Source organism: Paramisgurnus dabryanus, chromosome 11 (assembly GCF_030506205.2).
Source record: "Paramisgurnus dabryanus chromosome 11, PD_genome_1.1, whole genome shotgun sequence".
Lineage (NCBI taxonomy): Eukaryota > Metazoa > Chordata > Actinopteri > Cypriniformes > Cobitidae > Paramisgurnus > Paramisgurnus dabryanus.
Genome location: NC_133347.1, coordinates 7,234,523 through 7,479,349, shown reverse-complemented (window position 1 = coordinate 7,479,349; position 244,827 = coordinate 7,234,523). Strand labels below are relative to the sequence as shown.

Genomic DNA, 244,827 nt, shown 5'->3' with positions numbered 1-244,827 from the left:
AATGTAATGTCGTGGTTTCGACACATTAAGAAAACAACTAAAAACTATTAGTCATGTGATTTGAATGTGGTTTTGAAAGATGGTTTACCATTTAGCATTCAGACAACTTCATACACTTTTATAAATTATTCCATTGTACTGCCAGTTTAGTCATTCATTCATTTATTCATCGATCTTTTGTTACCATTATAGATGACAGAAAATGATTAATTTTATGTATGTAAAACCTGTATTCCGAAACTAACTAATCTGCTCCGTATACAATCCTTAAGTCAGGGAGTGCCATAACCAAGGTGTTTTTAAACATTTTTTGTCAGCAGAACCCATTAAAGAACCTCCTGAGATATCAAGTAAACATTTCAATAATTTGATAGCACATTTGCATGTTTAATTTCATAAACATTTATTTTTATACGTTTTTAAGTTTTTCTCAGTTTTCTGATATATTGTGGTGTTGTGTAATTGTCACATTTTATTATTTTAAAATTAATTATTTACATTTTATAATTTAGGTTCATTTTTTCATCAACTCCCCGCAATTCCCCTGTGAACCACCAGGGTTTCGTGCACTTCATGAAAACCCTGCCTTAACTCTTTCCCCTCCAGCGTTTCCAGCCAGCACCAGCATTTTTTATGATTTTCACAAAAGTTTAATGCCTTCCAAAAAATGTTCTTCTTTAAATGTATAAACATACAGTATTTCAAATAAAAGAACATAATGCTCTTTTTCATCCTACCTTCATTTCTTCTCTTTTTATCACCTCTCAAATGGGTAGGTTTCTTCAAAATAAATTGTGTTTTTGTGAAGGACTTTTGATAGTGATGAGATTCAGAGCAATGATCAAAACATACACAGAATTTGAACTGTTTGCACTAAGGGAATACTTCCAGTAATTATTGGTTGGGTAATATACAGATTGCTAAAAAAAACTCATCATTGGCAATGAATCGTTTTCTCTTAACGAGTTAAGTCGTCAATGGCATGAATAGAGTTAAATATGGTATGTGAAATTTTTAGCGGCATTTAGTGAAAAAATTTAATGGTGGCCAAGGAAACAGCTGAAGCACAAATTTTGTGTAAATAAAGTTATATTTTTACTTTTTGCAGCTTTTATTTGCATTTCAAACAAGAAATTAGTAATGTAGTTTTCAAATATGGGATAAGTTATCACAAAGGTGCTCTTTTATTTATATTATTATTTTATTTAGAATTCCGTTATGCTGCCTATGAAGTTACCGAATGAGTTTTTCTGAGCTGCATAAATAATTGCCTCATGAGGCAGTGAGGCAACAAGTCCGCTGCCTAACCTTTTGGATGCAGCCAACGTAGGGACCAAACGCGCTCTGTAAAACAGTTCGTCAGTTTATGAGCTACTGAAACATGACAGCGACTTTCATGTAAGGGGGCCCGTGATGTATGGAGATAAAACGGCTCATTATAAAAACAATACAGTTCATTATGTAAGGGGTTTATCCACCACTAATAGTATATTTTATTGCATTTCTGTCAAGAGATGAAGTTACACAATACACCTTTAACCAAACATAAACATCATAACCAGTCCAGGATCTTAATGATTACATTAGTTCATGATTAATTTTGTGTGTAAGAGCAAATATAACGTCAAGGTCCCGTTCTTCCTGTGTTTGAAGCTTTACAGTGTTTACAGTGCGCAATATAACATGTGTATATGTTTCATGTGTAAAAAACAGTATTTTTCACACAATTTACTTATCTGTATAACGCTGCTTTCACTGTCCTAAAAACGGGCTGATGTCTTCCTACTTCTATGAAGTCCCTCCTTCAGAATACATAACGAGTTCCGATTGTGTTGTTAGTTTAGTTGTGATTCGACAGAAGCCATTGAGCTTAGCTGGCGACTGACCTGTGGGCGAAGTTTAGTCAAGAACCGACAGCCGGATGACGTCAAAGTACCGCGAGAATGATTCAAGAAATCATATTTTTTCGTCTCGCTCTCGCGATACTTTGACGTCATGCGGCTGACGAATTCTTGCAGCGCGGCAAGAAGTTATGCTGCGTTCCAGGCAACCTGTAACCCGTAACTCACGACTTCAAAACCACGACTCACGACTTTGAACTGGGAGTACATCGATCTAGTACGAGTTCACGGGTGGGAAGTCACGGGTTTGACAGCCGTTCCAGTGCACTTTCACCGGTAGAAGGTTGTAAAAACACGAGTTACAGGATGCCTGGAACGCATAGGGTCGTGAGTCGTGGTTTTGAAGTCGTAACTCACGGGTTTAAAAACCTGCCTGGAACGCACCATTAAACAAGCCTAACGACGTCATTCAACCGGGAAGTAGAGGGCTGTAGTCCAAAACCGGCTGTTCACTGTAGGCATTGAAAGAGGAATTCTGTTAAAGAAAATATATCGCTTGGTATTATTTATGCAATTATAGCAACATTATACACTAACTAAAGTTTGAAAAATGGGATCAGGAAGAACTTGACTTTAAAAAAAAATATATATAAATAAAAAGTGGTTTATGAGTGTTCATATAACTTATGTACTTTCGTCAAAGGAGTTCACATTCATGTAAGCGGATTTGGTGAAAAACAAACAACATAAATTCTTTGTTTGATGAAAGTATTGACCTGTGTCTTTCTGTTTGAGAGCATACAGGCAAACAACGCAATATACTCCTCTAATGTTACACTTGTATTGTATATTGCTGTTTTTGTTAAGCATTAAACAGGTTCATGTAAACGCCTTTAACGGTATTATTGCTGAAAGAAACATTCACAAACGATATAAACAAAAACAGATTGACACACCTATATTTGTGAATACTTGGCCTAAAGTTACCTCAATTACATGCGAAACACTTCACAGGCTTTTATTCAACACGCACGTGTGTTACGTGCATGTCTGTTTACGTCCGGATTCAGGAGAAATCTAAATTTATGGAGGGTTTGTGCCATTGTGTATTAGAAATATAATGTATTCATTGTTGTTATATAAAAATTAACCATAACAAGAAGAAAGTCATTTTTTTTATAAGTCAGACTTTTCCGTATGAAATGTTTAGTATGAAATGCGTTTGTGCTGTCTTTATATAAAATAAAAAACCCTGTAAATGTAGGCGTTGTTTGTTTATTAAATAATTACCATACCAGATTATTATATAATTACAAAACTGACTATAGATCATTTAGCAGAATTATTCTCTGTTACATGTCATAATTAGTTTAATTTTTAACAGTATTCCTAAAAAAGAAAATGTTGCTTTATTTACGTTCAACAAAAGGCAAAATGATAGTTCAATTGTAAAAGGTATAGTACGCCTATACCTGAAATTAGACCATTGACTCACCTTCATGCCATTCATGGTGCCATTACACTCCTTTGCCAACCTGAATCAATACGTCATTCAAATCCTATTAAGTGACAGGGTGAAATCAAATAAAATGGGCTACTAAGAATGGCATACAAAGTGGCCACAACATCATGCAATGTTTTATTATGCCAGGTCTTTGTATCACCATATCAGTTTATTTGTGAAAAAGTTCCCCAACTGAAAAAACTATACTATTATCAGCTAAAATGGTCTAAATAAACTCAAATGAACATGCCAATGACTCAATGAAATGAAAAAAGTGTGCGTGCGTTAACCTCCTAAGACCTGGATATCCACATACATCACATTTTTGTTGTTGTTCACACCATCATACTTAATTCTGTGTAACTGGAACATGTTGTACACAAACGTAGACACTTCATGCTCAAAGAAAAATAGTTGGTTATTATATTTATTGGTTCTTCCTCACCCCAAAATAGCTGGAAGAAAAAAAAAGACAAACCAAAGCTCGGGTCTTAGGAAATTAAACTCATAACATAATGTCGGAAGTTACTCTACTAAAACATTTGAGCAATACTTTATTTATGTTGTTAAACATTAGATAAGTAGTTAAGTTAAAAGTTATTTAAATAAAACACTAAATTACATTAAAAGTCTTTCTTATTTCACCCTTCCTTTTTTTGGGGGGGGCTACCTGTTTACTTCATGTACACATTTTCTAAGAACCATATTTCATTGAAGGGCAAGACATATTTAAGGTGTACTGTAGTCTGCCATTTCAGACTATGCTATATTTGATAACTTATTGTGTAATTAGACATAAGCGTAAGCTTGTCAGACAAGGTGGGGTTTCTTTGTAACATTTTAAGGCAGGGCAGAGCGAGTTTTTATTTCATGAATGATTACAAAGACAAATATTTTTTATATTTAAAATACTGTGAAGTCCTAATGAACTGTGCACAATAAGTCCAGATACATCATATACGCCCATATAGGCATTGAAAAATGCACGTGTTTACGGAAATGCACACCCACTTTTTTATCACATCCTGTCAATGTGTGGTAGAACTATATAATCATTTCTTCAGTCGGCTGCGGCTAAGTGGCTTTTTGAAAATAATTTTTAATTAATCTCTCCATACTTTGTGCTTTTTATGATTGTGAACAAGGTCCAAACAAGACATGCTCTGTTACCCTGTGACACCTAATTTCTTTGAATTTCCTGAATACATCCTTGTGAAAATTAATTATTAAAAAATCTACAGTTAATGGTCACTACAAATTAATTACCATGATTTTGCTATAGATCATATGGGACCATATGGTTTACAAATGGTAATCGATATGCCAAAATTATGGGCTCTATCTTACACCCGGCGCAATGCGGACGCAAGTGTCTTTTGCTAGTTTCCACCCTGCGCAATTTATCATTTTCACATTTAGCGCCACGTTGTTTAATTAGCAAATGCATTTGCGCCCCCTTTTGCGCCCATGGGCGTTCTGGTCTGAAAACGAGGTGTGTTCAGGCGCATTGTTGGCGCGTTGCTATTTTGAGGCAACTAAAATAGACTACGCCATTGACCAACAAAAACCTGGTCTAAAGTTTAAAGTCAATGGCGCAATATGTTTTTTTTTTGTTATTTAAAGAGCGCATTAGTAATATGCGCCTAAACGGGACGACAATGCGGGTTTGCTTATCACATACATGAATGCGCAGCAGCACAAAAACGCTTTTAAATTTGAAAGATTAAAGGATTGAATGTAAAAGATTATTATTGAGTCTCTTGGACATTAATGAGGACTAATTATGAGACATTAGAAGTCAAAAAGAGCTGCTTCACCTGTAGCCTGGTAAATAAATAAATACTTTGCTTTAAACAAATGCATCTGTTTTAAAATGTGTTTTTTTTAAATGCTACCTCACGGATTTATTTTATATGATGACCTGTGGATATGGTAAGATGAGAAACATTTTTGCTTTAAAAAACTGTCGCTGTCCAAGTGCTGAAAGGTGCGGAGAGCCATTTGTAAATTCTTTTATCTCCTGTTAAGTATTTTTATGGTACAAACCTTTTCTTACATACTTGTAAATAATTTTTTAGATGATAACCATACATTTAAAGCATTAAAGCCTGCTATTTTTACTTCCATGACTGAAAGAAAATGGGTTTTAAAGGTTTTAATAAAAAAATTACAATTTCAATACAATTGAAAAACAACACAATTATTTAACATTAATCTTAAATAGGGATCTTCTTCCTCCGCTTAGTTTTTCAGTTTACAAAGTACGTCATCTAAATAGGGATTAGACATAGCGCCAGCGCAGCTGGCTTTTAAAGGGGATGAGAGCTTAGACTCTCACTGGTTTATCCACATTACGCCCAAAATACTCCCAATACTCATTAAAAAAAAGGACCAACCCTTTTCGACCATGCGTTTGGCGCACAAACCATTTTTCCTGTCGTTAAACTAGCAAAAGTGGATTCGGACACGCCCATTTAGACGTTGCGCTGTGCGCTTTAGACAATGCGCTTAGATCGTTAAAATAGGGCCCTAAAACTTTATGAAATAGTGAAGCCTTTGAAAAGGTCCTATGTACCATTTAAGTAGAAATATCTTTGAGGTACCAAAATGTGTTGAAATACTAATATGCACCCTTTAGGGAGAAAGGTGTACTTTTTTAAAAAGGGTACTGCCCAAGTCATAGCCTTTGTACCTTTATTTCTGAAAGTAATTCTGCTTTTCTATACTGTTCATTTCGCCATCTAGTGGCCAAACTGGCACATAAACAAACCATATGTCCAAAATTTGTAAACATTTGTTTCTATATGGTTTATTTTGAAGCAATGACATTTATTTGAAGTTTGTTTAAAATATAAGAGTATTTGTTTGTGACAGTATGTGAAATTATTATACATGTCGGCCTAACCATACAGGGACAGCACTGCCTTTAAGGTTATCTGGTCTTATAAGTACATGTGATGCCAGTTAAAGACACAAGCCGGTGTATATTTTGTAAACACGGCTAAGAAAATGAATTCACATGAAGGGCAACCATCCACCTTAAATGAAAGGTATCAGACCAGCTTGTTTATGCTGTAATACAAAATAAATCCCATAATGCTCACTATACTGCACAGGTTAATCATGTGAACACACATATGATTGAGTAATGTTTTGAGTTGGATGTTAATATAATCAATACGTTCAGAAAATGTTACAGTAAGTGCATTGGTCCAGGTTTTCATGTATTAATAAAAGTATGCAAACAGTAGGCTATTTAGGTTCTTCTGACCTACAAATAAACAAATTCTGTTTTCAAGCATGTCAATATTTCCTGCTATACTGGAAAATACAGGAAGCAGTACAGGGAGGGACAATTAAACTGTTTAGCCCCAAGCAATAATAGGTCTGTGGGCACAGCACTGCATATTTTGTATGTTTCACTTAATGCATACATTAAGCACTATAGTGTATAATGTCTTTTTTATACATTAAGTTAATAAATTGTATACTTCCAGGTTTAGCATCAGCATAAGTGTACTAAGTACTAACATGTAATGAATAAGTTCTAGTAGTATCTAATGACAAAAAAAAAATTGTATCTATTGCATAAGTACTAGCCGGTAATCAATAAGCACTAGCTAATACATTTGCACTACATCTAATATCTAACTTTAGTAACTTATATGTAATGAAGAAGTGCTAGTATCTTATTAAAAAGTTATTAGTAATTAAAAATAAGGACTAGTAAGATAAAATAGATACTAGTTAAATTAGATGTAAAAATGCTTGCCATACCATACCAGACGTGTTACTGTAGTTCATTTATATTTAGATTATATTTGGTTCTGGTAAACTTTATAATTAGAAACTGGAGCAACCAGCACATATTTTATAAAGCTATAAACAAAGTCTCAGAAGAAGCAAAAAAAGTCCTGTCAATCATCATTACGAGCATATATAAGCATAGTCTCTGCAATTTTCCTGCAATAATTCTTAGCACCCCTCCTCCTCCATGTCATTTTGAGCTCAAAGTTGAGCATTGGGTTTGAAACCCCTTTAAAGACAGCAAGCCAAGTTTGTCTACAACTAACTATTAGACTGAATGGGCAGGTGTAAAACAACACATTAAAGATTACCGTTGAGATTTCTTTTTAATGCATTTAATTGTTAAGTGTAGTACAAAACAATGATGAATGTAACTATGAATATATCTTTTATCTGACATTTATTTAAGAAATATGAAGTTGGTAGAGAAGGCTCTCATGTTGACTTGATAGCTAATATACAAGCAGCAGCGGTCCTATGGTAAACGTTCAAGATACATTTATATGAATATAAATTCTGAAATGTCAGGTCCATAACAATAATTAAAGCAACACTATGTAGTTTCCATGTAAAAATGACTTACAGCTCCCCCATGTGGTTGAAAAGCGCAACAGTGCCTGGTATCAGACACTCTTCTGCAGGCAGGGGGAGGGGCAGGGCTGTGTGCTCTACCCTCCACCGCCACTTTCAGAATGTGCTTGTAGCAGCTAGGAAGCTGCTCAGGTTGCAGCAACAGTACAATTTGTCCAGTTAAAAGTTGTTCTATCACTTCATTATTTTAGAGAGATTATTTAAATGTAAAAAAACTACATAGTGTTGCTTTAAAATAATACTCAGTTGTATATAAATAATATGAAGTGCTGAAAATATTTTTCAGGGTATCTCAAAGTCTACCCTTTAGACCCCTCTCTCTCATCTAACATGCTATTTTCAATCAGGTCCTGTAAAGAGGAGAAGCTCGGTCTATCCTCACTGTTGAACTCCCAACAGCGCATCATTATGTTCTGCACCTGGAAAAATAAACAATAAAATGTAAATATATTTCACATTTACTTCAATTTTTATATCTATTTACAGCTGGGAAAATAAGTATTTGACACATCAGCATTTTTATCAGTAAGGGGATTTCTAAGTGGCTACTGACACAAAATTTCCACCAGATGTAGCCATCAAGCCAAATATTGAATTCATACATACTGAAGAAATCAGAACATTTAAGTATACAAGTTGAGTCATAATAAATAAAGTGAAATGACACAGTGAATAAGTATTGAACACACTTTATTTAATACTTTGTAGAAAAGCCTTTGTTGGTGATTACAGCTTCTAGACGCCTCTTGTATGGAGAGACCAGTCGTCTGCATTGCTCAGGAGTGATTCTGGCCCATTCGTCCACACAAATGGTCTTTAAATCTTAAAGGTTCCTTGGGCCTCTTTTATGAACTTCGATTTTTGTTCTCTCCATAGATTTTTTTATGGGATTTAGGTCAGGTGATTGACCAACCACTTCATTGTTTTTTTGGCCTTGTGTATGGGATCATTGTCCTGCTGAAATGTCCACAGTCTTTTCATTTTCAACTTTCTGGTAGATGGCAGATTTTTATCCAGAATGTCCCGGTACATTTCTCCATCCGGTTTATGGTGAAGTGATGCTCTTTCCATTTCCGAATAATGGCCCCCAAAGAGCTTACTGGAACATTCAGCATTCTGGAAATGCACCTATAACCATTCCCATCCAAATGCTTTTCAACGATAAGATTACGAAGATCTTAAGAGAGTTCTTTGCTTTTACCCAACATGAAGTCTTTCCTGTGTGCCTTCTGGGTAATGAGAAGCCTTTATAGGCCATCAATTAGGACTAAAGCAGCTGATATCAATTAGTACTGATAGGGGACGGGGTTTCTCTCTCAAAAGTGACAGATTTCAGGTGATCTCCTGGCTTTCTATGCCATTCTGCACCTTGTTCTCTTCATATGCTCAATACTTATTCCCTGTGTCATTTCACTTTATTTATTATGACTCAACTTGTATACTTAAATGTTCTGATTTCTTTGTATCAATTCAATATTTGGCTTGATGGCTACATCTCATGGACATTTTGTGTCAGTAGCCCACTTAGAAATCCCCTTAGTGATAAAAATGCTGATGTTTCAAATACTTATTTTCCCCGTTGTATATATATGTATACAAAGCTATAAATATAAACAGAATATGTATATATATATATATTTTTGGTTTATACCTTTGGGGGACACTGAGAGGGTACCGGTAACCTCCAGTTATCTTTATAAAGATTAAGAAGATGAATAGCCATGGATGGACTTTGGACATAACTTCCTATCTTCTGGATACACAACTGTATGAGTATAAGAAAGGTGGATTACAATCATCATCATCACTATTACCATCAATAGTCATAGCGCAGGTTAAATATAAAGGCTTACGTAGTCCAACACAATAATTTTAAGACACTGCCTTAAAGGTGGGGTGCATGATCTCAGAGACCCAATGTTGACATTTGAAACCACCTAAACAAACACGCCCTTACCCCAATAGAATCTGGACCTTCTTTTGATAGACCCGCCCCACACATACGCAACACAAGCAACGATGTCAGTTAGTAGACATTGGTAACTTATTTTTTCAAAGTAGCTCGAAGTGCCTCACAACATGTATGTAGCCCGTCATGTGTGTGGTTCGTAATTTCAAAATATGTGTTCTGCACATCGAGTGATCTTATGTGCATCACGTGTTTTGTCAAAATAAGTGCCTGCTGCGGCCGCGTCTAAAGGGTTTATGATAAAAGAGACGCTCACGTTTGCCAGATACTCGCATAATCTCATGCGTAATCAGAGTTTACTGTTAAGGGAGTGTCTTGCGTGTATTTTGTGAACGTGAGCATCTCTTTTATCATAACGGTTTTGACGCTTATTTTGACAAAACATGTGATGCACAAAGGATCACTCGACACACAGAACACATATTTTGAAAACACAAGCAACACACATGACACTCCGAACTCTTATTTTGCATTTGCGCCCCTTGGATGAGCAGTCACGAGCCGCCACTGGTAGACATGCCCCTTACTGCTGATTGGCTACAAGTGTGTTTTGGTACTCGGCCCGACTCTGTTTTCCAAAGTGTTTTTCGAAAATCATACACCCTGCCTTTAAAGTCACTTACTTTATTGTCCATGTAAAAACTAATATGACACACGATTTGCAGATGATAACAAAATCTTTCTTTAATTTTTGTTAGCGTTTGAGTGAACAGAAATGTGAATTTAAATTTGGACTCATCCATACACCATGATTTGATATACTCACCCTTTTGGGGTTTCGACTGATCTCACAGTAAGAGAACAGCTCATGCATTACAATGCCAAAACTCCACACATCTGACTTGTGAGAAAACTTTAGTTCTGATATGGATTCAGGTGCATACCTGAAACATAAAATAACAAATGAAACTAATTAGTATGAGCAGGAACTGGACTATTAATAGCCCCGCAATTAAAAAATGTTAACACGTTACAGAGATGTCACATCAAGGATGTAAATCAATCAGCTAACAGGAAGTCCCATTTTTATATCCGTTTTGTAATAAATTATGCTATGTGTAAAATGCTTGTGAGTTTTCTGTAACCGTCACCAGAAAATGGGGCTTTCTCCCGGCTGTGTGACACGATAATATTCTTTATCCACTGGAATTATCTTCGTAAGACCAAAGTCAGCGATTTTCACCAGAGTGTCGCTTGCTACGAGAATATTCCGGGCAGCTAGATCCCGGTGAACATACCGCATGCTCTGCAAGTATTCCATCCCCTATTAAAAGAATTTAGTCAGTTAGTCTAGTATATTTAATTGAAAGTGACAAGCTTGTCAAGAATGCAGTTGCACTGCAAGTCGTGAACCAATACACACACCCAGAGCAGTGGGCAGATAGCTGGGGATCATTACTTTCCAGACGTGACTAAGAAAAGTTTACTTAAGGAGTGGATTTCTCCACCCTTCTCTCCTTTAGCTGCCCCAAATCTCTTCTTTTATTGTTTAAATGACAAACGTTTCAATTAGGGTAAAATTTCTTGTTCAAAGGCACCACAGTCACAACCCACCACTAGACTACAACTGACCCTTTCAACACACATTTCAACACACCAGTGCACTCCACTAATACTGGCACCCATAGTACAATGTGACCCTGGACCACAAAACCAGTCATAAGTCGCACGGGTATACTTGAAGAGTTTGGTTCCAAAAAGTAATAAATCCATTTTGAATAATTTGGGTAAAAATGTGTTTTCTATACCAAGAAAGTGACAAGATGAAAACCACTATTTTCTGTTACAAACTTTCACATAGCATTTTTAGGTTCAAATCCATAATTTGATTTTCAAAGATTTATTATAAAAACAGATTATGTTTTCCGCAAAATGCAACAAATAAAAACGATTTTTTTTTTCAAAATGCTGTAAATCTATTGAATCAAATATATAAATGTGCATTCATCTTTGCCATGTTATATTCATTTAGTTGACTAGTGATATACACTGAAAAAACATTAATGGCATTAATCAAAACACTTACTTTGTCATATTAAGAACACTGTCATTGCTGCTTTCATCCTTGGGACATCGTAGCTGAACTTTTTTGACAGTGATCCCAAGGATTCTGCGTGTATTTAATGCGCCGCCATTGTTGTTTACAATGCGTGGAATGGTGCGCTGTGATTTGTTAAGTGGATTTATTGCATTCTGCAGAGAAGGAGGAATGGCGTTTATCGCGTTTTTGGAAAAAGGGAGAAAAGATGACAGAATAACATGGCGGATATTGGATTTTGCGTAAAATTAAGAATTTACTTTTAATACTGACCAGATAAAATGCTGATTTTTGGTGGTAACAATTTTTTGTAAAACTGGAACCAGCTCTTCATTTATAGCAATATCCAACGTATTGTATGGGTCAAACTTTTTTTCGCTTTTTTATGCCAGAAATCATAAGGATATGAAGTAACGATCATGTTCCATAAAGATATTTTTTAAATGTCGTACTGTAAATATATGTAAAAAATTAATCATTAGTAATTTTTGTTGCTAAAGACTTCATTTGGACAACTTTAAATGCGATTTTCTAAATATTTCAATTTTTTTTACACCCGCAGATTTCAGTTGTTTCTTAGCCAAATATTGTTCTATCCTAACAAATATAGATTCACTTAGAGCTGTTATTTAGGCAAAGCGAGGTCACATGAATTATTGTTAGAGCTGGGCATAGATTAATCTTGATTAATCTCATACAAAATAAAAGTAATTTTTTGCATAACATATGAGTTTGTGTTGTGTGTAATTATTATGTATATATAAATACACACACATTCATGTATGTATTTAAGAAACATTTACATGTGTATATATATTTTTATTTATATTTTTACATATTCCATATTATACATAAATAAAAAAAATGATATATAAATAAAAAAATTCTTAAATGTATATATATATGTATGTGTGTGTGTTTAAATATACATAATATTATTTACACACATCAAAAACTCATATATTATGCAAAATATTACTTTTATTTTGTATGAGATTAATCTAGATTAATCTATGCCCAGCCCTAATTATTGTCAAAAGTATTGACTGAAATTGTGCCAATAATTGTGCTACACTTACATTTATTAAATCCTAGAAGGATCTCTTGACAGAAACGCAATATAATATACATAACTATATTATCAGTGGTGTATAAAGACCTTAAATAATGAACTATGTCATGTCTTTATTACCTTAGAATAAGACGTTTTTATCTACATACACTGCGGCTACTCTTACATGGTCCCCATTTTGTGTAGCCATGTTTCAGCCCTAAATGGCAGTTTTGTCACTACTGTAGTTGTCTTAGACGACAACATGTTTTCCTGTGGCGGCTATCGTAGCTTCTCTATGCGTTTTGGTAAACGGTGGACTGAGCAGTTGGTTCCAATTAAGGATGCTTAACGATTAATTGCGATTAATCGATAGCAGAATAAAAGTTTTTGTTTACATCATATATGTGTGTGAACTGTGTATAATAATTATGTATATATAAATATGCACACATGCATATATAATTTTAAGAAAAAAAAAATATTTATATATTAGGTATTTATATTTATACATTATAAATAAATATACAAATGTATATACACATGTAAACATTTCTTAAATATATACATGCATGTGTGTGCATTTATTTATACAAAGTTATTATATACAGTTCACACAAATATATGATGTAAACAAAAACTTTTATTCTGCTATCGATTAATTGCGATTAATCGTTAAGCATCCCTAGTTCCAATTCACATTCACAATCTCACTGCTAGATGCCGGCTGCTAAAATCTACACACTGCACCTTTAATTTTTTTTTAGAAAACGTTGTTGTTGTGCAATTGTTTGGTATTCAACATATCTTTGAACAGATTAAAAAAATTATAAAACAAAGATCCAAATATTATACAATAAAGACAATCATAGCCTTATTTGCTCATATTTACCAACAGTGCCAATATTAATGGAGTGCATTGTAAATGACTGAAAAACCAACAGGAAAGTACCCAAACAAATGTAACCCTGTCTGTGAAATCCAGGCTAACGTCTCATAATCTAATGATCAGATTAGGAGCATCAAAATTGGATTTCAATCCCTGATTTTACATCGATTTCAATCTTTGACATGACCTTACTCAGTCAATATTAAATAAATAAACGTGATTTTATGCAGAAAAATCACAAAAAAAGACTTTCACTTGGAGGCTCATAAATACAAGCACAGATGGTGAGTTTGCATGAAACCAGCTGTATGTTTTGGAGTTTACATGCGTGCGTGTGTAAGCCCGTTTGCACCTTACAAATCTGTGAGGCAAAAAGCAACAGTCGTCGTGTGCACACGTTCTGTCTGTATTTCTCCATATAGCCGATCAGACTTCCATAGGGAAGATATTCCATCACCAATCTTGTGCTGAGCCTACCTGTTAAACATTAAACAATAAGAAGCATCTAGAAAATGTGTACTGATTGTAAACTGAATGGACAAAGTAAAGACTGGATGATAGCTTCTGACCTGCACTGTAGCAGATGCCTTTGTATTTGACAATGAAGTCGCAGCTTAGAGAGCTAATAGTCTGGATCTCTCGCTGAAAGTCTGATGTGTTGGCCTGCTTGTTGGACTGCAGTTCTTTAACAGCTACCAGATCTCCAGTGTTGTCACCCCATGGATCATATCGACAAAGCTCCACGCTGCCAAAGTTACCCTAGACATATAAAACACATATAAACTGTGTCATACTTTGGTGTCCTCAGGGTACATATGTGAAGTTTTAGCTCAAAATACCATATAGATCATTTATTATAACATGTTAAAATTGCCACTTTGTAGGTGTAAGCAAAAATGTGCCATTTTTGGGTATGTCCTTTTAAATGCAAATGAGTTGATCTCTGCACTAAATGGCGTGATTAGTGCAGATTAAGGGGCGGTTTTATCCCCTTCTGACATCACAAGGGAAGCCAAATTTCAATAAGCTATTTTTTCACATGCTTGAAAAGAAGGTTTGCTAAAACTAAATAACTGGGTTGACCTTTTTTACATTTTCTAGGTTGATAGAAGCACTGTGGACCCAATTAAACATGGAAAAAGTCAAATTTTCATGATATGGTCCCTTTAAAATTCATGTTTTGTAGAATAGTGCCCTCTATGGGTAAAAAGGATTACTGCGTTCTTAAGCTGTACCTTTCCCAGAACTGAGATGAAGCGCAGGTGTCTCTCTTCAAAAACATCCTGCTGTTGATTTCTCAACATGTTGGGTTTTCTCCAAAACCCATCGCTCTTGGTGGGTGTGCCAGTCGCATGGAGGATCTCATAATCTATCAAATAAAAAACTGTGTTTAATGACCATATTACTGTATGTCCCTTTATAATTTAGGGACTTTTTTGTACAGATTTATTTTGACCAGGGAGACATGTAATTCACTCCTAAAGAGGCAGTCCTAAAATAAAGGTTTGTAATATGTTCTTTGTGCATTACATTATTCTGCTTTTTATATGGCTGCTTGCCACTTGAGTGAATAATTAAACATAAATAATTGAATTACAATATTTTAGTAATTTATTTGTAAAAAAAATTCCATTTAAAATTTTTAAAAAAGTAGTACCAGTCAAGATGTAAGCATTTTTTTTAAAGTGCACCTATTTCATTGCTAAAAACAACGTTATTTTGTGTATTTTGTATAATACAATGTGTTCGCGTGGTTTATGGTTAAAAAAAACACATTATTTTCCACATACTATACATTTTTGTATCTCCGGATATCCTGTCTTTCTGAAAAGCTAGAATTTTGTACAAATCTCATTGATTTGAAAAGCGCTGTTTCCCTGATTGGCCAGCTAATCTGCACGTTTTGATTGGCCTGAATACCTATGACGTCAGTCGGAAATGTGACGCTCCTTACCATGTTTAAAAGATTCAGTCACAATGCAATCCTAACAGGAGTTAACTTACAGGCTGTGAGTCCGAAGCGGGAGGAATTATGATAATGTCGGGCTTGTCTACGTCAATAGGCCCAGGAAGTAAACTGTTGCCTACAATCCGTGTGTTTGTTGTAGTCCAAAAAAAGAGATTTACATTGGAGACGATAACTTGCGTCATCGATTACTTTGGGGTTTGTATCTTTTGCATATCACTAACATGAACTAATACACACACTTACACATCAAAGGAAATGTAAAATCGTGAATCGGACAATAGGTGCTCTTTAAAACATATATAAAGTTTATAGAAGCATAAGCAGTCATATATACCCTAAATTTTTATTGTTTGATATGTTATCGAGATGAACAAAAAGGTGTCTGTGTGACCTGAAGTGATGAGGCTGTTAAGTTGACGGATGATGCTCCGGCAAGACGGTCTGAGCTCAGGCTGGTACTCCATACACTGGCCGATCAGCTCGGCCAACTCGGTCCACTCCAGCGCGGGCAGGTGCGAGAACCGTGTGTAAAACTGCTGCTTCTGGAGACATTCAGTGTTTAGTGTTTAGTATTTAGTTTTTGAATTAGATTAGATTTCTGTTGTTTACCGTTTCTGTCAACTTTCTATTTACATCTACAAACTAAAAAGTACAGTGGCTTTGACTTTTTTTTCTTAATATCTTTAAACACATATAAGTATTTATATATATGATAAGAGTAGAATGATACAGGACAAAGGTATACATCAAAAGTACCATGGTAATATCATTTAATACCATACATGGCTACATTGAGTTAACAGACATTTCTCCTATTTCTATGATGTGTGACGTCTTAAGGATCACTTTCTTTTAAATGTTAGTCATATGTATTCGTGTTGTGTCTGTACCTGATTGAGGTCCAGGCCCTGAAGAGGCGCTTCTCCACCATTGAAAATCTCCCACAGCGTTGTCCCAAAACTCCATTTGTCACACTCCATGTCTATCTCAAGGGTTTCCAGAACCTCTGGCGCCACCCATGGGATTCTGTCTAATGCCACTGTTTTCACAGAAATTAGCATATTATTTCATTATGTTTTTTATAGCTAAAAAACATTTTTTTTTAATTATTTTATCTATTAGCAGTCTATACATAAGAGGAAGATATATAGTGAATACACAGTTACCATCTTTTCCCAGCATAGCCATGCTGATGCCTGGGTCACTTAATTTAATAAAGGGAGAGTTATCAGATGATGGGTCTCCCTCTCTGGCCAATAGGAGATTTTTGGCACAGATGTTCCCATGTGCAATGCTCTTCTCTTCCTGCGTATAATACACAAAATACTTAAAAAACATAAACTAATGGTAATGAGTTGTGTAAATAAAATATGGACTAAATACTGTATTAAGTAACTGTACCTATATTTACTGTATTTATATTTGTATTAGTATGTAAGCTATAAGGTAAGAAAAGATGTGCGGTATTGTGGAATTGTTATAGATGAAGGGTGTTTTTAGGCACAATGCGCATCGTGCAAGCCCTTCATTCGTGACTTATCATTATACATCAAAGCCTCAAGTACCTTATTGCTTTTATGAAACAGTTACCACACAGCACAAATATATCATAAACCACAAAAATATGTATTAATGCAGGTTTTATGAAGTAAAAGCCTTCTTTCTGCTAAGGGTGGTTGCTAAGGGTGCTGCACTGTGATACACAGAATTGTTGGGTACAGCGGTCATAGCTGTGGGGTTTCGTAAATAAAACACAGCTATGGACCAATCAGATTCAAGGACTGGAACTAACCATTTTATAAGACCTATATGATCTGTATCTATCTACAGTACTGTGCAAAAGTCTTAGTGTGGGCTTACACCAGACATGAGTTTAACGAGTTGCGCGAGTAAATTACATACAAAGTGCAAAGATGCGATCAGATGCGTCCTTGCGCGGGACGATAGGAATGACGCGAATTAGGCGGGACAATTGCCACGAAAACACGCGCTATTCGCCTCAAACGCGCCTTCATGCAAGTTGCAAATATTCAACTCAAGCGAAAAATTCGCATGACACGAATTTTAATTCCTTGAGTAATCTAGAGCGAGTAATGCGATGCCCAGCGTTTAGTGTGTACGTAGCATTATGGGGCATACACACCAAATGCGAGTTCAACGATTTGCGTGAGTAGATTACATACAAAGTCAATGCAAAAATGCGATCAGACGCGTCCTCGTGCGGGGCGATGTGAATTACACGGATTGGGCGGCGCGATTGCCGCAAAACACGCGTTATTCGCCTCAAACACGCCTTCACGCAAGTTGAAAATATTCAACTCAAGCGAAAAATTTGCATGACATGAATTTTAATCCCGTGAGTAATCTAGAGCCAGTAATGCGATGCCCAGCGTTTAGTGTGTACGTAGCATTATGGGGCATACACACCAAATGCGAGTTCAACGATTTGCGCGAGTAGATTACATACAAAGTCAATGCAAAGATGCGATCAGACGCGTCCTCGTGCGGGGCGATGTGAATTACACGAACTGGGCGGCGCGATTGCCGCAAAACACGCGTTATTCGCCTCAAACACGCCTTCATGCAAGTTGAAAATATTCAACTCAAGCGAAAAATGCGCATGACACAAAGTTAAATCCCGCGAGTAATCGAGCGCAAACAACGCGATGCTACGTGTTTGCTGTGTACATAGCATTATGCAGGGTTAACACAAGACGCGGTAGAGATGGCAAGCGCGAGTGATTTACATGTTAAGTCAATGCAAAGACACGAATAGGCATACCTTCAAATTGAGCGTTGCCACTGGAAATGCGAGAGTTGAAAAATCTGAATTTTGGCGGATTTCCGCGCCGCGTTAACCAATCAGGACCTTGCTGTAGTAGTGAAGTGATTACAGGAAGCGAGCGTAGTCTCTACCATGATGCAAATTTCAGAGTGAATGTCTCGAATGACTAGAATTTCACACACGGCTTTCACGAGCGAATGAAGTGAGTAAACTCTAATTCTACGTACACACCAAACGTGGGGCATCACGTTACTCGCTCTAGATTACTCGCGGGATTTAGCTTCGTGTCATGCAAATTTTTCCCTTCAAGTTAAATATTTTCAAATTGGGCGTGAAAGCATTTGAGGCGAATACTGCGTGTTTTTTCGTGGCCAACGCGTCACCCATATCGCGTCATCCGCATCGCCCCACACGAGGACGCGTTTGATTGCGTCTTTGCATTGATTTTGAATGTAATCTACTCTCACAAATTGTTGAACTCACATCTGGTGTGAACCCAAAGTAAATGTTCAAGCATCTAACTATGCGTGAATAGAGCGTTTTTGCCACCTCTACCGCGGCTGGTGTGAATGCACCATTAGGCCACCACCACCAGCCTTGTTGCTTTAGAAGTTTTAATGTCCATCCATATTTATTTTCAATTTATTTTATTAAGATATAAACAGTAAATACAGGAAATATGTAAAAAAAAAATATCTTGGGAGTAAACGTCTTCTTTAGGCATCGTCAGTGTTTAGTGTAACCTCTCTTGGCACTAAACACATCTTGAGCGTTTTTGAGCAGAATGAAGTAAAAAGACTACTTCTTTAAAATGAGAAATTAGGATTTAATTTTATTTAGGTTTAAGAGATCCTGCAGTTTCTTGTTATTTCTCAAGTGAAAGGGGATTTTACCCTGAAAACTTTCACATCAGTTTACATTTTTATACATTTTTTAATACTACATACACATTTCCTGTATTTTCTGGATGTATTCTATTAAAGAGACTGAGAAACAATTATATATGATCACTATAACATTGCAAAAACAACAAACCCTAATTCTGGCATGTCTTTTGCACAGAACTGTATATCATTTATATCTATATAATCTATATAATATTTAAGTATTATGCTGTGCGTGTATACTATCAGACATAAATATCTCTCACCAGGAAGTTGAGAGCACATGCCAATTGTTTGGCCACGTCTAGTTTCCAGCTGACAGAAAGGGACGTATTTCTTCTCAGGTACAGGTCCAGGGCACCATGCTTCACAAACTCCTGCACCATGATGTCTGTCGGGATGACACACTTTACTGGTTAGTACTTAATGATGTCTGTTATATGGAACCAGCGTGACCACTGGCACTCCAAAACCTCTTAGAGGTCATGAGCCAAGAACTCTCTGCTAAGGTCTGCTAACATTATGAGGTCTGTATGTTGTCTCTTGACCTTCGGTCCACCTAAGAGTGCCTTTAAGTCAAGAGAAACGTGAGCATTTAAAGATGCGTAAAACACTTACTTTTGGATTTGTGTACACTGATGCCGTAAACCAGAAGAAGGTGCTTATGGGAAATCTGACTCATCAAACTGGCTGCTTCAAAAAAAGACTTTAAAAAAAGAAACAAAAGGAAATTATTTGATGTGTATGCATGAATAAAGGTTTCATTAAAACATGTTTTAGGATTGACAAGCTCACCTCCCAGCAGTTTTTATGATTGGCGTCCAGGACCTTCAGAAGGACTTCTGTAGAATGTGTCACCCCATCCCTCTGATCTGTCTTACTGCCTCTGGAGATGTGCGTGAAGGAACCTTGACCCAAACTTTCCCTCTGTTAAAAGACAAATACAATCCTGTTAATTGGAATTTTGATTCCATTGCAGAAATAATTGAGGAGCTCAGATGCAAATCCGATAAATGAATGTATTATACGCATCATCAAATACTTTCGCTTTAATTGTTTCTTACGCTCTAGCACTAGTAATGCGCCTTATAAATTGAAAAAATATATTTCAACTTTATGAGTGTTGTGTTTGTGATCAGTGCAGCACAAAGGTCAAGGGTTCAGACTAAATGTATACTTTGTAATGCAGTCGATAAAAGTGTCTGGCAAATGCATAAATGTAAATCGTACCCAGGTGAGGTCTTCATGTTTGATCATGTGAAACTGCATGTGACTGGGTTTGTGTCTCTGTAACATGGGGGTATTCGTCATCTCTGCCATGCTGCTGTTACGAAGGATGATCATGTTGGTAAGTTCTGCCATGAGGAACAAAAAATAAAAAACAGCACAGATTTGATTAACTCTTTCCCTGTCATTGAGGAATTATCTTATCAATTAAGAGAAAACATTTGCATAAAAAAGTGTTGCAACTGCGATTATCCACTAGATGGCGCATTTTACCAATTTATGAAAACTGAAGCCAAAAACGTTACTTACTAATTTTAAACTCTGTGTATGCTTTGATAATAGTTCTGAATCTCTAACAAAATCCTTCACAAAAATGCAATTATTTCAGTTTTTTGTTAAATTTTTTTATTTTAAATAAAATACCCATATTTAAGACTTTATAAGCAGAGAAAAAATATAGATATGTTTTTTCCCGTTTTGTTTGTTTGTTTATTGTTTGTTTGCTTATTAATATATAATAAATATATAATAATAAGAAACATACAACTATATCAAATGAACAGACCCTTTGCTTTCATTTGATATAGTTGTATGTTTCTTATTGTTATGTATTTATTATATATTTTTAGAAGAAAAATTTTCTGTAACGCATTTTGTGAAACTTTTATTAAAAAAAAAATGAGTTAGATCATGACAAAGATTGAAATCATAATAAAGTCAAACTTTAAGGCTCCTAAACTTATCATCACATTATGAGATGTTAGCCTGGATTTCACATTCAGGTTCATATTTAATTTGTGTAGATTTAAATTTTTTGTATTATTTTAGCCCATCATGTGTGGCTCATCATGTCAAAATGTGTTCGGCATGTCATGTGAACCTATGTGCATCATGCGTCATGTCAAAATCCATGCCTGCTCAGACGCTTCGAAAGGGGTTTATGACAAAAGAGATGCTCAAGTTTGCCAGATATTCTCATGTGAAATCAGAGTTTAGTGTTAAGGGAGTGTTTTGTGAGTATTTTGTGAACGTGAGCGTCTCTTTTATCATAAACCCTCTCGACACGTGCAGTAGGTACGAATTTTGACATGACGCATGATGCAGATAAGTTCACATGACGCACATGTATATTGACATGATGGGACATACATGACACACAGAACACATATTTTAATTCCCTGGTCCTAGAAACAGAAGTCACCGGGTGCCAATGTTCACAATGTATATGAAATCTGTAATTTGGGCATAATTGCATAATTTTCGTTTAAATTTGATTATTCTGGAATGATTCATATTTTTTAAATGAACACAAATATTTTTACCTTTTGGTCTGGGTGGGCAGCACTTTCCCAGGGTCACAGGGATGTCTGACATGAGAAGTGTGTTGTGCTGATAAAACTCAGTGAGTTGTCTTAGACTGCAAAATGAGTTGCGAATCCCAGCCAGACTAAACTTCTCATTTTTCTCTATCAGACAGTCTTTGTAATCCATACCTAGAGAGGTCTGATGGAAAAAACAGAAGATAATACAAGACTAGGGTTAAAGCATTCCCATTAGAAAGAAAAATCTGTTGATTTCTCCTAAACATCACTGAGATTAAATGGAGAGCAAATTGAAATTTTTGCCAAAGTCTCTCTCCAGATATCTCAACTATGTCAAAAAATGACCTTAGATTTGCCGCAATTAAAAGTCAATATTATTTAAGATTTCAATATACTGTATATTACACATTTCTCATCAAATTGACCCAAATCCAGATTATTTTAGCCACATATGTACATTAATTGTACAGCTTCATACACTAAATGAAAGATGAATCTCTGACTGAAGTAGCCAATCTGTAAAACAAATTAAAGGAAAACACCACATTTTTTTATATTTTACTATGTTCTTACCTCAACTTAGATGAATTAATACAAACCTATCTTTATTCAATGCGTGCACTTTTAATCTTTGTACAGCGCGTCATGAATGTGTTAGCATTTAGCCGAACCCCATTCATTCCTATGGCTCCAAACAAAAGTTTTATTTTGTGCCACCATACTTACACGTGTAACAGTCTTTAAATAACGAAAACATGGAAGTGTTTGGTGGCTTCTAAATTCATCTCTGTTTGGAGCCATAGGAATGAATGGGGCTAGGCTAAATGCTAAGACATTCACAACTCACTGTACAAAGATTAAAAGTGCACGCATTGAAAAAAGATAGGTATGTATTAATTTGTCTAAGTTAAGGTAAGAACATAGTAAAATATTGAAAAACGGTGGTGTTTTCTTTTAAAATACAAATGAACCTTTATATATTTTAGTCCAAGTTCAAGCTTTAAGCCCATGTATATCTAATGCAATCCTAAAAGTTACCAAAAAATCAACCTTTAGAGCAGATATGCATTTAAAAGTATCTCTTTTATATTAAAAAAGAATGACAAATGCCCCCCACACACCAATTTTTGCCAATCTGTATGGACTTGGTAGGACTTTACCTGTATGCAAACAGTGAGGAAGTACTTGTCGTGTTCTTTGGGACTGTGACGTAACAGGAACATCCCATTTTTGGCTCCGGCCTTCTTAAGTTTGTGAACGGCAAACTCTGACCTTCAAAAATCAAGCAATAATAAAAGTTATCAATTATTCGCTTTCAAATTTTACTGCATTGTAAAGAAAATGTTGGTGTTGTACGTTATAGGGCCATGGCAGTAATTCTGGATGTCTTCAAGTAGGCTGGGCGGTGCCACCTCTGTGCAGAAATAGTGAGTAGAGTCTGTGGTCAGTCTAAAATACCCATCAACCAAAGATACAAAGGACAGAGCTTCAGTGAGCGTGTGAAACTCAGCCTCCTGTTGGTGGAAAGCGAAATGAGGCAGATAATTCAGAACAAACTGTCATGTCACGGTTATAAAAGTTTAATAAAAGTATGCTCACCCAGTAACTATCACAAGCTCGAATTACAATCAAATTTTTTTTATTCATTAGTGGGATGTTAAAACTTCAAATTGATCACACAATAAGCTTTTTAAATAAGATATATGTCTGATATGATTAATTAATAAAAAACAATAAACATAATCTTCTTTCAACACAGCAATAGGCTTTATGCCCAGCTGCACTACTTCCTGAACTTCAGCCAGCTCCTTGTTTCCTGTCTGCCATTATTGGACAAACTGATTAATTAACTGAAAGTGTGCCTGACCTCAGTAGTCACAAACAAACTGATTAATCCAGGTGTGCCTGACCTCAATAGTCACAACAACAATAATCAGACACACCTGGATTAATCAGTTTGTCCAATAGTGGAAGACAGGAAACAAGGAGCTGGCTGAAGTTCAGGAAGTAGTGCAGCTGGACATCACATTGATAGCGGATCCCCAACAGCCTGTTTTGTGTGACTGTTGTGGTGTAAAGGAGATTACACAAAGAAGAATTGATGGATTGGTATAATAACAAAATGTTTATGCACACACACTGGCGACTCATTTTCTGCTAGCAGAAATATTTGTTAATAAAATTACACATTTAAAAGTGCATTTTTTTAGTTTATGGGGGCTTTAAACGTGCATCATGGACATGAAAGGTCTGCCTTCTGAAAAAATAAATGCCTAGAAGGGCAGAAAGTCTTCTGTATGTGTGGCGTACGAGCGTTTGCTGACTACTGTAGTGTTGCCAGATCTTGCACGAAAAATACACCGAACAAGAAAAATCCAATAAAAATACTTTACCTCAAAGATCAAAATATTGGGACTTCTCACTTGAACTCACTTGAAGAAAATGTTTCCCTGCCAATGACGCTTCCTTGACAAGTTTTTACGGTAATCTATAATTCTACTATTATCCACTAGGTTGCGCTTTTACCCAATTTTAAAAAATCTGAAACGTCAACTAATTCAACAACATAGGAAACTCTGTGTATGTCTTGATCATCATTCTGAATCTGATCTCTAACAAAAGTCCTTTACAAAATTCAATTATCTCAGGTTTTTGGTCAAAATATGCACTCTTAACCCAGATATTGTAATTAAACAACGAAGTAAACATCACTTAATATTTTGAGTTTTGGACCAAATACTTTTAAAAAGTATAGTTCATTTAACTTTTAAGCATACAAAATCCATAAAAACTAAAACATTCAAGTAAATTGAACTTAAAATATTGGGTAATGTTGTGAGGAATACCCATAATCCTTTGCGCTTGAATGTCTTGATTATTTTTGTCTTTTTCACAGAATAAACACTGATAAAAACTTTCACTACTTAAATATTTGTTAATAAAATGTCATAAAGGTTTAAGCTTTTATATTAATAATGTTGTTTTGTTGTAAATGATAATTTTGTGAAGTCACCATTCAGGTGATTAGTGTTTTTGTATATGAACCCTGTTCAGAACATTTGTATTTCTCTCCACAGTATTGACAATGCATGTCAAAAACACAGTTTTGTCTGTGTTTCTGTGGAGAATCACATTTATTCAATGATTGACTTAAAGTCAGTCATGAATGTTGTGTTATAATACCATGTATAACACCAAAAGTAATATACAGGATTAAAAAAATGGCAACTTGATTTGTCTGCTACACCAATTAAATGTTCTATGTTAATACAACTTAACCTGTTTAGTTTTACCCTGTGTAAAAACTTACATTATTTAGAGCAACAGGTTTGTCAACTAACCCAGGATAAGAGTTTTAAGTCAATTTAACTTAAAATTGTTGTTAGAACAGCTTATATGTTTAAGTAAACTTTACTCAAGTTGTTAAGTAATCATTATTTAAATTTTTTAGGGCAACAAGTTGGCTTCATTTTTTAAGTGAACTCAACTTATCCGGGCTTACAGTGTGGTATTATGAAAAAACCTACCCATATTTGAGAGGTAATAAAAAGAGAACAAAATATTTTTTGAAAGCAGTCGGTCCGTTCTTTTTATTTGATATACTGTATGTTTATATATTTATAGAAGAAAAAAATTCCTGGAAGGCATTTTGTAAAACCTTTGCGAAAATCACAAAAATGCTGGTAGGCAACTTAAAAAAAAAAAGGCTGGTGGGGAATGAGTTAATAACACCAAAAACTTGATTGCTTCATGAGCCAAAAGCCATAAACGGTTAAGCGGTATATTTGTACAAAAAAGATCTGGCAACACTGCATGAAAGAGCTGAGAGAAGCAGCCTCACAAATGCATACAACACACAAGTGGTTTATTGCAAAACATAACGCTGCAATATTATTTTGGTCAAAGCTGTTAATGATAACGCGAGATGGCAAAACAGTGCTATGGTTACCTCTGTGTCAATCATCACAGTTTCAGGAGTGAGTCTTGTTCCGTACACACTTACAGGATTCACTCCTGCATTTAAATGCGATTGTCTCGCCCGAAAGTTTGCAATGTGTACAGGGCCAGTGTTACATGCTCTTTCTCACTTCTCACGTAAGTTGTTTTGGATTAAAGCATCTACTAAATAAGTGAATGTAAATGTTTTATCAAAATGTATAATCAGACACCATATGACTTGGCAGTAAGTTTTCTGATTAGTATCAAGAGTCTTAAAAACTCCCCATGTTTGATAACAAATTGAATAATACCAAAGTCACCAAAGTAAAACACACTCTTAAAATAAATGTGCTTCACAGCGAAGAACCATTTTTGGTTGAATGGTTCCATAAAGAACCTTTAACATCTGAAGAACCTTTCTGTTCTTTGTGGGGGAAAAGGTTCTTTAGATAATATATATATATATTTATAGATGTAAGAAAGAAATTCTTCTTCTAAGAGCCTTTGACTGAACTGTACTTTGAGGAACCAAAAATCTTCTTCTATGGCATCAGTGTGGAGAACCTTTAAAGCACCTTAATTTTTCTAATACTAAAAGTTATCAAACTTTGGTTAATCTAAAAATAGTACAAATGAATTTTTCAATTTACACTTTTTCACTTCCTGAATAACTAAGTTTAAGTGTTTATACTTCAAAATGGGGTGGTGATGGCGCAGTGGATAAGACACGGGTTTGAATCCACTGTGACACACCATTGTTTCCCTGAGCAAGACACTTAACACCTAGTTGCTCCAGAGGCGTGCGACCTCTGACATATATAGCAATTGTAAGTCGCTTTGGATAAAAGCGTCAGCTAAATGAATAAGTAAGTAATAAGTAAAATCTTTTCAATGCTGTTTAATGCCCTACCAGGCAGTGGTCGTCTTGGCGTGTGAGGGTGACCACCCTTCCCTCCAGAGGCATCTGCTCTTGACATAGTCGTTTAATACTGATATCTGTAATCTGGGGAAAGTCACAGAATGTCTGCCAGTCCTGTAAATGAAAGGAGAGGAAGATCAGTAAATGACATGCAGTTAATGATACTTGAAGATTTAACAAAAGCTTTCCTTTTTAATGCTTACATAAAGGTTATACAGTATATACATCAATTGGTGTTTATACACTGTCAGAAAAAATTGCAAAATAATGGTCCCAAGCTGTCACTGGGGCAGTACCCTTTACAGCAGGGGTCCTGGAGGGCCACTGTCCTGCAGAGTTTAGTTCCAACCCTAATTAAACACACCTGAAAAATCTAATTAACGTGTTTAGGATTTCTTGGAAATTAAATTCAGGTGTGTTTAATTAGGGTTGGAACTAAACTCTGCAGGACAGTGGCCCTCCAGGACCCAGGGTTCGCCACTCCTGCTTTACAGGTACAGGTATGTATTAATTGGTACCAGTATGTACCTTTGAAGTGTACTAATATGCACTTTTCGGTACCAACATGACCTCTGAGGTACTTACATGACCTCTTTAGGTACAAAAAAGTGCTTTGTAAAAGGATACCACCCCAGTGACAGCACACAACATGTACCTCTGAGGTAATAATATGACCTCTTTAGTTGCAAAAGTTAACTTATTGAATAGGGTCAGTGGCGGCCGGTGACTTCTTTTTTTGAGGGCGGTCGATGCGAAGTTCGTCATAACATGTGTGTAGCCCGTCATGTGTGTGGTTTGTAATTTCAAAGTATGTGTTCTGCGCGTCGAGTGATCCTATGTGCATCATATGTCTTGTCAAAATAAGTGCCTGCTGCAGACACGTCTTATGCTGCGATCACACCAGTCGCGGTAGAGGCGTCAAGTGCGAGTGATTTCAATGTTAAGTCAATGTGAAGATGCGTTGATGCACGTCTGGAGGTCCCGCTGTGCGAATGAAGCATTTAGCGTGGCGCGGTAGACGCGATTCCGCCTCATTTGCACGTCTAGTTTGCACGAATGGCACGAATTGAATGTTGCCGCGGGAAACACGAGAGTTAAAAAATTTGAACTTTGGCAGAAAAACGTGCCATGTTAACCAATCAGGAGCTTACTCTAGTAGTGATGTGATTACAGGAAGTGGGCGGAGTTGCAGAAGCCCCTCCCACGACACGAATTTCCAGGTGAATGTCTCGATGACTAGAATTTCACGCGCGGCTTTCAAGCGTGAATGAAGCGCGTAAACTAAAAATTTTCAAGCAGCAAACTAGATGCGGTACATGCGAATTTGACACCTCAAGCGCAGCTGGTGTGAACCCACAGTAAAGGGTTAATGATAAAAGAGACGCTCGCGTTTGCAAGATACTTGCAAAATCTCATGCGTAATCAGAGTTTACTGTTAAGGGAGTGTCTCGCGTGTATTTTGTGAACGTGAGCGTCTCTTTCATCATAAACAGTTTTGACGTGTGTGCAGCAGGCACTTATTTTGACAAAACACGTGATGCACATAGGATCCCTCAACGCGCAGAACACATATTTTGAAAACACAAGCAACACACATGACACTCCGAACACATTTTGAATTTGTGCCCCTCGGATGAACAGTCACTAGAGGCCACTGAATAGGGTCCCACCGCAGTGACAGCTAGGGACTAAATGTCTTCACGGGTCCACTTAGATCTGAAAACCTGAGGTCCGACCTGAGCAGGTTCGGGTTTAAGTTTCAAGTGTGCCGAAGGATTTGACACAGACCTGTCAATCAATGTTGAATGCACATTTTAGAGGTTACCTTGGTGTCATTGTTAGATAACAGAGGAAAACAAATTGGTGCGAGGCCACCAGGGTTTCTTTCTCTCTGACTGGCGCATGTGGCGCTGCAGACTGCACGCACGTTGTTGCGTTAACATTGGAGTCCTGGGTCGGACTCGGGTCTAATTTATCATATTTGTCTTGGGTCGGGTCTTTTTTTAAAATAAAGATTTATGCACATCAGGTTCAAGTAAAAAGTGATTCGGGTGTTTTCAGTTCAAGTTTGGACCAGATTTCCCACCTGGCGTTCTGTTGTCTGAATCTGAATCCCTGCCTCTCCAGAGATTCGGATTGATGTAACCCTCTCCTGTTCGTTCTGCTCTAACCATCCAGAGTTGTGCAGATTGAAGCTTTCAGAACCGTAAGTCGGCTCCAGGACGTTCAACTCCATCAAGTACTTGAGCTTGAGACTGCGCTCCCCGGCCGAGCAGCCACCCAGCTTCTTCAGAAACCGCTTCATTGTCTTGCGGATCTGATAGCGTGCCAGGCGGTTCAAACGCTGTATGTCCTGTCTGTGGGTCTCTGGAAGGCATGATTTGTAGCTGAAATAGAAAGAGAGTTTTGGAGTGGTTGGTGCAGCAATTATTCAGTCATGCATACATCCATAAGGGGCTATATGTCTTCCCTTGTAACCTACCTAGTGGTCTTGCAGATCTCTCCAAGACTCTGGTTTCTTTCTTTTGCCATACGCCACAGATCCAGTACAGCCATACCCAAACATTCTTGCTGTAAGCTCAAAGGTGGAGAAATCCCTCCTTGGCCAGACACAAAATCGCTGCGGGACTGAAACAGAATGACAACATAGTAAGTGAAGGGACATGAAGTAAACTATTGACAGCATACATCACATGACAGCATAATGTGAGACCTAGGACAGACACTAAATGCAATTCAGTATACAGGAGATGTTTCTTTATAGCTCAGTGGAAGAGCATTGCGTTGAACCCAAAGAACGACACATGGTGATAAAAAATGCCTTTTTTGAAAAATGTAAATTTTGACACAGTCTGTATGGACTTTATACAGTACAGTATGCATACATAAACAGTATGTAGGCCTATACCTGAGCAAAAAGATAATCAATGACGGAGTAGTCCAGCGCGGCAAAGATTCGTCCTCTGTTCAGGCTGAAGCGATACGATGCTCTGGACCCCTGACCAAACCAACTCGAGAAGAAAAACCTTTGAAGAAAAAACAGCTTATCACATAAATAAATGCTTCCTTAATGATGGACACTTTTGGCCCTGTGGACTAATAGAATATATTCAATATATAATATATTATTCATTTCCCATCCAATTCCGATACCAGAAATTCGAAAATCAGCCGATACCAATACCTGCCCGATACTACTGTAATAAAATGTGGATAATATAGTATAATTTTTAATGTAAAAATCAATCAATGATTAACAAGTTACAGGAAACTGCAACAAAAACAAAGTGGTCAAACCTACCACCACGAAACATAACAAAGTGTTCCAGCCAATAAACGACAAGAAGGATTTGGGGGTGCGGGTTGGGTGCATTCATTACTCTTTCAGAAAGCACGGAAGGGGGGGGGAGTTAGCTACGCTCTGTTTTGTTTGACAACATTTCGAAGTGATGTCACACAGATTCGCTTAGAGTGCCTTTAATAGCTTGTGACTAACAACCATGGCTAACGCACAGTATCGGAATTGGATCGGTCATGTTGTCGGTCTTCGATCCGAAATGCGATTCAGCCAAAAAGCCCGGATTGGCCAGATAATAATACAGAATACCGGATCAGGGCTCGATACTGATCCAGAAAATCGGATCGGAACATCCCTAATGGTTTTCAGAAACTTTGGACAACAAATTGACCTACAATATAATCCCCCATATATGTAATGTTGTAATAAAATATTTAGTTATTCTGTGGTTTTACCTCACTCTGTAATGAACAGTGACTGTCTCTTCACTAATGTTAAACACATGTGTTGGTGGATACCAGTATGAAAGATCCTCTGATGCCAGAGAAAACAGATTGTGGAACACAGGACAAATACCTACAAATAAAAATATTTGATTTAAGTTCATATCATGAACTGTTCTTACATATCATAATATTAGAAACACAAAACATGTGTGAGCCTCACGGCATAGCATCAATATTTGATTTCAGTCTTTAATATTTTTATATTGATTTCAATCTTTGAAATGACCTTACTCAGTCAAAAGATATCAAGATTATATTTTCAAAAAAAATAAAAAGTTTCATGTATCATTTTAAAAAGCTTTAGTCATGATGTGTCATTTGAATTTGAATAGATCTTAGGCAACTTTCAAAAAACATTTCAGTACTATAATACTTAGTAATGACGATGAAATGAAATAAAGAATGGACTTCCCTTACTGTAAAAATATTATAGGGGAAACAGAAAACACATCAGAAGTTTCAAGGCAAATACTGCATATACATATAAGTAAAGTTTATGATGTCTCACCACTGGCTTTGGCAGCAAAAACACACACACACTCAGCAGTGATGTGTCCCGTGGGAATGCTGAGGGTGGACTCAGATTTTACTGAAGGGTTGTAGTACAGGTGCACCTGTAGGGTGGAGTCACAGCTGGACTTTTGACTCCCCGCCCTTTCATTCTTCATCAGTGGTACTTCTTCTTCCTCAGTTATGGTCATCTCACTGAAGCAATCTCCTGATTGGACAAAGAGAACTAGAAAATATTAGCTTAATACAAAGTCAGGGTGAATTCCAATCGGAAAATATATCATTCCTATGTCCTATTCGTTTCGAAGATCAGAACGATTGGGGCCAGATTTACTAACAGCTTGCGCCACACAATCCATCATTTTGGCGGTAAATAACGATGTAAAAAATTGCTAAAGACGCGCAGTGGTCATTAGCACTGAAAATGTGTGGTCTAGTATTTTTGCAACTGATCTCATTGCATATGCATTTCTAGGAGTTTCCCTTTCAGGCGAAAAAATTTGGGGAGGAGATTATTTAAATGATTCACGCAACACAATTCACTAATGTTTGCGCGTGTGTGTTATGAATTTTATTTAAAGCCAAAAAAGCATGTCTTAAATTACTTGAAATGGTTGCAATTATTGCTAAATAAAGAGCCATTGCAGAGAGCAAAGATTGTTTTAACATATTACAGTTTATTTGGAATGCCAGAGGAACATATTATTCAAAAATATTGTTTGGCAAGCCATGTTATTTTTTGTTTACTGAACTCAAGATCATCTCTGCTTATTTGCGACCCTGAACTAATTTACGCAGCTCTTAGTAGTTTGCGTTGGTCATTGTGAAAATTGCGCCTGTGTTATTTCATTTGTGCTTTCTTAATAAATAACCCGCAGATATTACCACTCACATCTGCGCTTTTTTGGAATTGAGCGCTAAATTTGGCCATTGATGTTTAAACTCTAGCAGGAGTTACGCAATTTTGTCTCATAATGTGGCCGTTTAAAATACATAATGAAAAACAACGTTTATTTGGAGCAACTGTTTATGCGACATCCCCTTAATAAAGTGCACTTCAAATTTGCAGAAAAGGCTTTTGGAACTCACCCATGGTGTCAGTGATGGCTTTTCTTTGACTTCCAAAATAGTTTAAATAAAAAAATAAAATTTCATGTTCGTGGCCACCACTGTAGAAAATGTTTTTTTATCATTGTAGCCAAAGTTAAATGAACTCATTTAGGAATTTAGCAGACACTATCATCCAAAACAGCTTAAAGAGTACCTATTGTCCGATTCACGATTTTTCATTTCCTTTAGTGTGTGTATATTAGTACATGTTAATGATATGCAAAAGGTACAAACCCCAAAGTAACGATGGCGCGAGTTATCGTCTCCAACGTAAATCTCTTTTCTTGGACTACAACAAACACACGGATTCTAGGCAACAGTTTACTTCCTGGGATTGGTGATGTAGACAAGACCGACATTATCATAATTCCTCCCGCTTTGGAATCACAGCCTGTAAGTTAACTCCTGTTAGCATTGCATTGTGAGTCAATCTTTCAAACATGGTAAGAAGCATCACATTTTCAGCTGACGTCAGAGGTATTCAAACCAATCACAACATACAGATTAGCTGGCCAATCAGGCGCTTTTACAAATCGAAAAGTTTCGTACAAAATCTGTGAGTTTCAGGAAGCGAGTGAAATCTGGAGCTACAAAAATGTACGGTATGTAGAAAATAATGTGTTTTTTGAAGCATAAACCACGCAAACACATTGTATCATACCAAATACACAAAATAATGTTGTTTTTAGCAATGAAATAGGTGCCCTTTAAAGGGACAGTTCACACCAAAATAAAAATTTGTCATTATTTACTCACCCTTAACCTGTATGAGTTTCTTTAACTTGCTGAAGAAGATATTTTGATCATAGGTAGTAAGCACATAGTTGACGGTACAGACTTCCTATTTGTTTTACCTTCTTTATTACACGGCTCTCTGGAATGCTTGATTCTGATTGGTCAGTTGAGACATTTGCAGGTTCGTTCTTTTCAAATAATAACCGCTCCAAAATAATAACGCATAGCCGGACTACTTGCACGAGTAAAATCGCTCCGCGCCAATAAAGATCAATAAAGATTACTGTCTGTTTGGCGCCATCTTGTGACAAAAACTCGACAACCACGACAAGACACAGAGAGCTTACTGAGACTGAACTTGACAAAATAGAGCATGACAGCTACGAAGCCAACACACAAAAAAATACAGAATGGGCATTAAAACTTCTCAAAGACTGGCTAAAAGAGAAAAATAGATACAAGTATGAAGCAGAGGATCTTAATAAGGTATTACGATAATTTTATCCATCTGTGCAAAGTTTCGCGGAAGGATACAAATGTTAATTTAAAACAAATATGCCAATAAAATGTTTCAAATTCATATTCATGTCCAGTTTTTTTTCTTATGTGGCAAGTAGCCGTGTAATAAGCGGGATAATGTAGAGGCAGCCGGTAGTTATTGGGAAATAAGCCCCTTCAGTGTGATACAAGACCCTCCGCTTCGCGTCGGGTCCTGATCACACTGTCGGGGCTTATTTCCCAATAACTACCGGCTGCCTCTACATTATCCCTTACATGGAAGTCAATGAGTACCGTCAACTGTGTTGTTACCATTATTTATCACAATATCTTCTTTTGTGTTCAACAGAAGACAGAAACTCATAGAGGTTTAAAACAACATGAGGGTGAGTAAATAATGACATCATTTTCATTTTTGGGTGAACTATCCTTCCAACAGTGAGGAAAACAATAAATCGATTTATCCTAAAAATAATTCAATTCGAAGTTGCCTAGTAAAATGAGCTTTTCACTGAATGCATTAATATGTTTAGATTAAAGGCTGTTTAAAGTTATATTATATAAAGATCTGACCAACATTCTGTAGTTTGAGCTGTTTTTCACATACAGCGGATGACTGTTAACTGTACAAATTCTTGGAACGATGGTGGTCAAACCCTTGATCAAAATGAGAGCTCATTTATCGTCCTCATGTTGATCTGTACTTTCCGTAACAAACAAAATCATGGGTCTTTCCCAGAGTACTACTACAGACGCGACCATCGAAAGTTAAAATATAATAGTAACATGAGGCTAAATAATTGAACAGTTGTAAATACTTGAGAGACACAGCTTTTAATATAATATATATATATAAATGAGTATTCCAAGCAAAAATACTGCCCAAAACAACCAACAAAACATGAATCATATACAACATCACACTTGCAAAATCGGTATTTCACTGGCGGTTGTCTTGTGACGTTGAGCGTAAAATAGTTGTATGATTTTTATAAATAGAATTAAAAAGCATTACCTGATATTATTTCAGAAGAAACATTGATGATTTGTTCATGTTGATGAGGTTGTAAATATCAATCCGGTTATGATGTTGTTAGCTACAGGGGGAGGGTTTAAATGAGGCTGGTTTCCGGCAAGAGAAAAACCACAAAAGACACCTCACATCCAAAACGCTTTAGCAAAAATGACATCATTTCATGTTTCTGTACCTGTTGGCACCCCTGTACATTTTAGTTTCCTGATTTATGACCAGGCAAAAAGTCCACCCCTGCATAATAAAAGAATTAAACATAGTTCAAGAGTGCATTCATTTGAGATAGAGGTAGACAGAGAGAAAGAGAGAGAGAGAGAGCTGGGGTTCTTGTCTTCTTTACGTGGGAAGATTAGAAACTGTGGTTTCCTCTTTCTCTGCTAGCGCGCGGCGGCTTTGTTATTTCCGCTGCACAGAAAAACGAAATAGGTTTTCTTCTGTTAGGCCTGACAGAAGCAAGGCAAACGAAACTCTCATTTCAACACTTGAGATCAGAAAAGAATGATGTGCGACTGATAGTGCCATTGATATTTTAGCTTATTGTGAATGGTACAGGCACTCCATGACTCCACAGCTGGTGATTTCAGTGTCTACTGTAAATACTACTGTTAAAAAAGAAAGAGTAAACAATTGATATTGATCTTAAAAAAATTTCACATGCACGTTTGGGCAACGCCTACAATCTTGGTTGGCAAATGAACATGTTTGGTGCACACAGAACTGGGTATATTGGAAGAATGGTCTAGGTTCAACGAAAGGAAAAATTTAGCTTCCCCTAAATTTAAAAAAACTAAGGATTCCTAAAAGGTTCTTTGTTAGGTTGCATTTTAGCATCTGTGGCTATATTCAAGTTCATTTAAACTCAATTTAAGCCTTACAAGTTCATCTATACAAATGTTGGGAACCCAACGCTGGAAGAACAGGAAGAACATTCAAATTCCACACAGAAAGACCACCTGACCCGACCCAGCTGGGGCTTGAACTGGGGACCCAGAAAGATCCATTAACACAAAAAGTCTATAAAAAAAGTCACAAAGACTATAAAAAGGTGAGCAAGAATTGGTTCAAGGATCAAGGGTTTCTTTGTGGGACCAAAAATGGTTCTTCTATGGCATTAGAACCTTTCTTTTTAGGCAGCGGCTACTTACACTGAGTGCAAATAGCAGTAGATTCTATTGACACTTAGTGCAAATAGCGATAGATGCTATTTACTGTCAGGATCCTGTTAGGATCTTGCTTTGTCTTTTGCTGGGTACACACCAAAAGATAATCAGGCTGATTTGGGGCCAATTTCCCCCTTTCTGACAATCCTAGCTTTGTCCCAATTATCTTGATGGTTCTGCAAATTTTCTTATCAGATTTTCCCTTCATGTGAGGTGTGTTAGAAGTGTCCGAACATGATCAGAAGAACGTCGGAGCCGCCCCGATCGCGAATTGTAAATATTAAACGATTCAGATTATCACGTGAAACAAAACAGCATCCAATTAGAAAGCGAGCCAATGGAAGACGAAACCATAACAACTACAGTCTTGGCACAGCAGGAACAGTCCAAAGTGACATGTTCAAAAGCATGTCATTTCTTTATACCCGTTGTTCGCTATGTTTGTTTACTGTAAAGTCACGTTTGGCCGCGAGAGACATCGCGAGATCTCAGTGAGATTTCCCGTGTTCACAGTCGAGACTCTGGTTGAAAATCTGTTTGTGTGTGGTGTGCCGTCTTTGACACATCATGGCACACCACACACTATAGCAGTGTTGCACATTATATTGCATTCGGTCTTATGGTATAGGCCAAATCTGTTCAAGTCATTGAAGTTAACTAAATAAGAAAAGAAGAATAGAAAATCACTTACTGCTGCAACTGGCTAACTGTAACTTTGTAACAAAGAGTAATCTGTATTCATCTTTTTAAACTATTGTCCAATAGCAAGAAAAATAGATTTTATCGATCAATACCAATTTTTGGGAGCTATACCGATGCATCTCTAAACACTTGTTAGGCACTTTATTTCCAATTTTCAAACATTTTCCTCATTTTAATGCTTTTCAATACGAAATGTGATAAGAGAAGAAAGAAGTGAGAAGAGTGATGCGGATTCAAAAGTCACTTCCACAAGCCATACGTTCTACTGCCTAGCCTACACCACCGATTTCAACAAATATTATTAAACTTTAGTGCTCCAACCAGGCATTGGTGGGCAGAACTAGTGTAAATAGTGCTTGCCAACAAGGGACACTATTTACACACAGTTTAAATACAGTATACACAGCCTTTGCTATGTCTTGTGGTGAGCCAAATTTATTTTGACTGATATATTATCTTAATTTTCCAACACAAATTGCGATCATACACATTTTTCAAAGCATTGTTGTAGAAGTTAAAAATCAATCAACATGATATGTTTTCATTAAAACAATTCAGTTTATTAAAGAATGCTTTGCATCTGAACTATTGTTCAGTGTCTGTACTATTTTGCTCTCGGCTGAGAATGACAGTAAGTTGACATACAGGTGTACTGCAGGTGTCCGATGAACAGAAACCTATTGTGCGTTATTTCATTATACAACTGAAAGAACTATTGATTTACAGATCAAAGAAACATGAAACGTGAAAAATTAGGTTCTTAGGGTCAGTTATTCAGCCCTGCCAGCCAAAATGAAAGATAAATAAGATTACATTTGACATACTTGAAAAGTGACGGATCAGAATGTGCTGCACGTGATGTGAAATAGTATCTCAACATTCATTTCACACATCAAACATTCATTGTACACAGGGACACTATAGTAATGCAGTTGTTCTTCTGCAAAAAGGACATTTCATCTACATTTTTTTTTTTTTTTAATCTGATCTTTCAAATGATAAAAGACAATCCAGCATCTGTCTACATTTCACCTTTGTTGAGTAAAACATCACCAGCACCCAAACGTTCTTTTGGACCGAGAAGGATGTCGGAGGGATTGTATGTTGTTGTCTCACTCTGTTGAGAAAAAAAATTGTGATTTTAGGTGGTATGAAAGGGGATTTAACTGAACAAAGTTTTGCAGACAGTGTAGCACTAACAAACTGACACTGTAACACTCGTCACTATTGGTCAACACAATGATGCATTATGGTGTTTACACTTTTGAAGAGAATCAACCTATAAATGGCTTACTTATGCAGTAGTTGTCTCCAAATAATAATCTGGTTAAGGATTAAGTGTTTAAAAATTGATAAAGTTACATACTTCACATTTAAAGGGCAGTCTGAGACAATAATATCGTTAGCCACATTAGCGCTAACAAACACATGTAGAAAAGCTTTTTGGTAAAATTAACCAGTCAGTCAGTGGCAGTGGGCGGGGCTTTGTTCGTGTGACATCACATTAACAAGTGAATCAAACACCATGGCTGCGTCCGAAACCGCATACTGTATAGTAGGTACTGAATTAGATGAAGTACCTACTTACTTGGCGTTAAAACAGTAGGTACTGTATAGTATGAATCCAGGTAGTATGAATGAGATTCGGACGTACTACATCCGCCTTGTTGCTACATCACGTGACATACGTCGTCATCACGTCATGTCATTTCAGCCATAGATATGTATATAAAGGCTAGATGGCTCAAGGCGGAGTCAGCTGTGTCGTCACTTGGCTGCCATCTTAGGTCAGTGCTGCCATAGTGCTGCTCCCTGCTGCTGTGGACGGAAGGTGAGTGACATACGCCAACTAAAATGCTCGTAACTTGCTGAATTCTTGACGGATTTACAAACGGTTTGGTTTTTTACAAACGTTATTAACGTGGCTATAATTCTGGATGCTTTAACATGTTTCATGAATTTTTTATTTATTTTTAGTATACGTATTCAGTGTCATAGGTACATCTTTGACGTTTATAACAAACCAATCCGTTTGAAAATCGGTAAAAAATTGTTATGGTCATTTAAAAGTACCTGCATCATTAAAACTCAATGCTACGAGTGAGCGAGCGCCCTGTCGTAAGATGGCCGCCAAAATGCGGATGTTCCACTCAATTGGCCATCAGCGCGGACGAGCCATCTAGCCTTTATATACATATCTATGATTTCAGCGCGAAAACAGCCGCGTGCCTCTTCTTCTTCGTTGGATAACTCCTCATCCGGGGCATCATGGGATAGTGAAGCGTCCATTGTATGCACAATGCAAAATCTAACCTGAAATAGTAGGTCATCCGGGTACTTTTCTCATACTGTTTTTCCAATACTATGTATTCGGACATACTACTCGCCTCGCCTACTGCTTTTTGCGTACTGTATAGTACGTAGTAGGCGGTTTCGGACGCAGCACATGTCTAATGAGACTGCTTTGGTTTAATAGGAACATTGAAAAGTCTTCATGTAAATACCTTAATCAATGGGATTGAAGACGATCGGATGCATATTTGGATCGTATTGAAGGGGTTGTTGTACTCCGGGGAGAAAAGTCTGCATGTAAACGTGTGAATCGTAGTATTTTCTAAATCGGATGCAAAAAAAAACTTGTGCACATGCGCAGAACATTTGTGCTCCAAGTTCACGTATTATTTACCTCTTATATCACATGATTCTCATCACAGAAACACGCAACAACGCATCACGCATTATTAAGGTAACGTTAATGGGGTCACGCGCTGTTCACGCGATGTACTAAATTATGTAGCGTTTATGTGTACTTTTAAAACATAAGGCTACTTAAAGTAATAAAATAGCGTTGTGCCTTTTGAAAAGTGTTTTCATTACCTATATCTGAAAACTTCTTAAGAACAACTTTCTTTAACTCAGTTTTGACTTTTATCCAGAGATAAAGCATGAACTCGACGAGAGATCTGCAGGGTAGCGTTGCCAAGTCGTCTGCTTTTTTCGAGTTAAGATTTGGAATACTGTTTAAACTGTTTCCACCAGTTGTTTTTCTGCAGGTTAAAGATTGAATGATTTGAATGCTTAGATATTGATATTTGGGCTATGAATAGTCATTGGGATGCTTTTGGACTAGTTTTGAACATCCATTCGGATGGTTTTGATACGCGAGTCTGGCAACCCTGGCTGTGCGCTTGCTCAGACTTTCGGTTTGGATTCTATATAATGTACATGTAAACGAACATTTAAATCAGATTGCAATGTTTGTGCATGTAAACTATTTCGTCGTAACCTTCAATCGTATTTAATTCAGTCGGATTGACAATATTTTGTGCATGTAAACAATACCATTGTAAGGTGGTTGTGTTCACACACTGCCAACACACATTTACGTCCAAACACTTGTAAAAGTGGATTTTGCATAATATGTGCGCTTTAAATGCAACCATCAAACTTACCAAGTTTCGACAGGATGAAACATGTTTCAAATTCCACCATAATAAACCAGGATCAATAGATTCCTTCTTTGTGGGTCCTGCAGAAATGCATACATATTAATGTAAATGTACAGCAGCATCTATTTACATTCGGGTAACATTGCAAGTATAGTTACTGTGTTAAAATAAGTTTCTCTCACCTGTAATGTAGCTAACCACCGCACCAACCAGGACGACTGCGCTTGTTGACAAGGCTCCAAAGTAGAGGTAGGATATTGAATAGATAGCTTTAAGGCCAGATTGACTGTACAAGAGTAACATATATCAGATTGTAAGAAATATTCATACAATTTACTGCGAGTTGAACATAATACAGCCTTTGTTTATAAGAGACCTACCCATAATCCTCAAGATCTGATGGTTCCAGTGTAGGTGACTGAATGAGTGTGGTGGTGCCATTGAGTGTTGCATTAAGTGACAGACACTGACTAGCACTGGTGGGTAAAACACCCATTATTTTTGGTGTTGGAGGATAGATTGTGCTTCCAACAGCAAGCCATAGAGACAGACAGAAACCAACAGCCACGCCCGAGAATACCCCCTAAAAAAATTCACAATAAGCTGATATATAACTTATAAAACCAAATTGAAATTGTTTATATGTTAAATTAAGTAGTAAATTAAGTTATATTGCTACTTTACAGAAGATAAGTACAGAAACCCGAGCAGATAAACCGTATTTTCTCCAAATCCTATAGTTATTTATCGGCAAGCTAAGTGTTTATAAAAAGATGGATATTCTAATCAATGTACTGATTGAATAAACAGTTTGTTTTTAATAGGATCTTACTGGTTTATTTGTGGCTGGTACAAACATGCCCAGCACAAATGCTCCTAGAAGTGGACCATTCACTACACCCATGACTGTAAATGAGCCCTGAAAAGACAGCGCTTATTAGAACACAAGCACACACACTTAAATACAGCCTGCTTTAAATCACAACCATACCTGAAGAACTCCCCAGTCCAGCAGGGATGAGAGAGCCGCCATCGTGATGCAGCCAATCCCGTAAAACAGAGCTGTTTTTCACATATCAAACAATAACATGAGTTCTTCTTTTTACATTTTCAGTTAATAACAATCACAGATTAACATCACTGATCTTGTCGTTTAAAAAGTTACATTCTATAAAGTATTTACTTTAGTCAAAAGTCTAATTGTAATGGATATCTAATCCAATATTTTCACTGAATACGTACAAAACACATAAAACAAATTTCTGTCCAAAGTGTTGCAAATTAAAAATAAATATCCTGCAAGTTCAAATGCAAGTTAGCCTCCATCTTTTAACTAATGAAACGAATGCCACATTTTGATGATAGATCCCCATAATTATGGGAACATTATCAGTGGTGTGCACAGACCAAAGACAAAGCTTCACAGGGGCGGAAAGGCAAATTTCTAATCGACTCTTTTTGTATTTCCTTTGTAATTCAATTGATACACATATAATGCATGAAACATCATCAAAATTTGAGATTTATTAATACAACTAAATATTAATATAACAAAATAAGTATATATATATTTACAAATTACTGAGAATAATTACTGAGGAAGGTAATTATATGTTAAAATTGTGTTCAATATTTTTAATTATAAAACATAGAATAAAAACATGTTTACTATGGATTACCACAAATTAGCACCTTTTCTACATTAGCCATAGCTTAACCATAATATTTATTAGTCAAACCCAATACAATGGTAGTCCATTTAAAAAAAAAACATATTAGGCTACTCTTTTACTATAACAAAACTATAAAGAATTTTCATAAATGAATATATACCACAAAACTTAAATGTGTCAGTAAACAACACAAACGATCACCGGACTGAAGCATCTTAAGACGTGCTTAACGTATTGTTAAATCGAGCGTTTATGTCAAAAAAATACGGTAGATACAATACAATCGCTTTTATTGTAATTAAACTTAACTCACACGCTGCCAAATTTGCTAATTTGTGATACACATTTACATTTTTCCTATTACCTGTCGTTCAGCTCCGCCGCCAAAACCTCGTGTGCTCAAGTTCATGCGCCGCTGCGCACACCAATCAGCGTATGACATCAGAGTACCGCGAGAGTAATCATAAATCGGCGTTTGAAAGACTCTCGCGATACTCGCTGATCGGGAGCGCCACATGAAGTCGAACATCTTTTATCTTTCAACACTTACTTACACTTTTTTTTTTAAAGTATTTTTAAGGTCGTCAAATGTGACTAAACATATTCTTAAAAGGTTCTGCAGGTGACTGCTTGCAAACGTCACACCTGAACTTTCTGACAGCAGAAGCTACAAATATTGCTACAGAGTATACAATATTTTAAAATATAGGAAATAGCAGCTAAACAAAACATGCATTGCGATCATAAAAATACCAAAGAGAACAAAACCTAACAAAAGGATCAGTAAAATGCAAAATAAGTATAATGTAAGAAAGCAAACTGCGAGTGCCAAGACCAGTGTAAATGGTGATGTAAATGCTGGGCTATTTTCAAAAAGGAACAAAACCAGCCGTTAGGTTAGGTTAACTCAGAAAATGTTTATAGTTGACCACAGGTTGAAACAACTCAGTATTTGGATTGAAATAGCCCATTTACAACCAAAACGTTGAATTTGTTGCTTTTTGACTCAAACATGGGTTAAAAATTACCCAGCATATTGTAATGTAAGAAGTTGTGTATGTAATGTTACTTGCACTTGAAATAATAAGTTGTTTTCAACCTTACATAATGACTTGGAGAGCAAGAGTTGTTTTCTCTGTGAAACGGTCATTAGCCATGGCTTTAACACATCCTCCATGGTAACAGCAGCCATGGCGTTGATGCTGGTGGACACTGTACTGTGGGAACAAAAGCAGGTATGGCAGATTCAGTGTGATTCAATTTATTATGTACTGTGGGCATCAACACCACACAATGTTCTGATGGTTTCAGGCACCTTAAAGTCCCACCGTATGCACAGGCTAAAAAAAGTCCTGGGAAGCCCGGGTGATCCCGGAAAATGTCCAAGACCAGGTACGGCATGTACTGTGATATCAAGATAAAATCAAGTTTTTTTTTTTCAGACCTGTCATGCAGTTTTTCACACATGTGTAATAAAAATGTAGTATTTGTATTTATTTGTTTACCTGGTCAGGTGAAGATATTTTCCCAGCTTTTAGTGGATCACAATTGGAGTACAAAGCAAACATCACAATGCCACAGGTGGCTGCACTGCTCACAATAAGACACAGACCCACCTGGTTAACCAGCAGCGCCCTGCAGCATAGCACAAGAGTGACACTCAGTGGATTTGTATCTAAATAAGCGACAGCAAAAAATAAAAATAAAATAGCATGGGTCTCAATTAACACTGCAAGTCACTTTGGATAAAAGTGCCTGCCAAATGCATAAATGTAAAAACCATAATAGCACCTCAGTGCTTGGACCATAATGATACTTGTTTGCTAGTCAACAGTAAAAAGAGTCTTATGGTAAAAATGCAGTGATTTCAATGACTTTGCATAGCAATAAAGAGAGATTTTCTCACAATTGAGCTTGTCTTTCTGTTCTGCATGATACGTAACGCTGCACTTGAGCCTGATTGGCTCCGTACATGGATAGCCAGACCATAGTCCCGCCCACTGTGAAACTCCAGAACGAATAGCGCTTCTGCAGGTCTATGCTAAAGCTTTGACACAGATGAAGATGGGGCGAGAGAGCTATACAACAATCCAACAAATGCAAATTCACTTTATTTGATCATTTAAATGCTTGCTATTGTTTATACTCATTAAAATTGATGCGTGATCCATTGTTGGCGATCTCTAGCACCCTTGCTGGTCCTCCAGCCAACAGAGTGCCATGAACGTAGACTGCAATAAACCCACACAGCATAACAACAATCTGAAACACATCAGTCCAAATAACCGCTTTCATGCCCCCCTGCAGGAAAACACAAACACAACATTACTATATGTTGATGCTTCTATCCACACTGTGGACTTACATTATAATGTAACGTCATCTATAAAATTGATTGACAATAAAGGTTAAGAATGCAACTCCAACAATCTAAGCTCTTTCACAGCGTCATCAAGCTATGCCGTTGTTGTTATTAGCGACTTCTAGTGGTGAAAAGTACATAGTGTGCCTTTAAGCAATCACATCTTACCAGTGTTGTGTAAAATGTGCAGATGATTCCAGTCGAGAAAAGAGATGCCCACATATTTAGACCCGTAGCTTGAAAAATAATAACATTTGTTAGAAAAAAACACTTAAAGGACCATTCCACTTTTTTTGAAAATATCCAGCTCATTTTCCAGCTTTCCTAAAGTTAAACATTTGATTCTTACCGTTTTGGAATTCATTCAGCCGATCTCTGGGTCTGGCGCTAGCACTTTTAGCATAGCTTAGCACAATCCATTGAATCTGATTAGACCATTAGCATCTTGCTAAAAATAACCAAAGAGTTTTGATATTTTTCCTATTTAAAACTTGACTCTTCTGTAGTTACATCTCAAGCTGGTGTAATAATCAAGGATTTTGCTGCTGTAACATGGCTGCAGCAGGCGTAGTGATAGTACAGGGAAAAATTTTCGGGCAGTGCGTAATATCACTACGCCTGCTGCAGCCATGTTACATCAGCAAAGTCCTTGATTAGTACACCAGCTTGAGAGTATAGTTCCTAGCCATAATATGATATAATGATATCATATGATATAATAAATAGATATTATCTGCCTAGAAAATCGCAACTTTTAATTTTCCGTCGGTCTATATATATATATATCGAAACTCTTTGGTTATTTTTTGTGCAATGCTAATGGTCTAATCTGATTCAATGGATTGTGCTAAGCTATTCTAAAAGTGGTACTGCCAGACCCGGAGATCAGCTGAATGTATTCCAGTAAGAATCAAACGTAAGAATCAAATGTTTAACTCTAGAGGAGCTGGAAAATGAGCATATTTTAAAAAAGTGAAATGTCCCTTTAAAGGAGCTGTATGTAGGATGGAACTCTAGTGGCTGATCTTGGTATCACAGTCTAAAAAAAAAATGGAGGTGGATTTTCCACCGCCCTCATCTTGGGTTGCCATAGCATATGTTTTTCTGCTAATTTTCATGTTTGCAATGCTTCTGTTGTTTGCAAATTACAATTACAAACCCAATTGTGTGAATTTTTATAACTCAATCTGAAGCTCATTTGGAAGGTTGTGTCCACTGGAGGTCACATTTATAGCCCATTGTGATCTCATTTCAGCAACTTTAATAACTGGCAACTAAGCTTTTAACATACACTATTAGGTAAATTGGCAGTGAGCAGGATCACACAGATCAAAACAAAAACCAGTAAGGCGCATTTTAAAAAGACTAGCATTGTTTTTCAAAGAAACAGATACTAGATATCTACAAATATTTTAGCATTTTTTATTTAGTACAGTCAAAATCCTACATACAGCTCCTTTAACTTCAATTTTCAAAATCAGTGTACGTTATTTAAAGGGACACTCCACTTTTTTTTGAAAATATGCTCATTTTCCAGTTTTGGTTGTTTATGAGCACGATGCTAATGGTCTAATCTGATTCAATGGATTGTGCTAAGCTATGCTAAAAGCGGTGCTGCCAGACGCGGAGATCGGCTGAATGAATTCCAAAACGGTAAAAAACAAATGTTTAACTCTAGGGGAGCTGGAAAATAAGCATATTTTTAAGAAATGTCACTTTAACAGCTCACTAACAGCTAGATCTGTTATGAATGACAGAAATCACACTGTGGATATCACTGTCATAACAAGCTTTGTCTATTATAGAGGAAAGTACATTTGTCTTACCTTGATTCAAGATGACTGCGGGAGCAAAGATCACAATACCAGTGTAGAGGAGCTTCAGGAAAAACAAATTCATCTCCAAATTATTTTATCCATTATTTAATAAAAATGTATTCTTGACAACATTTTTCAGAACACATCATTTGATGCAATTAAACAATAAAAGATAAATTATAAAGCTGAGAAAAAAACTTTTTGTATCAGTTCTGCAAATTAATGTTATTGCAATGTTATCATGGTATAAGCCGATTTTAATGTGCACACAGTATTGTGGTGAGTTTGTCTTACTGTGGCTACAATAAACTGAAGACTCCCCAGGAGTTGCATCCCTCTTCCAAACCTCATCCCTAAATACTAAAACACACACAAAAAAAGACTTGTCAGTAAATTTTAACACTTAAACCCCTGTTTATGCAAACGCATATATAATACTCTGGTGTATTTTTTATTTAAAGGATATAAACAAATAAATAAAAGTAGTTCGAAAATAAACTAAACTAAAATACAAATTCTAAGAAATCCTGAAATTTAAATCCTGAAAAATAAACTTAAATTTGATTTAAAATGTTATGCATGGAACAATGAAAGCAAAATGGATATTTGACCCCATGCTGCATACCTAGTACACATGGTATTTTATCTCACACTACTGTAGTGAGAAATTACTAAGATTCCTTGAGCAGGTGCATCTAGCTAATAGATCCACACATTTAAAGTCATCTGAATTTTGCCATTGTTTTAATTTTTGGTGATTTTAGAGGTAGACAGGGATTAGATTTGCATTACAAAACTACTTAAAAAAATCCAAACCTGACATGAGCTTGTAATTTTAAGACGATAGAAAACTGGCACAAACAGGACCGCCGTCATGAAAGAGTTAATCGCCTGTCCGAGGCACATATACAGGAACTTAAAACCATACAAATAGGCCTCTGATGGGACACCAAGCACTTGAACAGCTGACATAAAGCTGGCGCAGAGCGACAGTCCGACAGGCATGGCAGAGAAACCCCTGCCACCTGTGAAAAAGTTGTCCACGTTAGAGTGACCTGGGCTCTTTTTCAGAGACTGGAATAGCCCGATAGCCACCGATATTCCCAGCATAGCAGCAAATACTGCGTAGTCCACCAAACAGAAGCCTGGTCTGTCCATAATGCTGTCTGTTTAGACTGAATCGGCAACTAAATGAGTAGAGTCTCTCTTCAAGGGGGTTTCAGCTGTAAAAACAAACCGTGAAAACACAATGCATTCTTAATGGACCTCCTGTTATGCCCTTTTGATTTTTTAACATTACTACTTATGCAATCCACAAGGGTCATTTAAGGTAACAGCAAATAAACTGGTTGAGCATAAAATGAAAAAAAAAATTATATATTACATAATAAAATATATACTAAAACACTTACCTTAGGTTTGACAAAAATATGCAGAATAAGTTTATGAGTGTTTTAAAAGAAGATATTCCACAGGTCAACAGTAAACAGCATTGGCTTAAAAAGATACTGGCCTGTAAGTATGAAGAGTTAGTGAGCATTCTTTCAAACAGAGGTGGATTTATGTTTCTAGTCTGATAATTCTGATAATTGAAGGCAGTCTGAGGGGAGGAGCATTATGAATTATTCATATGTATTATAATTAGCATCATTATTATGTATAGGGAGGAGCATGGTGGGATTGACACTAAACTAGAGTTTTTTCAGACTGATAATGTATGTATGTATATATATGTATTCCAAAAGTGAAAATATAAGCACTATGCACTATTTGCACATCTGTTGCTTTGTGCACTTAGAGATCACATATCAGTGAGCCTATACGAGAGACTAAAGATCGCCCTGAATTTTCATATAAACATTATTAACATGGGTCTATGTCTCAGAGGGAAAACCCTAACACTATAAAATTTAAACTTAATGATATTTATAAATAATACAGTTTTATTATCTGTCAGCCCTAGTCCAGTGTCATTTAATAAAGTTATGACACCTCCAATATGTTCTGTTGGGTTTAAACGCACACACAGTTGCCTAAGGGTGCCAATTATAAGTTCCTGGGAGTTTTCCATAAACATCTACAAATGTTGTTGTGTAGACCTCTGGGTTCTCCTTTCTTTTCTTTTTTTTTTGTGATAACTTGTGAAATAATAAAGATACCTCCAATCTGCTCTGTTTGCATGGTGTAGCCAGCTATGAGTTCACCGATGTTGGGACCTCTGACCATTTTTTAATATTCAATAATAAAGTTTGAAGTTCTTATTAATTATGCCTAGTATATGATTTTAGCATTAAACCAGTTGTTTATTAAGTAATTCATTGTGCTATGTCCCAAGTAATTACTATAATTACTAATACCATGATTTTCATTTTAGGATGGTTGACATTTTTTGTAATATCTTAAAACTAAGCCTATGCTTTAAATTGGAAATGAAGCAGGTGGATAAGTTAAAAATTTTAGTAAATTGACTTCAAAAAATATATAACATATATAAATGAAACCACTTAATAGAAAAAATAAGGTTTTGTTAGTTTGGCGCAGCAATATTTTCGTTTTTTTTTTAAAAAATAGATGTCAAAGGTCGTCGAACACGCCAATTGTAGTTGTAGTATCCGCCGGTCCTCTAGGTGGCGGTAAATGAAGAGTGTCAACTGTCTCGTAACCGCTTGAGAAACGGGCGAACGACACCCCGGGAGGCTGGTGCAGGAAAAGGTTGGTGCTGTTAGATTAAAATATTTGAATTAGATGACAAGAACTGTGTTGAGAAATTAAAATGAGATATCTGAGTCTTTCTCCGTTAGTTTTGCTCTCCTTATTACAAAAACTGTTTTTGGTACAAGCGCGTAAATGAATACTGTTGCTCTTTGATACCAGAATGACTAGCAAATATGCTATCTACTGCTTACTAATATTCTACCTTGTGAACAGAAAATTTAAATGTTTGTGATGTTTTCAAGTGGACCCTTTTAACACTTATCTTTTAACATATATTTTAGTACATATGGGAAATTTCTATATTTATATTTTAGCACTGTAATGTGTCATTATATAATCAGGTTCCAAGAAAGGCAGGTGTAGTTCTTATATTTCTTGCATGTATTTATGTAAGTTGCCTCACAGAACAAAGTGTTTTGTAAAATAAATAATGTTTATGAAAGAACATTATAATAGGTTAACATATGTTTTTCCAAACTTCCACATTCAGACATATACCTTTTAAATCAAAATGTTTTTAAAACATAAAAAACATTTTACTTAGATGACCAAAACTTAGATGGTAGTGTGTTTACTGAAAAAAATCTATATCCTATAATAGGAATTTCATAACTCAGTCTGTTTATATTGTAATTTAACCTCTGATCTTTATCTTACCACCACAGGGAAGTCCCAGGGATGCCGAAGAAATTCCAGGGTGAGAACTCCAAATCGGCCACTGCGAGGGCCCGGAAAGCCGAGGCAAAAGCAGAAGCTGATGCACGCAAACAGAAGGAGCTTGAAGATGCTCTCTGGGAAGATAATGATAAACATGTTGTAAAGAAAGAGCAGAGGAGGGTAAGACGCACACCTTGGTTTAGGGACTCAAATCCACGAGTGAAGACAAAATGACCTGGCTGCTTTTGGTGTCAAATGAGCTGAAAAAGGCCTGACAGACATTTCTTAGTACTCAGTTTCGTCCTACAGTCCAAACTAAGACATGGAAGTTAGGTGAATTGGACATGGCAAATTATCCATCCCAAAATGTAGATGTGTAGGAAAGTATAGATCAACTTAGATTAGCCATTTTTTGCCCTGAATATTCAATAGCCGTAGATGCTGGAATAGCATAAAGAAATAAATAAACACTGGCAGTACTTTGTATTAAATAAATCCCATTTTGCGCAAAATATAGTAATGAACACAAGGTGGCAGTAAAGATCTTCCTCATGTACTGTTCTGCTTTTCTATATCATAGTGAAATCATTGTCCTAATAATCTTTCTGATGTCGAAATGTGTTTGATATGCTGACACTACAGGCTGACACATACAGAATAAATTAATAATCAGAAGTGCCACCACAGCAGTTTTTTTCCACATGTTGTGTTGTCAAACAATCCTCTGCAGTTGGTTGCTAATCTTGTATCTAGATGACACAGCTGTCTTCCCCGCTAAGGCTGCAGACATGCGAATCTGAGTACCACACAATAGTTTAATACATTGTGAGTAAGGTTTAAGGTTGCTCAGGAAATGAGGCTCCCGCAAACAAAAACGAAAACTGAAGCCAACTGGGTCAAAGTAACACGCTGGCACAAGTTCTAATATCCTTTATCAGTCTTGCCGTGTATTGATGAGTGTTAACTGTCGGTAATGAAATCTGTTCAGGAGTTGGTTTTGAAATTAGGTTTGGGGCATATTTCGTAATTGGTATGCAGTGATTGGTTGTTTTTAGAGCTGGGTATTGCGACCAATTATGTGATTAAATTCGATTAAAAAATATTTCGTCAAAATTTTTTTGTTTTGCAGAAATGGAATCCATATTTTACTTTGAGTTATAAACATTGTAACAAGAGAACATAAATATGTGCGTACAAGGTATACAAACTGAAAAATCCAAATTACTGTAAAAAAAATAAAAACTTAAATGTGCAGAAGTGAAATGAACAAATTGAAATATGAAATTCATAAGATATTCAAAACAGGCATATAAAGCCTTTGTTATTGCATATACAAAGAGTTTGTGACCCTCATCTTTTGAAATCTTTTAGAAGAGAGGCGAAATACAGATAATATTCACATAATATTGTAGTAAAGCACGCACAGACCCTGACCAAGTAAACTGAATATTAATTAAAATTGAATCTATATGTTTTAGTCAACACTTGTTTAGTTGTAACTAAATAATTATATATAATTATTATATAAATTATTAGTATTTTTACCGTTCTCTATAAATTGGTTCCAGATGAACCATCCTTTCAGCTAAAAACACATTGTTGATAGGTAGTTTCAAACTGTTTGTTGCAAGAAGGAAATTACAGGAAAAAAATCAATTTCTATGGTCAAAAATCTCTTTTCATACTTGCTTAATCGTAACATATTCCCACCATCTTTGAAACTACAATGCAATGCACTAACCAAACTATTTTACCTAATAGCCATATTTATAATCTGTATTAAAACTTAGCATATTTTCATATATGCATAGGCAGATATAGATTAAGCCTTTTAATTATTAGAAGATATTTTAGTAGTCTAAATATTTTAAAGGCTTTCTAGCCTTGTCCCTTTACCCCCCCTCCCATTCGCCTTCATTTCATTATTTATTGAGCTGGTGTTGGCATTTGCAGGCAATGTTGGCATGATGTGCCAGTCTACTACTTGTAAGTGCAGCTGGTGAGGAGCTCCTCACGCCCTGTTTCTTTCCTCCTTTTTCCTCCTAACGCTGCCATCTGATCCTCACTGGCCTTTAAAACCCACAACGCTGTTATTGTACTGCAGCCATTCTGCTAATTACACCCCATCAGGGTCACCGTGTGGGTCTGGGCGAGCTGACCTGTTCTGCAAATACCCTGATTTGTCTTCTCGCCCCTATACAGATCAGCCACTTTCTGAGACTCGATCAGGTTATATAATTTATCACATGTAGATACGTGCGTATCTCTAGGTTTGCGGTTTATCTGTGTCACGCGAATGACATTTCAGCCCTTGCTAAACATGTGAAGGCGTCATCTCATTACGAGTATCTCCTTACTGGTGCGTTACTATTTCTGCGGATATTATCAACTGGAAGGTGACTAGGTTGTGGCCAGTAAGGGCAATTACTAATCCTACATTAGTAGTTACCATTACTTACACGCTGTGCTGACGTAGAGCGAATGTAAACGGGCAGGAGACGTCTCTAATTTCTTTGCAGTTTACACTTACATTTCCTTAATGATCATCAGGTCAGCTTGATAGCATCAGTCCAGTTGTAATTTAAAGAGTGTGTGCATGTGTGTACAGGATGATAAAGAGAGAAAGCGTTTGGAGGCTCTGGAGAGGAAGAAAGAAAAACAAAGGCTTTTGGAGGAAGAAGATGCCCAGATAAAGGGTAAACAGACAAAAGAAACACCATCTAAAGTGACCCGAGCCCAGATTGTGGAGAACCTTCAGAGTGTGCCAAATGTTAAAGAAGTTAAAGAGAAAGGTAAGAGGCACTGCCAAACGTGACAGTAAGGTACAGTAAATACTGCTAAAAATCATAATGGTCAAACAACCTTACCCTGGAGGTCGGGACTCACCAAACCAATGCCAACAAAGTAGTTCCAATAAAAGCATACATTGTCTGGGTCCAAAGTTGCCCTGAGACACCAAGCCAACAGTCAGCACCTGACGGCCAAGTAGCACTTGGGTGATTCTCACAAAATCCAGATTTAAAAGGTATCCAGCATCAGAATTTTTAAAAAGCTGTTGAAGACAATTTTTTTGCACATATATAAGATTAAGGTCTGAACTTACTATAACTATTATTTTTAGAGGATTTTAAAAATATTTCCTATAGAATTATTTACATTTTTTAGATTATCATTATCAAAAATTATCATTACGGCAACATGATTTTACATTAAATGTATGCATTTACAAACTCATGTTTTGGTAATAAGAACTAAAAAGTTGTCTAGGTACATTTACAAACAAAATTTTTACTTTTATCTGGAGAGAAAAAATTAGAACGGCTTACCTGGAAGCCATCTTGAGTGTCACAGTCAATTTTGTCCCTTCCAACAATTTTTTTTTTTTACAAATGTTAGTTCCTTGAGGGCTTAAAGGAACAGTATGTAAGAAATTTATATCAATTAATCATTAAATGGCCCTGAAATGTCACTAGACATTAAGAAATCATTTTAATTTCAAATACTTATATCACTGACAACAGCAGTCCGGCCAGGATATTGTCATGTAAACAGTGGAGTTGCAGCCCTCAACTGATGTTTATGTTGTCGTTTGGTATATTGGCCACCAGCTGTGTGATTGCAGTACCAGTTTTAGCCACACATTTTGTGATTGCAATACCAGTTTTGGCCACAATCCTACATACTGTTCCTTTAAACAATGATTGAAAATTGTTGCGGAGGATGAGAAAATTGGTCTTGGACACATTTCAGGGTGTCCGCGGATCCTTAAAAAGTCTTAAAACGTCTTAAATTCTGTAGTATGAAAATAAGGCCTTAATTAGCATTAAAATGTCTTAAATCCGCTTATCAAAGGTCTTAAAATGTTGTCCAACCAACACTGCCAAGAACATTGTAACTGTTTTATACATCGTCATGTGTCAAGCAAAACTGAATAGGATCTACTAAACTTGCGGGGAGTTCGCTAAACTTCGTGGACCGGGTATAAGCAAATGGAGAAAAGTGTGAGTTTTAGCTATGGGGAAGTACACATTTAATGAAATTTGGTTACTTAATCCTGATTTTGCTCCGTTGTAAAGAACAGTTAGCGTACGGGGTCCGTTGTTTATTTTGCAAGAAAGTTTTAAAACTCGGAACAGTGGGCATCAAAGTTTTAGTGGCACACATGTAATGTAAGAAACATAAAGGCGCTGCAGAAACCTGTCGAAAACACCCGGTATCTCTCATTTCTGTTGTGCCTACAGCAGAGTATCCCTAAAGAGCACCACGACAAGCTAAACATCTGCATAAGCAGTTTTAAGCACCGCAGCTTCTGCTCCATCATACATCCGATAAACGTTTAGCTGCTCCACTGCCAACGAACGAAGCCTGTCTTGTTATTCTCTTTTAACGGCGGTTGACATCCAGCTTATAGGTGCATTAGCGCCCCCTTTGCTCCGGAGGGTGGATCTGATAATAGGTCTAACACACTCTATATCCTTTACTCATGGTTTCATTCTCGATTATACAAATAAATAAGTAAAACCACATTAACCCAAATACACACAAAGAATTGTATTAAAATAAAACGAAGCCTGTCTTGTTTGCACAAAGGTAATACTTTGCTGATTAATTTTAACAGTTCTGAATTAAAACATTCAAAGCTTTGTTTAATTCTAAGTTGTTTACTTTGTCTATGTAAATATCTAAGTATGATAGGATATATAAGAATTTAATGGTGTGGTCTTTTACTCTGTCATGCATGAAAGCCCACTGCTTGCATATCCTGTGCATTAGACTGCCAATGTCTCAGCAATTTAACTATTTCTATTTTTGCCATAAAATATTTCCCTGCCATTGTTTTGTTTCAAGATGCACACCAGTAAAGTATTTTGGAAGTTATATTTTTAAAAACTCCTTAAAAGTCCTAATATAAATAAGACCTAGTCCTGGATTCATCTAAACTCTATCTGGGTAACCAGACCTAATATTTTAACATTGTTGTTACATAAAACCATGTGTTTATTTTTGATACATTATTTGAATCAATTATTATTGTCATCATTAATGCTTTTTCCCATTTAGCTCTATTTTTATTACCAAAAAAAAATCATATTACTTGATCATCATCCTTTCCCAAAATAACTGTTAGTAAAACACCCAAGGATTGGTTAAAACATTTTAAAATAATGTGATTTTAGTTCATTAAAATGCTATTTTTCTTCATATATTTTGTCATTGGGGACTTCTTAAAACCTTGTATGACGTTTAAGGTGAAAAACTTCACCTTAATATCAGCAAAGTGTAAACATCTTGGCTGATATTATTCTCGAAAACCCAATCTTCTCGTGTCTTATCACACACCTAGAAAACACATCTTGTTTTTTGTCATGAAAGATATAAGGTTCTAAAAAAAACACATGGATAAATGTACACTGGACTATAAAATTGGACTTCATTGTCGTGATATAGGTCTTAAATTTCATTCATTATGGCCTTAAAAAGGTCTTAAAAAGTCTTAAATTAGACTTTGTGAAACCTGCAGAAACCCTGCATTTATATTCCTTGTTATTGTCTCTACATTTATCAAAGGTCACCAAATACCACATGTTTCCTTACTGTAAATGTTTATAGTATAACATGCACTGAAGCTTTTGATTTTTTCGATTTTTTAAATTATAAATATTTCCATGTCAAAGAACCCAAAACCAGTCATGGACACGTTGCGGTAATGAAAAATTTCCTCTTAAATGTGGAAAAAAACAACAAAATTTGTTTGTATGATGTCATTTGAAATCATGTGCAAAATAGTACTTGAAGAGATGTTTGTAACTGTATGCTTCTTATTTTGATAGCATTTACTTTTTTTATCAAATGTTTCATGACACCTCATAAGTCTAATTTCGCGAGAATCACCCACTTGCGTTCTGCACTTGAGTGATATGACATAACTTTCCACTTCGTCTTATGAGCCATATTTTTTTTAAATATTCACACAGATGTAAAAACTTTGACTTCAACATTTGCTTGCTTTGTCACTCCTGGTTTTCTTCTCATGCACTGGTTGGCGGAGCTGAACAGCCAATCAGAACGATTCAGCTTCACAGCCATTTCGAAATAGTGATAGTGACTTACTTTAGCCGACGGTGCAAAATACACAGAACAAAATCAGATGACGCTCAACACCTGCCCGATGGCTGACCGTCTATAGTGCATATATCTTATTGGTCAATCTGTTTTTAACACACACACCAAAACAACATTGCTTTGTAGCAGGATGCACACCCAGTGTGTGAAGTGGTTCATAGCAATGCATTGTTGTCTAAAATTTGTGTTCGAAGTGAATGTGTCTTTTCAGTTTTCTTATTTAGTCTGTTTTCTTTAACCACGAACAGAGAAAACCCACTTGGACATGCCACTTGAAGAAAACATCAACCGGATTGTTCCAGAAGAAGGCACGGTGGAGGCACGGACCATTGAAGATGCCATCGCAGTTCTCAGGTATCCTGTTATCTGAAAGATAGGATTCACAATACAATAAGAACTGAAGATAAAAATTATATTTTTTTATATTGACTAACTGGGCATTAAAGGAAAACACCACCGTTTTCAATATTTTCCTATGTTCTTACCTCAATTTAGATGAATTAATACATACCTATGGCTCCAAACAGGGATGAATTTAGAAGCCACCAAACACTTCCATGTTTTCCCTATTTAAAGACTGTTACATGAGTAGTTACACGAGAAAGTATGGTGGCACAAGTTTGCCTGCCAGCACCAACATTTTTTTTTTTGAGTGCAATGCTAATGGTCTAATTAGATTCAATGGATTGTGCTAAGCTACGCAAAAATGCTAGTGCCAGACTCGGAGATCAGCTGAATAGATTCCAAAAAAGTATAATCAAATGTTTACCTTTAGGGGAGCTGAAAAATTAGCATATTTTCAAAAAAAGTGGAATGTCCCTTTAATTGACAAGATAAACTGTGAATGGTGGGGAAAGAGTTAAGTTTGGATAGATGTGATTGTATTGTGGGATCCCAATTGAGTTGTTTTTCTTTTTCTGTTTAGCACCAAGGAAGATCTGGATAGGCACCCCGAGCGCCGCATGAAAGCTGCGTTTGCAGCTTTCGAGGAAGCGAACATGGCACGCTTGAAAATGGAGAACCCCAACATGCGACTTTCGCAGCTGAAACAGCTGCTGAAGAAAGAGTGGACGAAGTCCCCCGAAAACCCCCTTAACCAGCGCGTGGCCTCATACAACACGAAGTAATCCAGCATAACGGCACTAAAAGACACTCTGGCCCTCCACACAAAACCTAACAGACACAAAATGGCACTCAGATTAAATTTAAAGATATATAATTAGGACAGATGCATGCATAACGTTTGCTGATGCATTCTTTTATTTTTTTTCTGATTCGTGGGAATCAGATTTCAACGTGAGTTTGTGATCCACACACAACCCTTTGCCTATATGTGAACTCATCAACAAACTTTATTTAACTAATTCAATAAACGTATGAATTATTTTGGGCACAACATGATTTGCTCGTCTGTGGCAATTAAAAGCTGCAGAGAAAGTTTATTGTTTGGTTTTAGAGTGGATTGTGTTGAACTCATTTATAACAAGTTTTGGTTAACCTGAGGCAGTTTTTTTATTAAAATACCTGTGCAGTGATCATTAAAATCCAACTGCTGGTTTGATGTTTTTGAAAAAAAGAAAGGGTATCTAATAATTGCCCACATAAAGATCAGGTGATCAGACTTTTTTTTTTGATTGATCTTAAATGATGCTTTGTTTTGAAACAGCACTTTGGACCTTAAATGGACAATATCCACATTCAGAAACATGTGGACTAACAGCCTTTGGACTTCTATACATGTGTATAGTGTTGACTGGCTTCTGCAGTACAATACTGCTGCCAAACAGAACTAATGCACTTCTGGGTTTGCTTTGCATCTGTGGAGGAAGACAAAAGCTCTTAGTAGCTTTTGGAAAATTATAATAAAGCAGAAAGGAATAAATATTACCACATTATATTTTCCTTTCAAAGTGATTGGTCTCATCTTGAAACTTCTTTCTTTCCACTGTCTATTTTGAACCTGGTTTCCTATCTCACTTCATTACTTTCATCCTGTCTTAAATGTTCACCCAGAAATGTTTTTTTTTTTTGCCATCCACTTTTTTTTGCCATTTTTATTACAAAAGTATTTTTGTCTTGTTTTCAGTAAAAATATCTAAAAGTTGTTAAATTAAGATGCTTTTTCTTGATGAGCAACACGACCCAAGAAAATAAGTCTAGTTTTTAGACCAAAAATATCAAATTTAAGTGATTTTGTGCATAAAACAACCAAAAAAATCATTTTTCTTAAACACTAAATTCAAGGTAAATTCTAAAAAAAACTTGCTTTCCCCATTGGCAGATTTTTCTGCCAATTAAGAAAATTCATTAAAAAAAGCATCTTTATTTAAGAATTTTTTGATATTTTACTAAAAACAAGACAAAAATACTAAGAATTTTTTTTCTTGAAAATCAATTTTTGCAGTGTATAATAGATATATTATTTAAATCAATGTTGAAGACAAAAGATTTAAATAACCAGAGAGCTTAACTCATTCCCCGCCAGCCATTTTTTGAAAAGTTGCCCGCCAGCATTTTTTGTGATTTTCACAAAGTTTCACAAAATGCCTTCCAGGAAAATTTTCTTCAAAAAAGATATAAACATACATAAACAAATATATCAAATGAAGGAACAGACCCTCTGCTTTCAAACAAGCAATAAACAAACAAACAAACAAAACAGAAAAAAATTGGTTTCATCCCATCTATGTTTTTCCTATGCTTATAAACTCTTAAATATAGTTATTTAAAAAAAAAAAAAAAACATTAGCAAAAAACTGACGAAAAAATTGTCTGCGATTCTCCGATTCTCATGCTTGTCTCATCAGTAAAGCTGGTTCGGTGATTAGTAGTAAACCGCAATCACCTACTTTCAGATGGAGCGGTAATTACACAGAGCCATATTTTACCGAAATCTAGGCAAAATCGCGTTCATAATCGTGGAAGATCGTCTTCGATTATGAACGCTTTTTGGTGACGTACGGCTCTGTGTAGTAAATGCCGCTCCATCTGAAAGCAGGTGATTGCAAATTACTAATAATCACCAAACCTTCTTTACTTATGAGACACACATGAGAATCGCAGGCGATTTTTTTGCCCAGCTCTAGCAAAAAGCTGAAATAATAGCATTTTTGTGAAGGAATTTTGTTAGAGATCAGATTCAGAACGATTATCAAAACATACACAGAGTTTAAAATGAATAAATGACGTTTTAACATAACAACTCATCAGGAACACGTTTTTTATGCAAATGTTTTCTCTTAATTGACAAGATAACTCGTCAATGGCGGGGAAAGAGTTAAGAAAATCGCATTCGGATAATCATGTAATTTCAACATGGCGGTCTTTATAAAGCCTGATGTATAGTTCTAATTTCATCATTAGAATAGTACGCGTGCACTGTACGCCCACCACCAGATTTTCGTGTGCACTCATCCGATAATGAAAATTTGCCAGTGGCAGATTTTTTTGCTTGTTTTATGCACAAAATCACTTAAATTTGATATTTTTGGTCTAAAAACTAGACTTATTTTTTTGGGCTGTTTAGCTTCTCATGAAAAAGCATCTTAATTTAAGAATTTTCAGATATTTTTACTGAAAACAAGACAAAAATACAAAGAATTTTTTTTCTTGAAAATCATTTTTTGCATTGTGAACACTTTTTAGTAACACTTTACAATAAGGTTCATTAGTTAACATTTGTAACTACATTAGTTAACATGAACTAATAATGAACTGCACTTATACAGCATTTATTAATCTTTGTTAATGTTAATTTCAACAATTACTAATACTTATATAATACTAAATACTAAATAATACTAAATAAAATCTTATTTACGTGAATTAATGCACTGTTAACTAACATGAAAATACAATTAAAAGCTTTATTTCTATTAACAAAGATTAATAAATACTGTAACAAATGTATTGCTCATGGTTTGTTCATGTTAGTTAATACATTAACTAATGTTAACTAATGAACCTTATTGTTAAGTGTTATCCATTTTTCCTTTTACAAGCTCAAAGCACTTGCAGATGAGCTGATGCTTCAAACATAAAGCTACATTTGCTTTTAATAAAAACTCTGGGTAGTACACAAGCTACAAACATTAGGTGGTCATTGACCCCTATGGGATGTTCCAAAAGGAAATGAAATAAGGCTGGATAATTCCCAGCAGCCATCTTTATCCTCCGCAATAACACTCTTTAGCACTTAAGGTAATTTATGGCTATAATGTGTCATCAAACACAGACATACCCGGGAAACCCTGGGATTTATTTCAAGATAACCTTTCTAATTACTTGCATACTCTTTCACGTTTTAATCAAATTTTTTCATAGCTGGCGTAGTTGCCTGTAAAATATTAAGTATGAACCTTAAATACGATTCTCTGAACAAGAATAATTAATGCAAATTCATTACGACACTCTTAAGTCATTAGAATGCAGTTTTATTTTTAAACCAATTTGCACGTTATTAGTCGTGACCCATTGAGAGCGTTAATTAAAAAGAAATCTTTCTGTACTCGGGGGCAGTGACTATATTTGGCTAATCTTTATTACTGGCGCTGATTTATCAGGCTTGATTTATCAACATCACTTTGGTGAATTAAGTCCCAGGGTTTTCTTAAGTGCAAAATTCTTTGCTAAATGAGTAGTATGCTCGCAAGATCAAACCGAATAGATCTGCACAGCATGACCGAGACCGTGCTGTTTTAAAGAACATTAGCACTGATAGCACGGATTCCCTTATCGGAAGAGACTGGGAGCTTCACTCGGTTACAGTGATTGATGTCCACTGCGGTATATGACACAATGCATATATTGCTATTCTATCTATTTTAGTTGGAGGCCTTTGTAGTACATTCAATCGGAGGTTTTTAGGCAAAATTGTAATGATGTTTTTTAGTAAATCTGTAACATACATATACAGTGACATACAATCTTATAACGCTGGGTTATTTTGGGTCAAAAAGGGACAAACACAACCTGATGCAAAAAATAATTTTCAAGAAAAAAATTCTTAGTATTTTTGTCTTGTTTTGTTTTCAGTAAAAATATGTAAAAATACTTTAATTAAGATGCTTTTTCTTGATGAGCAAAATGACCCAAGAAAATAAGTCTAGTTTTTAGACCAAAATATCAAATTTAAGTGATTTTGTGCATAAAACAAGCACCCAAATCTGGCAATGGGGTAAGCAAAAAATCGTGAAAATTTTTCTTAAACACTAAATTCAAGAAAAACTCAAGACAAATTTGCTTACACCGTTGGCAGATTTTTTTTTTGCTTGTTTTATGTACAAAATCACTTACATTGGTATTTTTGAACTAGGCTTATTTTCTTGGGTCGTTTTGCTCATCAAGAAAAAGCATCTTAATTTAAGAATTTTTTGATATTTTTACTGAAAACAAGACAAAAATACTACGATTTTTTTCTTGTGTACTGTAAAAAATTCTTTGTTGCCCTAAATGTTAAAGGTGCCATATAATGTAAAACTCTATTTACCTAGGCATAGATGATGAATAATAAGAGTTCTGTACATGGTAATGCCTCAAACACGATTGTTTCCTCCTTTTATAAACCTTGTGCATGCAAAGGCCCGCTGAAAAACAGGCCAAACTCAACATAACACCAACTGTTACATTACAGTCAAGATGTACGCCCCTTAACATTAAATTAAGTACAATGTTGTTACAATGCTAAAAACACAGTTGAGACTGCTGAGTTAGCGTTATATGCTAGTAAATGCTATGCTAACGTTTCGGCTAAAGTTCCACTATTGATGTTTGTAACCTTTTGCAGGTCCATTAACAATCTCAAAAAAATTATTCGTCTGATACAGGCTCAAACATAAGGTCTGTTTGCACACAAACAGAGCTACTAAAGGAGCTGCTCTGAAAAACGGCCAATCAGAGCAGAGCACAAGATTATTATTCGTGACCCTTTTAAATAAGGTAATAATAGGCCATTTTATTCTAAATGCAAATCCTAGGGTTGTAAATGGACATGTAAAACCATTTCTGGATAATTTTGCACTTAATTAAAGCCACATACATTTAATGTTATCAGAGAACAATTTAACATATTATTTAAATGCATTCTTTTGGCACATTTAACTCATTCCCCGCCAGCCATATTTTGAAAAGTTGCCGCCAGCATTTTTTTTGTGATTTTCACAAAAGTTTCACAAAATATCTTCCAGGAATTTTTTCTTCTAAAAATATATAAACATACAAATATATCAAATGAAAGAACAGACCCTCTGCTTTCAAACAAACAATAATCAAACAAACAAAACGGGGAAAAAAAAGTTTCATCCTATGTATGTTTTTTACTCTGCATTTAAACTTTTAAATATGGGTATTTTTTCAGCAAAAAGCTGAAATAATTGCATTTTTTGTGAAGGTAATTTGTTAGAGATCAGATTCGGAACGATTATCAAAACGTACACAGAGTTTAAAATTAGTAAATGATTTTTGCTTTAGTTTTTTTTAATTGGGTAAGTGGTATTGGATAATCGTGTTATTACAAATTAACATAAAAACTCATCAGGAACATATTTTTTCATGCAAATGTTTTCTCTCAATTGACGAGATAACGCGTCAATGGTGGGGAAAGAGTTAAGTTCAAGGTCAAAAATCAATTTAAATTTACAATTCATTTTAACTTTCTTGACTAGTGATGAGTTAAAATATAAAATAATGTTGAAGTTCAACTTTATTTTATATAATTTATAGAAACTCCTCACTAGTCAAGAGAGTAACAATTGTCATTTTTATATTGATTAAACTGATAAAAAATTAAGTGCAACAAGGAATTTTTACAGTGCATTCTAAAAATGGCTGGGTTATTTTTGACCCATAATGGGTAAATATTGGACAGAACACATGTTGGGTTAAAAATGACCCCGTGCTGGGTTAAAAATTGACCCAATGCCGGGTTATTTTAACCCAACTGCTGGGTTATTATACCCCATGGTTGCATAACAACAACAACCCAACATTGGGTCATTTTTAACCCAGCATGTGTTCTGTCCAATATTTACCCATTACGGGTCAAAAATAACCCAGCCATTTTTAGAGTGTGTATGCTGGGTTGTCAGTTCAAAAATAAACATTTTATAAGTTCATTTAACTCAAACGGCTTAGTTTGTATATCTTTGACCCAACGCTGGGTTGAAAATAACCTAACATTTTGTTGTGTAATTTGATCCTACAACTGGGTTCATCCCTTTTTGACCCAATGCTGGGTTAAAATATCCCATCATTTTTCAGGTGTATATAAACACTAGAAACGTTTCATTTCTGGTCTCATTAGATTTTAGACCTTATACTCTAAAAATTGCTGGGTTATTTTCAACCCGGCGTTGTTGGGCTGTGTCTTTTTCACCCAATGCTGAGTTGTAAATAACCCATCTTTTTTATTTTTTGAGTGTCCTCTATTCCAGCATAGCATTTGCTGTGTCCTTCTAGCAACGATAAATTATTTAACATTGGAAAAACCATAACCAAATATAACTGTGTTTCACTGAAAAACTACTCACTTCACTGCACTGTGTGATACCGAAGCACGTGTACACACTGTTATACACACTAAACCCTGCTGGTTGTGTACACGTACACATCAAATATCCATGTTATACCGTTCAACTGTTGATGTGATGTGTGTTGGGCTTTTATCCGTGCTGCTTCTGTAGAAGGAAAGATAAGAGGGTTTGCGAAGGCCTTTGAACTGCTGAGCATCAATCGCAGATTTCTCGCCCATCTATTTCAACCGGTTCCTCATCTGCAGACCACAATGTATTCGACTATCTCGCCCATCCCGAGCAGGAGGGACAAAAATAACGCCCGAAGCAGAAAGTGTTGTACGTGTGCCACACATTGTGTCTCGCAAACCCGGTTTCTCTGCGCATCTTGTTTCTTTGTCTCCTTATCCATTTGCATGCCAACCCTTATCAAGCTGGGCTGTCCTTTCTTCAGCATGCATCCTAATTATACGTCTCAAAGAGAGACCGGCCGGCCCCCCACATCTGACAAGAGTCTGAGGGGAAAGCTGCTTGTCTGATGACTAAATCCTGTTTTCTCCAAAACAGCAGCCGTCACTCAAGCCTTACGAATGTTAGGGGACCCGAGTCTAACGTGCTGGCTGGGGGGAAGGAGGGCGCTATTTTTGGAACTGATATGACGGTAAGAACATCTCAGTCTGCAGTTATATAGGCTTTTAGAAATTGAAAGTGTATTGGATATGTTTGTAATTATTTATATCGTTTTGACCATGAAAGGCCTTTTAAAGCAAATCTTGTGTGCTAAGATTGGGCTTTTGAAAAGTTATTACAGTACATATCAACAGATATCATTCCTGGACAAAATGTAGACCAAGTCTGTGAAAACCCAGATTTTTTTGTGTGATTTACTATTTTCTATGTACAAGAACATATATAACCTTGATATCTTCAATATTGACTATTGTGGAAAGAATGATCCTAAACTCATAATTTGAGACTTATTGTTTCTTGTTTAACATGTATTTAAGAAATAGATATTAAGGTTAAATTATTCTTTTCAGATCTCTGTTTTTGGGAAGCTTTGTTAAATGACGTACAACAGAAATGTCTTTAATTCTGTTGGCAGACATTTTGTTCTTTAATTTTGGATCTGCTTTATGGTACACAGGGAGATATTAAATCGTAATTTGTGCAAAAAAATTGTTTCGGATGGTATTAAAAATAGCCAGAGTGTTATAAAAGATTTTAACAGTATGTTTGTGTTATATATATATTGTTAGTGGCTGAGGTGTCAAACCCGAAATTAGCGTGAAATTTCTCCCGTCGCCCAAACCCCCCCTCAAGGGTAAAGAAATGAACACTCATCTGCTTGTGACAGGGCCTCTCCATCTTTATCCAGCTCTCTCTCTCTCTCTTTCTGTTAGACCAATTTGTGCGTTTTTTCATACAAAAGACATTTTTTTTTGCCTAGCGCAGATGGAGATACACAAATGCCACCATGTTTAAATATTTTATCTTAATTGTTTTAGTTTTATAGGCTGACTTGAAATTAAGACATTTCAGTCAATTTTGAGATTTAAAATTCTATTATAGAAAAATTGACCAAATCGACTCTTTTTAAGATTATGTATGTAACCCTGCCTAACCATGGGTTCACACCAGCCACGTTTGAGGCATCAAATTGTCGTCTTCTGCGTCTAGTTTGCCACTTGAACATTTTGAGTTTACTCGTTTCATTCTAGTCTTCTGGTGCATTCACACCAACCGCGGTAGAGGTGGCAAAAACGCGCTATTTGTGCGTAGTTGGACTCTTGTACATTTTGAGTTTATACGCTTCATTCGTGCATGAAATTCTAGTCATTCGTGACATTCACACGAAAATTTGCATCATGGGAGGGGCTTCTGTAACTCCGTTGGAACTCACTTCCTGTAATCACGTCACAACTACAGCAAGGTCCTGATTGGTAAATGCTCAATTCGTGCGGAACGCGCCGCAGGATGCCTAATCGCGTCTTAGCTTTGACTTAAAGGAATAGTCTACTCATTTTCAATATTAAACTATGTTATTACTCTAACTAAGAAGAGTTGATACATCCCTCTATCATCTGTGTGCGTGCACGTAAGCGCTGGGGCACGCTGCGACACTTCGATAGCATTTAGCTTAGCCCCATTCATTCAATTGTATCAAACAGAGATAAAGTTAGAAGTGACCAAACACATCAACGTTTTTCCTATTTAAGACGAGTAGTTATACGAGCAAGTTTGGTGGTACAAAATAAAACGTAGCGCTTTTCTAAGCGGATTTAAAAGAGGAACTATATTTTATGGCGTAATAGCACTTTTGGGAGTACTTCGACTCGGCGCAGTAACACCCTCCCTCTCCCATTATGAGGGAGAAGGGGAGCGGACTTTTTCAGGCGTAGCTACGGCGTAGAACCTATACGCACGACTATAAATCGCCCTTAAATGATGACAGAATTTTCATTTTAAACTGAACTATCCCTTTAATAAAGCCACATTCTATCTATATATCAGAAAACGTGTAACATATTGTATCAATGCATTCTCTGGCATCTTTAGAGTTAACAATGTCATATTTTCACAGAATTTTTATTATATGGGATATAATGCCATCCCTTGCTCCCCATTAATACTTTAGATTAACTATGAGCAAATGAAACGACATTATCTGCCTCAGTGGGTTTAACATGTTTCCCCAAGCTGCTGATCTGAAGGCAGCGTTGCTTTTTCTCAAGTCTGAACATTTGCTAAGAAACTGATCTGGGATCTGAAAGGTAATTCAAGTGAGATCTATATTTAGAGTGACTATAACCTCCCCGTATCTGTGGGTGAGAAGTTCGAATGCAGCTTAATGAACAGGCGGAATGGCGCTGAAGAGATGTATAAATAATGCACGCTGAGACGCCTTTATATAAGAGATGTCAGCTTGATTGCTAAAAGAATTACTTACAGAGAACTATTCATGCTTTTGTACAGGTTAAAATAGAAAGCAGATGGCTCTTCTCTTGTAAAAGTGATACCAGGATATTAAATACCTGATAGGCAAAATTGCTCTGTTTGTGCGGTGTGCTGTTTCCAGTCCCTGAGTGGTGTTACAAATTACAATCTGGTCCCTTTGGACCAGATGTCAGGCTATAGATATGTTAAAATTATTTACATCAAATAAATGAAGATTGTTTATTGTGTACAGCTTCTGTGTGATAATATATTGAAAATATATATCACCTGCATGCACGATCAGAAAAAAATGGTCCCAGCTGTCATTACCCATACAGATAGCTGGTACATAATGAGACCAAAAATGATACCATCTTTACATACAGTATTAGGACCTTTTTAATGGGTACTGCCCCAGTGACAGCTTCGGAGCATTTTTATCCATATATCTGTGATCATTCAGTTTAAGCTAATACATACCAAAAAAAACAGTTTGTCTATCACAAATAGAAGACATTTTGGAGTTTAGGGATGTTTATTCAAATGTTTTTGCAGATGTCACACCAGGTCATCACTGCAGACTGCACCCACCCCCATTTACACCTGCCCGCAGGTCACATGAAGTGGGAAAGGAAAGTTAATAATTCATGTGGTGGTAAGCAACGTTGCCTCCAAAACCAGCAAGCAAATGATACTTCATTCTGGCCAGCAGCGCATACTGGTCTCCAGGGCTAATTACTTAATGAAAAAGCTCAAATTACCAGCTTCCTTCATTGCACCAGATCCACTGTGAAGTTCAACTTCAAACCGTGTGTTTTGGCATCGGCCTTGCTGACATTTGCGCTTAATCCTGTGAAAACCTACACCGATATCCTGAAATCTAAACAACTTTCCTCTTGTGTTTCAGGGCTTTTTAAATTGGTTTAGTGCTTCAGGTGCATGTGTTGAGCAGGGAATTAATATATTTTTATTCTTTCATCTGTTTGCAGACCTGGACATTCATGACTGTCAGACCATCAGATGGATTCAGTGCCGCATCTTCATAAGGATTACTATATTACATTTATCGTAATGGTCAAGATAAAGATAGAGTTCTCTTTACAGGACGCTATAATCGTGAGGACAATTCACCCCCTCCGAACTGAAAGCCTCATCTAATGGGATGCTCCATCAGGATTTTAGTATTTCAGTTCATTGGTCTTCACTACAGGGGATTGAACCAGCAGGATTTGTGTCAGCAACTTTTAGGCCATCATCTGTACAGTAGTAGATAGACACACACTATGCACTTTGACAGAAAGTACTGTGCGTTCTTGCTCTGCATCTTGGTGAGCTCATTCATATAATCACTTTGACTGTCACATGAGGGCGGCGCTCCCTGTAACGCCCCGGTGACGCGATGAGGCTGGTCTTGGTCAAACCCACCAATGAAACGGGCCTTTTGGACTCCACCGGTGCCACACGCAGCGAAAGGGCGCCGGATCATTGCAACGCAAAGCGGCAGTCGCAATCCGCCGCAGGTGAGGGGGGGATGCAGCATCGACACCCGGGAGCTGTCCATCAGCACCACCATCACGCGGGCGCCCAGAGCAGCGCTGCCACCACACCGACCACCCCTCCGCCGCCCCTAAACCATCAGAACCAAGCCGGTCCATTCAACCAGTCCGACCTGCAATGGGGCGGTCAGACAGCAGCACCACCACCACCAGTGAAAAAACAGTCAAGTCTCGAGGACTGTTGTTGTAAACACTCCCTAACTCGCCAGCAGAGCACCACGCACGCGGAGAGGTTCGACTCCCCCCGCAACCAGTGTCGGGAGACGGGAAATCCGCGGCACGGCGCGTGGTGCGCTCACCATCACTGCAGGAAACATTCCTCGCGCGTTTGCGGATCGCATCCACAGGTGTCGCAGAACCCGCAGGCGAACCTGCAGCCGAGCGAGAACCCGCAGCTGCAGGTTCAGCAGCAGCGGCTGGTGAGGAGCAGCCTGCCCAGCTGCTGCGCGCGGGGATCCGGGGAGCTTCAAAGTCAGCAGCCGTTCGCGCTGCTGCTGCACCAGCAGCAACAACAACAACAGCTGCAACAGGCGCGCGGAGCCCATGCGGAATGGCAACGGCGGTTCCTTGACAACGACAGTCAGAGATCAGGCGAGCGACAGTGCCGTCACGCCCGCGCGTTCACGCCTGATAGATGTCAGGAAGACTCGGTTTCACCGCGGAGTAAAAGCAGCCCTATCAGCCCGCTGTCATCCGACAGTCGCTTGGGGCTCGAGGAGAGTAAACGCAGACACGAAGGGCACAAGGTAAAATCGCACATGCTTACTAATAAGTGTGCATAGACGGACTGCGCATACGTCAGACGCAAATATGCACCGTTTATGCGCGCGCTCTGTGAAGTTGATGCTTAACAGGTGGCCAATTTTTATCAATGTGCCCTAATGCGCAGGCATCGGCTCGCGAGAAGACGCGAGCTGTACTGTGAAGTCATGCTTGCCAAATCACTTGCCGTTTTAGCGCGCAATTTCGATAAGATAGATGCATAAGGACGCTAGACATATTGTGTTTTTTTTTGTGTGTGTTAACATCGGAAGCATGCGAACAGTCGGGGAGTGCTTTCAACAGGCTGTACATGTTTCCCATAATGGCGTTTCGAGAGCTCTCATAGTACTGTAAGTCATCTCTGCATTCATTCATTCCTTCATTTATATCATGTGTCTCATGAAAATGTAATCTTAGTATGCAGGATTTGTGTACTTCATTATTCGAGTATCTATCTATCTATCTATCTATCTATCTATCTATCTATCTATCTATCTATCTATCTATCTATCTATCTATCTATCTATCTATCTATCTATCTATCTATCTATCTATCTATCTATCTATCTATCTATCTACGTATGCATCTATCTAAGTTGTATTAATTTCTTTATTCATCTGTTGTGTCTCATCATTAATATGTAGTAGTATGTCTTAGTATGCACTTTATTATCCGAGTCACACCTTACAAATGTTTTTTATGTAATAGATCTCTCTGTCTGTCTATCTATCACAAAGCATCTTTTGAAAATAAATCCCAGAGAGAACCACAGGGCCGAAAAGGCAAATCACTTTCACTCATTCCTTAAGGAAAGGCCGATCCTGTTTTTGCCTCACTGTTCCATTTTCAGCCCATGTAAGCTGCGGGAAAACCCCCTTGAGTGACACTAACATGTACTTCAGGCCTGTTTAATTCATGGCGGGTTAGACTAGCCAGAGGGGAAAGACACTATCAGTTTAGTTCACAGTACACAGCAGATGGGGGTTTGCTGCATCACCACTCTCATCTCTTAAAATCCCCCATAATGCTTTATGTGGTTGGCTGCATTGAAAAAGTTTACTGTGTGACATTTGCCTAATTTTAATTTATGGAATCGTTAACTAAATGTACAGTTCAGAGTCAGCTGATGAGTGATTGCGGTAAGGAAAATAACCCCTGGAAACGCATTTGTTTGTACAAGTCTCCCGAAAACCATATTTATGCAAAATTCTCACCACAGGGGGTGTAATTGTGTAAATATTTACACAGGGAGTTACACAGCGAAGCATCTGGATTGTGCATGATAGGTAAAGTGAGCACTGGGATGCGCCCTGGATGTTGCGGGGATGACTGGTTCAGTATGAGCGGACATGCGGATGCTGTTTTTTTGCAGCAGCTGTTCTGCTTCTTAATCAAGTGTAATTTGTAGAGAGTATAATTGGTTGAGATCTCTTGTCTCTGTGTATATTTGAACTGAAACCGCCTTCAGCAATGCCTGTGTCTGTTTATTGGTACCATGTCAGGCTGTGTCAAACCAGTACTTGGCGAGTACTTGTTTTTAGTTGTTAGAGCAGTGGTTCTCAAACTTTTCCTGCATGCGGCCCCCCTTGAGGACTGTGCATCCCTTCGCGGCCCCCCAAAGAAAATATTCTAAAACTTACAATTTTAATCAAACAAAACATATTAAATTATACAATGTAGTGCTGTTGGTTAGCATCCTTACTTTTCTGATCTTTAATAACACAGAATTCATGATAAATTAATGTCATAAAATGTAGTGCCCCCTGGCACTATTATAACCACTGCATTAGAGCATTGCATTAGCAGCGTAACAGGTTGCAAGTTCAAACCAAAGGAACGCAGATACTGATCAAATGCGTAGCTTTAAGTCACTTTGAATAAAAGCATCTGCCAAATGCATTCATGTAAATGTAAGATTATGTACTTATAGGCAGCATCTTGAATTATTAACATTAGCAGCTAAAAGAATAATTCATCCAGAAATATAAATTCTGTCATCATTTAATAACAGTTTTATTATAAAGCCATGAATCGCTTTCTTTCTTGGAACAATAAAGACGACGTTAGGCAGAATGTGCAAACTGATATCCTCAGTCCATTAACTGTAATTGCAAAGATTTTTTTTTACACAATAATCTCTTCTAAGTCTCTAGAGTTTCACACATTTTCAGATCTTTACATAAAACTCAACTGAGACCTCCATTAAGTGTCCTGACTTACAAAAAACAAGGTTTTACAAATAAGTGTTACTTTTGGGAAGTTGATGACTAAGTACATTTATATTAACGCATCTGGTGAACACTTACAGTACATTCAAGGTAAACATTTTATCAGTACAGTATGTGCATGTGTTCCATGGGATCGGACATGCAACCTTGAAACACTCATTTCAGCCTTTAATGTGCGTTTAATCTGTTTTAAATGTGGAACGTGAGAAAAACAAATAGATTTGTAATTTTGAGAGTGACAGCGACAGCTTGAGACCATTAAAGGGATAGTTCACCCAAAAATGAAAATAATGTCATTAATGACTCACCCTCATGTCATTCCAAACTCGTAAGACCTCCGTTCATCTTCGGAAAACAGTTTTAAATGTTTTAGATTTAGTCCGAGAGCTTGTTGACCCTTCATTGAAAATCTATGTACGGTATACTGTCCATGTCCAGAAAGGTAATAAAAACATCATCAAAGTAGTCCATGTGACATCAGTGGGTCAGTTAGAATGTGTTGAAGCATCGAAAATACATTTTGGTCCAAAAATAATAAAAATTACGACTTTATTCAGCATTGTCTTCTCTTCTGGTTCTGTTGTGAACTGTATGCACGAGACTGAAGTAACGTGACTGCAGTGACGTGGCTGACGTGTTATCTGGTGCGCCCCAGTTTTTTTTTGTGCGCCCGAGCTTCGTTTACAATCTGAGGGACACGCTGTAAGTTTGAAAAAAAACCACTTTGCAAACATGTCTGAGGATAACACGTCATCCGCGTCACTGCAGTCACTGACTTTAGTCTCGTGCACAACAGAACTGGAAGTGAAGACAATGCTGAATAAAGTCGTGTTTTTTGTTAATTTTGGACCAAAATTTATTTTTGATGCTTCAACACATTCTAACTGACCCACTGATGTCACATGGACTACTTTGATGATGTTTTTATTACCTTTCTGAACATGGACAGTATACCGTACATAGATTTTCAATGAAGGGTCAACAAGCTCTCGGACTAAATCTAAAACATCTTAAACTGTGTTCTGAAGATGAACGGAGATCTACAAGTTTGGAACGACATGGGGGTGAGTCATTAATGACATTATTTCTACTAACCCTTTAATTGACCATTTTTCTGACAGTGTACATTGATAGGGCAGTGTTATCCCAGACCTAAATATAAGCACAACCTCAAACCTCTATAATATTCAGGGCTCAATTGAAAAAAAAACATCATATGGTAAGAAAGCCTTTAATTGTAAGTGATAGGTCACCCAGGATTTCTTGTACTTGACTACAGGTCCCTACTAATGTGTGTGGCCCATTTTCATCTTGAATACTGTCCAGGCCTTGACATGAGTGTTGTCTAGGTGAGGACTTCTGGGTGTAAATATCGCATTTTGATAGTGGAAAGCTAGCAGTTAGAAAGGAAAACGTTGAATAGCAGAATCTATAATCAGCTTTCGAGTCGGCTGCAGACGTTTCATTACAGAGAGAAACCAGAAGAATGGAGTCTGATGGCACATCTGAATGAGTGCAATTCAATGTCAAAATAGATTTGCTAAATTGGATTTGTACGGGCCAAAGAGAAGGGAATGGGAAGGCAGGGAAGGGTGACGTCTAAGGGCCCTTAAGCTTTGACGCACACAGAGGAGAATATTGGTCAATACAAAAATTAGTGGAATGTGAAATTGTGAGGTTGGGAAAATAAAAGTGCTGTTGCAGGAATGGTACTTAGTCTGTTGCATGGAAATCGACACTATGTGGGATACACAGAGATGAGTAGATGTTCTTTTTTGAATAATATGCACTGGTGTCATTGTTTTATTTAGCTTTTTCAAATGGTTGTATTTTTAATTAGTTTAATGTCATGGTACTCATTATTTTGGATCACAAGATGTTACAGGCCATAACAATCTAATATTTTCTCTGAAAAGTTTCTTTTGTAGCCGAAAATCATGAACAATCCTGTTATCCTAATTAGTCACTGTCAGTTTTGTTACTGTCAGACTTTTAACCTGTATGCGAGGGTCCACGTACTGTACACGCGCCGGCGGATTTAAAAAAAACCCTGCGTACATTGTAGGTCATGTATGTGCGTACAGGAGAATGTATTATTTAATATGTAGCCCAGGAAATGCATTGCATTTTGTCACAATGCGCATGCGTCGAGCGTCTGTGTACACGTATGAGCCAAATAAACTATACTTTGCAAGGCTGTGCGTTCGACTGTGCACGTTTTTTTGCCTACATTAAATTAAAGGAATAGTCTACTCATTTTCAATATTAAAATATGTTATTACCTTAACTAAGAACTGTTGAATCATCCCTCTATCATCTGTGTGTGTGCACGTAAGCGCTGGAGCGCGCTGCGACGCTACGATAGCATTTAGCTTAGCCCCATTCATTCAATGCTGCCATTTAGAGATAAAGTTAGAAGTGACCAAACACATCAACGTTTTTCCTATTTAAGACGAGTAGTTATACGAGCAAGTTTGGTGGTACAAAATAAAACATAGCGCTTTTCTAAGCCGATTTAATAGAGGAACTATATTGTATGGCGTAATAGCACTTTTGGGAGTACTTCGACTCGCCTGAAAAGTCCGCTCCCCTTCTCACCCTCATAATGGGAGAGGGAGGGTGTTACTGCGCCGAGTCGAAGTACTCCCAAAAGTGCTATTACGCCATAAAATATAGTTACTCTTTTAAATCCGCTTAGAAAAGCGCTATGTTTTATTTTGTACCACCAAACTTGCTCGTATAACTACTCGTCTTAAATAGGAAAAACGTTGATGTGTTTGGTCACTTCTAACTTTATCTCTAAATGGTACCATTGAATGAATGGGGCTAAGCTAAATGCTATCGTAGCGTCGCAGCGCGCTCCAGCGCTTACGTGCACACACACAGATGATAGAGGGATGATTCAACAGTTCTTAGTTAGACTATTCCTTTAACAGCCTATACTTTGGGCTTAAAGGTGTTGTGTCTAAATTTTAGAAGCATCTAGTGGTGAGATTGCGAATTGCAACCAACAGCTCACCCACAATTTCAAAATGTTGCCTCAGGACAAACATGTCGTCGCCCGAGACGACGTATGGACGAAATGCGCTCTGTAGAACAGTTTGTCCGTTTAGGGCTACTGTAGAAACATGACTGTGACTTCCATATAAGGGGACCCATGATGTATGTAGATAAAATGTATGTAGAAAATTAAACTAAGGTAATAAAAACAATACAGTTTATTATGTAAGGTCTTTATACCCCAATGATAAGATAGTTATGTATTCTATATTATATTGAATTTCTGTCAAGAGATGCTTCTGAAACTTACACAATGCACCTTTAACAGTGTTGACAGTCATGTATGTATGTATGTGTGTTTGTGTGTGTGTGTGTGTGTGTGTGTGTGTGTGAGAGAGAGCGAGAGAGAGAGAGAGAGAGAGAGAGAGAGAGAGAGAGAGAGAGAGAGAGAGAGAGAGAGAGAGAGAGAGAGAGAGAGATGTGTATGTTGTGTATGACCGTCAGTTCTGTTACATACTGTCAACACTGTTATACCTTGGTAACAAAATTTGACAGTAACAGACAGTGCCGCTGATGCCCAAAAGGGTGCCCTAAGCGGACTTTTACTGCCGTACCCCCTTTAGTTAAAAAAAAACTACAAAATCACACACAACTACAGTGTGTGTGAGAATAAAAATTTATTAAAAGGCTATTGTTCAAATGAAAACATTTATATAATTTATAATTGTATTTTGACAGCAACACGAACTACATTTATACAAATATGCACACTGCATAAAATGACTTTCTTACTTAGTATTTTTGTCTTGTTTTCAGTAAAAATATCTAAAAATTCTTAAATTAAGATGTATTTTCTTGATGAGTAAAATGGCCTAAGAAAATAAGTTTAGGTTTTAGACCAAAAATATCAAATTGAAGTGATTTTGTGCATAAAACAAGCAAAAAAATCTGCCAATGGGGTAAGCAAAAAAAATCTTTTTTCATAAACACTAAATTCAAGAAAAATTAAAGAAAAATTAGCTTACCCCATTTTTTTCTTAGGTCATTTTGCTCATCAACACTGCAAAAAATAATATTCAAGAAAAAAATTATTAGGATTTTTTTCTTGTTTTCAGTAAAAATATCTAAAAGATTCTTAAATTACGATGATTTTTCTTGATGGGCCTAACGACCCAAGAAAATAAGTCTAGTTTTTAGACCAAAAATATCAAATTTAAGTGATTTTGTGCATAAAACAAGCAAATAAATCTGCCAATGGGGTAAGCAAATTTATCTTGAATTTTTCTTGAATTTAGTGTTTAAGAAAAATATTCAAGATTTTTTTGCTTACCCCATTGCATTGGCAGATTTTTTTGCTTGTTTTATGCACAAAATCACTTAAATTTGATATTTTTGGTCTAAAAACTATACGTATTTTTTATTGCGTTGTTTTGCTCATCAAGAAAACACATCTTAATTTAATTTTTTTACTGAAAACAAGACAAAAATACTAAGAACATTTTTTTCTTGAAATTTTTTTTTGCAGTGAAGAAAAAGCATCTTAATTTACATTTTTTTAGATATTTTTACTGAAAACAAGACAAAAATACTAAGAATTTTTTTTCTTGAAAATAATTTTTGCAGTGTAGCCTATATTTCTGCATCTGTACCTGTGTAGCTAATGAACTTCATCTTAATCTATTGTGACAACGCTAATCTTTCATGTCAATATTTTAGAGAATTGCTAAATGTCTTGTAAGTAAATTAATAGTCAGCTTTAAGTAAACAGCATATCTATTAGCAAAATAAGCAAAAGTTGGTATGTATGGTTAAATTTGTTAATTCAAATAATAAATAAGGGCATAGATCCTTTTTACAAAACAACAAATGTAATAAGCATACATATCTTTTCCATGCTTCAAAATGCAACAATGTCATTTAAACAATTGAAGTTACATGATGATATGAATTGGTACATACTATTTAAATTACGCAGATGAGTTGATAATCATAGCAACCAAAGCTATAAATTTTCACAGGCTTGTGAACTGACCTGAAAGTGATGCACAGGTTTTATTTTGAACTATTCTTTTCCATTTGAAGACAGAATTCTGTCTTCACGGACATAGCTGTCCATCAATTGTGACGTGTGTTAGTGTGCAAACGGATGAAGTACTCAAACTACTGCGAGAGCAGACTACTCCGAATGCTTTCTAATCGCTCTCGCAGTACTTTTCTGCGCAGCACCATCGAACACACATTTGATCATCTGTAGTCAGGTGGCGGCGTGGCAAAGATGCATGCGGTTATGACGCGTCACATAATCTACTTACTCACCGCTAAATGCTTTATATAACTTCATGTAGCTTGTATGTATGTTGTTGTGATTCATATTTATACAGAATGAAACGTTTTTATTTTTTTAAGCAACCGAGATGGGGCCCCCGGGGGAGTTGGTGCCCTACGCAAACTGCGTACTCTGCGTATAGGGAGCTGCGGTAACAGAATTGACATTACATCAACTGTATGTCAACAATCGTGTTATTTCTTACTCTTTGTGTTCTATTTATAAAATGTGTTTGATCCAAAGTTGATAGTTAAAGTAGTAAACATAAGGAGAATGTCAAGATTTCAAGGAACAGATTTTAGCATTGTACCTTAAAGTTCACAGAAAGAAACACTATGACACAAATGACTGCCGGTTCCCTCAGGCACTGATAGAAAAAGGATCTCATTTTGGCAAGTGGCACACTGTTGGCATTGGAGAAAGTAAAAATTTTGACAGCAGCTTTGCTATGTACTGCAATCGAGCTCACTGGAGCTCTTTCATCTGAGACACAGTCAATAATTCGGTGCGGTTTCATTATGTCTATTGCTCCATTTTGTATTTTAAAATAGCAGACACGGGTAATACAAGGACAGCAGAAATATTACTTCAAACTTAATTAGCCTGTACTGTACTTCAGAGCATTTTTGTTTTTTAGTATCCAGCAAGCAATTTTGTGTTTAAATGACAAACACAACCCAGACGTCTAGGCTAAAACAAGGCAACATTTGGGCTGTCAGTAAAAATTTAGGACGTCTAACCAAAGCCGTTATTTTGGCAATAATTACAACATTCAGGGCTATTTTCGCTACTCATATCCGGACTGTATTGGGTCTATAGTAGACAGAGAAATTACGTTATTGCTTGCTGGGTAACAAAAAAAAAACTTTTTAAAATGAGCACTTGTTGAACTTATTAAAAAAAAAAGAAAGACATTTAAATTTTTTACGGTGTGACTTACCTCAGATAAAATAACCGGTTACACAGATCTTTTTCTTACATCTTGCCACAAAATCCTGCATTTATAAATGTCTGCATTTATAATGTAATTATATAACAAAACATCCTTTAAATTCTTATTGTAGTGAACTGGCAGTCCTGTCAGCCTGTACATAAACTCTAGGACACAAAATGCAACGCTAAAATCTATATCTTCTTGTTTCTGGCAGGTGAATGCGAACGCCAACAGGGTGAGCCATGCTGGATCGCGGCCTTCGCTGTCCCAAAGTGGCTCACATTATCCTCAGATAGCCATGAACAGCTGCAAGTACAATGGAGGTTTAGTCAGACCACTCAGCAGTCTGGGGGCGTCCCGGAGGAACCTGGCCGAGCTGGACTCAGAAACGCAGCCTTTACAAACCCTACACACGTCTGGCCTGGAGGTGGTGGTGTCAAAAGGGAACAGAGACGACCCAAGTAAGCAGTCCACTGAGAATCTGGTGGGACCGCGACCTTGCACCGCCCCACATAAGAAGAACAGGGACATCGGATATAAGCTCGGGCACCGGAGGGTGCTGTTCGAGAAACGCAAGCGCCTTAGTGACTACGCCCTGATTTTTGGGATGTTTGGGATTGTCGTAATGGTGACAGAGACCGAACTCTCCTGGGGAGTTTACACAAAGGTAAAAGTTCAAGAGTTGGAGGAGACTGGAGGTCTCAAATTCACTTTGATTCAAGTTAGGACAGCAAGATATACACTGTAAAATATAAGCCGGATCGACATAAAAAAATAACTTGAATTGGTAACACACAATAGTTATATAGTTTTCAATTTTTTAATCTATTTTCTTATTATTCAAATAGATTTAAACTTTTAACATATTGAGCGTAATTTAGCAAGTTATCGCATATAACATTTCCCGTTAATACCGTGGATCCCTAATTCAAGTTTATTTCTATAAATTTGCTTTGTTGCAACGCACCTTTACATTAAGGGAATAATTCACCCAAAAATGAAAATTCTGTCATCATTTACTCACTCTCATGTTGTTACAAACCTGTATAAATTTCTTTGTTTTGATGAACACAAAGGAAGATATTTTGGTGAATGTTTGTAAACCATAAACGGTTTGGGGCTCAATATCTTCCTTTTGTGTTCATCAGGAAAAATACATTTATACAGGTTTGTAACAACATGAGAACAAGAAAATAATTACAGAATTTTAATTTTGGGGGTTAACTATCCCCTTAAAGTCACAATGAAACTGAAATGAAAACGATAATCTTTTTTTGAATATTGTGGTATATTTTACAAATGACTTATCTGTGAGCTTCATTATTTAAAAAAAATTATAAAATAATTTCTTTTTAAACAAAAAATGCAAATCTTTTCCCCTTCTCTTTACTTTCGGTAATATCCACCTGTTTCTTAATGTAAATGTTGGCGCCGCCATCTTTGAGCTTTCCATTTTATGACTTCCGGTGAGCCACTAAAGCTAATGGTAGTCTATTGCGAAGGACACAAGTGTGCCGTTTTGACTGGCTGTTTAATGTTTATTATGAACTCCAGGAAGACTGACATAATTTGTGCAGTTAGGGGTTGCCATAATAGTTAATACAAATGCAGTAAATCTCTACAAAACATTTTTTTCTAACCATAATCCATGCACAAGAACTGAATGTGTATGTGGCGCACATGCACTCATGATCTGTATTTACAAAACCATCCAGTAAAACCTTTAATAAAAAACTGCAAGTAAACAATAAATACAATAATTGGCAAAAACAACTAATATTATGCTTATTTATTTATTCTGCTTATGTTTATAATAGTTTGTAATGTGTTTGCGCATACTTTTGTTATGTTTTAAATAAAAAAGCAAATACTAAAGTAAGCAAATAATTTCATAAGCTCATGTCTCTACCTGGTGCGTAAAAAGTGATGTAATAATGTCTTCATAAAACGAAAACAATACTCAATACATGTAGTAGTTTAATATGTTTATTATGGTTTGTTGAAATAACTTACAATGTGTTGAATGAGAAAAATGCTGCTGACTGTGTCGGACCGCGTGAAGCTCGACGTGTCGCCATAAACAAGCCATAAACAAATATTGTTGTTTAAGATAACCTCACACCAGTTGTGACTGTTTTAAACCAGCCCCTGAAAGTTAAAAACACAAAGTCTTGGTAAAATCCATGTAAAAACTCTCGACTGACTTTCCCATTGTTAACTCTTTCACTGCCAGCGTTTTTAAAAAAAGTTGCAAGCCAGCGCCAGCTTTGTTCATGATTTTCACAAAAGTTGAATGTCTTCCAGAAAATGTTCTTCTTCAAATATATAAACATACAATATACCAAATGAAAGAACAGACCCTCTGCTTTCAAACAACAACAACAAAAAAAAACGTTTTATCCTACCTTCAGTGGTTCTTTTGTAATCAGCTTTTGAATATGGGTAGGTTTCTGCAAAAACACCACATTTTGAGCAAAAAGCAGAGATAATTCAATTTTTGTGACGGACTTTTCATAGAGTTCCCATTCAGAGCGATCTTTAAAACAGACACGGACATGCAGCAGCTTGCCATAGGGTAGCGATAAGCAAACGCAACGCGACCCAATTTCCAACAATCCAACCATTTCTCAATGGTCGAATTCAAGTTCAGTCTTTCCTTTTTTTGTCATTTCAGAAGCCGTTTCACTCAGATATACGTCACCACGGGGAAATAAGACAATAGCTACTTCCATTTCATGGCGACTTTAAATACACCTTATTAAATAAAGTACAGACATAGGGGAAGTAAAAAAGTTATGAAGATATACATAATACACCGGATTATTGCTAGATAACAACAGGGTTTTGCTGGTCTGACTAATGTGACTAGAACTTCATGCACCCGTATGTAAAACAATGCAATGGATAACAAAATATTGCATGTAGACTTCCAATAGATTAGCTTTAAACGTCTTATTTCATCTTTAATGCTTTGATTCATACCATGCAATTACATTCTGCGGCAGTTTGATGTCTGGGATTGATCTGTTTATGGCCATTTAAAGACACAACAGCATAAATTCATCTTTGACCTAATGGAAAGAGGCATCAGAGAGCATTAATCAGATCAGTGAGCGCCCCATAACACACTCTTACCAATTACATTGTCATTTTATATGTAAGAATCTGCACTCTTCTAATCCGCAGGTATTGATTTTATTCAAAAGACTGGAATAGATCTGACGAGACAATAAACATTGCGCTTAATTATATTGTTAATAAATTATTTAAAATCCCTAATGACCGTAGCTATATTAAAAGCCTCAAATCACAAAAGAAAATCAAAAGTTCAAGTTCAAGTGCTTTACATAAACAGCAAGCCAAACAAAATATATAAGTCATAAGTATGCACGGGTTTATTTGTAGCAGTAGTCAACAAAACATGGTATATGGGTCAAAATAATAAATTTTCTATGCAAAAAAGATATTAAGTGAAAATATTTTATACATTTTCTATGTACATTTTTAAAATGTATTTATCATTAGTCAATGGGTCAATGACGTGATATTAATTATTTTGTGTCCGTATGGATACATTAAATGTAAAAGGGTTAAAATTTCAAAATAAGTTTGCAGATTACTTGCATACATTCTCTTTTTTGAGAACCAAGTCTAAAATGTCTGGTTTTATTTCATTTTGAAAGAATATTTGGGGGATAATCTGTGGCGTGTTTACCATTTTGGGGGCCCTAAGCAAAGTCCAAGGACCTGGGGCCCCCCATGCCCCAACATTAAGAAAAAAATTCTTGGTTTAAAAATACAAATAGTGCCCATTGTCTTATTCAAAAGAATAAAGAATCATTATCTGTCAAAAACATAAAGGTCTTGGTTTTACCGCAGTGGTTTCCAAACTTTTTCCAAAAGGCCTCCCTTTTGTACAGAAAAATATTTTTAAGCCTATCTCAGATATATCCTTTGCTGGCAAATTCCTTATAAGATGTATTTAAAATGATGTAATTAATACAGTACTGCAACTTCAGTGTGTGATCTTAAAAAAAAAAATAAGAAAAAAGCGGAATGCTTACCACGCAGACTTTTTATAACTCTGCAATCATTAAATAAAAAATCATTAAATAAGTTAACCGCTTGTGGACAGTAGGGAGCCCCCCAAGCCCGTGGGGCCCCAAGCAATTGCGTGGTTTGCGTGGTGGGTAAACACGCCACTGGGGATAATTGCAAAAATGGCAATGTGGTGTAACCGGTCAATTGGTGTAACTAGTATTTTTTTTTAATTAAAATAAAAATATAAATATATTCATAAAAAATGTGGAATAAAATATAATCATCTAGTAAGTGTAATATGATTTTTTTGTCAAAGATTATTTAGAAAACAGAGCTGTTTTCAGCATATGTCAGGACAAATATTACAAAAGCATATTCAAATTTATATTTAGAACTAACTAATAAAATGATTTTTTTATGATGATGATTATGCTTACATGCCATCAATGTGGATAACATATTTAATATTTCTCATTCTTTGGCACAGTTGGCGGTTACACAATTTGACATTTTCAGGTCCATTAAGTCTTTTTATTGCATAAAATAAACATAAGTGCATTAAAATAAACCTGATGCATGCTTTTAAAACAAGTTTTATATAATAATAATAATTTCTTATCTTGCCAAACCGTTTTTGTCTCTCATATGGAAAACTTTAAAAGCGATTTAAAAAAAAATGCACCCTATGATTCCAGAGTTTCAAAAAGTTGTATCTTGGCCAAATATTGTCCTATCCTAACAAACCATACATCAATGGAAAGCTTATTTATTCGGGAGCTAAGTAATGTATAGATTTATATAAAAAGCGAAGAATTTAAAAATCTATTATCTGGTGAAAAATGTAAGAATTAAAATAAAAAAAGAAATCAACCACGTGCAAGGTTTTTAATCCGTGATAACATTCATGTGTCTTTTATCTTTTCTAGTAAATTTTAGAGACATTGTATTATTAAGCTCTTACCTTAGTTCATTCTCTGATTGTGAGGTTAATTATAACCAAAGACCAATTACGAGTCATTCTATAGGTGACATTTCAGCACTTGACAAACGGATAGCGACTCTTAAGTAGAACTTAAAGCACGCTGCGTGCGATTGTATTAAAGTACATCTTTGGGAAACGCACATGAAAGAATAACGAACGTTTGTTACAGTATGTGGAAACGCAGCCCTGATCTCATAGGAATTCATATGTTTTTTACAAGTTTGCTAATTCGTATGAATTACAATAAACAATAGTGAAACCCCTCCCCTAACCCCAACAACACAAAAACAGTACAAAAACGTATGAATGTGAATAATAATACGAATTTAGCTACCTAAATGTGTGATTCTGATATGTTCACACACAATAGTGGCAAACTCTTTCTACAAATGCGTTGTGGATTAAAATGCTTTCGCTCACAAAGACGCCAATGTGCATTGGCGCTATTTAATAGTTTATGCAGCACAATAAAATTGTCCTGTTCCTAAATATCTGCTGTACAACTGTCATGAGGATGTGTCATTTTACTATAGTGAATCTCTCTTGGCCTGAGTGAATTGCTGGCCCTGCAGGTAGTAAAACAGTCTCTGGAGTGGAGGTTTTTAAAGTTCTTCTGAAGCAGTCCAATGTCTTAGCCAGCACATTATGTTCCAATGTTTCAGCAAAATCAGACAGGTTTAATGAGCTCCAATTGCACTGATCTTATAATGAGGAATGTCATCCGGATAGAAAGAACAAGATCAAAGACTAAAGGGAAGAAAATAAGTGAGAGATGATCTGCTGTCAGTTGCTTTTCTTGATTGTCTGGGAAGAAGTAAATGCTAAACACGGGTACTTCTAATGCATTAAAATATTTGTATTGACTAGGGGTGTCACGATTCTCCAAATCCCCGATTTGATTACATTTTCGATTCTAAGGTCACGATTCGATTCAACTCTCGATTTTTACTCTTTTTTTTGAAAGACAAAAAATGCTATGCCATTAATATTTATTAATATTATTATTATAGTTTCACATTAACATTCACATTGCATGCTTTTCCTCGAATGGGGGTTTGTGGGCTTCACTTTACGCGAGAGAGTAGAGAGAGGATTCCTTCTTGCACGCACAAGGACTTACTGCGCGCGTCTTGGACGAGGATCTGAAATAAGTCCAGCGTGTCATAGCTGCGCTTCTCTCTGTCTCACGTGCACGCGCTCTCGCATCTGTCCGAAGTCTAAACAAAAACTAAAGTAGTTTCATTACGTATTTGTTCAGTTTTATGTGTTTCATGCGAGCTGAGGCAAACTAACCCTTTTGTTTAAAATATAATCCGTTGTATCTTGGAGCTTCTCTCTGTCCGAAGTCAGATCAGTAGGTAGTAATCCTGTTCATGATATGCATTTCAAGGAGTTGTAGCAATACATCCCTCGTGTTTAAAATATAAATCTCTGTGAGCTTTTTCCCCCCGCTTCGATCGGACGTGACATGGGGGCGTGGCAGAATCGACGATCCCATTTTTTAATTCGAAGTTCGAGGTTGTGACTTAATTTCGATCGATTTCGATTTAAAATCGAAATCGTGACACCCTTAGTATTGACTGTCTAATTCATTACGATGGCATAAAATAATGTGATTAAACATACAAAAAAATTCATTACCTCATCCATGAACATAAGTATAAACATTATATTGTGCAATGTAAACAAATATACAGCGGGGAATATAAGTATTCGCATTTTTATCAGTAGGGGGATTTCTAAGTGAGCATTAAAACAAAATTTCCACCAGATGTAGCCATCAAGCCAAATATTGAAGTCATACAAAGAAATCAGAACATTTAAGTATACAAGTTGAGTCATAATAAATAAAGTGAAATGACACAGGGATAAGTATTGAACATATGAAGAGAACAAGGTGCAAAATGGCATATATATATATAATTGTAAGAGGACAGAATCTTATTGCACATTTAGTAGCCTATACTGTTAGTGTATAATCCTTATATTGCACAAACATGAAGCTTATGATATTATTGTTAGATATGACCAAAGAAACTAAAGGATTTGTTGGCCTATTGTACCTCTGAAATTTTGAATGGCTTTTATAGCATATTTTCATTTATGAGTAAAACAAAGGACTATATGGGTGTCGCGCAGCTGTGGGTATGTTTTAGATGTGTCAATCACATCGTTTGAGTTGTGTCACTCTTAAAGGCAAGGTGCATGATTTAAAAAAAAAAAAAACATTTTGGAAAAGGGAGTCGGGCAGAGTACCAAAACACACTTGTAGCCAATCAACAGAAAGGGGCGTGTCTAGTAAATGACATTGTTACCTGGATTGCATATGTGTGGGGTGGGTGTATCCAAAGAAGGTCCAGAGGTCCAGATTCAAGAGGCGTGCTTGTTTAGGTGATTTCAAATGTCAACATTGGCTTTCAAAGATCGTGCACCCAACCTTTAATAACTCTTTAACATCAATCAGGTCTCGACCTTTATCTCTCTTAATAACTATTTTAACATCAAGTGAGTCCTGGACTTTATTTTCTAATTCCTGCATGTTTTAAAACCGAACCAAAAGTGGATGTATTTAAGCATTTAGGATGGTACACCTCTCAGAAAACATACAAATAAAGATCATTTTAGAAGTTTGATGACTTAATTTATCCAACAACGTGCTAAGCCTAGGGTCAGAAATTGCGCCTTAATTGATTGTTAATAAAATTTGTGTTGTTAACGTTAACATTAACTCACTTTTTCTCTTATTTAGGGCATATATCTGTTCACTTGAGCCCCGTCAGTCAAATCCATACCGCTTGAGGAATGCCTTAAAAAATTATACTCCGTTCCGCGTTTTAGTTACAGCATTGACTTCCATGCTAGTGCTTCCTTGAATCCATTTCACTTGGCTCATTTAATGCGCTTTTCCATTGCATAGTACCCCACGGTTTAGTTTAGTTTGGGTCGGGTCAGCTCACCTCACTTTGGCGTGGTTAGCTTTTCCATCGAGTTTAGTATCACTTCGGAGTGGGAGGGATTATAGGCGTGTCGTTATATTTGCGCTTTCTACTGCTGTGACATCATACAAGTGAGAGCGCCGTTGTACATTCCCATACATTTATTATTTCTCAGTCCGCCACAAAATTGAAATTGGCCACCACAAATAGATGTTTGCACATCGCGTTTATCACTAACGTTACCTCAGTCTCACATGACAGTTTCTGTTCAAACACCGCGGCGTCAGTCGACGGCGCTCCGCTGAGCCTCATTGAAGTTGCATTAAGCATATAATGCTCGTCGCGAATGTTCCGCCGCAAACTGCAAGTTTGGAAAAAACTGTTATGGTGTCACTGATTCTCAACCTGTGGATGTGTGTTCGTGAGTTTGGGAACTTATAGCAGAGCACAGATGACAACATTTTTGCTCGAGACAGCGCAAGCTAGCCTAGCACAGGTAAAGCTAATCTACATTATAGCGATGACGCTGCAGTGATGATTCTCTCAGACCAATCAGTGATCTACAGTGTTTTCGCGTCACGTTTGGTATCAGCTCGGGTCGCTTGGAACCCCAACCGAGGTGGTACGATAAAAAGTAGCGGGTACTACGTACTGCACCCAATGGAAAAGCTCCCAAAAGTAAGCTGACCCAAACCAAACTAAACTAAACCGTGGGGTACTATGCAATGGAAAAGCACCATTAGAGTCCATATAAATTAGGGTGTTTACACACCTAGTTCAATTGAGCCCTCCAAACACTCTCAGAGCAGTTCAGGATGTATATGTGAACAAAGCAAGTGATCTCAGACCCCCCTAAAAGGACCCAAAAGTGAACCGAACTCAGACCACGTCTGGAGGTGGTCTGAGTACGGTTCGCTTCTGGGTTCTTTTGTGGTTCGATTTCTTTTGGATATGTGAAATCAATGAGGTCCCGGTCCGCTTTGCGTGCCGTTTTGATATTGTGTCAAAATCAACTGCTACACAGAAAGCTGGAGTCTGAGTTCTTATGAAGTTGTAATGTGAACAAGAAATGGTCTGAGTCAGTTCTGAAGAGGACCAAAAAAAGATCTGGGTCCTCTATTGAGTCCACTATATTGAGACAACACCAGAAGGAATGAGGTCACATTCGGCTAGTTCCTTTTCTGGTTCACTTTAAGTGAACTGGGTTTGGTTCTTTTAAAATGAACTATATGTGAAAACACCCTTAAACTCCATTTTGTGTTTTCACTACTTTTGCCACAAACAAGGTAAGCAAAGCTTTTAGTCTATAAAGCATTGTTTAATTAAAGCAGACATATCATGCTTTTAAATCTGTCCTTTTTACATATAAATCATCTATTTGTGGTCTAAGTAAAGCGAAACTGCAATGCTTGGGTCTGAATTCCTCATTATTATAGCCCCACAGGCCCCCTTTCTACCCCTTTTCTGATGTGCATCTGAGAGCAACTCATTTTGGTACTGTCTTTTTAAATGCACGTCATACCCTGCCCCCTCTCCAGGTTGCAGAGGTGACACTCCGTTAAACTCCACCCCGTTCGGCCATTTTTGTAGTTTTATAGCAGAGATACGATTATCTAGCTGCACAGAAACTTTTTATTTACTCGTTATTCACAAAATGTCAACAACGGAAGACTTGTCCATCCAGCCTTATATGTTCGCGCCAGAGTCGGAAACGGACTGAGAGGAAAATGAAGACGACGAACCTGCAGAACAACGTCTTCATATGGAGGTATCGCAATGGTGTGAGGCTGCAGCCTCCGGAGGTCGCATATCTAGGCTGCATACGTCATCAAGACGGTCTTATTTCAGAATATTAACAATTATAAAGTTTACTATTATTCTTAGTTAATCGTAAGTTGTTGTAATATGCTCATGACTTGCAAATGTAATGCTCAGTTAACTTAAACCAGGCTTGATGCCCAAAAGCAATCTCCGCAGGCTGCAGCCTTCGGAGTGAGAAACAGCACTGCTAAACCATGACCACCGTGTACTTTACTTTTTTACTTTAAGTTATAAACTGCTTACCGAAGTGCTCTGCTCGTCGTCTCCAAAGAAAGAAGTAATTGACCCCTCAATCAGACGAAGTCTATCGGCAATTCCTTCTTTATACTGGCGGAGATTGGTGAAGTAGTTATCCTTAAAGTGCCTCGGGCACACAAAAATGACTTTACCCACAGATGTGAGTACATTTCTTACGCTCTCGTAACTTGTGCATCCTTGAGCTTGGACTACAATATCGCAGCGAGAAATATAAAATGGCGGATTGCTCGTAGTGTTGGGCTGGAAGTCGATGTCCTTATTTAGCAGTTCTGCTGCAAATACTGTGACGTAATTGTTCAAAAAACGTAATAGATAATAGAAAAATCAGAACCGGTTGGAAAATATGACCAAAACAGAATATAAAGATATCAACAAAGCACCTGAAGAGACTAATTTCAACTTTTATGTACTTATAAACACTACAAATATACAACAAAATGCATTTAAGAGCCAAGAAAGTGGATTTAGCATGATATGTCTCCTTTAAAAGGCACTAGAATACAAGAAATTACATCTACTACAGTAAATACTCTGGACCCACCCACAATTTTTTTTGCTTTTGACGCCCATGCATCTGGGGCATAACATTTTTGGGGGCTCGTCCAGGATAGCGGGTTCATTTATCAGGTTGAGTGTTTGGTAATTGGGAGACCGGGTGATGACGTCAGCATGCAAAGGCGAAACTGACAAAGATGCTGGCAAAAGGCGGCATAAATAAAATCTATTTATTAATTTTCTGTGATTTCTTTTCTTCGTCTTTCATGTAAAGGTGCTTTGAAACAAATCAATTCATTGTAAAACAGTGCTAAATAAACAAATTTGACTTGACCTGAACTTGCCATACGTGGCAGACATGAGCTTGAGGATCATAAACAGGAATTGAAATAAATACATGTTTTTTAATATTTTTTATGTTTCAATGTCTCCCCTGCAGGAATCCTCATATTCATTTGCACTGAAATGCCTTATTAGCCTCTCCACTGTAATTCTGCTCTGTCTGATCATAATGTACCACGCACGAGAGATTCAGGTAAGCGGTCGAATCAGCATTGGCAACCATAAACAGAGACTGATACAGCACCCTAAAAGATTACACAGGCAGCACTTTTGCCAATTCCTAATGACTTAAAGTAATACCAAAATGAAAACTTGCTGGGGCTTTTATATTTTCCAGAAATCTGTATTCAATGCCCGGACCATTTTGCACCCATCCATTTAAAGGTCTTTATAGAGGGGACACTCATTTTGATTAATGATGGTATTACAAGTGGCTAATAGGAGATGTAATTTAATACAGGGCTGTCAATCAGCTGGTTTGTGAGCATTATTTAATGACTTGGAAGAGTGAACGCATAGACACTTTTATTGGTATACATAGCATATGTTTGTAAACATTCAGATCAGGTCAATTGCCTAGAGTTTGGTCTGGTTTATTGACGTTATGGAAGGGATACACTGATACCCGATTAGCTCCTTAAAATCTTTTTCCTCTCCACCATCAGCTCTTTATGGTGGACAATGGAGCAGACGACTGGCGAATAGCCATGACGTACGAGCGTATCCTCTTCCTTGTGTTGGAGCTTCTGGTGTGTGCCATCCACCCCATTCCTGGTCAGTACGTCTTCACCTGGAACGCCCGTCTGGCCTTTACCTACAGCCCGTCTGTGGCGGTTGCAGATGTGGATATTATCCTCTCCATCCCCATGTTCCTGCGGCTCTACCTGATCGGGAGGGTGATGCTCCTGCACAGTAAGCTGTTTACGGACGCCTCGTCGCGCAGTATTGGAGCCCTTAATAAGATCAACTTTAACACACGCTTTGTCATGAAGACTTTGATGACTATTTGCCCAGGCACGGTCCTGCTGGTCTTCAGTATATCTTCATGGATCATTGCTGCTTGGACTGTGCATGTCTGTGAAAGGTGAGATTTACATTTACCGTAGGAGTTTCTTAACTTAGCCTGGCTTGTTAAAGGAATAGTTTATAAAAAAATGCGTCGTGATTTATTCATGTCATTCTAAAATAAATAAAGGTGTGGATTGGCATGAAAGTAGATGATTTTTTAGGTGAACTGTTCCTTTAAGAATTGTTCATAGCGCTATTTAAAGCAATCCTGGCCTATTTTGTTGCATTTAAAACGTGATCTCGGTGGCAAGCGAATGTGTTTTACATTGTTTACGCTTTTGTTCTGTTTCTCCCACACGGCTGCTTCTGGATAGGGGTTCAAAGTGAGTCCGTACATGCTCTGCAAGGAACGACTATTACTCGGCTCTTAGCTTTCCTGAACCGTGCTAATTGTTCTCATCTGTCTAGATGAGCTATACTGTTGCAAAAAAGCAATCGCATATCTATTGCAAATTGCTGGCGTGCTGGAAATCCCAAATTCTTTTCCTCTCCAAATTGAAATTTTCTTATAAAACGTTGATGATCATGTAGCCTCTTTTAAAGAATTGTGTTCGTTCATTCCTTGGATTTTGGGATTTTCACACACCTGTTCCCATGTGTTCACATGGGCCTCATTAAGTTCATGGCAGACTGTCCTTTTTCCAAAGCGATGTCAAATCTTTGACCATATCTGAATCTCTAAGATATCTTGACCCAGACCTTGGTGAAGACAAGAGGGAAGATTAAGTATGTTGTCATGGCTCTTAGATATAAAGCAAAGCAAAGCAACTTAACATGTCATTGTAAGCCCTTTGGCCAGTTTCTGTGTTCACGCATTAGATTATATGTGCCACATCATCCACCTGCTATTTCTTTATTGCAATGCATTGCACTACAGCAACGGTCCATACTACTGTATGTACTAGCCCAGTGCTTCCCAACCAGCTAAACCTCCATATCAAAGCCAATGGGATAGTTGGAGAGACTATGATTCTGTTAAACTATATTAAACTTCAATAGATTGAAACGATTAAATGCAATTCATCTTGAATTTTAAAAATGTTCAATATTTTCAATATGTTAATACTTCTATTATACAGTCTCAATGATTTGTTGTGGATGAAGAGTTACCTATAAATTGGTCTATGGGGTTACATGAACAAATGGGTCGGGAAACACTGGCAAAGCCCACTGAACCACTGCTTGATGAATGACGTTTTCTGCTCTGTTTTTAGGATAAGATTTAATGGGATGCCATTTTAAACCAGTTAAGCTAAAATAGCATCTTTTGTGTGTGGTTGGCTGTGCTGGTTTGGTAGTTGCATCATTAGCTAACATAATATATTACTATTAGGGCACAGTGACACTAACTCCATATCAGACTTTATTCACCCAATGGAAAGCATATTTAAACTGTCTGGGTCATCTCTTATCCCCTGCATAGTGATTTTCAAGAAAAAAATTCTTAGTATTTTTGTCTTGTTTTCAGTAAAAATATCAAAAAATTCTTAAATTAAGATGCTTTTTCTTGATGAGTAAAACTAACCAAGAAAATAAGTCTAGTTTTAGACCAAAAATATTAAATTTAAGTAATTTTGTGCATAAAACAAGCAAAAAAATCTGCCAATGCATGGGGTAAGAATTTTCCTTGAATTAGTGTTTAAGAAAATTTTCAAGATTTTTTTGCTTACAAACTAGACTTATTTTCTTGGGTCGTTTTGCTCATCAAGAAAAAGCATCTTAATTTCAGAATTTTTAGATATTTTTACTAAAACAAGACAAAAATACTAAGAATTTTTTTTCTTGAATATAATTTTTTGCAGTGCACTCCCAACCTTTTTTTCGTTGTGCCTCCTCTAAGTTCAAATATGACAATCTGATCCCGCAACCTAACCCTCTACATCTATCTTTCATTTTTCTGTTATGTTGACAAGCATGGAGCGAGCAAAATTGAAATAATTATTTTACACAGGATAATATTATAACTACCCTTTTTTACCATATATATTTTTTAAACTTTTTAAAATGTGTTTAAAAAAATATTAGTATTTATTTATTATTTGACCTCAAAGCATATCTGATCCCACCTCCATGTGAACCCTGGCGCCTGGACCCCACACTGCAAAAAATTATTTTCAAGTTAGTATTCTTAGTATTTTTGTCTTGTTTTCAGTAAAAATATATAAAAATTATTTTTCTTGATGAGCAAAACGACCCAAGAAAATAAGTCTAGTTTTTAAACCAAAAATATCAAATTAAAGTGATTTTGTGCATAAAACAAGCAAAAAAATTTGCCAATGGGGTAAGCAAAAAACCTTGAACATTTTTCTTAAACACTAAATTCAGACTTCCTCATCAAGAAAAAGCATCTTAATTTAACAATTTTTAGATATTTTTACTGAAAACAAGACAAAAATACTAAGATTTTTGCAATGTGGGAACCACTTCTCTAGAAGACAAAATAGTACCCCACGTTTTGGTTTTGGATCGGGTCAGCTTACTTTTGGGGACTTTTCACTGGGTGCAGTACGTAGTACCCGTTACTTTTTTACTACCACCTCGGCTGGGGTTCCAAGCGACACGAGCTGATACCAAAACGTGACCCAAAACACTGTAGATCACTGATTGGTCTGAGAGAATCGTTACTACCAGCGTCATCATCGCTATAATGTAAAAGATTAGCTTTACCTTCATGCTAGCTTACGCTGTCTCGAGTAAACCTGTTGTCATCTCTGCTTTGCTGTAAGTTCCCAAACTCCATTTTAGCGATGATAAACCCACACACAGCAAAAAATGACTTTCTTAATTAGTATTTTTGTCTTGTTTTAAGTAGAAATACTTAAAGGTGACATAGAATGATTGAACGGGGTATTTATCCTTGTTCTTTGATGTGACATGTATACAAACATTTTTTTGTTTAGGTCTGTAATGCCTTAGAAGCTTCCTAAAAACCTCTCTCAGATAGCTCTATTACGGTGGGGGATTTTAAACAAGTGGTTTTGCACCTATTTGGCTCCCCCTACTGGCTTAACTTGCAATCTCATTACTAATTGGCTGACTTTGCTGCCACTCAAAAAATGTAGCCAATTATTTTAAAGTGGAGGGGCAGTGAGATGCCTGTGATGTCATAAGCATCAGTTTTTCAGATTGGGCCGTTTTCTGGCTGACATTTCTAAAAGAGGAATTTCTATGAGACTGAGATGTTTAGCATGTCTAGCACTTTTTGTATGTTCGTGAATGCAGGTAGACTACCATTATTTAACAAAGACAAGGTAAAATGGTTTTTCATTCTCTGTCCCCTTTAAAAATTGTTAAATCAAGATGTATTTTCTTGATGAGCAAATGGCATCAAACCTTTATTTTTAAAAGTGAATTAAATTAGATGTGTCTGTAACTTGCTCATTACAGACAGTGATTCATGATATATCTGTAATGTTTTATAAGCTATCTTTCAAAATATTTAGGTATTGGAATGAGAGGTGTACAAATATGATTGTTAAGCATTATGTTCATACCCTCTAAACTTTTTGTTTGCTTGCTTTGTCACTTACGTTTTTCTTTCTGTGCATTGATTGGCTATAAAGAATAATACGACTCCCAGACAAGCACCATTGCTGATTTAAAGAGTAACTAAACCCCTGGTCAGAGCCTGACTCCGCCCACTGGCAATATTTGAAAAATGCAAGAAAAGTGGGCAGATCCCAAGGAGATAGAGGGGACGAACTAAGTGAGTGGTGAGATCGTAACAAGGGCGTGGTGAGCTTGAACCTGCTTACGTCACGAGTCATTTTTTGGACCCAACATCCAATAGAAAAATTCAACTGCAGTAGCCACCGTTCAACCCGAAGAGGGCAGCACTCAGACGTTTTTACACCATATATTGTATTATTGAAACACTTTATATCCAAATGTCAAAAAACTTACTAAAATCAATGAACAGCACTAATAAAGCATCATTCTTACAGATTATTAACTAAAAAAAGTTGGTTTAGGGTTTAGTTACTCTTTAACATGCCGAATCGTAAAAAAGGTGACGTGACTTATTTCAGATGACGTGCAAAACCTGCCATTGGCTTGGTGTATACCCAGCTTTAAAGGGCACCTATTATCGCATTTTTACAAGATGTATTACACGTCTCAGGTGTGCCCAGAATGTGTCTGTGAAGTTTCAGCTCAAAATGCCCCTCAGATCATTTATTATACTGTAGCATGTCCAAAATGCCCTTATTTGTGTGGGAGCAAAAACGCGCTGTTTTGAACCTTTAAATGCAAATGAGCTACAACTTTGTACTTCTTTACAAACAGACAGTGCACAATTTTAGTTAAAATGGATCTGATTAATACAGTTTGAGACAATAGTATCTTGTAGACAGAGTCCACCAACCCCTCACCCACTGAGGGTGGAAACTATGGTAATGCGGGACTGTAAGTGGGCGGGGCTTTATCAATGTGACCTCACATTGATAAGAGAATCAAAACTGCATGTCTAATGAGACTGCTTTGGTTTAATGAAGATTAAAAAACAAGGAGCGGGTGGATTTTTTCATCATATGGTGGTTGTGTTCACACACTGCCAACACACATTTTGTCCAAAAGTAAATTTTCCATAATAGGTGCCCTTTAAACTGCCATGGACTCCATGAGTTTGTGAAAAACCTGATGATCCATGTTATCTCAGCATGATGTGAAAATGTTCCAATAAACATTTTGTATGCTTCAGTGGATGTCAAAAGAATTGACCTTTTGCAGAAAAGTTAGTTAAAGAAGTTAGAGGAATTAACATGGTTCATGTAACTCACTGTGTATTCAGTTTACAGTTCCTAACCCCATTGGCAAGTTGTCTTTGTTGTTTGCTTGTTTAATGCTTAAACTTACCGTTCGATTGTTACTTTTTTAATAATCGCTTCTCAAGTCAACTTATCCCTTAAATGGTTAATATCTTAGGTATTTTATTTAAGACTGACTGAGTATTTTTTGAACACCAATTAAGCTAATGTGCGGGTCAGGTGTCTATAAAAGTATTTCTTTCTATAATCGCTTGTCTTTCGTGGATGACTATTGGAAAAGCGGTGAAGTGCTTTATCAGCACCTTTGGCACCCTCCGAGACTCTATTTTTCTTTTATTTGCCCCTAAATGGCCACAGTTACTCTCCAACTTTAAATCATTTGTCGGCCGGCAAGTCGACAGGCCTCATTTAATAGCACTCAAGCTAATGAGTCTTCAGTTAAATTCATGGGCAGAGAAGCTAGACACTCACTGATTGATTCATTTGCAGATAAATGTAGAGTTACTCTATAGTCAGCACATGGACATATTGGACTTGAGGCCGAGAGAAGATCTCATTCTGAAGCTTTGACATCATCATTAGTTTTGTTTTAGTATTCTTTGTATTTATTTAAGAGTGTTGTCTGGGCAAAGGTAATTGAGCGCAGTCGGGTTCCGGAAGTTTAAATATATTTCATTTCCAAGGAAATTAATATTTAACTATAACTAGATCTACCGTGAGCTCTGAGGTTTATAACTGATGGGATGTTTTCTAGTCATGTTTATAGTGACTATCCTCATGTGAAGAATATTTCAGTCACTATGGAAAACATGAATAATAAAATACTTTAAGAAACCCCTGGCTTAAAAGTGGACGAGTATTGTTCTGTATATTAAATGTATTTTTTATTTATTTACAACTTTTTTTTTTAAAAAGCATCAACATACTGTAGATGGTATGTTGTTCCTCTACAAAATGTATAATGGTAACTACCATACTGTAGTTTACATCAAAATACCAACACTGCAAAAAATGATTTTCAAGAAAATATCTAAAAATTCTTAAATTAAGATGCTTTTTCTTGATGAGCAAAACGACCCAAGAAAATAAATCTAGTTTTTAGACCAAAAATATAAACTTAAATTAAATTAGTGCTTAAAACAAGCAAAAAATCTGCCAATGGAATTAAAACAATTCTTGAAATAAGTTTACTTTTTCCAGAAACACTTAATTCAAGAAAAAAAATTCTAATTCAATTTGCAGATGTTTTTGCTTGTTTTAAGCACAAATTTGCTTTAATTTTATATTTTTTGTCTAAAAACTAGACTTATTTTCTTGGGTCATTTTGCTCATCAAACTACATCTTAATTTAAGAATTTTTTTATATTTTTACTGAAAACAAGATAAAAATACTAAGTAAGAAATTAATTTTTGCAGTGTACACTGCAAAAAATGATTTTCAAGAAAACATTTTCTTAGTATTTTTGTCTTGTTTTCAGTAAAAATATCAAAAAAATCTTAGATGCTTTTACTTGAGGAGCAAAACGACCCAGGAAAATAAGTCTAATTTTTAGACCAAAAAGATCAAATTTAAGTGAATTTGTGCATAAAACAAGCAAAACAAATCTGCCAATGGGGTAAGCAAATTTTTCTTGAATTTTTCTTGAATTTTTCTTGAATTTTCTTGAGTTTAAGATTTTTTTGCTTGGTCGTTTGGCTTATCAAGAAAAAGCATCTTAATTTAAGAATTTTTAGATATTTTTACTGAAAACAAGACAAAAATACAAAGATTTTTTCTTAAATCATTTTTTGCAGTCAAATGAAAGGTATAGTTCACTTACAAACTAAAATTCTATTTTGTCACTTTTTTTACTATGTAAGTCAATGGTGCCCCAGATCTCCTTGGTTACAAGCATTATTCAAAATATCTGCAGCAGAACAAAAACATTATACAGGTTTGGAACAACATGAGGGTGAGTTAATGATGACCAAACTGATCTGGGGCACCATTGACTTCCATAGTACTATTCTTCCTACTGTGAAAGTCAATGGTGCCCTAAATCTGCTTGGTTACAAACATGTTTCAGAATATCTTCCTTTGTGTTCAGCGGAAGAGATTTATACAGTTTTGGAACAACTTCAGAGTGAGTAAATGATGACAGAACTTTCATTTATGGGTGAACTATCCCTTTAATATGGCAGAAACTACAGTCACAGTACATTTTTGTAAGGGTTGAATCTATGTTTTGCGAAATATACGAATGGGATAAGGCTACAGTGTCTTGTTGAAGTTGACTGCGTGACCGCACTTATATGGCCCGTACTCTCGGTGCAGTGCATTATCTGAGCCCATGGCAGCTTTGGATTTAGTTACAGTGCCAGCATGTTTAATCCATATAGGCTCTTTATGCTTGTCTAATGGATCGTGACTCCCACAATAGTTTTACACAGACTCATTCTCCACACCAGACCGAGCTGGAACACAGAGAGAACAAGAGTGAGCCATTTAACAGGCACTGGCTGCCCTCTTGCTCCCAAAAAGAGAATATGGACATCACTCCTTTGAATTACACACACAAAGGCACCTTGATTTATATTTGGGTGTCTGCCTTTTATCCAGTGCAGTTAGGCCTGAATATTGATATATGCTGCTGGATTCAATACTTATTGATATTGCACTTTAAGTCGCCTTGAAGATTACCCTTCAATGTAATTGGGCTTTTCAAATGACCCCTAATGTAAAGTCTGCCTTGTCATTGATTCGGATGGATCTTTCTTTATATTCTGAGCGGTAGAACAGTGTCAATGATTAGACAATTTGTGTATAATTCATTTGACTGGATTATAATTTAGTTTTGATGAAAATCTGTGAAGTTGGAATCAGCAATATTTATTAATTATCTGCATTGCATTTTTCGCATTTATGAATTTGGCAGACACTTTTATTCAAAGCAACTTACAGTGCATTACAAGGTAAACATTTGATCAGTATGTGTATGCCTTGGGATTGAACCTATGACCTTTGCACGGCTAATGCAATGCTTGAGTTACACAGTTATCCTATTTGAAGTCTTTAAAAATCAATTGAATAGTTTTTATTTAAGGGAATTTGGGTACATTTAAAGACTTATTTTAAAGGTGCACTGTGTAACTTTTAGAAGGATCTCTTGATAGAAATGCTATATGATATATATAACTATATATTTTCTTTTGTGTATACACTGTAGACCTTACATATTGAACTGTATTGTTTTTATTACCCTAGAATGAGTCGTTTTTATCTACATTTACATGGAAGTCGTTGTTTTGCACACCCATGTTTCTACAGTAGCCCTAAATGGACAAACTGCTCTACAAAGCATGTTTCGTCACTATGTTGTCTTAGAAGATAACATGTTTGTCGTGTGGCAGCCACCGTAGCTTCTCTATGCATATCGAAAGGGAGTGGTGAGCTGTGGACTTAGTCGTTGGTTGCAGTTCGCAATCTCACTGATAGATGCCACTAAAACCTACACAGTGGACCTTTAAGTTTAAAGGGGACATGTCATGAAAATCAGACGTTTTTCATGTTTAAGTGCTATAATTGGGTCCCCAGTGCTTCTTTCAATCTAGAAAATATGAAAAAGATCAACCAAGTAACTTAGTTTTGGTAAACCTTTCTCTGCAAGCATGTGTAAAAACAGGTCACCCCTTGTGATGTCAGAAGGGGATAATACCGCCCCTTAATCTGCACCATCCAACCACAGCACTGCAATTTAATGCAGAGATCATCTCATTCGCATTTTAAAGGACACACCCAAAAACGGCACATTTTTGCTCACACCACAAAGTGGCGATTTTAACATGATATAATAAATTATCTATATGGTATTTAGTGCTCTAACTTCACATACGTACTCTGGGGACACCAAAGATTTATATGACATCTTTAAAAAGTCTTGTGAAATGTCCCCTTTAAATATTCATCAAACATTTTATTAAATTAATACAAATAAATTTTTTGTCATTTTATTTTGTCAGATACCACGATAAAGGGCAAGTCACCAGTAACTTTTTGGGAGCCATGTGGTTGATATCCATTACCTTCCTGTCTATTGGTTATGGAGATATGGTGCCTAACACTTACTGTGGAAAGGGAGTCTGTCTTCTTACTGGAATCATGGTGCGTATCTTCTTTATCCTTCTTAACCCCTTGTAAACATTCGATAAAAGTGACCATGTCTGTGTAATCCAGGCTCAAGTCTCATAATCTAAATATAAGATTTGGAGCATCAAAGTTTGATTTCAATCTTTGACATGATCTCACTGCAAAAATGATTTTCAAGAAAAAAAATCTTAGTATTTTTGTCTTGTGTTCAGTAAAAATGTCTAAATAAATATCTAAGATGCTTTTTCTTGATAAGCAAAATTACCCAAGAAAATAAGTCTAGTTTTTAGACCAAAAATATCAAATTTAAGTGATTTTGTGCATAAAACAAGCAAAAAAATCTGCCAATAGGGTAAGCAAATTTTTCTTGAATTTTTCTTGAATTTAGTGTTTAAGAAAAATTTTCAAGATTTTTGCTTACCCCATTGGCAGATTTTTTGCTTGTTTTATCCACAAAATCACTTAAATTTGATATTTTTGGTCCTAAAACTAGACTTATTTTCCTGGGTCGTTTTGCTCATTAAGAAAAAGCATCTTATTTTAAGAATTTTTAGATATTTCTACTGAAAACAAGACAAAAATACTAAGTAAGAAAGTCATTTTTTGCAGTTTACTCAGTCAATATTATAGATATCCAAGTTATATTATTCTTTACGTCATGTAGGATGATTTTATGTAGAAAACCATAAGTCTTTAACTGTTTTTTCACAGACTAGGTTCAATATTATATGAAATATGGTATGATTGGCTGTATCTGTGCATCTATTCGCACAGACAGCGTTTTCCTCAGCGCCTGTTGCTAGTAAACGTTTCCGACGTTAATCAAATGTCATCATGCTATAAAACATGTTTATCTTTTTTGAAGCTTTCATTCAAGCGTTCTCTTTAGATTGGTAATGTCTCTTTTAAAAATTTGTTTACAGGGGGCCGGCTGTACTGCACTAGTGGTAGCTGTCGTAGCCAGAAAGCTAGAGCTCACCAAGGCTGAAAAGCATGTCCACAACTTCATGATGGATACTCAACTCTGCAAAAGAGTAAGTATGCTTTAATGTACAGAGTCAATTAACATTGTTGACATCATGATGCATGTAGTTCTTTAAGCAATTAGGCAGTGTAAGTTTAAATGATAAAATCTATGTAAAACACAGCAGGTCAATTGACCGCTTCAGGCACTTAAAGCCAAATGTTGATGCTGCATTAGCAATGGAAACTGGCAAACATTCCTTTTTTGATGACAAAACCTGGCAAGCTTAGCTTAACCATAAAGTATCTCTAGTTCACTAAAACTTTGGGTCTACAACTAGTATCACTTTTCTAAATGTATGCTGGATTTCAGGTGAATTCACTGCTAAAGTTTCTAACACTGCAGAGATTTTTTGTGTTTTTGTCTTGTTTTCCATTACAAATATCTAAAAATGTATTTGTGACCCTGGACCACAAAACTAGTCATAAGTAGCACGGGTACTGTATATGTGAAGAGTTTGGTTCCAAAATGCAATAAATCCATTTTGACTAATTTTGGTAAAAATGTGTTTTCTAAACCAATTAAGTGACAAGATGAAAAACATTTTTTTTGTTTAAAACTTTTATAGCATCTTTAGGTTATAATAAAATAAAAACTTTTTTTTCAAAATTCTATAAATCTATTGAATCAATATATAAATGTGCATTCATCTTTGCCATGTTATATTCATTTAGTTGACTAGTGGTATCACCGATTAAAAATAAACATTAATGGTAGTAATCTAAACACTTACTTTGTCATATTAAGAACACTGTCATTGTTGCTGTCATCATTGGGACGTCATCACTGAACTTTTTTGACAGCGATCAGCTGTAAAATGGTTTGGTTCTGCTCAATTTTTGTTGACTTCGCGTAAAATAATGGAAAGTTTTTCATAAGATGCTGTCGGGAGAACAAGCAACAGCTGGCATTTTTCGTTTACCCATGTGCCTCTCAGGTAAATTATTTGAATTTGATGGTTTACGTTTCTTCCCTGCCACAAAAAAAACCACCACAGGTTTATCAATGCCATAAAAAGTATTATTTTGTTTTTGTTTTGTTTGATCACGAAGTACAAAGTAGATGAGGAAAACTAGGATTCTGTGTGTATTCAAAGCGCCGCCATTAATGTTTATAATGCGTGGAATGGTGTGCTGTGATTGGTTAAGCAGATTTATTGCATTCTGCAGAGAAGGAGGAGTTGCGTTTGTCGCCGTTTGGAAAAAAGGGATAAAAGATGACAGAATAGCACGAATATTAGATTTTGTGTTACAAGAAGAAATGACTTTTTAATACTGACCTGATAAAATACTGATTTTGGTGATAACTGTTAACTTTATTGCATTTTGGAACCAAACTCTTCATTTGTAGCAATAACCAACAATACATTGAATGGGTGAAATTTTTCTTTTGTCCCAAAAATCATTAGGATATTAAAGGACAAGTTCGGTATTTTACACTTAAAGCCCTGTTTTCAGATTGTTTATGGTGAAATAGAACGGTTTTGACTGAAATTTGGACATATGCGGCTGCCCCGAGAATTTTTGGGTGTTTGTGTTTCAGCTCCTACCTTTACAATGGGTTTAATGGTGCACTGGAACAATCCTTCCTAAAATGCATTAAACTTTCGTTTCTAAAGACGTGAAACTCACCGAGTGGTCAGGGGTGTTCACTGATATGCTCACACAAAAATTGCTGCAAAATACGCATTCCAACAGGTTTTATCGTAGTTTTTGCCAACTCCATTGACTTGTATTAGTTGTGCTGTGAGGTACGGTATTACTCCGCGCCGGGAACTTTGTTTCCATTCTTGCAATTGGCAAAAGCGGATTAGCGCCACCACCTGGGCTGGAGTGTTTATTATTCAAGAATGTACAGGTGTGAGGCGTTTGGAAAAATAGGTCCACAAGTTAACAATGAATGCTAAAACAACTGTTGGAAAGCATCTTTTGCAGCGATTTTTGTGTGAGCATATCAGTGAACACCCCAGACCACTCGGTGAGTTTTACGTCTTTGTAAACGAAAGTTTAATGCATTTTAGGAAGGATTGTTCCAGTGCACCATTAAACCCATTGTAAAGATAGGAGCTGAAACACAAACACGCGAAAATTCTCGGGGCAGCCGCATATGTCGAAATTTCAGTCAAAACCGTTCTATTTCATCATAAACAATCTGAAAACAGGGCTTTAAGTGTAAAATACCGAACTTGTCCTTTAACTAAAGATCATGCTCCATGAACACATTTTGTAAATTTCCTACCGTAAATATATTTTAAAAAATGTATTAATCATTAGTAATATGTGTTGCTAGGACTTTATTTGGACAACTTCAAAGGTGATTTCTCAATTATTGGAGAATTATTACTCCAGATTTTCAAATCTCGGCCAATTATTGTCCTATCCTAACAAATCACACATCAATGGAAAGCTTATTTATCAGCTTTTAGATGACATATTAATCAATAAAATAAAAAAAAACTTGTGACTGGTTTTGTGGTCCAGGGTGACATTTATGTATTTGGCAAATACTTAATATGAGATATATTTAATTAAATTATTATATGTACTTAAAAAGCAAACTGAACCTAGATCAATAAGTCTTGTGTTCTGAATAAATTATATAAACATTTAAGTGAGTTTACACTTAAAACAAGAAAAAACAATCTGCTGATGCGCTATGAAACATAAACTGGAATTAGGACTTAAAGGCAGGATAGGCAGTAATTATCTAAAATTTTTATTCTCTCTTTTTCAGAGTACTTACATTTTACTTATGTATTGATATATAAAGACAGTTTAAACAAATTTGTAAAAAAGTTTTTTAGATAATTCCTGCCTACCCTGCCTTTAATAAAAAGATAAAGCTTTATATTTTCGTTACCCTGTTGGCAAATTTTTTTCTTGTTATAAGCACACACTCACCTGATTTTGATCATTTTGTTTAGAAAAATAAGTTTTAATATCTTAGGTTATTTTGGTTCTTATATAAATGTAGCTTTATTTAAGAGTTTTTAGATATTCGGAAAATAAAACAAAAAAAAATATGTTACACATTTTTTTACGATGTCACTGTTACAGTGTTATTATACATTTAAGTACTGAGTAATGTTTAACAACATGCACCTGTGCACTCTGAAAAATAAAGATATGTTATAAAAGTTGTCACTGGGACAGTACCAGTAACTTTTGTACATTCTTGTAACTTTATTTCTGAGATTGTACTTTATTTTTAAGGTAAATGTATTGTTATTAATGTAGTAACTGCATGCAACACGTGTAACAAAGTTATCAAAAACGTGTTAAAAGTATTAAATACATTTTTGCATTCTGTATACTCATATTGGCCCCAACCAAATTTGGATATTTTAAAAACAACATAAATTGTATTTAATTTGTTTATGTAAGAGATCTGTTCTTTGGACTTTTGCTGGCAGGTTAAAAACACGGCTGCTAATGTACTCAGGGAAACATGGCTAATCTACAAACATACTAAACTCGTGAAGAAGATTGACCATGCCAAGGTCCGAAAACATCAGCGCAAGTTTCTTCAGGCCATCCATCAGTATGTACAGCTACATTACATTTCTCTCTTGTACTGTATAATCATTCTGCTACTCGTACTATGATTTCATAAGAAATATAAAACTAAAATTGACAGTGATTTAAACTTTTAGGGTCATTTGTTGTTTATTATGGGTTTGTACTTGCATAATTAATATAACATTACATAAGAAAGAGTGCAGTTATATTGAGTATTGACACGGCTGTGAACAGTTTTATATTCAGGGGTTCATATTGATCATTAATCTGGGCTGTTTCTTTGTCAGATCATAGCTTGAAATGATCTTGAAAAAGGCATTGAACGTAATCTAAGGTATAGATAAAATACCTGCGACTTTATCTCAGCTACTGACTGCCGACAAAGGAGGCTGGGAAAACATTTATAAAAATAAAGTGACTATCAAAAATTATTGCAAATATAATTATGGATTTTAGGATCAGTCCAATCCGATTTTACAGGAATTCGTACATATTTGACGAGGTGGCCAATTCGTATGTGAATCGTACAAAACATATGATTACTAGAAAAAGCAATGTTAAAGCCCGACCCCTAACCCCAACGCCACGGGGCGAATACTAAAACGTAAGAATTAGATCGTACAGATTTATACGAATTAGCCACCTTGTAAAATACATTCGAAATTCCGGTGAGATTGTGTTGGTCAGTTATAATAGTTTAAAAAGTCTTTTGGTGTGGTGTGCAACTTGAGGTTTTTAAAAAAATGTATTTTGTGTTCCATTTGTTTTGCACTAAATCACTGCAGAGCTCAGAAGTAAGTCTTGTCTTCTATCTTTCCTTACCATTGGAACCCTTTCTTCATTTTTATGAGTCTTAAACAAACATAAATCATTTGAAGCTGGGTGCCATCTTAATTTAGCAGTAATATCGATTAAGATCTTGCTCACACAGTATTAGATCCACATGCTTTACAGACTTCTTAAGGTAACTTGCAGGGAAGAAAGAGTCTTCTCAGCTTCAAATTTTATCCGATTTCACAATGTCCGAAAGTCATTCATCTAGCCTGTACCAGATTTCCATAGAAACCCACACTGCCGGGTCAAAACCAAGAAACATTAAAGCGCTGACATGGTTAGGTTAACACAAGCTTTTTATAATTGGTTAGTTTTTGGTGTAGAAAAGTCAGAAACCTTTCTGGACGCATAATCGGTTCAGGATGTGACCCGCTATTCGGCAGCCAAGAGTACATTTTTAGTGCTGAACACCACAATTATTTATAATGTATTTGGGCTTCCCTTTTACGAGACCACATAAACAAACCCTTGCTTAATGCATATAGTCATAAAAATCTAAAAATATCTGCACCTAAAACGCTCCATAAACTCAAATCGTCCATGTTGCATCTGGAGTGCAGGGGAGCTATGGAGGTCTGGGTACAGAAACAAACAGACCAATTTTGGCCCTACCAAAATTGAGATTTCATCTTTAAAATTGTATAAGTACCTGTGACAAAGTAGAAAGTGCTCACCTTTTATTTTACCATAAAGCTTGCACACTTGAGTTTTTTTTGGGGGGGGGGGGGGGGGCACTGCAGGTAGAGATTGAAGGGATTGGTTTGGGAAATAGCTTGGTTGTCCCTGAAGGGAACATTTACAATATTGTCAAGTTATGTTCTTACATTCTGCATGTGATTATTGGTGACAAGCTGTACTTTACCTGAAGACATTTTCTAATCTTTGACAAAACACTAACATGTTTCTCTTTCACCGTCTCCTCTTTCAATTCCAACCAGAACTTTGCCTTCCGGGTTTTGTTAATGCTTTCCTAGAGGAAAGCCCAGCCTTGTGTATCTAGAAGGTTCATGGTGTTGATAGGCATTAAAATTAGGTTAATGCTAATGCTAGCACATCTGTCATTACCATGGAGCACATAATTCATGTCCAGCTCATTTTGTATCAGGGTCTGTTTACACATGTTACACTGGCTCTGGTCTGACAGGATATAATACATGTTTTCAAATGAAATCTACAAAGATCTGAAATAAGGTCTCTGGTAATTAAGCATTTAAGTATGTTTACTTTGCACTGTTCTGGTTAATGTTTTCTAAAGAAAAAACAACTCTGGGAGATTGATTTGATCAGCTAACTGAATTTTGACATTTTTCCATGTTGTCTGGGTATATATATGTCAGTACACTTTGTACACAGCAAAATCCCCAGAATTAAATGAACACTGCTAGGTGTATATTCTGTCCCAATCTTACAGAGTGCAATCTGTAACTATCCTCTCTATCGCCATGTCTGTTTGAAACCTAAAATTGCATTTTAAATCTTACTTGTAGAGTTATTTTCTTAACTTAGGTTTAGATGTTGGCTTTTTATTTAAAGTCACCATTATGGTGATCAGTGATTGTTTTATTTTAGTTGGACTTGACTCTTGACTCTCACAGTAGCTTTCCTGTAGCTTGTCAGGTTTTTTTGACTGCTATAACTTTGTGTATTTAAAACATGTTTGTTATGGCAGAGAAAAGAAAATAGTGCAACTTTTTAGTGGTGGTTAGTACATAACCACCACGCAGATGTTTCCAAGGTCTTGGCTTCTAACCATCCGACTACCTGCCCGCTAAATCCCATACCCACCCATCTCCTTCAGGCCATCTCTCCGTCAGTTATCCCTGCTCTCACTCACATTATCAATTCATCCCTCTCCACTGGCACCTTCCCCATAGCATTTAAAGAGGCTTGGATAACCCCGCTGCTGAAGAAACCCACACTCAATCCTGTTATGCTAGAGAACCACAGACCCGTTTCTCTTCTTTCCTTCATTGCCAAGACTCTTGAATGCGTTGTTTTCAACCAGCTCTCCTCTTTCTTCACACAAAATAACCTCCTGGATAGCAATCAGTCTGGTTTCAAAAACAGTCACTCCACTGAGACTGCGCTGCTCTCAGTCATTGAAGCCCTAAGGCAGGCAAGGGGAGCCTCCAAATCATCTGTGCTGATCTTACTGGATCTATCTGCAGCTCTTGACACGGTCAATCCCGCATCCTCCTGTCGACCCTCATGTCTATGGGTGTCTCTGACACAGCGCTTCTATGGTTCAAGTCGTACCTCTCAGATACCTCTCATTTCGGGTATCCCTGGAGAGGTGACTTCTCCGAACCCCAACGTCTTGATACCGGGGTGCCTCAAGGCTCTGTCCTTGGGCCGCTGCTCTTTTCGATATACATGACATCCCTGGGCTCTGTCATTCGAAAACATGGCTTTTCCTATCACTGCTATGCAGATGACACTCAACTCCACTTGTCGTTCCACCTTGATGATCCCACAGTTTCTGCTCGCATCTCGGCATGCCTAAGGGACATCTCACTCTGGATGAAGGATCACCATCTCCAGCTTAACCTTGCGAAGACAGAACTGCTTGTCATATTATCTGAACCGGAGATTCAGCACAACCTTTCCATTCAGCTAGGTTCCTCGACCATCACGCCTTCCAGGATGGCCAAAAACCTCGGAGTGGTCATTGATGATCGGCTTAGCTTCAAGGAGCATGTTGCCAGCACTGCTCACTCTTGTAGATTAATCCTCTACAATATTAGGAAAATTAGACCTTTCCTAGATGAGCATGCTACGCAGGTCCTGGTCCAAGCTCTTGTCCTGTCCAGGCTGGACTACTGCAATGCGCTACTGGCAGGGCTTCCAGTCTGCACGACCAAACCCCTACAGAATTCAGAATGAAACGGCAAGAGTGGTCTTCAATGAGCCAAAGAGGGCACACGTCACTCCTCACTTTGTCAAGTTGCACTGCCTTCCTATAGCAGCTCACATCAAATTAAAGGCTCTGCTCCTGGCCTTTAAAACCACCACTGGGTCAGCACCCCCTTACCTTCACTTACTTATAGAGCCTTATGTACCCTCTCGATCACTGCGATCTGCCACCGAGCGACGGCTTGTGGTGCCCTCACAAAAAGGGAAAAAGCACAAGCGCGTACCTTCTCAGGAGCTGTTCCACAACTGTGTAATGATCTGCCGGTCATGACACGATCTGCTGACACTGTAGCTGTCTTTAAGACTCGGCTAAAACCCGATCTCTTCCACCATTACCTTACTTCCTAATAACGGACTTACTTTCTTTCTTTAGTTACCTTTCTCTTTATCTCTTTCTCTATTTACCTTCCTCTTTATATCTACATATCTCAAACCCCCCCCCCCAAAACAAATTACTAACAAACCCTTGGCTATGTATATTGTGTTGGACTTGATAAGACTATTTCCAGTGCACTTATGTATTGCTGTTCTTGTGTTGCTATAATTGCTTCTATTGTTTACCTCACTTGTAAGTCGCTTTGGACAAAAGCGTCTGCTAAATGACAAAATGTAAATGTAATCAAACAGTCAAACATCACCATCATCTAGAAAACTGATTTAATAAATTAGTGTTTGCTCACTCATCAGAAATATACTTTTCTGTTAATAATGTGATATTACAGTGCAAGGTCCAGAACTATGGTTTGTCATTCTGAAGGATTTTGAAGGACTGTGCATATTAAAAAATATCCATTGTTTAAATTAGTCACACAAACATTAAGAATCATAGTATGAATCTCAACAATGTTGAAAAAGAAAATATATTGAATTTTGAATTTATTCATGCTGCAGTGCATTATGGGAGCCTTGGGTAAGATTTGTAATTTGTTGATACCCAACATGCATTGCAGCATGAAGCTTTTCATTTTATTGTTACCATTATTGTGATTCATACTCTGATGCATGATGTTTGTGGATGTTTGCTGGATCTCATACTGTAGTACAACATTATTAACAGAAAGATATACTTCTCACAAATGTGCAATTATTAAATAATGCAACAATAATCTGATGATGTTTAGACATTATGTAATATCCACCATTATAGATTGTACATATAGTGCATTGTATTTTCTTTGCCATAACAAATATGTTTAAACACACAAGGTTATAGCAGTTAGAAAAAACGACCCAAGAAGATAAGTCTAGATTTTAGACCAAAAATATCCAATTTAAGTTATTTTGTGCATAAAACAAGCAAAAAAAATCTGCCAATTGGGCAAGCTATTTTTTTTAAAATATTTCTTAAATTTAGTGTTTAAGAAAAATTTTAAAGATTTTTTTGCTCACCCCATTGGCAGATTTTTTGCTTGTTTTATGATATGAATATTTTTGGTCTAAAAACTACACTTATTTTTTTGGATCGTTTTGCTCATCAAGAAAAAGCATCTTAATTAAATAATTTTTTTGATTTTTTTCCTGAAAACAAGACAAAAATACTAAGAATTTTTCTTCTTGATAATATTTTTTTGCAGTCTAAGAGTCAAGCCCAACTAAAACAAACACAGATCACCACAATGTTGACTTTCACCCTGTAAGACCCAAATATAGGAACAAAATGTCACCTTTTATATGTTGTTGTAGGAGTCCTCTCATGCAGAAATAAATGGGTTTTTACATTTTTGACATTTTAGTAAGTTTTTGATTGTTGATTTATTTAGTCCAGTAAAAAAAATGTCATGTTCTTTAAGGCAGGTTTGCAGGTTTTGTAAGTTCACGGTCAGAAAAACAAACCTATTTACAAAGTCTACCATTTAAAAGCATTGCAGGGTTAAACATTAGAACTTTTTAGTTATGTAAATGTGGGTTTAAAGAGAAAAAAACATGTATATTTAATTAGACCTTAAACTGATGTTGTAATATTACAACCGAGGGCTTTTCAGGGTTAAATGAAACAGCCATCTTAACCTAAGTAAGATGTAAATGCAATTTTAGGTTTAAACAGAGATGGTGATAGACGGGATAAAGTTACAGATTGCTTTTAACTCTGCTTCAGTGTTACTTTTTAACACTCCGTAAATTGTGACAATATATACACCCAGCAGCAGTTATCATTTAACTCTGGGGATTTTGCTGTGTAGAGTTCATTTTAGCTGGTACATATTGATACATATTAGTCACAAATGTGTACCTAAATGGTACATATTAGAACATTTTTTTAAAGCATACTGCCCAAATGACAGCTAGGGACCAAGTCAAAAGTTAGATTAACTTAAAAAAATTAAGTTGATGAAGCTCACATTTTAGGTGTTACAACTGAAGTATTTTTTTTATTTTTCAACAGCAATACTCCAACCAAAAATACATCATGATTTACTCACCTTCAAGTCCAATATGGCGTGGTTACCTAAAGCTAGTTATTATAGTTTATGAAGTTTAAAATATGTATATTTTTAATCGCATTGATTACATGCAGAAGACCTTTATTAACCCATTGGAGCCATGTGGATTACCTCTGTGAAGGATGAATGCACTATTTTGAGGTTGTTCCCTATAATCCCTGTTTTCTCCCATTATAAAGCTTGGAAAAGCAAGGACATTTACTAAAATAACTCCAAATGTGCTCGTCTGAAATATAATGGACATATCAAGATCGGTAAATCATGGGGAATTTTAATATTTGGCTGGAGTATCTCTTTAAACTTTAAAAGTGAGAAAATTTAAATTGATAAAACTTAATTTTTTTAAGTAGACCCAACTTTTACTTTTTAAAGAATAAAATCAACAGAAATTAAAACGAAAGTGTGTGATTTCAGCTTTGCTAGCATAGTATTTTAGGAAATGTAAAAAGTTTCTTGTCACCTTTTTAGAGTAACTTTATTATTACAGAACTTTCTATGCGCATCCGGCAATCATCTTTTTGTTTCGAGTTTTGATCGCATCAGATCACCATTAAGAAAGTTCTGCTGCACTGTTTCTTGACTTTGAGGTGGTATTATCAAATCCATCCATGTATTTATTTATTCAGAAAAAATTATTGTTCTTTTCAATCACTGTGGCTGGCTGAATAAATTTGCATGTCTGACTGGATTAAACAGGAATGTGAATGTTTGCATGTTGGCATACCATTTAGTGGGAGACATTCATAATGTGTCACTTTGACCTTCCAAATTTTTGTCTAATGATAAAACTCTGTTTCTTCCTTTCTCTCTTTCTTGCTTATTCCTCTTTTCATGAACCTCATCCTAATTTCTGCTTCCTTTCATAAACTCACACATTTCTTTTTAATACTTCCATCGCCTGCACTTCTTTGTTCTACTTCATTCTCTTTATACCCTGCACTTCCTTCTTCACTACTCCTTCTTTAAATATATCTGTCGTCTTTCCTTCTGCCCCATCTTTTTCTTCGGCTGTCCACCTGCACCTGCTTCTTTTCGTTCTAGACTGCGAAGTGTAAAGATGGAACAGAGAAAACTGAATGACCAAGCGAACACCCTGGTCGATCTTGCAAAGGTACATAAATCTTTTTCCTTTTTTGTACCGTAAGCTTCTGTGAATTTTCTGATGTTGGTTGTCGTTTTATATACCATTACATGTATGTGCTTTAGATGTGTTTGTATTAAACGGTAGAGATCACTGTGACTAATTTCATAATATATTACAAAGCTGTTACTTTTTAGTAAAAAGTCACTAAAGCAGTCTGAAAAGTTGGCAACACTAGCTGCGTTTCCATTACCCTTGAAATTCTGCAAATTAAAATAGCTAATAAAAAATGCCCCCTGTGGAAACACAGCAATTCAGCATATACTCCCACAAATAGCAAAAAAGTTTTTATGCTCGTGTGAGGTGGCAGGCAATTTGAAAAAAGAATTTACTGCAAAACTGCAATGCAAACAGTTTTTTTTTCGCATTTACATCATTCTTTAAATATTGCCCAGTATGTTTGGTTGGACAAGCGCATGGTATCAAAATACCGCATTAAAGGGATAGTTCGGCCAAAAATGATATTAAACCCATGATTTACTCACCCCCAAGCTGTCCGAGTTGCATATGTCCATCGTTTTTCAGACAAACACATTTTCGGATATTTTAGAAAATGTTTTAGATCTTTCAGTTGATTACATGTAATGTTACGGGGTCCACCCATAGTCCACGACCTTCAAGTCCAAAAAAAGTGCGTTCATCCTTCACAAAATAAATCCAAACGGCTCCAGGATGATAAACAAAGGTCTTCTGAGGGTAATCCGTGCGGTGTTGTTGTAGAAATATCCATATTTAAAACTTTATTAACGTAAATAAATACCTTCCGGTAGTGCCGCCATCTTAGTCGCGTCCGCATTCAGGATGAGAGCTTACGCAACCTACGGAGGCTACTCTGCTGCTGCTCTGTGCCCCCGCCCTCCGAATTTGTCATACATCACTAAGAAAAGTGCGTACACTACGCTTATACTCTCTCCTGAATACAGAGGAGTCTAAGATGGTGGCGCTACCGGAAGGTATTTATTTTCGTTAATAAAGTTTTAAATATGGATATTTCTACAACAACCCCGCGCAGATTACCCTCAGAAGACCTTTGTTTATCATCCTGGAGTCGTTTGGATTTATTTTGTGAAGGATGGACGCACTTTTTTTGGACTTGAAGGTCGTGGACCCCATAACTTCACATTTAATCAACTGAAAGATCTAAAACATTTTCTAAAATATTCGAAAATGTGTTTGTCTGAAAAACAATGGACATATGCAACTCGGACAGCTTGGGGGTGAGTAAATCATGGGTTTAATATCATTTTTGGCCGAACTATCCCTTTAACTGTTCTGTATGGTCACTCTCGCTTTTTATGTCATCCACATGTTGGTCTGCACGGTACCACATGGAGTTGAATATACCTGTTTCCATAGTTCTTGGAATGACTTTTCATGAGATCATTTTAGTTGCATGACATCGGTTAATGGTAATGCCGTCATTTTTTTATAAATAGTGTTTTGTTGACATTTAGAAAATTAAGTTTTGCACAAATCTATAATGGAACGCACCTACTATGAAGGTAAAATGATGCCTAAAAGATTTGCATGCACAGGATAACATTTGTAAAGGTGTAAATAAAGTTGCAAGCGTAAGAAAACGTCTCGGTTACGGATGTAACCCTCGTTCCCTGAAGGAGGGAACGGAGACGTCACGTCGTGACCGACGAATTGGGAACTCGCTTAGAGAGACCAATCTGCTTCGTATACTACTAAAACGCCAATGAACTTGGCATTGAGATATTTGCATAATGCTGGCGCCGCCCCGCCAGGTGCCTTTATAAGCAGCAGGTGCAAATAGGAAAATTAGCTTCTTTTCGCTGAGAAAGCCGGAAAGTGTGACCGGCCGTAACAGCAGGTGGCAGCACCTGTGGCGACGGGACGTGACGTCTCCGTTCCCTCCTTCAGGGAACGAGGGTTACATCCGTAACCGAGACGTTCCCTTTCAGTCGGTCACTACGACGTCACGTCGTGACCGACGAATTGGGAATCCCTATCAAAACGCCACTAGGGGCTGACCTCTTCCAGTGTCTGCGTAAAGCCCTCCGGTTCCACTTAAGGAGGAGGAGAATTAGGTTTTAAGGCAGAAGGCCGGGCACTAGATGTTCCTTTAACCCCACAGAAGTGCCAGCGACTGGGAAGCGCCCTACCTGAGCGGGATAGGAACGCTGCGGAAGCCACCACCCGTCTTAAGGGTTAATGGTGGGCGAAAGTCAACCGTAGTTGAGGTAAAAATGACAGCCGTGGCTGTGTAAGCAAAGCAGTGCTCTGCTAAGGGAAACGTGGGCTAGTAGGATTAACCCCACGGAAAAATACTCACAAAGGAACCCGGTGGGACACAATGTGGAGCCCGAGCCAGACACATAGGTTCGCGAGGATACAGCTAGTGAAAGGCTGACAGCCAATGCTCCGCAACAAAGGCTGCCAAGGCAGCGGAGGAAGAACAATTCAAACCATTACGCATTTTTGTTCTGAAGGCCTTCCATACTGACACAGTTATGAAGCATCAGTTGGAGGCTGCAAGCCGACCTGCGAGACTGCTCTCCGTGCTCCCCCTGGTGAGGAAAGAACACGAGAGGATACAGGCTCGATACGAACACTGTAAAATCTAGTGAACGTATTAGGTGTCGCCCAACCAGCAGCTCTACAGATGTCTGTTAGCGAGGAACCACGAGCTAAAGCCCAAGATGAGGCAACGCTCCGTGTGGAGTGCGCTCTCAAATCAAAGGGGCAAGGAATACCCTGAAGATTATAAGCCAGGGCGATAGTATCAACTATCCAATGAGACATCCTCTGCTTAGTGACAGCTTTCCCTTTCTGCTGGCCACCATAACAAACAAAGAGCTGGTCTGAGGTCCTGAGGCTTTGCGTGCGAACCACGTAGAGTCGCAGTGCGCGTACGGGGCACAACAAAAGCCATGGTTGGGTCTGCGTCCTCCGGGGGCAGCGCTTGCAAGCTCACCACCTTATCTCTGAAGGGAGTGGTGGGAACTTTGGGCACGTAGCCTGGTCTGGGTCTCAGTGAGACAGCAGGACCAAACTAAAAGCACGAATCGTCAACAGAGAATGCATGTAAATCCCCTACTCTTTTCATGGAGGCCAATGCTATCAGGGTCAGAGTTTTCATTGATAAAAACATCAGACTCGTAGACTGCAAAGGCTCAAAAGGGAGACCTGAAGGCTTCAGCACCATGGACAGGTCTCAGGCGAAAGAGGGAGGGCGCGAGGGGTTTAGCCTGCGAGCGCCTCTTAAAATGTAATAATTAAATCATGCTGGCCAACTGATCTGCCGTTGATAAGTGAGTGATAAGCAGAAATAGCGGCGATATCAACTTTAATGGTGGAGGGACAGCCTACCATCTAACCTATGTTAAAGATATAAAAGCACAATGTTAATGGGCATTCTCTGGGGTCCTCGCGTTTGCGAAGAGCACCGGGTGACGAAAAAGGTTTCATTAAGCGCGTAAGCCCGTCTTGTGGACGGTGCTCGAACCGCGTCGATGGTGTTAGATACCGCTTGCGATAAATCACCTAAACCTTGCGCGCGCTCAACGACCATACATGGAATCCCACAGGTCGGGGCGCGGGTGCCATAATGTGCCCCTTCCTTGAGAAAGAAGTCTTTCCTCAGGGGAAATCGTCAGGGAGGGGCTGTCGCGAGGAGCATTAACTCTGAAACCCAATTCCTGGTAGTCCAGTACGGGCGACTAATAAAAGGCTCTCCTCGTCCTGCCTGACTTTGCACAGTGTCTGCGCAATAAAGCTCACTGGAAGGAATGCGTATTTACGCACCCCCCGCGGCCAGCTGTGTGCCAACGCATCCACGCCGAGGCTGCCCTCGGTTAGTGAATAAAATAGGCGACAGTGGGTATCGTCCGGCGACGCAAACAGATCTATCTACGCACAACCGAACTTCTTCCAAATTAGCTGGACCGTCTGGGGGTGGAGTCGCCATTCGCCGGGGGCGCAGCTCGGGAAGCGCGTCTGCCGCTGTATTGAGCGTACCCGGGATGTAAATGGCACGAAGGGACCTCAGATGCTTCTGACTCCAAAGGAGGAGATGACGAGCGAGATGCGACAGGTGACGAGAGCGCAAAACCGCCTTAACGGTAAATAACGCAACAGTCGCAATGTTACTGGTGTCGGCTAATACATCCTTCCCTCGCATCTCCATAGCGGAGCGTACAAGTCCCAGATATACAGCGCACCGCTCGCAGCAGTTGGGGTGCTATGCACACCCCTGAGACTGCAAGCCCGTCATACGTGGCTGATCATCCCGTGCTGAGGGCATTGCAATATACAGAATGCCAGGAGACCCCTCAGGGGCACATCTTCTATCGGAAATGCCGGGTCTACCACGGGGAAAAATTGAGATGACACGCAGGTGTAATGTTTACACGGTGTATGTCGGTGTGCCACGCTCTCCTCGAGACTCGATCGTAAGCCAACGCTGAAGCGGTCTCATATGAAGCAGCTCGGGCGGATGTCACAGCCGCAGCATGCTGTCATATGTCCAGGAGCTTCTGAAATTGTTTCAGAGGGACCGCGTACTTCCCTCGAATTAAACCGAGGCAAGTCAGAACTGACTAGGTTGCGCGCTCTTATAAAACACGCCAATTAGTCGATCGAGTCTTATTTCCATACTGAGAAAAAGGATCCTCTGCACGGGGCAAAGTTGCTCTTTCCCAGTCGACCTGAAGACTTAAACGAGCGAGATGCCGAAGCATTAACTCTCTGTGTTCGCGCACGTCTGCTAAGAACGGGCTATTATAAGTCGACGTACATAAAAGCAGAATGCGAACAACGCTCTCTCTCTGATATTTTAATGCCGTGACTAGCACACGGAGACACGGAGAGAGAGAGAGACAGCTCGAATGGTGTACTCAGTATTAATATGCCCACCCACGACGCAGAGCGAAAAACGGTCTAAAGCGAGGGGAGATGGACACATAAAGTACACGTCTTACAGGTCTAAGGCTGCAAACCGATCTGAATATTGAAATACGAGCCTCGGCGTTATCATCCAAAAAGAACACCTTCGTAGAGCCGGTGCGTAAATCAAATCGATCGTAACCCGCCGCGTATTTTGGGTACTATGAGATACAGGCTGGAAAAACCCTATCATCATCATCATCTCGGTAAGAGGGACCGGCTCGAACATCCTTCGCCAACAGGATATCGACTTTTGCACGCAGTACATGTGCATCGGACGCTTTCACCACAGTGAAACGAAAGCCCGAATTTTGGGGAGTGCCGGATTCGTAACCGAGGCGGATCGTGCGTAAAACCCAACGAAACGGGCTGGGAACTGAAGCCAAGCACCCAGGCACCGTACGAGGAGAAATAACGACACTACCGAAGTACCCGCGGTGGGGCAGCGAAGCGAGACAGGTGGGACTGCCGGTGCGTCTGCTGTAACAGCATAAACATCTACAGTATGTGTGTGACACTGACCTGAGCCCGCTGAGGGTAACGGTCATCTGGTCTCCTCTACGGAGAGCGCAGACTCCGATGAGGGTGCTGGTGGTCCGGTCTCCTCAGCGGAGAGCTCGGACTCCTCAGGTCACCCGCTGGCGATAGAGGAGAGGTAGGGGAGCTGGTGAGTACCCGCTCACGGCTCTCTCGATCCTCCGGAGACCTAGAGAGGGAAGAGGAATGCACTCTTATGTGTGGTTAAGTGGGTACCGGCCGAACAGCCGGTGGAACATATGCAAACCAAGGATTTTCCACCCGACCCTCTATCGGGGGAAGGAGCTCCATCTCCTGAAGAGTGATCCTCTGCCAATCCGGGTCGCCCTTCACTGGCCACTTAAACTCCCGAATTTCACGGGAAGCGGCTAAGCGGGCGGGGCGAGCTGCTGACGACCGGTTCCCCTGCGCTGCCGAGATGGGGTCCGAGGAGGGGAACGGAGGTGGTCGCCGCAGGACGCCGACGGCGAGAGGCAGACTGAGGAGCCGGCGTGGTGGACCAAGGGCAGCTCTCTTCCGCCGGGGCATGACCTAAGAGATCGCCTCAGTCTGCGCAGCGGAGCTGTACGACTCCCCTGGCTCGCCGAAGAGGCCGGTCTGTGAGACAGGAGCATTCAAGTTGTTCACGTCTGCGTCCGTCATGTCAGCCAGACACAGCCAAAGGTGGCGATCTTGAACCACTGTGGTGGACATCGCACGACTGAAGGTCGCGGGCTCCCTCGTAAATCCTTGTGAGCCTGCAGCAACGTTATTGCGTGCAGGGCCGAAGCCGCCTCTCCGGCATGCCTGATGGGCAGCGTCCGTGACCGGACAACTGTCTACAAACACGGGAGGGAAGGGTTGGGTGGTCCCTCCAGGAACGCATCCCGCTCTACTGAAGGGGTCCCCGCCCTTAGCGGCTCCGTTGGTGAGGGAGGTGAGGGGTGAAGCTGAACGGCCGGACGGCCGCAAATCACGTCAGCTCTTCGTGCCGTCGGGAAAGAAAGGCACAGGAGGAGAGGACCGAGAGGCCCGAGCAGCTCCGAAGTACCAATCATGTGGGCGGGACGGTTCGGGCGGAGAGGGGTTAACCTTTCCAACTCTACCGTCTCCGCCGCTCGCGGGCACGGCCGCCATCTCCGGAACGACTCTGCCTCGGAGGAAAAATGGACACCCCTCTGATGCTGCAGAAGTGACGGGACCAGAAGGAGGTCCAATGGATTCGGCAGACATCGTAGAACACGACTCTGCAGTCTCCACCGGAGCCTCAACCGGCTGAGGATGAGAAGGCCGGTAGGTGGAGGACGCATCCTCCGTCCTACTCAGCGTAGTGACGCGAAGGGCGCCCTGCGAGCGCTTGACAGCCGCACCATGGCGGCGTCAGCACTGCAAAGGCGCGGACAGCGTTCCCGTAGAAACGACAGTCGTCTCCGCAATCCAAGAGGTTTATGCTCTCACAGAGAGAACAGAAACTCTCCACGAACGCAGCCCCGGAGTGCTCGATGCCTGAGCACGAAGACAGCGCTCGTGACCGTCACTGGAACCCTTATACTTCTCGCATCCAAGATCGCACGGCGAAAAGCTATCCTGAAAAGGACGCTGATCTCCGCATATACGAGAGAGTGGCTGCCTTTAACAAGGCACAAAGCTCTCTCGTATCACTCTTTTAGGGAAATTCACTCAGATGCTTAGTTGATGAGCGCACAGGAAGGCAACGCACACACTAAACTCAAAACAATAAACAGATGTAGAGCCGTGGAATAAGCGAAGCGTCCGCTGTGATACTGCTAGTTCAACCAACTTCAGCAATCAAATCCCAACAGAGTAAAGTAGCTTCTCAGTAGCAGATAAAGCCGGCTTTCGAAGCGAAAAAGCTAATTTTCCTATTTGCACCTGCTGCTTATAAAGGCACCTGGCGGGGCGGCGCCAGCATTATGCAAATATCTCAATGCCAAGTTCATTGGCGTTTTAGTAGTATACGAAGCAGATTGGTCTCTCTAAGCGAGTTCCCAATTCGTCGGTCACGACGTGACGTCGTAGTGACCGACTGAAAGGGAACAAGTTTGCATCATTGTACTGTTTGTAATTCAAGTATGAACAGTATTCATCTGACCTCAGTTTTTCTGCGCCTACACTTTTGGCACAGTTTTTCCTCTGATATACAGCCAAAAGCATTGCAAGTCTGCAAACAGTGGCGTGCAATCAAAAACACAGTTTATGAACGGCAAATAAACCATTTTTAAATGTGTACAGAGGGAAAAACAATTTCCTGATATAACCCGGCATCTACTGATCCTTCTGCGCTTACAGTTTGTCACGATTCTCTTACTCATTTGAGTTTGCAAGCGTGGGTGGGAAGGCGCGGCTATCAAATGAGGCTACTGATGACTCATTGTTTTTCTTTTCTGATTGGTCCAATAACGATAGTAATTGTCTCAGTATCGTCCACAAGGCTGCAGGAATGCTACTAAAATGCACACAGACAAATGTAGAGACTTATACATAATATATATATATATATATTTCTCCCAATTAAATTTTTCAACCCCTTAACCATAGCCTGCCTGTATGCTTGCTTACTGGGAGACTGCTGATAATAGTTTGTTAATAACTTGTTTTCTTAAACTTGCAAATTGATTAACAACTTTACAAATAGTTTTTGCGCACACAAATTTATTTCATACTTGCAATGTCACGTACACTATTACAAACTTTATCCTGCGCATGCAAATCTTTTGGGTGTCATACTGTATCTACTGTCTCAGACACTCTCATTACTTCAGCAAGTTAACCCCACCCACTGATTAACATATAATTTGCATACAGGAAACTGTTAACTCTTTCACCGCCAGCGTTTTTAAAAAAAAAGTTGCCAGCCAGCACCAGCGTTTTTCATGATTTTCCCCAAAGTTTAATGCCTTACAGAAAATGTTCTTCTTTAAATATATAAACATACAATATACCAAATGAAAGAACCGACCCTCTGCTTTCAAAAAAAAAAAAAAAAAAAACGTTTCATCCTACCTTCAGTGGTTCTTTTGTAATCAGCTTTTGAATATGGGTAGGTTTCTGCCAAAACACCACATTTTGAGCAGAAAGCAGAGATAATTCCATTTTTGTGACGGACTTTTCATAGAGATCCCATTCAGAGCGATCTTTAAAACAGACACGCACATGCAGCCGCTTGCCATAGGTCAATACTTCCGGGTTTAAAAAGTTGCGGAAGGGTAGCGGTTTTGCGGAAAGACGGAAAATCTCGTCATTGGCAGGGAAGCGTTTTCTCTTGATTGAGGAGATATCTCGTCAATGGCGATGAAAGAGTTCAATAGAAACATAATTTCTAGGGCTGTCAAAAGATTAATCGCTATTAATGACATACAAAATAAAAGTTTGTGTTTGCATAATATATGTGTGTGTGTACTGTGTGTACTGTGTGTATATATTATGTAAATAAACACATATATGTATGAATTTAAGAAAATTGTCATTTAGTTATATTTTTTATTCATTTTTATAATATAAAATATATCAAAAAATATATAAATATACATGTACATGTAAATGCTTCTTAAATACAAACATTTATGTGTGTGTATTTATATATATATCAAATAATTACATCCAGTGCATACACATAAATTATGCAAAAAAACCTTTTATTTTGTAAGCGATTTATCGCAATTAATCTTTTGACAGCCCTAATAATTTCACATAAAATGTAAACTTAATTTACATTTTAGTTTGAATTGTGACTACTATTGTGTGAGCATTAATAAAAAGTGTTTTAAAAAAATGATTAGCATTTTTCTATAATAAAATGATTGATCTGGTTTTAGTTTTTATTTTATCATGCAATAGACTTTTTAAATAACTTTTATGCTACATTGTTGTTAAATTCTTTGTTACTTCATTGCATGTTTAATTCATTTAAAAATAAGGTGAGTTTTCATTTTAAAAGTCGGCATGAAATGGAAGTAGCAATTGTCTTATTTTCCCCATCATTACGTATATCTGATTGAAACAACTTCTGAAAAAAGAATAAAGGTGGAGCGGGACTTTGTCCATCAAGAACTGATTGGATCGTTTGAAGTTGGATCATGTTGACATAGACATTATATACGTAGACGCCTCATGACGTGCTACAACGTAATCCAGCATCGGCGCCATATTGGTTGGGTCTCCTCACTCTACATCAGGGGTGTCCACTCCTGCTCCTGGAGGGCCGGTGTCTCTGCAGAGTTTTATTCCAACCCTAATCAAACACACCTGATCCAGCTAATCAAAGTCTTACTAGGCAGACTAGATACTTTGAGGCAGGTGTGTTGAGCGAAGTTTTAGCTAAACTCTGCAGGACACAGGCCCTCCAGGAGCGACTTTGGACACCCCTGCTCTACATTAACACCAGAGTCAATGGAGAGCGAGCAACTATGCCCATATTTTGTGCAGTTTACAGTTGCAATAACCGGTGCAGTATTGACACCAGATTGCTTGGGATTACCTTTCACAAGTAAATTGTACAATAAATTTGGTTATTTTACCATTTATAATATTATGTCATCGTAACTAACGTTACTTACGTGTACAAAAAACATGTAAAAATCTGGTAAAATTTTTGTGAGTTATGATTATTGTAGTTGGGGATACACCTTCCTCAGTAGACATAAATGAAGCATTGTTGACCCATCCAAGATGGCGGCCGCGCTGATACGTCGGCTCCAATAGGCAGCATCAGTCTATGAGGCATCTACGTATATAATGTCTATGCATGTTGATACTTGACTTTTTTCTCTTAGGCACCACCCTCGCACTATTCCTCATGACCGGAAGTAAAGAGAGATCATTTGAGTGGATGAAATTAGTGTTTTTGTTAAAGATTATAAGGGGATCCCCCAATATTCAAAAAAAGTTTTAATTTTAATTTTAAATGTTTTATGTCCCAAATTTGAAGTGGAATTGGTAATTAACCCACTTGTTAACTGTGTTAGTAAATAAGTGCCCTGATCCCAGTCATCTCTTTTCAGACGCAAAATGTGATGTACGACCTGGTATCGGAGCTGCAGGAGCGCAGCGAGGAGCTCGAAAAACGTATTGGTCACCTCGAAACAAAACTGGACTCCATAAACAGCAGCCTGCAGGCTCTGCCCGGCCTGCTCTCACAAGCCATACAGCAGCAACAGCACCACCTGCTGGACGGGCTGACTCACCGCGGATTCACATTAATACGACCCTCCTCGCAGGCCTCCGAGCGCTCCTGGGCATCGTCGGTTCACAGACGGAGATCACCCTCTACCGCACCACACACATCGTCTGACAGCGGCTAGCACGCTCGCGCACTCTCGAAAACCATACTCTAAAACCTACACACACTCCTCCACACCTCTGTCATCGACTAACACCTCTAAATATACTTTTAGTACTAAAACGTTAACACGAATGACAACGCCAACACACTGAAAACGAACATAATGAATTAACACATCATGGTAGAGATATGGTTTATGTTTAGCCATTGTATGGCTGTCTAATGTTAGCTTTTTTGTAAAGCCCTTGTATAGTAATGGACTGGATTCAGACTGCAGAGGGTGGAATGGATTTATATAAAGATTTAGTACATTAAATGGAAGTAAACCAATAAAAAAAAGGATTGAGAAGGAAGGAGAGACTGTCACCGTAAAGATGTCTTATCTTTGTTAGTGCTTGCAGGCTCTGTTGGGAATAGCATACTAGCATACTACTGTTGCTGCAGTATATACATGTCCCAGTAGACGAAATTTCTACAGTATATGCATGGTATACCCGGATGACTTCTTATTAGGCCAAACTAAATACTTTATCTCGCAATGCTCTTTACCTTTTGCTCATTTCTTAGGCCTACCAGGCAAAATTTGGATTTAGTTTTAATTTTCAAGTGTATAATAGACGCCACTCACTAAATTAAACATGCAAAATGATGAGCTCATGTGAAAATAGCATAGTATACATCATGGTATATAGTTTTAAGATATAGTAGGCAACACACAGGCTATACTGCACAGTATTCAGTAAGTAGTAAACTAGTATTCAATTCCAGACATACTAGAATTGTAAAATTAAAAGTGCTAAATGAGGGCCTTTGGAAGTTCAGTGGGTGCATGTTGAAAACCAAATGTTTAAGAATTGAAAGGTCATTGATTATTTCTAGATATTCAGTTATAACAAAAAAAATTTGACACATATTAAATATTTTTTATTATATTATATTACACTCAAAAAATCCTGGGTTATTTTCAACCTAGCATTGGTTTAAAATGGGAAGAACACAACCTGTTGGATTGTAATCTAACCTATGTTGGGTTGTTTTAACCCATTATTGGGTCAAATGTAAGCATTTTTGGTTTATTTTAACCAGATGGATGGGTTTGTCTCTTTTCTTTTTCTTCCTTTATTTCTTTACACCATTCGAGCATCTACGGCTATATTCATGGCGAGAACAAGTTGATCCATACACAGGTTGGGGAGGGACAATTTGGCATCTCCAATCTGCCTAACTTGAACTGGTTGCATGGAGAAAATCAATAGTTTAAGAATTAAAAGGTCATTGATCATTACTATACATATTCAATTATAACCAAAAAATTAGGCACATATATATTAAATATTTTTGTATTATATTATTTTATACTACATAAAAAATCATGGGTTATTTTCAACCTGGCATTGGTTTAAAATGGGATAAACAAAACCTGTTGGATTGTAATCTAACCTTTGCTGGGTTGTTTTTACCCATTCTTGGGCCAAATATAAGCATTTTTTTGGGTAAATTTAACCCAATGGCTGGGTTTGCCCCTTTTTGATCCAACGCAGGGTTGAAAACAACCTAGCTTTTTATAGTTTATATATTATTATATAATATAATATAAAATAAAATATTATATTATATTATAATATAAACTAATATAATATAATATAATATATTAGTTTATATTAGTTTTTGTTTATATATTAAAGTATAGTATAGTATAACTATTATAGTACTGTAGTTTTCAACCCAGCATTGGGTCAAAAAGGGAAGAGCCCAGCAGCTGGATTGAAATTAATAAAAAAAATTATATTCGACCCAACAATGGGTTAAAGCAAACCAGCATGGGTTAAATTACAACCTAGCAGGCTGGGCTCATCCCTTTTTTACCCAACGCTGAGTTGAAAATAACCCAGCATTTTTATATATATTATATTATATTACATTCAGAAAAATCCTGGGTTATTTTCAACCTGGCATTGGTTTAAAATGGGACAAACACAACCTGTTGGATTGTAATCTAACATATGCTGGGTTGTTTTAACTCATTCTTGGGTCAAATATAAGCACCATTTCATTTGCATTTTTTATAGTTTATATATTATATTACATTACATTACATTATATTTTCAACCCAGCATTGGGTCAAAAGGGGATGAGGCCAGCATCTGGGTTGAAATTAACCCAGAAAATGTTTATATTTGGTTAAAACAAACCAGCATGGGTTAATTTACAACCCAGCGAGCAGGGCTCATCCCTTTTTGACCCAACACTGGGTTGAAAATAACCCAGCATTTTTAAGAGTGTATATTATATTATATTTTGAATATACTATTTTAATTTCAGCAACGCAAACACTTGGTGTTAGCAATATGGGTCAGACTGATGCCATAATTCACCTTTTCATGCTATTGTATTTAGACAGATTTAAAGGAACCACATAGTATCACAAAGCTTCCAAGGGTCCTTACAACTCTTTTAGTTCAGGCATTCTGCAAGACAGTCTGGGAATGTGCTGGGAAAGCTGTATACACAGAAATGCAAATGAAGATGGAGCTAACCAATGGTTTTCTCTTAATTTTTCCTTTCTGTTCTCATTTTTTACTGAGATTCCTCTTTTTTATTTATCTAGATTTTTTATAGCTTGTAGAGGATATACGGTAATGTTACTGCAGAGTGGCTGCATAGTTACAAAAATCAAAGCAAGATTAAGAATAACAAATCACCTGAACTAAATGTAGAAATTAAGAGATAAACCTCACATTTGGATGTCATTATCAGTCACATGAATTTACAGGTTTGTTTCCCAGTTCTGGGTTTAGACCGATAACTTCAAGATGTGATTGTGTTTACGGGTTTGGAAAACAGCAAACTGCCTTTACTGTGTGTCTTTGGCCTTGTTGACCAAGCTGTAGCAGATTTACATAATGCTGGCCTCCAATATACTGTAAGAAATAAATGAAAAAATTCAATACTTCTGTACCTTGCATTTTTACCAATCTTACAATTTGCTGTATGTGTACACTTACCTAAAGGATTATTAGGAACACCTGTTCAATTTCTCATTAATGCCATTATCTAAACAACCAATCACATGGCAGTTGCTTCAATGCATTTAGGGGTGTGGTCCTGCAAGAATGGTCAGAATTAAATAAAGGTGATTTAAGCATTTTGAGCGTGGCATGGTTGTTGGTGCCAGACGGGCCGGTCTGAGTATTTCACAATCTGCTCAGTTACTGGGATTTTCACGCACAACCATTTCTAGGGTTTACGAAGAATGGTGTGAAAAGGCAAAAACATCCAGTATGCGGCAGTCCTGTGGGCGAAAATGCCTTGTTGATGCTAGAGGTCAGAGGAGAATGGGGCGACTGATTCAAGCTGATAGAAGAGCAACTTTGACTGAAATAACCACTCGTTACAACCGAGGTATGCAGCAAAGCATTTGTGAAGCCACAACACGCATAACCTTTAGGCGGACAGCAGGGCTACCCACTGGGTACCACTCATCTCCACTACAGATAGGAAAAAGAGGCTACAATTTGCACAAGCTCACCAAAATTGGACAGTTGAACACTGAAAAAATGTTACCTGGTCTGATGAGTCTCGATTTCTGTTGAGACATTCAGATGGTAGAGTCAGAATTTGGCGTAAACCGAATTTGAACATGGATCCATCATGCTTTGTTACCACTGTGCAGGCTGGTGGTGGTGGTATAATGGTGTTGGGGATGTTTTCTTAGCACATTTTAGGCCCCTTAGTGCCAATTGGGCATCGTTTAAATGCCACAGCCTACCTGAGCATTGTTTCTGACCATGTCCATCTCTTAATGACCACCATGTACCCATCCTTTGATGGCTACTTCCAGCAGGATAATGCACCACGTCACAAAGCTCCAATCATTTCAAATTGGTTTCTTGAACATGACAATGAGTTCACTGTACTAAAATGGCCCACACAGTCACCAGATCTCAACTCAATAGAGCATCTTTGAGATGTGGTGGAACGGGAGCTTCGTGCCCTGGATGTGCATCCCACAAATCTCCATCAACCGCAAGATGCTATACTATCAATATGGGCCAACATTTCCAAAGAATGCTTTCAGCACCTTGTTGAATCAATGCCATGTAGAATTAAGGCAGTTCTGAAGGCGAAAGGGGGTCTAACACAGTATTTGTACGGTGTTCCTAATAATCCTTTAGTGTTTAGTTGAATGTATACATAATGATAAATGTATGCAGTTTTCATAATTAAGTTACTTACAAACCTCTATTTCAGAATTATATATCAGTAAAAATTCCTTTTTGCACTTACATTTTTTTACGTTAAATCAACTTAAAACTACAAATAATTTCACATTTCTTGACTAGTGAGAAGATGTTAAAAAAATTACATTGAAATGGCCTACTTATGCAACTTTCATAATTTGTAACTCCTTAATAGTCAAGTTTTCAGGATGTTGAATAACAATTTCTCTATCGTGGTTGATGAAATTTTGGTGTCGGGATAAACGGACACATTTTTAGAATAAATCTTGCTTTTTTACTGAGTGAGCTAAAAAAGCATGTAACTTGATTGCTTTCATTTTCTTCATTGTTCATCCATTTAGTTATCTCACATTCTTCTTTCTGTGAATTTTCTGTGCATTGAATCTATTCGAAGCCGAATCTTAACTTTTGTCCTTATAAATCAGCTGCAGTTCTGAAAGTATAGATTTTACAATTTTGAGTGGGTGCTGTGATGTTGACGGACCTCCCTTCATCTTTCTCCTCATTTATATTCTTTCTTTTCTTATGTCTTGTTTTAGTAATTGACTTCAGCTCTTTATACAAAATGCTTCAGAAAAATAACAGGCATGCATAAACATGCATGATCAAAATGCTGTTAAATGCAAATGAATGTAGATCACTTTCTTCAGATATTGTACAATCAGACATAAACTGCCCGTGCAAATTAAAACTACATTTACATTTAAGCATTTGGCATGCTGTTATCTAAGGGACATGGTCTACAGGTTTATCAGTAGGCCTATGTGCGTTCCCTAAATCAAACCCACAACGACAAACGCAGTGCTCTACTAACTGAGCTACCGAAATATGGGATTAATTTAATTAACACTTAGTAAAACTATTTTCATGCACAAATATTGAACTTAATATACAAAACAACTTGTGCTGCTGGTTTTTTTAGTATATTTTACAGTAGTAAATACAAGTAAACTTTAATTTAAACTGTGATCTTCTACACTCCTCTCAAGTCCATAGCTTCACTCAATTTATGCATTAATATTTAAGATCCATAACAAACATTTTATCTTAATTCTTTATTTCAAGCAGATTCGTTTGCCAAGGGGTCCTTTTAAAGAGGGAACACTCAGTGCAGCATGGGCCAATAAAGGATTAATGGATTGATCAATGATTTATGTTTTGGTCACAGACCATTAAACTAGGAGCCATACTTGCTTGTTTTATAACACAAAGTGAAGTGCTAGTATGTTTTTTTCTGTTTTGATTCTTATTCAAAATTGCACAGATAAATGACCTATGTCCAGAATTTCTTAATCAGTTTGACATTGCATATAAAATGTGGAGCAGTCAAAAAAGTTTGAATTATGTTATTGTACTGTAGGCATAACACTTTATTTCAATAGTCATTTTTTAGACATTTTACTAACAATAAGTAACTTCTTATTAACTAACAGTAGCCTATGGAGTTTCTGCTTAATATCTGTCTATATTTTAATTCCCAACAGACATTATGCCTTCTGTAAATAACTTTGCGATTACATGTTAACTAACCATGACCCTTCTCTAACCCTACCATTAATACTCTAATAAGAGTTAGTTGACATGTAGTTTATTTCAGTATGGTTAGCAAAATGTCTTAAAATGACTACGAAATATAGTGGAACCTAATTGTATATGAGAATAAAGTGTAAGTTAAAGAGAGTTAAAAAAAACAAAAAAGCAAAATATATATTTTTTCGCCTAAATATATTTTAAAATATGCTAAATAAGTTAATTTTATAAAGTATATTTTTGAAGTTGAAACTATATTTAATTTTAACCTTTTAAAAACCGTTATGTTTACAGGTTCGTAACATAAACAAAGTTTTTTCTTCCAATGTGACGTAAATATATTTCCGTGAATTTAAATAAGGGCTATATATATTTTTTAATGTTTTAAAATGTATTTACTTTTAAAATATATTTCAAAATATACAAATAAATCGCCAACAAATATATCGGTGAAAATATATTTTTGTAAACATATTCCGAATATATATTTCAGCAAATACATTTTTTGGCCATTTTTTGTATTATTTTAAAATATATTTTTTGCTGTATGGGATGTTTTGAAACATTTGGTCAATTCTGGCATTGTGGTGTCAATTAAAAATTACATTTAAAAAAACTAAAAACAAATAATTAAGCGTTACACAATCAATGTAAACAACAATATTCGCATTCTTAGTGTAATTTACATTTTTGAACAATATGATATAGATTTTAACATGACGAAACGTGAACAAGAATAGGGCACAAGAGGGCGCCATTAGACTGCTGCCAAATTACTTACTATACAAAATAAATTGTATATATTTGTGTTTGCGTGCGTGTACCCACCTGACCCAATCCCTCAAAACAATATATAGACGAATTTTAATGCAGCTTCTATTTATCTATTAGAAATAATGTGTCAAGAAGACTTTTACAATAACAATCACTGGATTACAAAGCAGAACATATAATCGAAATAGGTAGTTTTTAGAAGTTGTCACCAGGAAGTTAATTCAGATATTTTTAACCATCCTTTAACCCTTTTCATGCCAAATAATTGGCATTTACGTAATTAGGATTGTGATGATAACAACTATTCCATATTTTATATTTTATTCACTATTTTTATTGCGGTCTAAAATTGTAATACAACCGTGATCCAGGGAAAACATCCATATCTCAAATATAATATAATTGGAAACACTAAAATAGACATAGATTTAGGTAAAAAAAAGAAAAGCATGGTAATTCTAGTCAAAACTAAATAAGCTACAAAAATATGATATATTTGTTCTGATATATTACAGATTTGAATAAAAAGTAAAGACCATTTTGTTTATGAAGTTAAAATTTTGCGTGAAAAGAAAAAGTAAGCAACATATTTAACAGTTAAATAAAATTTTAATAAAACCAACGAGCTTATTTTATTTAAATAAATGTGATAAGTATGAACCGCCTACCTGTGGTTTTTTCCAATTGGAATGCGTCTGGGATGGCTAACTACGGACAAGCCACGCCCTCAGATTAGATCTAGTAAATTTTTAGCAGGAAAGGAAGTTTATTTTAGAGAGGCTAGTGCATTTTCACACACATTTCATTGAGCACACCACCAGGACCGAAGAAACCAAATAATCAGACGTCTGATTTAAGGAGACAGATGCTGATGGTGACTATTAGAGAGAAAGACTTTAAACCAACACCTGTTCATTCACCTGCGCTTCTGTCTGGATCATACTGTTGACGTCTGCCCGACCTGAAAACGGAATCTGAAAAAGAAAATCCGGAGAAATAAATATTAAGAAAACGTCGTTGAAAAGGTAGGCTAAATTATACAACTCTTATTTATTTGTTTATTCGTTTGCTTTTTAACCTGATAGAAAATTAGGTTAGTTTATTAGCATATTATTACATATTATTAAATACAAATTTGAATAATTAATTTAAAATGTCAACGTGATTGTTTACAGACTCATGTTACGCCTCTTTCTATGTATGATAAAATTTCATTGTTGGGGTCTCACTTAAAAAAAAATAAAAAAAAAGAGTGAATAAAACTCTTTGTAGATTGCTGTAGTCACGTGCAGCTCTTGTACAAAGAGACTTCATGTAAAATGAACAATAACACGTTGTGTGATCTTTGCTCTTTTACAATGACTGAGTTCGTGTTGAAATGGTTTGCGTCAAAATACTGTATCAGGAGAATGTACTATGATAATAACAGCTTTTTGGTTAAGTAAGTAACCATTGTAATAACGTTGTTATTTACATAGCATTGGTACTCAAAAAGTCATTGTTTTATGTTGGTAAATACGATTGGATTCTCTTGAGTGAACCTGATCCCTACAACTGTATCTCCTGCCCGGTCACTCCCCCTCACTGGAGTGTCCCAGACAGTAAAGCTCTTGTTTTTTCAACCCAAACCTTTTTTTTTTAACCTCAGGCCTTTTAATTACCATGGTAACCATGCACAGGCAGAGTACAGCCTTGACTTTTGCTACAACAAAGAAAAGACATTGGGGGAGGCCAGCTAGGTGAACACATAGTAACTGTCTAACTCAGTGGTTCCCAAACTTTTTCAGCGTGCGGCCCCCCTTGTGTACAGTGCATTCCTTCGCGGCCCCCCAAAGAAAATTTGTGACAAAAAACTTGTCTAAAGCTCAACATTTTAATAAAAAAAACATTAAATTATACAAAAAAAGTAGTGCTTTTGGTTAGTAGCCTTATTTTTTTAGGTTTAATTACACAGAATTCATGATAAATTAATGTATTTCATAAAATGTCATAAAACTGGGGCCCCCTGGCACCATCTTGCGGCCCCCCTGGGGGCCCCGGCCCCCAGTTTGAAAACCACTGGTCTAACTAACAAGTGCCAGGGTCTGTTCTTCTGTCGCTGAGGCTGTACTGTATATTTTCAAAGACAATATAAATCATTATTTTACATTTCAACCCATTAAATAATGCATATTAAAGCATTTTTATAACACAAAGTTGTACAGAGACACATCTTTTATACATCTTTAAGATTGTATCTGCTTATAGCATACAACAAAATATGAACGTTTATGCATTTTGCAGGCACTGCAAATACATTGATTCAAATAGGGTTTTGGTTGTATGTGTGTTTCCTGGGGATCGATCCCATGACCTTTACGTTGCTACATGAACATTGTGGTGTAAATGGTAATATGTGTAAAGCAGTTATTGCTGCATTATATAATAATATGTGACCCTGGACCACAAAACCAATCATAAGGGTACATTTTTTGAAATTGAGATTTATACATCACCTGAAAGCTGAACGAATAAGGTTTGTTAGTATAGGAAAAGTATTCATTCGATTTACTCTTTTTTTTAAGGTAAGTGGTTGCAATCAATTTATTTAAGCTACATTTAAACAAAAGTTTTTTTTCTATTTTTTGTTGTTGTTGTTTTAATGTAGCTTAAATAAATTGATTGCAACCACTTACATTAAAAAGATTTAGTAAATTGAATGAATCATTTTTTTAGTGTATTTGGCCGAGATAAAACTTTAAAAATTGTAACATTTGGAATCTGAGGGTGCAAAAAAATCTAAATATCGGGAAGATCGCCTTTAAAGTTGTCCAGATGAAGTCCTTAGCAACTGCATCTATTCACAAAAATAAAGTTTTGATATATTTACAGTAGGAAATTTACAAGATGTCTTCATGGAACATGATCTTAAGATTGTTTTTGTGGTCCAGGGTCACATATGTTATTTGTGGTAACATGACATAAGTACCAAACATCATAATAGATGTTATCAGCATATTACCTGCAATGAGTGAAAACATTTGTTTGATGCATTTAATTTTTAAACATATCTTGTTTGCTTTGACCCCTTACTTCTCAAACATATGATCCAAAATTAAACAATCACCACATTTGGCAAGAACTACAATCTACTGTATGCATTTCAAAGTCACGGCTGGACAATGAATGAGATTGAGTTGTGCTCCCACGGTTAGGTCTGTAAATAGTGGCTTTGTGTAGACTCTGATCCCTGGTGTCGACGTCTCTACTTTGCTCTCTGTTGTTACCTCACGCTCAAACAGCACAGTTATTTCAGTGGAGCACTTACAAGGCTGGCGGTTTCGGTATAACGTCATTTTGGTTTTTTCCGTTTGTTGCTATCATGGCTAATTTACTGACCTAAAACATTTGAAGGAACAAGTTTGCCTGAGATTTTTTGTTATTTGTACACTGCAAAAATGATTTTCAAGTAAAAAATGTTCTTAGTATTTTTGTCTTGTTTTCAGTAAAATCTAAAAAATTTTAAATTAAGGATGCTTTTTCTTGATGAGCACTAAATTCAAAAAATTTTTTTTTGAAAAAATTGCCCCATTGGCAGATTTTTTTTTTTTGCTTGTTTTATGCACAAAATCACTTAAATGAAATATTTTTTCGTCTAAAAACTAGACCTATTTTCTTGGGTCATTGTGCTCATTAAGAAAAAGCATCTTAATTTAAAAATTTTAAGATATTTTTACTGAAAACAAGACAAAAATACAAATAATTTTTTTCTTAAAAATAATTTTTGCAGTCTACTCAAATTCGGCCTAAAATTTTGAGACTTAGAAATAAATTCTGGGTAGCGGACAAAATTTTTTTTATTTATCATAAATATGTCACAAGTTTACAACTGCGTTTAGGCAGGTCAGTCTACTGAGTTTGTTTCTCATAAACCGTAAATGGGAAAACAGAAAACAACCTTTTCTCCCTCTATACATAATTTGCATAAAATAAACTGAAAATAGATGAAAAAAGAAAATTCAATCTTTTTGCAATGCAGGTAGAGGCAAAAAACCCAAAGGGCTTATTTTAAGCCCCCACCTAATCAACAACATAAAAAATTATAAATGTGTAATTAAACGTACAAAATACAAAAATTAAAAAGAACAAAATTTGTATAAATACCAAAAAAATCTGTGAATGACAATGAATAAAAAATACATAATTGAAATAAAAATATTTTTTCAAACATCTATTAATGGGGACATTTCACAAGACTTTTTTCAGATGTCAAATAAAATATTTGGTGTCCCCAGAGTGCATATGTGAAGTTTTAGCAAAAATGTGCAGTTTTGGGTGTGTCCTTTTAAATGCAAATGAGCTGATCTCTGCAATAAATGGCAGTGCCGTGGTTGGATAGTGCAGATTAAGGGGCGGTATTATCCCCTTCTGACATCACAGGGGGAGCCAAATTTCAATGACCTATTTTTTCACATGCTTGCAGAGAATGGTTTACCAAAAGTTACTAGGTTGATCTTTTTCACATTTTCCAGGTTGATAAAAGCACTGGGGACCAAATTATAGCACTTAAACATGAAAAAGATATGTTACCTTTAAAACATTTGGATTTAGAGCATTTCCTTGACAAATTAGAAAAGTTTTTTCATAATTTAAAAATACACTGCAAAAAATGATTTTCAAGAAAAAAATTCTTAGTATTTTTGTCTTGTTTTCATTAAAAAATATCAAAAAATTCTTAAATTAAGATGCTTTTTCTTGATGAACAAAACGACCCAAGAAAATAAGTCTAGGTTTTAAACAAAAATCATAAAACATGCAAAAAAATCTGCCAATGGGGTAAGCAAATTTTTCTTGAATTTAGTGTTTAAGAAAAAGGTTCAAGATTTTTTGCTTACCCCATTGGCAGATTATTTTGCTTGTTTTATGCACAAAATCACTTAAATTTGATATTTTTGCTATAAAAACTAGATTTATTTTCTTGGGTCGTTCTGCTCATCAAGAAAAAGCATCTTAAAGGCTCTCTGCGAATCTGCGAGACGTTAGTTATTGTTGACGTTTGAAACTGTTTTCAAACAGAGGGAGCGTAGCTAACTCCTCCCCCTCCCCCTCCCTTCCGTGCTTTCATGAACGCGCCCAACCCCCACCCCCAAATCCTTTTTGTCGTTTATTGGCTGGAATACTTTGTTTTGTTTTGTGGTGCTAGGTTTGGCCATGTTGATATTGCCGTTTGTGAAGCCTGAGCTGTCTACAGAGATCGCGTTTTTTTACAGTTTGATCAGCGGACAGGCAGCAAGCAGATAGTGAGGAGATGTTTGCTGTATGTAACAAAAAATGTTTTATGGTCTAAAACGCGTCAATTCGCTTAGAGCGCCTTTAATTTAAGAATTTTTAGATATTTTTACTGAAAACAAGACAAAAATACTAAGAACATTTTTTCTTGAAAATCATTTTTTGCAGTGTAATTTCAGCATCTTAATTTAAGAATTTTTAGATTTTTTTACTGAAAACAAGACAAAAATACCAAGAACATTTTTTCTTGAAAATCATTTTTTGCAGTGTATTGGTCTAAATTTTAGGAAAGATAAAAAATCTAAAGATGACGTATTCATGATTATACAATCATTTGTTTATTTTTTTCAGATTGCCAATCATCTTTAAGAGATGTTTGAGAAACATCCCTACGATAGTCCACCTAGGTACAGCCCACCTACCAATGGCTTTGGACCACCGGGGAGCTTCCAAGACCCACGGAGTGAATTCGATCCCTACCCTCCACCTCCAGGATCTTACTATTTGGGCGAGGAGGTGCCGCAAAATTTCTACAAGTGGTTCTCCCCTCCGGGAATTGTGAAGATTATGGTAGGGACGGTTATAATCCTCTGCCTAGGAATCTTCGCTTGCGTGGCTTCTACTCTAGTTTGGGACATGCAGTATGGATACGGCAGTTATGGAGGTTCCTACGGTTCCGGATATCCTGGATATGGGTACGGAAGCGGGTATGGATACGGAAGTAATTATGGATACGGAAGTGGCTATGGAAGCTATTACAATTCTTACCCAACTCCCTACTCGGCAAAAACCAGCATGATCGCTATCGCCGCCATAAACTTTATCATCTGTTTGGGGTTCTTTGTAGCCTGCTTCTCCAAATCGAGCACCTTCCGTAGTAGAAAATTCTACCTGGTGTTGCTTGTCGTTAGTGCTATAATGGCAGTAATTCAGGGAATAATAAACATTGTGTACATTGTAGGAGTCAACCCTATGGCCCAAAGCTCCTCTAGCATGTACTACAACCCTATGATCATGATGTGTCAGAATCTCTACGGCAGCAGTGTGAGTGGAATGGGTGCAGGTTTTCCTGCCTATAACCAGTACTTGTATCACTACTGTTACGTGGACCCTCAGGAGGTATGTATAAAAGTTACAGGACCTTTGAATGTTTTTGGTGTTCAACAGACAGGAAACACTTATACTTTTGTAACACAGTCTCACCCCATTTCGTCAATATTTGACGACACTTGACCATTCGTCAATATGTGACGCGGAGGGTATACCTTTCGCGTCATTTTTTGACGAACTGGGGACTTCAATACTATTACGTCCGTTGCATTCTCTTCTTCTATTTTCTTACCAATTTCGCGTCGGTTTAGGGTTAGATTACGCAAAATTAAACCGTGTACGCGAAATTAAACAGTGTACGCAAAATTAAACAGTTGTCACCTGGCGTTGGGGTTAGAAACAGTTGTCACCTGGCGTTGGGGTTAGAGTTAGGTTTGGGTAGGGATGTCATTATGTAAATCTAACCCTAAACCGACGCGAAATTGGTAAGAAAATAGGAGAAGAGAATGCAACGGACGTAATAGTATTGAAGTCCCCAGTTCGTCAAAAAATGACGCTAAAGGTATACCCTCCGCGTCACATATTGACGAATGGTCAAGTGTCGTCAAATATTGACGAAATGGGGTGAGACTGGGTTGACTTTTAAGAGTAAAGATGCTACACAATACCACAGAATAACAATTTTTGGTTATATGGTTCAATAAAGAACCTTTAACATCCAATAACTATTTTATACTATATTTTGTAAAACAGAAATGTTTTTTGGATGTTAAAGTCCCCATGAAATCAAAACTGAAAGTTCGTATTTTTAATAGAATATTGCAGTGTTTATTATAAACATTTATCTGTGTAAGTCATCATTTTTTTTTAATTCATGTGCCAAAATCTGAAAATGTACATCCACTCTCTTGTGACGTCAGCTTGGGTGGGAGCATCTGTTAACTCCGCCCCCTCCAACTGTCAGTCTGCTAGGAGTTTAATTTCTAAATGAAATGCCTACTTTCTATATCCAATCAATTCAAAGTGGAAAACACAAGCCATGCCCGCTATTATCCTTGTGAGATATTTCGTTTCACTCGGAAATACGTCACAACACGCAAGTAAAGTCGATTGCGACCTCTGATTCACATAGTCTTTAAAGTCTCCATGAGTCTCCTATAGTCACGTAAATTTGTGAGTTTTTCCGTGACACTGACACGGTTTTCCGCCTTTTTGCATGAACATGTCACGCATTTCTGTTTACGTGTCATTGTCACGTATTTGTTACTCAACTGTTTTGTCCTATTTTCTGTTACCATTGTCGCTTCGGTTTAGGGTTAGATTTACATAAAATTACATCCTTACCCAAACCCAACTCTAACCCTAATGCCAGGTGACAATGGTTTAAAAATCATAAAATATAAAAAAATCATGAAAAAATGTATAAACCCATACTTAACTCTTTCCCCGCCAGCGTTTTTAAAAACAAGTTGCCAGCCAGCACCAGCATTTTTCATGATTTTCACAAATGTTTAATGCCTTCCAGAAAATTTTCTTCTTTAAATATATAAACAAACAATATATCAGATGAAAGAACAGACCCTCTGCTTTCAAAAAAAAAAAAAAAATGTTTCATCCTACCTTCATCCTACCTCTTGTAATCACCCCTCAAACATGAGTAGGTTTCTTCAAAAACACACAATTTTGAGCAAAAAGCTGAGATAATTCCATTTTTGCGAAGGACTTTTGATAGAGATCAGATGCAGAGCGATCTTTAAAACATACACGGAGTTCTTTCTCTTTCACGTGAGGCGCTACTTCCGGGTTATATAAGTTGTGGAAGTGGTGGATCCTGGTGGATAATAGCAGTATTGCGGAAAGACGAAAAATCTTGATTTTTGGCGGGGAAGCGTTTTCTCTTAATTGACGAGATATCTCGTCAATGGCGGTGAAAGAGTTAAAGTGACATCCTAATGCAAACACCAAATCTAAACTTAAACCGAAGCGTGACTATAGGTACATAATTTCCTGGTAAAGGGATTTGTCCATTTAGAACTGATTGGATCATTTGAAGTTGGGTCATGTTGTTATTTGCTAATTCGCTGCAATCTTTTCCTGGACCCCGCCCACCTGCCATACTATATGACTGGAAGTACAGAGAGATCGTTTCAAAGAGGGGATGAGATTTGTGTTTTTGATTTAGGATTATGAGGGCACATTAATTTAAAAAAATAATGAATCTCACAGATAAGTCATTTGTAAAAAAAAACACAATATTCCAAAACAAATGACAATTTTTCATTTAAATTTCATTGCAACTTTAAATGTTTTTTATGGAAACATATGCCCAAAATGGTTCTTCTATGAATAATCCCACTATTTTAGCTAAAGTATATCCAATATAATAAATTTTTAAAGAACCACTTATCTATTAAGGGATAAGGGACTGGAGATGTAAAGGATGTGACACACTGTAATAAATTACTCATCAATAAATCACAGTTTGCACAGAGCAATTTTTTCCATCCATAATTGTTATAATATCTTATTGCATTTCCACAAAAAAATACAAACTATGTTTTTAAAAGTGATGTTCATCCAAACTGCCGACAAGATCATCTGTGCTTATCTGTGTCTGAAAGGCTCTGCATTAAAGTGTCCCAAAATATAAACTTTAGTCTGCTGCAGTCTATAACTCAAAGTTAATGTTTTTATTTTTCAGGCAGTTGCAATGGTTTGTGGTTTCGTGGTTGTGTTTGCGCTGGCTGTGGCTGCTTTCTTCGCCTATAAGACCAGAAGTAAAATCTGGCACTATGGAAAACCAAACATCCACTGGGATAAACCGCTGATAGCAGGAACTGAAGGAAGAGACGTTGAGGATTGGGTGAGTTTACACATTAGCACCTAGTCACCTATTTTTGAGACAAATTACACATGAATAAAATACACAGAGGAAGCAACACACATTGACACACCCGGGTGAAAGGGCAGCCACAATAAAGTGCTGTTTACAAGTTTAAAGGTCATTGTTAAACTTATTTCAGCGTGCATTGTTTAAGTGACAATGTTACCGTGTCCAGGTATTAAAATAGCAAGTTTATTCATTAATTTAAATTTCATTAATGAATTTTTAAGACAATTTTAAACAGGCGGTAAGTGGGTTGTTTTTTTTCTTGTTTCAATGTGTTGCTTTGAAGTCATAATGTTCTCAGGAGATAATTTAGTCACATGGTTGGATGTATTGCTGATATGCTCTGTTAACGTCCAGCCCAGTTTCACTTTGACTGATCATTAACCAGACTGAGAGAGTAAAACTTTTTTAAAGCCCACATGTTTAGTAAGCATAGTTGAATTTATTTCAACACTCTTAAAGGTGAACATGCAATTGTCCACATTTCTGATGGCATAACCTTCTGTAATCAAAGGAATTAAGTCATAAATACACTCTCAGAAAGTAAAGAAGGTACAAAAGTTGTCACTGGGGCGGTACCTCTTCGAAAAGTACACTTTTGTACCTAAAATGGGCATATTGGCACTCAGAGGTTTATGTTGGTACCTTCATTAAAGGGGATATGTCACAAGTCTTTTTTTAAGATACATAAATATTCGGTGTCCTTATAGTACATTTGTGAAGTTTTAGCTCATAATACCATATAGACAAAAATTTCCAGTTTTTGGGTGTGTCCTTTTAAATGCGAATGAGATTATAAAATGCAGACACTATACGCCATAATTGTGGTTTGAATTGCAACTTATTTGTGCTTACAATTATTTTCTCTCCGTAGTGAAGTGCTGCGCTGTGGTATTTTGCCAGAACACACGATATGCAAAAGGCTCTTTTGCAAGGGAACGCAAAACTTTTCTCGGGGGAACGCAAAACCTTTGCGTGAGAACACAAAAAGTTTCTAGGGGGGACGCAAAAATGTTTCTCAGGTGAACGCAAAAGTATTGCGAGAGAACGCAAAATGTTTCACGGGGAACGCAAAAGCTGTTCATTTTTTTTTCCTCTCATCCCAAATATTGTCCACCACCATGTAGGGCTCCGTACTCAATGGCAATGCTGTGGTTGGAGAGTATAGATTAAGGGGCGAGATTATTATAATAAGATCCCCTTCTGATATCAAAAGGGGAGCCAAGTTTCAATAACCCTTTTTTTTTCGTATACTTGCAGAGAATGGTTTACCAAAACTAATTTACTGGGTTGATCGTTTATCACATTTTCTAGGTTGATAGAAGCACTGAGGACCTTAAACATAAGCACTTAAACATGGAAAAAGTACCCTTTAAGAGATATATACTGGTACCTCAAAGGGTAATATCTGTACCAAAATGTTATATATTAGGACTTTTTTTAAAGGTACCATCCCAGTGACAACATTTTTACCATTTTTTTTCTGAGAGAGTGCAGTTATACATTCAGTGGCGGAGCTAGACTTTTAAAACAGGGGTGGCAAAGGGGTGGCTAGGTATTATTTTGGGGGGTCAATATACAAAGTGTTCAAGTACACTGTATATAGATTAAATTAAAGTTGTTTATTTTCCAAAATGTACACAATTATATATGTATTAAGTATACAGCAAAAATAGAACAACTGGGGTCTGTTTGGACCTGATCTGCACCTGACTTTTGCTTCTTTAGAAAGAAGTTGGTAATATCGTCCCTATAGTTACACACCTCATGAAGAAACCAACATTTTGAACAATTTACTTGTTATTGTTTACCATAAGTACACCGTTACTAATAATACAAATATTAAAATAATACACTACGACAAAATCTGAGTATATTGAGGTCTAGCCTATTTGACAACATCTAGACATGTTATGTTAAGGGAGGAGGGAACTAGTTTCCGTTAACTTTAATGTACTTATGTAAATAGACTTCTGTCCCTCACATTAAGCTATGGAATGGCTTCAGATGACTCTCTCAGACCCTCTCAGACCCAAGTCACCCAAACTGACGTTTAAAAAGCGTGAGGCGCCGAAAAGCGCGCTGTTTACAACCCTGTTCTATATCCACGGTCGTTTTATTAAGTTCAATATGCTGCATTACACGTGACAATATGAATAAGCCTACCCGATTGTTGCTGAACATTTGCTAACGACAAGTTTTTTATTGTTTTAAGCATCTTCACGCAGGCGTGACAGTATTAGTCAGTTTCACAAGACTAGTAATGCTCATAGAAGTATTAATGCTAAGCACTACAGTGCAATGTCTTCCTTACTTCCCGTTAAAACAGTACTTCGTTTAATTTAATACCAATAAAAGCCGTACATACCAGCAAAACGCTCTTCATCGATCATGTGCGTGTTGGCGCGTTATGTTTTGGAGTACGAAGGAGCTGCGTGTCAGCTAAGCTTAACCAATAGGCTTGTTCGACGTCATGCGGCGCCGCGAGAATAGACAGCTGCTTTACGTCAAAGTACCGTGAGAGTGATTCGCGAAATCAAACGGAGGAGTTTGCTTTTAAATCGCTCTCGCGGAACTTTGACATCATCCGGCAGTCGGTTCTTGCGGCGCCGCATGAAGTCGAACAAGCGTAATGAAAAGATAGCATAACTTTAACAAATAGCCCTCTGGCTCCGCCACTGTATACATTACAGGTACATTTTAAGGGACACTCAACTTTTTTTGAAAATATGCTCATATTCCAGCTCCGAAAAAGATATACCATATTTTCTGGACTTTAAGTTGCACTTTTTTCATATTTTGGCGGGTCCTGGAGGCTGGAACTTATAGTCAGGTGCGACTTATATGTCAAAATTATGAACCAAGAGAAACCATTACCATTTACAGCCGTGAGAGTTCGCTCTATGCTGCTCCTGTATTTATGTAATTCAATGGATTCAGTGATGTGGAATGACTTCAGGACCTTTTTGAACTAGATTTGGATTTTTGTGTTAATTAAGCCTATTCAGCCTCCCAGGTATGTCCTGTATGCTATTGTGTATCGTGTAAATAACTGTTTATGTTACTTTAATATCTATGGACTCCTATTTAGCCTGCTGTTCTGTGCTATTGTTTAGTTGAATAACTTGCCTTTCCAGATTATATGTCTGTTCTTCAGCTTGAATTTTGTGAAATCATTTTCTAAAAACTTGACGTTTAGTCCACTGCGACATATATATGTTTTTTCCTCTTCAAAACAAATTTTTGACTGATGCGACTTATACACTGGAGTGACGAAAATACTGTATTTTGACCTTAAACCCTGACTTAAAACCAGCTTAACCTCGATCAAAGTTTTCTGTGGATGTATTGGAGGGTCATTGCCTCGTCCCATATTTGTTTAATCAGTCTGTAGATCAGTGGTATCAGTTTACTTACGCTACATAATGTTATGTTTTTGTGATATACAGTACAGCATGTTTGTGTATCATGTTCTGTCATGAGTCACGTTGTGTGCGTCACACTGATTTTATAGCTCTGAATTACGTATTGTGAGTCTGTATTTCAAACACACACACACACACACAGATTTGTTTCTTTATCTGTGACCAAAATCCAGGCTAAAGTCTCAAAATCTCATTTTGAGATTGGGAACACAAAATGATTTCATTTTGATTCCAATCTTTGACATGATGTTCCTCAGTCCATATTAAATATATCAAGGTTATATTTACACAGAATGTGAAATGAGAAAACAGTAAATCACAAAAAAGACTTTAAAAAAAGATAAAACTGATATTTAAAGTAACACATGAGCAATAAGATTTTCCTTTGGGTCTACGGGTTATTTGTCTGTACAAGGTCAGTTAATATACTCCTAACCTGCAGTAGAGGCTCAGTGGGGTGCATATGATTTTGGATTATGTCCATCGAAAACATAATTACTACCATCATGAGACTGGCATTTCTTACTCTCTGCCCAGGTGGTTTCAGTACATTTAGGAGATTTGACAGCATTCCACACTCTCCCTTTGAATCCTTGGGACTTTCTTTCTCTCTCTCTCTCTCGCTCACTTTTTCTCTCTTTTACTTCTCTGTCTCACTTCACTTCATATTTTCAAGTGCAAAAGCAAATTGTGATCACGCGACAACCTCTTTACTATGTTCTTGAGCCTTCTTTCCCTGCTTATATAGCGTGATCACGGATCCGCAGCAGCACTGGCTCATGCCGGGAATGCATTGTTGAAATTCCTTGATGATTTGAGCTCTTCTGCACGGTGGCTTTTTCCTTTTTTCCCAGCTGCAGGAAAATGCTTCTCCACCCTCTTTCCTGCTGCTTCCCGGTGTAAACGTACACACACAGAAGAAACAAACAATCTCTGGAACACACACACACCTGCTTTCATTGTTTTATCTGTGTTTTGTTTTACTGTAAACCCACACAGCCACTTCTTTCATCTTTTACAGTAACATTTTCAACTCGTTCTTAAAGGGACAGTTCACCCCAGTCTGATATTTGCTGGGAAAGTGTACTCATGTTATAGCTCAGTGGAAGAGCACGGTGTTAGGTCAGGGGTTCCCAACACACATACTGATGAAAATGCATACCTTAAGTCGCTTTGGACGAAAGCATCTGCCAAATACATAAATGTTGGCCTATGTATTATGTTTACTGACCTTCATCATGTCATTCCAAGTCTGTGTGTTTTTTACTGTGAAATAGAAAAGGAGAAATTTTAAGGAATTTTTCCTTATAATGGAAGTGAATGGGGTAAATTATTATCATGAGTGAGTAAATAATGACAGAAGTTCATTTTAAAAATGTGTGTTATGCATACTATAGTCTAGGTCACAGTGTATGGTGGTCAATAAACTCTTGCATGCTGAGAACATCCTCTGAAATGAAAACTTAACAGGAAGAGCAAGGAATTGTAAATGCTTTATTCCCTCTGGACTTTCCTGTACGACATGAGGAAAAGCAAGTCTAAACAATGGATTTAACATGGTTTCTGTGTTTGTATGATGTCCTGAACAGAATACAGTTTTTACAGATATATTTGTGCTTATGAAAGATTTTATAAACTGTGTTAATGTAGTTGTTTTTTTTTTAATGTAGGTGCAATTGTTTTTAAACACATTATAAATGTTAGAAATTTATTTGTGAATCACATTACAAAGACTGTGAACTATGTAGTACTGAATAGACCCTTTTACTGTTTGTACACAATGATGACGTGGCAGCGTATGCGCGCGCATTTAGGCAACGGAAGTATCGTAAGAATCAACAGTGAAGCAACACAAACAGTAAGTTATTTTTAAAAAATTGACTTTATCAACATTTTCAACACAGCTACCAGATCCGTGTACTATAGTGGAGTGGATAAAAGACGTTAGCAGATGGCCAAAAATAAAGTTGCCAGATACATATATACGTATATTAGTATATTATATTAGTGCAACCAAACGCAACAACGGGACATTTTGATGTTGAGAAACCGTTTTAATAAACTTTCTGAGTTGCTACCACGTTAGAACCAATGGGGAATAACACCACTTCTGTTGCCCAAATGCGCGCGCAGGCTATTTGATCACGTGAGCTGTAAAAGGGTCTATTGTGGAGTTTTTCCACATTTCTGCGTTAAGGATATTTAATTGGGCGGGGCTAAAACGGTGGCTCCATGACGCACTAAAGCCACTGTGCATCCATTCAAGTTGTAGAATTCTGGCTAGATGGGATACAGCTACGGCCAAATCTTGCAAGAGTTTGGTTTTAGGATTAGGTCTGGGGGTACTAGGATGAAAACAGTGGTTCTGGCTAAGTGGAATACAGCTACAAAAAGTTGGGGTTAGGTTTGGGTTAGGATTAAGACCAGGCCCGGCGCCAGGATGGCATAACTGGGGGGCACTTTAATGTCTTGGGGGGGCTTCACACGATACCTTATTGTGACTGTTTTCTGCTCCTTTTCAATCATTTTTACGGCTACCGATATTATTGCCTGTATTATCCATAAACACATTTGACTTTCACTATTAAATCGCCTAACAATCTTAATAAGCCTAATAATCATGATTTAACTCTGCTACCTCTTACCTAATTTTAGGCGAATTATTAAAAACGGTGCAGTGGAATTCAGCGACACAGGTGGCGTTTCCTTATTGATCATTCAGCCTGCGATGTTTTCAACATTCATTCCTTAAATGCATATCACACAAGCTAACATTGATTAATCGTATACAAAATATTATGCATTTGCATAACATATGTGTGTGTACTGTGTGTAATTATTATTATGTATATATAAATACACACAAATACATGTATAAATTAAAAAAAACATTTATTATATAATTTTTATTTATTTAATTATTATTTTATTTATATAATATAAAATATATAAATAAATAATTATTATATATTTAAACATAATTGTTTCTTAAATATATACATGAATGTGTGTGTATTTAAATACATAATAATTACAAACAGTACACACACACAAACTTTTATTTTGTAAACAATTAATCGCAATTAATCGTTTGACAGCCCTACTGATTTATACACAGAGGTCGCGTTGAGGACGATAGTGACATTACTTGCTCGTGTGAGTAGCATTTAAGAAACAAATGTTTAAAACTTTCCAGGCTGAAACATCAAGGAAACGCCACCTAGGTCACTGAATTGTACTGCGCCTTCATGTAGGCTAGCTCGTTTTTAATTGCGTGCCGAAGCCATTTGCCTGAAATTGGATAGTTGCTGTCATTGGATAAATTCAGTCATACACGTTATTAACGCAATCGTTATTTCAAAGTATATGTCTTATTTTAGCTCTCCAGTTTAATTTATGTCTGATGGGGGGCACCGGGCCTGATTAGGATAAAAACAACGCTCATCCGGCAAGATGGCCGTAGCTGTATCCCTTCTAGCCACAATCAAGTTAGCTGTATTTAAAAGTGACAAACGCAGCTTCCTATGAGTGGGCGCGGTTTCAGCACTGACAGCCGACGCGCCCCCAGCGTTTCAGTAAAATTACTTTATTTACTTGCCATTTTGTTGTCATTCAAATTAGGCTGGTGTGACAAACTGAGAATACATTTAATATCTGACTTTACACATGACTGTAAAGGGCTAGATGTCGAAATGTTTTTAATGTTGAATATAATGACTTGCAATTGCAAATTAAGATACAGTAAAAGACTCGACCATTTCAAACGCATTAAAAAATATATATTTCTGGTTAATAAAGAAAAATTCTGTTTATATTCTGTTGATAACTGTAATACTGAAAAACACTGAGACAATTTTATCTGTCATTATGCAATGTCAATGTAAATCGTTGCTTCCTGATGTTAAGCACATTGAAACTATCACGTTTTATCTCTCAGTTTGGAGACTGTGTACTAAACACTATGTTCTCATTAGGTCAACCATGTACAGGATGGACAGAGCATGCACGAGCCATCTGTGGTCTTTTCAGAAAAAATGACTCCTGTTCTGGTATCGGCCCCCAGCGTGGGCTCCATTCCTCACAAGACTGCCAGTGTCTTCAGCTCTGAGACCCATAATATCAACAGGTGAATGAATGATCTCAAATGTTAAGGCTGGGTTTCACATAAACAGACAATGTTGTTTGTTCCCTTTTCTTTCCTGCTGAGGAAATGCAGGGGTTAATTTTATTCCCTAAGTCATTTGGAATGGCATTCCTGTTAGCTGTATTGTTACTCAATACTTCTGTTTATTTCACCTGCGACCTTGCCTTAGGTGAAGTTTAATCGGCTGTACTGTTGTGTTTTCAGTAGTTATTTGTCTGGCCCATTAATCTGGCTAATGTTCTGGGCTGTTGGTTTTACTTAGTCTGGCAAGATTACAACAGATATGACTTATCTTAGCCAGAAATCATATTAGCTGCATTCTGCGCGCTCTGTCTTTCTCTCTCCTTTAAAAGCAACCAACTTTATGTTTACTGATGTTAAAGTGTCATTGAATAGTTTGTAATATGTATAAGACGTTTATTAATTTCCTAAACATTTTTTGCATTAACAGTTATTCTGAGCGTACTTTCAGTCGTCCATCTAATTCTACATCCCCGTATGGAGATATGAGCTCCAGCCCCTCGGATCAGACAGACACCATCCGCAAACCATCTGCCAACAGAGGCAAAAGACGCCGCAAGAACCCTGAGCTGGATGAATCCCAATATGAAACCGAGTACACGACAGGGGGAGAAAATAATGATTTTGATGAGGATCTATGGATTCGGTAAGGACGTGTGTTGCTGTGTGGTGATTAAAGGCGGGGTGCATGATTTTTGAGTACCACAACACACTTGTAGCCAATCAGCAGTAAGGGGCGTGTCTACTAACCAACATCATTGCCTGGGTTGCGTATGTGTGGGGTGCGTCTATCAAAAGAAGGTCCAGATTCTATTGGGGTTTCAAATATCAATCTTGGCTTTCAGAGATTATGCACCCCGCCTTTAAAGCAGTTTTACATACAGTACTATACACTTCATGATCAAATGTGTGGACACAATCCCACCCATATGTAATGTTATTGTCTATTTTTAGTAGGGATGTACCAATCCAATAATCTGGATCGGCTGAAACGGATATCGTACTAACAGGACCCGTGGTTGTTACTGACAAGCTATTAAAAGGACACAGTATTATAAAAGCACCATAAACGTTTTTATGCACTATGTAAGAAGGGACAAGAAATGGAAAAGTGGTATCGGTGCATCCCTAATGTTTAGTTTAAAGGTTTAAAGTAAAAGTTTGTAGGTGGGTTTTGGTGGAGATGAATTTGAATAGAAATGCCTTATCCGCATTAAATCAGCATCATCCATATGGCTTTGCACATTTGTATTAACTTTCTTTCTGTTTTCAATTCCATTTAGCTTGTATCCTAAGATTACTTCCGATGTCCAGCGACATGAATATAAGAAAGAGTTTGACTCTGATCTCAGGACCTACAAGGAACTGTGTGCTGAAATGGACGACATCAATGATCAAATAAACAAACTCAGCAGAGAGCTGGACACACTGGATGAGGGCACTTCAAAGTATCAGGTTAGTGTTTAAAATGGTAAAGTAAATAATTTTTAACCTAAATTCATTTAAAGTCCCCCTTTAGTGAAAAATTGTATCCCTTAAAACTCATCAAAACTATATGTAGTTTTTCCTGTGATAATAATTTTGTCATACTTTAAAGGATTACTCCACTTTCATAAAAAATGTAGATTATTTACTCACCTCCATGTCATCCAAGATGTTTATGTCTTTCTTTGTTCAGTCGATAAGAAATTAAGTTTTTTGAGGAAAACATTCCAAGATTTTTCTCTATATAGTGGACTTTAGTGGGCCTCCATAGTTAGGATTTTCAATGCAGTTTTAATGCAGCTTCAAAGAACTCTAAACGATCCCAACCATGTCAGTTTCACCAAAAAAAGTACTTTTAAACCACAGCTTCTCATCTTGCAATAGCCATGTGACTCACCTGGGGACATGGCTGCGCTTGAGTGAATTAAAGCAACATTTTTCAACTTTTTGCTAAGATATATTTGACTCTTTGCTACGACAATGCAGGGATTATGAAATCATTTTGCGTGCAAAAATCTGCAATTTATGCAGTGAAAGTGTGGCGTATTTGAAAGAATTCGGTCCCCGCATAAATATGCGTACTTTGGCTGATTATGCATTAAATCATGCGATCACATTATCACGTTTTTCTGGAGGGACTGATATAAACAACAATAAAAACTTGATTTTCACAACAGGGGGACTTTAAATTCTTCAAGTTTTTTTGAATGTTATGTAGCTAACTCGATAAAGCACTGTGTTTGCACAAGGGTCATGGGTTTGATACCAATAAAATGTTTTTCCCTTTAAAACACTGTATGTTGCTTTAGATAAAAGCGAATAATTTCATGTAAGCCTAGACACAATATAAATAACTTAAACTTGTTAAACTAAATTTTGAACAATTTTCTTTTTACTATTGTCATTATCCCTGAATCAAATCCTGATCTGTGTGGTCTTCCTTTGTTTTTCTCATATTAAAGGCTGTAGCAGAGGAATACAATCGTCTTAAAGACCTAAAACGGGTGAGTTATAATGCTAAACATGCATATTAAGGGTTAAAACCAATAGATGCTTTCTTATTCGATGCTAATATGAAGCTTTCTTTTCACTCTTCATTCTGTTTAGATACCGGATTATCAAAACAAGAAGCTCCAGTGTCGCAAACTACGTCACAAGCTTTTCCATATTAAGCGGATGGTTAAGAGCTATGACCGTGATCACGCATAATGAGCTCCATTACACCAATCAACACTCCTGCATTAAACTGAGCACGGGCGGCCATGACGAAACCTGCAAGCGTGTGACCAAAGTTGCCCGAATCGTAAACTGCACCTGGTGCTTATGATTAACTTTAACCCTGAAGATGGTTGCCTTGAAAGCATGATGCAGGGATTGCATTCAGCCTTCATTTCACATGCACTGAACAGGGAAGTTATTCCGTTACTTGGAATTTGTTTTCCTCACAGTCAGTGCATTCATACTGTATAGTTTTGTAAAATGCAATGAAGCATTAAAATAATGTTTTAATGTTGCTTGTGTTTAATATGGGTGTGAATGCTAGTATCAAGGTCAGCTGATTGCAGTGGTGCATTTGTTCATTGGAGGAAATGTACTTTGGACAATCTTCTCTGACCGAGTAATTCTACCTGCTATAACATCTATGCAATTATTTTCCTTGTGTAAGGTGTATTTGTGTTATTATGTGTTTTGTGATAAATGTCAAGGTGTAATTGCAGAGGCCCTGCTTGTTTTTTAGGGCCAGAACAGAGGTTATTTTTAAACATGCACACCTGTACAAAAGTTTACAAATTATTTTCTGTTTTCATTTCTGGTTGTCTCAGTGAAATAAAACTGGAAATTTCATTTTCAGTAGTATTTTGAAATTAATTAAGTCAGTAATGCAAATATCTTAAATTTATTAAAATATTTAAGAAATATTGTGTAGTTGTATATTTTTGTCTCAATTAATTTGATTTTTCAGACACACTAATTGGAAAAGTAATCATTGCTTTCATCTGAACTAATCAACTGCCTATAAAAGATCAAATATATTTCTTTAATATGTTTGCTTATTAATGTTGTTTTGGACAACAAATAAGTCTTCTTTTTAGTCATGTTTTTGTACGAAAGCTAAAAACATTTTTAAGTGATTTTAAATCTTTAAATTATGTAAAGGTATTTGTTTTTGAGCTGTTAATGAGATTATGATTTTTCCCTTCATTTTTATAACAGCATATGTGTTCATCTGTACATATTTGTTGTCCTTTATATTTTCAAATAAAGTTTTGTATTTTAAGCCTTTTGATCTGTTTTTAAAGGTTTAGCTAAAACAATTTATTTTTTGTAAAATATCTATATCAGTGGTCTCCAACATGGTTGCCCGCACACATTCTACTAACTAATATTCTCTATTTTTAGATTTATTTATTACATATTTTTTATACAAGCTTGGTTAATTTTATGTATGTTTACATTTTACACAATAATAAAACATATCAAGAAGTAAAACAAGAAACACTGGAAAAAAATGATTTATTCAATTTACTCATTTTTTTTTAGGTAATGGTTTTCAATCATTTTTTTCAGTGAAGTTTTGAGTAGACTATACTAAAAAAGTAGCCCTCAAGATTGTTTTATCCATTGTGGTAGCCCTTGCTCACAAAAAGGTTGGAGACCAATATTTTATGGGACTAGTGGTATGATATTATCAGATTAGGGTGATTTAGGGTAAAAGTAATTAATTGAGATTAGTGTCCTACTTTATGCCAATTAACCTATTTACAGTGTTTATTAACCTAGATTTTAATCGTTTCAATAGGTCAATAGTTTATTTATTTCACGTTGAAAGTAAGCAGTTTGTATAAGGTCGAAAGGATAAGTGTTGTAAAGAAACGTTTATCAGCAGCGCCATCTTGAGGATTTCGCTTTGCTACTACTAACGCGCAATACTTTTACGGAAATATACGAGCGGACCTTCGGCATCGTTCGGAAACCTTACGGAAGTATCCGATCGTGAGTAATCACTCTGCCGCTTGGTCTCCACACACACACACTTGTCCTGTCTTCTGAGGCGAATTCACTCGATGAATGAGCGCGACGAGATGCACACGAATAAAATGAGAGTGTGATGTAGAAGATAAACGTACTGAGGATATTTATCACTAAGTTTAATTAATCGGTAAGTGACTTTCATCTAACTTTGTCGTCATCCCCTCTATATTGAAAGATTTGTAATTGTGCTCACCTGAAGCGCACCTGCGTTGTGTTTTGACTGCATTGCGCTTCTCAGAGGCTAAACAGCAGACTGTTAATGTTTAAACGTTGTAATTTACCGTGTTGTTTTCCTGATGCATAATATTAATCTGGAAAGAGCATTTATTTCTAAAGGATTTGATTTAATCATTATTTCTGAAGGACTTTATATTACGTCTTTCGTACATAATTATCAGAACTAGCCTTAATATTTTGTTATTCACACACAAAAAAACTTGATAAACGAACCATTATGCCGTAGCTGCCTGGTTTAATGCGTTTAAGGATCAGTTGTGTTGGTCCAGGAGAGGAGACCCTTCATGATCCATCACGTGCTTTGCGTGTCTGAGCTGAGCTGCCAAGACCTCTTTAATCTGACACGTGCGACATTGCCAAGAAAACAACTGTGTATTGCACAACAGACGTGATGTTGGTTTAATTAAGTTAATGTTAATAGAAAACATATTTGCAATTTGCGTTTTCTTTTGTTTTGCATTTATTCATCTGGCAGACATAGTATATTTGTCTTGTTTTCAGTAGAAATATCTTAAAATTCTTAAATTAAGATGCTTTTTCTTGATGAGCAAAATGACCTAAGAAAATATTAAAGTTGACATAACTTATTCAGCTTGATTTCATAAGTTACAAACTAATCACTTGTCAAGATATTTTAAATAACTTGCAAATCCTAGTCGAGTAATTTTTTTACAGTGTACATGATTACAATGTAAACGTTTTTAAACTTAATTTATTACACTGCAAAAAATGTTTTTCAAGAAAAAAACATCTTGGTATTTTTGTCTTGTTTTTAGTAAAAATATAAAAAAATTCTTAAATTAAGATGCTTTTTCTTCTCGAGGAGCAAAACAACCCCCAAGAAAATAAGTCTAGTTTTTAAACCAAAAATATCAAATATAAGTGATTTTGTGCATAAACTTTACCCAAGAAAAATAAGTTTTTAGACCAAAAATATCAAATTTAAGTGATTTCGTACAAAAAATTTAAGAATTTTTAGATATTTTTACTGAAAACAAGACAAAAATACTTTTTCTTGAAAATAATGTTTTTGCAGTGCATCAAAAAGATTCTTAAATTAAGATGCTTTTTTGATGAGCAAAACGAACCAAAAAAATAAGTCTCGTTTTTAGACGAAAAATATCTAATTTAAGTGATTTTGTGCATAATACAAGCAAAAAAATCTGCCAACGGGGTACACTGCAAAAAATTATTTTCAAAAAAAAAAATTTTCTTAGTATTTTTGTCTTATTTTCAGTAAAAACATCTAAAAATTCTTAAATTAAGATGTTAAGAATGCTTTTTCTTGATGAGCCAAACGACCCAAGAAAATAAGTCTTTTTTTTAGACCAAAAATATCAAATTTAAGTGATTTTGTGCATAAAACAAGCAAAAAAATCTGCAAATGGGGTAAGCAAAAAATCATGAAAATTTTTATTAAACAATAAATTCAAGAAAAATTTGCTTACCCCATTGGCAGATTTTTTTGCTTGTTTTATGCACAAAATCACTTAAATTTGATATTTTTGGTCAAAAACTAGACTTATTTTCTTGGGCTGTTTTCCTCATCAAGAAAATTAAGATATTAAATTAAATTAAGATATTTTTGATATTTTTACTGAAAACAAGACAAAAATACTATGAATTTTTTTCTTGAAAATCATTTTTTGCAGTGTAAGCAAAAAAATAGTGAAAATTTTTCTTAAACACTTAATTCAAGACAAATTCAAGAAAAATCTGCTTACCCCATTGGCAGATTTTTTTGCTTGTTTTATGCACAAAATCACTTAAATTTGATATTTTTGGTCAAAAACTAGACTTATTTTCTTGGGCTGTTTTCCTCATCAAGAAAATTAAGATATTAAATTAAATTAAGATATTTTTGATATTTTTACTGAAAACAAGACAAAAATTCTATGAATTTTTTTCTTGAAAATCATTTTTTGCAGTGTAAGCAAAAAAATAGTGAAAATTTTTCTTAAACACTTAATTCAAGACAAATTCAAGAAAAATCTGCTTACCCCATTGGCAGATTTTTTTGCTTGTTTTATGCACAAAATCACTTAAATTTGATATTTTTGGTCAAAAACTAGACTTATTTTCTTGGGCTGTTTTCCTCATCAAGAAAATTAAGATATTAAATTAAATTAAGATATTTTTGATATTTTTACTGAAAACAAGACAAAAATACTATGAATTTTTTTCTTGAAAATCATTTTTTGCAGTGTAAGCAAAAAAATAGTGAAAATTTTTCTTAAACACTTAATTCAAGACAAATTCAAGAAAAATCTGCTTACCCCATTGGCAGATTTTTTTGCTTGTTTTATGCACAAAATCACTTAAATTTGATATTTTTGGTCAAAAACTAGACTTATTTTCTTGGGCTGTTTTCCTCATCAAGAAAATTAAGATATTAAATTAAATTAAGATATTTTTGATATTTTTACTGAAAACAAGACAAAAATTCTATGAATTTTTTTCTTGAAAATCATTTTTTGCAGTGTAAGCAAAAAAATAGTGAAAATTTTTCTTAAACACTTAATTCAAGACAAATTCAAGAAAAATCTGCTTACCCCATTGGCAGATTTTTTTGCTTGTTTTATGCACAAAATCACTTAAATTTGATATTTTTGGTCAAAAACTAGACTTATTTTCTTGGGCTGTTTTCCTCATCAAGAAAATTAAGATATTAAATTAAATTAAGATATTTTTGATATTTTTACTGAAAACAAGACAAAAATACTATGAATTTTTTTCTTGAAAATCATTTTTTGCAGTGTAAGCAAAAAAATAGTGAAAATTTTTCTTAAACACTTAATTCAAGACAAATTCAAGAAAAATCTGCTTACCCCATTGGCAGATTTTTTTGCTTGTTTTATGCACAAAATCACTTAAATTTGATATTTTTGGTCAAAAACTAGACTTATTTTCTTGGGCTGTTTTCCTCATCAAGAAAATTAAGATATTAAATTAAATTAAGATATTTTTGATATTTTTACTGAAAACAAGACAAAAATTCTATGAATTTTTTTCTTGAAAATCATTTTTTGCAGTGTAAGCAAAAAAATAGTGAAAATTTTTCTTAAACACTTAATTCAAGACAAATTCAAGAAAAATCTGCTTACCCCATTGGCAGATTTTTTTGCTTGTTTTATGCACAAAATCACTTAAATTTGATATTTTTGGTCAAAAACTAGACTTATTTTCTTGGGCTGTTTTCCTCATCAAGAAAATTAAGATATTAAATTAAATTAAGATATTTTTGATATTTTTACTGAAAACAAGACAAAAATACTATGAATTTTTTTCTTGAAAATCATTTTTTGCAGTGTAAGCAAAAAAATAGTGAAAATTTTTCTTAAACACTTAATTCAAGACAAATTCAAGAAAAATTTGCTTACCCCATTGGCAGATTTTTTTGCTTGTTTTATGCACAAAATCACTGTGATATTTTTGGGTCGTTTTGCTCATCAAGAAAAAGCATCTTAATTTATGATTTTTTTCTTGAAAGTAATTTTTTGCAGTGTAATCAGCAGGTACAGTCAACCATTAATAACTGAGTGCTAGTCAGTGTAAAACATACACCAGGGGATCATGGAGGATTTACTTTTGGCACATTTTTCAGGGTATAACTTGTCAGTAAGGCTTATTGGAGTCCAGCAATTGAGTCCAGTGCCACTGTGTTTCATTCTCAACGGACCATGAGTCTTTAAACTTATTGATCATGTTTAGTTGCTTAGTGTAAAATCAGCATGTATATTTAATCAGAAATAAATGAGAGTAAGAAAAGTAATTCATTTGATGTGACATTGCACTATTGTGCCAACCAGAAAACCTGTGTGTGGGAGTTTTCACTAATAGGCTCAGACTTTTGGACCCCACACTAGTAAGTTACTTTATTTCATTTTAACTGGAGTAAGGAATGGACCGTGCATTGAGATGTTTTGGCAGGCTGCGTGGGTGTGCTGGAGAAGATGTGCTGAATCAACAGAGCTGTGTTCCTCTCGTGTCCCCAAGCTTTCATTAAAATTGCTTTCAGCTTCTTCTTCTGGTCTCTCTGGAGTTGTACCTTCATTTGTAATGAGCTGATCAGAGCAAAGCCATCAAAAAAATAATGCATAGTTGCACGTCTGTTTAGTTTGCTGAGTTTAAGAAAATACTTTTTCAATCCCTTTACATTTACATCATCAAAGTTTTATAACTCTTATAGTTTTAATACGTTTTAAATTGTAAAAGTTTTATTCTCTCGCTTACTGTATTTTGTATCTTGCAGAGTTGTTATAGGGTCAAGTCAAGCCTGCCAAGATGATAAAGGAATGCCTGCAGTTTCTCATTGAGCCGGCCAAGAAGCTTAAGATCCGTCTGAAGGTGCAATTTCTTCATTAACTCATTCATTTAGATATAAAAATAATTAATACAATTATTAAAATAATTGAAAGCATTTAAATTTTATAAAAAATATAAAAAATATTCAAAATATAAATCTGTGATAAAATAAACACTTACATACATATTTTGATGTTTTTAGTATATCAAAATGTATTCGATGACATATTGTTTTTCGTTGGAGCCTTGGTTACTTCAAAGTTCTCGAATCTCTGTACTGTACAGGAGACCCGGAAGAAGGTTAAACAAGTAAAAAAGGAGCCTTTAACAGAGAGTCAACTGTTTATTATGGAGCTGGCGCGAGAGCTTAACAAGCTCTGTCGGGTAAGAAAACAATATCACTACAGGTTTATCTCCAATACACCTCCACACATGAGTTTCTGCTTACAGACAGGCTCAATAAATAACCACAAAATCACAAGTTGCGGGGGTAGCCAAAAATATCATTAGAATAAATAATTTGGGTATTAAGTAAAATACTAAACTTTTTACAGATGTAAAATAAATCTCTGGTGTCCCCGTAGTATGTAGTTCAAAATACCATATGGATAATTTATTATAGCATGTTAAAATGGCCACTTTGTATGTTTGAGCAAAATGTGCCATTTTGGGTGTGTACATTTAAATGCAAATAAGCTGAGCCCTGCACTAAATGGCAGTGCCGTGGTTGGATAGTGCAGATTAAGGGGCGGTATTAAGGGAGCCAAATTTTAATGACCTATTTTTTCACATGCTTGCAGAGAATGGTTTACCCAAACAAAGTTACTGGGTTGTTGTTTTTCACATTTTCTAGGTTGATAGAAGTACTGAGGACCCAATTATAGCACTTAAACATGGAAATAGTCAGATTTTCATGATATGTTCTCTTTTAAGATATTTTGTAAATATAAAAAATGTATTTATCATTAGTAATAGAGATGCACCAATGTATCGTAGAAATAGACTGATATATCGGCCGGCCGATATATCGGGCCGATATTTGCGAGTTCTATATGTATGGGCATTGGCCGATATGTGGCTGCCGTGTTCGCCGAATTATATATATATATATATATATATATATATATATATATATATATATATATATATATATATATATATATATATATATATATATATATATATATATATATATATAGTAGTAGTAAAGTGCTAGAAATCAATATCCTTTGCTGATAGTTCCTCATCATTGTGGAGAGTGCAGTTCATGGTTCCATAGCACCCTCACCTGTTTTTAATATTTGTTAAATATAGTTTTTTTTTAAGTTCAATAAATCTTATTTTTTTTAAATTGAGACTTGTAACTTTTGGCATCATCATTGTGTCATTTTTATGATGTAGATTGAGTGAGCAAAAGCAGTATCAATTCCAAATATCGGCTCAAGAAAATCGGCAGTCTGTATTGGTCATCGGCTAAGGCTGATGAATCAAAAATCGGTATCGGCACCGGCACTGAAAAATCCATATCGGTCGATCCCTAATGTATGAGCCAGTTTTCACACTATTGGCCAATAGTCGTACAGTATTTTCTGTCAATCAAGAGAGAACAGGAAAATGCATTGAATTTGAGCTCTGTGTATAGAAAATATAAAGAAACAACACTAATTTAATGTTCAATAAAAATGTTTAATATATAAATGAATAACATTCACAAAATGTAATCTTCAAAATGTAGTTAATGCAGCTTAATCTAACCACCAAACTATCGATATCGTCAGATTTCAGTCTGAATAATCGGCTATTGGTATCTGTGGGAAAATGTAAAATCGGTGCATCTTTAGTAATATGTGTTGCTAAGGACTTCCTCAATAGTTTGATTTTCTTCCACCCTCAGATTCCAGATTTTCAAATAGTTGTATCTCAGCTAAATATTATCATACAAACCAAAATTATATATACAGCTTTTAGATCCTGAATAAATCTTAATTTATAAAAATGACCTTTATGACTGGCTTCGTTGTCCAGTGTCACAATCATGTCTCCTAAATTGTCTCCATTAAAATCTTATGATGTCTTGCAGAGATCAGACATTCTTGCTCACATCTGGATGGGCGAGGACGTATGGCCTCCACACACCTGTCGAAAGTTCATTGTGGAGACCGCCAATATTCTGGGGATGAAGGTTGGGATGTGTTTGGTTCCTCTGCAGGAATGTGCAAAGCTTAGAATTTAGAAATTGGTTCTTTATCAGTTTGCATTAGTTAAATTGAATTGGCCATGACCCATATGATATTGAATTGGACTTTAGAATAGAAGCTGCAGAATTAAGATTCAAGATTTTTATTTTACATACATTTACAACCTGTAGTGAAATGTTATTCTAGTCATCATCTCTGAGCGAAGATTATTTTGCTAAAATGAATTTTTAAATAGTATAATTACAATACAGCAACAGAAGGTGACAAACCGATAAAATCTTTGGTGTTTTGTTTAAACATTTATATTTGTTTTACATTATATTTGTTTTTTTGGTGTTGAGCTAGACATAAGATGAAGTTAAAATACGACTCCGATTAACTATTGTATGCAGCCGCTTAAGGGTTTAACATTCTCTCAGTTTTCACAAGATCAAGTGTTTTTAAGTTATAGTCCATAATACTTTGTCCTTCAGTACAGGACTAAGCTGTAGTTCACTCTGGGGAGTCCACCTTGCGGATTTAGTGGAGTTTTAGAAAAGCTGTGTCAGCACATTTTGTCTGAGAAATCAAAGTAATTGATTTCAGTCAGACACAGGCTGTTTATTAAAAAGGTTTTTACGTCATAAATGTCAGCTGAAGGTGCTGGATAGTCCTCTGAAGTATTTAAAAGAGTTTCCATGAAATGTAATAATATATATGAAACCAGATATATGAGTTTTGGATCGAACTGGATTTGGATCTATGGGGTGTTATTGAAGAAACTACACCATAAAGATTTTATAGACGTTTAATAGGCCAGTTATAGTATTAAATATAATTCGTTTATATAACACATTTGATTTATTTATATGTCTTAATTTAGATCAATGTAATACTATTGTATCTTTAAAGTTGCACATTGGAAACTATGCCCACCATTTTTTGGTCACTGTGATCAGATTGGCGTTTTTTCTTATTATTAGGAGAAGCCCATGCAGGTTTATGCTGATGTGTATCCAGAAAAGCGGGACTGGAAGGCTCTGTTACTTAGTATGCTTGAACAGGGAGGAGAATATGACATGGGTCCCTTCAAAAGGTTCATCATGGACTGGACCAGAGATCAGCGCAGCAGGCACCCGGTGAGCACCAAGACAAATACGATTTTTTTTAGTAGCAAGTCAAAAGATTTTTTGCTGTACTATATATCATTATACTTGTACAGGCCAGTTATTTTTTTTTTTTTGTCATTTTGCACTACAAACATGTTTTCTTGTTGATGTGTGCACTACTGCCTAACAGCAAATGTAGTGCCAATGCAAATCTTCAGTTTTGTTATGCCAGTAAATTAAATTGAAATTGAATAGTGGGATCCAAGGGTCTGAATGAAAATGCATTTCTTTTGTATTTTCTAATTGAATGTTAGAAATTATTTTAGTAGTAGTCTCAACATTTCCATTTAATTGTGCTCTATTGGCATGAATAAAACCACACTGCAAAAAATTACTTAAGAAAATAAGTCGTTTTTAGACAAAAAATATACAATTTAAGTGAATTAAAACAAGCAAAAATATCTGCCAATAGGGTGAGGAAAAATAATCTATTTTTATAGTTATAATAATATTAGAATAATAACACTTTTCTCACCCCATTGGCAGAAAATTTTGCTTGTTTTAACAACAGTTTTACTTAAATTGTATATTTTTTTTGTCTAAAAACTAAACATATTTTCTTAGGTCATTTTGCTCATCAAGAAAATACATATTGATTTCAGAATTTTTTGATATTTCTAGACTGCAAAAAATTATTTTCAAGAAAAAAAAATTCTTAGTATTTTTGTCTTGTTTTTTAGTAAAAATATCTAAAAATTCTTAAATTAAGATGCTTTTTATTGATCAGCAAAACGACCCAAGAAAATAAGTCTAGTTTTTAGACCAAAAATATCAAATTTAAGTGATTTTGGGCATAAAACAAGCAAAAAATCTGCCAATGGGGTAAGAAAATTTTTCTTGAATTTTTCTTGAATTTAGGGGCGGTTTCCCGGACCAGGATTAGCTTAATCCAGGACTAGGCCTTAGTTTAATTAGGAAATATAACTAGTTTTAACAAACATGCCTTACTAAAAACATTACCTGTGTGCATTTTGAGGTAAAACAAAGGGCAATGATGTATTTTAAGATATGTCAGTGCAAGTTATTTTCAGTTTGGAGGGCTCTTAAAAGTGTTTAAGTCTAGGACTAGTCTAATCCCTGTCCGGGAAATCGCCCCTTAGTGTTTAAGAAAAAATTTTGCTTACCCCATTGGATTTTTTTTCTTGTTTTATGCACAAAATCACTTAAATTTGATATTTTGGTCTAAAAACTAGACTTATTTTCTTGGGTCGTTTTTGCTCATCAAGAAAAAGCATCTTAATTAAAATTTTTGTAGATATTTTTACTGAAAACAAGACAAAAATACTAAGAATTTGTTTTCTTGAAAATATTTGTTTGCAGTGTAATGAAAACAAAGCAAAAATACTACTCTGCAAAAATGATTTTCAAGAAAAAAAATTCTTAGTATTTTGTCTTGTTTTCAGTAAAAATATCTAAAAATTCTTAAATTAAGATGCTTTTTATTGATCAGCAAAACGACCCAAGAAAATAAGTCTAGTTTTTAGACCAAATATATCAAATTTAAGTGATTTTGTGCATAAAACAAGAAAAAAAATTTAATTCTTAATTTAAGAATTTCTTGATATTTTTACTGAAAACAAGACAAAAAAACTGTTTTTTTTTATATATTTTTTTGCAGTGTAAGATAATTAGAAATGTTACCTTAGCAAGTTGAAGAACTACAATAATTAACTGAAACAAAATAAACTAAACTAAAACGGAAATAAAAATTAAATGTAACCTAAATTAGTTATTAATTAAAAACTAATAAATGTCAAAAGCTTATAGGAAAGTTACCAAAATTAAACATGACATCTAAAAATAAAAAATTAATTGAAAAAAGCTTATTTGAAATATAAATAGTTTACTTTATTTAACCATATTTTGGAGGAGCATGGACATGTAATCCAAACAATCAGCATGAAGAGGTCTCTATATATAGCTGTCCTTCCCCTCCTGTCCTGTGACATGGGCATAATAAGCATCCTTCCTCCATCCCATCACCTTACTGGTTGCCTTATCTATCCCAGTTAAAGAGGGGGGAAGTACTCTGGATTCGGGCATATATTCCAAGCTCGGAGCCCTCCTCTTGGACAACATGTCAATTATGCTTTATCTCATTATTGATTACATGTTAATGACAACTTGTAAAACTAAAATAAAAACTTAAATACCTATGAATAAAACTGTTTCTCTGTCTATCTCGGTCTCTGTCTTGGGTTGCTCTCTGATTAAGTTATTAACCTGGCTATGATCCTCTTGTCTGATGGTCTGAATCACTTAAGACTGCTAAGCCAACACAAACACACCCACACTAGCTCTCAAAATGGAAACTTAAAGGGATAGTTTTGCCAAAAATGATATTAAACCCATGATTTACTCACCCCCAAGCTGTCCGAGTTGCATATGTCCATCGTTTTTCAGACAAACACATTTTCGGATATTTTAGAAAATGTTTTAGATCTTTCAGTTGATTAAATGTAATGTTACGGGGTCCACGACCTTCAAGTCCAAAAAAAGTGCGTCCATCCTTCACAAAATAAATACAAACGGCTCCAGGATGATAAACAAAGGTCTTCTGAGGGTAATCCGTGCGGTGTTGTTGTAGAAATATCCATATTTAAAACTTTATTAACGAAAATAAATACCTTCTGGTAGCGCCGCCATCTTGGACTCCTCTGTATTCAGGAGAGAGTATTAGCGTAGTATACGCACTTTTCTTAGTGATGTATGACAAATTTGGAGGGCGGGGGCACAGAGCAGCAGCAGAGTAGCCTCCGTAGGCTGCGTAAGCTCTCATCCTGAATGCGGACGCGACTAAGATGGCGGCGCTACCGGAAGGTATTTATTTTCGTTAATAAAGTTTTAAATATGGATATTTCTACAACAACACCGCGCGGATTACCCTCAGAAGACCTTTGTTTATCATCCTGGAGCCGTTTGGATTTATTTTGTAAAGGATGGACACACTTTTTTTGGACTTGAAGGTCGTGGACCCCGTAACATTACATTTAATCAACTGAAAGATCTAAAACATTTTCTAAAATATCCGAAAATGTGTTTGTCTGAAAAACGATGGACATATGCAACTCGGACAGCTTGGGGGGGAGTAAATCATGGGTTTAATATCATTTTTGGCCAAACTATCCCTTTAAGATTGTTTTCCAGTTTAACTAATTGTAACTTTTACATTTATACAGACACTTACATTTTTAGTGCATTTAAAGGTACTCTGTGTTCCCAGGAAATTAACCCCATGTGTGCTGCTAATGCAATTTCTAATTACTAATGCATTTCACCTACAAATTTAAACGCACTTTGAATTGATTATGTCATCACTTGTTCATTTGTTCAAACATACTTTTGGAAATTAATATCTGTAAATGATTTAAGTGAAGTATCATCTGTCCTTCCTATATAAACAGCATCTCTAATCTACCTGTGACACAATCAAAATGTTTGTGTTTAAGGCAAGAATGTAACAAAATGCTAAAACATTGACACTGTCTGAAGTCAATTGCAGAATAAAAATTTAAACTTAACTTTATAATTCTCACTTCTTAGCTCAGTCATTGAGTTTCTCTTGCTCTGTCTTTCACTCCATTCACAGCACGGTGTCTGGCCAGGTGAAGCCGTGTTGATGATGTTAGATGATGTGGAGTTGCAGTGGAAGAGAGGTCACCTGTTACACCTACGGTCTGCTGTGGAGCTGCTCATATTTGTCCTGCTTGGTGAACGCCTGGACAAGGTGCATTGAGTCTGAAATGTTATACAACATTCAGAAACTATAGTTTTATGTCTGATTGCATTTATTTATAGGTAACGTTTTAATCTAATATATATATAATATTTCATCCATGTCGAATATAAAAATAAGAAATTGTTTTGCTTTAAAGTAATAGTTCACACTAAAATGTAAATAAGCCATTATTTTACTCACCCTCAAGCCATCCTAGGTGTATATGACTTTCGTCTTTCAGCTGAACACAGTCAGAGTTATATTAAATACCATCCTGGCTCTTTTCAGCTTTATAATGATATTGGATAGTGCCCCTTTTTTAAAGCTCCTAAAAGCATCCATCCATTATAAAGTAATTCAAACAGTTATTAAAGGGGACATTTCACATGACTTTTTTAAGATGTCAAATAAATCTTTGGTGTCCCCAGAGTACATATGTGAAGTTTTAGCTCAAAATATCATATAGATAATTTATTATATCATGTTAAAATTGCCACTTTGTGGGTGTGAGCAAAAATGTGTTGTTTATGGGTGTGTCCTTTAAAATGCAAATGAGCTGATCTCTGCACTAAATGGCAGTGCCGTGGTTGGATCATAGGGGAGCCAAATTTCAATAAGCTAATTTTTCAGTTAAAAGTCCTTCAATTTTTCAGAATTCCACGTTGAAAGGGTTTGGGGAAGGAAGAGGGGAATTAGTGCGGTTTTAGACAAGAAATGTAAACTGCCCCCTAGCAGCCGATCACACCCAACATGTTTTTAATGCTTGGAAACGTGAGGCGGGCACTGCCTTTTTTTATTGACTTCAAGGATTAGTCCATTTTCTTAAAAGAAAAATCCAGATAATTTACTCACCACCATGTCATCCAAAATGTTGATGTCTTTCTTTGTTCAGTCGAGAAGAAATTATGTTTTTTGAGGAAAACATTGCAGGATTTTTCTCATTTTAATGGACTTTAATAGAGCCCAACATTTAATACTTAACTCAACACTTAACGTTTTTTTTCAACGGAGTTTCAAAGGACTATAAACGATCCCAAACGAGGCATTAGGGTCTTATCTAACAATACGATTGTCATTTTTGACAATAAAAATAACAAATATACACTTTTAAACCACAACTTCTCGTCCAGATCCGGTCGTGATGCGCGAGCTGACCCCACGCAATACGTCATGATGTCAAGAGGTCCCAGAGGACGAACGCGAAACTCCGCCCCAGTGTTTACAAGCGTCTTGAAAGAGGACCGTTCCTACGTTGTTGTATGTCAACTGATACTAATTAATGTCTTTGTGTCAGTTTATTGTTTAAAATGGTCCGCAAATGTGCGTTTTATATATGTAACACGTGACCTCCCTACGTGACTACGCATTTACGTTAGGACACGCTGGACCGGACCTAGACGAAAAGTTGTGGTTTAAAAGTACATATTTTTTATTTTTCTTGTCAAAAATGACAATCATTTTGCTAGATAAGACCCTTATGCCTCGTTTGGGATCGTTTAGAGTCCTTTGAAACTCTGTTGAAAAAAACTGTTAAGTGTTAAGTATTAAATGTTGGGCTCTATAAAAGTCAATTAAAATGAGAAAAATCCTGCAATGTTTCCCTCAAAAAACATAATTTCTTCTGGACTGAACAAAGAAAGACATCAACATTTTGGATGACATGGAGGTGAGTAAATTATCTGGATTTTTCTTTTAAGAAAATGGAATATTCCTTTAAGAAAATAGCAGTGCCCTGCGTTTTTCATATTGCTAGGCAACCACTGAGACAGCTGTCCTGTCAATCAAATATTGAAGCGTGAGCACTCTTGAAACTTTGGTTTGCTGTTAACTGTCATAGTAGCAGAAACTTTAAAAAGAGGAGGCTTTCTTTGACCGCGATCGAGGGTGAGAGGTGCACAAACGCGCATGAGTTGATATTTTTCATCTTAAGGTGCTCAGAGCGCTCCTGCAAAAATGCGTGGCATGGCAGGTGGCAAAAACGCAAGGCACCTGCCACTAACAGAAACTAATTCTGTGTGATCCGCTCCCTAAAGGGTTTTGCATCTGAGCTCTTCACTTTTTCTTTTTACAAAAACCCATCGCTGATCTCAGAAGATATTTAATCATTTTTGATAGATGGATACGCTTTTTGAAGCACTATCCAATGCCATTATAAAGCTGAAAAGAGCCAGGATAATATTTAATATAACTCTGACTGTGTTTGGCCTGAAAGAAGAAAGTCATATACACTTGACTTGACAGTGAGTAAAATATAGAGACTTTTTTTGGGGGGGGGGGGTGAACTATTCCTTTAGGAAAACAAACCCATTTACAATTTTTTTTCTGATAGGAACTCATTCCAAGAAACTGGCTGGCACAGAAACAAAAGACACAGAAGATCGGTGAGCAAATGATCTCATTAAAGTCTCTAAATGTTATACTGTAGGGTGGGGTATCGATTCAGATGTTCCAGATCGATTCGATTTCTGATTCTCGGATTGATTTTTATGCTCAATTCACGATTCGACTCAATGAATATCAATTTAATACAAATACTATTTTTATAAAAAAGAACAGTGAACATAAGTTTACAACTGGGTAATTAATAATAAGAAATTCAGAGCCACAAACCTGTATATTAAACTCTTTTATTTTAGGTGGGTACATTAAAACAGAACCCATCTCTTATTTTCAAATGCATACAATTATGTTAAATACAATAAAATTTTGGTGCAAGATGAAAAATGTATGCTGAAAAAAGTCAAAACAGTCGCATTTCTTGATCAAACAGGGTCAGGTTATTTCATAAAAAATCGATTCGTGGCCTTTGAGAATCGATTTTGAATTGACAACGTTTTAAAAAACTACTAATCGAAAACGATTTTTGCCCAGCCCTAACTCTATGATGTCTGACTCTTTATTGTGAATAGTAAATGGTGAGAAAAGTATTATTGTGAAAAGTAAATGGACAGCTAGTTAAAGTGCACTGCAAATAGATTAGCTTGTTTAGTAATCCATTTACAATTAGCGCTCTCTCTCTCTCTCTCTCTCTCTCTCAGGTTGCATTGACTACATACCACACACAGGTGAGAGATTACCGGGTTAAGGTGTCAAATAACCAATCAATTAAAGCAATTTAAATGTGCTGCCCTTTGTATCACTGCAGCAGTGTTTTACAATTTTATTAACACAAACACTTGTCTTTTTAGCATGGAACTGGATATGTGATGCTGCCGGTATGTCACTTTTTATCTGAATTTAGGATCTCATTATATACATTCTGAGTGTGCGGTTTTCCTCTTTCTATTTTCAACTCCCTACTATCATATCATCCTGTTTTACAGTGGAAGTGAGCCTCGACTCCGACACGGCCAACTCCGCCCTCGTGCTTTCTGAGGACCGCAAGCGAATGCATTGCGGTCTGGAGCGCCGCGAGGTTTCCAGCAGTCTGCGTCGCTTTGACGGCTGGTGGTGCTGTCTGGCCTCGGAGGGCTTCTCGTCAGGACGCCATTATTGGGAGGTAGAAGTGGGGGACCGCGACTGGCGTCTCGGGGTGGCCGAAGAGTCGGCCCTCCGTAAAGGCTACAGACCACTCAACGCTCAGAGCGGATATCTGACGCTCAGGCTGGAGAGAGGATCGGAGTTCAAAGCCCTGACCGTCCCGGCTACCTCTTTACCCCAATCGCTCATTCCACAAACGGTGGGGATCTACTTGGACTTCGAAGAGGGACAGCTGTCCTTCTACGACACCAAGAAGCGATCGCACATCTACACGTACAGCGAGACGTTCACAGAGAAGCTCTACCCAGTGTTCGGGACGGTAGAGATGGCGCGAGAGCTGGTGATCAGACGCGTGGACGTAAGGGAACCGTGTCTGTGTAAGGGGCCGTGTCTGTTCGGTTAATGTGTACATGATCCTCATACACAGATATTTGTCTATGCTTACAAAGAATGACATATTTTGGGTGGGGTACATTATATTTTTTGGAATAGTTAAACATTTTCTGTCTGCAGATTCTGATGATTAACCAAGGGCTTGTTCACCTATAGAGACTCATGCATGAATGCTGGGCATGCTGCCGTCAAAACATTGGAACGGAGCCATATACTGTAGTTTGATGAAGTTGCATTTCTATATTGACACAGGATCGAAGGTATTGTCATATTTATAAAATTATGCATCAGTTACAAAAATGGAAGGAATCAAAAATAAAATGTAGTAAAAATCAAACCAATTGCGTGGTTTTAAAAGGACATTCCATTTTTTTTTTAAATATGCTAATTTTCCAGCTCTCCCCTTAGTTAAACATTTGATTTTTACCGTTTTTGAATCTATTCAGTTGATCTCTGGTTCTGGCGCTAGCACTTTTAGCATAGCTTAGCATAATCCATTGAATCTGATTAGACCATTAGCATCGCACAAAAAATAACCAAAGAGTTTTGATATTTTTCCTATTTAAAACTTGACTCTTCTGTAGTTACATCGTGTACTGATATTCCGCAGCAACCGAAAATAGTCCCCTTAGTAACTTTCAATGTCAGGGGACTATTTTCGGCTAGTGCGTAATATCATTGCGCTTCCTGCAGCCATGTTACAGCAGCAAAGTCCTTGATTATTATGCCAGAATGAGAGTATAGTTCCTAGCTATATCTGCCTAGAAAATCGCAACTTTTAATTTTCTGTCGGTCTTTGTACACGATGTACCAACAGAAGAGTCAAGTTTTAAATAGGAAAAATATCAAAACTCTTTGGTTATTTTTTAGCGCGATGCTAATGGTCTCATCAGATTTAATGGATTATGCTAAGCTATGCTAAAAGTGGTACCGCCAGACCCGGAGATCAGCTGAAAGGATTCCAAAATCGTAAAAATGAAATGTTTAACTCTAGGGGAGCTGGGAAATGAGCATAATTTCAACAAAAGTGGAGTGTCCCTTTAAACATTTTAGTGATTCATATATCGCTATAATTGGTGTTTCCAAAAAATTATTTGCATATGAAAATGTGATAACTGAATCAAGCAATCAAAATTATACAGCAAAGATGGTCACACGTTGTTTTAACCCATTGTTGGGCAAAGTATAAAAGTTTTCTGGGTTAAATTTAACCCAACTGTGGCGTTGGTTCCTAACCCAGAATATTTTATAAAGTCTGTCTAAAACCTGTATGCAGTATGCTTCTGCTGCCTTGCAAGCGCTGCTATATCTGTAACATAAATGCAGATCCAGTTTTAGCAAATATTGAATGCAATGACATTTGACTATAGTGTATACTTGTTTGGCAGTAGCATAATAAAGTTTATAGAGGGCGCTCTTTCAATCAATTTAAAGATCTACTGAAGCCTGTATGTCTTAAAAAACTTTGACTTGATCTGTTTCTAATAAAGATGACATGATGCAATGATTCAACTGTGGTAGGATGATTTATTGTTTCATAAAGTGCAGCAAACTGACATGCACACTAAAAAGTTTTTGCATACTACAGAGAAATTCAGACTATATGCTCCCGTTTAAATATGATGAAGTATTCATCTTTTTTCCAAGTCAGAAGTACCATAAAAATGTCTCGATACAGTAAAAAAATCGTTTAATTAAAAAGGCACAAAGGTATAAAATAGAAAATCTTTATGAAACTACCAGTAGCATACGGCACAAAACCAGCAGACTTTAAATAAGTGGTTCTCAAACTTTTCAGCGTTCGCCCCACCTTGACATTCATGACATTAAACAATCTCAAACTTAATATTTGTACAATGTAATGATGTTGGTTAGTAGTTATATTATTCTGAGATTTGATTTTGTTAAAAATTTATGTATTTTATAAAATGACAAAACTGGGGGCCATCTCGCGCACCCCAGTTTGAGAACCACTGCTTTATATGTAAATACCAGCATCAATTTCCACACTACTTTAGTTTGGTTTATGCTGGTGGACAATGAAAGTCTGGCGGGTTAAGCTAGTACATTACCACGGTACAAACTCCACCGCACCAGCCTCTAAAACACATCATACACAGGTCTTAAATATAGCCACATGCCTAAAGTTACAGCACATCTTAAAAAAAACCTCAGTAACATATTTACAATCCTCCAAATGAAGTCCATATGCAGTGCGCTTTTACAACATTTTATGCAACTTTCTGATTTAGGGCGAAATACTAACCTTGAAGTACGCACTGTAAATTAATGTGCTGTGAAAAATAAATTCAAACCAAAGCCTTCAAGCCTGCAAAACAACATCTGACTAAAAGAACCTTGCCGGCCAAAATTAATGCGGGCGAGTTGGAATAAGCAACAGAATATCCACAACCATATTGAGCAGTCTTGATTCTGATAACACCACATGGTTTTTACATTCAATAACGTATCAAGGCTTTGAAGACCTCGCTGGGGATCCAAAGAAAAGCTCAAGCGCTTTACATGTCGTGCACATTTCTTCTCCAGTTCACTCTCAAAGTTCACCTACTGTATAAGTTTCTCTATTATGTGCTTTTAACTGAAGGTAAATGAAAGCGTCACAGGTTCGTGATTAAGCCTCGTAGTATTGTTTCTCCGTCCTCTTTGTGACCGTGGTGCCGGACACGACTCCCCTCTGCACCATCTCCACCTGCCGGGTGACGGTACTGCCCGATTGTGTGATCTGCCTGCTCGACATCATCATCATGCCCTCTGAACATACAACAACACAAAGACACATTAGAAACATGTATAGTGCTTCACTGAAAAAACACTTCAGAGGAATCAATCTACAAATAGTTAATCTACACTGCAAAAATGACTTTCTTACTTAGTATTTTTGTCTTGTTTTCAGTAAAAATATCTAAAAATTCTTAAAAAAAGATGCTTTTACTTGATGAGCAAACGCTCCAAGAAAATAAGTCTAGTTTTTAGACCAAAAATATCAAATTTAAGTGATTTTGTGCATAAACAAGCTAAAAATCTGCCAATGGGGTAAGCAAATTTTTCTTGAACTTTTCTTGAATTAAGGGTTTAAGAAAAATTTTCAAGAATTTTTTTGCTTACCCCATTGGCCTTTTTTTTTTGCTTTTTTTATGCACAAAATCACTTAAATTTGATATTTTTGTTTTAAAACTAGACTTATTTTCTTAGGTCATTTTCCTCATCAAGAAAAAGCATCTTAATTTGAGAATTTTTTATATTTTTTCTGAAAACAAGACAAAAATACTAAGAATTTTTTTCTTGAAAATTCTTTTTTGCAGTGTCCTGTATAATTGTCTCTGCACATTAAATTGGTTTAGAAGAAAGTACATTATAACATTAAAATGAAATAAAATAATAACACGCATCACTTTAAAAAGTTTTACTAAAAATAAAGCTTAAATTCTCAGATGAATGACAGGTGTGTTGGTACCTGGTGTCATAAAGGGTTCTGTGAATGTGGTGTGTGTTGACATTTCTGTCGGTAAGTTGAAGACTTCCCTCCTTGAAACCGACTGACTGCTGTACTGAGACATGGAGCCTGAGAAAAGAAACATTTCATTTACGTCTTTAAAGGAACAGTATGTAGGATTGTGGCCAAAACTAGTATTGCAACCACAAAACTTGTGGCTAAAACTGGTACTGCAATCACACAACTGGTGGCCAATACACAAAATGACAACATCAACATCAGTTTAGGGCTGCAACTCCACTTTTTATATGACAATATCCTGGCCAGACCACTGTTGTGAGTGATATAAGTATTTGAAATGAAAATGATTTCTTAATGTCTATTGACATATCAGGGCCATTTTATGATTAATTGATATAAATTTCTTACATACTGCTCCTTTAAAGATGATATGAAACATCATGTGACTTTTGTTTAGTGATGCATTTTTTAAAGAAAACATTTAGCATGGAATAATGCAGGATGGGTGGATTTGATTGATTAAAGGGTTCATATGATGCGATTTCATGTTTTTCTTTGTCTTTGAAGTGTTAAAAAGCTGTTTGTGCTAGAGGTCTTCACACGTCCACTTAGATCCAAAAACCTGAGGTTCAGCCCAAGCGGGTTCAGGTGTAAAAGTTTCATGTGTGCCATGGACATGAGTCGGGTATAATATAAGCGGCCTCTGGGGCCTCATTTATATAGCGTGCGTACACAAAAATCCATGGCAAAGTCCATATTTATAAAAAACGTTTTTGACGTGAAAAAATGTTTAGCGCCACGTCAGGATCTGAGCAGACATGATGTTTTATTATACCATGGTCTGTTTAAATACTCGATTCTGATTGGCTGGAAGGTGTGCATTAAAACCATTTAATGCACAGGTAGTTCCAGTCAGTTTGATTACAGTTAGAAATGAATCTGCTACTATAAACATTGGTAACCATAGTAACACAGTTACTCTTGCAGAGAGAGAGAGAGAGAGAGAGAGAGAGAGAGAGAGAGAGACATAAGTGCGTCTCTCTTTAAAGTGTTCAGGTTTTATTTCAGCACTACTTTATTTAAAGCGGATGGAGTGCGAGCCTTAACTTAAGAAAATGACCATAATTTTTACCCGTCTGTTAAAAAATTACACTGTTAACATTAATTACAGCTTTAACTTGGCAAATAACCAAGGTATAAGCGGGATAATCCACGGCTAGCCATGCATTAAAGGGTTTTAATGCACTCCGCTACGCGTCGGGTGGTTCTTCGCCTCTACGTCGTGCATTAAAACCCTTTAATGCATGGCTAGCCGTGGATTATCCCTTACTTAATGTAGTTCGGGAGGAGCACGTCAAATAAACCACTAAAGTACTTCCAGCTGTCTATAATCAGTAATAATATCTACCCAATCATATCATATCTACCCAATCAGCACAAAGGCAAGCCATATATAAGTCACAGTTTAACTCTCCAAAGATCCTCTGCAGTCTTCAGAATCCCTCCACTACCCCGTCTCCTCTCACTCACCAGGTTAATTCCTAAACCGGGGGGATACTCTGCGTTCGGGCCTATTTCCGAGCTCAGAGCCCTCTCCCCGGACAGCACGCCAAATACGTTTACTAATTTAATCTTTCCAACTTATTTGTAGATGTGAACTCGTGAAGTACGCATTTTTGATTATTCGATTGCTGCAGGTTTTTGGAAAAAAGCCATTCTTGCTGATTTAAACATTGACAAGCACTCTTTTATATGTCTGTGACATTAAAAAGGCAGAGATCTGAAACTGCTTGGCTGCGCACAAGTTTAAATTCATTAGCGATTTATAGATTTGAAAGGGGGTAAATGCGTTTTCTGCACGTATGTTTGGTTTATAAATCACACGTATGCATTTTTGATAAATGATCATAAGATCAGATGTATGATGGTTTTTACACAGCATTTTATAAATGAGGCCCCAGGTCTCTGGTAATTTAAAATGATTTTGTTTTAGCTGAATAGACCCGAGAAGACTCGAACTATCTTGCGTGTGTGCATCGAGTCCTTTCCCATATGCCAAAAAAATTATCTGGCCAAAAATATATTTTAAATGTATGCTAAATACATATCGTAGAAAGTAATGCTCAATTGAATATATTTTTGAATTTGTAAATATATTTAGTTTTAAACTTCATATATCAACATATATTTCAAAATGTATTTCAAGGGCTAGAAAATACATTTCTAATTTATATCCCGTATAAAAATTTTTTTTGCCTAAATATATTTAAATATATGCTAAATACAAGATAATTTTTATATATTTTGGAAGTTGAAAATGTATTTTTAATTTTAACCTTTTTAAAACTTTCTGTTACGAACCTGTAAACGTAACAAAGTTTTTCTTCAAATACGACATTATATATTTTATAAATTTATATTTAATACAAATATATATTGCCTTGGATTAAATTATGTTTGCTAAATATATTTTTTTATGCTTTACATTTTCTTTGCTTTGAAAATATATTTCAAAAAATACAAAAAATGGCCAATATATATATATATATATATATATATATATATATATATATATATATATATATATATATATATATATATATATATATATATATATTTTTTTTTTTTTTAAATATTCCAAAATATATTTCAGCATTATTTTTGTATATTTTAAAATATATTTAAAAATCTTTTTTTGCCGTATGGGTTTCCAATACCTCCTATGTTTGCCAAGAGCTTGTGCTAGCAAAGAGCAACTCCGACTTGTTTGGCTGGCAGTAGGTTAATTTTCGTTAAGACAGACCTGTCAATCAATCTGAAATCAATTCAGGTTAAAAAAATTGACGTTGAGTCGGGTCTAATTTTATTGGGTTGGGTCTTTCTTTAAAAATATATATATATATTTATGTATCTCGGGTTCAGGTAAAAAGTGATTTGGGTCATTTCTGGTTGGGACCCGAGAAGACCCTTAGTTTGTGCGCATAGAAGATATGTAAAGTCGCAAAGATTAAAGTCTCAAACCCAAAGAGATATTAGGTGTGTTTGACTTGACGCTACACAGTGTTTAAGGTTTGATTGGATCTTAAAATTATGATACTGTGATATTCGTGTTTAATAAAACCAATGAATAGAGTTGGTGCACTTAAAAGTTTACATTTTGATTTCATGTTGTTTTAAAAATTGTAAAGGCATCTAAACTGGGGAAAGAACAGTGCTGTCCTCCATACTGTACCTCCATCTTGAGATTCAATGGTGATGATTCCTTCTCTTTCTGGTCCAAAGCCCTGTGTAGTCTGTGCTTGAACTTTGAATTTGTACGGCATGTTTTCTTTTAGGTCCGACACAGTCAATGATGTTGCAGCGTTGCCATTCACCTGGAACGACCGAAGATCTCCTGCAAAAGAAACCAAGGATGAAATCTTAACAGACAAGCTTAAGAAAAACCACTTAACAACCTGAGAATCATTTCTTTAGTCATCTTACCTCCACCGTGCAGTTGTTCACAGGTGACCACATAGCCCAGAATGTCTCCGTTGGGTTTACGGGGTTTCTCCCAGCTCAGCTGAAGGGTGTCTGGACTCAAAGCCGAGAAGATCAGAGGTCCTGGAGCACTGGGTGTGCTGAGAGTAAATGGAGACCCTGTACACACGCATCCAAAACAGTATATCCCATGAAGCTTTGCAAGAGGATCTCATTTTAGGCTTATGGGTAATTTAATTTAAGGTTCTTTATGGAATACTTTAGCACAAAAAATTCCTATTTAACATAAAAAACTAAACAGGACTTGAAGATGTGATCACCTGGCATTGGGCTAAGTGGACTCTTGGGGTCAACTGCAGATTCAATAGTAATGACTCCCTCTCTCTCAGGACCCCAGCCTTCCCGACTCTGGGCCTTCACTTTGAAGACGTAGGACTGGTTGGGCAGAAGATCCTGCACCACCACCGAGTTTTGAGCTGGATTCTTCACCTCAATACGTTTCATTTCACCTACAGAAGCAAAGTAACATTTTACATGATTACAAATTCCTGGATCAGACATAAAGACGTTTTTGAGGTGGACACAACAGCAAGCTCCAGGGATTTAATCAAACCAAGCTTTACGGATTCAATGTACCCACCTCCATTGATCAGCTGGTAAAGGACGCAGTACCCCAGAACATCAGTTTCACAGTGGGGCTCCTGCCAGCTCACTTTAAGGGCCGTGGGTCCCAAAGCAGAAAACACCAGTCTGCTGGGAGTCTCAGGGACCCCTGGGTTAAAGCGAGAGTCTGAGGAGAAAAGCAGTATAGATACGTCTTAAAACCACAGACCATACGAACTGAAATTTTGCACCACCCAGAAAACATGAAGGCTTTTGCGGGAGCGCAAATAAAATTTGTTCAAGTACGTTGTTCAGGTCTGAGATGGTAGGAGTCTTCTCAGACCTCAAGGTTTGATTGGTCGTAGTGTTGGGGAGTATCAAATGAATGATACTTGAGAAATAAAAAGCAACTTGGCATGGGAAGCTGGAGTTTCAAGTAGCATCCCCAACACTCATTCATGATTCACTCACCGTGGAGAACCATATCCAGGTTCTGCAGTGCATCGTTGATATCCTCAGATTGTGTACGAGCTCTGGAGCTCATGCTGTAGCTGGTTGATGTACTCTGGCTGAAGCTAGAGACCCCTGAGAGACAGCCAAGCCACGGCAGGGTGGGGCGGGAAAGGGTTGGCAGGCAGCCACCGCGTGACGAGAAAACAGCAGATGCGGTAGAAGTGAAGATAAAAGGAGAAGAAAATGGACAGCGGGATTGAAGCGAGACTTAGCCAAAAGCTGCACCTTGCAAGCCGTTACATCAAAGAAATTCAATTGTTTTGGTATGCACATAGATCTATCAAACTCACTTTACCTAAACTTTCCAAAAATCCCCCAGTCAGGTTTCCCATGACGATTGAATCTCTCACACCATCATTGTCCGTATAATGGCGGTTGTCGGAACGTTTCCTCATGGTCACCTCCTCTTTGAGGAGTCCACCGTCAAATCTGTGAGATGTTGAGCCACCTGCGAAAGACAAATATGATAAATGATCTGGGATAATACATTGAATATCTTTCTTTAAGCACCCAAGAATCCCATACCTTTGCCGGAAATGTACGTCGTCGTGCTGGTGCTGAGATTGCCCACAAGAGGTTGGGGTGTGGAATGGCTGTATGTGGAAGAAGAGCTGATGTTGCGGGAAAGGGAACTGCCTCCTCCGGGGAACAGGAAGTTCTGCTCCCATTTTCCATTGATAAGCTGTTCTGTAAGAAACAGACACAACATCGCTACATTAGCATTTCAACACTCGATCATGGAATTAGCACTCGAGTACAGCCTTTTGACGCCAGTCCAGAGAGGGAGCACCTCAACAGACCAAAACTGCTGTAGCCAAAAAAAGCCTTTCTTTTCAAAAGAAACGACATGTTTTTGTTAGCAAGAATAGCAATGGAATTAGCAGGCTAATTCTTCCGCCCATTGCCGACTTGCCTAAACAGTACACCAACATTAAGCAGGGGCACTTGATGGCAAGCCAGTCAAGCAACTTTAACAGGACAGTATTGGGTTGACGTTGGATGTAGTTGGCATGCTGTCTGCCAGGGACAAGTCTTCACCTTGTGGCAGGTCATCTTTGTCTGGGCTCAGGCGTTCGGAGATGATGTCCGCAGGCAGTTTCCAGGACACTTTACGGAGATCCAGGTCCGAACCAACTAGCTGGACATGCTTCCAGCGAGAACCTTCGGTAAGCAAGCAAGGCATATAGGATACGTGCGGTGTCTGTGCTTAAATTCTGACAACATTTACGTTCCCAATGGTCTTTCTACTATAAAGCAGAAAGGAACGTAAGTCATATGGGGTTGGAACGACATGAGAGTGAGTAAATATGACCCTATCCCTTTGGAAAGTTCTAAACAAAACAGGAAAGGAGAAAAGGAGTAGCTGATGTCTTTTGAGCCCATCCATGTTGCTAACATTAAAAGCAAGACCTGGATCATTATCCAGCCAAGGGTTGTAAGACCTCTATCGTCTTCCCACACAACTGAATGAACACAATAACTTCAACTTTGATAAAATTCACCCCATTCTAAATAAACCAAGGAAAAGTAAAGACATTTGTTCCATTGTATGTCTTCAATGCACAGTGTGATAGAAGTGATAGAGTCGACAGGAGCTGCACATAAATGATGTAAGGACATCATCATCCTTCAAGGATACAGATGAAGGCAGACCACGGCCATAACCAAAAGATTTTCACAGGCATGATAAAGCTTTCAGATGCTTAAAACCATTCCACCTATGGCCTCAGGCATGCAATTACACACAAGCATTGACATGTACAAAGCCTTTAAGCCTTGTTTGCGTTCATGCTAATGGTACTTAGCCATTGAGCTGACATGATTTTGTTAAGACACCCACCATCAGATAGATCGGTCACACTAGGCCTCTGGCTGCTGGTTGGAGATCGCATTACTTCATTACTGTACATCAGGTAGGAGTCATACTCATCGCCGGCTTCTGCATCCACGATGGGAATGTCTGGAATGATGGGAACTGCAAAAACAACAAACACCACAATCAATCAAGGTGTTACAAATGTTTAACTTCGAAATGGAAGCTTGCAACTTTGTTACATGCGTAGCAATCAGTAACTACAGTAACGGTTAATGTCTAAACTGACACATTCACACATAGGGATAGTTAAAAAAAGTGAACAAAGCAAAGGGTTCTTTCACTTTATATATGTTTATATATTTATAGAAGAAAATTAATGGAAAGCATTTTGTGAAACTTTCATGAAAATGACAAAAAATGCTGGCAGGCAACTTAAAAAAAAAAAGGCTGGCGGGAATGAGTTTAAAAAAATGCAGGAGAACATTTCTGTGCAAATAAGCAGCAATGAGAAATGCATTTCACTATACTGCAAGCTATGTGTCATTTGTTTACTTCCACAAATGTATTTCAAACTCATTTCAAAGTGATGGTGTCTGTATATAGTAAATCATACCCCAGACATGTTTTTAAGTGGGTGTGTTTTTTTGGTGTGCACCCAGCCTCAGAAAACAACCTTCACACTACCCCATCAACTCAAACTTAGTCATTTGAATGCGAAAATGCTCACAACACGTGTGAGCAATTAACTAAAGCATCAGCCACGGTAGCATAGGCAAATTGAGCAACATGCTCTTTTTGGTTTCACAATATTTTGTTTCATAACAAAAAATTTATTACATCTATAAATTCCTTGAAATTCACTTGATACTCACTTGACATGGGTCTGGTAGGCTGTGATGCCAGGTTGAGGGTGGCGTCTCTGTACGGACCCCAGCCCACCTTGTTGCGAGCGCGCACTTTGTAACAGTAAGTCTGAGAAGGCTGAAGGTTCTCGATGAGCATCATTCTCTTTTTAGGATTGTCAATATTCACCTTCTTAGTAGCTCCTTGAGGCTCTGAATGGAGGACAAATATTGACATTTATATCATGCAGATAAAATGCAAAAAATGACTTTCTTACTTAGTGTTTTTGTCTCGTTTCAGTACAAATATGTAAAAATTCATACATTTAAATTTCTTGATGAAGAAAATTACTTAAAAAATTCTAAACATTTAACTGAATTTGTGCTTAAAACAAGCTAAATAATCTGCCAATGGGGGAAAAATTAGATTTTTTCTTAAACACTTAATTCAAGAAAAGTCAAGAAAAATTTCTTACCCAATTGTCACATTTTTTTTGTTGTTGTTGCTTGTTTTAAGAACAAATTCACTTAAATTGTATATGTTTTGTCTAAAAACTAGACTAATTTTATTAGGTGATTTTGCTTATCAAGAAAACACTGCAAAAAATGACTTTCTTACTTAGTATTTTTGTCTTGTTTTCAGTAGAAATATCAAAACATTCTTAAATTAAGATGCTTTTTCTTGATGAGCAAAATTACCTAGGAAAATAAGTCTAGTTTCTTTTATTATTATTAAGTTTTTATGAAAAAAGCACTGCAAAAAATGACTTTCTTACTTAGTATTTTTGTCTTGTTTTCAGTAGAAATATCTAAAAATTCTTAAATGAAGATGCTTTTTCTTGATGAGCAAAATGACCTTCGTAAATAAGTCTAGTTTTAAGAAAAATCATATACAATTTAAGTGAAATTGTCCTTAAAACAAGCAAAATTATCTGCCAATGGGGTGAGAAAAAAAATTGTGAAATAAGATTTCTTTTTTCTTAAACACTTAATTCAAGTAAAATTTTCTCACCCTATTGGCAGATATTTTTGCTTGTTTTAAGCACAAATTCACTTAAATTGTATATTTTTTGTCTAAAAACTAGACTTATTTTCTTAGGTCATTTTGCTCATCAAGAAAATACATCTTGATTTAAGAATTTTTAGATATTTTTACTGAAAACAAGACAAAAATACTAAGTAAGAAAGTCATTTTTTGCTGTGAGTAAACTTATTTCAAGAATTTTTTTCTTATTCCATTGGCGGATATTTTTGCTTGTTTTAAGCACTAATTTATTTAAAATTTATATTTTTTGTCTAAAAACTAGATGTATTTTCCTAGGTAATTTTGCTCATCAAGAAATTACATTAATTTAAGAATTTTTAGATATTTTTACTGAAAACAAGACAAAAATACTAAGTAAGAAAGTCATTTTTTGCAGTGCATCTTGATTGATTCATTTTTAATTATATGTACTGTAAACAAGACAAAAGTCCTGCGTAAAAATTTTAGTTTACACATTTGTACACATTGTGTACACATTTTCCAAAAATATTATATGAATATCCAAACATTTACTTGATAAGGAAAATTAAGATTCAGATAAAGTAATATATGAACTTCATTTAATGACTGTATATTCTTACTATTGTCCTCGGTGATGGGTGTATAGATGACCTCATAGGCAGTAATGACACCATTAGTCTCTGCAGGCTCTGCCCAGCTAATTTGAGTGACAGTGGGGCTAATAACATTGAAAGCCAGCCGACCAGGTTCACCGGGTACTAAAAGGGGAAAAGAAATGTAGATACCCATGTGTGTGAGATCAATGAATGGCATTAAAGATTGTGGTAATAGACCACACACAAGAAATGTCACACAAAACATATTTTGTCTGATGGATAAAAAGGTACGCTGGCGCGTTTGGCTGTCCTCCTCTCTCCAATTTATCTATATATAGACCTTGTGATTTCTAATGGTTCATTTGTGTCTCAGACTTTTCAGATTTTATTGACTCTTTTTTTTAAGTTGTGTATCTAATGATCTGGATGATAACGTTTCTCTGTCGAATTCTGTTCTCTTGTCTGACCTAGAAACACCGGCTCCCTTAAGAACATTTGTTTTTGTTGATGCTAGCGGCCTATATGCTAACACTGGGTGTTTATTAGTGATAAATCGTTTTTACGTGGTAGTACTGCTCAATAATCGTCACGGTAAAGTATTCCTAAGATAAACTAATAAGTTATATTACAACCCCAAATCAGAAAAAGTTGGGACACTGTAGAAATTGTGAGTAAAAACGGAATGGAATAATTTAAAATCTCATAAACTTATATTTTATTCACAATAAAATATAGATAACATTTCAAATGTTGAAAATGAGACATTTTGAAATGTCATGCCAAATATTGGCTAATTTTGGATTTCATGAGAGCTACATATTTCAAAAAAAGTTAGGACAGGTAGCAATAAGAGGCCAGAAAAGTTAAATGTACATATAAAGGAACAGCTGGAGGAGGACCAATGTTTAGGAATAGGAATGTTTTCCCATTCTTGTTTAAAACAGGCTTCTAGTTGCTCGACGGTCTTAGGTCTTCTTTGTCGCATCTTCCTCTTTATGATGCGCCGAATGTTTTCTGTGGGTAACAGATCTGGACTGCAGGCTGGCCATTTCAGTACTCAGATCCTTCTTCTATGCAGCCATGATGTTGTAATTGATGCACTATGTGGTCTGGCATTGTCATGTTGGAAAATGCAAGGTCTTCCCTGAAAGAGACGACGTCTGAATGGGAGCATTTGTTGCTCTAAAACTTGGATAAACCTTTCAGCATTGATGGTGCCTTTCCAGATGTGTAAGCTGCCCATGCCACACACGCTCATGCAACCCCAAACCATCAGAGATGCAGGTTTCTGAAATGAGCGCTAATAACAACTTGGGATGTCATTGTCCTCTTTAGTCCGGATGAAATGGCCTCCCAGTTTTTCAAAAAAACCCACACATTTTGATACGAACATGTGATTCTTACTGGTCTTTTCAGTAGATAACCCTGATCTTACCCCAGAACAAAGACATGGGTGTTTCCCAAAAGTCAAAAACAATACAAACAATGCTCTGACAAAAGAAATAATGAGTTGAGTGACCGACATACCATCCTCAAGAGTCTTGCATGGGATTATATCGCTGTAATTGCCATCTCCATGTGCATTGTAGGCACATACACGCATCTCATAATCACAGTATGGGTAGAGATTGGATAGCTCAGCATGAGGAGACTTTACTTCCATCATCTCAGCATTAGCCTCAGGATCACCATAAATCCAGTACTTCACCTAAAACACATAAGTTTACATCTTAGACATGTACTAGAGGTCTGAAGCTCCACAGTCCAGTGAGTCGGAGTCAAATTTATTCTCTGCAGCTATAAAATACTAATCTTAGAATTCAAAAATTAAAAAAGTTTGATCCAAGTTACAAGGCACATCCACAAGTGATGACATCATGATGACATTTCAACAATGCAAAGCATGACTTTCTTTACCTAAATGTCTGATGCAATCAATAATGTATCATGGTTCTGGCTTTTATTAAAAAAGCAGTGCACTAAAATAGTCCCCTTGGTAACTTTCAATAGCTGGGGATTATTTTGGGTGCTGCGTAATATCACTACGCCTGCTGCAGCCATGGTACAGCAGCAAAGTCTTTGATTATTACGCCAGAATGAGAGTATAGTTCCTAGACATATCAGCCTAGAAAATCACAACTTTTAATTTTCCGTCGGTCTTAGTACACAATGTAACTAGAGAAGAGTCAAGTTTTAAATAGGAAAATTATCAAAACTCTTTGGTCATTTCTGAGTGCGATGCTAATGGTCTAATCAGATTCAATGGATTATGCTAAGCTATGCTAAAAGTGGTACCGCCAGACCCGTAAATAGGCTGAATGGATTCCAAAACGAGTGTCCCTTTAACTTAAATAAAAAACAGAATACAAGCAAATCATAATACCTCTAATTTATAATGTGTTATGAATAATGACAGATTATATTACACTATGTGACCTACCCTGTAACCACTGGCATTTCCAGAAGGGTTCCAGTTAAGTCGTATGTTTTTAGGGCCGGAGGGTACCGCTTTGATGTTGGTCGGGGAATATAGACGTCCTCCAGGAGACATGGCTGATTGACCGACCAGTTTTTGTGTACTGATGTCCTGACTTTTCCCATCTCCTAAAATCACAAAATGAAACGAACATTCAGTGTCACCCAACATCTACAGAATGCCATCAGTCACAAGGTTATACTTTCCTTGTGAACAACAATAAATAAAACTATTTTGCAGTTTGGTTACAAACTGTACAACATGAATCATAAAGACATAATTGACTTTATGTCACCTCTTTCAACAACGTTCACCACTGTGGTCTTCCTCTCTCCAATGGTTGTATTGGGGCTTGGGTCGTACAGCTCCAGTTGGAAGTTCTCGGGTACGACGGGTGATGAATATGCACGAGAGTCAATCACGATGTTCTTTTCAGTCTCGCCAGGGGCAAATTTGAGTGGACCAGAGAGATCGAAGCGTGTGGCTTTATTTGTGCGCCAGTAAACGGCGGTAGGACCCTCCTGGTTTCGGGTACGTACCACAGGGATGGAGTAGACGGGGTCCATTGTGTTGAAAGTTTGAGTGCCTTTCTTAAACATCACAACGCCAGGTTCTGGAAGGAGACATGAAACAATTTACAATAAGATAGGAAGAAAGATGGACGTAGCATTTCGAACTAGTGGTCTTCGCGGGTCCACTTTAATCCGAAAACCCGAGGTCCGACCCGAGACGGGGTTCGGGTCTAAAAGTTTCACGTGTGCCTCAGACACAATATTAGCGGCATTGGGTCTCGGGTAATTTTAAATGAATGTTTTTGCAGAGAAAACCCAACCTATCACGTGTGTGTGCATTCGAGGCGCCTTTCACATTTGGGTCCAGTCGGGTAAAAAAATTGCAGCTGGGTCAGGACGGACTCAGGTATAATTTTCTCGGGTTTGTCTTGGCTGGGGTCTTTCTTTAAAAAAAGTTATTTATGCACATTTCGGGTCGGGTTAATTTCTGTGGATCCGAGAAGACCTCTGATGTGAACTAAATTTGGTCACATGCAGTGATCTGTCTTAGCTGTGTAAATTTAGTTGTTTATTTAACAAATTAAAAAAATATTGCCACTGGGTCAAAATTTAATACATTTAAAAAATCCCACCAAGTCAAAATTTAATAAATAAAAAAAATTGCCACTGGGTCAAAATGTAATAAATGTTAAAATATTGCCACTGGGTCAAATTGTAATAAATGTTAAAAAATTGCCACTGGGTAAAAATTTTATACATTTAAAAAAATTGCCACTGGATCAAAATGTAATAATAAAAAAAATTGCCACTGGGTCAAAATTAAATACATTTAAAATAAAATTGCCAGTGGGTAAAAATGTAATAAATAAAAAAATTGCCAATGGGTCAAAATTAAATAAATGTAAAAAATTTCCACTGGATAAAAATTTGATACATTAAAAAAAATGCCACTGGGTCAAAATTTAATAAATTAAAAAAATTGCCACTGGATAAAAATTTTATACATTTAAAAAAATGCCACTGGGTCAAAATTTTATAAATGTAAAAAAAAAATGGCACTGGGTCAAAATTTAATACATAAAAAATTGCCACTGGGTCAAAATTTAATAAATTTAAAATAAAATTGCCAGTGGGTAAAAATGTAATAAATAAAAAAATTGCCACTGGGTCAAAATTTAATAAATGTAAAAAATTGCCACTGGATAAAAATGGTATACATTTAAAAAAAAAATGAAAAATGCCACTGGGTCAAAATTTAATAAATTAAAAAAATTGCCACTGAATAAAAATTGTATACATTTAAAAAAAATGCCACTGGGTCAAAATTTTATAAATGTAAAAAACATTGGCACTGGGTCAAAATTTAATACATAAAATAATTGCCACTGGATAAAATTATATACATATAAAAAAATGCCACTGGGTCGGGTCGGACTCGGGTCTAATTTTCTCGGGTTTGTCTCGGGTGGGGTCTTTCTTTGAAAAAATTTTTATGCATATTTCGGGTCGGGTTCATTTCTTTGGATCCGAGAAGACCTCTGATGTGAACTAAATCTGATCACATGCAGTGATCTGTCTTAGCTGTGTAAATTTAGTTGTTTATATTATGACTTGCTGCATGTGCACCAGCAGTACCTGGTTTATCTGCAATGGTGATAGTGGTGCGTGGGTATCGGCCCAGTTTCGCGCCCTGCCGTGGATTACTCAGATCCATCACAAACTGTTTGACCTGTTTGTCCTCCAGCAAACCATCTCCCTCTCCAAGCTCCAAGAGTTTCACAGGAACTGACTTCTGCGTCTCACCAGGTCCATAACTTAAATCCCCATCAACTGTGATATAGTCCTGTGTACAGATTTGAAGTTATGTAAAAATAAAAAAAATGACAATACAAAATCTGTTTTGACTTCATTGTAAATGAATAACTATTTTAAACATTTGGCAAACCTTACATCTTCAAAATACATTATGCATATCACTTGCAGTCACATTTTTTTTTTTTTAAGGCAACGTCAAGTTGTTTCAAGTTGCATGATTTGTTGGTGATTATTAAAACCATAAAAAATCATGTTAAAAGTTTTAGTAACTCTTATATCATGTCTTCATTATTAGTGATCCTGGAACGCAAAACAAATCTTAAGTTGCACGGATATATTTGTAGCAATAGCTAACAATACATTGTATGGGTGAAAATTATACATTTTTCTTTTATGCCAAAAATCATTAGGATATTAAGTAAAAGATCATGATCCATGAAGATATTTTCTACATTTTCTACCATAAATATATCAAAACTTTATTTTTGTGAGTGGATGCAGTTGCTAAGGACTTCATTTGGACAATTTTAAATGTGATTTTCTCAATATTTTAATTTTAATTGCACCCTCAGATTCCAGATTTTCAAATAGTTGTTTCTCGGCCAAAAAATTTCCTATCCTGGGCATCAATTAAAAGCTCATTAATTCACATTTGAGATGATGCATGAATCTCAATTTCAAATGCACCCTTATGAATGGTTTTGTGGTCCAGGGTCACATTTAGGTTTATTTGCAAAATAATGATTTAATTGTGATTAAATTTCAATGACATTTGTTGGTTCAGTGCCTATAGATAAAAATACCCCTAAAGAAAAGAGACTACCTCCAATGTGTATTTTACCTTCTTGTCTTTGGCAGTGAGGTCACGGGTGCAGTATGTGACCTGCGTTCGTCCGTCCTCTATGATCTCACGGTTGATGGGAATGTTCGCCACAGCATCCTGCCTACTGAACGTGTATGCCGGCTGCAGGAAGGTGAAGATGCTCCGAGCTGTGGGGAACAAATAAAACATACAAACACACATACAGGTTTAATAAACAGTCCAATTGTGAATAGTTAGTTAATGCCACAATTTTACCAAAACAACCTAGTTTAGTCTATTACCAACATCATTTCTTACCATGTTCCTTAATAACGGTAATGTTGACGTGATCTTTGCCAATCTTTGCAATTCCAACTGGAACGTCTACGGCTTGCACGAGCAGCTCCTTCTTTTCATCGTCCTCGTCTTTGATAAAGAGTGGAACCCGAACATCCACAGACTCCACGCCCTCCTGAAACTCCACAGCACCTGCCGCTTCTACAAGAGAGATGAAGTGATAAACAAAAACATTAAATGTACATAATCCTGATATGGTCCAATCTAACATTAACAAAATATAACAAAATATGTTCTAACTAAATGTTGATGTGTTTCCTTGAATAAGTTGTCTAGCAGAGGGACTGTACCTCTGTCAGTAGCTACGGTGTAATAGCCTGGAACTACTTTCAGGTCACGGAAGTTTCCAGTCTGAACCTGTTTATCTGTCAGTTTCACAATGTCAGGATAACTGGCCCGCGGGGCTGATAAAACTGTGTCGACTATCGTGTTGTTTTGTCTGTTGGTGAAGAAGAAGATTTGTATATTGTAGAGATGAGAGAGATTTTTCTTTCATTTTTTAAAAGGTGAATCAACTTTCAAACAAATTCATCTGGATCACATCTGAATTTGACTCTTAAGCTTAATTTACTTAAATTGTTAACCTCTTACTTTAAGTAAAATATCATTACAATAGCACATGATTCAATATACAAGGCATAATGGATTTTAATGGCATAAATATGGTATTTAATCAGCACAATCAACTTAAAGCTTCTGTACCTCTTTCCAGAATTTCTTTGTGTCCTGAGGAGAAAAAAAACAGTATATTATGCAACAAGTTCAAATCTAATACGTCTAAAATATTTAACCCCAAGGCATGGCCACAGTCATTTCTATGGATCTGTTTACACCTAAGATGCATTTTGGTTGATCGGATCATGTACATCGGTGTACATCCACTTTAAACAATATTTAGAGGTAGTCGAAAACGCATTCATCTGGATTGCTTTTGCGGTGTAGACGGTGTTCGAGCAGTAACAACTAATGTGTAATGTACGAGCACAATGTTTTTACATCGGTCCTGACTTCTAACAAAAACTTAGTGTTAAGAGTGATCTTTAATAAAACTAAAAGAGTTGCTCTCCATGTCTTTCTTTTTGTTTCATTTTGCGAGCGTGCAAAAGTTACGCAAGCTTATTTCATAATTTTTTTTTCTCTGAAATATATGAGAAACATACATGTAGTTACAAGCAACAAGCAGCAGTACTCTGACATAATATTACTGGCGTCATCTTAACCCTTCTACTATGTTTGACCCCAAAGCTACTTTGACATCTCTGAAAAATATGCTAATTGTATTTTTAAAGAGCTCCTTTGGTCCGATTCACGATTTTACATTTCCTTTAGTATGTAAGTGTGTATTAATACATGTAAACGATATGCAAAAGGTACAAACACCAAAGTAAGCAAAGTAAATCTCCAACGTAAATCTCTTCTTGGACTACAACTATCACACGGATTGTAGGCAACAGTTTACTTCCTGGGCTTGTTGACGTAGACAAGACCGACATTATCATAATTCCTCCCGCTTGGACTCACAGCCTGTAAGTTAACTCCTGTCAGCATTGCATTGTGAGTGAATCTTTTAAACATGGTAATGAGCGTCACATTTCCGGCTGATGTCAGAGGTATTCAGGCCAATCACAATGTACGGTACTGGCCAATCAGGGACACAGCGCTTATTAAATCAATGAGTTTTGTACAAAATCCATGCGTTTCACGAAGACTGAAAGGGATATCTGGAGCTACAAAAATGTACATTATGTGGAAAATAGTACCAAATACAAAAAAAAATAGTTTTTTAGCAATGAAATATGTGCACTTTATATCTTTAAACCTACTTTTGACTTTTCTTGATACTTTTTTACCTACAGTTACTTTTAGTAACTTTGGATAAAAGTGTCTGCCAAGTATATATATGTACATACAGTACACATAGTGTTCCTGTAAAACTGATCTAATGAGTGTTTTTATATTAATATGTAAAAAACTGGTAAAAAATAATAATTTTTTTCTCAAATAAAATAAATGTTATATATTATTTTCATTAATACTATTTATTACTAAATATACACAAAATTTATGTGCTACAAAATAGGGATGCACCGATACCACTTTTTTGGAATACGAGTATGAGTACGAGTACTTGCATTTCAGTACTTGCCGATACCGATACCGAGTACTTAATAAAAAACATGATTTAAATTTACAGGTAACAGCTTTAGTCATATAATTTAACAAAAAAACAAAGGAATAGTTTTCCAGTTTGTTGTAAACTCTGCCTCTTTGGACAACACAAGAGGCATTAACCCCTTACAAGCCACTCAAACATAGACATTTCTCAGACCGTGGTATCGATCCCTGGTATCGGGGGACTTTTAATGAGTACGAGTACTTTAGAAAATGTGGTATGGAGGCCGATACCCGATACCAGTATGAAAGAAATGAATGAATCTATGTGTTAAATCTTTTTTATAAATAAAAAAGTTATGTTTACTTTTATTTAAGTTACTTATTTAAAAGTTATTTAGCATATATTAAACTATATGGGGTCAATTTGACCCCAAACATTAAAAGTGTTGCTAAAATTAAAACATAACACGAGGGTTAAACCCATAATTTCTCCCGCTCATGTTTAAACTACTTGCCCGACCATCCCGTCTAAGAATTCAGAACAGACATGGTCGAAAGTGGACAAAAAAGACGGATTAAAACAGCAGGTGTAAACAGAAATTTGTCTCTCTCGTCCACTTGTGATCGGATCATCCAAAACGCATCTTAATACGCTGCTCTACTAGTCATTAAGAGCGGCCTGGACCCACCTGAACTTGGTTCTTTGTACTCTCTGCGCGCCTGGGATCTGCATGAACACGTCATTGAGCTGTGCATGAAAAACACAGAAACATCAGCACTCAGGCATGACAATTACAACATGTGTTTATTAAAAAGCATCAAACATTTATAAACACTCACATTGTCCTCCACATCCCGTCTGAGTATGTCTGTCTCCCGAGCATCGGGACGGGAAAGAGTTTCGGAATATTGCTGGTTCAGACGAAGAGAGACGGGAAACTGGACTGCAAAGGAAAATAAAGAAAGAACATGAATAAGAGGTAAACAAGCAGCTACAAAACGGTTGTGTGTGATAGTTTACTGACTAAATGACAAACTAGCTGACTAGCTGGGTTTATACTCACTGGTTTCTTTAGGGTTGGGTTGTATCTGGTTCTGGGGGTGGTTTGGACCTCGATGCACATTATCTGTGACTTTCCAGCGTACCACATCAGTGCTCTTGAGTGGGCCAGTGCGCGCCATCGGGGTGTCCAGATGATCAGAAGTCAACAAAGACTGGCGTAACATGTAGTGATCTTCTCTGAATCCCACCATACGACCTGCCAATCACATACAAATTATACATCTGTTTCATTCGTCTAATCTTGAAGATTAGATAAAAGATTCATATTATATTTTAAAGATAGAAATAAGATGAGATAATTACCTCTGCCACAGCAGGGTAGAAGAGCAAGACAAGCCTGTTAGAGAAAGACAGCAGACATTAACAAACTAGGATGCAATGACTGAACAATGATAATGAAGGTCAGTTTAAAGCTACATTAAACATGTGACCCTGCCAGAAGAACTTTCTGTTAAAATATGACCTGATATCTTTAATACTGATTGAGTAATAGTAAACGTTGCTGTGAGCACTTCGTCCATCTTTGCTTTTCAATAGAGAAATGTAACGCAGTGACATACCGATGTTCTACTGGTCCCGTCTACGTGTGATCCGAATTTGCAGGTCAAAGTTAAACAAACTTGAACTTTGGTACGTAACAAAGTGTGAAATATCTTTGCACACCCGTGCGTTTCCCATCTGATGCATAGGCATGTGTATGTATTGAAGTCAATGGAACGAAAATGGTAAATGAATGGTAAATGGACTGCATTTATATGGCGTTTTTAACAGACATATGGCCATCAAAAGCGCTTTTCAATTAGCCTCACATTCACTCACACATTCATGCACAGACGGCGGTGTCGGCCATGCTAGGCGCCAGCCAGCTCATCGGGAGCAGCTGGGGTTAGGTGTCTTGCTCAAGGACACTTCGACACTTGGTCCGGTGGAGCCTGGGATTGAACCACCAACCTTTCGGTTTGTAGACAACTTACAAAATGGGAAAGGTCCCATACCGCAATTTCTCTGGCCAAAAATATGCTTTAATAAATATATGTTCAATAAATTTTGTAGAAAGTAAAGCCTAATTTAATATATATATATATATATATATATATATATATATATATAGATATATAGATAGATAGATATATATATAGATAGATAGATAGATATAGATATAGATAGATAGATATAGATATAGATATATGAATTGAATTGAAGTCAATGGAACGAAAAGTCCCATACGTCAATTTCTCTGGCCAAAAATATGCTTTAATAAATATATGTTAAATACATTTTGTAGAAAAGTAAAGCCTAATGTAATATATATATTTTGAATTTGAAAATATATTTTGTTTTAACTTCATATATCAACATATATTTCAAAATGCATTTCAAAGGCAAGCAAATACATTTCTTATTTTACAATTCTTACGGCAAAAAAAATATTGGCCAAAATATATTTTAAATATATGCAAGTTAATTTTATAAAGTATATTTTTGAAGTTGAAAATATATTTCTTTTAAATTTATTCAAATCTGTTATTTTTAACATTTTTGTAACATAAAGTTTTCTTTCAATGCGACATAAATATATTTCCTTAGTTTAAAAATTTTTTTTTTAAATATTTCAAAAAATACAAAAAATGGCTTAAAAAATATATTGCTGAAAATGAAAAATATATTTTTGTTAAGATATTCCAAAATATATTTCAGCAAATATATTATTTAAGGCCATTTTTGTACATTTCAAAATATATTTCAAAATAAAAAAATTTTGTTATATGGTGGTGTAGTGTGACCAGTCTTAGCAGGCGTGCACAGCAAAGCTTTTACGCCAGCGACCGGCGCATGTTTGTAATCGTTTTCATTTTTTTTTACAATTTTTTTTTTTCCCGCGCTCAGTGCTGAGTGCCGAGAGTTGACAAAGATTAAACTTTGGGTGAAAAGCTCAGCTTGTCAATGTCAGTTCTCAAACGGCCGTCCAATCACAGTGGAGGAGGGGTGGGACCAATATCACAATAACAAACCGGCACATCATTCAACAACTGATAAACAAAGCAGAAGTATCACAGTAACCAAAGCGCTCAGCTGAAGAAAGCTGGCTGTCGGCTGAAAAAATAAAATATATAATCTGCCGGGCGTTTTCAGTCACGTTAAAAAGTTTTGGTGTGGACGACCCCTTAAGGCTATGTCAGAAATTAATGTGAATCAATGATTGAAAAAAAAATGGTGTGTCTGTGTGTAGATACCTGGCAGCATTTGCAGTATTTCCAGCAACAGAGTAATAGCAAACCAAGCAGGAGCATCAGAAACATTATGAGGGGAATCAACCAGAGGAAACCTGCAGGTGGACAGTCTAACACACAGAAAAACAATACGTTAGTTTCACAGAGACATGCTTGATTGACTATACGGCCCAAAACTCATAGTATAGGTACAGCGGCAGACACATAACGATAATGGTCCACGAGTAAATCCCACCAATCACAGGGCACTCTTTATAAGCAACCCCCTTTAAATTGACATCATGAATTTGTACATATCTCACCCTTCTTTTTCTTCACCAGGACAAGGTGTTCTTTGTCCGTCTCAGTTTTTGGATAATTCACGGTGTAGTGGTACTGGCAATCGTCATCTTCATCACGGAAACTACATTTCTCTATCACGTTTTCATCTGTGGACACAAATGAATCCATCCATATTTTGTTCAGGCTTTTCAGTGCCAGTCAAAAGTTTGAACACACTTGACTGAAACCTGAGAGTGTACATCCCCTCAAAACTAAATACTTACATTTATTCATTTATCCAAAGCGACTTACAAATAAGAGAGCATTTAACATTTTGTAAACGTTGAAGGTTGTGGTGGACTCTCGTTCCACCAGAGAGAAACAGAATGAGCAAATGTTTTTGTGAGTGATTTGGTGCCTCGTTGTGATGGGACAACTAGTCGATGCACATAAGATAAATACAAAAGTATATCTGTAAGAGCTGAGGTAAGAGGATAAGTTTTGTGTTATAGTCCTGTAGGCCTGTGTCAGAGATTTGAATTGAATGTGGGCAGCTACAGGTAGCCAATAAAGTGAGATCAGAAGAGGTGTGACATTACTTCTTGCATAATTAACACGATTTGATTTGAGGTTTGATGTCTTACCATCTTCCAGATCTTCTACCAAGATGGCTTTAAAGTGACATTCATCACACTTCTTTCCTTTTCTCTCACCGGTGTTCCAAGCCTGACACTGGACGCAGCTCCTCTTGCCCTCACACATGCCCAGCTGTGCCTGCAGGGTAATTTTAGTAAATGTTCATAACTTATTAACACTATAGAGAACATGCATACACTAGGGGTCTTCAACGGTCCACTTAGATCCGAAAACCCGAGGGAGGTCCAACCCGAGAGTGTAATTTAATTGGGGTAATTTAAATTAATTTGTTCTTGCCGTAACGGACCTGAGACAACCCAAACTCAGGGTTCCCACACCTTAGTTAACTTCAAATTCAAGGACCTTTCAAGAACTTTGCAGGTCCAATATCCTCAAAATCAAGGACTACATGTGGGGACCAGGGCCGCATTAACGATGTCACCAGAATTACAGCCTACATTCACACAATCTTTATAATAACCCTACTGAAAAAAACAGCATCAAACCAGCATGGACCATCATGGGAATTATGCTGGTCTATGCTGGTTTAGCTGGTGATCACCAGCATACCAGCACCAAAACACAACATATGCCGGTCTTGCTTGTATGACCAGCATGGGATGCTGGTGCTAATGCTGGTTTGGTGCTGGTACAGCTGGTGCTAATGCTGGTTTGGTCCTTGTTTAGCTGGTGCTAATGCTGGTGCTGGTTTAGCTGGTGTTCACTAGCAAACCAGCACCAAAACACAACATATGCTGGTCTTGCTGGTATGCTGTTTTTTTTAGCAGGGCACTAAGTGCAAGTTGTCAGGCTTTTATTTTGCTGGAATAAATGCAATAACAAAATATTAAAACCATATCAGAATGCCCACAATATACACAAATATCACTGCATAACATATGCACATAGTCCTAGCTAGGGGTGACCCGAATAGTCTAAGATGCGATGCTTTGACAAGAGAAGCCTGATTCGACTACTGCACAGTCGAATCGTCGCAGATGTGTTATAAAATGAGGATCATTTAATTTTGGCTGTATAAGAGTGCACATTATCTGATTTCACATATAACAGCTTTCTCTCAATATAAAAAATATACAGCCTATTATGATAATACTAAGTAAATAATATGTGAAAAAGTAGCTTTCAATAAATATTTTTAAAGGCTGTTAATAGCCTAAATCCCGTGACAGGACTACACGTCCATGTCCAGAAACCATTGCAAAGTCTCTTTGTTTCTGCAATTTAAAAGACAAAACAGGCAATTCTATACTTTCGTTATTTTAAAATTTATTTTAATATTTCTTTGTTTTTATTTAATTTATAGATTATTTAGTGTTGTCTGATTAAACTATTTGTGGCTTGTGTTTTATTCCCCTGCGCATTTAGGCATTTTGCACCCATGTTCTGCACCTTATTGATTCTGACTTCATTTTGTTTTTATTTTTTTATTAATTATAAAGGTAAATTCTGATCTAATTTAAGTTCTGTAAGTTTTGGATTGCTTTCCGTTGTGTCGATGTTACGCTGTTGCATGCTGTCACATTCAATTTAGCCGAACGTGCTAGGTATTCTGCGTGATCATATTTAGGCGTTCATCAAACTAAACATCAAAAAACTGATTTTTTCGACAAGTATAAGTTTTAAAATGTATTTAAAAAGGTTGCTTAACTTGTCAAAAGTTGAGCTACAAAACAGGTAAGCCGTTTTTTTTTTCGGTGATGACACCGAATATAAATATCTCTACCGAATCTGACACAATTGTCTCTCTTGGATTTAATAATATGGTCGGTGTTAACTTTCAAATGATAGAAAAGAGATTCCTGAAACAAATGTTATAAGAAACATCAGATGTTTCAAGTGAATACAGAGATGATCAAAGTGAAAGTAAGCAATCAGATATTTCTGTGCAAAATAATAAAGCATATATAGTGTCTATGAAATGATTAATTTCAGTGTTTTCTTGTTATAAATTAACCGTTTAAGGAATTGTATATAAAGCTTGTTTTTTATAATTTACAGTAACAAATTATATGTAATTTCTCGTCTTTTATTTCCTTGCCACGCTAAATCTCAAAATGAAATAAGATTGCTGAACTTAGCCGTGGCTTCCGAGGCAGAATCTAATTTGTTATTTATTAGATTTAGTTATCAAAAATGTTTTGTGTAATATCTTTGTGTGCTGTTCTGTACATCTTGGCTTTAAAATGTTACGAGGAATCATTTAATGAATGTTTACACATTGTATTAAGATAAAAACGCGTCCTCAGTTTCGTCTTTATTCATCAGAAATGCAATAATGGATATTTCAGACAGAAATTTTAAAAAGCTCACTAATGATTGCAGGGTAGCCTACAGTAAGTGAGAGATTTTCTTGCGCAGGAACTGCATTCACGCACGGACATTCAAAGCAAAGCGATTAAGCATAATTTTAAAGGGAGTATCAACTTTTTATAAAATGCGGTTGTTATTTTTTTCCGGCATCTCCTGGCCCTTTCCAGCCCGAGGCCCTGGGCTTAAGCCCAGATAAGCCCATGCATAAATGCGGCCCTGGTGGGGACAAATTTCAAGTGAGAGCAAGCTTACATTGTGTTACCTTATAAGATACATTGTTACAGTTCCCTTTTGAGGGAACTCACGCTGCGTCACTGTGGTGACACTTTGGGGACGTCTCCAAGGGTAAGTGCGTCTGAATGTGTATATCAAATTTAACCAATGGTGAGGCTTAACGACAAAGACAGGGTGATGCGGGAGCCAGGAAGTATAACGCTATCTGAAATATTACAGGGACGCAGGAAGTATGGCAAGGGAGAAGCAGCGTCTCATTCCCTTCTCAGAGAACAACAGTTACATACGTTACCAGATACGTTTTCAGGTGTCAAACACAATTATGCAAAAAAGCATTTTTTTATGAATCAACATTCGCATACAGAAGATAAAAGCATTTAAAGTGAACAGTTTAGCACGTGTGCTTAAAAAGTCTAGAATTTTTATATTATACACTACACAGGAAATAATATGGATTTTTTCCCGAAAACTTCTTGCATAAAATAGATTCAAGCACTTTCAATGAATTGTATGTATAGTTTCAAAAACTTTCCAGGGCCTTGAATTTTTTCCCCCAGATTCACAAACTTTCAGGGATTTCAAGGACCCGTGGGAATCCTGCAAACTATCTTGCCTGTGTGCATCAAGTCAATTTCCAACCTCACCCCCTCCCCATTTGCCAAGAGTGCTTACGACATTGTGTGATTGGCGGCAGGTTAATTTTCCTTGAGCCAGACCTGTCAATCAACTTTGAATGCACATTTTTGCAGTAATCTTGGTGTTGTCGTAAGATAACAAAGGAAAATAAAGAAAATGGAGCAGCGGGTTAAATTGGATGCGAGGCCAACAGGGTTTTTTTTTGTCTGACTGGTGCGTTCGGGTATGCAGACTGCAGACAAGTCGGTGCCGTTTACATTCGGATCCAGTCGGATAAAAAATATTGCCATTGCTTCGGGTCGGATTTGAGTCTAATTTTCTTGGGCTTGGGTCGGGTCTTTAAATTTTTTTTAGCACATCGGGTTCAGGTAAAAAGCGGATGGGGTCATTTCAAGTCGGATACATTTCTTTGGACCCGAGTAGACCTCTAAGCACACACACATCACAATCCTACCTGAAAGTTGGCTTCACAAGTTGGGCTAAGTGGAAGTCCAGAGTGTTGACACTCACAGCGGCCACATTTACACACACCACGGCCATTACAGATACCCTGGTAAACGAAGTAAAAATGTTGTGCAGCTGTGGAAATTGTTTTTGTATGCTACAGAAAATAAATATGGATGCAAGAGGTATATCAAAATGATCAAATACAGATATTTTGACTAATATTGATAATTATTGGTATGCCTTGGCTGATAACTGATACGTGACCCTGCCTGTGATAATCCAGCTTAAGTCTGTTTTCTACATAAATCATCCTAAATAAAGAACATTTTGTGTAAATATAACCTTGATATCATTAATATTGACTGAGTAAGGTCATGTTAAAGATTGAAATCAGTGAGTGAAATCAAACTTGGATGCTCCAATTCTCATCATTAGATTATAAGACTTTAACCTGGATTTCACAGAGAGGTTCATAAGTTATGTGTGGGCTAGCAGGGTTTACCCCTTTGCTGTCCACGCATGTTTGGTTGCTGCTGGGACATTCACAGGCATCTCCAGACCAGCCAGGTGTACAGACACATCTCCCCATACTGCAACTGCCACGGTCTGAGTTACACACAGAGGTGAAAGGTCAATAAAACTATAACATGTCAAAGCACGTCCACAAAAAAATATGGTATGCGCCATTTGTTTTATCACTAACCATTACAAAGAAATCCACCAAATCTTTGACAAAGGGATTTGTCAAACTGACAGAGTGGTCCCTCAAACTGGTTCGGGTTATAGCACACGCATGTGCCACACATACAGTCTCCTCTGCCGGAACACGGTTCTGTCATCCCGGGGCCCAAACACATTTTGGAGTCCGTGGAAGCTCCTGCTGAACAGTTACAGAAGGGACCTAACCTATGGGGGCGGATAATACAAATGGGGCATGATTGGGGAAAACACAAAAGTTAAATGCATCAAAGGACAGAAAAAAAAATCAATAATACCATCCGCTGACACACTGGCATTTTCCGCAAACTAAATCTCCGTGGCCGTGACAGCGCACCGCATTTTTGACCGGAGTCTGATATGAGAAGAAAAACCAAATTGTAAGACTTTCAAAGACACTGTTTGACATAAGAAAGGTTCTTAAAATCTACCGAAATCACCTTTTCACAGTTACATCTCTCACAGAGCACTTCAGTTTTGATATTGAAGGCTGTGCTGAAGGTGGTGGGTTTGACTCGCAGAGTTCCCTTCCGGTCTGCAGGGCCTGCATTACAGACGTGTTTCTCTTCTACCTTGGTAAGAGCCTTCAGACGGACCTTAAATTTACCCTACAGACAGGTAGAATCCAAAAAACAGTGCCTTTATTAAACGCTGAAATGTATTGATAGTTTAGTGTAATGAAAATTTGTACTTCACTTTTCTGAATTTTTATGCTATCATCTTTGTGTAGCAAAGGGTCACTTAACTCTTTCACCGCCATTGACGAGATATCTGGTCAATTAAGAGAAAACGCTTCCCCGCCAATGACGAGATTTTCCGTCTTTCCGCAATACCGCTATTATCCGCAACTTTTTAAACCCGGAAGTATTGCCCTATGGCAAGTGGCTGCATGTCCGTGTCTGTTTTAAAGATCGCTCTGAATGGGATCTCTATGAAAAGTCCGTCACAAAAATGGAATTATCTCTGCTTTTTGCTCAAAATGTGGTGTTTTTGCAGAAACCTACCCATATTTAAAAGCTGATTACAAAAGAACCACTGAAGGTAGGATGAAAGCAGAGGGAGTTCTTCGACTCGGCGCAGTAACACCCTCCCTCTCCCATTATGAGAGGGAGAAGGGGAGCGGATTTTTCAGGCGAGTCGAAGTACTCCCAAAAGTGCTGTTCCGCCATACAATATAGTTCCTCTATTAAATCCGCTTAGAAAAGAACTACGTTTTATTTTGTACCACCAAACTTGCTCGTATAACTACTCGTCTTAAATAGGAAAAACGTTGATGTGTTTGGTCACTTCTAACTTTATCTCTGAGTGGTACCATTGAATGAATGGGGCTAAGCTGAATGCTATCGAAGTGTCACAGCGTGCTCCAGCGCTTACGTGCACGCACACAGATGATAGAGGGATGTATCAACTCTTCTTAGTTAAGGTATTAACATATTTTAATATTGAAAATGAGTAGACTATTCCTTTAAGTCCAGGTGTGTGCGAGAAGGAATCTGCGCATGTTACAAGTTCTCTCGAGCAAAGTGAAGCTCACAAACCATCTAATGCGAGGAAAAGCACGCAATGTTAATGTAAAACTGTGATGATAATAATAACTATCACCAACTATCTTCTTGAACGACGGCTAGTGGGGATATGTCTGACGATCGCTATCGTCTATCGACACAACCCTATCTGAGACAATAGTATATTTAGCCGCATTAGTGCTACAATGTGCTAACAAACACTTTTGGGTAAAATTAACCAGATTGTGGGTGGGGCTTTGTTTGTGTGATGTCACATTAACAAGAAAATCAAAACAACATGTCTAATGAGACTGCTTTGGTTTAATAGGGATAAAAAAACAAGAAGAGGGTGGATTTTTTCATTGTAGGGTTGCGGTGTTCACACACTGCCAATACACATTTATGTGCAAAGTGGATTTTACATAATATGTGCCTTTAAAAGCTTCCATGATGGGTAGGATGTTGTCTACACTGCAAAAAAAAAAATGACTTTCTTCCTTAGTATTTCTGTCTCGTTTTCAGTAAAAATATCAAAAAATTCTTAAATTAAGATGCTTTTTCTTGATGACCGAAATGACCTAAGAAAATAAGTGTAGTTTTTAGACCAAAAATAAATATCAAATTTAAGTGATTTTGTGCATAAACAAGCAAAAAAAATCTCCCAATGGGGTAAGCAAATTTTTATTGAATTTTGTGTTTAAGAAAAACTTGTTTTATGCACAAAATGACTTAAATTTGATATTTTTGGTTTAAAAACTAGACTTATTTTCTTGGGTCGTTTTGTTCATCAAGAAAAAGCATCTTAATTTAGTCATCTGAAGACAAGACAAAAGATACATTTTTTTTTGAAAATCATTTTTTGCAGTGTACCCATCTACATCCCATCATTAGGCAGCGAGGCAACTCAATACGTTTTGGTAAATATGACAGAAACTCACAATTTCTCCTGGTGTGATATTGAAATTCCCATCAGCATAGACAGAGCCGGACTGAGAGAAAATCTTAGCTTCCATTGCTTTTGGTTTGCCCTCAGCACGAATATTGATCTTGGAACGAATACCCTGTACAAAAAAAAAGAAAGACAAATGAATTGATAATCTGATGAACACTAACATCAATTCCTGATATCCCAGAGAATCATTCTGGTATGATGCTGATAAATCCTCCACATTCTGTTTTACCTTAAAAGCTTTTTGTAAAATGGTCAGGATGTTGGAAGAATCGTCCTGCAACTGTTCCACTTCAGCAATGGGGAAGTATTTAGACAGTTTCTGAAAAAGTGATGTCACGTTAGTATTAATCAATAAACAATTTCAACATTATTCAGTTTCAGAGTTCACATTTTCATATAAAATATAACACTTCTAAAACTCGTGTAGACATTTGGTACGAAACCAGCCAAACCTCGTAATGTGTGTAGGAGTGGTTAGTGACAGCGAAGATTGGGATGATATTGTGCTGACCCAGAAGTCGCACTAGCGTGGGTATAGATGGGTAATCTTGAAGTGTGTCATGTGTATATTTTCCATCTGCACTCAGGTGACATTTCTCATCGTTACGATCCAAAATGCCAGCAAGCACGTTGGCGCCGTCCGCCTCGTAATGAAAAGCAGATTCAGTGGAGAAGACCAACAAGTGGGTGCTGTGCTGCCTCCATCCAATCTGAGTCTGTGAAGAAAAATGTTAATGTTATTTCTGAGTTACAATGATGTGGAACATCACAAGTTTAGCTGTTTGCTAAGATCCACTAACTAATCCAGCCTGGTATTTTTTACCGAGATTATTAGCATTGTTTAAAAAACGGTACCTGGCATACAGCAGTTTGTAAGATGGCATCAAAGCCGCCCTCGGGGGCGTCCAGGTTGCCAGATATTCTCTCGTTCTGCAGCTTCTGTCTGAAGTAGGTGATGTTGTTGGTGAGTGAGATGACGTTGGTAAATGAAAACGGAGGGTCGCTGTTGGGCCACGGCTGCTTTAACCTTTGAGAGATTAAACACACAAGCGGGTAATTCTACAAACAATGATTTAAATCATATTATTGATGTGCTTAAGCTGTGTTGTTCTCACTTGGCTGGTCTCATGTCTGTCTGTGGCTCTGTGACTTTATCCACAAATTTGCCAAATCCAATGGTGTAGTCATCAGAGATATCGCCAACGAGATTAGCTGCGTGAGGTGAGCCGAAAATCAAACAAATTAATTAACGTCCGAACAGCACTGCATCAATTATAATTAAACAATCCTCACCAAAAAAATAAATAATATATATATATATATATATATATATATATAGTTCGCTATATCAACACTCTCCCCTGACTCACCCAGCTTGTCTCCCATTTTCTTCAGGTTGTCCAGATCATCAGTCATTGAGTTGGAGAAGTCCATGAGGATGTAGAGATCCAGAGGGCCACGCGGCGGCTCAAACACCTCCATCTCCACCTCCTTCTCCTCCCCGGGGAGAAAGGTCATGCTCATCTCCTGAGGAGCCACCTGTGAGTACTTGTTGATCACTTTGATCTTTTCGTTCTGTAAAAAACACGCAGATGTAAGAATGCATGCACACACAAAACCATCATCGATACAACCACCAAACCTTCAGCAAAGCATGGGCCAACAAACCTTAATCGTCTCTTTGCTGCTCTCAATTGCTACCAGCAGACCACACCTATGGGCCTCCAGGTTGCTCTTAAAATCACATCGTTCATGCTCAAAGATCTGATGAAACACAAATAAAAAAACAGAAAACTGTAGTCAGACAGAAAGCTACAAACAGTTTTTAAAGGAACAATTTAAACATAAAAATCCTCTCATAATTTATTCACAAAACCTCAAAGTATTTTCAAATGCACTGCTCACAGTAATTGTAACTGCACAGATATGAAAGACTGGAACATTATTCAGTCATATTGATTTAAAAATGACATAAAAGTGATTAAATAATGAGAGAATTGTCATTTTTGGGTAAATTGGTGTTGTTAAAGACACATAACCACAAAATGCATGTGAAAAGAGTGAATCTAACCTCATCAGCGCAATATGAACACTCTGAGCCAATCTGGATACAGTCTGTGCAGGTTTTGTCCTTGGCTCCAGTACAGGGATTCGCTATATAACACAAAAACAGTCATACCATGGTAAGAATCAGTTTTAAGTAGTATTCTGTCGATCTATTTAGACGGTCATGTGTGTGGTTCGTAATTTCAAAATATGTGTTGTGCGCGTCGAGTGATCCAAAGTGCATCAAAATAAGTGCCTGCTGCAGACGCGTCTTAAGGGTTTATGATAAAAGAGTCCCTCGCGTTTGCCAGATACTCGCATAATCTCATGCGTAATCAGAGTTTACTGTTAAGGGAGTGTCTTGTGTGTATTTTGTGAACGTGAGCGTCTCTTTTATCATAAACGGTTTTGGCGCGTGTGCAGCAGGCACTTATTTTGACAAAACACGTGATGCACATGGTTCACATGACGCAACAAACACATATATTTGGAAAACACGAGCAACAAACAAAATTTTGAATTGGCGCCCCTCGGAAGAGCAGTCACGAGCAGCCACTGTTTACCAGTGATATCCACAGTATTGTCAATATTCAGTAATGTCCACAGTATAAGCAGTATTTAGTCATGTCCAAAGTGTTAGTAGTAGTAATTTTTCACAGTATTAGCTGTATTTATTACTGTCCATATTTTTATCAATGTTTTAGTAATCACAGTATTCAGTAATGTCCACAGTATAAAATAAAGTCCACAGCAGTATTCAGTAATGTCCAGCAGTATTTAGTCATGTCCATAGTACTAATTAGTCATGTCCAAAGTGTTAGTAATCTCCACAATAATTTGTAATTTCCACATTACTAGCCATATTATTTAGTAATGTCTATAGTATTAAGTCAAGTTTAAAGGGCACCTATTTCATTGCTAAAAAACAATGTTATTTTGTATATTTGGTATAATACAATGCGTTTGCGTGGTTTATGGTTTAAAAACCACATTAATTTCCAAAAACCATACATTTTTGTAGCTCCAGATCTCCTGAAACGCATGGATTTTGTAAAAGTCCTACATTTGAAAAGCACTGTGTCCCTGATTGGCCAGCTAATCTGTACGTTGTGTTTGGCCAGAATACCTCTCACGTCAGCCAGAAATGTGACACTCCTTATCATGTTTGAAAGATTCGCTCACAATGCAACGCTAACAGGAGTTAACTTACAGGTTGTGAGTCCGAAGCGGTAGGAATTATGATAATGTCGGTCTCGTCTACATCACCAATCCCAGGAAGTAAACTGTTGCCTACAATCCGTGTGTTTGTTGTAGTCCAAGAAAAGAGATTTACGTTGGAGATGATAACTCACATCATCGTTTATTTTGGGGTTTAAACCTTTTGCATATCGTTAACATGTACTAATACACACTTACACACCAAAGCAAATGTAAAAACTTGAATCGGACTATAGGTGCCCTTTAACGAATGTCCACATTATTAGCCGTATTTAGTGATGTCCGCAGTATTAACAGTATTCAGTAATGTCCACTGAATTAGCAGTACACTGTATAATAAATAATTATATACTGTTATGTGACCCTGGACCACAAAACCAGTCATAATTTGCATGAGTACATTTGTAGCAAAAGCCAAAAATACATTGTAAGGGTCAAATTGTGTTAAATGGCAAAGTTCCTTAGGATATTAAGTAAAGATCATGTTCCATGAAGATATTTTGTACATATCCTACAATAAATATATAGGTGTGTGTGTTTGTCATAAGTAATATGTGTTGCTAAGGACTTCATTTGGACAACTTTAAAGGCAATATTTTTTTTTCAGATTCAAGATTTTCAAATAGTTGTATATTTTTACTAATTTATTCGGCTTTCAGATGATGTATAAATCTGGATTTTATGACTGATATTGTCGTCCAAAGTCACATATAGTTAGTAAGAAATAATTGATGATGAATAAAAAATAATGCACATCCGAGGTGGTCACGCATTACATCGCAGGTGTTATTTTTGAATAATTCAAAGGACCGAAGTCAATTATTCTGCTTATACCACAGTTAACAAAATATTGCTCTGGTGCCTATATTTAAGACATCATTTCAAAGGCTAATTGTGTGCAGTTATTGAAAAATAACACCCATGGAACATTTCTCAACCAATCAAAGCATTCAACAGCCCCGTGGTATAATTCGTATTATAGTACACTGTAAAACCTAAAAGTTAACTCAACTCAAACCATTTAAGTAAACCGGTTGCATTAGTTTTAAAACACATACATTTGAGTACTGTGAACTTAAACAAATTGAGTCATATGCAGTTATGCACTTATATTCATCACAGTACTTAAATTTATGTGTTTAAAACTTAAATGGTCTAATGCAACCGGTTTACTTAAATGGTTTGAGTTAAGTTAACTGTTAGGTTTTAGTGTTTTTTGACTGTGTAAAATTGTTTGTAATGAGATTTAAGGTTTCCACCTTCATTAGCATGGCTGGTTATAACAGTGAGCAGGAGAATGTTGATCCCCACGGCGAGATGCAGCGCCCATCCTCCCATTTCAGTCTGAAACACACATATAACTCACACATATTACATTTATTTACACATGATGAACCAATAAGCCACATACTACTACAGTATAGATGAAACATGCAAGACACATGCCTTGATGAGCACCATACCATAAGCAGAAAATACTTCTAAAACATCAACACGACTGTGATTCCTTCATGTCAACACAGACACACTGCAGACCCAAACATTAAACTTTAATCTGTCCCATAATTCATCACGCCTATAGAATTAGAGACCACTGTCTAACCTACAGATAACAGAACAGCATGCCATGCCCCCAAACTCTGGAGGATTAGCTCTTAAAACACTTAAAACAGAGGAAGAAATGTGATCCACCTGCCCGCTATCACTTTCACCCTCTCTCTAAAGACATCAAATGAAAGCCGAGCCCATTTCACCCACCATAAATCTCTGGACTGTGAAGAACAGAAACAGACCAACGATTTCTCAGGAATTTTGCACATATCCTATACAGATGGACAGAGAGGAGAAAAAGAGAAGGGGTTCTGATACCAACGCAGATTTTCATCCATACATTTCCAGCAAAAAAATACCACTGACACATCTATCAACCCTAATATTCTCACCTATGAGTTCATATTTTGCTGGAATTTCGCTCCAGGATGAGAAAACATGACTAAACCTGAGATCTTAACATACTTTTGCATGCTATTTATGACCGTGATCTGGGAAGTGTTAACCTCCCATACTGCCTGATATATAAGGTTGAGTCATATAAGACGAAAAACATCATGATTTATAATTTGCCTGATTAAAGTTGTTTTTACATAACACAATTAGTATCAAAAAAAAAAAAATATTCACAATTACCTTATGTTGCACAACATTCAATGTATTAAATTTAGCTTACATTTGGGGCAAATCTAAGTCTAATAACTTCAACATCAACATTATTAAAGTCTCCACAAAAGCTGTTTATCAATCTAAAAAGCAATAAAAAATTTAACAGCGTAAACAAGCCGAGACACCATATCACACAAATGTGATTGTCTTTAAAACACAGCTGCAAGTGCATAATAACATTAACAAGAACCTGCATTGGTGCAAATCCAAAACCTTTCACGTATTAAACTTCAAAACTATTTATTTGGTAAACACTGATTGAAAAGTATTGAAAGATGATGAAAAACAAAAACAACTAGTACATAATTCTTAGCATATGTGAATGAACACTAGAGGTCAAACTTTAAGAATGAACGCAGCGACTCTAAATCTATTTTTACTTCAATAGGAACAAACTAGGAAAACAAACCAAACTGAAGAGTGTGACAAAAAGTTTAGAGAAAAACTTGCAAGACATTCAAGACTTGATCTCACTAACCTCTTAGTCTGCTATTCCCAAGTCCCAGAGTCCAATCAGAAACCGCAAAGTTCTCTAAAAGTAAATCCTTAATTTTCCAATGATTAACCAAAGAGGGAAAACAGGTTTCCCACCTGTTCTTCGCAAATCCAAGCAACTTGTTGCGCTTGCAGGAATAAAGTCCTCCTCCTAACTCACTCTGTGCTGCAGACTGAACGTTCACCTCGGATGTGCATGTGTTTAAGAGTGAACGCATGTCTGGTCTCTGAGATTAAACCCCTCCCCTTTTGCTCAAGTTGTTCAGGTGGTTTAAGGCAACACCCTTCCTTTCTTTCTTCTCACTTTGTGAGGTAACACAGCCTCTCCGCCTTCCCTTCTGCACTTTCACTCGATCGAATTGCACATGAACATTCCAGCACCCTCACCTGTACGGGCTTGAGAATGACAGGTCAGAGCTCTTCCCGAGGGGAGAAGAAAGGGAGAGAGACACAGCGAGAGAGAGAGAAAGAGAGAGAGAGAGAGCCCTGCCCTTGATGACCTTGCACAGGGAGTGGCAGGCAGATTTATTGCCTGCAGGGTACAAAGAATCATTGCTACACTTTTATGCACGTTCAGGCATACGCAGGTACATGCACAAACACAAGCCCGGCTGTACCAAAACTGTCAGTGCAAGAGATGTGCAATAAAAACAAAAAACTAGCATTAAACACAAAGTCTCACACAGGGCATTTTCTTTGAAGTTTTCCAATATCACTGTCCGAAAAAGGTTTCCTGACTCAAGAGAGAGAAAGAGAGATAAAACTGTGCTGGCATTTAAAAGGGAAAGTTCCTGTTGATTAGGAACAAAGCAGTGGTTTTGACAACTACCTCTATTCCAGCCTGTCCCTATCCGTGACCTCACCCAGACCAGCTTACAACAGAGCGGATTAGACACGCACCGAAAAGACAGACAGACAAACAGAAAGAGACAGGCGGGCAGACGGATCCGAAGCAATTCATTTTAATGATCGCTGAACTCACAAGGCCTTAAGCAGTAAAACCACTGGAAAAGCCAAGGGAAGCACACTTCCACAGGGGAGATGTATAATTTTAAGCACACAATGAATCATAAACAAGGTGTGTCCTTCCCTAAGTTACAGTCAGATGCACTGGCACAGAGTGAAACATTATAAAGAGGTGTGTGTGTGGTACATCCGTCCCACGGGAATGAGCTGGAAAACCTGCTTTTGCCATTTTTAAGTCTTGAGGTCTATTTGAAATAGCCCCTGTACCCTTATTTACTACTCCCTAACATAGTGCACTTCATGGAGTGAAGGAAACGAGTGAATTCCAACAGTAAGCATGGAGGAAGCACTGCGGGCGTCATCTGCCAAGATGTGGGAATTCGTTCAGTGCAAACCTCAGGTTGTATACTTGTCATTGTGGTGCATCGAGGAATTGAATGAGTGCACTCGATAATGTCCACTATGATTTCGGACACCACTACAAAATAAACAGCGTAATTCAGTACATACTATAAGAGATGGGGCAATTTCGGACATCGCCCTGGAGAACAGAAAAGTGCATTCCCCAAGTATGACACGTTCCATCCTGATTAGGGCTGGGCAAAAAATAGATTTTTCAATTAATCGTGTTTTTAAACGTGGTTGATTAAAAATCGATTCTCAAAGGCCACAAAACGATTAATGAAATAGCCTGATGCTGTTTGATCAAGGAATGCGACTGTTTTGACTTTTTTTAGCATACATTTTTCGTCTTGCATAAAAATTGTATTGTATTAAACATAATTGTATGCATTTGAAAATCAGAGATGGGTTCTGTTTTAATGTACCCAAGTGTACCTAAAATAAAAAAGTGTAATATACAGGATGGTGGCTCTTAATTTCTTTTTATTAATTACCCACTTGTAAACTTATGTTCACTGTTTTTTTTATAAATAAAGTATTTGTATTAAATCAGAAGAATTTTAATCAGAATCGAAGCGATAGCTCATGAATCGAAATCGAATCGTTTCGGAACTGCTGAATTGATACCGAGCCCTATTCCTGATTCATAATTTTTGGTCCTGGAATAACTAATATCAGCCAATAAATTGCAGGATTAGGTATTGTATACTATTCATCAAAAAGGAAAACACCACCATTACCTCAACTAATAAGAATTAATACATACCTATCTTTTTTCAATGCGCGCACTTCATCTTTGCACAGCGTGAATGTGTTAGCATTTAGCCTAGCCCTATTCATTCATTGGGATCCAAACAGGGATGAATTTGAAAGCCACCAAACACTTCCATGTTTTCCCTATTTAAAGACCGTTACATTGCACCAAACAAAACGTGGCGATAAAAAAAGGGGACAATATTGTATGGCAGAAGAGCACCTCAGCGTGCAGTAACATCATCATGATGATGTTACTGCGCGTTGAGGTCGAAGTGCTGCAAACTAAGTGCTCTTCCGCCATACAATATAGTTCTCAATTTTTTTTATCTTCTAAAAATCGCCATGTACTCGTGTAACTACTCATGTAACAGTATTTAAACACAGAAACATGAGAGTCTTTGGTGGGTTCTAAATTCATCCCTGTTTGGACCCTAAGGAATGAATGGGGCTAGGCTAAATGCTAACACATTCACGTTGCGCTGTACAAAGATTAAGCCCATGCATTGATAAAATATAGGTATGTATTAATTTGTCTAAGTTGAGGTAAGAACATGGTAAATATTGAAAAAGAGTGGTGTTTTCCTTTAAGGCCTAAATTATGGTTAGGCTTTGAGTTATGGTTAGGGTTTAGTTTAGTCCAGGAACACATATCTGGCAAAATCACACATTAAATCATCATTTTAAAAAAATAGCACAAAGATACAAAACCCACATGAAAAATACTTACTAAATTGTAGTAAATTGCACTTTACTGTAACGTTAGTACATTTACTGTAGTATAATTACAATATAATGTAGTACACCATTACAAATGATGAACTGCATTAAATACTGCAGTATACTTCAGGATTTTCTATGATAAGGTTTAGAAACACTGGTATCTAGGAGTTTTACTATAGTTTACTAGCATACTACAGTATTTTTTCCCTGAGGGAATGAACTCTTCATTAATGTCTTTTAACGTCACACACGCATATGTTTGGTCAAGAATATCTCTCAGGATTTCCCTTCCTAAAAAAAATCACTATGGCAACCCCATTTTCCGATACAATACCACGGTCCTTACAGTTATTGTTACTGAAATAACATCGTGCACAGCCCAAGAAACTTTCAATGTCTTTATCGTTGTGTGTAAAATTGTTTTTAACCAGTGATGACTAACACAGGACACCACAGTTTTACTCACAACGTCAATTACTGGAGTACCATAACTTTATATTTTGGCAGATGCTTTAGGCAGCATGGCCATCATTTGTACGGGAATGGAACCAAGTGTAGTTTTTAAACCATTTAACTAAAAAAAACTTTTATAAACAACTAAGTTATATAAATAGGACCACTCATTTACTATCCAAAACAAATTTTTCAACCGCTTAGCGGTCAAGATCGTTTTCCTCAGGATTGCTCTTGGCAACAATCTGTCAACATTTGACAGACTTTCTAAAAACCGTTTAACACAATTTAAAAACACACATTCACAAACACACCAGTAAGCACAGTAATAATTCTCATGCAAATGTGAATTTAACTTACTTCACAGAAAATCTCCGTCGTCCTCTGAAGAAGCCACAACTGCTCCTCAAAAACTAGTGTGCTCCCTAACTGGACAACATCACACGCGCCTTCACCTCAGTCCGCTCACGATACAGTTAACTTATAACGTTTATGTAATATTTACGGATTTTCACATTTTCCATGCACTTGCAACCGCCCTTGAATGCATTACACACACAATCATTTGCCCAGCAAACCCTTTTTTGTGAAGCAAACGGCCCCTTCATTTACATGACAATGGAAACACAGAATTTATAACTTTCTTTTGTAATATGTGATCAAGCTGGACGAAAGAAAGCAGACGCTGAGTTTTTGTTAGCCTTAAAAGTGCCAACCAGGAGAAGAGTCAGATTTCAAGAGCAATTTCTTCCAGAATTCAGCAATAAAATGTTTTAAAATACAATTTAGTCCACTTTAAAAATACGGTATGGTAAGACAGATTGTAGTACAGAAAATTGTAATATACTGCAGTGTTATAGTAATTACTACACTTTTTTAATCTATACACTATAGTATTCTGTAGTATGAACTTAAGTGACCCTTCCGTAAATTAACCATAGTTTTAAAAACATAGATATGGTTTGTCAATGGTAATCAATACGTCAAAAAAACAAGAAAACCATTACAGAAAATTATAATGGTTTTCATAAAAATACCATTAGCTTTTACCATTAAAACCACTACACTGCAGTATGTTTTGGGCAATATTCCATTAGAATCAATAAAATTCCCAATAAAACCAATAGAATTTCTGTGATGGTGTCTATTGTTTTTTTTAAGCAGGGATGGTTAATACAAAAAACATTGTTGATTTTCATGGGAGTACATGATAAACAACTTACGAGAAGGACTGCACATCCAAAAAAAAACTAAATGTTAGGGCACAGGTGCTGGGCAATAAATAATCAACGAAAAAACAACAGAAAGAAGCCCGCACACTGATAATATGCTCCTTCGACCATCACGTTGCACCATTAAATCATTATATTGGAGCATATTATCAGTGTGCGCACTTCTTTCTGTTGCTTTTAATGAATGATAAACAGCAATTAATATCGTATACATTTATATTTACTGGCAAGGACCAAAGAAATTTTACTTCAGTTTATTATAGTAGTCACACATCATACTACATAATTGTCTAAGTGGGAGTGAGATCTGATATAGATTGTCATTTAATCATAAAAATAAAACATTAGATAGATCTGGCACCCTAGGTAGCATATCATAAAGTTGACCAAGCCCTAAATTAAACACTCAACTGCAATGCATGTTTCAATATTACTAACAACATTACAATTACAAGTTACGCATGAGTAAATCTTCATAACCGGAATTTAACAGCAGTACAGTTGAGTTTGGGCCTGTTCAGGGTGTGTCTTAAATCTGACTCACAGTCCAGCACATAAAGTCCCAATCTGTCAATTGCTGCCAGCAAATTACTCAACTGATGTGTGGCAATGTTCTTACCTGCGGATATGCAAAAAATTACATCCATAAGGCCAATAAAAAAACCTAGAAGATTAGGGTGAGACTTACTACTGTACTATTGAAGCTGTACTTTGGAAAACAAGAAAATATATAGTTGGCGTAAATACATAAAGATAAAGAAATGATCTATAACAGTGCCAAACAATGACTTATCCAATGGCACAATCTGTCTGCCCTGGCATCATATTATCAGTCAATCAGGTAAAAACTTAGTGCCCAATATTTCCAAAGGTCTGGATGGTCCAAGTTCAGAATGGAAAAGGCAATGACTGGGTATAAATCACAGATCCACCTGGTAAACACATACCATCCTCCAAACATGGAGACTAATAAAACATTCCTCATATACAGGACTGTGTGTAAAATCACATCCTATGCTATTCATCCCATAGGCAGATCCTTTGGCAGGGTTCCCACACCTAAGTTAACTTCGAATTCAAGGACCTTTCAATGACTTTCCAGGTCCAATACCCTCAAATTTAAGAACTAAATGTGGGGACACATTTCAAGATAGAGCAAGGTTACATAGTTTTACTTTTTAAGATACATTGTAACAGTTCACTTTCAAGGGAACTCGCGCTGTGTCACTGCGATGACACTTTGGGGACGCCTCCAGAGGTAAGTGCGTCTGAATGTGTATATCAAATTCAACCAATGATGAGGCTTAACGACAAAGACAGGGTGACGCAGGAGCCAGGAAGTATATCGCTATCTAAAATATTGCCAAAGACGGCGTTACAGGGACGCAGGAAGTATGGCAAGGGAGACGCAGCGTCTCGTTCCCTTCTCAGGGAACAACAGTTATGTAACCCGAGACGTTTTCATGTGTCAAACACAACTTTCGAAAAAAGCATACAGAAGATATAAGCATTTAAAGCGAACAGTTTAGCATGTGTGCTAAAAAAGTCTAGAATTTTTAAGATATTATCCTACACTACACAGGGAATAATATGGATTTTTCCCCCAGAAAACTTCTTGCATAAAATAGATTCAAGCACTTTCAATGACCTGTATCTATGTATGTTTATTTTTTTAAAACTTCCCAGGGCCTTGATTTTTTTTCCAGATTTACAAAGTTTCTAGGATTTCAACAGAAGACCCATTGGAGCCCTGTTTGGATATGCATTAGACGAACAAGTGAAGACAAACAAGCAACATCTAACAGAGGTTTTTAATTATAAAACATTTTTATTTTTATGGTGCTGAGCAAGAGTCGCCTCAATATATACATGTTTAAAAAAAGACCCATTTGCAGTGCTAAAATGAAATTATTATCTGTTAAATTGTAAAAATTACTTTTTCGTTTTATCATGAATAACACAATGAACAGACCATTGATCTGCTAATCTTAAATAGGGTAATGAATACTTCTGTTGTGCATGTGGTTTTCCTTGTGATAAGATCTGGCCCAAACCTTCACTAATATGTACAAATATAAAAACAACTGTATTAGAGCTACCCGAATTGTCGATCAAACAATGAATGAATGCTAAAAGAAAAAAAGACGAAGTACTGACAACTGATAATTGCATTTTTGATGCAAAACACCAATGTAGCCTGTATGATAAACTAACATATGTGGATTCGACTGGAAACATCGGAGCAAGAACAACAAATAACACTAATAAGATGAATGTATGTGAAACAGTTGAGTTGATCACAGGTGCCGGACCGGTTCTGTGCTATAATTATGCTGTCATGACGTATATCGAAAACAAAGAAGCACTTCTCATCTCATTTTTTGAAAATGAGATATACGCCATCTATTCCAGTTGCCACTCTTAATACGTTTACATGTGCCAATCACCATCAAGCAACCTGAAAATCCTTGTTTGTTTTCGTCAAGGCCGTGCTTATTGCTTAGCTTTCTTAAGGATGGTTCCCACTGCAGAGATGACTGTGGTTTTGGTGCCACTAGCTGTTGTGGTGACCGATACGACTCCAGGAAGGGTGGCAGTGGTGGTAAGGAGGGCAGGTTGTGCCAAGGTCACCGGTACTGCAGAGTCCCACTTGCTCTTCCTCTTCTGGGAATCTGTTGGGTCATCACATCAAAAGTTAATTTTCACTAAAACTAATGATTACTCAGCAAGCACTAGCAGTAACCAGTGAATGCTTAAAGGCTACATGGTGGAACGCAGTGTGTAAGAGAACGGCTGCGTCCTAAAAGACACTTCATGTAGACTTACAATGGCTGCTGCATCCCAAGACAGCAAGATGTCCCATTTGTCATTTTAGGTTTCAAAAGGGTGCTCAATGACACCACCTTTTCGGTCTATATACTTGTTCGAGCTTCGTAGCAGACTACTTCTCAACAGTCAAAAAGGTGTTACGTGAGGAAAGTGCAGACTTTTAAGACTATATCTCTGCATCAGAACATTGTAGAGACACGGGGGTTGGACTGTTTTACTTGTGGCTTGGAATAAAACGGTACATTCACACGGGGCGTAAGCGCTAACGCTTGACGGAAGGCTTGTCTGAAGCGTGGCCAATAGCCAATCACAGTGGCCGCTACACATGCTCCGGTCTTCCATAAATGAAATTGGCTGGCTCTGCCTAGGTTATTTGCATGAGGCGATCTGATTGGCTGACACACGCGTTGCTGCTTCAAAAGTTGAGAAATTTTCAACTTCTGCGGTGAGCAACGGCACTGAAGCGACGCAGACACAATTCACAATTCAGTTCGGCAACGCATGACGTCACCCATTAAAAGTGAATGGGAAGCGTTAACGCTTAAGCCCGTTGTGAATGCAACGTTATCATTAGTGGATGCCGATTTTCTCCCTAGCAACCAAATACAGTACCCTAGCAACGAAATAAACAAAGCCTTATATCTCTGCATTAGAACATCATGAAGAAACGGGGTTGGGCCGTTTTACTTGTGGCTTGGAGTATAATCACTAGTGGATGCTAATTCTCTCAGTAGTAACTAGACAAAGTACCCCAGCAACGGAATAAACAAAGCCTTATATCTCTGCATCAGAACATCGTAGAGACATGGCAGTCGGATCGTTTTACTTGTGACTTGGAGTATAATCACTAGTGGATACCAATTTTCTCCCTAGCAACCAAATACAGTTCCCCGGCAACAGAAAAAACAAAGCCTTATACCATCATAACCACTAGTTGTTATATAATTTAACTGACGCATGTACAAGTTGATTGCATTTAGTCCTGAACCCCACCCATCAGCAGACTGTGAGTGTTTAGAGTGCCATTTGAGACAGGGCCATAGTTACCTCATCTTGTTTAAAGCCTTTGACTGACTCAGAATACTTTAATTTTGGGGGCATTTTCCTTTAAGCAATAATGAATACAAGTGAGATATACAGTGCATAAACAGTGACAATAACAAAGCCTTAATAAACATGGCACTTAGCATATGTTCCTACAGCTTAACTGGTAAAGCACTGCGCTAGCAGTGCAATCGGTCATGGGTCATATGTTCAAAACAAATATACTGATTATAATGTATGGCTTGTAACGCACTGCAAGTCGCATTATAAGAAAGCGTCTGCTGAATGCTGTAATGTATAAACTTATGTTAACATGGCAATGTACCTGTGGATGAGGTGGTTGCTGTATTCGTTGTCAAGGCCGCTGCGTTAGTAGTAGTGCCTTTTTTGGTGATGGTCACAAACTCAATCTTAAAACAAACAGGTGAACAAACAAACACAGTAACTATCAGTGAAGTTCACAGGATCATACACACAAACTAAAACCATGTCATGTAACGTTCAGGGTTCCAACATTAAGTCAAATGTCAAATTCCCTGACATTCACTGACTAAAAAGCTGACCTTTTTCTGAGATGCCGTGAGCCTGATAATGTAGTGTACACAGCGAGTTTATAAAAAATTTGCTTAAATGCATAAAATAAATAAACAAACAATGTTTGTATAATATATTATTTGTATATAATTATGTAATAAAAAACTTTTATTCTGCAAACGAATAGTCATGATTAATCAATAGGCGGGTGATTCTCACAAAACCATTGAAACACCACGGCACTAATGATTTTAGCTATAAAATGTGTAATATAGTAATATTAAAAAGCATCAGAATTAACACAATACTGTGTTCTACCTTACACAATGTGTGATTTCAACATAAGAATTTATAATTTGTCAATTTTATCTCATTTTCTGCTGAAATTCTCATTACCGCAATGTGTCCGGCTGTGTTTGAACATGCGTTATGTTGTAATTTAATCAAATTAACACAAAAATATTTAGAAAAAAAATAAATGGATGTTTTGCTAGACTACTTTAGATGACAGAAAAAATATTTACTGAATATTCATGTATAATAATAATAATGAAGAAAAATTAGGAAAATGATGTGTCCATGCCTGATGTTCTCATCCTCCGCAACACTTTTTGAGAACAGTTTAAGCACACATACAGAATTTTAATAAAGTTTGATTTTGAGTGACCAAGCACATGGACCAGTTACTTCAAGATGGCTACCAGGTAAGATCATTTTTTTACAGTTAATTTGAAATATTGTCTTGTCAGAATGCTTACACGACATTTTGATTATCATTACCGCAACAGATGCTTATTAAATGTTAATTTAATTAATAGAAGCATAAAATTTTGCTTTTAAATGCATGTGCAAAATCTCCAAATTATGTTCTTTCAGGTTTGTCATGTCATTTTGAAAATATGTCAGTGTTGATGTTTTCTGACTGTTGCGGTAATGAGATTTTTTAGGCCTAATTTTTAAATTATGTTACAAAAAGTGTTAAATGATAAGTAAAAGTGTTTAAATTAATGTTCCCATTAACTCCAGACTTTGTTTTCAATGTCTGGTGGGAAAAAGGTAAATTTAAGCAATTTTTACATTTTAATGTTTGACATTTTTAAAACCAAGTTTTCGTGAGAATCACCCAGGCAGCCCTGATGTAGATTACATTTTAATAAATGCAAACTAACATTTTAGGAGACAAATAATATCCCTGATATTTCATGACTTGGGACAAAAAATATATAAAATTTCCTGACTTTAAAGGTCTGGAATAGACCTTTTAAAATGCCATGATATTCCAAAAATTCCATAACCCGTGGGAACCCTACGTTATGTTTTCATAGCTCAAACCTTGGTTCGCTCCTTTTTGGCCTTTTCCAGCTTGTCCATCTCAACTTTTTGAGCTTTGGCTGTGAAGAAGGCAGTACACAGATGATTAATAATTCAGTCCAATAGAAATTCAAACTTAATAAAACATGATATACCTAGTGACTCATAGTATGAATCCTCTGACCAGCCATGGGGGTCAAACATGTCCTGTGGGAAATAAATGCAACATGTTACTACAAGTATTTTTTACTTTAAAAGTAATTTGTTTACCTTCCTATCAGAAGATAAGTTAACAAGGTGTTAACAGATTATCATTACACTTACTTTTGGATAATTGGTTCCAAGCTCATCAATGCTACAGAACTGGATAAGCTTCTCATAAATACTACAAAACATAACCACAGGGTTAGGTTGCAAACAAATGTAACTATATAAAATGTATTTATGTCTGATGAACATAAACACTTATAATCTTCAGACCTCGGGTTGCGAAATTCTTTCTTCTTTTGAATATGGCTGTTTGTATCGAAGTCTCCGTGAAGCTTCCGCTCGTAAAGTTTTTGAATCTTTTCCTACGAACAGAAAATGAATAAAAATAGGTCAATTATTTCGATTCAAGATTCATTCCAATGCAATCTGTTTGAGATGATTCATTCTCTAAATGCTAAATGATTAAATGGAAACGTAAACATAAACTGGCATTCTTCTTAAACGCTTGTCAATCTAATATGTGAACAAGAAGTCAATGGACAAAACAAATGACTTCTTGCTCCAAATGAGACACTTCGTATGAATAAAGTCTTTGTGCAAGTGTTCGTTTTTAGAACCAGAGGGTGATTTTTGACAACCAGACTCCAAGAAGCACTTGGAGATGTGCCACCATTAGTAGCTCCTCTATCCGTTCGCTCTCACATTCCAAGAATAATAAGCCCTTTGCTTTCCACAAAATTTTGAGAAGTCCTTTATGGACGCTGATCGTAGTTCACGCGTACAAAATGTACTCCACATAGCACAGCAAAAAGACCAAATCGGCATGAAGATATGTCTGAGCAGTGATAAAGTCATAGCCGCAGGGCAAGAATATTCATCATGACACGGAAAAAGCACAACCCAACTGTCAGTGCAAGGCTGTAATGTGCTGTAGTGTAAAAAAACACACCTGTATACACCTGTCCCAACAGCTTGCGAGACGGAGGAAATATGACTGTTAAAGGGATAGTTCACCCAACAATGTTTTACTCATGTACCTTGAATGAACACATTTCGTGGAAGACAAAGGAGATTTGTTTTAAAAGAAAAACTGGCCCGGAAATGTGATGAAACTACAACAAAGTAAAAGTGATTATATCATTTATGATTTAAACATGCTAGTCCTCATGTGTGTCCCCAGAGTACGAAATGTGACCTTTTAAATGCAAATTTGTTGATCTCTGCACTAAATAGCAGTGTCGTGTTTGGATAGTGCAGAATAAGTGGGCTGTATTATCCCCTTCTGACATCACAAGGGGAGCCAAATTTCAAGAACTATTTTTTCACATGCTTGTGGAGAATGGTATATCAAAACTAAGTTACTAGGTTGATCTTTTTCACATTTTCTAGGTTGATAAAAGCCCTGGGGACCTAATTATAGCACTTAAACATGGAAAGTGTCAGATTTTCATGATATGTCCCCTTTAAAATTCTGAAAATCGATATGAATAAATATTAAATAATACAGTGAACCACATAATAACAGAAGTGACCCGACTTACAGAAGACTCATACTGGCATCGACATCCAGTTTGCTGTCCTGGGCATGTACTAACAGCATATAACATTTCATGGTTAACGGCCAAGTGCTAGTCCCTACCCCCAGGTGCGGCACACACCTGAAAGCCTGTTTCCAACACCCCCGAAAGCCCCCAGAGCCACACCCTCAGATATAACACGCCAGCCAACATCTGAACATGTGGTCTAAAGATGCTGCCAAGAACTAAAACAATGAACCCATATAATCTCTACTTCATGACAGTCAAATGAGGGGGAGTCGAACAAAAACAGAGCTGTTATGAGAATGTGTTTCTGCTGGTACACTGCAAAAAAAGAAACATCCATATAGGAAGCTGATAGTGTTTGTAAGGATATGTTTTTAATATGACACAATTTAAGCGTGAACACAAAATGTAGCACTAAAGAATGAAAACTATCCCTTAGGAATGTACAGGATGTTCAGGATTTTCAAAAAATATTGTCAATGTCAACAAATAGCCCAAGTAAGTCAAACCTCGCCCAGTTTGCGATCATTGCTTGTTTTTTTTTTCCCAGATACTAATAACCGATTATTCAGACTGATATCTGGTGATACAGATGCCGTACCAATAGTTTGTTGGTTATATTAACTTGCATTAACTAAATTCTGTTTATTATTTTTTCTAAATATTATTCATTCATATAATGAACCATTAATATATTTAATGCAATTTCCCATTCTCTTTTGATTGACAGGATATATCAGCCATGACTATCTGCTGTTTTTAAATTATTGTCCAATTATTGGCTGTTATATCGGTGCATCTCTTATCATCATATATCCATCAATAAATAAATATTAATCAAACATTTAATGGCAACACTTTACCATAAGGTCATATGTGTGTTAACATTAGTTAAAGGCGGGGTGCATAATCTATGAAAGCCAATGTTGACATTTGAAATCACCTAAACAAACACACCCCTATCCAATAGAATCAGGATCTTCTTTTGATAGACCCGCCCCACACATGCGCAACCCAGGCAACGATGTCGGTTAGTGGACACGCCCCTTAGTGCTGATTGGCTACAAGTGTGTTTTGGTAGTCGGCCCGACTCCCTTCTACAAAGTGTTTTTCAAAAATCATGCAGCCCCTCTTTAATGCCAACATGAATTATCAATGAACAATACTTCAATAGCATTTATGAATCGTCGATTTTTTTAATCTATTAGTGCATGTTAAAATTAAAAGTTGTAACTGTTAACATTAGTTAATGTATGATGAACTAACATGAATAACTGCAGTGGCATTAACTAACATTACCAAATGCTGAAAAACTATAAAATCGCTCATTGTTAGTTCTTCATGTTAGCTAATGCATTTACTAATGTTAACAAATACAAGTGTTATTTATTTAATACACCAAACCTCTAAAACTTAATCTACTTCCTCGAAACGGTTACTTAGTTACACATGCACTTTCAAAAATGTGACACTCAAGAGGTTGCCAGCAGTCAGCCAATCGGATCAAAACTGATATTAACCCTTTCTTGCCATCTCTGTGTGCAATATACATCAAACAGCATGTGAATGGTCGGGGGGCATTGACCTTGATGCTGAACCAACCAACCAACAAAACGTAAGAACACCTGCCAAGCACAGTCAAAATTTTTCTTATTTGACACAATGGCAACAGGTCAAGAACATCTGATCTCACCTGCAGATGACTGGAGCAGCGCCCGGGTGGTTCGGGAGGAATTCTGATCTCATCTGGAGACATGTTTCGAACCTTCTCTGAAAACTGTGCTGTAAAGGAAAAAATACAGATTGAAAATCCCAAAACACGTGTATTGCATTTTAGACTGTTTTACTGTAGATAAATATATTGAAAAATAGTATGATATTAATCAGTAACTTGAATCACATTTGATATTGGTCATAACGTGGAGTTACACAACACTGTTTAATAATTTCTTCAGACCTCTAACCCTAGGCAAAAGTGTAGCAAGCATGTTGCTCTAGATCATCTGCTGAAGCATTGCGTTAAATGCGCAAAGGTTATGGGTTCCATTCAGGGAACACACACATATTGATCAAATATATAAAATAAGATCTTGGATATACTGTAAATTGGTAAAGATAAAAGCTTCAGACAAATGCATAATGTAATGGTATATGCCAGTGTTTCTCAAACTGGAGGAAACAAATACCTCGTCGAAATGTTTGGTTTCCTAGGTAATCTGCGTGTTGTTTATTTTGCTTGTTATATAAATAAACTACTGTAAAATGACTTTGTTGATATTTATTCTTAGCGGAGTTTAGCGGAAGTTACGCGTTTTCCGCTTTTTTATGTTGTTACTGCAGAAACCGTCTATATCAGGGGTCTTCAACCTTTTTGTGAGCAAGGACTACCACAATGGATAAAACAATCTGGGGGGCTACTTTTTGATATAGTTTACTCAAAACTGTTTTGTTTTACTTGTTGATTTTTTTTTATTTTACTTTACTTGTTGATATGTTTTAGTATTGTTTAAAATGTTAACATATGTAAACCAAACCAAGCCAAGCTAATATAAAAATATGTAATAAATACAGTTTACATTTGAGACTATTAACAGAGTCTGTAAGGTGCCAGCCAAAGCACATTCTATGTTGGAGTCCCCTGGTCTATATCATGAGTTTTCTTTGGGAGGGGTGCAAAGGGATCCCCCCTACACAAAGGCTTGCTTTACTAAATATAATTATTAAAATTAATATCTAACTATATTAATAATAATAGTAACATAACTACTAATGTAAATAATATTAACAACAACAACAACAACAACAACAACAACAACAATAATAATAATAATAATAATAATAAAAAATAATAACAACAATAAAATAATAATAATAATAATAATAATAGTAAAATTGATAATAACAATAAAATAATAATAATAATAACAATAAAATAATAATAATAATAACAATAATAATAGTAACAATGTTAATAATAATATTAACAATGTAAATAATAATATTAACAATGTAAATAATAATAATAATAATAATAATAATAATAATAATAATAATAATAATAATAATAAACTTGATAATAATGAAAACTAATAATAATAATAATAATAAAATTGATAATACTAATAACAAAAAAATAATGATAATAATGAAAATTAATAATAATAATAATAATAATAAAATTGATAATACTAATAACAAAAAAATAATAATAACAATAAAATAATAATAATAAAAAAACATTAATAATAACAATAAAATAATAATAATAATAATAATAATAATAATAGAAGTAACAATGTTAATAATACTAATAATAATAATAGTAACAATGTTAATAATAATATTAACAATGTAAATAATAATAATAATAATAATAATAAACTTGATAATAATGAAAACAATAATAATAATAATAATAATAATAATAATAATAATAATAAAATTGACAATACTAATAACAATAAAATAATACTAATACTAATACTAATACTAATAATAATAATAATAATAATAACAACAGTAATAACAATAAAATAATAATAACAATTACAACAACAACAACAATAATAATAATAATAATAATAATAATAATAATAATAATAATAACATTTATAATAATGAAAACAATAATTCTCCAAACAGTGAAACAATGTGAAAGTTTCCAAAACAAAACAGACATTCCGAATTCTCTTTGCAACTTTAACCTTGAGTTGCATATTATTATTTTTAAAAAATTTTAAATAACACCAAACTGCTTTTTACTTGGATAAGCAGTAACAAGGTGGTATTTTTACCACCCAAACAAAGCATCCATCAGCAGTTTTTTTCATTCATCTCTGGAGCGAATTAACAAGAATTGGAATTTGTGGTTGCACACTCATGCTGCACGGTGAACGGTATTCAAACCATACTGGTTGAAACAGGCAAATGCTGAATTCCCCCTCATCTCACCTCTTATCTTCCAAACCCACACACCCTTCCTCCTCACGTGCTCCTCTCACACCCCCTGCCTGCAGTTTTGGGCAGGTCCAGGTTAATGACTGTAAGCTGAACCATGTGTTGAGATAACAGCAAACACAGCAAACACACACAGAAGCAGGGCTGGGCTGGGTGTGGCCGTCTACATGTGGCATATTTCCCAGAGCATGCCATGACACACAGACACACGTAACACCAATGTAAAAACAGGCCCTCTAGCTGGAAAGTTGTCGAAGTATGAAAAGATAAAAGCACTAAAAAAAACAACAGATTCAAATTTAATTTAAGATCCCTGTGGCAAGACACACAAGTCACACTTGTAGCAATGAGCAGATCACTTCTCACTTCTCGGTTTTTCTTCTGAAATTATTATTATTGAGGTTTTTGTGGTTGTATTGTATGTGGTTTCTTTGCTATTATGTAACTTTCGAAAGCTGTGTGTTTTATAAACCATATAAGCTTATCTTGATAATTACAGTGCCATTACAGTAAACGTGCTACCAGCAGGCAACGGGCAACAGCAGGAATGTTGGCTAGAATTTAGGCAAGACGCTGGTCCTGTAAAAAAAAACACCGCTACACTACAGCCAGGTTTCCTTGTGTTTTTTCTGGTCTCACTGGCAGTGTGTTTTAGTGTCAAACTGATCCCAGCACTGCAGATCATCTCTCATTGGTCATTCTGTCGTTTCCTCTCCATTCGAGTAAGCATGAATTGCCCGTACGTGACTCATTTCACTGGCATCTTCAGAGCACAATGTCCACACAATCAAGTGGCACCACCATACACACACACACACACTCGTCTCAAAAGGGCTCCAAAAAAGAGGAGGAGGAAGAATTACACCCGAATCTGAAGATCTACTGTGTCCAAGAACAAAGCATATCTTTGAGACTCTGTTAAATTATGATCTTTTGCATTTTTAACAAGCCCAAGTTGAACATTCAGCTTCTCACCAAAATTCTAGAAAATCTCTTGTGTACAGTAACACCCTGCAACTGTAAATGCAATATTTATGTCTCTGGCTCTATCATAAAGATATGTGATAAATGAAATACAGTTTCGTACACAAACAAGGAGGGAAAGCTGAGGTCCTGACATTACAGATCTCCAGAACTTTAAAAGAAGCTATGCGTTGGAGTTTTTCCACAACAATGGTATCCTTTCTCTAGGTCAAACTGAAGTAATTATACAATAGAGACAATAAAATTGATGTGTGGAAATTTTTCCTCTCTTAAAATATTCTCGCCTAGCCCAGCAGCTTAGTATACATAAATACTACAATACAAATACGGCATTCATAGGGAGTACTGTGGCACTTTTTAACATGAACTGTTTGAGTTGCCAGATTTTTCAATTAAGCACTGGCAATGGAACAGCCCATTAACCCATTTTACAAAAAAGGCCTTAAATAAGGCATTATGGTAACCACCATTTTACTACATAATACGATCCCAATATCGCAATGCAGTTTTTTTCTAGGCAATGCCAACACACACACACCTCTGATCCACCCCCTGCCAACGCACTTACACCCCGTTGGCAGCACAAAACACATAGCAACAGCCATTTCAAAACACAGAGTAAATTTCTTAAGATGGGGAAATGATTTCATGAATAACTTTATTCTTACCAACAAGCTCATTTGGATCTTTAATCTCCCCCTCCAGCACATCCTACAAGAAAAAACATAACCAGAAATCAGGAATACATAACACACTAACATCTTTTATGTCAACATAGTAGAGAATAAAAAATAGACTGATACATTGGTCAGCCTGGTTGATGGACAATAATAAATATAGATATGTAAATGTGCCTGCTTGTGCAATTAACAGAAGTGTTAGCGCCCCCTTGTGTCACAGCCACATGAACTTTATACCATGCAAGCTATTAAAATGTCAAATATAAAATACAAAACAAGTATGCATGTAACGTAAAAAAGCCAGAATAATAAAAGCAAAATACACAGGGTCCATTCACTGGCCTCTTTATACAATCTCACAGATACAGTCACTCAGCAACAGGATGGGCAGATGGTAGAAATGTCTCGTAAAAAGGCGCCCAAGTAGAAATTGTGCTTAGGACTGCATACACAGAAGGAGAGATGAGACTCACTGAGAGATGAATCTCCTGTAGCTAAAAAGACAAATCCTTCACTTGAAAAACCGCTGTGGCAAAACAATGCGAGACACTAAAAAGCACTCATCCATCTCTGCTCGAGGAGGGGAGGCATGAATCAAAGGAGGTCTTTTTTAGTTAGATTAGCCCAAAAATGTGACCCTGGGTTAATGGACCTTCACTGCTTAGAATGTTACAACAGTGTTTAAAATGCTCCTTTAGAAAAGACACGAAAACCTACAGTTATACTCAAAAAAATTATAGGATTTATTAAATTTAATTTAGGATTGTCCCTAACAAAAATTTTTGCTAATTGATAATGAAGTGATTTGATATTTTTTGGTAATAAAAATACACCAAAGTGAGCGATAATCTTTAAAAATTACATAATAATGACTAAGGGTGTCACGATTTCGAGTTTAAATCGAAATCGATCGAAATTAAGTCACAACTTCGAATTAAAAAATGGGATCGCCGATGCTGCCACGCCCCCATATCATGTCCGGTCGGCTTGCCAAGCGAGGGAAAAAAAACTCTCAGAGGTGCCTTTAAAAAGGTCTATATTTTAAACAAGGGAGATGTACTGCTACAAATACCTTGAAATGCATATCATAAACAGGATTACTAGTGATCCGACTTCGGACAGAGCGCAGCTCTCTCTACACGTACGTGAGAGTGAGAGAGGCGCCAAGGTGCAGCAGGTTATATTTTAAACAAAAGGGATAGTTTGCCTCAGCTCGCATGAAACGCATAAAACTGAACAAATACGTAAGGATTACTACTGTAGTTTATGTTTGGACTTCGGAGAGATGCGAGAGCGCGTGCATGTGAGACAAACGCAACTGCTTATGACATGCTGGAATTATTTCAGATGCTAGTAGTCCAAGACGCACGTATTAAGTCCATGTGTGTGCAAGAAGGATTTCCCTCTATACAAGCTCTCGCGTAAAGTGAAGCCCACAAACCCCCATGTGAGTTGTGCAATGTGCATGTTAATGTGAAACTATAATAATAAATAATAATAATAAATAAATAAATGGCATATAATTTTTGCCTTTAAAAAAATATGTAAATATCGAGAATCGAATCGAGACCTTAGAATCGAAAATGTAATTGAATCGAGGATTTGGAGGATCTTGACACCCCTAAAGCTTTGTTTATACTCGCGCTTTGGTCCGCAACGCAAGCCTCCGCGGATCGCGCGCGTCTCACCAAACGGACGAGGCGTTTATAGTTGACGCGCTCGCTGTTGCACAATTTTTTGAACCACCAGGGGGCGACGCGAGTAATAAAGTCAAAAACAAACTCAAAGAAGAGGATAGTAGAAGTCGTCCGCTGGAACAACCCTGGTGCTTTTAACATCAGAGTTTGATATATAAATACGAGAACATGAATAAAACAACAATCTTTTAAATATGTCTTTATTAAACATTATCATTTCATTAACGTTTTTTACTAAACAAACAGTACAGATATCTTAAGGTTTGTATTTTATTACACGTCTAGAGGTTCATTCAATACAAATATAAGCCAAACATTCTGAATCATGTAAAAGAATTCGTGTTTTAAACTGCAAAGTTTCCATACTTTACTTACAGAGTGTCAGATAAATATATACATTGTTTTGCTTGGATTGATCAAAGAGATACGTCACAGGCTTGCCTGCTTGGACAGAATCGCCTCGAGTTCGGTCAATTTCGGATGCGGAGCCGCGCAGAAAGTTACAAAAAATGCCGTGCACAGCGCCATGCGAAATGGGGTCTCGCGCACCCAACGCGCACGACCGCCCACTCCGCGTTGACGTCATTTTTGCCACGCGCACAAACGCGCCGAGTATAAACATAGCTTAATAATGACAATGATCAGGGCTCGACATTAAGGCTTGTCCGCTTGTCCGGGACAAGTGGATTTTTTGAAGGACAAGTGTAAGAGAAAATTAGTTGTCCGACTGGACAAGTTAAATTTCAAACAATGTTACTTAACGTTATGTGCCGTTAACGACAGAGCAGCAGAACACGCAGCGCAAACACCGAGCTGAATATTGAACAGAGAGCGCACACACACGTTTACACCTTGCTGTTATTGTTACTAAACAAGCTGCGCGCGCATGAAACCTGATCGCCGAACACGGAGGGGCGGGGCGGCATGGAGTGGAGAGTGATGTTTCTTCAGGCTCCGGCGTGAATATAAATGACAGACACTTCAACCGCAGTCCGTATTTTTTCTCTTCTAAAGTTCGGTAAAACACATAATGGGCTTAAAATCTTGTTTAAGAATCTGTTTTATAATGAGAATCTCTCTTTCAGCGCACCTACGTGTGTTGGCGCCACACGACAGCCAATTTGAATCTGACAGAGTTCGTCACTGTACATTAAAAAAATCCCACACAAACATTACAGCGTAAATGCTGGGATTAAGATTGATTTTATATATAACAGATAATCTGGATAGTATACATTTACCCTAATACGTTTTTTAAAACATGGTAATGTTTTAATGTTTTGCTTTAGTGTTTTAATGTCAGACAATCACTGAAATGTGGGAAAAATGAAGAGAAAGGCAGCAGATATAGCATCCTTCTTCAGAAAGAGTAGCAAGCAGCAGCCAAATGAATCTTAGTAAAATACATTTCAGTGGCCTACAAAATTCACGTGATTTTCTGGTCTCTATAGTTTTTTCAGCAATGGGAGATATAAATTCTTGTTTCAAAGTAAATTTCAAAAGTTTTATTTGATTAAATAGTTTAAAAAAAACTTGAGGTTGAATTATGACTATAAATTGTATGTCAATCTCAATTCATTTTTAATTTAAATTAAAGTATTGTAGCAATTGTATGTTATACATCATTGTGATTAATGCACGTATAATACTTAAAAGTATTTTAAGGTTGGATGATAGAGATTTTATGTGCCACCCCAGAGTTACTGCTGGCCCCTGCCTGACCCCTATGAAAAATCCCTTACTCCGCCACTGATTAGCAAAACACAAAAAATACATTATATTATAAATCTTTACCCGGACAAGTGACTTTTGTGCATGGAAACGTGAAACATAAATTTACTTGTTCGAAGGACAAGTTCCTCAAAAAGTTAATGTCAAGCCCTGCAATGCAATAATAATTCAGTGTTTCCCATACATAGGCTCTACTTGGGCGCTGCGCCCAGGTAAATTGAGACCCGCCCAAGTAAAAAAAAATCACTTTACGAATTTCCGTATTTCTGAACTCGACTGGATGACCCGTGTTTTGGAGAGAGAGAGAGAGAGAGCGCGCGAAAGAGAGAGAGAGCGAGAGAGAGAGGTGGGGGTCGGGTGACCGTGAAGATGATGCACGCGTCATAAACTCATCATCCAGCGCGGCAAACTGGATCAACTGCAGCAGCACATACGGAGCAGCCAGGGAACACACTGCGACCAAAATGGTCGCATATGCTTATGTGCATATGTGTTTATAGCATCTAAGTTGGCTTCATTTTGCGTGCAAGCACGTTGTGTCTCTCCGGTTGAGTGTCCGTTCACGTGCTCTCTGTTTCTCAATGAATTGGGCGCGACGCGAAGCAACCTCAGTGTCACATTGTATCCTTTCATGTTTCTGAACTTGAGCAGAGTTTTACCATTAGAGGTCTTTCTTCACTGAGGACGCGGGACCCGTACGGTTCCGGGTTTATATTTTAAATGGTCAGATGGGTCCGGGTCGGTCCTAGTTCATTACTTCGGGTCCCAAGTCTGATTAATATTATGTGTAAAACCCGAGTCGATCGGAGAACGGCCGTGAGCGCTACCGCGCTAAAGCTCGAGTGTGCTTTTAGCGTGCCTCCGGTTTCTATGGCGATAGCAACTGGCTCTTGTCACGACCACGCGCCGCTTCATTTTCTTTATCCCATTTTTTAATAGTCTTACTATTAATAGACAATATCTTTACTAAAATCTAAACAGTTTGCACAGAGATTGTAGCAAAAAGCAGTGCTAATACTGAATGAGCAAAGCTCTAGCTGACTCAGGATATAAAAAACGCAAAGCTGTAATGTAAAGTCTGTCATCGGGACAGCACAGCAAGTAGACTTTTAAATCTGAAATAATTAGTGGATTAAGCTTTTTTTAATCGGCAAAAGAGAAATAGAAAGCAGAAGCAGTAAAAGTGCCTATCTTATAGAAGTTATTACCATTATAACATCAGTCGCATTTATAATCTATAGACCTGCACTGTCTATATAGGCTATAGTATACATAGTATTGTATATAATTGAGTTTGATAAAAGGGGTCATCAAATTGCTTCATATATCAGTGCAAAAACATCAAGTTTTTTCGTGGTGCTTTGACAAACAGTGTCAGCTTTGTTTATGGCAAAAAAAGTTTGGGGTGGTTAGATTAATGAACTATAATGTGAAATTAATATGAATGTTTTATAAATCAAAGTATTGTGTTGTGTCACACATTATTAGTTCTTTGTTACATGTATAGTAGACCATTTTTTGTCGGTGGATAATAATGATTGCCCTTTTCACCAGCTACCACCACAAGTAAATTTCAGATCTGTGGGAAACACTGTAATTGGTTCAAATAAACTATCAAAACAAGTAAACACATTACAGTAAGTAGTAGGGATGGGACAAGATTATCCGCCACGTTTTATTTTGAGCCACAATACTTTCTCTCAAGTAACTCTCAATGTAACGTCTTTAAATATGAAAAACATGGAAGTGTTTGGCGGCTTCTTAATTCATTCCTGTTTGGATCCCAAGGACTGAATGGGGCTAGGCTAAATGCTAACACATTCACATTGCGCTTTACAAAAGTTAAGTGCATGCATTGAAAAAAGATATGTATATATTAATTAGTCTAAGTTGAGGTAAAAACACAGTAAAACATTGAAAAACAGTGGTGTTTTCCTTTAAATCCACTATTGTATTATATATAAAAATGTTCTACAGTTCATACACAGTATTTAGTTCAATTACATTAGAAGTAACTGTTACTAAATTACTGTGAAAAGTAATTCCTTACCTGACTTCTTTAAGGAAAATGATTTAAATTACGGTAATTAATTACTTAGTAACTAGTTACACCCAACACTGGTTGTTACAAAATCGTACGCTGTTATTTGTTGCTGAAACATAAAAAAAATCTGTGTGCCATGATACAAAGTAGCAGATCCAAGATTTAGAAAGGGAAATGAGATATGAACGCATAAGGAAGGTTTTTGTGTAGAGAGATTTCAAATTCAGTCAGTCGTATGGACTATAACAAGAGTCATATGGACATATTTTTAAAACTTGACAAATGTGGCACACTATGTGCAACTGTTCTTGGAGGAAAAAGATCTGTATTTAGAATATTCTTAAAAATTCAAAGAAGAAAAATTATACCTTTTTGAGACGCAATCAAGGACAGAAATGAACTAAACACATATAATTTGATATAGCAAATAAAACCCTAACATTTGGCAACTTTAAATCAAGCAATGATGTTGCTTTGCTACAATTATGTCATTACAAAACACTGTTTTTAGTGCATTTAGTACTTTAAGTGTGAAGTACAAATTTCGGTCTTTGGGGTGTGGTTCTGAAATGATGTACCATCAAGCTACTATTATGAAGATAAAGTCATTTCAATGCATGAGAAAACTTGCCTCTGCTGTGCTTTGTACTCCTGCTTGAATTCCTTTTAGATTACTCAGCATCTGCAATCTGCATCCATGCTAACAGTGTCAAACACTGCTCATGAATTCACAACTACCGTATTTTCCGGACTATAAGCAGCTCCGGAGTATAAGTCGCAACAGTCAAAAAAGGCATTTTGAAGAGGAAAAACATATGCAAGTCAAACTGGACTATAAGTCCTGTTTATTTAGAAAATGAGTTCACTAAATCCAAGCCGAAGAGCAGACATTTAATTTGGAAAGGCGGGTTATTCAACTAAACAATGGCACAGAACAGCAGACTGAATAGATACATACATACATACATACATACATGTTAAAGTAACATAAACAGTTATTTACACGATACACAACAGCATACAGAACATAGCTGAGAGGCTGAATAGGCTAAATTAACACGACAAGCCAAATCAAGTTCAAAAAGTTCCTGAAGTTATTCTGCATTACTGAATCCATTGATTTACATAAATACAGGAGCAGCATAGAGCGGATTTTCGAGCCTGTAGACGGTAATGGTTTCTCTTGGTTCATATGAAATAATTTTGACGTATAAGTCGCGCCTGACCATAAGTTCCAGTACCTGCCAAACTATGAAAAAAGTGAGACTAATAGTCCAGAAAATATATGGTACAAGTATTCTCTATTACATGCTCCACGATGTTTCATAGAAACAACATATAGATGAAAAAAAATCTAATCAATTTACATACAAAAAGCACCACTGCATACACCATGCCATTATTTTGGACAACGCTATGATTATTTCACTTTAAGGTACTATATAAATATCAAATAGATGATATTTCCCACAGTTTCTACAGTTATGTTACTGTTACTTACTTCACCCAGCTACTACAAATACTTCAGTAGAAAAACATGGTTATAATAATATAAAACCTTGGTGTTATTGTCAAAATTAGGTGTTCATTTCAATATCACCTGAACTTTAATCTTCAAACAATGTTTAACAGAAAAGTACCAGGGTATACACCTGACATTAAAAATGAAAAATCATTTTACTCTCATGTCATAATAACCTCCCCCCAAAAATCTTTTTAAAACATGTTGTGCATTGCTATTCTCTCTTGGTTTGAGACCAATCATCATAAAATAGCATCACATTGAAGGATGGTGTGCCTTAGAATTTATTTCTTAAACCCTTAAGGAATTTAGGGGAGAGTAAAATACCTTAACATTGTCCTGGGTTCGTCCTGAGTCTGAATCCTCGTCTTCCTGAAAACAAAAACAACAGGCCATCACAGACTGCCTCCTACAGAAGCCAATATTCATTATAAAACACAATATTCAAAATGTAATAACTCTTGAAAATCTTTTATAAAAATATAATAACTGGCTCAACATCAAACAATACTTTTTAAATGTTGCCAATTCCTTCAAACCATCTGGCTCTCATTTGGCACCTTACTACATTCCCAAAATTACATGCAAGGGCTCCCCCTTCAGGAGTACAAGGTTACAAACATTATGCCATGTATTCTTACTTACTTACTTATTCATTTAGCTGACGCTTTTAAGCGACTTACAATTGCTATATATGTCAGAGGTCGTACACCTCTGGAGCAACTATGGGTTAAGTGTCTTGCTCAGGGAAACAATGGTGTGTCACAGTGGATTCGAACCCGGGTCTCTCACACCAAAGGCGAGTGTCTTATCCACTGCGCTATCACCACCCTGTAAAATCACGCCAGATTCCCTTGATTATGAACGAAAATATCAAAGCTTAATGCCAGATCATACACATTCATCCAAAAAAAAGAAAAGAAATGGAGAGACATTGCCTCAATTGTTGCCCAATGTTATACTTTTTTAGAGGAAACATAACAAATTGCATACTCAAGTCTTTCTGCATATTAATTTAGGATAGAATTGAGTTTAACATTGAAAAAAGCACACACATCACATTTTAAGAGCACCTTTTTTATTGCTAAAAACAATGTTATTTTGTGTATTTGGTATAATACAATGTGTTCGCGTGATTTGTTGTTAAAAAACACATTATTTTCCACATACCATAAATTTTTGTAGCTCCAGATTTCACTCTTTTCCTAAAACGCACGGATTTGAAAAGAACCGTGTCCCTGATAGGCCAGCTAATCTGTATGTTGTGATTGGTCTGAATACCTCAGATGTCAGCCGGAAATGTGACGCTCCTTACCATGTTTAAAGATTCGCTCACAATGCAATGCTAACAGGAGTTAACTTACAGGCTGTGAGTCTGAAGCGGGAGGAATTATGGTTATGACTCTTGTCTACTAGAGCTCGACCGATAAAGGATTTTGAAGGCCGATACCGATACAAATGTTTGTTGGCAGGCTTTAAAACCGATATTCCGATATATTGGCCGTTTTTGTTTTTTTTCAGAAACGCGCAACTAAACATTAACAGATTTCCCTAACATTAGTTATTTGTAGTTTTTTATGAGTTTTAACTAAAATAATATGATAATGCATTTTAAAAAGAAACTTGTTTCTTTTATTGTCACAACAGAACAGAGGAACATCAAAATATATTAAAGTTCTGATAAAAAAATGTATAAAAATATAAACTTAAGATATGAAACGTAAAGGTCTTTGAACAAAAACAACAAAAACCAAATCAAAGTTACCAGTTTTAAAAGACTTGGTTCATGAATATAACTTTGAATAGGACTGGAGACAAATTCTGTTAAGTTCTGATAAATAACAACAACAGCAAAATATAAATTGCTGATCACTTGACTCAGGCAGTGGCTAGACGCCTAAATCTGGACCCCACCAGCAGCTACTGGTTCAGAGCGCTCTTTCAAAAACACCAACAGTGAGGAAATCTATTGAAGGCTGTTTCGTCCGGGGTTTTTTTAAACATTCATTTATCGGCCATTATGAATGCCGATACCGATAATTTGGAAAATGTCTAATATCGGCCTGCCGATATATCGGTCAGGCTCTATTGTCTACATCACAAATCCCAGGAAGAAACTATTGTCTACAATCTGTGTGTTTGTTGTAGTCCAAGAAAAGAGATGTACGTTGGAGACTTTTTACTTGCGTCATTCGCTTACTTTGGGGTATGTATCTTTTGCATATCGTTAACGTACTAATACACACCTAAGGAAATGTAAAATCGTGAATCAGACCATTGCTCTTTAAAAAAATTGATTGCTCTTAAAGATTAAATCCTATAAAATGACAATGAACTTGACTCCACTGTAAAACAACAGACTTTGTAAATAAAATGCCCTAACATCTTCAGAAAACCCTAAAAAAAAAACTGACCGAATTTTTGGTGCTGTCATCACTGTCCTCGTTCTCGGACTCCTTCTCATCTGCTTCCTCCACACGACTTATGTCGTCGTCCCCGTAACTGGCCGAAACCAATCCACTGTGAGAGTCTGATGCATCTTAAATTAAAGAAATAAGGTTTTTTTTTCAGTTTCATAAAGGCAGTTATATTCACAGGCACAGTTATTATGGTGTTAATAAAAAAAAATGAATGAATGTCCAAAATATCACTTTAAACCGCATCAACCAATGCTTCTTTCATGTGACAAACAAGGCTTAAATTATGGACAATAACAACAATATATAGTTTATGGTAATATATCAATATATAATAGTTATACATAAATAAGTTCAGTTGATTAATTGATGTATTTTTATATTAATTAATTTAAGATCTTCTTTCACAAAGTAACCATTTACCTTAACTATAATAACAGTAACTTTAAGAGGCATTTTAGGTTAAAGGTGTTAGTCGTAAACTAAATGAACAACATGAAGATGCTACATTTAACTAAACTAAAGGAAAAGGGCACAAACCTCCACAGCACTATAGGTTGCCCTGTAATAATAACTTTTAATAAAACATGTAAATATCTAGTTTTTAACACATAACACAAGTTTATGTTGCATAATCATGCTTTACAAATAGTGATCAATGTAAAGAGACCTCAGGCTAACGTTAGCTAGCACCCCAACATTAACTACTTAAAAACACCGATGTTTATCACTTTTTTTATATTATTTATCATATATATACCTTGATCATCGGTGTCTGGGTCTGAATCTGGCTCTGAATCATCCCCATAAGCCGCTAGAGAAGAAAGAAGTGAATTCTTTTTACTCGCCATAATTCGCGCGGTCGCAGACCGATGACGCTACGCTCTATATTCGCGCGTGCGCATGCGTGGCTGTTGAAACTCGCGTCTCTTTGAGATAACGTAGCCGAATTCAGTTGCCTGGGTTACAGCAACGCTTTTAGAAACTTGGGTCAGACAGGAAAACTTTGGCTAACACAGTTCGCTACAAAAATAATAGTAAATATATCTTAATTTGTACGTGTGTCATTCGTGAATGTAATAACGTGAAATGCCCCCCAAACGTAATAAAAGTATTACTCCATCTGGAGTTAATCCTGCCAGAGCAGCTTCTGGGAAAGCTTGGGACTCAGCTCTGTCTGCTGCTGTGTTTGAGGAGGTAATATATCAACTTAAAGTACATTTTGAAGACAAACTTTAATATGGGTATGAGAAAGCCTAGTCTGAAAGTTTAAACTAGTTTAAAAAGTAGTTTTGAAAGCTTGAGGTTGAATGGATAGACAGACACAGGTGAGTAGACAGACAGGTGAGTAGAGACAGACATTATTTCTGTTTTTAAGTTTAAGTGATGTAAAAATGTTTAATACATTAATACTTTTTTATTGATTGTTGTTTCTTTATTATTTTAGTCCTATGTCTCCCTATCCAATCATGTATATGATATTTAAACAAATTTCACTTTTATGTGATTTGAATGGTGTGTGATTTCAGAATGACTGGATGGTCAGTGTGTCCTTGGTGCAGGCAGAGAGTGCAGAGGATGAAGAGCTCATTAATTCCCTGCTACAGGCCGTTCAAAGACCCCTGCGTAAGCTATTCAGTGCGCTGTCCTGGGAAAACACTCTGGAAAAGGTCTTATATTAGATTTTGTATAATAATAATCCATATCATAAATCGACAGATAATACAATATTGTGTATTATGCAATATTACAGTGTAATAATGTTAAATAAAAATAAAATTTCTGTGTCACAGATCAATGAAATAGGAAACCCAAAGTCCAGAAAGACTAAAGATGTTCCCATGTTTTTTGAGGTGGGCATTGTTATTCATTATACAGAGTACAGTCACAAACCTCTTTGAGTCGTGTGTATACTTAAAAAAAAACGACAAATGTGATTTTTTTTGTTGCTTTCCATGCAATTACGTCCTTCTGTAGGTGACTGAAGTTGCAAAGTCACTTGTGGATTCTGGAGAACAAATTACTGTGGATCTGATGGCAAAACTGATAAAATTCCAGCTTCTGACCATCAAAAACTATGACATTGAAAGGAGAACCGCTGAAAAGAAGGTAAAAGATTTTTGCCACTTATGTTATGGTTATATGTAATTGAATATACATACATTTGTGTATCCTCTAAGGCTGTAGAGGAGAAAGCAGTAGTTAATTCTGCCAGTAAGGATCAGGGAGGTAAAGCAAAAGGGAAAACAGCTGCTGAGCTTTCTCTTCCAACCAAGAACACCAAACTCAAACGCAGAGGGGAAGAGGAACACACTACCGAATACATAGGTGAGGCCTGACTGAAGCGTACACAGATATTAGACAAACTATGCATAGACATGAAATGAACTTGATAATGTGCAGGATTCATCTGTTCAAAATGTATGTTTTACACAGCGATGCCATAGAAGAAACATCTCAAAGGTTCTTAAAGAACAATTTCTTTCATATGTTTTAATTTCTTTGATCTTTGTGCAGATGATGAGCCAGATGATGGCCCGCAACATTACATCCTGATGATGGGGTTCAACCAGCCACATCTAATCTCTGCATTGAACTCTTTGGGTATCTATGTGTCCAATGTTATTAAACTAAGCTTTGAAAGAGAAGACCAATCAGAGGCTCCCAAAGAAACATTATCAGACAATCCCTATTCAAAAGAAGATCAGGGTAAGTTAATAGTTTTATTGATATAATACTTTTGAAATTAAATTTAAAAATCATGTTTGTAAGCATATAAAATTCATTGTGTCCTGTTCAGAAGTTGGGTCTTTGAAGCGAAGGAGGCAGCAAGAGTTGGATGTGTTTTGGAAGCAGTTGGATCAGGTGTTGAACAGTGGGAATGTAGGATCAAGACTCAGTGATGTGGCCAGATTGAGCTACAGTGTAAAAATGCATCTGCTGCCCCAGGACAAAGGCAACGTTGAAGCCATGGTGAATAGAAAATAAGTCTATTTACTTGTACTGCAAACAGTAACATTCTGTACATTTTTAAATTTGTGGTTTTAATTTTGTTATGATTTATCATAAACGATTGTGCATATGTGACCCTCGAACACAGAACCAGTCATGGGTAGCACGGGTATATTTGTAGCAACAGCCGACAATACATTGGGGGTCAAAGAATTATTGTTTTTTTATGCCAAAAATAGGATATTAGGTTAAGATAAAAATATTTTGTTAATTTCTAATGTAAATATATCAAAAATGTATTTAGCATTAGTAATATGTGTTGCTAAGAACTTAATTTGGACAACTTCTCGCGCCCACTATTAGGCTTATAAACTATAGTTTTTGACAAATATTATTTATTTAATATTGATACATTTCACCATCTGTGTTCCTGTAGCTCAGTTGGCAAAGTTTATCGGTTCATATCACACATACTGATAAAATGTACTGAACACACTGTAGGTCACTTTGCATTAAAGTGTCCACATACAATATATCAAATATTGTCTTTTAGATGGCTTTCGGGGCTGATGTATTTGAGGGTGTAGCATGTTTGGTGTATGACAGTCTGGACTGGAGAAGACAGTACAGTCATTATCTCAGCTCCATTAGAATGATGCAGGTACCAGTGGCCATCAGACCCAATCAGCAGTCCAGACCGCAGAGCTCATCTGAGGTACAGTACAATCAGTGTTCGAATTTGCAGGGGGGGTTGTCAAGGACCTCCTATAAGCATTGATGGACCCCCTTTGAAGCGCAAAAATATAAATTAGGGGGTCCCCCTGATTTTTATTAAAAGAAAGCGATACTGTCCATTATTTGTCCCAGTTTCACAATAAACTAATTCAAAAGATTTCTGTCTGAAATAAATGTAAACTTTTAAGTACGCTGTTTTCTGTAGGAATTGACAGATTCACTGCAAAAAAATACTTACTTAGTATTTTTGTCTTGTTTGTAGTAAAAATATCTAAAAATTCTTATCTAAAAATTCTGAAAAATATATAAAATTTAAGCAAATTTGTGCTTAAAACAAGCAAAAAAAAATCTGCCAATGGAAAAAATTATTGAATAAAGTGTTTATGAAATAAAGTAAACTTATTTCAAGAAAAAATTTCTTATTCCATTGGCACATTTTTTTGCTTGTTTTAGCACAAATTTGCTTACATTTTGTTTGTTTTTTTCTAAAAACTAGACGTATTTTCTTGTTTCTGCAAAATGACCTAGAAAAATAAATCTTCATTAAAGAATTTTTAGATATTTTTACTGAAAACAAGACAAAAATACTAAGGGCTCTATCTTACACCCGGCGCAATGCAGCGTAAGTGTCTTTTGCTAGTTTCCACCCTGCGCAATTATCATTTTCACGTTTAGCGCCACGTTGTTTAAATAGCAAATGCATTTGCGCCCCCTTTTGCAACCATGGGCGTTCTGGTCTGAAAACGAGGTGTGTTCAGGCGCATTGTTGGCGCGTTGCTATTTTGAGGCAACTAAAATAGACTACGCCATCGACCAACAAAAACCTGGTCTAAAGTCTATAGTCAATGGCGCAATTGTGTTTTTTGTTATTTAAAGAGCGCATAAGTAATATGCGCCTATAAACGGGACGAATACGCGGGTTTGCTTAACACATACATGAATGCGCAGCAGCACAAAAACGCTTTTAAATATGAAAGATTAAAGGATTGAATGTAAAAGATTATTATTGAGTCTCTTGGACATAAATGAGGACTAATTTTGAGACGTTAGAAGGCGCAAAGAGCTGCTTCACCTGCAGCCTGGTAAGTAAATAAATGCTTTGCTTTGAACAAATGCATCTGTTTTTAAATGTTTTTTTAATGCTACCTCACGGATTTATTGTATATGATGACTCTGTACCTGTGGATATGGTGAGATGAGAAACATTTTTAAGTAATGCTTAAAATAACTCTTTGCTAAAAATAAAAACGCTGTCCAAAGTGCTGAAACGTGCAGAGAGCCGTTTGTAAATTCTTTATCTCCTGTTCGTTACAAATATAGTACAAACCTTACATACTTTTAAATTATTTTTTGACATTTAAAGCAATTACAAGCCTGCTTTTTTACTTCCATGACTAAAAGAAAACGGGTTTTAAAGGTTTTAATAAAAAAATAAAAATTTCAATACAAGTGAAAAACAACACAATTATTTAACATTAATCTTAAACTGGGGATCTTCTTCCTCCGCTTAGTTTTTCAGTTTACAAAGTCCGTCATCTAAATAGGGATTAGACATAGCGCCAGCGCAACTTGCTTTTAAAGGGGATGAGAGCTGAGTCTCTCATTGGTTTACTGCACGTTACGCCCAAAATACTCCCATTACACCCTTTTCGACCCTGCGCTCGGCGCACAAACCATTTTTCCCGTCGTTAAATTAGCAAAAGTGGATTCGGACACGCCCATTTAGACGTTGCTCTGTGCGCTTTAGACAATGCGCTTAGATCGTTAAAATAGGGCCCTATGATTTATGATTGGGTTAGGGGCTTTTGAAACATTCTTCTTAAACTATTATTTCACACTAATTTCACTGCAAAAAATGATTTTCAAGAAAAAAATTCTTAGTATTTTTGTCTTGTTTTCAGTGAAAATATCTAAAGATTCTTGATGAGCAAAATTACCCAAGAAAATTTGTTTAGTTTTTAGACCAAAAATATCAAATTTAAGTGATTTTGTGCATAAAACAAGCAAAAAAATTGCCGATGGGGTGAGCAAAAAATCTTGAACATTTTCTTGAACACTAAACTCAAGAAAATTACAAGATTTTTTTTTTTTGCAGTGTTGGAGGGGTAAAAATGGTAAGAGTTTGAGTTAAGGGTAATTTAGCTTAGCCAGGGGACCCCCCATAATCTTTGACATAATTCGAACACTGAGTACAACAGTGATTCTGTTAAAATATGTCACAAAAAGGTGAAGACTACCTCAACAGATAATTTCATACATTTCAGAGTTTTAATGGGCTGCTGTTTTTTGTTTCTTGTTTTAGGTTTTACAAACTCCAAGGAAGAAAGACGAAGTCAATGGTAAAAAATATGTTAGACTGTTTTTGATCTTATGTATTTCCGAAAATATTCAAGTGATTTTGTAATTCATGTGCTATTTATATTCTGTTGTTTAGCATAAGAGCATAAATCAATTTATGAATTAAATTTGGTTTGGTTAACAGAGCCAGAATCTTCTGCTTTGAGCACAGAGGTTGATATGCGATGTTACAATGACTTACTGGACAAAATTCCTGCTGAAATCACATCCGTTCCACTTATCCTGGACTGCATGCTGGAGCAGGTGTGTGATCAGTGCACTTTGCATGATTTTAGTTTATCTTTTAAAGTGGTTAACCTAAATTTAAATTGCATACTGTGCAGGTGGTGGCCTCAGAACGGGAAGTGATGTCAGGATCAGTCGATTCAGAGCAGCCCGATCAAGATCAAATCAGTTACATGGTCTCATCTGTGCTGCGCCTGCCAATTCCTGAAGAAGACAGGAAGGTAAAGTTGTTTTATCAGACCAATGTTAAAACAAAAGCAGCAATTACTAGGCTTTTACATCTTGTGTGTGTAATGACAGAAACTGATGGAGGATTTTGGAATCCAGGACACACCAACGAATGCGGATCACAAACAACCCCTCCTAATAAATCATCATGATGAAAGGGCAAAAAGACTCCACCAGTTATCTGTGAGCATTTGAATATACATACATGTATGAGCGAGTTTGAAGAATTGTATGCATATTAGTTAATGTAACCCACTGTGTTTATGTTGTAGGTCCGGGATGGGTTTGATGTCATCAAAATTGAAGCAGACATCATGAATAAAAGCTATGTGTGGACCAGCCTGATGTCTAGATTCCCTGCGAGTTCCTCTGATAGGCTGAGCAGATCTCAAGAGCTGCGGCACTTCTGCACTGATGGTGAGGAGGATACAAGTTGGGACCCAGTACTGCCTATAGCAATGTGTGTTTACATGGTCTGTGTGCATCTCCAGAGTCTATGAGCTGGTCTGAACTACAGAGGCTTCTTCAGCTGTTTGTGTTCGAGAGTGTGAACTTGACTACAATAGATGAGAACGGCTGTATTAAAGGATCAGACCCTCCAAGTCTCACACCATGGGACAACCCTGTTGAATTTGCCAAACAGTTGTATTGGAACAACAGTATGAAAAGCATAAATGCATACTATTTTACTTACATATAATACAAATAGGTCTAGGTCTAGTTATACAAAACTAATATTCTTATGTTACAGGATCAGCAGAAGGTTCTGCTGGGATTGAGGAGCAAAAGGTAGGATTAAATGTGTGCTCCTGTTTGTTGTAAAAAAAAATATGGAAATGAAATGGTTTTGACATACTAAAAACTGTAAACATGCAGGGTAATGAATTGACCATGACAGATCTCCAAAAGACGTTCATTCGACGATTAGAAGACTGGAATTTTGTGGAGAACCACAGTGCATCTGTTTTCCCTCAGGTACCACACCCTTAGACATGCAGATCATTCTTGTTTTTATTATTTTGGAATGCTGTGTTTTGAAAATCCTACCAGAATCTCTCCACATATTTAGGTCCTCCAGTGTGCGTCTGAAACTTATAGATTTGTGGACAAATTTTACTGCAGCAGAGACAACGCTATTTATGTCATCTGCCATAATCTCATGAGCCCACAGAGGACTTGCAAAGAAATTTGGAATGCATCACTTCACACAAATGTGGGGTTCAGGTACAAATGATTAATTGAACACAATATATTTAATTTTAAGGAATAGTTCAACCAAAAATAAATCTTAATCTGCTTTAAAATTAGACAAAAAAAGATTCCTAATGTATATCATGTTTCTAAATCATGATTTTTGCTTAGTGTAATTTAAGAAAATTATTATGACCAGGCATAAAATTAATATTCATAACACTCATCTTCTTGTAGGAACTACTTGGAGTATGTGTCTGACTTCATTCGTGAATGGACTAAACAAGAGGATGAAAAATGGCAGATGGAACAGGAAAGGAAAGAGGAAGACAGAACTTTTATACAAACTCCTTCAGAGGCCGATAGGAAGAGAGGTGTCTGATATGTCACTCCCTTAACATGAGCATGTTTATAGCAATGTTTTTAGTGTGCAAAGTTTGTGAATTTTGGAAATAATCTAAGTTGGAATTTAAGGAATTAAAGGAAATTATTTGTAAATTTTGGGTAATTTATGCAAACTATATATTACATACAAACATTACAGTAGCTTCCTCGACATCTCACTCATCTTTATCCATGTGCCAAAATTCCCATATATTTCTGTGTCATTTGCATGGAAAGTTTCCAAAATGTAAAAAATATTCCAAGTTGGAATTTAAGGAATTAAAGGAAATTATTTTTACATTTTGGGTAATTTATACAAACTATATCACATACAAACATTAGCTGTCTTGACATCTCACTCATCTTTATCGGTGTGCCAAAATTCCCATATATTTCTGTGTAATTTCCATGGAAAGTTTCCAAAATTAAGAAATATTCCAAGTTGGAAATTTAAGGAATTAAAGGAAATGATTTGTAAATTTTGGGTAATTTATACAAACTATATAACATACAAACATTAGCTTCCTCAACATCTAACTCATCTTCATCTGTGTGCCAAAATTCCAATATATTTCTTTGTCATTTTCATGAAAAGTTTCCAAAATTTGGAAATATTCCAAGTTGGAAACTTAAGGAATTATAGAAAATTATTTGTACATTTTGGATAATTTATAAAAACTATATCACATACAAACATTAGCTTCCTCGACATCTCACTCATCTTTACTGTATATGTGTCAAAATTCCCATATATTTCTGTTTCATTTCCATGGAAAGTTTCCAAAATTTTGAAAATTCCAAGGTGGACGACAATTAAGGAATTAAAGGAAATGATTTATACATTTTGGGTAATTTATACAAACTATATCACATACAAACATTAGATTCCTCAACATCTCACTCATCTTTATCCATGTGCCAAAATTCCCATATATTTCTGTGTCATTTGAATGGAAAGTTTCCAAAGTGTAAAAAATATTCCAAGTTGGAACTTAAGAAATTAAAGGAAATTATTTGTAAATTTGGGGTTATTTATAAAACTATATCACATACAAACATTAGCTTTCAAAACATCTGACTCACCTTCATCCGTGTGCCAAAATTCCCATATACAGTATTTAGGTGTCATTTCCATGGAAAGTTTCAGAAATTCCCAGAATTGTGCAACTCTTATTTTCATTACACCAGAGTAAAATTAGGTATTTGAAACGATATATTAAAACACATCTCAGTTACTGTAAATGGGATAATAGCGTGTTTAAATATTAAAATGAATACTTCTCTCTTTTAGACACACCAATCTCAGACACAGAATTATATATAAGAAAGGATTCTCTCAAAGTGAGTACAAACACATTTCTTTTTATTACTGAAAGATGGATAAAGAATTTAGGAATATCTTAATTCATGTTGTGGTAAATGGTTGAGTATTGTATTTGTGGTGTCTTAATGTCACAATGTTAATCTTTAAATATCGATATTTACCACACAAAACGTTTGAGGTTCAAAATCTGACATGACCTGCAAATAACTTTACAATTTCTGAATGTTGGAGAATTTGAAATAAATAAACTTGTAATTGTAAGATTCAGAAACATGCTTGTGTAGGAACGATGCTGTTCTACGATCAGTTTTACATTTAATAATTTTGCTCTTAGCAGCCTGACTGACCTTTTCTGTTTGTAGACATTTAAAGGGATAGTTCACCCAAAAATGAAAACTTTGTCATCATTTACTCACCTTCATGTTGTCCTAAACCTGTATGAGTTTCTTTCTTTTTTACGATATTTTGATAAATGATGGTTGACATACCCTTTGACTTCATTAGTAGGATAAACATGGTCTTTTTCTTACATATTTCCTGTAGGCATGGAAAATGGAGCAGGATAGAATAAACGAGGAGGAGCAATTAAAAAAGACAAAGGATAAAGGAGGGAAGGCCACACCAAAAGTCAAAGAGGAGATCAAGAAGACCCCGGTTTCCTCAAGGAAGGGCAGAGAGATGATGTCCAAAACACCCAGTTCAGTTAAACTGCCTGAAGACAAGAGCAGAGATGTTATAGAGACACCACAAGAACCAACAGACAAAAAGAGAACAAATGTTTGTCTGAAATTGATGTTACTTTAAATATACAGTAACTTATATCAAAATTAACTAATTTAATGGTGACTTCAAAAGATTGAGTTGCTAACTTTATCATCAAATTGACTACAATGTGTGTATTTTGTGCAGGCATTTACAGGCTACAGTTTAAATGGGAAACTTGTGCAGGTCTATGGGGAAGTTCAGTCTCTCTTTCCCTCTGATGGTGGACAAATAGATGTTGAGAGTTTTCATTTCATACAAGGTTTGAATATCCAAATGAGCTTATCTTAACTCATTCAAAGACTGCATTTATATACACACAGACACACTTTACACTATTAAATAGATTAGTTTTTATCTTCAGGTTTGAGACAGTTGAAAATATGTGTGAAGAAGGATGGCCATCACCTCTACACATACATTACAGAGAGAAAGAAAGAAGCGGATAAACTGAAGGACAATGATATCCAGATTAAACAAGGTATGTGTTGCACAAATGAGATTAGTCTAAAATGATTGGACATTTGTTTCGTCATAAAATGTTCATTGGTGATATTTTATGCATGCTTCTGCACCTATAGATATTGTTTTTTTTGTCCAATCCAGCTGCTATTGGAGTCGAGACAGATTGTAAAACAGAGACACTTGGCTCTTTCTATGCTGTCCTGGCCAATGGCATTCAGCTCTCATGCAGTCATACCAACCCGAGCAAGTCAAAAGCTCAAAGTCTCCGGCCGATAGTGCCTAGCTTCCCTACAGACCAACAGCTATGGGACCAGGTGACTGGACATAAAGTTGTAATTGAAATTGTTAGATGGTACTGTTGCTCACCCGGTACTATTGGATCAAAATAGCATTCGATTAATTTTTGTTCTCTAACTGAGATACAATGTGTATCAATAAAAACCTTTGTGTATCATTGCTTTTTCAGGTAGATTCTTCTGAAGTACAGTGTGAGCATATGGACAGCTTTTCTTCTGCAACGTTCCTCAGTCTGCATGTGTCTGTTCCCAATGGACTCATCCTGCAATTTAATATTGAAGATTTAGCAGGTGAGACTTTTGTATTCAAATATTATTTACGAATAATAACTTAAGTAAATATATGTTTGTCTTGCCATCATATGGGTCCCATCATATTTTGCAATGGATAAAATAATATATATATTTTAAAGGGATAGTTCAGCCAAAAAATATATTAAAACCATGATTTACTCACACCCAAGCTGTCCGAGTTGCATATGTCCATCGTTTTCAGACAAACACTTTTTCGGATATTTTAGAAAATGTTTTAGATCTTTCAGTTGATTAAATGTGAAGTTACGGGGTCCACGACCTTCAAGTCCAAAAAAAGTGCGTCCATCCTTCGCAAAATAAATCCAAACGGCTCCAGGATGATAAATAAAGGTCTTCTGAGGGTAATCCGCGCGGTGTTGTTGTAGAAATATCCATATTTAAAACTTTATTAACGTAAATAACTACCTTCCGGTAGCGCCGCCATCTTAGACTCCTCTGTATTCAGGAGAGAGTATTAGCGTAGTGTACGCACTTTTCTTAGTGACGTATGACAAATTTGGGGGGCGGGGGTACAGAGCAGCAGCAGAGTAGCCTCCGTAGGTTGCGTAAGGCTGAATGCGGACGTGACTAAGATGGCGGCGCTACGGGAAGGTAGTTATTTACGTTAATAAAGTTTTAAATATGGATATTTCTACAACAACACCGCGCGGATTACCCTCAAAAGACCTTTGTTTATCATCCTGGAGCCGTTTGGATTTATTTTTTTAAGGATGTCGTGGACCCCGTAACATTACATTAAATTAACTGAAAGATCTAAAACATTTTCTAAAATATCCAAAAATGTGTTTGTCTGAAAAACGATGGACATATGCAACTCGGACAGCTTGGGGTTTTGTAAATCATGACTTTAATATCATTTTTGGCCGAACTATCCCTTTCAATAAAATCTTTGTTTTGGCAATATACAAGTGCTGGTCATATAATTAGAATATCATCAAAAAGTTGGTTTATTTCACTAAAATTCAAAAAGTGAAAATTGTATATTATATTCATTCATTACTCACAGACTGATATATTTCAAATGTTTATTTCTTAAAATTTTGATGATTATAACTCACAGCTAAGGAAAATCCCAAATTCAGTATCTCAGAAAATTAGAATATTGTGAAAAGGTTTAATATTGAAAACATCTGGTGCCAAACTCTAATCAGCTAATTAACTCAAAACACCTGCAAAGGCCTTTAAATGGTCTCTCAGTCTAGTTCTGTAGGCTACACAATCATGGGGAAGACTGCTGACTTGACAGTAGTCCAAAAGATGACCATTGACACCTTGCACACGGAGGGCAAGACACAAAAGGTCATTGCAAAAGAGGCTGGCTGTTCACAGAGCTCTGTGTCCAAGCACATTAACAGAGAGGCGAAGGGAAGGAAAAGATGTGGTAGAAAAAAAGTGTACAAGCAATAGAGATAACAGCACCCTGGAGAGGATTGTGAAAAAAAACCCATTCAAAAATGTGGAGGAGATTCAAAAAGTGTGTACTGCAGCTGGAGTCAGTGCTTCAAGAACCACTATGCACAGACGTATGCAAGACATGGGTTTCAGCTGTCCGCATTGCTGAAGTAATTCAGGCAAAAGGAGGCCCAACTAAATATTGAGGGCAGTACATGCTCATACTTTTCATGTTCATACTTTTTAGTTGGCCAAGATTTCTAAAAATCCTTTCTTTGTATTGGTCTTAATTATATGACCAGCACCTGTAGTTGTGATACTGTAGGTTTTTCTGGACTGTCATGAATATATTTTGAAAAACTGATTTTAATAGAAGCAGCATTACGAATTAAACAATAAGCATGTTTTATTTATAGACTATCATTGTGGAATAGTTTATCTATGCCTTTAAGGCTCAGACAGCTGCTGTAAGACCTTATCTGTGTTTTTGCAGATGGTCATTCTAGCAGTCGGTCTCTGCTGATAAAACAGAGATACTATAACAAAGAGTCTGGATCAGACATCAGCATAAACACTGAGGTCTCCAGAGTGATCACAGGCAGAGGAGCGGTCATAAAACACATGAAAGGTGGAGCTACTGAGGTATTTGAATATTCACCTGATTCATATGTTTCAGTTCGTACAACGGTTATCAAGTTGCAAATACTCACATGGGTGCATCAGCACTCAGGTAATACAGAGTAACAAGCAAGCGTTTGTGTTTCAGGTCCTGTTTGCGGACGGTACAGTAAGTAGAAGTCCAGACTCGGACCCAGTGTGTGTAGTGGTTCCTCAGACATCCACAGAGAATGTAGTAGAGTCTATCAAAGAACCAGCAGTGGACACCAGAGGCAAAGACAAAAAAGGTACAATTACCATGAACTAAGGGTATTTATTTATTTATGTTTTAAAACCATGCATGTACCAGAGAGGTTTTTGTTTGGAGTACATGGGTCCAATTCTTTTACATTTGAATTTGAATCTTTGTTTCGGGGACAAAATAATTCTTGAGTCAATCTTTTGAGTGTGCATGATGCAATGCTCATCACAACATGTATTTAGCCCGTCATGTGTGTGGCTCGTCATGTCAAAACTATGTGTTTGGCGTGTCATGTTAACCATGTGTATCATGCTTCTTGTCAAAATAAGTGCCTGCTGCACACGCGTCTAAAGGGTTTATGATAAAAGTGATGCTCACTTTTGCCAGATACTTGCTTAATGTCCTGTGTAATCAGAGTTTAGTGTTAAATTAGTGTATTTTGTGAACATGAGCGTGTCTTTTATCATAAACCCTTTCCTAAACCCACGAAAAACAAGTCATCTACCGCCACTGCTTGGCAAATCTGAGCTCAGTTTGAAAACTTGAATTTGCGCCCCTCGAAAGGGAAGCCACCACTGTTGCCAAATAATATTGCAATCAAAAGTCAATATTAGTTCAAATTTCAACATAACATATTCATTTTGCATCAGGTATACCCAAAATCCAGATTATTTTACCAATACAAATTTGCAGTTCTCCTAAGCAATTTTAGATAGGGATGCTTAACGATTAATCGCGATTAATCGTTAGCAGAATAAAAGTTTTTGTTTACATCATATATGTGTGTGTGAACTGTGTATAATAACTTTGTATAAATAAATGTACACACATGCATGTATATGTTTTAGAAATGTGTATATACATTTGTATATTTATGTATAATTTATATTATATATAAATATAAATACTTAATATATATATATTTTTTTTTCTTAAAATTATACAGGAATGTGTTCATATTTATATATATACATATTTATTAAACACAGTATACACACATATGTGATGTAAACAAAAACTTTTATTCTGCTAACGATTAGTCGCGATTAATTGTTTAGCATCCCTTCCCATTTGGCAAAAAAAAAAAAATTTAAATAATAAAAAATATTTTATTCAAATATTATTCATATATTAAGTTAAATATATGTCACAATCTAGAACAAACGGCCCAAAAAAATATTCGAAATATATATATAAAAAGTACAGATTGTAAATGCATTTATATTGACGTCGCATTGGTAGAAAAACTTTGTTTATGTTACAAACCTGTAAACATGACAGGTTCGAAAAGGTTAAAATTAAGTATATATTCAACTGCAAAAATATACTTTATAACATTTTTACATACTACATACAATTTAATTTTTTTGGCCAGGACAAATATTTTTTTTTTGCCGTATGAGTGGTAAAAATAGAAATGTATTTGTTGCCCCTGAAATATATGTTGATATATAAATGTCGATACTTAATTTATATCATGCCATATGTCATATTAAAACATGTATTTAGCATATATTTAAAACACATTTTTGCCGTTATTATAATACACAACTACTTTTGAAAGGTTTGAAATGGGCCTGAATAAATAATGGGCTTAAAGAAATAAGCACACAAGTAAACAAACCTAAAGCAGACGTGAGTTCTTCTGTAATTTGCAGGGAAGGCTGAATCTGCAGATGACATAAGCTTAACTCAACCTAACTTAGTAGAAAAAGAAAAGCCAACATGCAAGGTTACTGGAGGTTCTTGGACCACTACGACACCCTCCGGCTTCAGAATCGCCTCTGTAGCAGGAAAACAAATCAGCGTGCAGCCACTTTTGGCCTATCATGCTACAGACCCCTTCAATGAGACAGTAAGTCATTACTTATTCATACATAAACAGCATACAGACAAATATAACACCTTTTAAAAAGCTCGTTTGTTGTTAATAAATGTGTAGGTTGTGGTCACACGAGAGGACAAAGTTCTCTCTGTGCTGAGAAAAGATGGTACAGTGATAGTGGATCATGCAGACGGTACGCGCATTACCACCTCACAGCAGCAGAGGGAGCTGCAACAACATCTAAACTCAGGTTAGATACTCTGATACTCACTATCAATACTTTTGAAGCTTTATATTAAACAAAGTAAAGTATCATACCTATTTGACTCCAGGAGATAAGCTGGTCAGAGTGGAGAAAGCTGAATTTGCCACAGTAATAATGGACAGTGAAGGAAAAAGTTGTGATGTTCTCTTTGGAGACGGCACCTCCATCACAGCGACAGCTCTTGGATCATACAAGGTGAATGGATGAGTAGATATGTAAAGCTATAGGAATGAACCTTATCTGTAAAGCCTCCGTGTCTATCTTTAATGTAGGTTTATCCTTGCGGTGGTGGTGTCCTTCACATCCATAAAGATGGTAGGGTGGTGTACACATCTCATCAGTCTGGATCAGACGATGACACACTAGGCCAGTATGTGATGGACCACAGAGCTGATGTCATCTGCCGTACGATAGACACAGATGGGAACCGGTTTGAAGTACTTTCCATGATTTGTTTTTCGAAGACTTTAAACCAGATCATGATTCATAATAACGAGTTCAAACTTTGATAAATAAGTTTTGTTTGAACATTTAATCTTGGAAATATTATTGCAGTGATTTTGTGTGATTTTATTGTTGTGTGCAGGTTAACACAGACTGTCAGGTTGCTGTCACGGCTTGTGGATCAGAACATCAGACATCAAATGAATCAGAAATTCGACAGAAAGCTGCCTTTAAAACACACCCACCCAGGTCAGTCTCTTAAAGGGGACATGTCACAAGAATTTTTGAAGATGTCAAATAAATCTTTGGTGTGCCCAGAATACTCATGTGAAGTTTTAGCTCAAAACACCATTTAGATAATTGATTATAACATGTTAAAATTGACCCTTTGTAGGTGTACGCAAAAATGTGGCGTTTTGGGTGTGTCCTTTAAAATGCAAATGAGCGGATGAAATGCAAACACTGATCACAATGATGGTGGTTTGTTGAATTTAAAACTCAATTGTGCTGTCAATTATTTTTTCTCTTTCTCTTTGCACTAAATGGCAGCGCTGTGGTTGGATAGTGCAGATTAAGGGGCTGTATTATTATAATAAGAGCTCCTTATGACATCACAAGGAGAGACAAATTTCAATGACTTTATTTTTCATGTGCTTGCAGAGAATGGTTTACCAAAACTAAGTTACAGGGTTGTTCTTTTTCACATTTTCTGGGTTGATAGAAGCACCGTGGACCCAATCATAGCACTTAAACATAGAAAAGGTCTGATTTTCATGCCATGGCCCCTTTAATAGAAACCTCAGATTAAGGAAATTGTATTTTCCTAGAAATTATTAACAGGAAAGTAATTTTCAAAGACGAGACTCTGCCTCTTTTCTGCATTTTGAAATTGTTTAAAGGGATAGTAAACCCAAAAATATAAATAATATTTACCCACTCTCATGTTATTACAAACCTGTATAAGGTTTTTTTTATAACACAAAGGAAGATATTTAAAAAAACTGTAATCAAACCAATCAGACACTCTATTGACTTCCATAGTATTTATTTTTCCTACTATGGAAGTCAATGGGGCTTCTGATCGGTTTGGTTACAAACATTCCTCAAAATATCTTACTACATGTTCATCATAACAAAGAAATGTATACAGGTTTGTAACAACATGACAGTAAGTACACTGCAAAAACTGATTTTCAAGAAAAACATTCTTAGTATTTTTGTCTTGTTTACAGTAAAATATCTAAAAATTCTTAAATTAAAATGT

At 36.5% G+C, this 244,827-nt stretch overlaps 9 protein-coding genes across 15 annotated transcripts in view; 5 read left to right on the top strand and 4 right to left on the bottom strand.

The window, feature by feature from the left end:
* Positions 1 to 7,471: 7,471 nt before the first annotated feature.
* On the bottom strand, positions 7,472 to 34,672 carry jak3 (Janus kinase 3 (a protein tyrosine kinase, leukocyte)). Of its 3 annotated transcripts, XM_065248398.2 has the most exons (24): positions 34,408 to 34,665; positions 31,048 to 31,257; positions 30,489 to 30,609; positions 29,644 to 29,761; positions 29,218 to 29,363; positions 28,822 to 29,122; positions 26,727 to 26,849; positions 23,234 to 23,391; positions 23,038 to 23,149; positions 21,878 to 22,058; positions 20,559 to 20,683; positions 20,124 to 20,255; positions 19,947 to 20,034; positions 19,595 to 19,719; positions 16,826 to 16,964; positions 16,550 to 16,698; positions 16,051 to 16,201; positions 14,926 to 15,059; positions 14,260 to 14,449; positions 14,043 to 14,167; positions 10,804 to 10,976; positions 10,479 to 10,596; positions 9,395 to 9,508; positions 7,472 to 8,162 (listed from the first exon to the last, which is right to left on the bottom strand). In XM_065248398.2, the coding sequence occupies exons 2-24, from the start codon at positions 31,238 to 31,240 to the stop codon at positions 8,043 to 8,045; spliced, it is 3,336 nt and encodes a 1,111-aa protein (XP_065104470.1). In that variant the 5' UTR covers positions 31,241 to 31,257; positions 34,408 to 34,665; the 3' UTR covers positions 7,472 to 8,042. The 3 variants fall into 3 exon arrangements, 2 of the variants coding, with proteins under 2 accessions (XP_065104470.1, XP_065104471.1); XM_065248399.2 differs by lacking the exons at positions 30,489 to 30,609; positions 34,408 to 34,665 and having other exon boundaries at positions 31,048 to 31,169; XR_012337913.1 differs by lacking the exons at positions 7,472 to 8,162; positions 9,395 to 9,508 and having other exon boundaries at positions 14,048 to 14,167; positions 34,408 to 34,672.
* A 2,067-nt stretch (positions 34,673 to 36,739) lies between these two features.
* slc5a5 (solute carrier family 5 member 5) lies at positions 36,740 to 47,168 on the bottom strand. The gene is made up of 16 exons (XM_065247887.2): positions 47,001 to 47,168; positions 46,405 to 46,811; positions 45,883 to 45,948; positions 45,598 to 45,649; positions 43,940 to 44,007; positions 43,556 to 43,710; positions 43,316 to 43,456; positions 42,915 to 43,044; positions 42,725 to 42,813; positions 42,514 to 42,626; positions 40,728 to 40,798; positions 40,569 to 40,655; positions 40,117 to 40,319; positions 39,919 to 40,022; positions 39,740 to 39,816; positions 36,740 to 37,404 (listed from the first exon to the last, which is right to left on the bottom strand). The coding sequence occupies exons 2-16, from the start codon at positions 46,744 to 46,746 to the stop codon at positions 37,309 to 37,311; spliced, it is 1,794 nt and encodes a 597-aa protein (XP_065103959.1). The 5' UTR covers positions 46,747 to 46,811; positions 47,001 to 47,168; the 3' UTR covers positions 36,740 to 37,308.
* A 1,008-nt stretch (positions 47,169 to 48,176) lies between these two features.
* ccdc124 (coiled-coil domain containing 124) lies at positions 48,177 to 56,980 on the top strand. Its single transcript, XM_065248397.1, has 5 exons — positions 48,177 to 48,300; positions 48,969 to 49,140; positions 51,569 to 51,752; positions 55,332 to 55,437; positions 56,009 to 56,980. The coding sequence occupies exons 2-5, from the start codon at positions 48,982 to 48,984 to the stop codon at positions 56,208 to 56,210; spliced, it is 651 nt and encodes a 216-aa protein (XP_065104469.1). The 5' UTR covers positions 48,177 to 48,300; positions 48,969 to 48,981; the 3' UTR covers positions 56,211 to 56,980.
* Positions 56,981 to 66,727: 9,747 nt separating this feature from the next.
* On the top strand, positions 66,728 to 121,315 carry kcnn1b (potassium intermediate/small conductance calcium-activated channel, subfamily N, member 1b). Its single transcript, XM_065248396.2, has 9 exons — positions 66,728 to 67,830; positions 76,550 to 77,002; positions 87,308 to 87,403; positions 87,876 to 88,294; positions 97,044 to 97,185; positions 98,094 to 98,204; positions 101,607 to 101,734; positions 108,942 to 109,011; positions 119,490 to 121,315. The coding sequence occupies exons 1-9, from the start codon at positions 66,928 to 66,930 to the stop codon at positions 119,787 to 119,789; spliced, it is 2,622 nt and encodes an 873-aa protein (XP_065104468.1). The 5' UTR covers positions 66,728 to 66,927; the 3' UTR covers positions 119,790 to 121,315.
* Positions 121,316 to 127,066: 5,751 nt separating this feature from the next.
* On the top strand, positions 127,067 to 146,836 carry LOC135730451 (occludin). The gene is made up of 8 exons (XM_065248395.2): positions 127,067 to 127,340; positions 131,935 to 132,702; positions 135,335 to 135,496; positions 142,923 to 143,074; positions 143,544 to 143,759; positions 144,397 to 144,568; positions 145,561 to 145,602; positions 145,706 to 146,836. Exons 2-8 carry the CDS (start codon positions 131,956 to 131,958, stop codon positions 145,805 to 145,807), a joined length of 1,593 nt encoding a protein of 530 aa, XP_065104467.1. The 5' UTR covers positions 127,067 to 127,340; positions 131,935 to 131,955; the 3' UTR covers positions 145,808 to 146,836.
* Positions 146,837 to 147,617: 781 nt separating this feature from the next.
* On the top strand, positions 147,618 to 163,556 carry LOC135729986 (butyrophilin subfamily 3 member A3). 3 transcript variants are annotated; one of them, XM_065247885.1, is made up of 11 exons: positions 147,618 to 147,758; positions 152,121 to 152,215; positions 152,459 to 152,557; positions 154,254 to 154,355; positions 155,334 to 155,489; positions 159,109 to 159,246; positions 161,567 to 161,618; positions 162,276 to 162,302; positions 162,426 to 162,452; positions 162,561 to 163,094; positions 163,231 to 163,556. In XM_065247885.1, the coding sequence occupies exons 2-11, from the start codon at positions 152,153 to 152,155 to the stop codon at positions 163,242 to 163,244; spliced, it is 1,212 nt and encodes a 403-aa protein (XP_065103957.1). In that variant the 5' UTR covers positions 147,618 to 147,758; positions 152,121 to 152,152; the 3' UTR covers positions 163,245 to 163,556. The 3 variants fall into 3 exon arrangements, with proteins under 3 accessions (XP_065103957.1, XP_065103956.1, XP_065103958.1); XM_065247884.1 differs by having other exon boundaries at positions 162,561 to 163,554; XM_065247886.1 differs by lacking the exon at positions 154,254 to 154,355 and having other exon boundaries at positions 162,561 to 163,555.
* A 1,061-nt stretch (positions 163,557 to 164,617) lies between these two features.
* itgb4 (integrin, beta 4) lies at positions 164,618 to 200,800 on the bottom strand. Of its 3 annotated transcripts, XM_065248391.2 has the most exons (43): positions 200,494 to 200,800; positions 199,554 to 199,618; positions 199,055 to 199,139; positions 196,603 to 196,685; positions 196,200 to 196,295; positions 195,902 to 196,106; positions 195,647 to 195,743; positions 195,387 to 195,558; positions 194,984 to 195,247; positions 194,761 to 194,850; positions 194,518 to 194,640; positions 192,515 to 192,682; positions 192,353 to 192,429; positions 192,061 to 192,263; positions 191,860 to 191,963; positions 191,365 to 191,460; positions 187,718 to 187,847; positions 187,115 to 187,240; positions 186,816 to 186,922; positions 184,885 to 184,918; positions 184,583 to 184,777; positions 184,359 to 184,462; positions 184,208 to 184,266; positions 182,106 to 182,129; positions 181,694 to 181,842; positions 181,365 to 181,544; positions 181,086 to 181,234; positions 180,065 to 180,272; positions 178,213 to 178,530; positions 177,882 to 178,045; positions 176,969 to 177,149; positions 175,466 to 175,603; positions 173,870 to 174,052; positions 173,022 to 173,156; positions 171,707 to 171,868; positions 171,477 to 171,629; positions 171,140 to 171,253; positions 170,706 to 170,855; positions 170,386 to 170,574; positions 170,069 to 170,224; positions 169,818 to 169,979; positions 166,586 to 166,693; positions 164,618 to 165,882 (listed from the first exon to the last, which is right to left on the bottom strand). In XM_065248391.2, the coding sequence occupies exons 2-43, from the start codon at positions 199,554 to 199,556 to the stop codon at positions 165,743 to 165,745; spliced, it is 5,784 nt and encodes a 1,927-aa protein (XP_065104463.1). In that variant the 5' UTR covers positions 199,557 to 199,618; positions 200,494 to 200,800; the 3' UTR covers positions 164,618 to 165,742. The 3 variants fall into 3 exon arrangements, with proteins under 3 accessions (XP_065104463.1, XP_065104464.1, XP_065104465.1); XM_065248392.2 differs by lacking the exon at positions 199,554 to 199,618 and having other exon boundaries at positions 200,494 to 200,799; XM_065248393.2 differs by lacking the exon at positions 171,140 to 171,253 and having other exon boundaries at positions 200,494 to 200,757.
* Positions 200,801 to 206,836: 6,036 nt separating this feature from the next.
* On the bottom strand, positions 206,837 to 228,439 carry sap30bp (SAP30 binding protein). Its single transcript, XM_065248390.1, has 11 exons — positions 228,304 to 228,439; positions 227,541 to 227,665; positions 225,454 to 225,498; positions 218,121 to 218,163; positions 214,205 to 214,293; positions 211,238 to 211,329; positions 211,082 to 211,142; positions 210,913 to 210,964; positions 210,779 to 210,837; positions 209,238 to 209,322; positions 206,837 to 207,711 (listed from the first exon to the last, which is right to left on the bottom strand). Exons 1-11 carry the CDS (start codon positions 228,392 to 228,394, stop codon positions 207,533 to 207,535), a joined length of 921 nt encoding a protein of 306 aa, XP_065104462.1. The 5' UTR covers positions 228,395 to 228,439; the 3' UTR covers positions 206,837 to 207,532.
* Positions 228,440 to 228,593: 154 nt separating this feature from the next.
* Positions 228,594 to 244,827, top strand: part of spag17 (sperm associated antigen 17) — a 24,727-nt gene continuing 8,493 nt past the window's right edge. The window contains exons 1-31 of the mRNA XM_065248017.2: positions 228,594 to 228,740; positions 229,073 to 229,213; positions 229,337 to 229,396; positions 229,521 to 229,652; positions 229,724 to 229,871; positions 230,061 to 230,252; positions 230,344 to 230,516; positions 231,049 to 231,210; positions 233,533 to 233,569; positions 233,713 to 233,831; positions 233,912 to 234,034; positions 234,114 to 234,224; positions 234,314 to 234,458; positions 234,533 to 234,700; positions 234,793 to 234,830; positions 234,918 to 235,016; positions 235,111 to 235,265; positions 235,470 to 235,606; positions 236,908 to 236,957; positions 237,484 to 237,717; positions 237,850 to 237,964; positions 238,067 to 238,183; positions 238,309 to 238,481; positions 238,634 to 238,754; positions 240,664 to 240,812; positions 240,937 to 241,075; positions 242,688 to 242,884; positions 242,972 to 243,104; positions 243,187 to 243,314; positions 243,392 to 243,556; positions 243,706 to 243,812. Coding sequence (XP_065104089.1) covers positions 228,633 to 228,740; positions 229,073 to 229,213; positions 229,337 to 229,396; positions 229,521 to 229,652; positions 229,724 to 229,871; positions 230,061 to 230,252; positions 230,344 to 230,516; positions 231,049 to 231,210; positions 233,533 to 233,569; positions 233,713 to 233,831; positions 233,912 to 234,034; positions 234,114 to 234,224; positions 234,314 to 234,458; positions 234,533 to 234,700; positions 234,793 to 234,830; positions 234,918 to 235,016; positions 235,111 to 235,265; positions 235,470 to 235,606; positions 236,908 to 236,957; positions 237,484 to 237,717; positions 237,850 to 237,964; positions 238,067 to 238,183; positions 238,309 to 238,481; positions 238,634 to 238,754; positions 240,664 to 240,812; positions 240,937 to 241,075; positions 242,688 to 242,884; positions 242,972 to 243,104; positions 243,187 to 243,314; positions 243,392 to 243,556; positions 243,706 to 243,812 — 4,076 coding nt within the window. The 5' untranslated portion in view covers positions 228,594 to 228,632. The remainder of the gene's footprint in view (positions 228,741 to 229,072; positions 229,214 to 229,336; positions 229,397 to 229,520; positions 229,653 to 229,723; positions 229,872 to 230,060; positions 230,253 to 230,343; positions 230,517 to 231,048; positions 231,211 to 233,532; positions 233,570 to 233,712; positions 233,832 to 233,911; positions 234,035 to 234,113; positions 234,225 to 234,313; positions 234,459 to 234,532; positions 234,701 to 234,792; positions 234,831 to 234,917; positions 235,017 to 235,110; positions 235,266 to 235,469; positions 235,607 to 236,907; positions 236,958 to 237,483; positions 237,718 to 237,849; positions 237,965 to 238,066; positions 238,184 to 238,308; positions 238,482 to 238,633; positions 238,755 to 240,663; positions 240,813 to 240,936; positions 241,076 to 242,687; positions 242,885 to 242,971; positions 243,105 to 243,186; positions 243,315 to 243,391; positions 243,557 to 243,705; positions 243,813 to 244,827) is intronic.

Excerpts from the sequence above, each read along its gene's own strand:
- jak3 (XM_065248398.2), bottom strand. The coding sequence starts at position 31,240 with ATGACCATAACTGAGGAAGAAGAAGTACCACTGATGAAGAATGAAAGG. Across the intron at positions 20,256-20,558 it reads AACATGAAGACCTCACCTGG|AGGGAAAGTTTGGGTCAAGG; the intron begins GTACGATTTACA and ends GTCTTTTAACAG. Across the intron at positions 14,450-14,925 it reads TCATCTCAGTTCTGGGAAAG|GGTAACTTTGGCAGCGTGGA; the intron begins GTACAGCTTAAG and ends TTATATGTCTAG.
- slc5a5 (XM_065247887.2), bottom strand. The coding sequence starts at position 46,746 with ATGGACAGACCAGGCTTCTGTTTGGTGGACTACGCAGTATTTGCTGCT. Across the intron at positions 43,045-43,315 it reads ACAGAAAGACAAGCTCAATT|GGCGCTGCTGGTTAACCAGG; the intron begins GTGAGAAAATCT and ends GCTATGCTGCAG. Across the intron at positions 39,817-39,918 it reads GGTGGTTAGCTACATTACAG|GACCCACAAAGAAGGAATCT; the intron begins GTGAGAGAAACT and ends GCATTTCTGCAG.
- ccdc124 (XM_065248397.1), top strand. The coding sequence starts at position 48,982 with ATGCCGAAGAAATTCCAGGGTGAGAACTCCAAATCGGCCACTGCGAGG. Across the intron at positions 49,141-51,568 it reads TAAAGAAAGAGCAGAGGAGG|GATGATAAAGAGAGAAAGCG; the intron begins GTAAGACGCACA and ends ATGTGTGTACAG. Across the intron at positions 55,438-56,008 it reads GATGCCATCGCAGTTCTCAG|CACCAAGGAAGATCTGGATA; the intron begins GTATCCTGTTAT and ends TTTTCTGTTTAG.
- kcnn1b (XM_065248396.2), top strand. The coding sequence starts at position 66,928 with ATGAGGCTGGTCTTGGTCAAACCCACCAATGAAACGGGCCTTTTGGAC. Across the intron at positions 77,003-87,307 it reads CCTGGGGAGTTTACACAAAG|GAATCCTCATATTCATTTGC; the intron begins GTAAAAGTTCAA and ends TCTCCCCTGCAG. Across the intron at positions 98,205-101,606 it reads ATACTCAACTCTGCAAAAGA|GTTAAAAACACGGCTGCTAA; the intron begins GTAAGTATGCTT and ends TTTTGCTGGCAG.
- LOC135730451 (XM_065248395.2), top strand. The coding sequence starts at position 131,956 with ATGTTTGAGAAACATCCCTACGATAGTCCACCTAGGTACAGCCCACCT. Across the intron at positions 135,497-142,922 it reads GAAGAGACGTTGAGGATTGG|GTCAACCATGTACAGGATGG; the intron begins GTGAGTTTACAC and ends TGTTCTCATTAG. Across the intron at positions 143,075-143,543 it reads GAGACCCATAATATCAACAG|TTATTCTGAGCGTACTTTCA; the intron begins GTGAATGAATGA and ends TTGCATTAACAG.
- LOC135729986 (XM_065247884.1), top strand. The coding sequence starts at position 152,153 with ATGATAAAGGAATGCCTGCAGTTTCTCATTGAGCCGGCCAAGAAGCTT. Across the intron at positions 154,356-155,333 it reads CCAATATTCTGGGGATGAAG|GAGAAGCCCATGCAGGTTTA; the intron begins GTTGGGATGTGT and ends TCTTATTATTAG. Across the intron at positions 162,453-162,560 it reads CTGGATATGTGATGCTGCCG|TGGAAGTGAGCCTCGACTCC; the intron begins GTATGTCACTTT and ends CCTGTTTTACAG.
- itgb4 (XM_065248391.2), bottom strand. Across the intron at positions 192,683-194,517 it reads ATATCACACCAGGAGAAATT|GGTAAATTTAAGGTCCGTCT; the intron begins GTGAGTTTCTGT and ends ACCTGTCTGTAG. Across the intron at positions 192,430-192,514 it reads AGAGATGTAACTGTGAAAAG|ACTCCGGTCAAAAATGCGGT; the intron begins GTGATTTCGGTA and ends TTCTCATATCAG.
- sap30bp (XM_065248390.1), bottom strand. The coding sequence starts at position 228,394 with ATGGCGAGTAAAAAGAATTCACTTCTTTCTTCTCTAGCGGCTTATGGG. Across the intron at positions 211,330-214,204 it reads GCTGCTCCAGTCATCTGCAG|GAAAAGATTCAAAAACTTTA; the intron begins GTGAGATCAGAT and ends TTCTGTTCGTAG. Across the intron at positions 207,712-209,237 it reads AGCAACCACCTCATCCACAG|ATTCCCAGAAGAGGAAGAGC; the intron begins GTACATTGCCAT and ends ATGACCCAACAG.